A 282607-nucleotide genomic window follows, 5' to 3' on the forward strand; every position below is an offset into this window, starting at 1 on the left:
TTTTTTTGATAACACCGGCACACAAAAAAAAAAAAGTGTCATGTACCAGGAACCAGACCTATCTTTCCATATGTTTTTGGACCCGCTGAATCCGAATTTCAAGTCCGTTTGGCCCTGTCACCCTCCAGTTTTGAGTAATATGCAAAAAACTCAAAAAAAGGTAGTTTTTGGGGTCTTTTTTACACTTTTCTCAAAACTGGAGGGTGACCGGGCAAAACGGACCTGAAATTCGGATTCAGCGGTCCCAAAAACATATAGAAAGATAGGTCCGGTTTCTGGTTCATACAACTTTTTTTTTTGTGTGCTAGCACTGTCGCGACATGTCGCTGTCATACCCGGCACACAAAAAAAAAAGTTTCATGTACCAGGAAGCAGACCTATCTTTCTATATGTTTTTGGGACCGCTGAATCCGATTTTCAAGTCCGTTTTGCCCGGTCACCCTTCAGTTTTGAGAAAAATGCAAAAAACTCCAAAAAAGTCATACAAATTCAAACAAAATGCACTCACAGCTCAAAACTGGAGGGTGATGGGGCCAAACTGACTTCAAATTCGGCATCAGCGTGCCCAAAAACATATAGAAAGATAGGTCTGGATCCTGGTACATGACACTTTTTTTTTTTTTGTGCCGGTGTAATTCAAGCATTTGTAGAAGATAATATTTTTTAGAGCCACCCTAATAAGAAAAAAATTGATATAAACTCCTTTTCTCAAAAAACACGATTTCGAAATTTTCTGTGTCATTAAAATTTAAATTTTTCGAAAAATGAAAAAAGAAACATTTTTTGCACCACCCTAATTAATATGTTTGCTTTTCATTTTTTTTTTTTTTAATATTTACATTTATTAACAAAAAAAATCGAATCAAGAGTCAAATAAATTTCTTTTTGAGTTCTGCAGCAATAAAATTTTGGCTGCGCAATCTGCCCGATGTTGACGACATGCTGACGTTTATGAACAGCAGAACTGCAGTTGGACTAAGTTAGTCCGATCGCAGATCTGACTTTATGAACACGACTAACGCAGGCCTAAGTTAGGCAGACGTTTATGAAAACACCCATAACTTCAAGTTCTGTTATCCGAAAATTTGATTTATAGATGCAAATATTACTCATACACCCCAGTGACCGTGTTATTTTTATTTGTATACAAAAAAATATTTGACTCATAGTTGGGTTTCATAAATCCAAACACTTGTTTACATTCATTATGGGTGAATACTGAATATTTTAATTTAATAAAAAGCGACTCCCAGGGCTTCCAAGCGGTTGAGCGATAGAATCCTGAGTTGGAGTTCCGAGTGACGATATTACCCATTTACTGATAGTGGCATTGGAGTTGAAGCTTCAATTCCTATCGGTGCCATTTTTTGTTTAAGTAAAAAATTAAATTTAGCTCAACATTTTTTCTTCATAAGAAACAATTCTTTATACCATGAAATAAAATGTTTGTATTAATTTTGAATAGAATAGGATCGAAAAACATTAGCTTTATAAATTATAATTAAGAACAGCATAAGAGCGAAATTTTGGTACGAAATCACTAGTTATAACGATTTCACTGGTCGGCCAAAAAACAAAAAAAAGTCGGGAGCAAGAACTCTGTAAGGTGATTTTCATAAACTTGAGTGTGCTGAATTCAAAACAGTTTACAGATTTTTTCCATCACGTCTAGTTTTTGAGCTCTGCTCATCACAATTTTAGCTATAAAGTCCCAAAAACGAATTTTAAATTAAATGTTTGACATTTGATCTAAAAATATTGTTTTTCCGTAATATTTTGCTATTTTTTCAACCAAATTAAGAGTCGAAAACTGAAATTTACTTCAAATATGCTTCAAAAACCATAAGTTACCTTAACCACCAAGATTTTGAGATATCATACCTTTCTATACCAAATATCTTTTAGAAAAAAAAAAATAATTTTGAAAATAAAAATAAATATATTTAAGACGATAAAATATGGCTTTTGAATATTGCATATCATCGGTGGAACCAGAAAAGTGTGTAACTCCAAATTTTCTGAAAATTAGATTTCAATGCTGTCTGTTAGACAAACCTAATATCTACGGTTCTTTAAACTCAGAATCCCCTTAAAGTAATTAAAAATACTTTAAAGTCTATAGATTAAAAATTGCCGGTGTTGCCGTATTGTTTTTTAAAATTAAAATTAAATTTTTTTTTAACAAAACCATTTTTTTTTTTGCTTAAATTTCATAAAACAAATGATAGCAAAAGATTCTCTAGGTAATTTAAGGAAAATATATAAAAGGCAGTAAGGGACAATCTTCCATCGTTTAAGCGATAAATGCAATTTTCTAACATTCTGACCTCAAACACAAAAAAAATATTTTGAAAACAACGGCAACACCTACAATATTTTAAAATACATTTTTAAAAAGCCAGAAGCTCATTCTTATCTCTTAAATTTAAATCCACTAAATTTAATCAAGACTTTTTGAAAAAATGGTCCTCAAACTCAGAATTAATAAAAAAATGTTTTTAGAAAAATTTAAAATGACTTTTTTCCAAACTTTTTCTAATAAAATATGAATTTATTTAAAAAAAATTTTTGGCCATAAATATTATCAGTTGAATTTCGAAGCAAAAAAGGTAAAATATATCACACTTTTGAAAAAAAAAATGAAAAATTACTTCAATTTCAATGGTTTTTTTTTTATAAAACTGAATTTTTGCATTGAAATAATTAATTTTCTCAAAGACTGTGGTAAATAGGAACCTTAAATCTTTTGCTATTTAACTTTCAACAGTAAGAGTTATTAAATGAATAAAAAATAATTTTATGTTTAGATGTTGAACTTTAAAAAAAAATAAGTTACATTTTTTTTCAAAACTTTTATTAAAAAAAGTTCTTCGAAAATGAAATACTTTTTAATTTTTTTCATAAACCGTAATACATATTGACATTTCCTTTTATAATTTGAAATCATAATAAATGCGGCCAAAAAAATTTTAAAATAAATGCATTTTATATTACGACCAAGTTTAAAAACGACATGTTAAAATTTTTTCAATAATTTTTTTTTTTTTTCAAAAATCTGAGTTCAATTACCATTCTTTCAAAAGCCGTTCATTCAATTAACTTAATTTTAATTTTACATATATGACTAAGCTCCTAGCTTTTAAAAAATGTATATTTGAATATTGTAGGTGTTGCCGTTGTGTTCAAATATTTTTTTTTGTGTTTGAAGTCAATTAATAAGAAAATTGCATCTATCGCTTGAACTATGGAAGATTGTCCCTCACTCCCATATATTTTTTTTCCTTGAATTTCCTAGACAATCTTTTGGCATCAATTAATTTATGAAATTTAAGAAAAATTTTTGAAAAAAATTTGTTTTTGTTCACAAAAATCTTCAATTAAATTTAAAAAATCAAAACGGCAACACCGGCAATTTTTAATCTATAGACTTTAAAGTATTTTTAATTACCGACGTTTGAAAAAAAAAATCATCAAAATCTAAGCTGTTCAGCCGGGTTCCCTAACATTGCCAATTTTTGAGCTTTAGTTACTCCACTAGCAAATTAGAAAATGAAAACTCATAGAAATGCCTTCAAAACGATTTTGTTTTTTTTTTGCTCTCCTATAAAATTTGCTAAAATGGAGTTACACACTTTTCTGGTTTCACCGACGATATGTAGTTTTGCGAAAAAAAATTTTACGGTGATGAAATTCAACGCCAAAAGTACCACAAAAACGCGTTTTTGACCTGTTATTATTTAAATATTTCCAAAACTTGAAGTGCCAGTGAAATTTTGACTTCAGATTCGGAATCAGCACACAAAAGTCCAATAGAAAAGTATGGTTTGGTTCAAGCTCCATTTTCGTTGCCGACCAGTGTTTTTCGAATGGTGACCGGAAACTGGAGACGGCCGAAAATAGGCAACTCTACCCTATACCCAAATCCAAGTAAAAACAAAATTTTTATATCATTTTGTTAAATTTCTAACTTATGTCGTTTTCGAGTGGTTTCACTCAAGGATTCAATCATTCTTAAAGCCAATAAAACAGTCCGAATCGCTTTCACTCAATTCTGAAATTTTATATCTGTATTGTTGAATAATCAAATATAATCCAGTCAAATAATAATACAGTAAAATAAGGAGAAAAAAGGGGTAAATCTCGGAATGAATGTTAGTAGAAATTTTTTTTGCTCAATATCTTCCTTTTGCCATTCTATAACATATCTCAAAAGTCTAGAAAAATCTCATGTCCGCTTGTCGCGATTTCAAGGTCAAATCGCGAAATGGAGATTTTCAAAACTAGCAAAAATAGGCTATGGTATTATATACACATATGATACATGATTTCAAGGTATTTTTTAATGATGATTCCAAAAAATCTAAAATCAAGACAATCTGACGTCTCTGGAAAAAGTTATACCTGTTTTTCATCTGTCAACTCATATTATTATAACAGTTGCAAACTTACTGCCGAAAAACCCTTAAAAGTTATGATAGATGAAACAAATTTTGCATGAAGATTTTAGAATCCATCATTATTAAAAATCAAAACAATCCATTACGAAAAATATATATACCTACGAAATAATGGTATTTTTTGATGGAGGGGCAAATTTTAGGATATGCACTAAAGAAGATTCTTGTTCATCTTAGGAATAAGTGCTAATAGGCTAATTTTTTCATTTTAATCTTTGTTTGGATATTCTTTAACTACCCTCAAAAATCTAAAAAAATCTCATGTCCGGAAGTCCCAATTTTCTTGGTTTGAAGATAAGTTGCAGATTTAAAAAAATTGAAAAACTACACTTCAGATATTTGTGTCAGATCAACATGAATAAGGTGCATTACTTTTCAGGGATGGTCAGGTTGACTTGTTTGTGAGTTTTGTTGGAATAAGTGTTAAAAAATACCTTTAAATCATGTCGCTTATGTTGGTATACATATAAAAATTTAAACTTTTCTTATTAATTTTTTAAAATCTGCACCTTATTTTCAAACCAAGAAAATTAGGACTTGCGGACATGAGATTTTTTTAGATTTTTGAGGGTAGTTAAAGAATATCCAAACAAAGATTAAAATGAAAAAATTAGCCTATTAGCACTTTTTCCTAAGATGAACAAGAATCTTCTTTAGTGCATATCCCAAAATTTGCCGCTCCATCAAAAAATACCATTATTTCGTAGGTATATATATTTTTTGTAATGGATTGTTTTGATTTTTAATAATGATGGATTCTAAAATCTTCATGCAAAATTTGGTTCATCTACCATAACTTTTAAGGGTTTTTCGGCAGTGAGTTTGCAACTGTTATAATAATATGAGTTGACAGATGAAAAACAGGTATAACTTTTTCCAGAGACGTCAGATTGTCTTGATTTTAGATTTTTTGGAATCAGCATTAAAAAATACTTTGAAATCATGTATCATATGTGTATATAATACCATAGCCTATTTTTGCTAGTTTTGAAAATCTCCATTTCGCGATTTGACCTTGAAATCGCGACAAGCGGACATGAGATTTTTCTAGACTTTTGAGATATGTTATAGAATGGCAAAAGGAAGATATTGAGCAAAAAAAATTTCTACTAACATTCATTCCGAGGTTAAACCCTTATTTGACTGGATTATAAGGGTTTAGCCTCGGAATGAAAGCTAATAGAAATTTTGTTTGCTCAATACCTTCGTTTTGGCATTCTATAACATACCTCAAAAGTCTAGAAAAATCTCATGTCCGCAAGTCGCGATTTCAAGGTCAAAGCGCGAAATGGAGATTTTCAAAATTAGCAAAAATAAACGATGGTATTATATACAAATATGATACCTACATGATTTAAAGGTATTTTTTAATGCTGATTCCAAAAAATCTAAAATCAAGGCAATCTGACGTCTCTGCAAAAGTCTGTTTTTCATCTGTCAACCCATATTATTATAACAGTTGCAATCTTACTACCGAAAAACCCTTAAAAGTTATGGTTGAGGAACCAAATTTTGCATGAGGGTTTTCATATCCATTATCATTAAGAATCAAAACAATGCAATGAAAAAAACATATAAATCTATGAACAAATGCTATTTTTTGAGAAAGAGGGAAATTTTAAGATATGCACTAAAAAACGTCCTGGTACAATCTTAGAATTAGTGGCTAATTTTTTTCTTTCTATATTTGTTTGGATATTCTACAACTTATGTCAAAAATCTAAAAAAATCTCATGTCCTCAAGTTCTAATTTTCCTGGTTTGAAGATAAGGTGCAGATTTTAAAAAATTGAAAAACTACACTTCAGATATTTGTGTCAGATCAACATGAAAAAGGTACATTACTTTTCAGGGATGGTCAGATTGATTTGTTTGTGGGCTTTGTTTGAATCAGCGTTTAAAAATACCTTGAAATCCTATGGGTTATGTTGTATACATATAAAAATCTAAAGTTTTCTTATTATTTTTTTTAAATCTACACCTAACTTTAGTTTAACCTGGAAAAGGACTTGCGGACATGAGATTTTTTTAGATTTTTGACATAAATTGTAGAATATCCAAACAAATATAGAAACAAAAAAATTAGCCTATTAGCACTAATTCCAAGATTGTACCAGGACGTTTTTTAGTACATATCTTAAAATTTCCCTCTTTCTCAAAAAATAGCATTTGTTCATAGATTTATATGTTTTTTTCATTGCATTGTTTTGATTCTTAATGATAATGGATATGAAAACCCTCATGCAAAATTTGGTTCCTCTACCATAACTTTTAAGGGTTTTTCGGTAGTAAGATTGCAACTGTTATAATAATATGGGTTGACAGATGAAAAACAGACTTTTTTCAGAGACGTCAGATTGCCTTGATTTTAGATTTTTTGGAATCAGCATTAAAAAATACCTTTAAATCATGTAGGTATCATATTTGTATATAATACCATGTCTATTTTTGCTAATTTTGAAAATCTCCATTTCGTGCTTTGACCTTGAAATCGCGACTTGCGGACATGAGATTTTTCTAGACTTTTGAGGTATGTTATAGAATGCCAAAACGAAGGTATTGAGCAAAAAAAATTCTATTAGCATTCATTCCGAGGTTTACCCCTTTTTTCACCTTATTTGACTGTATTAATAAATATTTTTTGCTTTTCTACTAGAAAATTTGGTTTGACGTTTTATTATTTAAATATGTGATTTTGAGTAAATTCTGTTTTGAATTCAAGAAGAGGTTTTTTATTCTGAGAAGCGTTCTGTCTGTCATATTCGTGAGAATAAAATACTTTCAGAAGGCTTCTGAATGATTCCGGAAGCTTCCGGAGAGCCAATCGAAAACGACATTACTGTTTTGAATTTTGAATACAAGAAAAGTGAAATATTCAAAATTGTATTAGGAAGGTAAATATTTTTGCTGTCACATTTCGCAAAAGAAATCATATTAATGGATTTGAAGAAATGATAAAAAAGAAGCTTGGGGAGGTGAATACGACAATTTGCATACATATTTGCTCACATGCGTTTTTTTTACGCCATTTGATTATGCATTGCATTAAAGCTTCACTAAACTACTCAAAATTGTAAGTACTGAAAATATAAGGTTGAAAAAACCAAAGCGACCATCACCACACGATGCAGTAGATTTACGCAGGCTCACCGCACTTCTATATGATTTCTGTAGAATCAAATGTCGTAAAAAAACGCATGTTTGAATTAGCGCATAGGTTTTAAGAATCAATAAAACGCAAAAACGTCCTTTTAATCATTTTTTTTTTTTAGTTTAAATGTGAGTGCAGTATACTATTAATTAACGGAAAACCTAAAATTTTCACGGTTTACGCCTCTGTGAATTTTCATTAAAAAATCAGCTGTACATACCTATAATTATAGGTTATATAATAAAGTCTAAAGTTAAAATCTAAAAACTAGACTTTAACATAAATGATGGAACGTTTATACAATATTCCTAAAAAGACCTAAAATGCAAACATTTTAACTTCACTGAATTAACAAACATTTGGAGCTCGGCTCGATTAATCGAAAAAAAATTGGATTATTGGTTTGGCTTTATAACTTATGTATAACGTCGGTCTCAGAAGAAAACCTCGTAACTCCACTTTTTTTCAAAAAATGACTTTTGAATGCCATTCTTTAGAAAAAATGTCAGCGGAGCAGCCCAGAAAATTTGGGGTCATTCCCAAAACTCTAAATAGACTTAAATTCAAATTTAAACAGCGCGTTTCTTCCCAACTACTCTGTTGTTTGTTTACTCTTTCGTCTCTCCTGTAAAATTTTGATTTTACGAGGAGTTACGAGGTTACGAGGTTTTCTCATGAGACCGACGATAAGCCAAATCAATAAAATCAAAATGATGTTAAAGTTGATAAGTTTTAATGATGTAATGTAAAACAAGTGACTTTTCTTTTTTAAGCTTTGATTTTAGAAATTAAGAAAAAGGCTTTCAAAAACTTTTCCTTTCCTTTTTTCCCAAACTTTTAAAAGTTTTTTTTTTGGAACACCAATTGTACACTTTTTACCAACTTCCAAAAAGGAGGAGGTATTCAATTCGTCTGTATTTTTTTTTATGCTTGTTACCTCATAACTTTGGACTGAGCGAACCAATTTTGGTAATTCTTTTTGTATTGGAAAGCTGGTGTGGTCCCATTTCAATTTCGTCCAATTGTGGCCATAGAAACTATTAGAAAAACACAGTTATGATCCATGGAAGTCGGTTTTGTTTTTTGATAAAAATGATTATTCAACTTTAAATTAAAAAGAAGAAAAAAAATAAAAAAAAACACTAAACTAAACTTAATAGATTAAAAGTCCGTATAATATTTACCTTAAAATAAAGCAAAAAATCAGTTGCGTAAAGTTCCCACTGTTACATTAAATTGATCTTTTTTCCTCAGTGTGTCAATTTTCTAGGATAACTTTCGAAATTGAATTTTGATGGTTGTTATTTAAAATACTATTATGTTAAATGTGAAACACCTTATCTTAAACTTCTTAATTTAACACCAAATTCTGAAACACCCTTTTAGGTAGATTATTTTATCAAACTCATCAATTTCATAACCTTCGAAATAAATTTCTAAAAGATTAGAAGATACGATTTTTGCTAAAAAAAAAAAAAATCAAAATGAGCCACTGTGCAGCGATTGACCGATAACACTGCACAACAAGGTTTTGGATGAAAAAACTAAACATTACTTTTCCAATGGTTTTTGATGTGCTGAACTCGAATCTGGAGTCAGAAATATTTTATCAGCTCTAGTTTTTGAAATATTGCCATTAGAAAATGCAAAAACACGTTTTTTGGCTGATAGCTCTGGTCAACAAAATTTGACTATTTTTATTATGAATAAACCAAACTATACTTTTCCAATAGTTTTTAGGGTGCTTAACTCGAATACGAAGTCAGAAATATTCTATCAGTCTTAGTTCTTGAAATATTGCCGTTTGCGAAAAAAAAAACGTGTTTTGGCTGTTTTTGAGGTTATGCTTTGATGTGAGGTATGGGAGAGGTGCGGACAGTGAGACACCCTTTTTTTAAATTGGTTTATCTTAGAAAATACTACGAAATCATATTGAAGTCATGCTAAAATAATAGATTTTTTTAAAATCTATATGTCTCACTGTTTGCTTTTTAAAAAATCTATGTCTCACTGTTTGCTTTTACATAATGTCTCAGTGTTTACTTTTTGTCCTTTTTCGGAAAAATATAAAATTACAAAAAACCAGAAGGAATTATAATTACATGATATTTTTTTATGAAAGAACATATAAATATAATACATATGTAAAAAAAAGTTCTGTCCACTAACCAGATTTTTTTGTGTTATACACTCTTTTTATAACACTCCAAAAACTACTTACACCTGATTTTGTGTGATATTTTACGGTGTAGGAAAATGGACAGCTTTAATTAAGTCGGGACAAAATTAAAAGACGCAGACGGGGAAATAAACGTTTTGACCCAAACTAGAGTTACTGTGCTTATTTTCAGAAAAGAGAAAAATGGATTGTCTCACTGTTTGCACTGTCTCACTGTTCGCACCTTTCCCCTACCTTATTTTATCATAATTTTTAACGGTTTCTATAAGAACTGTTTTTCTTCTTTGAAAATCTGTATAAATCTTTCCGATATCTGTTTTATTGTCTGAGATATCTTAAGTTTAAGTACGTGTGTTTTTTCTTATTTTATCAATAACGTTATTTTCAAACTGCAGTAACTTCAAATTAAAATATCTCGGATTATAAAAAAGATATCGCAAAGATAAAACAGATTTTTAAAGAAGAAAGGCAATTATTATACAAACCTTCACAAAAAGTGTTGCAAAAAATTCCCACACATTGCAACACAACTTCAGAAACAGGTGTTTTTGCATTTTCTAACGGTAATATTTAAAAAACGGGAGCTGATAGAATATTTCTGAATTCAGATTCGAGTTCAGCACACCAAAAACCTTTGGAAAAGTATTGTTTGGTTAATTCATAATACAAAAAGATTAATTTTGTTGTGCAGTGTACCTAATAGACAATTTTTCTATTAATGAGACTTTTCCACTATTTAATCGTCAACGACAGGATAGTTTACTGAAAAAAAATTTTATTACTTTTGTATGTTTTTTTGAATAATTGTTGAACAAAAATTAAGAAAAAGAAGCAATTGTTTTGTTTTGTTCTCAGTTTAGACAAAAATTACAATTCATTGTTGCTCATAATTCACGATTTATTTGTCGCATACAATAAATCAGCTGAAAAACTTCAATATGTTTATTAGACACTTAAAAGCTGAAAAAAGCTTTATATTATTTTCAATTTAAACGAATATTGTTTTTTTTTGTAAAAATATCATTTTTTTGTAATTTTTATTGCAAATACTCGTAATAGTTATAAATCATAAATGTATTTTTTTTTTTAATTGTAAATAAAATCTTATTTTTGTTTAAATTAATGTATAATTACAAAAACAAAATTAATAAAAAAAAGAACGGAAACATTTATAAGGAAAAAAAAAATACAAACAAGTGTGATACATGCAAAAAGCATCAATTAAGCAAGAAAAAAAAATGTATCGATTAAAATGATAAAAAGGAGTACCAACGAATGTGATTTAGAACAAAATACAATAAAAATGAGTAACAGGCAAAATAATAGTAATTAAATTATTCTACTAACACATCCTTAATTGAATTTATGCGTATATTGTTTGAATTTTATGAATAGTATTTTGTTGTTTTGTTTATAGTTATAAAGTGATTAAATTTTATTTTTGATTGGCACTAATCGGAAGTTTAATTATATTTTTTTTATTTAATTTTTCATTTTTATTAAGTTCATTATGTTATACAAATAAAATAAAAAGAGAACATGAGTTTTTTTTTTATTATTATTCCTTTTTTAAGACTAACAACTAACATTGAATGTTTATAAATGTATATATATTTTTTTGACTTGAATAATATGTATGGTTTTTAATATTGTTATTATTTTTTTTAGTAGGTAATCAAGTTTTATGAGTTTAGTTTTTTTTTTCAAATTCTTTTTATTTTATTATTATTTTTTTTTTAATTTTATTTTTTTTTTGAAATTTTATTTTTTTAACCAAATATTTTATCAAAACATGCATGGCAGTATGGTTTTTCATTTTGTTCCTTGAAAGTTCCCTTATTCAGTTGTTTCAAACAGAAGGCACACACAAAGTGTTCTGGATGGAATTTCTTGAACATAGCAGTAATACAACGTCCAGTAATTGGTTTCGAGCAGCCAGCACAAAGGGAACCACGTTTCGCATGATAATGAGTCTCACAATAAGGAAGACCTTCATGGTCAAAGAATGACCCACCTTGGAAGGGTCGACGACAATCCTGAAATGAATTAAAAAAAAAAAAGAATTATATTTAAATTTGTCAAATGGTTCAAATTTTATTTAAAACACAATTCAACATCAAAAGGGATCACATGAATTTGGCTTTGTTATTATTTTTTTTGTTTCTTCCAGTTGCATATATCTATTATTTTTTTGAATTTTTGCCAAGTAAACAAATTGTCATGTATTTTTTTTTTTTTTTTTGTATCAAAGATAAATGACTGTTGAAAGTAATTACATATTGTTTGAACAATATTGTCCAAACCCTAAGATATAATATATATTTTAAAATAAATAATTTATTTTTCAAACGTAGGAAAAAAGAATAATATCTATAGACGTCATTTAGTTTAGTGAAAATGATACTTTTGGAATATTTCCAAAATCAATAATATACATACATATGTACATCGCAAAGGAAACATAAATATAAAAAATACTCGTACATGTCTTTCACATAAATAATTTTGAAAAAAAAATTTAATTTCTATTTTGATAGAAACAAAGATTTTACGAGACAGTTTATTTAAATCTTCCGCATTTAAGTGTGCTATAATTTTTTTTTCAACTTCTTAAACATTGATTTTATGTTGCCTTTGAAAAAAGTTAAATGCTGAGAATTGGTTGACAGAGTTATTTTTCTTCTTGTTTTTTGGGTTTTAATGAAGATGTAAGATTGCTAGCATGGAATTAATAGTTTTAGAAATTTCGTTAATATTCAATTTAAAAAATCTTTTCAGATTATCGCTTTTTATTTAAAACAAGTAAGAAATTTAGAAAAAATTAAGTCTGGAAATCACTAAAACTGAAAAGAAACATTGTTTTAGAATTTTCTAGTTAAATCTTGTCGGCAATACTATTTTCCTTAGAAATAGTTTTACAGCGATGAATTCTCGTCAAACGTCACACGAGAATTTGATTTATTTTTCGTATGATTTTTTCAAGAATGAGCTTGCGGTATTGCAATTTTCGAAACTAAAATTTTTTTTTAACCAAGTGAAAAAGTCGTCTATAAATTTGGGTTATTATTAACTCGCATATTAAAACAAAGTTAATTCATTAACCCGTATTAAAAGACATGATTTGTAAAAATATTTTTTTTAATCAAAAATTAATATTTTAGAAATATTTTTTAAATAAGATTACAAAAATGTTCGTTGAAATCGTGTTAGTCGTTAACGAGAAAGGCGTTTTTGAGAAACACAATTTTAATTTTAAGAGTCTAGAATATGATGTTTTTTTTTTCGAAAGTCATTATTAATGGTATTATCTCATAGAACTGTTTTTTTTTTTACTTCTGAGAATTTTTTTGTATTAAAAAGTTTTTCTGTATATTCGATTTAAATTAAAAACAGAGTAAATTTTTGGATTGAAAAGAAAAATAATTTTTAAAAATAATTTTTTTTGTTTAAGATGTTGGCACACTAAATTTATTTTTAAAGGATTAATGCCCAAAAATAAATGGAGGAAAAAACCAGCATCGATTAAAAAGAGGGCATCAATTGACATAAGATATGAATTTTTGTTTAAAAATTAAACATCTCTGGAACTTGCTATGACGATTCTTATTTTCAAAATATAATGTTTTTTTTTTAGACAGGGAAGTCAGATTGTCTTGGATTTAGTTCCATGAGATAAGATAACCTTTTATATTTTTTATGTTGGTGTTGACATAAGATTATTGGATAAAATTCAGGATTACATAGCTCAGATTTGTTATTAGAGTGATTATCTAAAACCAAAATTTCAAAAAAAATACAGTGACACGTTTTAAAAAAATTGATATTTCGAAATAAAATTTTTTTTAAATGAATTTTTTTAAATTAAGATTTTGATTTTGGAAATTCTGTCATTTAAGAGAAAGTCGTACAAAAAAGTTTAAAAGTAATGATTTTTATTTTCATGAAATAAATGATCTTATCCAAAAAATAATAGTTATATTTTCTTTACCAAAATAGTTAAAGCCGTTTTCGAGACAATTGCCACAAAATTTACTTTGACATCGATTTAAAACATACACTTTGAAAAATATGAAGTTTTACTATGTTCAAAATAAAACAAGTCCCGAGAAAAGAATTTTAAAACTTGTTTTTTTTTTTTTTGCTACGCAGTGAAACTAAAAGAGTCACCGATATCATCAAGAATTCAGGAAAAAGAGATAAAAATAAAGAAGATTTATAATTTTATTTCAACACAACTATGAGGCATTTCTAACATAAACTGTATAGTGTATAGTAAGGAAATACTACATTAGTTGTTCTTTTGGCATTGCTATCCCTATCCGTAGTTAAAGTTTACATGAACATACAACAAAACAAAACATATTACAAAAACATTATGCAGGTGCCAATAAATAGAATATAGAAAAATAAAGCTGAGGATAGAATAGCAAATTGAAATGTTGAATATAGATATGAATATTTAGAAAATTCTACTGCAGATAAATATATCAAGAGCCGGCTGCAAAGGATTAAAATGAGACCAACGAGAGCAAGGTGAAAAGTTCTCGGCCTAACAATGATCGGTAGTGATTTTCTTTAAAAAAAAATAAATGGTTTTATTTGTCTACACAATCTTCTTGGACCCAGAAACACTTGGTCCAGCGTTTATCCAACTGTAGAATTCCTTCCCGGAACCAAGAGTCTGAAAGGCTTTCAAACTATTCATTTACGGCCTTTTCCAATTTTTCATTGGACCCGAATTGCTTGCGAGATACATTTTTTTTTTATATTCGAGAACAGGAATAGATGACGTATGATGATGCCAAATAATAAAGATAGGGAGGATGGTCGAGTAGATAATACCCCAAATCAGGAAGTCACTCTATACTAGAAATATTTGCTGCCGGCTCTTAGACTTATAGCTTTGATCACCAGAACACATCTATTTTAATTGATAACTTAAAAAAAATGCACTAAACTATACCTATCTTTAAAAAATATATCTATCTATCTGAATTTGCATGTGTCAAAACTGTCCACACTAAACCACAAACATAAATCAAAACAAAAAATATTCTGGCATTTATCCAGTATCCCATACCTATATACTTTTTTTCTATTTAAAATTCTGCATTTACCTACCTCCTCTCGTCATTTGCAAATGACCTTGACTTTAAATCTAAAATATAAACAAAACTACCTCAAGAAAAAACTAAAAATCAAGGTCAATAACCCCTATAAACTATAAACAAACCCACTTAAATACATATTTATCAACCCAAGCTCAAGGTCGGTACTCCCTAACACTGAACTACAAAACAAGGACGAGGTTAATGACCTCCAATAAACCTCCTTCAAGACAATCAATGCCAATGCCATTTGTTTTAGTTCCTACCAAGGACAAGGACAATGCCATATAATAACATTGCCATTGCCTAGCAGAACAAATGGACATTAGGCATTGACTAGCCTTTACCTAACTTCCTTCTCTAAATACAAAAAAAAATTTCAAAGACAAAATCTTTAAAAAGAAGATTCGTCCGAAAATTTGTATCCCTAAGCTAAAATTGTTTGTGGTTGTGTGTTTTTTTTGGTTTATTTTTTTGTTGTTTGTTTTTTTTTTTTTTTCTTTTTTTTTATTTATTATAAATAAATATATAAATTTACAAGTTAACAATAATAAAAACCTAAATAGTTAATAATAATAATATAATTCTTATAACCTAACAATAAGTTTTAGTGCATTTTTTTTTCAATTATTTGTTGGTTTTAGTGTAAAATTTGGATTTTTAATTAAATACAAAAAAAAAAAAATGATACCAATTTTTTTTTGTATCATTTTATGCTGAAAGAGAAAATAAACAATTTCAAGGGGCATAGGACAGAGACCATAATTTTTGTTTTTTTTTTTTTAATTTCATGACAAAACACAGATATACTTTAATTGACTCTTTTTATATCTCAATTGTGGCTCACAAAATTGAGCTCACAAAGAGATAAACAGAAATACTCTATTTTTTTTCGAGAAAATTAAAATTATTTAATTCATCTCTTTTGATTTTTATTTAAATTTAAATTAATCAAGAGAAAAATTTAAATAATCTAATTTTTCATACATAAAACAGAATAAAACTGATATAAAAGAGTTTAAAAGCAATCGGTCAGGTCATGTTCATCATTTTGGTGCTAACATCTAGGAACTGTGTTGGTTAAGAGTGTCCGCCAGAGAAATAGGAAGTCATACAAAAAAAAAAAAGACAAAACAAATCGTATTTCAATATATACGATTCACACCGAAAGACAAAAAACGACAAAACTAATTCTATTCCTCTTCATCAACACCCACACATGATGGGCAAACAGGTTTGCCTTCCATAGCATAGAAAGACTTGCCTCGAACGGCTTTTTTGCAATCCTAAATAAGTTTTTAAAAAACAAAAAGAAGAAAAATATAAAAAAAAAATTGAAATAAGATGAAAATATTGATATCTTACCCTGCAAACAAAGCAATCTGGATGCCATTGAGAGTTCAAGGCTGAGATGTAATTCTCCATAATTGCACGATTGCATCCATTGCACTTGGGAGCAAACATTTCATAGTAGTCAGTACGACAATATGGCTTGCCATCACGCTCATGGAAACCATCTTCACCAAATTGCTGACCACATTGGGCACAGAAGAAATGTTCTGTATGCCAGGTCTTGTCCAATGCTGTCACACATTTCTGAAAGAATAAAAAATGGGATTAGTTTTTATAAAAATAGAAAATGAGTGAAAAATATGTATATTTTTGTATTTACATCCAAAATAGCACCATTACAATAGGCACAACGTGGACTAAATAAATTATGATAATCCGGTTCACAGTATGGGAAGCCTTCACGTTCAAAGAAATTACGTGTACCCAATTCTTGGCTACAATGATTGCATGTAAAATGCTCTGGGTGCCAAGTTTTACCCAATGCAGTTATAACTTGGCCAACAATTGGTTTTTCACAGGCATTGCAACAGCCTTTTTGCACAGTATTGACACCTTGACGAGACATATTTGCTTGTAAACTACCAAGCATAGATTCTAAATTATCGCCTCCAACTATATGTGTTGGATGGTGGTGAAGATCTTCTACGATTGTAGAAGTTTCAGTGATTTCGGTTTGAGTTAGATGGGATATGCCTTTGTTTGGTTTGGCGTAATCTGTTACAACAGCTTGATGATGATTTGAACCTGAAGCGACCTGAAAATAAAAAAAAAAATGAAAATTTGTTAAAAATAGATTCATGATTTTTGATTGAGAGAGAGTTGATATAAAAATAACGGTATTTCTTGAGTGTCAGCTGTTTCGCACTTGTCAAACAGCCATTTCAAGGTTTTGAGATTTCAAAACATTGCTTCAGAGAAGAAAGAGGAAGCGAATTCAAAATTGATTTTACTCAATTTGACGGAAGAATTGTATTTTGGGTTGCTGAGATCCCAGAAACATGAATCGGTTGAAATAAAAAGAAAGGGGAAAAGTAGAATTTTGACTTTTTGTTTAAGAAAAAAGTGATTGCTAGTGAGTGCTAGAAAGTACCGGTAAAATGGAGGGATTTATCTGATTATATTAAGCTTACGTTTTTCTTCTACCCGTGAACGCTTTTTTTGTAATAAATTTTCTCATCCAGATATTAGCGACATTTTGACATTGGCTAGGTTCAACACATTCTGTATTTTTTTTTAGAGATTTTGATTGGTCGGAACCAAATGTCACCAAACTTTTTATGAAATCCGACCAATCAAAGCCTCTTAAAATTGAGATTTTAAGTTCTGGGGATCTGCGCTGAACTAGGAGAATGTCAAAATGTCACAAATGTTAGGATAAGAGTATTTATGATAAAAAAAAAATGGGTTCACGGGATAAGTTTGAAGTAAAGATTGGAGAAATGATAAAATTTAGCAACATTTTGGTTGATTTAGATCAAAATTGTTGATGGATGTGCAATTTTATTATTTTGCATCCGAAATGGAGTCAAAATATTGTTTATAATGGAAATTTGGTGAAGGTTTCGGCAAGTTTTGTAGGATTATTTCGATATTTATGGCAGTAACTTTGTGGTTTCTGTTATTAAGGTGAATGATGATAAAAAAAAAGATAGTTTCCTCTGGCAGAAGCCAACAAAGATTAGCTTTCAACAGGCGAAACGTTGCTCTGAGATCTTAGAAACAGGAACCGGCTTATAATCCAGTAAAAAGAAATTGAAACCGTTCCAGGTTATGGAAAAAAAAGTAAAATATGATAAATATCCATAAAATAGTCCGGGGACAGTTTTTCAACGGGGTTTTTCACGATAACTGAATATCTTAGGAATAAAAAAACAAACAGTTGCTTGTTTTTAAAAAAAAAATGGAGCCACAAAAATGAAGAAAGGGAAGAAGAATTCGGTGACTTTGGATGCAAAAAGTTAGTTAGAAAAGTAAGAGTTCTTCCTCTGCTTGATCAAAGTAGATAAATGGTCAGGATTTTGAGATGATGAAAGTGAAAAATGTTTCCGATCCGCTGTCAGTATTGAAATCCTTTGTGAATAAACAGCAGAAATACTCTTCGAATAATATTATTCCAGATTTTATTTAAAGCGGGGTCCAAGATATATCCAAAGTGATTTAAATCCAAACCAGCGGAACCGTTTTTGACGTTTTTATTTAAAAAAAATTTCAAAAAATATTCTAACCGAACCGAAAATGAAAAATACAAAAAGAATAATATCTTTTTTCTTACTTGAAAAAAAGTTCTTCAAAAATGAAAAATTTAGAAGCACGATCCAAATCGTTTGATCGAAATGTTTAAACTGAAAACACTTTTATGTGCGATCCCAAAACTTTGGGGGCTAAATTTGAAAAATGAAATTTTTCGTGTGTATCTTCATATAAATAAATGTATGTGTCTATGTGTGTGTTACCAAAAATAAAAATATTCATTTTTCGCGCCGACATCATCATCTTCTTTGTAGACAGGCAAATATATATTATATAGTATATACCGTCGTCTTAACAGACGTCTCTCCCCTCAGTCTTTTATTTGAATTTTCGATCTTCAAAGAGAGATCACTCTTAATACTTAACCAGAAGCAAAAAAAGAAAATGATCTATAATTTTTTTTTCTTTTATATTTCGCACTCTTTGGACCAAAATTGTACTGTCTGATGCCCTCCTACACCAACAAATAAATTCAATGTTTGAGGGGATATATCAGAGGATTGGATTTTATTTGTTCCGATTATGACACTTTTAAGCAGACATTCGGAAATTTTCGGGAGGGTGGTTGGTGGGAAAAATTCAATGCAAATAGCGGGGCGACATTGAGGTCTTTTATGGAAATGTTTGCGTTTCAAAGTTGGGTGGTTTTTGATAAAAGTTCGAGACTGTTTTTGAAAATAAGAAAAAACACAACAACAAAAAATCTCGTCATGGAAATAATGATGATGATGAGGGCACGTGAAGATAATTGAAGCGGAAAAGTGTGTTATTTATTATTTCTTGTTGGAAAAAAAATATAAATTAAGATCAACAAGGTAACACGCATGGAAATACAAAGAGGGGGTGTGATTGGGAAGAAAAAAGATCAGAGCGCAAAAAAAAGTGTATATATTTTTTTTTTTTTTAAATCAGAAATCCTATTATTAAATTGTTAACAACAAATATAAGAAAAAAAAAACAACAAGGAGAAGAAGAAGAGGCGAAGAATTTTGCGTTTTCCGAAGAAGCGGGAAAAACACAGAAAAATTTAGAAGCCAACTAACTGCGGGCCGTGTGCAAATTTTGTATATTTTACAAATAAATTTTCTTTCTTTCCCATGTCCGTTTCTGTTTCTGGCGTTTTTGAAATGTCCCCTTGCGTAGATGCTGCTAAACCATTATAGTAGTGGACAATATGAGAAGAAATGAATATATGGAGAATAACAACAACTTGTGGATAATCATTTTGAATAGATTTTTTTTTTTGGATTTGAGAATAAGATGCGATTTATTTATTTGACATGATATTGTCCACAACACTGTCTGGACTTGTCACAAACATCGAATGATTTAGTTTTAAAATTAATTATTATTAATTTTTTATCAACCTGATGGGAGCAATTAAAGAAATATGTAGGTATGCATTTTCGAATGAAAGAAAATAAGTTTTATAAATGGAATATGTCAATCAACATACAGAAAAGAATTGTTGATGTGATTTAACAAGACTAATATACTGGTGATGGTGTTGCTAGCCAATAAATACAAATTGAAGATAGATAAAAATATCGACTATCTCTGTGAATTTCTGGATAAAGAAAACAAATAGATTTATGTTCTTCATTTTATTTTTTTCAGGGGCATATGGTCCCTATTAACATGAAAGAGTTTAAACATTTTGTTTGCATTGTGGCAGTTTAATTTGAAAAAAATAAATATTATTGAAACGGAAGTGCATTGAAAAGAAAAGAAAATCTATTTGTTTATGTTGGATGTGAGGTTTTGGACTTTGAAAGTTTTTGCGAACGAAAACATGTATTTAGAATTTAATAAATAATATCATTGTAGAATATCACTGCATGTAAAAAGTAAAGAAAGCAGTTGACTTGTTACTAGGATATGGGAGTTATACTATAACATAGTAGATTTTGATGTCCATTTGTAACCCAAGTGATTACACTGGTGAACGGTTTTCGGTGTTCTGAATTCGAATCCAAAGTCAGAAAAAATTGATCAGCTCCCGTTTTTGAAATATTACCGTTAGAAAATGCAAAAAAACGTTTTTTTTTACTAATTCGGACCTTATTCTTTAATATAAGGAAAATTGTTAGAAGATATTTAGTAACGGTTTCTACAAAAACTGTTTTCCTTCTTTCAAGAACTTTTTTAATCTTTCAGATATCTTTGTTATTGTCCGAGATATCTTAAAATAAGGAAAGTGACTTTGGCTTCATATATCTTAAAGGAGATAATGACGTTATAAAATTTATGAAATATGCAAACAACTGAGGATATCTCGGGAAGTAAAAAAGATATCGAAAAGTTACTTATATGCACAAATAATTTACCTTATATAAAAGAATAAAGCCCGAAGTACTGCATTTTCTAAAGGTAATATTTCAAAAACGGGAGCTGATTAATTTTTTCTGACTACGGATTCGAGTTTAGCACACCGAAAACCTTCAGAAAAGTATTTTTTTGTTCCGGCAACAAAAAAAATGTTTAATTTTGTTAACCAGTGTGTTATCAGTGGAGATTCCAAACAATGATTTCAATGAAAAAAAGACAAGAAAATGTCCATCATTTACTTGACAATTTCATAATTTAACAATCATAAAACAAAACAGAAGAAAATGCTGTGTTTTTTGTTTTTTCAATTTAATGTTTTCAAAAGTTGGAGACTTTCTTAAGCTTTTGCTTGTTTTATTGTTCAATATGTCCGAATTTATGATAAAAAGTATGACCTATGACTACAAGTATTTCTTTGAGTTGTACAAATGAAGACGAAAAATTTAGTGATTATGTTGTTTAATGAGTTCGGAAAATGGAACATTACAACGAATCAAAATACTCATGTTTTTAAAACTAAGATTGAATTAAAAAGTAATATTTTCTGGCATCATAATTGAAATCGCATTCTATATCATCACAAGGCCTTAAATTAGGCACTACCTTTATAACAATTTAAGTTAGTTTAGTCGTTTGTCCAAATGAAACTTGAGTATTTGAGACCATTAAAACTTAAAAAAAATTCAAAGTTACATACATATAAGCAAATGCCCATTAAAAGGCGTTACAAGTTAAATAGGTTTGATTAGTGAGTCAATGGAAGAAATTTTGTTTCTATTTATAAAATTTGTCAACTAAAAAAAAATTTTACTCATACACCATAGTGATCCACTCCGGTTTAACAACTTTTTTTGTTCTAGTAAAATTTTAAAAGTGACAATGTAAAAAAGTCCTCTCTATATCGTTTTAAGCTATTAGCTCACTTCAAGTACGTAAAAATAAATCTTTTTTTTTTTAATTTAAAGAAGTCTGATAAAGATTTTAAAGTTTGTTTAAGTTTTTTTAACTAGGTACCAAGACGTATTAAGAAGATTTCCACATTATTTTTAATGAATTCCTTATTTTTACCAAATCTTTTACTATTAATAGCAATGCACTGCACATGGATCCAATATCGAATCATTTCATTTTTAGTCGGTTTTTTTTTTAGATGAATATTCTCATCAAAATTAAATGAAGTTCAATTCAAATTTAACAGAGTGAAAGCGGTTTCCATTTTGTATTTAAAAAGAAATCTTACTGTTTTAAGAAGATAGGATTTAAAGTGAGCATCATCTTATTTTAAGGTGTTTTTTTTTTCTCCTAGAAGGGTCCTAGTGGACCCTTCTATTTTTCAAAAATATTGTATTGCTGTGTTAATACAGGTAAAAAACGTAACCCTCATTTTGGCATTGAAGTAGACGGATAAGTAATGGTTAGGCAAATCTACAAAAGTACAATTCTTCTAATACAATTCTATTATTTTATATTAAACAAAAAGTTGGCAAGCAAGAAACGTGGACAGCGTTATTGCAAACATACATTTTTTTTTTTATTTGATTTTATAGACAATCTTATTTAACTGGATAAAATTATGTAAAACAAGAATATAAATCTAAAATTAGATGAAAAATTATTTTGACCTTGTTGACAGGCCGAACGAATAAATTGATTTTATGTGCGTTTTAAAAATAGATTGCAAACACAAAGATTTTTTTTTTTTTAATATTGTAATACTTTCTGGGGCGCGTGGTAGACCAAGGTCTTTTGTTTTACTTTAATCGATATATAAGATTAAACGAAAAATGGACTGTAAAAATGAATTATTCTTCAGCAGATCTTCGCAAAAATATATTCGATGGAGTAAATATACATTTATTATGTTTTTTATTGAGAATATTTGAAGCTTCATCTTCTATAATAAGAATGATCTCAGTAAAATTATTTTTTAATTTGGAAATTACCTTCCAATTGATTAGTAAATTAAAGGACTTAATTAAAACTTAAATTTGTCCAGGTGTAGTACATACGCATCCGTACATATTAATGTAGGTAAGTAAATTTAAGTAAGGAATTCGATCTAGGTTATAGGCAGCGACTTAACAAAACTTAATAGAAAATCAAATGCACAACTTGATCGCAAGTAATAGCTCATATGGTAAAAGTTGCGAAAAATACTAAAGTTTTTTAATTCAATTTTTTAAGAATCGTATTTAAAACTCAAAAAAATACCTACAATACATTTTTTTTTATTACAAAAACATGTTTTCAAATGGTTTTAACCTTCAAACCAAGTATACCGCACAATTTCTTGAATAACAAAGAATTTTTAGAAATTTTTTTTAACCGTTTAGTTTTTTATAAATAAAAATTTCAAATATTTTTCAGAAATAAATTGGTATGCCAATAAAAAGGAAATAACACAATTATTTCAAAAAAGTTTATCAGTCCTTTAAATAAATCCAAAAGTTATGTTTTTGAAAATTTTTAAAATTTTTCAAAAATTAATTTTGCGACTACTAAAACGTTTCTGATATGACATTTTGTTGAAATCGGTTAAGCTTAGTGGCTTAAACGATTTCAACAAAAGTGAGAAATCAAGAAGTTCAAAAAATATTTTTTTTAATTTTATATGTAGAGATTTGTTTGCGATAGTACATTAGTTTTTTTTTAGTTGAAAAACATAGATCAGTTTTTGAGAAAAACATTATTTTTCATTTTTTCGCATGTACCGTTAGTAATTTTGGTCCTAAAAATAAAGTTTCAATTTGCCCTCTGAAGAATATTACTTTTAAGGCTTTCGCAGTTTCTTACAGACAAAATTTTAAAATATTAGCCGCGTTTTTAACAAAAAAAGTACGGAGTACAAAAGTACTTTCTTAATTAAAAACGCCAAAACATCTTAAAATTATATCTCTAAGGAATCACCAAAAGCTCTTAAATACAATTTTTTAAGAAAATCGATTCAGTGAGTGGTTAAGGCTACAACCTGCAGTATTGTCTATCATTCTGTATCCTCGATCGTAATGTATGATTATTATCTCTCGATTTTTTTACGAATCCTAAAATTGCCGGTACAACTACCTTATTTAAATCCTACTGAGAGATTGTGGCAGTATGTATGAATATAAATTTTCTTTTAAATTCATATTTAACTGAGTTTGAATCATCTAAAAAATATGTTTCACTTCACTTTTAATTGAGATTTCAATCTTCAATCTTAACAAAGGTGCGGTTAGTTGAAAATCTAGAATTCTTAAATTTCGATGTTCATACTTTTCGTAAGACTTTTTTCTAAAAAATATATTAAAAAAGTCAAGTAACTTATTCTTTCAAGTTTCACACTCAGTGAAACAAGAATAAAAAAAAAATAAATTGAACTTTATTTTTCCCCATTTAATTTAAAGGTCAAAAAGTCCCCTTTTTAAGAATTCAGAGAGCTTGGGGCACCTCAAAATGAAATTATTTAAAAATTGTAAGTATACAGTTTTGTTCGTTTATAAATAGCGCATCTTTTTATTACTATGCCAATTCGAAAATAAATAAAATGCACGACTGGGTCGCACGTACTTGCTCTTGCAGTCCAAAGCACTTTTATGTAAGTTAACTTGTACATGATAAGAGCTGCCTCTATAAATGTTTAAATTTAAAGAAATTTGGTTAATGTAGGGGTAGAGCCGACATTTAGACTAAATTTTTTTTCATATAAAAAAAAAATTTGTGTTATTTGATTTTTTTGAGACAAAATTAGAAAGCAGTTTTATTGCCATTGCTTTAAATATTACGTATACAAAGTTTAATCAAAATCGTTACAGCCGTTTTTGAGAAATTCGCAATATCGTATTTTTTATATGGGAGGTATACGTTCTAAACGAGATATAAAAAAAAAAAAAACAAAAAAAAACCAACTTTCGAAATTCAATAAAAATCATCTGTAGGTACCAAATTTGAAGAAAATCCGACCACCCGTTTAGGCAGTGCAATTGTGTACAACTGGACGCACAGACGGACGGACGGAATTGCGAGACCCACTTTTTCTGAATTCTCCATTATCGTAATGTTGGTTTTGATTAAAACCTCTAATTTTTTTTCGACAATACTTGCCCTGCTATAGAGCAAGTTAAAATTAAAATAAAACATTCCACCATATTGATTATGGCGCCTTCTAGAGGCAAAAGTAATGAATATTTTTTTTCATTTTGTACAGGTACAATGACTATGAAAAATATGTCACAAATGTATGCTTAATCAAGTTACACAAAAGCTTAGGTTTTCGTTACGAGAAACTCAGGTGCCCAAGAGCTTACTTAAACTGAAACATTCGCTTGAAAAATTAGGGATATTGAATAATATTTAGGTATTGAGAAATTTTAGAAAATTAACTCGAAAACCCATCGCTATGAAACAAATGAATGAGTTGTGTTTTAAAATTTTCTTTAATTTGATTTGCTATTTATGTATACATTTGTAAATATCTGTTTTTTTATTAGCAAAAAACACAATTGATTTAAATCAAAGCATATGCTACGCATTAAATCAAGTTGGTATTGTTCTTGAAGACAATTAATTTCTTTCTTTTATTGTTTTTTATTTGAAAATTGTCATTTCATAATGACAATAATAATATATTTATCTAATTTGGCGCTCTTCAACAAGTTCATTTACGTCATTTTAAATTTGAAAAAATTAAGTATGTTTTCACTTAAAACAAAAATTAATTAGTTTTGACTGCTGACTGAATGGTTGGTTGAAATATGTATGTATGTAAATATAATTTAAAACAGAATTATTTACGTCGCACATTGTTAAATAAAATTACAATTAGAAAATTACGTCAACTTTAAATAATAAAAATTTATAATTACTATCTGTCTGTAAATTTGTTTTGATAAATATGCAATTTACCATAAGCATATTTTTGTTGATCTGTTTTTAAATTAAAATTTATGCGTTTCAGTTTTTACATTTGTTATGAAAAACATTACAACACTATTAATTAAATGTCTCGAAGGGACATGGGTCATAGGTCATAGCTCATAGGTGATTTTCAAAGGAAGAATGTTTCTATTTTATTTGAGGTGGGATGTATTTATTAACCTTACACATCGACTAGCTCTTGTTACAATTTACATCATCGGCGATTAGCATCTGTTTTAATTTGAAATACAGTTTCCTCATGTAGAAATATACCTGTAACATGCTTTGGAAAAAAAATAACAAATTTTTATGAACTGAGTGATATATCTAAAATTGAAATTAAAATAAAATCAAAGTATTTATAAATAGAACGAATCCGAATACAGTGTATAATCGAATTATTTTTTTTCCAGCACGCGAAACAATTCGTCTTGCGGAGAGGGCAAATAGTAATTATATACAAATAATCTGCTAATTGATGCCAAATGAGTCAAATGTTAAATTTAAAAAATGACTTTTGTTTAATGAGATGTGTGCTATTTTAAATTTTTAGTTTTTGTTTAAGTAAGTATGGGAATATAGTTTATTTTGTTTCTGGTTCTGTTGTATATTATGAATCGTTTATTTCAGAAACGACATAAGTCCATGAGCATACATTTTTCAGGAGCAACAAAAAACTGTTATTTACTTAAAATTCCACAACACTTCAAATTTAGAGTATGCCGAGTTATAATCTAGCCTAAGATGCATTTAGAAACCTATAAAATATAAACTTTTTTTTTAGGTCTTTGCGGGTTTTTAAGCCTTTAAAGTCGGTGGACTTATGTCGTTTCTTAAATAAACGAAATTTTTTTGGTAAAACTTTTGTTTTTATTTAGCTATAATTTTCGAACCTTGCTTTCGATTTTAATAAATTAAATAGCAGTAGAGAGAGTAAATCTTTACCTTTTTATAAATGTATAACTTAAAGGCTTGCGTGTCATGATGATTGCCAAAATAATTTAAAACTGGTAAAATGTCATATAATTTAAGAGTTTAAAATGCTGCCACCGCCAGAAATCTGGCTATAACTTTTGAACCCTGAGTACAATATTAATGAATTTAATAGATATAGATAGAGTAATTCTTTACCTTTTTTATAGATATATAACAAAAGGGCGTGCGTGTCAAGATTGCTGCCAAAATTTTTTAAAAATGGTAAAAAGTCATGTATTTAACAGTCAAAAATAATGTCACCGGGTGAAATCTTTGCATATATTTTGAACCCTTTTCTTTCAGTTTTCGTATTTTTGGGGGTTCTGACATACTTAATTTTTTTTCTATACATATAAATGAGAAATTTCAAAAAAAAAAATATTTTTGGAAAAAGTGGACTTATGCTGTTTCTGAAATAAACGATTCATATGTAAAGTAAATAATTAAGGTGTATTATTATTTTTAACTTTAAAAATAAAAATATTGTACTAACACTCCAAGATATTTGATTGGAGTTGAATTTTTCAAGTGAACCTTAAATGATTTCGCAGGAAATTATGTTACTTGGAAAAAATTTTAATTTCTTCTCTCGCATGAATTGTTTGAATTAATTTTTTGTTTGTTTCATTTATGTGACATGCATATTGTTATGTTGAAATATTGTTTTTTTTTTTGTTTTTGCTTCGATACCTTAACATCAGAGATCAGAAATAAATCTTAACCTTTTGAAAGGTTCCCTAATAATTCTTATTTGTCGCCATTTTCAATAAAGGTCATAAAATAACCTTTATTTTTAAAAAAGAAAAATTTCGGTCAAGGTCTGAGAGAAACCTTTATTTTGTATTTTTGTATGTTTCGGTCAACCAGTGAGATTTATCGCTGAGAGAAAAAAATAAATCTCATCTGCAAATGTATCAATTCCTAGAGACATGGGAGAGGTGCCAAATGAAAGCTTATATTCTCAGCTACCCAGTAGTGGTATAATCGGGTTTTGGATTTTTTTCAAAATTCCGAAAAAATCGCGTTTGAAAGTTGGGGTAAAATTTTTATTTTCGAAAAATCCCCGAATCTTTGAACGCTCCTGGAAGCTAAACCGCTTGAGAGTAATTTTTGGGAGTGATGCCAAATGATAGCTTGTGTCATGGGCCTACGCTTTGCACATTGTCAGATTAAAAAAAAATCATCTTCCATGTTAAACCGCCACATCATGCCTATTTTTTCAGAATCGGGTTTAACTTTTTTTTACCTTTAAGTTCTCCCGGTTTGAGAACGCGTGCACCTACAGGGATGGGAGTTGTACCCAAATGTAGGTTAGGGTCCCCGCAACCTTTTGGCATCAAATTTTTTTTTCATTTTTTTTTTCAAAATTCCGAGACATAGCCGTTTGAAGTGGGGAGGGCGAAAACGCTTCTGGAAGCTAAACGCTTTGACCTAGATATTAGAACATCGGTCTCCTGAAGTATTCGAAATTGCATTGGTTGTGCTTGTCGTCCCAGCGACTCAAATCACAGTGGAAAACACTTGGGTCTAAAGAACTTTGAGAGTCTTTTTAGTTCATACATTATTTAATACATAAACTTAGAAAAAACATCCTTTTCATATTTATTTTTCCAATATAAAGACATTCTTGACATATTCGACATTTTCCTTTGAATTGACCATTTTTGATTTATTTTCAGCGAAAACGGTTAAAGGTTGACCTTTTCCATTTATTTTTTTTGTAAAAATCTCAACCATTGAGAGATATTTAAAAAAATACAAAATAAATCTCAACCGATAACCTTAATTTTTGAATTTTGAAAATAAATCTCAAACCTTAACCGAAACAATTTAAAGTAATGTGGTAACTCTCTCAAAGAGAAACCGATTGAAAATAAAGGTTGACTGTTATTTCTGGTCTCTGCTTAACATTGAAAATCAGAAAAGAAATGTCAAAAATAAGGATTGCTTCGTAAACTGTTATCGAAATGGGTCACTGTGGCGTATGTGGAACATTTTTTGTTTTGTTTTTGTTTAATTTAAAACATTAAAGCTCCCAACTATCAATTTTGCTCCTATAAAGCTTTACAGAAACAGCTGTTGTCACTGTAAGCCTATATACAAAGTGTCGCGGAATAAGATAAGGAATACTAAAGGATTGATTTTTGGTTATATTCTAAGAAAAAATTGTTGAACAATCAGTAACGCCCTATCTGCAAAGTTGATACCATTTAGCGATGATTTAAGAAAACTTTTAATTTATGCCTTTACTCATGTTGATTATTTTAAATAAAACGCTATAAAAAAATCCAAAAAAACTATTTGGAAGCTCATGCTTTGGTAAATAAAACAAAAATACCACACTTTAACCTCAGTGTATGTTGTCGATTATTAAAGTATTAAACAAAGAAGAAAAATTAAATTTTTTTTTTAGTTTGATTTCGCATGTCAAAAGGTAAGACAGTAGTCTAAATTGAAATTCTTAAATAATAAAATGACGGCATTGTTGAGAATGATCGCAAACTCTTATTTTTTTTACGGGTGACCATCTGCAGGTCGCAATTTTTTATCTAAAACAAAAACTCAAAATTCCCCTTGAAGCAGACACCTAACCTCAGTGAATTAAGTAAAATTTTTTTGAAATACTGATTTATAAAGAAATGGCACTATGTTTGCAAAAAATTCATATATTCCAAAAACAGAATTCGGTGAAAAAAGGGTTTATGGCCCTTTGAATTTTAATGTATCGAAAAATACTGGGAAATAATATTTTTAAGCTAAGAAAAACTCACTTACTTACTACATAGGATTTCAATAGCAGTTAGTGAATTTTTCCTTTGAATTGACGAAAAGTAAATTTTCACAAGAAAACAGCAGCGTGATACCTATTTTCACTATCGAAATTTTTTTTTTTAGGTAATAGCTCAATTTACGGCCGAGCAGACCTACGGACGGACAGCATAACGAAAACCACTGATTTTCTGGATCATCGCATGTTGGTTTTGATAAAAATCTCGAAAATTTAGAAAATTTAGATGAAAATAAAAAGATTTTATTTAATTTAATTTTAATAATTTCCAAAATATTCCTTTTTTTTTTAATTTCCTTTCGAATATTTCAAAACCGTACAGCCACAATGTTTCATTGGCTTAAAGCATTAACAAATCATTTTATTTATTACTTTTAATACAAAACATGTGCAAAAGTTGTCTGCCTTTCGTCAAGCATCATCATAATTTAAAAACAAAACAAAAAACAATAATAATAACTAACAGCAAGATTTAGAAATACAAATTAGCTAAATCCAAGTGTGCAAATTGGCACACGATCCCAACCCCGAGTATATACAACACAAAGTATAACATTTTTAATGGGATTTCTACAAAAAGACTCGTAACCTTTCATCCAACAAATCTGTATAAATTTTTAATTTTTCAAAAAAATATTAAAACAATATTGCACACAGATCAGCGCCAGATATATCTAACGTGCAACAACAAATTGTCTTTGTTATTTTTTTTTTTGTCGATATAAGAATAAATAAATTTTAATTTTGACTTTAGAACGAAGGCATAATGGAATCATTATTTTCATCTGTCTAAATTAATATCACTGTGTTGATCATTAATCTATATAGATGTTTTTATTGTCGAAGAAAAGCCAAAACGATTGTGAAGATTAGTTGTTTTTTTCTACAGTCGAATTATTAGAAAATTTTAAATATATAAAATTTGAATAACTTACATCGGAACTTTTTCTGTGTGTTGGAAAACAGATTTTCCGAGATATTGATCTGTTTGAAGGACATACCTACATAGGGATAAAATTAGTGATGGGAACTATCGAATAAAAACTATCAAACTATCGATAGTTGTAAAATATTCATTCATTAGATAGTTTTAAATCATTCATTCATTTAGTTACTATTTTCATTCGAATAGTTTTTTCATTTGAATAGTTTTCTTAAGCGATAGTTTTTTTTTCACTTGAATAGTTTTCTTAAGAGATAGTTTTTTCATTTGAATAGTTTTTTGTATACGATTGTTTTTTCATTCAAATAGTTTTCTTAAACGATAGTTTTTTCATTTGAATAGTTATTTTATACGATAGTTTTTATTCGATAGTTTATTCCATAGTTTGTTCGATAGTTTTTATTCCATAGTTTTTATTCGCATGAATAAATGAATAAATGAATGAATTAACTATTCGATAGTTCAAATCATTCGAAAGCTCCCATCACTAGATAAAATCATGTTTTTTCATCAATTTAACATCGAACTATCAAATCGTATGACTAGAGTTATAGCCAGGTTTCAATCTGAACATTAGATTTATTTACCAGATTTATTTTCGAATTCGGCTGATATCAGCACTTAAGCGTTATAGTGGTTAGGTATATAGAGAAAATGAAATTCGTTACAAAAAGAACTGTAAGATTCTAACCACTACTGTTATCAGTGTGAATCACTATGGAGTATGTGTAATATTTTATTTGCATTAAAAATAACACTGTGCAAGTCGAAATTTTAGATGTTTGAACCATTGTCTGTTTCTCCCTATTTTGGATCTGAGAAGTCAATTAGCATCATTAGTTTTTCGATTTATCGGTACGATTTCAAACAAATTTTTTTTGGAAGTTTTTTCAATAATTTTAAGCATTTTGCACGGTTTAGTCATTTTTCATGTTTATATTGCTATTAATTCTGCTCAAAGGTTATTTACTACTAGCATATTAAAGACAATGTTAACAATTTCGAGCAATTTATTTCACAATTTAGTGATTTTGTTTTAATTCAAGAAATTTGGATTTTTTTCCATTGTTATCGTTTTTTATTCTGTTTTAATTTAATAACTAAGGCAAATTACAGATCCAGTTTTTATAATTTCTGTTTTTAAACGCGTCGATTGTTTAAAATACTTTAACCTCTATGGTTTTTAAAATGCCGGTGTTGCCGTTTTGTTTTTTCAAAAAAATTATATGGGAGTGAGGGACAAGATTTAATTTATTTAATCATTTAAGCGGTAGAAGCAATTTTCTGGCAAATCGACTTCAAGCTGCCCAATTGTCTCCGAGATGGCGATCGCGTCATAATCCCTTTGACATTCTTGTCAAAAAACAAATTTTCACACCCACCGTCCCATAAGAAGTATAACTTCAAAAATCTTTAAAATTGAAATCAAATAAACTGAATGAGGTGTTCTTGATAAACAGTTCTCAAACTCAGAGGGACGGCGCAGTAGAGGAAGACCTCGTCTGAGGTGGCGCAACCAAGAGGAAGGGGTCCTCAATCAACTTGGCGTGCGAAACTGGAAGCAGCGAGCTTAAGATACAGCTGGCTGGCAAAGCTTGTTGGTTGAGGCCCAAATCCACAGCGGATTGTAGCCGCCTTACGGCGCTGGTCACGCTAAGTAAGTTCTCAAACTCAGAATTTTATATTACAAAAATTTAACTTGTCTTTTTTAAATTTTTTCTGATTAAAATATAAGTTTATTTTTCAAAAATTGTTGGCCACATTTATTGTGAGTTGACTTCAGAAGCAAAAATTGACTTTATTAAAAAAAAAAGATAAGTTAGTTTTGTATAATTAATTTTTGTTATAAAATTCTGATTTTTTTTTTAAGTTATGAAATTCCTTAAAAAAATGAAATAATAAATATTTCCTAAATTGGTTTCAAAAAACTTTAACATTAGAGTTAACATTTTATTTTATTTGAATAGGGCTGCCATACTTGTAGGGCTACATTTGATAAATTATTATTTTATTATTTTTTTAACTAGGTATTTAGGCTTTTTTTTGGCTTTGAAAATGCTCTCATTTGATCAAACAAATATATGAAAAAATTAGATACATCATCTGTGTGGCCGATAAACTCGCGTTTGGCTGGTCCGATTTTCGTAAATTTTTTTTTGTTTGAAAGGTATTTATATGTAGATGGTTTGTATAAAAAAATATCATTCCCGTACGAGTGATGAAACACTCTCGCTTTTTAAAAATTTTAACTTAGCTTAATTTGTAAACAAATTTATTAAGACAGGTTATCAAAATATTTATTAATAATTTATTATCGTTTAAAGACTGACTTTGGCATAATTATTAAGATAACATTACTTAGGATATAGCATATCAAGTGTCGTGTGACATTGAATCCACAATTGGAATACACCCATGGAATGTACAATCAAGTTCTTTGGATTATTTTTACGAATGAAACACGGGCACAATTTGGAATGGTTCCTCCAAACCGTGCAGAGCAAGATTTTCTTGATCAAGTGGAAGGACGTTTGCATTGAATTAAAAAAGTTTGCGTAAACTAATGTGCCGAATTCAAATGGTCAACAAAAGTAAGTGTACGAAACAATTAAAGAAGGTGTGCTCATTCAGAGTTTGGGTTTGTGTTTTGCATATGCACCTGGTTCCTGATGGTACAGGTAAAACATTTTTTCTTTCATTCATTTCAACATCTTAAAATAAAAAAGCACTGGCTCTGGCTTTTTCTGGTGTTAATGCTTCGTTATTAAACGGTAACAGTACAGCTGTGCTCTTAAGTTGGCTTTGAAACACCTATATGTTATAAATGTTTCAAAAGAATTGGCAATGACCAAAGTTTTGCAACAGTGTCAGGTTATTGTGTGTATGAGAGTACAATGTCGCACTTAAAACCAGTCGTCGAAACGAAAACGGTAGATAGGGTAGGTGGTGACTGTTATCAGAAAAATAATAAAAATTCTCAGCCATATATCTTGGGAGTTATAGGAATTCGAAAAAAAAAAATCGAAACATTGGTCACACCCAGACGGTCTTTCATGTGCTGTGACTACAAATCTTAAGTTTTCTCAATTTGTTTCATTTGCTACGGAAGCTTGAAAAACCCTGCTCACAAGTGGATTATGGATTAAAAAATGTTTACTCAGCTGGATCAGTTTTCAAGCAAATATCACTTTTTTGCCCAAATAAGTAGCTACTCAAAAATTTTACATGACCCTAATTCAATGAACCGTAGTGTAAAAAAAAAATGCACTACGATATTTTGGCAAGTTACCTTTAAAGTTGGTGTGTTCAATTCTCTTTTCAAAATGGTATAACATCGTTAAGAATATTCCATTAATAACGAAAATAAAAATGTTTTTCTTATGAAATCTGACTTTTTTTATTAGGTAATTTTTCCATATTAATTGAATCATTTATTTGCAAAACATGATAAGTCCACTTTTTTTCAAAATTCGTTTTTTTGACTAAATTTGTACTCCAGGGATAACCACGTCTGTCTTTAAAATATCAACTATCTACTCCATCTATATCCGATTTTACAGCTACGCGAAATATTTTTTTAGCATCAAAAACAGAATAAGTCCCGGACTTATCATCTTTTGAAAATAAACAACAGCTTCTTTTTATGTAAATGGTATATTAGATTAATGGCTGAAAATCTTAAGTTTAAAGCTACTTTAAAGTTAAATTAGCAGTCCGGACATTGTATTTTATTCTCAAATACAATTGTTTGATAGACTGGGGCTAAAAGCAAAATTGCATATCCATTTAAAAACTAATTTCACATCCGTTTATTTTCAAAGTATGATAAGTCCAAAAGCGTTTTTATTTTTTATCTTTTGAGCTATCGCTCCAAAAATTAAAAACGAAACGGTATTTTGTAGCTAGGCAAGAGTTCTACAGAATATATTTTTTATAAATTTTTCTACGCATATCAAAAGAAAATAGAACGTTTTTTTCTTCTCCTGAAAAATTTAAAATCATGGACTTATCATGTTTTGCAAATAAATGATTCAATTGAGAAAACTTAAGATTTGTAGTCACAGCACATGAAAGACCGTCACAGGGTGACTTTTTTTTCGATTTTTTTTCGAGTGCCCATTACTCCCTAATTATATGGTTTTAAAATATTTTCGCACAGGTTCAATTTTTTTCATAAAGGCACTCAGCGAAGCGGGTGGAGTTAGCTAGTATATTATAATTTTCCCTTTAAAATAGGGTTGCCCCATAGCAATTCACATTTTAAAAATGGCAATCCTATTATTTAATTTTGAGTATCAACTTATCTTTCATGAACTAAGCAACTCGACGGTCACCACTCAGACTTTTATATATATTTTTTTTTAATGAAGCTGTGTGCTTGTTTTTAGGCTAAATCCACAGCAATTATATGTGAATGTTGCATCAAATAATTTATATCTTGGAAGGATTTGGATGCATAAGATGTGAAATTTCTATATTTCAAATTAAAGTGCATTAACAAGGCAGTTTTCAAATAAAGATGACATCAAGAAAAAAGTTGGCCACACGCTAATCCTCCCTGCCCTTTATGAAATTAAATCAAAATCAATAATTCATAAAATGTTTACAAGGTGTATTTTAAGTCGCTGTGTATAATTATGTATAAATACAATATCGTTAAGTCTTGTTAAATATGTGTTTGCATTATTTTCAATGAAACTTTCAACCGCATGCAATATTTAAATAAAACAAAAACGCATTCCCAATGTCAGGTGTCAGATTTTTATAAAAACATTCTCTCACCTGTTGACAAGGAGAGATATTTCGAAAAATTGTGTTTATGAAGGAAATATGTGTCTGAGAAAAAAAAATAAAATTGTTCAACGTCAGCAGCTAATTTGGCAGCATGCTTGTAAAATGTTCAAGAACCATGTAGAAACAAGTTTTGTTATTTTTCTTGAAAAACTGAAATTTTTCTTAATTTTTCAAAATGTCATAACCAAAAATTTCAATAGACTACGTACGTAGTGAATTTTTGTTTTTAACTTGTATATTAATTTGGCAGAAATTTTAATTTTTAATTATCAACACATTAATAGGTATAGGGTATTGTTATTTTGTTATTTGTTTTTCAAAAAAAAAAAATTAAAAATTATGACTTTTGAGTAGCATTTCGCGTGCCATGAATTTCCTCAAAAATGCATCCTTAAAAATTTGCGACTGCAAATTTTTAACAGACCTCAAATGCTTTGCATACATAAACACAAAAAATTATTAGCATTTCACTTTCCAGAGTCTATAGTGAATGCCATCTTTGTCAAAAGATATGAAAGTGGCTAATCTTATATTTATATTTTTATTTAAATTAAATTCATTTATTTTTCTGTTTCTAAGAAAATCCCCTATATAAAAGTTTTTCCTCTTGATTTTTAAAAATAGATATTTTTGCACTCGTACAATCGAGGTTAGTGTATAGAGAGACACATCCAAATTAGCCTCAACAACAACCAAACAAAACAACAACAACAAAAAAAATATATAAAATATTAAATTAAAAATTATAAAATATAATTTTTTTCTTCTCTCGATGATGAGGATGGTTATTTTTTGAGATTGAGATTTATTCGAATTTAAAAAACTATGTTTGTAGATTTGTTAATCTTTTTTATTGGGGTATCTGAAAAACTGTTCGTTTTTGAATGGATATTCCAATATATTTTATTCGAGCTGTTTTATGGCAAGCTTCTGTGGGAGTATGATGTCCTTGAAAATGAGAATGAAATAAAAAAAAAAAAAAACAAATCTTGGATAGTTGCCATTTAGAAGTTGTTTTATTTTGTAAATAATTGATTAATTAATTTTTTTTTTGTTTTCGATTAATTTTCATGGATATTTTTTCCATCACGAAGAAAAAAAAAATAAAGAGAAAGTATTTTTTAATGGATTCAACATGGGGGAAGTTTTTAATAAAAAATGTATTTGTTTATTATTTTTTAAACAAACTGAGTAAGAAAAAAATACAAATTGTTAATAATTTATCATCTTATCGGTAAATACATAAATTTTGTTTATTTAGAACAAATCAGAATAAAAATAACTTATTTAAAAACAATAATTTAAAAAAAATACAGTTTGAAAATAATATTCTTTAAATAGATTTTTCATTAAGTATTAGGTACTTTAATTTTTAAAATAAACAAAATGTTGGTGTTGGTATTAAAATTAAGTCAATTTAAAAAAAAATTACTTTCATTTAGATCGACTGACTCATAAATAATTACTTGAACTTAAAAACTATAGCAAACTTTTGCAAATTTATGTTTTTTTTTTTTGCTAAATTTCAGAAAAAAATCGTTTATTAACAAAATTTTGTTTCAATTTCATTTCCAGAACTTATTTTTTTTTAAAGGTGTCCCGTTATAAGATAAGGCAAATTTCTTCATTTCTCAAGTTAATGCAAAATAAAAAACAAATATTTTTTCAAAAACCTCAAAATTTCAAAACACTCCTTAATTTTGTTTTGAATCAGCAGTTTCTGAGATATTGATGGTTTAAGACAAAAAGATTCTTTCCCGTTCAAAAATCGATATCTCAGCTTCGAAGTGTTCGAATCGAACTTTAAAAAAAATTAAGCTGAATGAACATGAACATTAGGGTGTCCCTTATATTGCAAATGGCTGAATTTAAATACGCATACGGGCTCAAAAGTTTCGCAATAAATAAAAAAAAATATTCCCAAAGTTTCAAGTCCCTATCTCAATGCTAAGTGGACGCGACTTAATTTTTAATATTTCCATACAAAATATCGATAAATTACAGGTAGTTTTGAAGTGGTTTACTCAAAAATTCGGTAAAACTGTAAAAGTTGATAGAAAATTTTGAAAATTTGCAAATATCTTCAGCACTATAAGGAGTGTACGAAAAAAATATTTAAAAATATTTTTCTTTTGTAAACAATGCTTAGTAAGTAAAACATAACCGCAAATATCATAAGAACAGTGATATTAACGGTTACCTACTTTTTACTGACTCAGCAATTTTTTCGTACACTCCTTATAGTGCTGAAGATATTTGCAAATTTTCAAAATTTTCTATCAACTTTTACAGTTTTACCGAATTTTTGAGTAAACCACTTCAAAACTACCTGTAATTTATCGATATTTTGTATGGAAATATTAAAAATTAAGTCGCGTCCACTTAGCATTGAGATAGGGACTTGAAACTTTGGGAATATTTTTTTTTATTTATTGCGAAACTTTTGAGCCCGTATGCGTATTTAAATTCAGCCATTTGCAAAATAAGGGACACCCTAATGAACATGAACAAAAACATGAACAAAGAAAAGAACGGGGAAAATTTCGAAAAAATTTTTTCCATTTTCAATAGAATTGAAATCAAGATCTCAAAACTAAAAGGTTCGAGCTTTAAAATATTTTTTTTTTTTCAAATTCCAGTACGACCATTTTTAAGGGAAACACAGTCTTTTGAAAAATAAAAAAAAAAGTTTAAATTTATTTTAATATTTAATCCCTTAATTTTTTCCACTGTTTTATTTAATAAATTATAATTTAAATTAAATCAATTAATAAAATTTTTGTTTAGTTATTTTATATATTTTTCCAGACCGTTGTTTATCATTTCTTACTAATCCAAAAATAACATTAATTTTTTCTAGCAGCTCTAGTTTTTAAATTATTCATACATGAAAAGGCATGGAAATTCATACAATTTTTTTTTTGTTAAATTTTGTTTATTTAAACAATTTTGTTTTTGTATTTTTATTTTACTTATAGTGAACCGAATTACATTACATTCGAAACAAATTTTTCCAACAAAACTTTAAAAACGCTTGTAATAATAAAATCTAAAACAAATACCTAGTATGAAATTACCCAAAAAATGTGAAAAATTAAAATATCTAAAAAAAAAGAGCTCCTAGAAAGCAACCAGTATAATTTTTAGGCTTAGTGAACCCAAATGCATTAGGTTTGATAAGAAAATTTCTGGAAAATGTTAACAAACAGTTAAAATAAGTATAACTTTAAAATAAGTACGAAATTACCCCCAAAACGTGGAAAACAAAAATATTTAAAAAAAATAGGGCTCCTAGAAACAAATGAATGTTATTTTTAGGTTTACTGACTCCAAATACATTGAGTTTAATATAATTTTTTCTGGAAAATTTTAATAAACGCTTAAAATGAGAAAAACTTAAAAAATAAGTATGAATATTTCCCCAAATATGAAAAATTAAATATTTTAAAAACTAGAGCTGCTAGAAAAAAACCAATATTATTTTTGAGCTTACTGAACCCAAATCTATAAAATTTGATATAAATCTTTCTGGAAAATTTTAAAAAGTTGAAAATTGTTGGCCAGTGTAATTCCTTTATTTACGTTTAAAAACGCAAGTAAAAAATAATCGTTTTATTTATTATTTTAATAATTTTGAAACTTTTGAGCCCGTATGCGCATTAAAATTACGAAAATTTTAAAATAATACGAATTGGAAAAATTCAAAAGAATTATGAAATTGATTAATTCGCACGAAAATGACAGATAGAACGCTCTTTTCTTGCCTTTTTTGCTCATCAGTACCTTTTCGCCTTTTATTTCCAATTTTGTTTGTTTTTTTTTTTGTTTATTTTTTTAAGTTAGTTATTTGTTTAAATAAAAAAAAATTCTAAAAATCATAACAGCATGAATTTTTAGTACGGGAAAGTCAGTAGGGATGGGAAAAACCGGCCGGTTTAAACCGGTTTTGGTTTTTTTGCTTCGGTCAACCCGTTTTTTTTTTCAAGAAAACCGGAAACCAAAAAAAAAAAACCGGCTGAAAAAAACGTCGAACATAAAAAAGACCCGACAAGACAAAAAACTGAAAACCCTCAAAACTTTCTCAACTAATACACTGAACCAAAAAGGTACATAAAATTAATGAATTCGTACATTAATTTAATGTAAAAATTCATGGCAAATGAGCCAATGTACAAATTCATTAAATTTAAGAATCTTTTTATGAACAAATTCATAAGGGAATGAATCTTTCTTAAAAATTAAGAATGAGTTCTTAAATTTTATGAATTTGTTCATAAACGAATTCGAAAATTTTTGAACATGTTTAAGAAAAGTTTCTTAGATTTTAAGAAAAGTTTCTTGGATTTTAAGAAAAGTTTCTTAGATTTTAAGAAAAATTTCCTACATTTTAAGATATTTTCTTGAATTTTATAATTTTTTTCATAAATTTCGTAGAAATTTAAATGAAATGTTGCTTAAATTTTATGAAAAAAATAATAAAAACTATGAATTTTTCTTAAAGTTGTATGATTGTTTCCATAAAATATAATACGCTTTTCATTAAAATGTATGCATTTATTTATATAAATGCATTTAATACATTACCATTTCCATTCCATTTGTTCCTAAAAAAATTGTATCCCAAACAAACAAACAGCAAAAGAAAACAACCCAAGATCTAAAACAAAAAATGAAAATTGTTTTTAAAAATAAAAGAAATTATTAAGTTTAAACGTTATAAAAATGTTTTATTGATCATTATCACTATAAATTTCACTTTAAAGTTAATTTTTAATTTAATTTTACTTTTTTAATGGATGCATCATCTGGAAAGATAGAAAAAAGATTGTATTAGTAAAATTAATATGTACTATTTGATTTAAAAAATTGAAATAGCTAGAAGGTTAAATTATCTTTTACTTTTAATCGGCAGCATTAGACTATGGAGCTGAAAAAAAAAAAACAATACAAAATTGAATAAGTTGGGGAAAAATAAAAATATAAAGAATTTAGGTTGATAATATTAAGTTAAAACAAAATTTAAATATTTAGAAAAATAAAATAAAATTCAACACTTACCTACTAAATTCTATGTTTTGCTTTAGTTTGCAATGACAATTTCAAGTGTACAGGATTAGTTGAGAATCGCCTTTAATATGGTTTTTATTTTGTGTCGATTTTGTCCCCTTTGCCGGTCCAAAGTTGAAGATTACGTATGTTCCTCCTTATTTCACAAAAATATCAAATCACGATTTTTAATTTTAAAACATGCACCTATAACAAAACAAAAATTAAAATATGTTTAATATATAAAAGAAAGCAATTTTTAACATTCTATGTTTTTATACTTATCTGAGTACATGGGAAAGAGGCAACGGGAACCACCAATATTTTACACTGTTAAATGTACTTATACTCTTCAAATTGTCTACGTGGTTGAAATGCTTAACACTGTTTATAATAAATGTTGTCTTTTATTCACAAACTTTAATAGCTTGTTTCGACAACAACCGTCCACTTTGAGTATCAGATTTTAAATTAAATCCTCAAAGAAATCTTTCTGAGGCATAGATTCAGAACAACAGTTATCATTTTATAGGTTGATGAAAAAGTACATAGACTTTAAGAAAATATACTTAAAAATTCAAAACGTAAGAATTTTTTCATAAATTATATGTATACTTTCATAATATTTAATGAATTAATTCTTAAATTTTGGAAAAATATGAATTTCGAACTTAAAAAGTATGAACAGATTCTTAAATTTTAAGAATAAGTTCTTAATACCGAATACAGGATAACGGTAAAATATTCGTTATTTTTCGATTAATGAAAAAATACATTCATTTTAAGAAAAAGTACTTAAAACACACAAAATTAATGAACTTCTTACAACTGTAATTTTGAAAATTGATTTTATCGATTTTAGAAGGGAAAAAAAGTCAATTTTAAAAATTATCTTAACTCAAAATACAACTGAATGGAAAATAATAGTGAATTTCGTTCATAAAAGTATGTCCAGATTCTAAGATTCAGTAAAATATTCTTTCGAATTGGGGCTAGAAGTTTATGAATTTATTCATAAGCCTTCGTATTTGTTCTTAAAAAAAATTCATAAAAATATTTTCCATAGGAAATTTTTTATGAAAACTTATTCTTAAATTTTATGAATTATTCTTTAAAATTTTTTTTTTTTTTAAGAATTCGTACTTAAATTTAATGAATATTTCTTAAAAATTTATGAATTTCGGTTTATGAACAAGATTCATAGTTTTTAAGAATAATAATTTTTTCAGTGTAGTCCAGTAATTTCAGGCGGAAAAATTCCAATTGGGCTGAATTTTGGTATACACCTTCGTTACGGCGTTGTAATTAAGATGTGAAAAATCGACATTGATTTGTAGATAATTTTATGACGAACAATTTTTCTATAGACCCTTTTTACCTCCGAGCAACAGGTCGCGAGATATATGCGGAATACTGATTTTCGTGACCTTTTGACCTCCACAACTTCTAACGCGGGCACGATATCAATGTCGATTTTTCACATCTTCATTACAACGCCGTAACGAAGGTGTATACCAAAATTCAGCCAAATAGGAATTTTTCTGCAGATAATAAAACCTAAAATTACTGGACTATAACCATATTATTATAAATTTTCTTTCATATTCAGCTTAAAAAATTGTTCAAAACTCCTACTAAGAGTGAGTTAAGAGCTTGTATAACGAAATCAAACTAAATAAAGCTTTGCCTAGGAATTTTCTTCGAAAAGTTTTTTTTTTTTTTTTGACAAATTAGGTTAATTTTTTTTTGGCATAAAATTAGCAAAAAAAAAACGAAAATTGATTTTTTGGCCCGGTTTAACCGAAAGGAAAAAACCGGAAAAACCGAAAACCGGCTTTTTACTAACATCTGCTATCCCTAGAAGTCAGGCTTTTGCTGGGAAAAAATTCATAAATCTATTTTGACTCTGTATTAATTCTTTTAACCTATATAAAAAATTGCAATCTTTTTGATTTTTTTTTTGCCTACAGATCGAAAACCGTCTATCAAATCAAAAAACCGTTAATCTAATACATAAATGAAGGTAATAAAAACATAAACAACTTTTACTTCAAACTAATTTTCAAAAAAAAAAGATCAAAATATGATGAAAATAAGAAAATCACCCTTTAACGTGTTTCAAAAGAACTAACCTAACTCTTAAACCGAAGGGATAATCATAAAAAGTTATTTAGCATATATTGTACGAAATTAAATTATCTTCAAGTTTGCCATACCTACATTTTTTTCTGTAGATTCGTGTTTTGATACTCTTTCGAGTTCTGAAGTCAAAATGAATTTATTAATTTTTTCCCAGATCCCATATAATACAATTTAACTTTCCCGTACTATTTTGTTCATCTCAGTTAGTTGACAGCACTGAACACATTAGAGAAAGAAAGAAGATAGAGTAAGCACTTTTTGCAATTCCTTGAATACACAAACGCATAAATCTACCTAGATTTCTTAAGTATGTGTGTGACATGACATATAAAACTGGTCATGCTGCCAGTGTGGGTGTGCATCAAAGAATGGTTCTGGTTCTGGTTACAAAGAAAAAACAAAAAAAAATAAAATTACCTCATATAAACAAAAACAATACAAGATAAGATACAACTCAGCGCGCTCTTTGGTATAGTGGATTATCTCAAACCTGGAGGTATTTTCTTTGTTAAGTCATTGAAAATAATTAAATTATTACAAATGCCAAAAACAGCTTGTAAAGAAGAAATAAAATTGCAAAATTTTGTATCAACATTTGGACCAGAATATTTTGCAACAGACGGAATAATTTTATTATGCAAAATGTGCGGAGTGAAAGTGAATCATGGAAAAAAATATTTCATTGAACAACACATTCATAGCTTTAAGCATCAGAAAGCAATGTCTTTAAAGGAAACATCAATGTCTCCTCAAGACATTGCATCATCTTGCGTAGCTGGAACTTCGAAAAACGAATTTTACAGCGATTTGACAAAAATGCTCTTGGCATGTGATATACCGTTGGATAAAATTAATTGTCCCGAATTCAAGGCATTTATGGAAAAATATACAGAAAACGAAATGCCAGATGAGTCGACACTTAGACAAAATTATGTCAATGATTGTTATTTGGATGTGTTACAAAAAATACGAGATGAAATAAGCGACAATAATATTTTTGTATCCATTGATGAAACAATAGATAAAGATGAACGCTGTATTACAAATGTAATTGTCGGACCTTTACGAAAAGGTGGGCGAGGATATCTCTTAAACTCGGTAGTTCTAGAAAAAGTGAACGCAGCTACCATTGCTCAGCTCTTTGATGATTCAATGCGGTTGCTATGGCCAGGAGAACTTCAAAGACAGAAAGTTCTTTTATTTGTTACAGATGTTGCACCTTACATGAAAAAAAGTGCCAAGTCACTGGAAACTTTTTATCCAAAAATGATACATGTAACTTGTGTTGCTAATGGTGTGTATCGGGTCTGTGAAAAGATACAAAGTCACTATCCAAAAGTTGATGCATTTATTTCGAACATGAAGAAGGTGTTTCTTAAAAGCCCATCCCGCATTGCTATTTTTAAGGAGATAGAACCAGAATTATCGTTACCACCTCAAACCGTAAGATTTTTTTTTATCAAATCCGGATTAAAATTTACCCATACATTCAAATTTCCACCAGGTTTTGACTCACTTGGGGAGTATTTGGCTAGAGGCTGCTATCTACTATGCGAATTATTTAGGTCGAATCAAAAAAATCATCACTGTGCTGGAAGATGATGCAAGCTGTGTTGTATTTGCAAAACAATTGATTGAGGATGCTGAATTGATCCAGCAGCTTGAATACATTAAAACAAATTTTGGATTTTTTGTCGATCCTAAAAACCAAGTTTTCGAAAACTTACAAAAATCAGGTAGTTTTAAATATATCTATTTTTATTTAAAACTTATTTTTTTTTTTATTTCAAGGGAAACCGATTGGACAAGTATTTCAGATTTTAAAGAATATTAAAGAAAATTTAGAAAAAGCTAATGGGCCAGTTGCAAATGAAGTATTAAAAAAATTCGTTACAGTTTTCAACTTAAATCAGGGATTAAAAATCATTGAACAAATAAATTCCGTAATAAATGGTGAAATTAATTCTAGGCTTCCCGAAAACATTGAAGTGAACGACGTCGACAGTTTTAAATGGGGTCCACTCGTTTCTGTTGAAGTGGAGAAGTCATTTAGCTCATTTAAGACGCTTCTTAGAGATAATCGTGGGAGGCTTTTACCTGAAAACTTTAAAAAACTATTGATAGTTCAATGCTTTTATAATTAAATATCAAGTTGTTTTTCTTTTTATATAATAAATGCCTTTTTCTACCTTAGAATAGATGTTTTTAGGGTCACAAAAATCCTTCTAACAGATAGAACCTCTGTAAGGAACCCTAAGAAAACCGACTGGAATCTATAAGATGCTATACAAAGCAATCTTGAAAGAATCTGTTCAGCAAGAACAACTAAAATCCACTTTGAACAAGATTATAAGTTAATGAGTTAAGCGAAGCAATCAAGGAGGTATTTGAACTCAGTTGTTCCGTTAAACCAATAAAAAGGCAGAAAGATGCTCCGTGGTGGAGCAAAAATCTGTCGAAACAAAGATCAAAGGTACGCAAACTATTCAATGAATCAAAAAGAACTAGGAAGTGGCAAGGCAGAATGTAAAAGTTATAACAAAGAAATCAGAAAAGAAAAGAAATAGTTTTGTATAAAGAAAAAACAATAACCTCGGTAGCACTTAGATACAACGATGGTATCTTTTCTAAAAATGAAGAACCAAGGTCAAAACAGTTTCTCAACACATTTCTCAAGCGCCTTTCTAATGCCAGGAAATTTTATAGAAAGTATAGCTTTAAAAACTAACAAAATAGACTTGAAGTAAGCGATAAACACCTTTCAACCTTTTAAGTCACTAGGTGTCGATGGAACCTTCCCTGCGGAAGACCTGATGCCATACATTATATCAGCATACTTGGTGGTAACATGGGACCCTCTGGAGAAGAGCTAAAGTAATTTTTATTTCCAAATTGGGAAGAAAGATACAACCCATCCAAATTCACTCAGGTCAATTAGTCTGACTCATTTCTACTTAAGACCTTGGAAAAATTAATAGATTATTTCATTAGATCAGAAATTTTAATAAATTTGCCACTTACATACTTATTCCATACAAAGAGTACAAAGAGTTCTAGATGCAAAAGAAAGAGCCCTTTGCTCATCAAAAACTAGAAGACATAGAAACATATAGTTTTCACTGTTCGATAAGGAATTAATTGAGGCAGTTTTCTGTCTAAGTAATTTATTTACTAAAATTCACAGTCTGGACAAAAATAGTATAAAATGAGTTTTCAAAAATTTTGTTCCCCTATTTTTAACTTTGAAATCGATTATTTCAAAAACTATTGGTAATATTATATTGATTTAAAAATTAGAATCAAATGCACAATTTTGCCTTTTGGAAATGGTATTATTTATTACTGTAAGTGTTGCCTTTTTTTTTTTAATAATTTTTTTTTATTTTGATAATTTTTTTTTAGAAAAATGCCCCTCCCACCTAAACGGGGGGAGATAGACCCCCCTCTTAAAGAAAAAAATGTTTGTATTGATCTCTTCTATAAAAACCCTTCATCAAATCCTGGCGTCCAACTTATCCTACTACGTTCCGAAACAACATTTTTGTTCTATACCTAAAAGTTCGAATTTCTGTATCTGGGTTGAAATCGAAAAATTTTTTTTTCTAAGCCAATTTTGAAGTGATTTTCATAAAAAATACATCGATCAATTGGGAAATAGATATAGTTTTAGAATATATTTTTTAAATAGCATGTTGTTTTGAAAACATATACTTTAAATTGATGCCGAAGTTGGGCAAATGACAAAAAAAATTGAATTTTTGAACTTTGACATCTTATAAATTCTAAGTGGTTTAACCGAGTTACATGTTTTATACATTGTTAAAAAGGTATATTTAAATTCTATCAGAAACTGTAAAAAAAATCGAAAATGGGTAAAAAATTGTCGAAGCTAGAATTTTTTCAATGGGTGAAGGTCCAAAAAACCGTTTTTTGCCCGTAACTCCAGATTTTGGGGGTGTTAGGGGATTTTCAAATACCGTTTCGTATTCAGTGCGACTAGCTCTACAAAACCTGATAGGTCTCCGCCCGCGTATATTTTGAGTGTTACACCGTGTTATCAATTGGTATTCAGTATGCAGGCGTTTTTTTGGCCTAGTTCCAAACTATCCGCACCAATAGGCCAATCCCCAAGTATTTTTCAGGCTAAAGTAAATGCCATTGTAAAATACGCAGAGATAAACCTAGAATTAAATCAACGGAACAAAAACATTGTCATTATGTCTGATAGCCAAGCTGCCCTAAAAGCAATTAAGTTCTATAAAATCAACTCCAAGCTAGTATTGAAGTGTATAGTAAGATACACCAGACCACATTCTGGTTGCAATGCAATAATACACCAAAGATTCAAACACCTCTGTTGATGCCAGGCCGAAGAGGACCAATTACACTCTATGAAAATACCTCTCAATACTCAATTTCCTGAAAGGAGTTAGGTTAGAGGAAGAGCTGTAACATGAGTAACCAACTCAGCCAGCTTAAAACGGGTACACAATAGATCTTATACGTGGCAGTCGTCTTGATGTTAATTCACTCATCCATACTGAATCGATATACTTCAACGAATCAATCTACCCTTCCTTCTTATAGTGTTTTTCTTTTTGGTAATTTTGAGAACTTAAAATCCAAAATTTATTCTCTAACATTTTGGAGTTATAATTTTCAGAGTACTTCAGAATGTTTCCGGACAGTTCCGGGTGATCTAAAAGAAAACACTATTAGAAGGGCTTATGATAAATAACCAAATCAATTTATTCTAAAGCACCTAATTTGAAAGTAAAGACATTTAAGTACGTAAATTGATCTGTTTAGTTAACTCATCAATAAAAGATAAACAAAACTTGCAAATGTTTGCGTTGATTTACATATCGCTCATTTACTTGAACACTATCATAACAACTCAATAAAACTGTTGTTTTTTTTTCAGAAAACGAGTTTTAAATTTAGTATCGATCTATTTTTTTTTTTGTGTAAAGTTAGTAAAACAAAACTAGTACTCTTTCTTCGTCAATTTTTAAAGTTAAGAAATGACTTCTTGCAGGATTAAAGATTACTGTATTCCAATAACTTCTGCATTAATAACTCAAAACTCGTGATTTTTGAGTTATGACAGTATTCAAGTAAATGAGCGATATATGTATGTATAACCTATGTATGTAGTAAAATGCAAATTTGTATCAAAAATCAATATAAAAGGCCGTTGCAGAAAAATTGCATTTTTTATGAGATACTAAATACGAAATCAATAAAAAAATCAAGCATCACTACTTTAAGTATTAAATATTTTAGTGTATTAATATCAAAAACTTGTGTATTTACATAATGTTTTGTGAACATTTGTGCGTGATTATCGTTTTGATTCTGCCTCAAAATTCAGAATCGACTTTCTCTTCTTGCCAAACGAACAGTTTAAGAATCGTTCGGAGGAATTCCAGACACTCCCGGACGACCAAACGAAAACGCTATTAAGTCTCAAACTTGAATTTCCGTCAAAAAAACCATTAGTTATGTTAACCACTAAAATTTTGAAGTATCATAAATTCAAATTTGAGAACAATATTAATTTCAAAAATAAAAAATTGGTTTCAGAAGCTGAAACAATGCAATTTCAGATTGCGTAGGATGTTTTGCAAAATATTATTTTGAGGTACCCAACAAGTACCTAAAAACTGCAGTTTTGATCTATTTACATATAATTAAATTTCTGAAAAATGTGGCGAGCCAGATTAATGTTGATTCGAAATCAGCGAACAAAAATCCTTTGAAAAAAGTTGATTTTCGTTGCAGAGAAGTGTAGTTTAAAAAAAAAACTGCAACCATTCAGGTTGCTATTGAAAAGCTCTTTTCAAAACCAGCAAAAATGAAGAATTGTAAAATTGAACAGTTTATGCAATAAGAATAGCAATTCTGAAATTTTGTTTAGAATAAAGGCCTAGAAAAGCAACACCTCAAGATTTCTAATTCATGATCTCAGACTATAACCCAAAGGATAAAAGACCTCAAATTAGATAATAATTATGTTTATCAAAATCCGTTAAGTGTATACGTCTGCAGTTGTCGGTAGATTATTTTAAATTATTCTCCAACTAAAGTCATCCTGATGTTGTAAAGATAAATCCACTCATTAATACTAACGATAAACTTCACACCAATATTCTTTTTTCTTAAAGCGTTTTCTTTTGCTAAAGGCTTAACTACATTGGCTCAAAAAGTGAAAAAGTACAAAAGTGAAAATTTTCAAACGCATTTTTGTATAGTTTTTCGGACTGGAAAATAAAAACAAATGATGCGGAAGCTTATTTTTTGGTTTAAAAAACAATTTGTATACTCTTTTTCACAAAAAAAATTGCGCTAGCCAGAAAAAAAATATTTTCACTTTTGTACTTTTTCAAAAAGTGGTGTATGTAGTTAAGCCTTAATTCTGAGAACTTTCCAGAAGTCCCAAACTTTCGATACTGTCTTATAAATAAAATAAAAGAGTGTATTACTCGAACTGAACCACACCGTCACAGTAGTAATAATTTGAGTAGAATCAACCACAATTTCCAAAGACTAGAAACGATATTATAGAAAATCAAGTATTGAAGGATCTTGGACAGGGTCGTTCTAAGAAAAAGTTAAAGATTTTCTTATTCTAAGCTGGTCGCAAATGTCTCTTCAAGATGAAAATCAAATGCGTCACAAGTCACAACTCAATGGAACCCACAATAAGAGTGTAACCGTATTTGATTTTTACAAAGAGCGACTGGGGGAAGAGACAGGAAAAAGCTCACATTAATTTATAAACAAAAGCTTAATATTAATATCCTAGACTACAAAAGAAGCACTCGGGGAATACTTTTTCGATATACTGGTTGCTGGTTGGTTTCTTAATTAAATTATCAAAAATAATACGTTTTCATTTCAAAACAACGTCATCCGAGTAATGTGAGTTATAGAACTTGTGACTTCACAAGAAAAATAACTAAACTTTGGAGAGATGGATTGGAGGCAAGAAAAATGAAGACCTATACTATGCCGTAAAAGAATAAATGATCAAAGCTACAACAAACAACAAAAATAGTGAATGTCTAGGACTCCACCAATTTTCAAATGTTCATAAACCCAAATTTTATAAGTGAATCAATTTGAATACTGAGCTGTGAAAAGAAATAGCTAACACTTAAATGAGCTTACAGTTTACGTTGTTTTTCACCAGGCACCGGCCCTTGGCTCCCTTTTTCTAATTTTGTTTGTAATTATTTCTAGCACTCACCTTAAAGTCTGACAATGAAGCCATAAGATCATCCAATTCCTTAGTGGCCGAAGAGGCAAACATAGTCGTTGGTGGAGCTGCAGCCGCTCCCATTTGCGGTGGTGGTGCATAAGAGTCCTTTTTATGAACAATTTGTTCTTCTAATGAAGCAACTAAAACAAAAAATTCCAAAAATTCTCTTAGAAATATATTAAAACCAGAATAAACAATTAACTTACCTGGTGCACCCTCTGGGCCAGTTAGTTTTTCAGTAGTAGTTTCTCTAACAGTGATAGTAACATGACGTCCAGGAGTTGGTGATTTTGCAGCAGTATTAACAGAGCTATAAAATTTCAAAACAAATAATATTTTTTAATCCCTTTCAATGATGACTATAATATTCATTCTCTTACCCATTTGGAACAGCATAAATGGAGTTAGTAGATGCATTTGTCAATTCATCTAAAAGACTATCAACAGTTGGTCTTTTAGTTGTACCAGTTAGAGTACTATAATTACTTCCTGGTTGTTGTTTGACCTGGCTTATACCATAAGCAACAGGCATAGCAGCTTCTGTAATAAGGAAAACAAATATTAATAAAGAGCTCATCAAAAAGAGTTTTTTTAGAAATAGTTTTACCTTTTCTCTCCAAAGTACTATCATATCTTCCATTACTCAAGTCATGCAAAAGATTATCCAATTCACATATATTTTTGGAATTAGAAACTGAAGTTGAAGCAGCACCTCGATTTGCTGTTCCATAAAGACCATTATTGTGAATTTTTGGTGTTGCACCTTGATGTTGATATTGATGGTGATATTGATGGTGATATTGATTTGGTGGTGCAGCAGCAGCACCACTACTTCCATTGAATGCTGGTGAAGCGGATTTTCGTGTCTCAGTCATTGTATAGTGTTCTTGATAAATAGGCTGTTGAATGAAAAATTAAAAAAAAAAACGAATATGAGTCAATTTGAGCAATAAACAACCTTTTTAAAGAGAAAGATATTCTAAATGATAAATAGAAACTATCAGAAAACGGTTAAAGGGCTGTAATTTTCATTGACAATGACGAACCCTTTCAAACACTTCATGTTTTCCAAGAAAAATATATACGCAGAGGGGAGCAAGACTAATTTTTTTGGAACGTTTGTAGTTTCTGTGCTGTTTTTGTTTGTTGACTTCCAGATAGTACATACATACATGCTTATCAAGCTTTATCAAGCGATGTTTGTGTAAATATTTTCAGAATTAAAGCATTAGACCTTTTTTCAGCACGGGAGATTAGAAAGCTTGGAGAACACAGAGTGTTCCTGGTTTCAATGTTACCAGAATGACGTCAACTTTCTGTAAGTTAATTAGAATAATACTTGCAGATTTGGTTCGGTAAAGGTCGGAGGGCTGTTTTGAAATAAATGACATTATCAATTTCATGGGGGAAGCCTTGACGCGGCCGGGATGCTTCAGGTGGAAGGAAACGAAAATTTGAAAATTAATTTCGCATCTGCACATAGGTAGAATGACCGAACGTAAACCAAAACAATGAGTAGATCATTTGTATAAAGCTGATAAAACCGCTATTTGAAAAGTACGATGCGATATATGTATATACGTATGGTGCCAGGAAAATTTGAAACAACGTATATTTCGATGATAGGTAAGTGAAAGACATAGGAAAGGAGTCATACGTTATATGAAACTTCTTGTCACAATCGCAATCGGGAAAAAATTAAGAACTTCACGATTGCTCATGTCACAACCTCACAACAGAGGAGAAAGAAGACCCAACAAATGAAACATTCTTCGGACTTCTTGGGGGGATGTATGATAAGTACAAGTGTACAACAAGTTAAAAATCAAGATTAATATTGATTCTGAGATCGAAAAGGAGGGCATTTCTGTTTCGACGCACGGAAATCATAGCCTAGGCGGGCCCAATCATAGGAAAGAGGGACACTAGTTTTTAAGACAGAAGAAAATTAATCCCTCATGGGATTAATCTATATGGTGAACATAGTTCGAGCTTTAGGAAAAAGGGAAGGGGTTTGAAAGGAGATACCTAAGAATATTAGTGTTGAAGTTCTGGGGTCGAATCACGGCACAAGATTACGATCACGTTTTGGCTATTGCTGTCTCTATTTAATCCGTAGAAAAAGATAGGGACACATAGCGACCATACGTTAACGAACGTATGCCGTAATTCGACCCCTGAGTTTTGAAATGCAATTGAACGCATTTCACGTTCAAGTAGTGCGGCTGAAAAAAAAGAATCTCTTTATTTGATTTTGTATTCTTTCAAGAAATTCGAGAAGGTTATAGGAGTACCAACCTGCCCAGATTTAAGAATTATACTCGAGTTTTGGACGAATATATGCCTTACTGCTGCTTCCTTTCTTGCATTTTCGAAGGGAACTAAACTGTGACGAATATATATAGCCACTCAATGCAAGTACCACTCATGGATAGTGGCATGAGAGGCAGGTTTCGCTTTATTGATAATAAATTGACAGTATTGTATTTTGGAAGTATTACAATTTTATGGAATTTTGTATTCTCCATTGGGCAATGCTATCAAGATCAGAATTTAATGAGTTGATCATATTAAGCCGTTCTAGATTCACATCTGAAGAACATGGGAGAGTCAGGAAACGAATAAATAAAAAACAAGTGCTGTCATCAGCAAAATAGTTGCGTGAATTAGAATTTTAAGAAATTAGATCAATACAAAAATTGAGGAACAGAGTCGGAGACAGACCGGAGCCCTGCACACCAGCATTTGTTTTGTGAGTTTCTGACTTGAATCTAAAAAAAAATACAACTTGTATTGAACGTTTCGAAGGCTTTTTCTAATCCAGCGAAGAAGAAACTCATCGACGCCAAAAGCAGGCATTATCGAAAGAAGAGCTTGATGCCAAACTCTATCAAATGCTTTTAAATATTAAGTTCAACAATCTTACTTTCTCCAAAACGAGATAAAATATTAGATTACCAGTGGACATGGTACTTCTTTCGTTTCTAGAGATTCAAAATTAATCATGACCGTTTCCATGATTTTGGAAATGAAGGACGTAGGTAAGTGTGATCGATCGGTAGTTTTAGAAGAAGGAAGATTCGCCTGTTTTAAGAATAGGCTGGACAAATACTGTTTTCCATCCACTCGTGAAGAGACCAGTAGAATAGAACAGATAAAAAAGCTTACTCATTGGATTTGCCAACTTGGAAGAAAACCTCTTCAGAATAGGAGGGATACTATACTCGATATCGAGATCATAAACAGCTCCGTTATAAAGGAAGAAAAAGAAGATGCCAAATACATCAAACGAAGACGTCGATCGTGGATGGCAATAACTTTAAGACCTTAAAAGTCCGTATTCAATATCTTAAAAAAAAAAAAAAACGAAAAACTGTTATAACTGTTATAAACTGATATTTTAACTACTTTCTTCACAAGAGATGATTTTACTACAAATTAAACTTAAAAAAATAACATTATTAAAATTATTAGAACCCCAAGAATTGTAAATAATCAAATGTTTAACTTACAGAAACTGAAGTTTGTTTCGGTCGTACACTTCCATAACCAGGAGTACCTCCATAATTCTGCTGATAGTTTGTTGATGATGCCATTGGCTGGTACTTATGTTGGCCTGGAACGCTGTTTTGTAAATCAGCTAATAGAGCGTCTGAAAAAAATTAAACAACAAATTCAAAAATGTTTTTCATTTAAAACAACAATTAAAATAGATTCTTTTTTTGTTTGTACCAAGATTGTCGTAGTCCCCAGAATTTGTCATTGTTTTTCTCTTTTAACAAATATCGATCTACTAATAATTTTAAATTGAAAATATTCCTAACTTCCTCGTAGGAAATATCTACGATCACAAAAATGACGCATGCAAACATTTTACCTATTAAGTAATAAGCTTTTAAGTAACAAGACGATTGGAGGAAAGTAGGAAAAAAAAGGTTATCGCTCTTGTCTGCTTATCATGTGAGATATTTCTAACTTAAGAGAGTCCATATAAGTTTGTATATGACTTTAAATCTAACGTTCAGTGTGGTATCATTTAGAAAGCGAAAAAAGGTTGTATCTTTTGGGGCCGGTTTATCATAAAACTAATCAACTTATCAGATCCATGGACACAATAACCTATAAGGGAGCCTAAAAATACTGAAATATACGGTCCTATTCTGCTTTTTCCATTCACATTCACGTGAAAGTCTTAAATAAGAAGTGTTTAAATGGGAGTTAAAATGTGTATCTAGCTTTGGGTTTCGAGATTTTTTCATAGCCAGTTTGACGTGATAAAGGAAGGAAATGTTTCGATTAACGTGAATTGAATAGCCGAAAAGGGCTGATAAGATTCATTGAATGTAGTACAATGAAAAATAGATCAGATTTGCCGGGTTGAACGCAGAAAATATGAACTTAAGTTCCGAATTTTTAAGAGGCTTTGATTTGTCAGATGTCATGTCATAAAAAGTTAGGTGATATAAGAATAGTTCTTGAGACGTAAATTTGCTGACATATAACCTCTTCGACTTCCATACAATTTCGATTTCGTTCATTTTAAAAACAAAATTTAGTCAAAGGGCTCCTTTGCCATTTTCTTTAAAAAAGTGGTGCTAAATTTCCCTAGATCTTTCTATGAGTCATTCAAAACCCTGTTTATGTTGGTTGCTCGTCTCCTTAATGTAGTTTTTGGAACTTTGAATATTTTGGATGCTTTTTTCCAGATTTTTGAAGGAATTAAAGGCTTTCCTCAGTCCAAACTGCCTCTCTGTATATATTATATGTTTAGCAACCATGTTCACTATAAATTATATGAAAATGTGAAAGTAAGTATAAAATGACATGTGAAAGTAAGTATGCCATTTTACCCGAGTGCTAAGTAGGCCATTTTGCCTTTTTGGGTTATTTTTATTTATGTTTTAAAATCGTTCTTAACCAACTTATTTTATTTAATTAATAAGAAATACTTCATACATACAAATATTAACTCAAAAATACAATGTTTTTTTATAGTTTTTTTTGTAAAAAAAATTCACATAATTTTTACGGGTGTACCTTTTGAGGTGGCTAGAGACAACCCTGTCAAATTTGAAATAATGCCCCCCCCCCCCCCCCCCCACCCCAATCCGGCTATCTTAATGCCATGCATCACAACACAGAGAAAAATAGACCACATAAAATAGAACAAAAACAATAAGATTTCTCTATGGTTTTCTTCCAAGAAGGAAACCTTATTAAAACAATCGGGTTTTCCTTATTGTTTTAAAATCAAATCAATCCGTTTAAATTTTTTTCGAGCGTTATACACGAATATAAAACGAAATTTTTCGAGTTATGCTCAAACGAAGGGGAAATTGTTTTCTCTCTCTTTCTGTTTTATCAGTTAGGTACCTAAAAAGACCTAAAACTGCTTGAACAGGAGGGATTTTATTTGACCAATTAGACCCGCAAAACTAAACTTAATATAGTCAATAACTTTTTTGAACCTGCACAATGATTAAGAAGTATAACTTTTAGCGCATGTACTCGTACACCGTACAGGCTGTTATTTCTGTTTCTTTTGTTTGTATTTGATATATGATGTAACTGCCTGTTGTTATGGGATAGAAGGGAAAATGTTGCAGGTTGACAGCACTTTGCGTTGCTATGCACTTTGACATTACTATTTTTTTAATCCTTAAAATTGAATTTAAAGCTATGTTCGGAAAAAAATCGTTTCAGGATTGCCTAAAGTTCGAATATTTTTTCTAACACTCAATTAAACATCTATTTCTGTTCTTCTTATTCAAAGACACCCATAAACGCTTGACAATTGAATACTGAATCCTACACAAAAACACATTTAATGATTAATTTTTGAACTTTGTATTAAATATCGCGCCTAGATATAACTTTTTAAAGTCCATCCTTGTCAGCCATAAAACGTCATAGGAAAGCTTTTCTTTATCAACCTGTCATTAAAAACAAAACCAAAAACATGTAGGAGTTGATATTTTGGAGAATCAACAGTATAGATATAAAGCTTTTTGTAAAGTAGAATTCAAACAAAAATGTGACGGATATGTCTACGCAAATGTACACAAGTAGACTACCTTCGATATCGATATATTTCTTACACTATTTTCTACAACCCGCTGCCGGTTATGCGGGGGTTTTAAGATAGCAATTAATGAATGAATTCATATAAAAAATATTGATCTACGAATTTTAGAGAAGGCGTTAATGACCTTTTCATTGAGAAAATATGTGTTGTATAATTATTCTATTCTAAGCACATGTAGAAGGAAATAATTCAATGCCCGCTTAGTTCTAGTTTTCAAACATATTTATTTCTATTTATAATAAAAAAAAATGTCATATAACAACAACTGATACATGACTGCACTTTATTGATCCAATTAAATTGCAACTACAACCAACTGAAATAGAGAAAAAATATAACGCATTCAATTAAACTAGTTAATCGCATCTTACACACGCAATTCAAGACCATAATAATGTGCCAGTGCATTATTACAAATATAATAATAAAATAAATTGATAAAATACATTAACAATGGTTTTTTTTAAATTGATTTTAATTAATGAACAACAACAACAACATGAACATTTAATGTTGGACGACATCAATAAAAAATTCTTTGATCACACCAGATACAATTTTGAAATTAAGATTATAACTAAGTCGTATATACTTGCTCGTTTACTAAATGTTAAGGGGTTATATTTAGTTGTAATACAAAAATGTGCTTTTTCGTAAATCAAAAATCAGCATTTGTCCAACCTCCGCTTAGGAGATATTACAAAAAGAATTTTTTTTTTATAGCAACTCTCATACAAAATATCATTTTTTTCTAAAATCCCCAAAAAATATATTTTTATGTTTAAAATCCCCAAAAAAAAATATTTTGTTTTTCCAAAAATTCAAACGGCCGTCGTTTATCCAGCCTGCGTTTATAGACCGAGAGCCGGGAGCAGATTTCTTGCGTGAGAGGTAACCGATTCATTTGAATGTCAGAGGTAGCGTGGGTCATGGTGATGACGAATACCTTAGTCTGCCTGCATTTATTTGGGGCGTTGTCGAGAAAAAGCGCATCAAAAGTACCATTTTTCTGAAAATCCATTTAGTGAGGGTAACCACTTAAAATTTATTGATAACCAACGCCACATAATCACTGATAACAAATATACCAATGGCAGACATTTTAAGTGCGGCCAAACCCCCGGCAGACTGTCCCGAAAATGCGTTTTTTTTGGCGTTTTTAGACTTTGGGGTAACCACCTAAAATTAATCGCATCCTGTAGCGGTGGACTCCCTGATAACAAAAATACCCATGGCAGACATTTTGAGTGCGGCCAAACCCCCGGCAGACGCTCCCGAAAATGCAGTTTTTCTGAAAATTTATTTATTTTACTTTTTCACATAACTCGCGTATTATTGGACCTAGCAGAAAAAATTGTATAGCAATCTTAAAGATAACTGAATTTCCTACAGAATATGTCAAATAAGTTTTTTTCGATTAAACCTTCGGTTTAAGAGTTAGGGTGGTTTTTTTGAAGCAACTCAAAAGGTGATTTTCTTATTTTCGTCATATCTCTTTTATTTGAGCTTTTTTAAAAATTAATTTGAAGTAAAAGTTGTAGATCTTTTTATTAACTTCATGACAGACCGTTTTCTATCTGTAGGAAAAAAACTTCAAAAAGTTTGCAATTTTTTATATAGCTTTTTCCTATATAAAAAATTGCAATCTTTTTGCCCCTCCCCGCCTAAAACTATTCTTTGTTACATCTATTGCAAATTATCCTGTACTATGTAGAACCTTTTTCCTATATAAAAAATTGCAAACTTTTTGAAGTTTTTTTCCTACAGGTCAAAAACGGTCTGTCAAATCGAAAAACCGTTAATGTAATAAATGAAGGTAATAAAAAGATCTACAACTTTTACTTCAAATTAATTTTTAAAAAAGCTCAAATAAAAGAGATATGAGGAAAATAAGAAAATCACCCTTTGACTTGCTTCAAAAAAAACCACCCTAACTTTTAAACCGAAGGTTTAATCGAAAAAACTTATTTAAAATATTCTGTAGGAAATTCAATTATCTTTAAGATTGCTATACAATTTTTTCTGCTAGGTCCAATAATACGCGAGTTATGTGAAAAAGTAAAATAAATAAATTTTCAGAAAAACTGCATTTTCGGGAGCGTCTGCCGGGTGTTTGGCCGCACTCAAAATGTCTGCCATGGGTGTTTTTGTTATCAGGGAGTCCACCGCTACAGGATGCGACTAATTTCAAGTGGTTACCCAATTTTCAGAAAAACTGCATTTTCAAAACCGTCTGCCGAGGGTTTGGCCGCACTCAAAATGTCTGTCATGGGTATTTTTGTTATCAGGGAGTCCACCGCTACAGGATGCGATTAATTTTAGGTGGTTACCCCAAAGTCTAAAAACGCCAAAAAAAAAACGCATTTTCGGGACAGCCTGCCGGGGGTTTGGCCGCACTTAAAATGTCTGCCATTGGTATATTTGTTATCAGTGATTATGTGGCGTTGGTTATCAATGAATTTTAAGTGGTTACCCTCACTAAATGGATTTTCAGAAAAATGGTACTTTTGATGCGCTTTTTCTCGACAACGCCCCAAATAAATGCAGGCAGACTAAGGTATTCGTCATCACCATGACCCACGCTACCTCTCACATTCATATGAATCGGTTACCTCTCACGCAAGAAATCTGCTCCTGGCTCTTAGACTATTAGTAGATATTAAAAAAACAAATTTTCGAAATTCCCAAAAAAAGTACGCATACACCGCAGTGTACTTGAAAATTTCAAAGTACCTAACTAAAATCCCCAAAGATATTTTTTTTTTTTTTAATTCAAACGACAATTGTTTGTGTACCTCGAGAAATGAATAGAAACCACAAATCGTCGTTTGTCCACCTTACGTTTAGGAGATATGCAAAAAAAAAACAAATTTTGTACTGAAAAATTCAAAGTCCACTAAAATCCCCAAAATTCCTTTCTTTAAAAATTCAAATTTCTGTCGTTTGTCCGACTCGAGTTGATGACATATACCAAAAATCGTCGTTTGTAAACCTTACGTTTAGGAGGTATTCATAAAAAAATTTTTTTATAGCAACACAGAGGGAACATATTAAATTTGTTCGTATACCCTACACCAGAATATCGGCAGAGGGTAATTTATAGATCAAAATATAAAATTACCACACGAAAACCCCATGAGTAAAAAGAATTTTCTTTTTGACCCAACTGTCATAAAAAGTTGGAATCATTCGTCGCGTTCAACGCACTTAAGATCTGAATTTTTCAGAATTCAGAACTTAATTCCAGGTGGCCTGCGTTGAACGCGGAAATTAAAAAAATCTGAACTAAAGTTTGGGTAAAAGACGGTGTTTACATTAGATGCGTCTCACAAAGAGAAATCTCTGAGGGCTCAGAGATTTTGTAAGTCAGACAGTTTTTGTTTTATTAAGGCTTCAACACACCGAAAGGGTAGCGCGGTAGCGGTACGGGTAATTGTATGAAAAAAAAAAAAAAAATCCAAACTGGAACATCAAATTTGTTCATACAATTATCCGTACCGCTACCGCATACCCTTTCGGTGTGGTCAAGTCTTTAAGGCTTTGCCACACCGGAGGGTATGCCGTAGCGGTACGGGTACTTGTAAGAACCAAATTCCAAACTGACACATCAACGTTCAGATGTGGAATTTTTTTTAATACAAGTACCGTTACCGCTACTTGTACTCCTACCGCATACCTTCCGGTGTGGCCAAGCCTTTATTGTTTGACGTTTACTTGACAAAATAGCCGTTTGTTCGATATTCATATTTTTGGTGTGCAGAAATGAAACTGCTATAAACATGAAAAATTTAATGAACATTTGAAGAGCTTGCTTCACGAAATTATTAATTTCGAAATAATTTGCTTTAATTTAAAAAAAAAAAATGGATTTATGTGAGAAACTTGTCCCACAAAATTATTTTGCTCTCTTTCAAAATCACACTGAGCCCTCAGAGATTTTTTCTTTGTGGGCGCCCATGGACCCGTGGTATAAAAAGAGAAGGTATGATCACGAGAAAAAAGTCTGTATCGTGAACTGTCAGATACAAGAAAAAAAAAATGGCTGCCCCATTGAAATTGTTGTTGTTAAAGGGCCCAACCCATAGAATCCGTTGCGTCCGTTGCGTCGAAGTTTTTGACTGACAGCTCGATAAAATACACACGTTCTTATGGGAAGTCCGTCTCCGTCCGATCCGTCGCTTCCCATAAGAACGTGTGTATTTTATTTTAAAACTTCGACGCAACGGACGCAACGGATTCTATGGGTCGGGCCCTTAACTAATTTGTCTTGAAAATTGCTGTCGCTTTTGACTTTGCCAGATTAAACGTATTACTCCATTTTGTAAAATGGCGACTCTAATGATCATACCTTGTCTTCTTATACCATGGGACGCGCCTATTGGACTCGCATCATTTTGACATCTATGTGTTGCTTTCTTACCCACACTTTGTGGTGAGACAGAAGAAACTTTTTCTGTGTTCTTTCTGAAGTTCGAGTGACAAAGCAACACAAAACATTAAAAAAGGGTCGGAGGAATGAATCCAATGTCAAAAAATTGTCTTTTTTAATACTTTGTCAAAAGTAATGGTATTTTCGTTTGGTAAAAAAATCAATTTATTTTTTGATCTAAATCTGTCAAAATAAATTTTTGGTCTGTTCAACTACAATTAAGTAGTCGCAACAACAGTTTTTTGACAGATTTAGATAAAAAAAAAATTGATTTTTTTACCAAACGAAAACACCATAAAAGAAGCAGCTTGATCAAAATTTGACAAAAGGTTACTGACAGATGACATTTAACTTGATTTAAGGCTTAACGCGGGAAATTAAAAGGCTTACAAATTTAAATGAACATTTTAAAAATAAAAATCAATTTGGTTTCATTTCCAATTTTTCTTATGAAACCAATACACCACCTAATTTTTAACAAGAAACAAGTACGGAATTTAATAGATCGTCTGCTGCGTCTACGATGATAAAGACAAATACTTTTTTTTTGTGGCGTAGGACGTGTCTAAAAAAAATTAACGCAAAAAAAAAAAATATCTCCCACTTGGTATTGAAGATTCACACTTACTTACCTAAACGTCTTTCAAATTCACCCACTTGGAAATCATTGAGGGTACTTTTGAATGACGATGATACTAGTTTAGCTGACATTTTTTGTTGTTGCTGTTATTGGATTAGACGCGTTGATTAGTATTATTATGCTTTTTGAATTGATGATTTGTAGACAGCAGCTGCAAACGTTATTTTTTGCAAGCAACTTACTAAAAGTTCATTGACAAAATTTTTGGTCAGTTATGAAAATTATGTGGGCACAAAAAAAAGTATCGAAATCATCACATTTATCACCAGCCTACAATAGTTTGTGTTTGTTTTAATTTTGATATTTAACCTTAAACTTGAATTCCTTAATTTTAATATGTTTGTATTATGTAAGTTACCGGCAGCAGAAGCGGCATATTGTGGTGTTATAGAAATTAAGCTAACTATGGTTACATCTAAAATTGGGTGGGTGGATGGTAGAATAAGGAATTTGGAAAAGGTTGAACATTCTTTATTTGTTTGCTAATAGCTCATTATTAAATATGGGTTTGTTTCTTTTTTTTAACTGTGTAAGTAACTATTGTAACTTTACAACCTAGCAACCTTATTTAGTAAAATGCCTAAGAAGTAAAATCTGTTTTTATGCATGTTTCAATAAATATTTTAAAAAGGGAAGTTAATCATCCCCATGTGGGCAGTTTGTATTTTTTTTATGGTAAGTATGTTTCACTTTTCTAATGCTCCATCTCCACTGACACCTAAATCTAGATTTAGGGTGATTTACGTTAAATCTCCTCTAAATCATGTGATTTACCATACGATTATAAATCTACTTGGAAAGCGAAAATGAGGAAATCAAACATACCAATTTTGGTGTGCTAAAAGCACTCATTTTCTTTTTTGACAACTTTCCACTATTTCGCGAAATATGTATAAGAAACTTTTTGCGTTGAATAAATTAAGTGAAGACTTAAGGCAGTGAAAGAATCAGTTTACATACATAGCTGAAAATTCACAATAAGTAGGATTTTTGTTTTATAGAACTGTCAAAATGAATCTTCTCATAAATCATATGATGCCAGTGGAAACATCATTTAAATCTCTTACGCTAAATCTAGACTTAGTGTCACTGGAGATGGGACAACAGATCTTGTAGTTTTATTGGGTGTGTTCCGTTGGGATCTAGTATCTACTTCTAAAGGGCCCAACCCATAGAATCCGTTGCGTCCATTGCGTCGAAGTTTTCAACTGACAGCTCGATAAAATACACACGTTCTTATGGGAAGCGACGGATCGAACGGAGGCTGACGGATTCGACGGAAGAAGTAGCCCAACTTTCTACTTTTTCATCCGTCGTGTCCTTTGACATTGGTTGTCAACAATAGACCAGTTCGATTTTCTGTTTCTTAGTGCACATCGGAGAATTTCAGAACTACATAGGAGAAATGTGTTCTTTTCTTCTCTGATTTTATGAGTTGTGAACTTTCATTGTTTATTTGTGAAGAAATTGTAATAAAAGTAACATTTAATGATATATCTAATAATATATGTATATCAATTAAATATCTAAATTCTGTTTTAGAGTTCAATTTTATAATGCCGAAGTCATACCTACAACTGATAATCTGTTATTAAAAATTGTTTTTAACTGAAGAGCAAGTGTCTACATGAAATCTAGTCGCGCATTTTATTTTATTAAAAAAAAAAGAACAACGATATTTAGTAAACAATTTTTTGCATCAGAACTTTATTGGTGCACATTAAGCGATAAAATATCGAAAACACCTTGGAATTTGTGAGTGAGCTGTCAAAGCTCAGCTTTCTGTCCCATCCGTCAACTTCAACGGATTGATTGACGCAACGGATTCAATGGGTTGTTGCCTTAAGTACTTCTGGATACATTCAACTCCGTTTCTTCTATAGAAAATGAATGTGTTCAGCAGTACTAAAAAGTACTTTACAGTAGTTACTGGAGCCAAACACAGCCATTGTGAATGCAAAACTACGGATTCTAATGTCAAAAATGAACGAAGCGTTGCTTTTTGTTCTGTCAAATGAATAAGAATGAAATATGCAGTCAAATACCATATTAACGTCCGTAATGAATCGAATTCAAGTCCGCAACCAAAACCGAACGTAACAGAGCAATCCGCTTATTTAGATGCATCTTATGGTTTACTTTTTTACGGTAATTTTCATACCATGCCGTAAGCACCATTCTAGTCTTAAGCACTCATATACAAGTGCGGTGACGGTTAATCTGCTGATAAATGTGACGCGGCGGGACTCACAGCACGAGTATTGAAATTTATCAGTGAAGCGTCACCGTATTTGTATATGATTTGATTTTCAAAATTAAATGGCTGAGTCATGCGTCAAAAGAACGCATGTATTCACAGGTCCTAAACAAAAACTCTTCAAAGTTCTGAAGCTTTGTTATGTGCCAACAAAAGATCGAACAGAGATTAAGAACCGATCGGTTTCGGCTGTAACACAAAGTTATTTCCCAAATTGGTTTCAAGCTGGTTTTATTGACAAATTTGTAGGTAATAATTGGAGTTGGAAAAAGTATTCCTAGCACATTTTTCATGCATTTTGTTTGGATAATTGAGGTTAAATTTTGTAACTACATACATACATATGTATTCTGTATATTTCCCAGAAAAAATCTTACGCAAAAGTTAAAAAACCATAGTATCAATATTTCGTTCAAAACCTTACTTGAACCCAAATTGGACACACATGATTGTCGAGTACATGATTTGTAATGAATGGCTGACAAAATTTAAATAGTTTTGTCATTTTATAGTTCAAAGTGTGTCAAAAAAAAAACAAGACAACAAACAATTTGTTTTTATTTTAAAGAACAAAAAAAGATATAATCTGGACACAGTCTGGTGGAAAAACCAACAACCTATGAAAATTGAATTCAACATACATACATACATCATTATATGAGGTTAACATCATTTATATGTTTCATATTATACTGGGTCAGTAAACATCAGGTAAAAAAAGAATAGAATTTTGTTTGTCAATTTGAAGGTAAAATAGAATTTCCTGTCATAATTACGGTGGGTAATTTCAAACAATGACTTTCAAAATGCATTCAAGATTGAATTTCACAAAAAACAAATTCCTACTTAAATACATATGTAATTAGGGGACATAATGTTTATATACCTACAAATTAAACTCAATTATTATAAATATTTTGAAAAGAAATGAAATTCACGTGGATCTGTTTGCCTTTTTGTTGTTGACAGTTTTTAAGGCCAAGATAAAATTTATTTCATCATTTTTCTCAAAGTACTTTGTCAAAACTGAAAATGGTATACGAATATATTTTAAGAAAGCACGTTGACGAAGAATATAATTGTTATCAAACAAAAGGTCAGTTAATATATTCAAGATGACTTCCACACTCAGGACAAACAGGGAGACCCATTTAATATACCATTTAAATGCTGTCATTCATGGAAAATTTCTTAATAAATGCTTGTTAAAATTGTGAGAAAAATGAAGTATGTATAGTAATTTGGATAATAGAAAATGACATTGCGCATGAAATAACGTATTATAGCAGAATAAGCCATTGTTTTTTTGTTTAAAAAAGTACGCAAACAGAACTAAGCAAACAAGATGACGGTGATTTTGGTGAGATTTATTTGTTTGCTTTGAATCTGTCAAACAAGCTCATTTTAAATATGGCGTCCGTAGGTCTGTTTGGGTACTTCCTAAACAAAAATAATGTCAGTTTGTCAAATTTTAAAGAGTAGGAATTAAATTGTCTCAAAGAAAAAGAAAAAATGTACAAAGTTTTTTATTAAGACCGGGCTATATTGGAAAAAAAAACCCAGTCGGGACTAAGCAATTTACATGTTAAATACAAGAACACCGGCGCGCCGCGACGATGTCGTTACGATTTCAACATTAAAAATCACACAATAAAGCACTATATCAGCGAAATAGTGTTGAAGTAACTAAGGCCGTGTGTGAATTGCGTTTAATAGTTAACCACTGCAAAATTTTTGACACTATTGAGGTGAATAAAAAATTTTCAGCTGTTAAAAATTTAATGGGCTCTGGGACCTGGTTAAATTTAGGTTACATTTTTGCAGACGGTTTTGAGAAAAATATTAATAGAAAACAATACAGCTGAGTTTTTTTTTATTAACCTAATTTAACAGGGGTTAACTATTTAATGCAATTCACATACGGCCTAATTCGAAGACATTTAATAGAGAATATATATGCAAACAGATCTAATATTCAAAAGCTAGCTGAAAGGAGAACATGGCTTCTTGGATTATGACAGCTGTCACTTTTCTAATCAAAGCCAGAACTATAATTGGCGGATGGAGTCGGATGCTACTGTCAATTGTTGTTGTTTTCCATAAGTTTTCATCCGGCGAGTGCGGTTGCGAGCGCACTCGTCGGATGAAAACTTATGGAAAACAACAACAATTGACAGTAGCTTCCGACTCCATCCGCCAATTATAGTTCTGGCTCAAGACTTTTTAAGCGAGTTCATTTAGAGGAAATCACGATCTAAATCTGTTTGTTTACCATTCAGTTTTAAGTTCGAAGAAATTATTGATAAAGGTCTTCAAAGATTCAAATAACATTAAACACCTATTAACAAAATCTAAACAATAAATTTATAATTACTGTGACGGTCATTGGTTTTTATGAGACAAAAGTTTAAGATCAATATTTATAGATTGTCCCTAATTCACTTTCACCACAGAAATATTCATGGCCCCCAAGAGATAAAAAAAAAAAAAAAAAAATAACAGACAACCTAATTTAACGTCGTTCAATGTCATAAAATGTCACTTTTAAACCAAAACACCACCCAAAACATAATTTACAGAAGAAAAAATAGTCTAAAAAACATTTCTGAAAATAACATAAAGTTCAAAATCAAAACAAACAAGTTGAAATAGACAGGGAAGGGATAATAAATGGGATGATTTCGATGTTTTTTTGGTTTTTTTTTTGTGGTGTTTCCAAGTTTTGTAATTGCAGGGCGCTAGCAATACACGGGTCAATTCTTTATCACTTAAAAAACAAAAATTATTTTTTCTTTTGCACAACCAACAAGAGCTAATTGAATTGGTTTATCTCTTTGTTGTTTATTGAGACATCACTTGAAATAAAAAATTATTTCATGTATTTTTTTTTTGTTTTGTTATTTTTAACTAAAACAACACTTTTTTCAAAATTTGGTCACTTTTATTTTTCAAATGAAATTTGATATGAATTTTGAAAACAAAAAAAAACTATATCTTTGTTTTGGTTTCATAACGGTCATAAATTTTTAATTGCGCCATTTATAATTTTTTTTTTTTAAATCAAAACATACTCTTATACAAATTTTATATATAATTTTTTATTTTTAGGATTTACAAAAAAAAAATGCGATTATTTTTTTTTTCATTAATTTTTCCCGCAAAATTCGAAAAATTGAAAAACAAAACAAAAAATCGCACGAATTTAATTTTTGTGTTCACTCGAAAAACCTAAAGCACAACTAAATGCTCAATGTAGGTATATTGTGATATTGAGTGCCAACTGTCGTCTCTGTTTGTGGTTGCCATCAAGAGGCACGATCTCGGACCAGCAGCCGAGGCAGCATGAGCTACAGCAGCGGCAGCAGCCGCAACAGCAACAGTAGAAGCGGAGGAGTCATCATATTATGCGTATTTTCAAGTGCCATATATACGCTACCTACTATATGTGTATACGTACTCTGTAGTGTAGTGTATACCTCTTGTCGTTTCTTTGGGGTTTGCATGGGCGCCCTGCTGTTTTCCAATGTTTACTACAGTTCAGGTTGATTTCTTTAGAACGAGGGGGCGGACGAAAATGACGTTACAACAACGACAACAACGACAACAACGACGACGATCTATTTGGCTAATACTATGAAGTTGTGGATTGAATCTGTGTGTATTTTGTTTGAATGAGTGGCTATTCATTTTTCTATTAGTAATTTAGTTCTTGATTTTCCCTGTAGAGGAAGGGAACAAAAAATAAGAACAATTACTAATTGAGTGACAGATGAAGAAAACGTCAAAAAGTCATCATATAACACCACAATTTAATGGATTGACGTCGATATTTCATTTAGCAAACAGGAATTTGAAGATTTTTTAAATCTTTTTCGAAAAAATATTCGAAGAATTTCCTATTATTGCGAAGGTGAAGATTTTGATGTGTGCAAATGTCAAAAAATTGATATCCAGTTCCGTTGAATTAACGACGGGAAGTTTTAAAAGAACTATATTTATACTCTAGAGTTAATAAGGAGTTTTCTATTTTTTTCAAGATTTTTGTTTAAAATTTTTACATTTTTTTGACAAATAGAAAACAAACTTTTAATATGTTAAAACTGGCCACTATGGTGTATGCGTAACATTTTTTTTTGTTCGATATAAAAACTCAAGAATGTTAATTCAGATAATGTCTACGATTGCAAATAATAATGTATAATAATAATTGATCTTAAGGCCTAGAACGCTGCTGCAGAGAAACGCAATAAAATATAAAATTAAAGTGTGGTTTCAAATTTGTATCAATACAATTTTGATTGTTCTCTTCACAATTTTTGTTTTAATTACCGATATTAAAAGTTATTTCAAAAATTTCCAAGTAAACAATCAAACCAAACTTTAGAATTTGGTACACTTTTACATCTCAGTACTTTTTGTGCCAGCATAACTTCAACATATGAGAACTGGCTCTTTTTTTAACAGGTATTTTTGTTGTAATTTAACTACTTTTAGTAAGGTATTGCTATAAAATTGAAAAACTCTCTAACTTTGATGAAAATTCAACGAAAATGGGCGGTTACCACGCCCCCTGGCTAAAATTCTCAAATTTTTTGAGTTCCATCAAAATGGAATGGCGTATGCTCTGGGTAAACCTGAAAAATGAGTAAAATGGTAAATGCGTCAAAATTTTGTATGGCTTTGACAGTATTTTTTACCACATTTGCTATTTTACCATACATGTAAAATGGCAATAATGTATGTTCAAGGACGTTGCTCTGGACTATTCCGGACAGAAAAGAACAGCTTTCTTTTCTGTTCTGAAATGTTCTAGTTTCCTGTTCATTGACGCTGTTTAGAACAGTTTAGAACAGGATTTTTTGTTTTTGCTGTTGAGTAAGAACAAATTCGTGAGAAATGTCAAAAGCAAAGCCGTCATTTTTTTGTTTAGGTATGTTTGATTTTGTTGTTCTAACTTATTCTGACGTTTCTCACGAAGTTGTGCTGTCCTGTCCTGTTGTGATCTAGAAAAATTCTCGATGAACACAGCTCATGTTTATTAAGAGTTTTCACCGTTGCATAAATATCCCTATTGTCTAAGTGCTGCTTTTTCACTCGCACTTTCTCTAATGCGAAAGAGATGCATCGCATCGCTCTTTCTTTCTCACCATAAAGTGCGATTGAGAAAGCAATATACAGATGTCAAAATTAGGCGGAGGACTGAATCCAACATGAACACTGTCTAAGTCAGCGTTTACATTCGAAAATTTTTACTAATTCTTTGTTGTTATAATTGTTTGGTTATTAAAAGGATAGTGTTTTGTATTCGAATAAAATCTTGCGAGATTAAGTAGGTAGGTATTATTGATTTGCTTGGGCTTTTTTGGTATATTTATTTGTAACCAACTGTCAAATTATGTGTATTTTTAAGTTTTATAAAAAATGCAATATTTAAAAAAAAATAGTTTGGAGTTATGCCGTTTTTCGAAAAAAATAAAACCATTTTCGAAATTGTTTTTTTTTTTCTGACTCTATGGAAAAAATGCCGTTTTGCACGTTATTAAAAGACAAAACTAAAAATGTAAAAATATTATTATATTTTAACTCAATCTTATTTATTTAATAACGAAAAAGATACAAAAAATGTGATTTTTCTAGCATATACGAAAAACATAGGTAAACAAAAACTTATTTAAATTCATCTTTTTAACTCAGTTACAGAACCGGACTTACGAACAGTTTAATACGACAAAAAAGCCGAAATAATGAAAAAATCTTACCGGGTTGCTCTTTTTTTATGTGACATGTTCTTAGTTGTGCCGTTTTCTTCGAAAACACAAAACCAATCTTATCTACGATAACAACATAACTAAAGAAATGCCATTAATGTATACAAAATGACAGGGATATTTGTAAAAATTAACGGCGGCACTTTTCATAACGTGAGAACTAGAAGAAGTAGAAAAGCGCTGATTACACAGAAAAATTGCGTTTTTTTTAATCACTTCTGTGCTCTAAACTCAAAAATGACAAATTTCGTATTATGCCACTTTGCCTTGAAAGCGACGATATAAAATGTGTTATGTGACCAAAAAACTAAAATCCAGCTGTACCGTGAAGGTGTTGAAAACTAAAAACAAAACAAAAAAGATTCTAAACCAAAAGATACTGCATGCGCCCTCTTCAGTTTTATAAATGAATAAAAGGAACAAAAAAAAAATACCTAATGAATGAAAAGAGCAGAGACTAAAAAGAAGATCCATAACATTTAGTGTGTGGGTCATTTTCATCTTAATAAAAACTGACATATTATAGAATGTACAATTTATATGAATTGTATTTATTTAATGAAAAACCGCTAACAATTTTTGACAACCAAAACGAATGATGATGAAGAGGTGGAGAAGGGGTTCATAGTTCAATTCAAAATGACATTTTATTCTTGTTCACCCATCATCTCTCATTGAAAGTGAAGAGAGAAAAGATGACAACTATTTTTTGTTGATATGATGCACTTGTATGCACAAGATGATCTTATCATAAAGTATTTATGTTAAAAAGAAGGTCACCCTTTAATGAATCACTTCATAAGATTAATGCCGTGTTGCAACATGACGTTTACTAAAATTATATTAATTTTTTTTTTTTAAGTTTAACTTCTTTTGGCGCGTTGTAAAAGAATACAATTTACATTTGATCGGCCATTTTGAAACTTAAAATATGGGGTTTCTGTGCTTTGACAGTTATATTTGACACGTAGACATTAGTTCTGTTTGGTTTTCTTATTTCCTATTGGTTGTGTATCGTTTTTATTGAAAACTTTGCTTAACTTTTCACGAAAACATGGCTTATGTTTCGCAACATTATCTTTCTAAATATGCTTCAGTTCTTTACAATAGATGTGTTTGTGAACTAAATAATTCTAACTGCGGACAATAACATTATTTCAAAGTTTGAGTTCTATTACATTTTTCGTGGAAGGAAATCAATTCTTAGTATTTAAGCTGTCAAATTTTAAGGAGAATAAATAAAATATATTAATGGCGGATTTATCCGAGTGACAGTTTGCCATTAAATTCGTCACATCTGTCAAATGTTTTTGTCATTAAAATGCAATTCTTTTATGGCGACTTGTTGTTGAATATTTTCTTTCTCATTTCTAAGTCATATTTTAACAAATTCTGATGCAACCAGGCATTAGTCAAAAATAAAAATTATACATAAGTACAGTAGTAAAATGTCTTATTATAAATGAATATGAAGCCAGTGAATGTATAGAGTGGATGTAATAGTAATTCTAGTAGTTAAAAGTGCCTTATGGACCGGAACATTACTTAAGTGCATAATGTCATTCATGGAAAATTTATGAAGCCCCGACTACTGGGTGATCTTGATGGTGCGTCTGGTCTGGTCTTTCTATTTGACACTCGAAAAACCGTCAGACTATTATTTCTTTATATACGTACATTGGTACCTATTATAATGTTTATTTAAAAATGGATTTTCATAAGAACCAACGTTAATTTCGCAGAACGCATAAAGACATAATTATTTTTAGACTGTGAAGGATAAGAGAGAAAATTATTATTATGGAACTGTCACTTCAAACAGATAAATATGTCGGCGATATGGACGACGGCGGCGCTGGGGAAATCTATACTTTGTGTTATGCGTTGTGTGTGCCATTCACAGACAAACACATCACACAAGTGAAACAACCATAATTCCTAAATTTTAATTAATTTCACACCTGCATTACAGAGGGCACAATATATTCGAACATATCGTGCAGATAGATTTTATGATTTATTTTTAGGAACTTTTGATCTATTTGTAGAATATCTTTTAAGTTTGGCGGCGATGAAATCGAACAAAGAATCTCAGGGACGTATATCGTAGATACGTAAAATATTTTCATCAAAACACTACAAACATTATTGAATACATTTTTAAAATTATACGATTTGAATGCAAACAAAATTATCCAAGTTAATCTAAACGATGGATGCTTTTCAATCGTTGCGTTTGAAAAAAAGATCACACTTATGAACCAAAAAGCAGCCATAATCGAAAATAGTCAGTGGTTGATTTTATGGGTTATTTATCATTTTTATACAGTGCTGTGCAGTATAAATATTTTCTATAAAAAAAGAGCTGTTTTTGGAAGTGGATTTGTATCACGCATTGTCTTGGTGAGTATGGTTATCCTGGTTATTATCAAGGGTTTCCCCGGTAGGAGTCAAGGGTTTTCTCGCTAAGTATCACGGATTCTACGATAAGTATCACAGGTTTCTCCGGTATATCCTGGGGCTCGTTATTACCTTATTTTTTTGCACCCTTTGACGTCCAAATGTCATCAAGAGAGACACAAAGGCGCAAATTTTCAATCAGCACTCGTTTAAGCGATAAAGCCTATTCTAGTTAAAGCACTCGTTTAGTTCTAAACCTAACCTAACTCTTCTAAACTAGGGTAGACATGTAACGTAACGTGGGCAAATTTGTAATTGAACACACCTAAATTTGACAGAAAAGTAAGTCAAACGAAATCTTACAAAAAATAAAGCATTGTTTTTATTGTATGGTTCCGGATATATTTTGTTCAATCATGTGTTGAATTATGAGAAGAATTTATTTAAAAGAACATTTTTCACTTCTAAACAAGGGTTGTGCTGCTTTTAAAGTAAGACCCTGTTTAACGACAAAGTATGCTTTAAATCGTTAGAAAATATCAAAGAGTAGACTCTCTTTTTAAATTTTTTTTTTCGATCCGATCTCCATTTTAAAGTAGATTTAGAGTAGGGTTTAAATGTATGAAAATTTGCACTAATATGTCTTGTTTTTAAAAGCATATTTGTTAATCTACGCAAAACACGAGATTTAATTAACTTATTCCTTTCAATCACAGAAATTCACTTTTATCAAAACTTTTTTCGTAACGTGTGAAAATGGATTTTAAAACTTAGTAGTTTCACACAATAACAATGCAAATCCACATGTAGCAGCTGGGTTAATATAGGTACCTAAATGTCATTTTGACATAATGTTAAATCTCGAGCTTTTCCAAATAATAATAATGCACATGTAGCAGCTAAGTTAATATAGGTAAATGTCATTTTGACATAATGTCAAATATCGAACCCATCCCGCCAATTTATCGTAAGTGCCAAATTTAAGAATGAATAATGGACAGTACTAATAACTGTATTCTATCAACACTAAAGCGAATAAGGATATAACTTTTTTTGTGTTTATCTAATAAACAATTGCTCAAGAAGACATTCACACGAAAAATGTAAACAAAAACATCGTAAGTGCCATGTTACGGTTACGATAATTTGGCAAGAAGGGCTCGATATTACATTTTTGACCCTAATCAAAAAGAAAAGAAGTAAAAATTCAAAAAAATCATGTTTTGTTTACACAGCATTGTACGTGCAAACTATCTGTCATCGATCACATAAGTACAAATAGATTTGCTTTCATACATACAAGATGTGGCGTATTTATTTTCGGACACCTGACTAATCACTTCGATGAGCATCACAAAAATTGAAGTGAACCTGAGATACATACCTTCGTTTGCTCTAATTTCGAATGTCAATATGTCAAGTTTATAGTCAGTCACTCAACGCGGAGGCGATACAACAAAAAAAAATATAAAGCCTATTTTTGTTTACACTAATCGACAATGATTTTGTTAAAAAAAAACAACAAATACTTTCGATTTTTATGCAAAAAGATCTGAATTCGATAAACCCTACAAATATGCAAAGTTAATTTATAAACATACAGTGAAGGGAAGATAAAATGAAAACATGATATTGTTTAAGTTTTATTCAATATTTTTCTTTTATTAGAAATAAACTATAATAACAATTTGGATGTGACTGTCTCAAGATACAGCGCAAGGTATTATTTAAATAAAGAAAATTTCAAAAATATAGAATTTTTGAACGATCTTTCTTGCACAAATTTTTAGAACCACTTTCGGCCAAAGAAATATTTGAGACAAAATTCTAGATGCATTTATTCACTTTAACTTTATCATATTTTTCGTTTAAAAAAATATTATTGACAAAATTATTTAAATAATTTTTAATTTTTGCTATACAATCTGAAGATGGGAATTGTTATTCCCGAAAATGTTAATTGTTAAAAATAAATTTGTATGAGTATAAGAAGTTTATCTTTCTGTCTTTTGGTTTTTAAACAAAAATGTTAGTACGCCATTTTTGGGAGCGGGTCGAATTACGACACACGATTACGATCATACGTTAATATTTTGACAATTTCTGTCTCTATTTAATTAGTAGAAAAAGATAGGGACACATAGCGACCATACGTTAACGAACGTATGCCGTAATTCGACCCCTGGCTTCAAAATTCTGGTTTAAAAAAATTCTGCTTTTTTAACGAAATTTCTGTTTTTCAAAATTCTGCTTTTTTTCTATTCTGTCTTTAAAAATTCTGCCAGCATATTTTTGAACAAAAAAATTCTGCTAATTCTGTTTTTTTTTAAAGCAAATGCGCTTACATCTCATTAATGTAATTCAACTTCAGTACTTTCCTAGCTGTTTGTTGTTTAAATTCTGCCAGCATATTTTTTAACAAAAAAAATGTGCTAATTCTGTTTTTTTTTTTATAGCAAATGCGCTTACAGCTCATTAATGTAATTCAACTTCGGTACTTTCCTAGCTGTTTGTTGTTAAGTGACGAAAATATTTTTTACAATGCATAGACTGAATTTCTTATAATTCACATCTATAAACTGTTGAAAACTAATTAGAAACAATGTTGTGTGATACAAAATATTCCTATTTCTTATTCAATTTTTTAAATATTCCTTTCTATTTGATAAATTAATAATTTTTTATTTATTTTTCGAAAATATTTAACATTAAAAACCTTTGCTTAGTTTTTGTTTAATTTATTGATTTATGAAAAAAAAAACAATTAACAAAAAAAGTGACCAAGTGATTAAGTAATCAAACAAGCAGCCAAGAGATAATTTTACATAGTTCTGCAAAATATTAAAAAAAAATTCCAAAAGATTTTTTTTTTTTGCATAATTTTGTAAAACAAAATTATGAAAAGCAGAATTTTCAAAAGCATAATTTTGAAAGCAGAATTTTGTAAAGCAGAATTTTGACAAAAGAATTTTGATCCCGGCAAAATTTTGACCCCAACCCACCATTTTTATGAAAATCATCAAAGTGTAATAAAAAATTGATTTAATTTTTCTATTTTTAAGATTTATCAAAATATTTTTTTTTTTTAATCGAAAAATTTATTTTTGAAAATTTTATACTAGTTTGTAAAAAGAAAATCTACGTTAATTTTAATTCATCAAATAATTTTATATTAAATAATTTTGTGGAACGAATAATAGGATGGCAAATTTTTCAAATCTGAAAGAAGAGTATTATGTACCTAAAAAAGCTATAATTTTGGTTTTCGTCCCGCTCCGACGAAAGAACCTGCCTTGTACGCAGATCGGGAAAAAACAAATTTTATCTCTACAATTTTAATCTCTACAAAACATTTTGAAGTTGGAGAAATTACCTAGGGTAAACTGCCCAATCATTGGCACCCATAAGCGAATGTCGCACCAACTTTAGTTCGCAGTTTTTTCCGTATAGCATAAAACTATTATTATAATACTTTGTCTTTGTAGTTATCAATATTTCGAGTGAATTTTTAAACAAAAAATTAAAATAGTAGCTGTAAATGGTTTTTAAACTCAAGGTGCCAATTACATGCGGAGTGGCAACAATAGGGCAATTTACCCTAAGTAATTTCTATCAATAGTTTTTTTCTTCCTTCAAATTAAATTAATTTTTTTTTTGTTTTTGATTGGATTCTGGGTTGTATTGGCTTCGTCTTCACTTTCCAATTTTTTTTTAAAGAGTCCACCTTAATTTTGTTTGAATTTTTTTTTTCAATTTCATTTTATTATATTTCCTTGTCACAATTTTTGCCGGCAGAATATTGCTTCGAACATTATTTGTCCGCGCAAAATTAAGTGGAGACTTTTTCTTTACAGCGCACAGTGGGACGAATGTATGGAAAAATCGGCATTTCTAATATCTTGTGTTTTAGTGACTGAAACTACGCAAAGTTGCAGTAAGACGTCTATTTACACCTAAATCTATGAATTAAACATGAAAACCAGATAAATGGAAACGTTTTAGCCAGGAAATTCATTTTTATTTAATTAAAAGAGTTGAGCAGCGAACTTTTTTTTTAGGATTTTCTTTTTATTATTATTTTTTCTTTTCTTTTAAATAATTTTAATTTATGTAAAATAGAACTAATAATAGTATAGATAATAAAACACTATAATTTGAATATTCAAACAAATAAGAAAATAACAAAATGAAGAAACAAAACATTTTATTCATTGTCGATTTCGAAGGTATGACTTAAGTCGTCCGGGTTAAATTCTAGGGGAAAACTAAGATCTCTATAATTTTTTGATGAATATTGGTATATATCTCGATCATAATTTGATATATGTGAACTTTTTGACCGGAAATTTGACACCTGCTAAGAATTTTTGCATTTTTATAGAATTTGATCCCATCATTTTTGATTAAAATGGTAAAATGTTATAAATAATATTGGTTTAAACAGCATTTTTTTGTTTTAAATTGATGTTATATTCAGACTAGAATTCAGCCATTATTCGTTAGCGCTTATGAACCGATTCAGTCTTCTAGAAGACTGCTCCATCTTCTACTTTACTTTGAGGCAATAAAATTTAGTTACTTCCTGTATTTGAGCTTCTACATCTCCTGTTGACTCCTCTAAGCCAAGAAGTTGTTGAATTTTCAAACAGAACCCATCAAATCGTCTGTTTTCGCACTATCCAGTCAAGTTTTTAAATTTTGGCCATTTTTGATATAGGGGGTCGAACCTAAAAAACGCGATTATAAGTACTTGGGGCAAATTGGGGCAAGTTTTTTTTCTTGATTCCTTTAGAGGACACTTTCCTGAGTATAAAACCATAAAAACCCCAGAGAGCCTTTTAGGTGTAAAAAAGAAAATCTTACTCAAAGTCAAAAAATTTTTTTTTTCTACCAACACTTGGAAAATCACTAATAAAAACAAAACTCAACAAAACAAAACATTTTTTATAGTAAAATATTAATTAATATACCTTGATAAGTGTTATTATCCATAATTAAATTAATTTTTTACCGCACAAAAAATTTTGGGAGTAAGACAAATTACAACCTGATTTTTCACCACCAAAAAAAAAATTAAACTAGACAATGTTTAGCACTCTATAACTTTTGCACTAATTGGACAACGCAAATAATTTTGATGCAGTTAGAACCTAAATATATTTGGGATGACATACCAATCACTCAAAAGTACCGCAATAATATTCGATTTTTTTATTTATTGCTATGGGTCGTCCCACTGTGCAGCGCAGCGGCTCCAAATATTTAAATTTTGCGCGTGAACTGCGTACTGCTTGGAAAAATATTCAAGACAAAATTTGTCCCGAGAAAAAATTTGTATGAGAAATAAAATTTTTCCCGATCTGCGTACTAGGCTTTAAAGGCTTGGCCACACCGAAGGGTATGCGGTATAGCGGTAACGATATTTGTACTAAAAAAATTCCACACCTGAACGTTGATGTGTCAGTTTGGAATTTTTTTCATACAAGTACCCTCACCGCTACCCGTACCGCTACCGCATGCCCTCCAGTGTGGCCAAGCCTTAATGCTTAAAGGCTTGGCCACACCGGAGGGTATGCGGTAGAGGTACGGGTAGCGGAAACGATATTTGTATGAACAAAATTCCACATCTGAACGTTGATATGTCAGTTTGGAATTTTTTTCATACAAGTACCGTTACATCTACCCGTACCGCTACCGCATACCCTCCGGTGTGGCCAAGCCTTAAAATTCTATGCATTTGTTATATGTATGTACAAATTTCATCGCCCCCTTAAGAAGTCGTTAATTAAGTCATACAAACTTAAAAGAACTTCGTTGTTCCTGCTGCGTTCATAAATTTTATAGCCTTCTTTCAATACAGCCTAAATGAGATAATTTTGTAAATTAGATCAGTTCAAATTTCAAATTTAATTTTTTTTCTATACGATTTGGCATTCGAAATGAGGTAATTTGCGAAACTATCTGATTTGGGCTCTCTAACAGGTTATTAAATTGAATTTTAAAATAGTAAATTCTAATTTCTTATATTAAGAATTTTCTTTTTCGAAACCAATATTTGGTAAAACAAGAAATTTAAAAATTATAGAAAAAGAAATAAAATAGGCCTTTGATTGAATCTAGTAATATGGCAACCCTTCCTAGTACAATTATTAAACACAAATATTCAAGACCCTCTCATAGGGTGGTTGTTATCTTTCTTATCTCTTTTTCAGTACATTTTCTTGAGATCTATCTCATTTTTTTGAGATAGATATAGATCTCTATAAAATGTACTAAAAAGTGAGATATCTAGAGTCTGTTTTGCATATGAGTGAGCCATATATAGTTACTCTCATGCTATTCCTTTCTTTGTTAGGTTTAGTTGAATCAAATTAACACAAACAAAAACAATAACAAAACACAACAAATTTGTAAAAAGTTAATATGAGAAAAAGAGAAAACATAATAAATATTAAGAGATAAAAAGAAATCAGAAGAGTTGAAAGAGCGAGAACGAGGAAAATAATCACTCACACACTCACATAATTTGTATTCTTCGATTCGAAAAACTACTGTTGCTCTCTTTTATCTTCTTGATTATTTTCAATTTCTTGTCATGTTTTCATTTCAATTTTATTTCTGTCGCAGTTATATTCTTCCAGTAGAGTGAACAGTGAAATGACTATAAAATTGTTGTCGGCTAAATTTCTGTAACCTTTTTTTTTGAGATTGCTAAATAGAATTTTCATTTAAGTGTTTTCAGTAAAAAAACAAGTCAATTTATCAATTATTAAAATGGAAACATCTCAAAATTTAAATTCTGAAGAAAATATATCTTATTGTCATATCACGCCTCAGATAAAAATTGAAAAAACCTTCGACGAAGAAGATTCACAACAACAATATGAAAATTCTACATTTGACGAAACAACAACAAATAATGATTTTTTCATACAAAAATATGATTCTGAATCAATAACAAATAATAGCGAACAAAATTATGATTTTTTTCAAACAAATAATGACAATAATTATAATGATAATTATAAAAATGATGAAACTATACAAATGGAACATCCATTACTTTCAATATTGTCAGGTGAAGAATACAACATTGACATAAACACACACACAGCCACAAAACTTCAAACCATCTGCAACCAAATCCAATACCATCAAGAATTAAATCTAACTACACAAATACTATTCGATGGCAAATTCTTTACCCTAAAAGCCAGGGATGGCAATTCACTAATTGGTACTTGTATGATCTGTACACCCAACAGAGATATCACAGGTGCTTCATATTCCAATTTTAAAGCACATCTCTTAAGAAATCATGGTCAATTTATGATCACAAAACTCAATAAACACATTCGTTCGTCCAAAACTCGCTTAGGAGCAATTGAAAGAGCCAATTCGGCTAGTTCATTTGATGAAATCTATCAAAATTTAAGTCCAACTTATAAGGCAATTTTTGATGGGACATTTTTCACTTTAATTAGTAAAAATGATAAAAAACTTGTGGCATCATGTCAATTGTGCCAGACACCGACACAAATTCGAGGCACTTTACGTTCAAGTGCGAATTTTCAAGCACATATTCAAAGGATTCACGGGTATTCCGTTGTTAGGCAACTCAAAGAGCATCTTCGAAAATCACGAAAGGTGCAGAGCTACGAACGAAAACAATCGGCAAGACATGAAAGAGATTCCAAAGAGCACCTCAACATGAATCGTAGTGATTCGAGTTTTGAGGAACTCAATGATTCTCTTCTTTTGGAACCATCTGAGGATAACAAAGATGATATTTTATTAAAAGAATCTTTAACACACAATCAAATAGACATTCACAATTATTACAATGAAAATGAAGCAAGAAAAGCAATGTATAAAAGTTTAAGTCTAACATATCAAATACTCTTCGATGGAAGATATTTCATACTCAAATGGAAAACTTCATCATATAATAGAAAAATCTATTGTTCAATATGTCTTCTATGCAAGAGACAAATTAAAGGACAACATCTTAGGAATTTCCGAACTCATATTGGACACTTTCATGGTACTGCAATTTTGGAACAATTTAATAAACATATTAACTTGGAGACATCTCGATTGGAGATCGATAATGTTGTTTCCAAAGAAATGGAAAAGTCCTTATTATTATCTTTATTGAATAATGATGACGAAAAATTTGATACTTCTTTTCCATGGTCTGTTGATGATGACACAGAACAAGATGGTCCTTCATCAAGCAGTTCAAATAATTTAAATAATCTTCTTAAAGATTTAGCTTTAATATATCAAATACTTTTTGATGGGAAATTCTTTAAATTAAAATCTATAAAGCCATATGCAAAATATAATAAAAAATTGTTAACTGCCACATGCAAGATTTGTCGAAGGGACATAAATGGACAGCATATTATACATTTTCGAAGGCATTTGGAATTTAAACATGGCGAATGGGTAATGGATAAATTAAATGAGCATATAGATCGAGAGAAATTACGATTAGAACCAAAAATTGAAGAAAATGATGAAATTCAAACAAGTTCATTACCAACTTCAACAACAACAACAACAACAACAACAACAAAATCGACATCCGCAAAAACTTCTCTTTTAAAAAAATTAAATCCAGATTTACAAACACTTTTTGATGGAAAATACTTTACTGATTTACGAGTTCGACAATCTGGCAACAAAGTTGGAACATGCAAAGTGTGCAAACCTCACGCAGATGTTAAGGGAAATGCAGTTGCTCATTTTCGTGCACATCTCAAAAGAAAACATGGTGATGAAATGGTCGATGAAGTAAATAAATATATTTTATCAAAAAATCCTCGATCAGAGTCAAAAAATGATGAAAGTAGTGAAATTCAAACGAATTTATTAACATCAACTACTTCTTCTTCAACAACATCAATAAATAGACAAACACGAGTTCTAAACTATTTCTTAAAACCATCAATCCCATTGAGTGCAGTCAATTCGTCAGAATTTTGGACAATGTTGAATTGGTTCGATACAAAAATGCCTCGAATTACTCAAGAAGAACTTGTCGATCAAATTGAGATGAAATTTAACAATTGGAAGAGTAAAATTATTGAAATTTTGGAAGGTGTTGATTTTGTTTGTACAACAATTGATTTATGGTCGAAAAGGACACAATATAATTTAGCAATAACTTGTCATTGGATAGATGTGGAGACTTTTAAACGGAGATCAGTGGCTTTGGCGTGGAAATGTTTTGGTAGGTAATTTATTAAATTATATTCAATCTTTTCACTTGTATAATAATTTTATATTTGTTTAAAGATGAGTCCTTAGGACAATAAACAAAAACTTTAAAACTTAACACATAATTTCTTTTTTATATAAGAAAGACTTAAATTTATTTTTTTCTACCTGGTACCTATGTTAAATCACAACTTATATACCTGCAATCGTGAGGATTTTAAATTTGTTTGTTTTTCTATAGTTCTTGAATTTAAGTTCTATTAAATCGTGTATCCAAACAAGCTCCTAACTTTCTGCCAGACAACTGTGCAATCACCAAAATTTATGTTCATACGTTACATTTGGGAATTTCGGTTTGTGAATACTTTGTAGCAAATTATTAAAAACTAAAAGTTTTTGAAAAAAAAAAACATTTTAAACCATTTTAGGATATAATTTATGTATGATTTATTATTATTATTTATGATCTCTTATGTAATTATGATCATTATGTTAATTTGTGATGATCAGCACGCTTGATTAACAAAGTGGAGTAAATGTGGACGTGTTAAGATCAAAGAATGTTTCAAATGTTCCAGCTTGATGACAGTGAAATGGTAGTTGAATTCAAAAATGAGGGTGTGGACGAATAGCATGCTTATCAACAACAAAAAAAAGAGTGTTGTGAAGGCTCCATACTTAGAAAAAATCAGAAAGATTAGGATGAAAAACAGCCAATTTTTGTTCTGATTTACAGATTAACAATCAGACTTAAAGAAAAATTAATTGTGAAAAAACGGAAAGATCTAGCACTGTTTAATAGAATGGATATTGTTCTATAAGATAACATATAAAAAAAAACAAAGATATTCTCAATTTAACTTTTTGAATTAATTACAGCTTTTGGGTCTTTCTGCCCCAGTGTACGTCAGTCGCCATGCTTGTGCGAAGCTATCCAGTTGTGAAAAAAAATCTATACTCGCATGGCAAAACGATCCTTTTTGTTTTGATTTGTTCCTATTGAACTTACAATCTTACATCTCGGTCCTTTGCACTTAAGAAATGTATTTAAAATTAACTCTCTATTTCCCACTCATTATAAGAACTTTGTTGAAATGTTGCAAAGAATTGACAATTTGAGAGTTGAAATTCATTTTTCACACAATTTTGTTCTTGTCACATATAGCTTGAACTGTTTCTATTTAAATCATTATTTTTAGCCAATATCAGTTTCTGTGAATAAATTGTGAAAAAAATAATTCACGACTCGAAGAGAAATATATTTTTTTTTTCTATTCCTAGTTGGTATCAACATTTAAATGCTATCTCACTCTATCCCATTCAATGTATTACATTTTACAGCAATAAAAATCAACCCTTCTCTTTTCTATTTCATTTATAAAAGAATTTTAAAATGTTGCTAAACAATTTAATTCTTAGACACATGTTAGGATTAGGATAGGCCTCATCGCGATTCGCGAATTTTCATCGTTGAAATTTTCTGGCACAGAATTTGGTTCTACGTGCGACATCTTAATTTGGCGGGAAAGGCTCGAAATTCAAAAATTCAAATTGTTGAAAAGTAAATATGAGAGAAAAAGAGAAAACATAATAAACATTAGAAGAGTTGAGTAGTTTTTTTTTTTTGTCGACATTGAGGAAGAACGAGAACGAGAAAAATAATCAACTTACACACTCACAAATTTGCATTCTTCGATCAATTACTATTGCTCTCTTTTATCATCTTGAATATTTTTCAATTTCTTGTCATGCCTTTATTTCGAATTTATTTCTGTTGCAGTGATCTTATATTCTTCAGTAGAGTGACATGAGTATAAACTTGTTGTCGGCTAAATTTCTGCAACCATAATTTGTACTCGTTTTTGTGAGATTTGCTAATTATAATTATCATTTGAGCGTTTTTAGTTAAAGTATTATCAATTAAAATGGAAACTGAAGAAAATATACCCTATTGTCATATCACTCCTCACATAAAAATTGAAGAAAACTATGACGAAGAAAATTCCCAACAATATGAAAATACATTCGAAAAAAATGAATCGGAATCCATAACAACTAGCGAACAAGATCATTTCTTTCAAACAAATGACAATGATAATGATGATAAAATCAAACAAATGGAACATCCATTATTATCAATATTGTCATTTGAACAATGTCAAATCACTAACCAAATCCAATACCATCAAGAATTAAATCTAACAACTCGAATACTATTCGATGGTAAATTCTTTATCCTAAAAGGCAGGCATGGCAATTCACTAATTGGTACTTGTATGATCTGTACACCTCACAAAGATATGAGAGGTCCAGCATTTTCTGATTTTAAAAGACATCTCTTTAGAAATCATGATCAATCTATTGTCGAAAAACTCAACAAACACATTTCCTCGGAAAAAATTCGCTTAGGAGCAATTGAAAAAGCCAATTCGGCTATTTTAAATGATGAATTCTATCAAAATTTAAGTCCATTTAATAAGGCATTATTTGATGGGACATTTTTCACTATACATAGTAAAAATGAAAAAATAATTGTGGCATCATGTCAATTGTGCCCAGCACATATTCGAGGCAGTTTACGTACAAATACTAATTTTCGAAGACATATTAAAAGTATTCACGGGGATTCCGTTGTTGAGCAATTCAATGAGCATCTTCGAACTGAACGAAAACAATCATCGAGACAAGATACAGACGGCATCTTAGATGCAAGTTCTAGAGTAAATCTCAAAAGGAATCGTAATGATTCGAGTTTTGAGACTCTTCGCTTGGAATCACCATCATCTCAAATGATCCAGGATGACAATTTATTAGTAGAATCTTTAACACAAAATGAAATAGAAATTGACAATTATTACAATGAAAATGAAAACAGAAAATCAATGATGAAAAGTTTAAATCTAACATATCAAATACTTTTCGATGGAAGATTTTTCATACTCAAATGGAAACATTTTTCAAATAATAGAAAGATCTATTGTACATTATGTGTTCTATGCAAGAGACAAGTTAAAGGACATCATTTTAGTAATTTTCGATCTCATATTAGTCGCTATCATGGTACTGAAAATTTGGAACAATTTGACGAACATATTACATCGAAGAAATCTCGATTGGAGATTGTTACCAAAAAAATGGAAGAATCTTTATCGAATAATGATGAAGAAAAAATTGAGACTTCTGTAGATGATGAAACAGAAAAAGATGGTCCTTCAAGCAGTTCAAATTATCTTCTCAAAGATTTAAAATTAACAAATCAAATACTTTTTGATGGGAAATTCTTTAAATTAACGACTATAAAGCCATATAAAAATTATAATAGAAAATTGTTTACTGCAATATGCAAGATTTGCCAAAAGGTAGTAAATGGAATACATATTATAGTTTTTCGAAAGCATTTGCAATCTAAACATGGCGAATGGGTAATGGTTAAATTAAATGAACATATAGATCGAGAGAAATTACGATTACAGCCAAATACTGATGAAACAAATTCATTACCAACTTCAACTTTAACAACAACAACAAAATCGACATCCGCAACAAACTCTCTTTTAAAAAATTTAAATCCAATTTTACAAAGACTTTTTGATGGAAAATACTTTGTTGATTTTCGAGTTCAAAGAAGTGGCAGAAAAGTTGGAACATGCAAAGTGTGCAAACCTCAGGCAGATGTTAAGGGAAATGCAGTTGCTGATTTTCGTGCACATCTCAAAAGAAAACATGGTGATGAAATGGTCGATGAAGTAAATAAGTATATTTTATCAAAACAACCTCCATTAGAGTTAAATAATGATGAAAGTAGAGAAATTCAAACGAATTTATTAACATCGACTACTACTTCTACTTCGACAACATCAATAAATAAACAAACACAATTTAATACAAATATTTTAAATTATTTCTTAAGACCATCAATTTCATTGAGTGAGTTGAATTCGATAGAATTTTGGACATTGTTTGATTGTTTCGATACAAAAATGCCTCGAATTACTCAGGAAGAAGTTCTAACTCAAATTGAGATGAAATTTGACTTTTGGAAGAGTAAAATTATTGAACTTTTGGAAGGTGTTGATTTTATTTGTACAACTATTGATTTATGGTCGAAAAAGTTACAATATAATTTAGCAATAACTTGTCATTGGATAGATGTGGAGACTTTTAAACGAAAATCAGTTGCGCTGGCTTGGAAATGTTTTGGTAGGTAATTTATTATGTATATTCAATCTTTTGACTTATAAAATAATTTTACATTCGTTTTTAGACATTTCCTTAGGACAGTTTTTGAAAAAGTTAAATTTTGAAGAAAAAAAAAAACATTTCAAACCATTTTTGGACATTTCATTTTTCCTTATTTTGAATTTTTCTTTGGTTTATCTCAAATTTAAAGACATTTATTAATAATGCTTAAATAATGTCAGAAGAATAGGAGAATTGAATCCAGAAAACCCAGAATCCCGAAAAACCAAACTCCCGAAAATAAAAAAGAAAAAGTAAAAAGCTCTTCAAAATTGACTGTTCACTGAAACTTTAATTGAAACATAAAAAAAAAATGTATAACAATTTAAACATAAAATAATTATAATTTATAACTTAAATATTATATATAACTCAATTTCTAAATTGACCTCAATTTATAAAGTAGACTTGGAGAATAAAATGAAGGTGATTGAATTTTTATTAAAGGGTAATAGGTTACACCTTGTAAGGCACGAAATCGAGTGTCATTTTCATCAGTGTATAAAACAAAGGAGAAACATTATTTTTTTTTTTGGAGTAGTTTGTTTAAGTATATCAATAGGTAACAGAATAGACTAATGTGAAAATTTGTAATGATGTGAAATTTTGTAAATGGCGGCGTAGTTCAGGATGATAGTAAAATCCTGTGCTCCCATCGGGCGACCAACTAACTCCAACAGTTTTTAACCGATTGGGCTGAAATTTTGTGTGGAGCTTAAAAATACTATTCTCTAGTGAAGTACGTATTTTTGGAAATATTAAAATTTAACGATTTTATGAGCTTTTTTTCACCGAATTTTGTTTTTGGAAAAAAATATTTTTTTTTTTTTTCAAATTAATGCCATTTCTTTAAAAATCCTATGTACTTCACTAATGAATAGTATTTTTAAGCTGCACACAAAATTTCAGCCCAATCGGTTAAAAACTGTAGGAGTTAGTTGGTCGCCCGATGGGAGTACAGGATTTTACTATCATCCTGAACTACGCCGCCATTTACAAAATTTCACATCATTACAAATTTTCACATTAGTCTATTCTGTTACCTATTGATATACTTAAACTAAACAAACTCCAAAAGAAAATAATGTTTCTCCTTTGTTTTATACACTGATGAAAATGACACTCGATTTCGTGCCTTACAAGGTGTTATTACCCCTTAAGTGATCTCTTGGTACTATCTTTTAAGTTAAAGTTAAAATTATAAGAAATTTTAAACGTAATAAATTGCCTTTCTAAAAAATAGTTATCTTTTTATCAGAAAAAAATGTCCACTTTCAAAAACAAAAAAATGTTTGAAAATGTTGGTATTGAAATACCTAGTTCTAATTGTTGGATTGCGCCTATGGAAAATAATATTTAGTATGTACTAAGATTGTAAAAACTAAGTAAAAACTAAAGAATATTAGGTTTCACTTGCTTTTCTTTTTATCATTATACGATCATTTTTTAGAGATAAGGCCTATCGAAAGTCAAAAGAACGAATTTTGTTGTTCCTTTGATTTTTTGGGCTAGTGTATGTTTGTTGAAAAGAATGTAAGAAGATATATTTGTGTCTATTGGAATCAAAATCAATGCATTCAACTTTTTGAAAAAAAAAAAAATAGTTAGTGACGCAGTTTATTTCAACTTTTCAACTTCTTGTTCCAGAGATATGAGTTATAGGAATTTTAATGTTTGAATTAACCAAATTTTTAATGTTTTCCACATTCTCTAAGAATCAAAACAACATAATTCCTGATATAAAACAAGATAATATCGATAACTTCCCGTAAGAATGTATATTAAGCGACATTATTAAAACGAAAGAAACAACATTTTTAAGTGAGGAAACTTATCGGTTGACTTATTTTATTTTCTCTAGTTTAATTTGTATACATGATAGGGCAGCGAAACCCGGTGCTTAACTCATAGTATAGTTTCACATCAAAAAATCATTTACTAAAAAAATGCTTAGTATATTCTTCTATTATTGTCAAGATTTAAAATTAAACTGTTCCGATGCATAATTTTCAAAAACAACTCTATTGCAAAATGGAAAAGGTGGAAGTCGTCAAACGACCGCGAATTCGAATTACAAATTTCAGTATTTAATAATGGCGCAAAATGCAAACAAGATTTTAATCATCTCGATTATTAATTTTTTAGTGAATATAATAAAGTACAAATTGTAAAAAATATGTTTTGCTATTCTTTTTTGTAGAACGATTCATAAGCCCTCGAATACTTGTGTCTTTCCACTGTATCGATTGTCGTCTTAATAGTCCAGTAATTTTAGGTTTTATCTGCGGAAAAATTCCTACTGGGCTCGATTTTGGTATAGACCTTCGTTACGGCGTTGTTATGAAGATGTGAAAAATCGACATTGATATCGCGTCCGCGTTAGAAGTTATAGAGGTCAAAAGGTCACGAAAATCAGTTTTTCGCATATATCTCGTGACCTGTTGCTCGGAGGTCAATAGGGGTCTATAGAATTTACAGAAAAATGCATAAGGCAATATTTGTAGATAATTTTATGACGAACTGATTTTCCATAGACCCCTATTGACCTCCGAGCAACAGGTCACGAGATATATGCGAAAAACTGATTTTCGTGACCTTTTGACCTCTATAACTTCTAACGCGGACGCGATATCAATGTCGATTCATAACAACGCCGTAACGAAGGTCTATACCAAAATCGAGCCCAGTAGGAATTTTTCCGCAGATTGGGGTAAAAAATGCCTAAAATTACTGGGCTATAACCTTTAAGTCGACAAAAGGGGTAGTATTTCTCTCCGTTTAAAATGCTTCTGCAAAGGTCCTTAAAAAAAATGTGATCTTTCACGTGGTACCGTCAAATAATTCTGTTAAAGATTATTTGTTTAAAAACTAACTATCGGAATGTTTCTTGTTGTTTGGTAAAAAGTTTTTTCTATCGCGTTAAAGTTGTACACAAAAATTTTAACTATTTTATTGAAAAACAAAAAGATGAACACTATTGTTTCATAAATATTTCTTTATTTTTTTCCAGATACTTCTCCAGATGGATGTAACACAGATGTACTTTACAAAGAAACTCTAAACAATTTCAATTTGTCATCGGATAAAATCGTATCGAATGTAACGAAAAATTGCTACAATTTCACTCAAATCTTCAAAGACTTGAATATAAATACCAAAATCAAAGTTGATACCATCAATGAAAATCACACTGTACAAACAAAAGATCTATTACCATCACCATATAATTGTTATACCGAAACGCTTAGTTGTATAGCAACAATTGATGTACCCAAAGTAATCGATTCTAACTCTTCATTAAAGAAAATCAATGAATTGACTCTAAAGAAAGTTTTTTCATTTTTATCTCTGGCATCAACCTGTCCCAATTTGTCGGGAATGTTGACAAATTTAAAAAAGCCAGACATTACAAAATGGAATACGATTTTCAATTCGATATCTTGTGTTTTGAAACTTGAAGAAAAGTCATCCTTCACTGAACTATTTAAAATGGTCAAATTAGAACCTTTTACCGATGAAGAAGTCAAATATCTCCGAGAATATGTCAAATGTTTAAGTCCCTTGGCAATGGCATTTGAGCGTTTACAATGTGAAAAAGGCACATATCAGGGTTTTGTTTTGCCAACTCTTTTGGAAATGAGAAAGAAATGTGTGAAGCTTCAAGAAGGCAATGACTTGACTGTATGCCAATCGATTTTGGAAACAATTCTAGATGCGTCTATGAAAAGATTTGAAATATATTTCAAACCAAATCCAGAGTCGGAGTGTTTAACTATTGCTAGTCTTTCGCATCCTTTTTTCAAAGAAAAATGGGTTTCAGCCATTGATAATTTAGAAAGGACTAATGTAAGAGAGCTTTTTATTAATGCCGTTAAATGTGAGAACTCCAAATTAAATCAAGCAGAAGAAGAAAATATTCAGGAAACGGTAAAATGCGAACAAGAAATTGATGAATTTTACTTTGGCGAGGAGAAACCGAAAGTAAATACAAAATCAAAGCTTTCCATTGAAGTAGAAGCCCTAAGGTTAGTATAATTGAAATGTATACAAAATTAAATAATTATTTTAATTCTTTGTTTTTTTTTTTTTTACTTAGATACTTGGACGATGAGCGAAGAGACTTAAAAATGCTGGACGATTATCCGACAGTTAAACGAGTATTTTTAAAATACAACACAGGCTTGTCATCGTCAGAACCTTTTGAAAAACTATTTCCAATTGAAACAAGAGAAAATATTGCCAGATATGATATATTGGCGGATGAGTTGATAGAAGAAAGAGTATTACTAAGTGTTAATAAAGATGAATTAGTTTTATAAATACAAAAAAAGATAGGTTTTGGTTTTATTTTTTTTTTTATAAATTTAAATTCAATTCGTATTTAACATTGTTTGATATTTTATAGTGTAGGTTTCCTATGTTTTGAATTAAAAAAAAAAGAGATAAAAATGCATACAACGTTGTATTGTCTTTATGTTAAAAACGCTTCGTATTACTGAATCAAGATTTTTATTAATAAATGAATGTTTTTAAAACACAGTACATATATGTAATTTTTGTTTATGTGGTAGCTCTGGAGCTGTCTTCGACAAGTTATACAATCTATAGGAATAACTTCAAGCAAGCCAGTTATAAAAACATGAATAGGCAGATTATTCTCTATCTCTCTGAATGGACGACTATAAGTGATTTTGAAATGCTTCTATTAGCAATGTTTTAAATCCATTCTAGAATTGCAAACGAATCTCAATAGTAATTTGTTCATCATGAAAAAAAACTACAATATGTTATTTTAAAGGAATAAGATCGTTTCGCAAAAAAGTGCTCATTTTAGATTAGATTGATAATAATTTAAAAAAAAATAATCAACACTTACCCATACAATATATAATACCTACATATAGGCAAAATTTTTCAAGTTAATTCGAGAAACTTACCTGTAAAAAGAAAAGAAATAAAATTTATTAAACAAAGTAATTTATTATGAATACATTTAAACAATAATTGTTCTAAACAATTGCAACACTACAAATCTAAATCCGATTATGTGAAACAACTTTTACAAAAAAAAATGTAGGTACTTAAAATAATTCAATTCCAAACAATCAAAAATTCGATATGCAGTCGACTTGCATTCGATTTTTTATGTCCTTAAATGAATTCCAATGAAAAAAGTTCGCTCCTTTTTCCCGAAGAAACGATCTTTTTTAAATCTCTTTTTGAGACGGATTTACACAGATTTTTACACACACTACAACTTTGACTAATACGCAACGTCAAACCAAAGTAAAATTTTGTAAAGAAATGAAAAACCAGAGCCATTTTTTGTAAATTTGTGAAATACCTATAAATCATTTTAAGGCAAAAAAAAAAATTAAAAAAAAGTATGTACATACGTCGTTTTGTTCTTACTATGAAGTTACGCATATTCTTTTGATTTTCATTGGTCACTTGGTCACACATACATTCACAAAAAGAGATCGCTACCTTTCTAAATTTCCTAAACAGGCAAGAAGTATGGAATTTTAAAAGCGACTGCAATTAGTTGAAAGGAATTCGAAATACACATAGTCCAAAAAGTCTCCGTGGAGCTACAATTTTTTTAAGTTTTTTCCTTAAAATATTGAATTTAAGATATCGAAATTTTTTTTACAGAAGGTACCAGAAATCAAAGAGAGTATATCAATAAATATTTTTTTAAAAAAATTATAGCATTTTATTTAAAATTATTAAAATAACAAAAATTCGTAGCATAAAAAGAAAAAAATAAGGAACAAAAAAGTCTCCGTGCAGTTAATTTTTTGACTAATTTTCGTTGAAAAAAACTAAATAGAAGTCACTTTACTAAGAAAAAAATAAACTTATAACTAGTAGGACCTCCTCTGTTCTTGACCACTTCCTGCAATCTGTATCTAATCGATTGGACAAGATTGGTGGTCGTATCTGGAGAAATTTTGTTCCATTCGTCAAGTATGATCGTATGATCATTTTTTCTTCGTTAACTCATAGGATTCAGATCTCGAGACGAAGCGGAATGTTTTACTTGCGTACCTACTTTGTTGGAATATTGTCCTCTTCGAACGTAAAGTTGTTTGCGAGACCCAGTTTTTTGGGTATTTCTTTAAGAATTTTCAAGTACTCAAAGTTATCCTTGGTATTTTTTATGAAAACAAGATTTCCAACGCCGGAAAAAGCCATTTTTTTTTTACTCGAGGAAGAATTTTCAATGAAAACCGCATTAAAATTTGGGATTTTTGCAATTTACTCACAGTTTTTAGGATATTTGGGCGAAACTGACTTATGATTCGGATTCAGGACGTCAAAATACATATATGTTTACTACCGAAAAAGGGAAAGGACAACTCCAATCCGGCAAATCTCCGGTCGATAAGTCTCCTTCCAAGTATCAGCAAGGTATTTGAAAAAGTTATCAATAGGGCTCTGTCTCAGTGGGCTGAGGACAACAATATCATACCGGATAATCAATTCGGGTTTAAGGCAGGACATGATACTATTCATGCCGCGTCTAAACTTGTATCTGATATTCAGTGGAACAAATCTAAAAAACAGTGCACGGGTGCCTGTCTTGTTGATTTGGAAAAAGCTTTCGACACCGTTTGGTTAGAAGGTCTCTATCTTAAATTAACAAGACTTGGTATAAGTAAACCACTTTTATATATGCTTTATGACATGCTCAATGGTAGAACGTTTGTTGTCAAAAGTGGCAATGTAACTTCTACTGGAGTTTTTAATATTAAAAATGGTCTTCAACAGGGAGCGGTGAACTCACCGATTCTCTTTAGTATTTACACCAGCGATCTGATAGGAAGTCTAACTCAGGCAATTGCGTATGCCGACGACCTAATTGCGTACAGAACAGATCCAAAAGTTGAGGTCATAAGAATTCTCTTGCAACGTGACTTTGACAAAATTCAGCGATATTGTGATGACTGGAAGTTGAAAATCAACTGTCAGAAATCAGAAACGATTCTATTTAGGACCCCCTTGGCTAGGGCCTCAAGGGATACGCGAAGGAACTGGCGGAAGCTGGCGATCGCTGGACCACACGGACATCCACTGCCGAGTAAAAGTGTAGTAAAGTAACTTGGCATCTGGCTAGATCAATATCTATATTTCAATAGACATATGGATGCTGCTCTGGCCAGAGCTAGGGGAGCTTTTGCCCTGACGAAACGGCTGTTTTATAGCAGTCGGCTTGACACCAGGGTTAAGGTGATTTGCTACATGGCCCTTATCCGGCCGATGATTGTCTATGGATGCCCTGTGTGGTTCAACGTTGCTCCATCTCAAATGGAAAAGTTTCGGGTGTTTGAGAGGCAGTGTCTTAGACGCTGCCTTGGTCTGCACAGAACACCCGAATCTGATTACACGCATTACTATTCCAATGAGGTTTTATACAATAGGGCCAACATAAATAGAATTGATAACTTTAGGCTGAAGCTTGTTCGTGGCCACGTTTCAAGAGCGATGTCCTCTTCAAATAGCTACATTTTTGGGGCTTACTACCCTAACGACGAATACTTCAAGAGTGTGTGTTTAAGCGGCTATATTCCGCCTGAGGCATTCCTCTATTTAGATAGTCGGGGGCTTGTACAAGATAGATTGGCAGTTCCGCTAATCTACCACGTCGGGCGAAGAACCGTGCATAGGCGACTGCTGTATGACAGGGACATCCTCGCATTAGGCGGAGAAGGGCGTCTTCGGTTCAGTAGGACTGTGTCCGATCGGGACCGAAGAGATAGGGTAAAACAGGAGAACCAGTTTTGGTGGCTTAGTAATTTGTAGTTTGAATTGATATGACAAAGTGGTCTTTGTTTTTATGCCTTGGCCGGCTTACATAGTTTTAGGTGTTTAGTTTTAAGTAGGGACAGTCGGGGTGGCACAAAAAAAAAAAAAAAAAAAAAAACAAAAAAAAAATACAAAAAAAAATACAAAAAAATACAAAAAAAAAAAAAACAAAAAAAAATAAATACAAGAAATACAAAAAAAAAACAAAAAAATACAAAAAATACAAAAAATACAAAATTGCTTGCTGTGGCTGTTCTAGTTTTTAAGTAGTTTTAATTAGTTTGTAAGTAGTTTTAATTAGTTTGTAAGTTTTTAAAATAAGAAAAAAAAATGATAAGATTCCAAGTTTTTTTAAAATTATTTCTTGGTGAAAAATAAAAGCCATTGAAATATTAGTATAAAAATAGTTATAAGGCCGAAAGGCATTAGTATTAAGAAAATTGAATTATAACTTAGAGTGCCCGTATAGGGCCAGTAAGTTAGTTGTAAGTAATTGATAAGTAGGCTAGTTTTTATGAATTTTTGTCTAGCTTTAAGATAGTTTTAAGTTGATGAAAAATAAAAATGAATTGAACATTGAAAAAAAAATTACATATATGTTTATTGTTTAAATATTGGCTCTTTTTTTGTGGGCCTTTGTTATCATGGGCAAGAAAAATGTTTATACTATCGTAAGGAAAAAAAGACTGAAATTGAAACAGAGAGTATCTGGAAAATTTGCAATTTATTGACAGATAGCGTTAATACTATCGTATGCATTTTTATGTTTTACACAACAATTCAAAGTAAACAACTAAAATTTAAAAAATGAGGCCATGAGACTGAAGAAAAAATATTTTATTCACTGCAATTTTTGTTTTTAATATGCGAATTTATTTGATTTCGTTTTTGTTGCTCCTAAGTGTAGAACACGACATTACTTTTTTGAATAGTGTATACCTACTAATAGATGTGAATTTTTTATAAAAATCGAGACTTATATTTTTGAATTTCGATTGGGATTTTTTTTTTTAATCTAAAGTGAAAAATAGTTCATTAAATTTGAGATTTTTCCGATTTCCCGTCTCTTCTAAAAAATTATCTCTTAAAAAAGAAGTCACTAAAAGTAAAAACCCAGATTTTATAACATATCCTTATGATAACTTTATTATTTTTATAAGGTACAAAACAAAAAATACTTTATTACTTGCATAAAATTGTTAGTTCTATCAACTAAATAAAGAAACTTATAAATAAAAATTACATTTTTACTCCTCCTTGTTGTTGAACAACATCGTTTTGTTGCACTTAAGATTGGCTGAAGCGATCAATGTCCAATTTCTCTGCTTTCATCAGTGTTTGATGAATCTATTGGGGCGGCTATTTTTGAAGAAATATATTCATTTACCTCATCGAACATTGCATTACCATGTTTCTTTTGGACATGATCTAGAAATTGAACAATTGAACATAGCTTGATTACTTTTTGTTGAGGTTGACACAACTTGCATCTTACAACTTTGCTAGTTTTTTTAATTTTCAACAATTCAAAATATCTTCCATCGAAAAGTATTTGAAGTTTTCGATTTAAATTTTTCAAAAGTGGAAATTTCAAATCCACAACAGAATTTTCTTTTTGAATTAATGATGATGTTGAAGTTGGCAATTCTGGATTTGTTTGAATATTGTTTAATCGAGATTTTTCCATACAAAGATATTCATTTAATTCCTTCAAAATCATATTTCCATGTTTCTTTTTCAAATGCATTCGGAAATAGTGTATGCTTTTTCCATTTACAGTAGCGAGCAAAAAAAATGCAAACGAAAGAGGTTTAAAGAGTTTTCAACAAGAACTAAGTTACCAAATTTGGCATATTGAAACTGTTTTATTTTCATTAAACAGAATCAATTTGTGGAATATTTTACTCCAAAACCATTATTTGGTCAAAAGTCTACCTAAATATGCGTCTTTAGACGAGCAAAAAAATGTAAATGTTTTTATTGTTTGCATTTTTTTTGCTCGCTACTGTATATCTTTCCGGCAAAACAGACATGTTGCAATAAACGATTTTTTATGATGATCGTTTATATATGGTTTTATAGTCTTTAAGGTGAAAAACCTTCCATCGAAAAGGACATGATAAATTAAATCCAATTTCTTTATTTCCATGTCCATTTCATCTTTACTTAATATCGGACAAACATTTAGTATTGTCTCTAATCGAGATTTTTCCAAACGAATATGTTCGTCTAGTTCTATCATAATTGCATTACTGTGATTTTTTTGAAGATGCATTCGAAAAATTACAAGTGATTGTCCTTTGACAAGTGTCTTGCAGAACATACATGTTGCACAAAATTTTCGAACAGGCTTTTTCGAAAAAAAATATAAACTTGTTGTCTTTTTAAGTAGGAAAAATCTTCCACTAAAAAGGATTGCATTTGTTAAAGATAAATTCTTTGTATGCAAATTCATTGAGATAGTGTTGCGTGTGACGTCATCGTCATCAAATTGATCTTCATCAATTGATAATATTGATAATAATGGATGGTCTATTTGTTTGTTTGTTTCATCATCGTTAATTGTTTGAACAAATTCTTGATTATTGTCATCAGATTTGGGTTGATTTTTTGATAAAAAATCAGTTATTTCAAATTTATTTTCATATTCTGTATCATTATCGTCGAAGTTTTCCATTTTAATGGAAAGAATGTTATAAGGATAGGATAAATGATTATCATTGAAATTAATATTACTGTTAATATTATCATAATCCATTTTAATTGTTGATTAACCTTATATTTTGTAAACAACAAACGAAAACAAATAATCATCGAATTTTTAAGGAGATTCATAAAAATCAACATAAACAAAAATCATACTAGACTAATGGCAAAAAATAACAGTAGTTGTGTTTATATATTTGTCTCATTTTCGCTTCGGCAACAGATTTAGTAATTTTTTTGTTTTGTCTTGCTCAGTTCATATCATATTTTCTCTTTCATTTATTTATTTATGAGATGAGTTTTGCAAGCGTATGAAAGAGCACAAAATAATCTGTTCAAGGGTTGCCTTTTTGATTAGGTGCGTCCCACAAAGAGAGGGTTAGGCGCGTCCCATAAAAAAAAAAATGTCTGAGGGGTCATGTCATTCTGAAAGAGGGCAAAATAATTTTGTGGGACAAATTTCTCACATGAATGCAATTTTTTTTTTTTCTCAAATCCAACACTTCAACTGCCACTTCACACAACTCCAACTTTTCTTCAAATATTCAATTGTGAAAAAAATTATTTCGTCAAGCAAGCTCAAAACAATAACATATCCTTCAAATTTTCATTAAATTTTTCATGTTTTTAGCACTTTTATAGCTACACACCACCAAAAAACAAACGTCAAAACAATAAAACCCTAGAACGCAGCTGAAACGAAACGAAATTTTTTACACAAAATTTCGTTACCGAAATCTTGAACGAAAAATTTCGTTTTGCTTTTTGTTTTTCAGTACGCAGCTCTAGCGAAAAATTAGAGAATTTTCACTTATTTGTCACTTACTTTTTACTGTCCTGTGCATTTTTCTTGACTCCAAGAGCAATGTTGACGGTTTTTTCACTTTTAATTTATTTATTTCTTGCTTTAAAAAATATTTTCTGTTAATTTTTCTTGATTTTAAATTAATTTTGAATTTTTTTTATTTTGACTTTGACAGAATACTCGATGATATTTTTTCGTTAGCATTTTCGTTGTCGACTTTGGAGACTTGAAAATTTTTCGTTTCGCATCAGCAGCGTACAAGGCTTTGCTTGTCATTTTCTTCTAAAGAAACATAAAATAAGATTTAAAACTTAAATTAAAATATAAAACTAGACTGCCTAAACAAGAACTCCCCAACTAGCACAACAGCTTCTGTAAATTGAAATCTCGCAGGTTCTACTTTTCATACAGCTTGTATTGAGCTTGCTTCAGAAGTTAACTGCTTATAGAAATTCGGTCTTGTTTAACAACTTCTAATAAATTGTTTAAATACTCTTAAAGAAATTTAAACGAAGAAAGATTGTTTTTTTTGGATAAGCCTGTGGTCGAACTACGGCATACGTACGTTAACGTATTGACGCTTTATGTCTCTATCGTTTTCTTCTGATTGAATAGAGAGAGCAATAGTCAAAACGTTAACGAACGTATGCCGTAGTTCTTCCCCTGATTAATGAACTTATAGAAATTACCAAGTTTTGTATGTACTTGATTTTTGGTTTTAATATAAAATAATCTAGCTCGGACACTTTTTGGTGTTGACATTGAATAATTTAGCTCGGACATTTTTTTGCTATTTGAACTGATTAATGAATATACTAGAATGGCCAAGTAGGTAGACTGGTGGACTACCACAAAGCAGATACATGCTCGATTCCTGTGTGTGGTAAAAGAATTATATACTTTTAAAATTATTATTAATAGATATACTAAAAACTAATGGATTGTTATGGGTTGGGGTCAAAATTCTGCCGGGGTCAAAATTCTTTTGTCAAAATTCTTTTGTCAAAATTCTGCTTTCAAAATTCTGCTTTACAAAATTCTGCTTTCAAAATTTTGCTTTTCAAAATTCTGTTTTTCAAAATTCTGCAAAAAATTAAAAAAGGGTTTGGAAAATGTTAAAAAGCTCGCGCTTTTTAAAATTTTCCAAACACTTTTTTAATTTTTGCAAAAATTTGTAAAGTCATTTTCTGCTTACTTGATTACTTACCTTCATAATTTTTCATTCTTTGAATGCAATAACACGGTGTTACAAAAATGAGGTTTTAAAATATACGCGGGCGGAGACCTATCAGGTTTTGTAGAGCTAGTCGCACTGAATACGAAACGGTATTTGAAAATTCCTTAACACCCCCAAAATCTGGAGTTACGGGCAAAAAACGGTTTTTTGGACCTTCGCCCATTGAAAAAATTCTAGCTTCGACAATTTTTTACCCATTTTCGATTTTTTTTACAGTTTCTGATAGAAGATAAATATACCTTCTTAACAATGTATAAAACATGTTCCTAATTTTTCTAAGCCAATGTTGAAGTGATTTTCATAAAAAATACCTCGATCAATTGGGAAATAAATATAGTTTTAGAATATATTTTTTAAATAGCATGTTGTTTTGAAAACATATACTTTAAATTGATGCCGAAGTTGGGCAAATGACAAAAAAAATTGAATTTTTGAACTTTGACATCTTATAAATTCTAAGTGGTTTAACCGAGTTACATGTTTTATACATTGTTAATAAGGTATATTTATCTTCTATCAGAAACTGTAAAAAAAAATCGAAAATGGGTAAAAAATTGTCGAAGCTAGAATTTTTTCAATGGGCGAAGGTCCAAGAAACCGTTTTTTGCCCGTAACTCCAGATTTTGGGGGTGTTAGGGGATTTTCAAATACCGTTTCGTATTCAGTGCGACTAGCTCTACAAAATCTGATAGGTCTCCGCCCGCGTATATTTTGAGTGTTACACCGTGTAATTAATTTTTGTTTAATAAATGAATAAATTTGAAAATATTAAGAAAAGGTAATACATTTTCGAAAATAATTAAAATTTTTTTAATTTATCAAATAAAGATGAATATTCAAAAATTTGAATAAGAAAAGGTATATTTTGTATCAAACAACATCGGTTCCAATAAGTTAAACATAGATTTTATTTGAAAGAAAGTCAGTCTATGCATTTTAAAAAATATTTGCGACACTTAAACAAAAAAATTTAGGAAAGTACCAATGTTGAATAACATTAATGAGGTGTATTTTTCTTTAGTCAGCGCATATGCTATAAAAAAAAAAAAAACAGAATTGGCAGAATTTTTTTGTTCAAGTATAATGCTGGCAGAATTTTGAAAAGCCGAATTTTAAAAAGCAGAATTTTTAAAAGCAGAATTTTGAAAAGCAGAATAGAAAAAAAGCAGAATTTTGAAAAACAGAATTTTCGTTAAAAAAAGCAGAATTTTGAAGCCAGAATTTTAACCCGATCCCGAATGTTATATATAATATCAGATCAAAACATAAAATTCATGATTTAAAACCAGTTAAAAGAGAATTCTCTTTTTGTTTTTGTAGTTGTTTTTTTTTTTTAATTTGGATAAGACATGTTTTAAAAAGTTATACAAGCTCTTCCGAAGCTATCTGTCAAATCTCAAAGCTTCTTTAGAGCTTCGGTAAAGCTTCGTTTAAGATCCTTATAGAGGGTCAAACATGTATAACGTTCTCATTTTTCCATGCCCAACAACCTTACTAAAGTTTAAAAGAAGCTGAAATGTAGCTTTTGTAATACTTTATCCGAAGCTGAAATGTTAGTTGGGTCTTGCGCCATTATTTTAATTGTTTGAGATTTTAATCAATTTCACTTTTCAAATGCTTTTGTTCAGAACTCAGCTCGATCCACTCAGTTATTTTATTCTGGGTCCACCGATAGCGCTCTGAACAAGCTCAGAAGACGTTCAGAACAAAAAAAAAAAGAAACACAAATTTGAAGCTCTGAATGTTCAGAGGTAAAGTCTAGTACGCAGCTGAAGCGAAACGAAATTTTCCATTCAAAATTTCGTTAACGAAATCTTGAACGAAATTTTGAACGAAATTAAATTTGTTTTGTTTTTGCTTTAAAACTTATTTTCTGATGTTTTTTCTTGTATTTAAATTTTTATTATGTTTACTTTGCTTTAATATTAGATAGTATTTTTTCGTTAACATGTTCGCTGTTGACTTTGGAGATTTAAACATTTTGTTCAAGATTCCGTTTCGCTTCAGCTGCGTACTAGGCTTACAAAAGAAATAAAATTTTTTGTTTCACAGTTCAGGCTTTGTTCTGAACTACAAAAGAAAAAAAAAGTCCAATTGTGGTACTTCGACAGCCCTGATTGGCAACTCTTGTACAATTCACACAAAACAATATTACGATGGTAACTCTTGCACAAATCACACAAATTCTTCACTCTCTCTTTCTTTAACACTCACCCACACATATATCTAAAAATGTATAAAAACAGAATGACATAATAGAAAAAGACAACATAAATACCACACATCACTATCTGTCCTACTTCAATTTTATATTTATAATTTTGTTTACTTGGCTTCGTACCGGTATATTATGATAGAGCGAGAACAAAACTAATGCAACAAATAATGTTTTCTCTTTCTTTCAAAATAATTTTCAATTTATAGAAATTCCTTCTCATTTTCATATTCTATCTGTCTCTAAAATCTAATTATCTATATCTGTTTCACACAATTTAATTTTTGTGTCTTGTCAATTTATAAATTTTCTCTACTTGTCATTTAAAAATTTTTTTCACTTCAAATAATTCCAGTGTTTTTTTTTTTACAAAAAAATACAAAATATTTATCAAAATTTAAAAAAAAAATGGAAACAAATCAATCAAACAATCTATTACAAAATGATCTCATTCATCCACCTCACATAAAAATCGAACAAACCTATGATGAATATTCACAACAATATGAAAATGTCTATCAAGTTGGTGATTTTATTATAAAAAATGAAATTAATTCACAAGAACATGTTAATAATTATTATCAACATGAAAATAATTACGATCCATTATCTACAACATGTCAAGATACAAATTACACAGATAACAATTTAATATTAAATAATTTAAGTTTGCTATATCAAATTCTATTTGATGGAACATATTTTACATTTAAAAGTCGAAATGATAAAACTGTTGTTGCTAGTTGTATGGTTTGTGAACCACCAAAAGATGTCAAAGGAACCATTGATTCCACATGGAACTTTCGAATGCATTTAAAAAGATATCATGGCGATGCAATTATAGAAGATTTAAATTCCCATCTTCGATGGAAGAAATCTCTATTGACTGCTGATAAAAGTCAAGAAATTGAAATAATTTCTTTATTGTCTCCAATAAGAGATGATGACAATGATGAAACAAGTCAAATTGTTGAGACTCCATTGTCATCATCATCACCCCAAGAAGACATTGAGATGACAGAAATAATAAAAAATTCAACCATAGACGATTTAAGTTTAAGAAAAATCCTTTTCGATGGTAGATTTTTTGAATTAAAAAGTAAAACTGCTAAAACAATGGTAGCAACTTGCAAAGTGTGCAAGCCACACACACTTGTACAAAGTTCGTCAAGTTTCAATTTTCGATCTCATCTGATTTTGAAACATGACAAATCGGTTATGGAAGAATTAGATAGATTAATTTTGTTAGAAAAATGGAGAATAGAAAAAAACAGTCCCAAAGTGACCAATGAACTGTTGGAAACTGCAAACATTAGCCAAATGTTGGAGACTTTAAACATTAGCCAACGAATACTTTTCGATGGGCATTATTTTGAATTAAAATTCAAAGATGACGAATCGAAGATTATTGCTACTTGTATGGTTTGTTATCCCCACAAGGATATTAAAGGAACTTCAAGTTCTAATTTCAAATCGCACATTAAAAGGATTCATGGGGATCGGGTTTTTGATGAATTAAATGAGTATATTTCGTTTAATTCAATGCAATTGAAGAAACTCAAAGATGACACTGAAGAACCATCGACATCAAAAAGAACCGAATCGATAATCGATGAAAGAATGTCATTTAGTAAAAAAAAGCACAAAAAAACGATAATCGATGAAATGTCATTTAGTAAAGAAATGCAAAAAGAGTCAGATTATGATAATGAATTTCGAATAAGTGAAGGCTTTATAAAAACTGAAGTTGAATTAGAAGATGAAGTTGTTTCATCACATAACGGTTATTATGATGAATCAATGGATGAAGAAATGGACATAGAAAGTCCTATAACCTCAAATAGTAATTTAACTGCCCAAGATTTATGTTTAGCCAATCAAAAGCTTTTAAATGGAAAATATTTCCAAATAAAAAGCAGAAATGGTAGATTATTGCGTGCAACATGTAAATTATGCGATCCACCAAAACACATTAAAGGAGTTATAGATTCAAGTTCAAATTTTGTAGAACATTTGAAAAAGTTTCATGGTAAATCACCGTTATCGATGAGAAAAGAAATTGAAAAGAATATTTCATTAAAGACGAAAACTACTTTGGTAGATGAAAGTAGAGAAAATCAACAACGAAATTCATTACCATTACCATCATCTTCGTCATCAACAAAAATGTTGAATGAAACAAAATCAACTTTACCAAAATATTCATTAAGTAGAAAAGATGAAGAAGAAATTCAACAAAGAAATTCATTTTTATCTTCGTCATCAACAAAAATGTTGAATGAAACAAAAATGTCGAATGAAACAAAATCACCTTTACCAAAATATTCATTAAGCAGAAATGATAAAGAAGAAATTCAACAAAGAAATTCATTATCATCATCTTCGTCTTCGACAAAAATGTCGAAAGAATTAAAAATGTTGAATGAAACAAAAATGTCGAATGAAACAAAATCACCTTTACCAAAATATTCATTAAGTAGAAAAGATAAAGAAGAAATTCAACAAAGAAATTTACTACCATCATCTTCGCCATCAACAAAAATGTTGAATGAAACAAAAATGTCGAAAGAATTAAAAATGTTGAATGACACAAAAATGTTGAATGAAACAAAATCACCTTTACCAAAGTATTCAAATGATCGAATGATGAAATTTTTAAGTTTAGATAATCAAATATTATTTGATGGAAAATATTTTGAATTGTTGAGTAATCTACATCAACACAAGATTGTAATATGTCAATTATGTCAGCCATGCAAGGAGTTAAGGGGTAATTCAAGTACACATTTTCGTAGGCATGTTAAGATGAGACATGGAAAAGCTGCTTTAACAGAATTAAATGAATATATTTTATTGCAAAAAGGTAGACTTAGGAAAAATAAACATGAAATTCAAATGGATTTATTATCATCTACAACAAGTACTTCATCAACAACAACAAGAAGAGAATCTACGCCAACAAGGACTACAACAACATCATCAGAATCAACGATATTACCAAAAATACCAAAACTAGATGAAGAATCTGTAGAAGATAAACAAACACAATTTAATACAAATGTCCTGAATTATTTCCTTCGAACATTAACACCATTGAATGAAGTGGAATCGTCAGAATTTTTGGCATTATTTGATTGTTCTACAAATGCAAGAATAACTCGAATTACTCAAGAAGAACTTATTAAACAAATTGAGATGAATTTTAAAACATTTAGAAGTAAAATTACTGCAATTTTGGAAAATGTTGATTTTGTGTGTATAACAATTGATTTATGGTCGTCCAAGTTTAATCATTATTTTACAATAACTTGTCATTGGTTGGATGCAATTAATTTTAAACGGAAATCAGTGGCATTGGCTTGCAAACGTTTTGGTAGGTAATTTAACAAAATATATGCATATAACTTTTCAGTGTTTTATAGCCTGTTTCGACTTAGGGCAAATGAGATAATTTTCGACAAATTTGAAATGACATAATTTTCATCTCATTTCCATAAAATGAGTTAGGACATAAAATGATCTATTGACAATAATTAAGTTTGGAATCGTTCGTAGATATTTATTTCATATCCTAGGAAAGTTTCTTTTTTTTATTACAAATTATATCATTCGTCCTAGCGAAACAGGCCATTAAGTAGGCAAACTACTTAAATTTTTACATTTTTTTTTTTAACTTAATTATCAAGTAAAATTGTCTTTTCCAATGTTTATGATCTCGTCTTTTCATACTCAGTATTCCTCTGTTATAACTTTTTAAGTATAAGTTATATTTTGCAATGATTAAAAGTAAACTACACTTCTTCACGTTTAAAATTAGATTCAACTTGTCGTGTCATCCGAAAAGTCGCAATCCAAACATCGGCAGTGAATAATCGTCGGCACGTTCAAAGAGTCAGCACAATTCGATTGTTGTATTATTGCACTTTGACTGATACTGAATTGACAATAAAAGTGAACAATGCAATTAAAATAAGCTTCAATTAAGAAAAGCAACTCAGGTTTTCTTAAAATTTCAATTTCCGTGAAGTAAAATACAAGAATGACAAAGAATTTTTATTTTTTTAACCGAAAAATGGGTCCTTTTCAGAAGAAAGGTGTCAGCACACTTTTTCCATCCACAATGTAGTATCGGAGTATTATAAAATTGGTACTTTGGAATTTGGATAGTCACCGTATTTATAGGTCCAGTTGATATTGGTTTGGTGTCAACAAAAATTTATTTTTGAGCCTTTAAGCGCCATTCTTATGACTTGCGACCTGCGTCTGCGAATAAATCTTTTAAAGCTTTTTACTAAAGCAAATATTAACTTATTCTTATTATTATTGTTTAATAGAGTAAATAAGTGATCATATTGACATATTTAAATATAGTTAAAACTTGTTAAAATTAGAAAAAAACACACATTTTAATATTTTCTATGCGATCAACAACCGCTACATGCGAACTGTCAGATGCAAATTCGCAGTCCACAAATAAAAAACGCATTCCACAAAGCTACAAACAAATGATTCGCACAAATTTAACCTCGCTTTTAATTCAACATCAATTTTTGTATTACAGTTCGCAGCTCTCTGCGACTACTCGTATGAATGAAATGTCAAATACAGCGACCATTAGCAATTGGCACCGCAAGTCGCATCTCAGTTTTTGTTTTGTTTTTGTTTAACACCTGACTTCCTTTCTCCCCTTTTATGGGTCCATGACTTCGCTCATGACATAACCTCAGGGTCACACTTACTGCCTGGGGTCGAATTACCGCACACGATTACGATCATTCGTTAACGTTTTGTTTATTTCTCTCTCTATTTATTTAGTAGAAAACGAATACGAGCCGAAAAAAATCTATTCTTTATTTTTGTTTGCAAATTGTTCAACAATTTCCTCAGGACTAAATCTACTATATACACTAACACTAACCGAAAAAAATAAGGGATACAAAAAATTCCAAATTTGTTTGAGGTTTTTCAGTTGACTGTGTTTCCCCTACAAATATACTGGAATTTAAAAAAAAAATTAATTTTAAAGCTCAAACTTTTTTTTTAAATCTTTCCAGTTCATTTTATTTGGTCTAAAAACTTGGATTTTCAAACTTAACCACTATTTGGATCGGATGCGTTGTTCATTCAGCTTAAAATTGCTTTTTTTTTTTTAAGTTCAACGCTGAGATATCGAACTTTGAATCGAAAATAGCAAATTGCATAAGAAAGTTAAGGAGAGTTTTGAAATCTTGAATAAATTTCCCACAAAAATCATGTTTGGGTTTTTGAGAATAAATTTCTTTTTTTTTTATTTTTTGCATTAATTTGAAAAATCCAGAAAAAAGCACTTTTAGGATAACCAGGTTGTTGTAAATATCAAGAAAACCAGTAATGTTGATTGTGTTTTTTACAGTTTAATATGACCACAAAAACCCTACAAAACTTTGATTCAATCTATTGAGTCACTTTTTTTTTTGTTTGTTTTTTTTTTGATTGAGTTGTTGCAAAAAAATTAAAGGATCACGATTTTCACTTTAACAAAAATGTTTTTTATGTATTTTTATTGATAAAATTGTCAAATTCAAACATTGAAAAATAAAACCGTTATTAATATAAAATAGCCTGAAAATGCAAAGAAAATTAATAAAATTTAATTTAAGTAAGGAATTTTAAACAAGATAAAAATGACGATAAATTACTAATATTCCAAAAATACTTGTCTTATGTTTTAGATGATTTTTCCATTAAAAGCAGTGCAGACATAATCCTCAAAGAAACACTCAACAATTACAATTTACCTATGGATAAAATCGTATCGAGTATATCAAATAATTGCTACAATTTTAGTCAAATCTTCAAAGACTTAAATATAAACACAAAAGTCAAGGGTGATACCATCAATGAGAATCACACTGTGCCATTTCAAGAAGAAATCAAAGAGTTTTTACCACATACTTGTAATACCTCCACACTAAGTTCCATAGTAACAATTGATATACCAAATGTAATCAATTCAGATTCTTCATTGAAATCAATTCATGAATTAACTCTGAAAAAAGTTTTCTCATTTTTATCACTTGCATCTACCCATGCCGAAGTCTCAACAATCCTGGCGGACTTAAAAAACCCAGATGTGTCAAAATGGAGTTCTATTTACGATTCAATATCAAGTGTGTTGAATCTAGAAGAAAAGTCATCATTTGTTGAACTTTTTGAAATGGTCAAGTTGGAACCATTTAGTGATGAAGAAGTCAAATATCTGAGAGAATATGTCAAATGTTTTAAACCCTTGGCAATGGCATTTAAACGATTGGAATGCGAACAAAGCACTTATCAAGGTTTCATTTTACCAGTTCTATTGGAAATGAGGAAAGAATGTGAGAAAATTCTTGAGAGTAATGAGATCTCTGTATGCAGACCGATTTTAGAAACAATTGTTGGCAAATCCGTGACAAGATTTGATAAATACTTCAAACCAACTCCACAACTCGAACGTTTAACAATTGCCAGTATTTCGCATCCATATTTCAAAGAAGAATGGCTTTCGGCCATCGATCAGCTGGAAAAGAACGAAGGGCGAACGCTTTTTGTAAACGCTGTTAAATTTGAAAACTCCAAATCGAATAAAAAGGAAGCAAATGAAGTTAATCAGGAAACAGAGAAATGCAGAGAAGAAATTGATGATTTTTATTTTGGTGATGATGATCCAAAACACAATAAATCACAGCTTTCAGTTGAAATAGAAGCTTTAAGGTATTTTGTTTTGAAATTTATAATAAATTGTTTTTTTTTTTTTATTTTTAATTGTTTTTTTCTTTTGAAGATACCTTAGCGATGAGCGAAAAGACTTAAAAATGTTGGACGATTATCCTGCAGTTAAACAAGTATTCCTAAAGTACAACACAGCCTTGTCATCGTCAGAACCCTTTGAAAAACTTTTTCCATATGAAACTAGACAATATATTGCGAGATATGAGAATTTAGAGGAGGAGCTTTTTGAAGAGCGAGTATTACTAAGTGTTAATAAAGATGAGTTATTTTCATAATTACAAAAAAATTTATATTATTTGTTTTTTGTTTTATTTTGTTTTTATATATGTGGCAAATACATTAAAATTAAATTCATATTCAGATATTGGAAATTAGAATTGTTTTCACTTTGATAAAAATGCTAACTGGTTGAGAAATAATTTTATATCAAGATTGATTAAAAACTGCCTTATCTAGTGTCCAGTAATTCACCTCAATATGGGCCTTTTTACACGAGACTACTTCTTCTAGGAGGAACAGGTATAAATAAAATCCTAATATAAAAAGTTCGTTAAGGCAAGGCAAACTAATATTCATCCCAAAACTAGTAGTTTCGTTTTAAGAGGGTTATTTACCTTATGGAATTACAGAAATTTCGATTTCAAAAAATATTTGTTAACTTCATTCATAAAGGGACGGTTTAAAATAATTTCTAAATGTCAAACATAATCTAAAAACTGTTACGACACATAAAATCTATTGCAAACACCAAAAACAATGTACGATTTTATGTACGTTACGAGGAAATGCTTCGTTGGTACAATAAGACATTACGATATTAGTATGGAGAATACGAATATGAGGCCAAAATAAGTCGTTAAAATAAAACCATTATAATGTATTAAAAAAAAAAAACACTTACGCACTAATATAAATTAATGGTATCAAAAATTTATCAAGTGTCCAAACTTACCTGTAAAAAAAGAAAAAGAATTTATTATAACAAAATATTTAATACATATAGAGTTAAGTGCATTAAGGCTTTGATGGGATACAAAATTTATGAAAATTTTTATTTGTGAAAATAAGAACAAACGTTTTGAAACGAAACAAAGTTCGCACAAAAAATATGGATTTACTTTCAATTTGCAATGGGTGCTAGCTATTTTAAGCTATCCGGATACCTTTTTGTTGTTTAATCGCATGTTAAATAACAACTAATCATGAACAGCTGAAATTCTTAAAATGTGAAGAACAGCTGATTCTTACTTACGAATGAATCAGACACTTTTGTATATTAGATAGTCTATCCAATACGTACTTGAATGCACCACAAGTTCTTCGACTGTCATCGATGTAAGAGTAACAGAATGTCCGAGTCCATTACTGTTAACAAATTCCACTAATTAAAATACTAGTCGTGCTTCCGCAGTCTCTAAAAATTTAGCACAGGTTTTCCGATCTAAGCTGGTTTCGATTTTTTTTACCGACTTCCAAAAAGGAGGAGGTCTGTATTTTTTTTTTTTTTTATGTTTGTTACCTCTTTGGACTGAGTGAACCATTTTTGATAATTCTTTTTGTATTGGATAGCTGGTGCCTGCAGTGAGGTCCCATTTCAATTTCGTTTGGCCATATAAACTAATAGAAATACCATAAAACGGTTTTTATACATGGAAGTCGGTTTTGTTTTTTGATAAAAAAGATTATTGCTTCAGTCAATTGTTTTTGCTTACGATATAGGTACTATACTGTTTGTATAAAAAGCTACACCCTTAATGGATGGGCGGATCAATATTGCTAGTATGTAGCGTATTTTTGTTAACTCTTTTTATTAATTTATTTATTTTGGACCAAAATTAACGGTTCCTGTCATAAACCGATTTTGTAATAATTAAATATTTTTTCAAAAACGGCTCCAACTATTTTGTTAAAAAATTCATCTGTTAATTTTTAAAAAAGGTATTATATCTTCTAATGAAAATTTTTTTTCGAAAATCATTATTAACGATACCTGCCATATAAGGGTTTTTTTATCTGAATTTCACTCAAACAACTTATTCGATTTCGACGATTATTTTACAAAAACATTTACATTTATAATGTATAATTTTAATTTAGGTAAATCAAAAATAAAATTATGAAAAAAAAAAATTATTTTTGGATTTAAAAAATATTTAATTTTTTTTTGAAAAATTTGTAGGAAATAACATCAAAATAGTGTGATTTTATTGGCCATAAGATATAAAAGTAAAATAATAAAATTTGAAGAAAAATTGAATATGAAGTTTTTTTTACAAAGAGAAAAGAGTTTTTTGTCAAACATGTATGTTTAAATGTTTCAAAATAGTCTTAACTGATTATAATCTTCTACAAACTGTTATTCTACTAAAATACCATATATTTGATCTATGTATAAACGTCGATAAAAAAAAAAAAAAACAAATCAATGCCAAATATACTCGCATATGGAGCTTTTCGATGATTTTGGGCTTAAAACTGAAAATTTCAAATGCCAAAATCTTTCTTAACTGAGTCAACTTTGAAAAACTAAGGACACCATCGTGTTCAGCATACTCGAATTATGCTTAGAAGATAGGAGCGCCATCTGTCGGTTTTTTTTAACTAGCACAGTGTTATTATCTCATATAATCGCACGGGTGGCTTCATAGCTGGGGGATAAAGAAAAGAATGCTGCCTGTGGTAGGGCTCGAACCCACACCTCCAGGTTAGCAGTCAAGCACTACATCCACTGCACCATTGCCACCCGCTTTGAACAATAATTACAAAATATTTCGAAAAAAAGTTTAAAAAAAAATCTCTAACGATTTTGATTTTTAACGAAGAAAAAATAACAAAAATAATAAAAAATTATTTAAATTATTTTTATTTTAAGTGGAGCGATTGCATATGATTCAATTTTAAAGTTCAAGTGACCTCAACTCCAAATTTATAAAGCATACATTTTCTAAGTGTCTGAATTTAAGCAAATTCCCTTAGAATATTAAAATTCACAGTATATTCATGCTGTGAGTTTTATATAGTGTCGGTAAACATCGACCAAAATAAGGCGTGTTAGTGGGCTCATCAGTTAGATCTGTCGTACCTGGGCGAAACGCTTTATAAATTTGGAGTTGAGGTCACTTGAACTTTAAAATTGATTTAGATGTTTTTTAATGCATCTTAACAAAAGAAATAAAATTAATTAAAATTAAATTTTCGGGCTCAATGATCTTTCAGAGAATTAATGCATTTGATAAAAACTAATTCAATATTTTCCCAACGTTTCTCCGGGTTTTTTTCCGGCTTCATCAGGAGATTTTCTTAATTAGTTTCTTAAAAATAAAAATAAATTATTAACTTAAGGTACTGTGTTACAAATACTTTTTCTTGGACTTACTTTTTTTCAAAATTGGGCTATTGCATATTTAATTGGTGTGTTAAATTTAAAATAGAATAGAAAATTTAAAATAAATTAAAAAACAAAAACTTTTTACATTTAAAATAAATTAAAAACAAACGGAAATAAATATTTAACATTTAAAACTAAGCTAAATTTGATTTCAAATGTTGTTTTTTCTATATAAAAAGTTTTAAAAATTTTAGTTACATGAAATCTAAGAGCAAGATCCTGTGACCCAGTCGTGAATTTAATTGTATTCTATAGTATTGAAAACTTTAAAGGCGTAACGACAGCCCTGGACTAGTCTATTTCAATTTCAACTTACCTGTTATCTCTGTCACTCATGATAGAGAAAAGGAAAACCTCAAAAATACCACAAAACACTTTCTCTCTCACTTAAATTTTGTTTATACATTTACATCATCGATGTGTAGTATACAAATACCATTTACCATTGCATTCAGTACTGCCAATAGGCAGATTTATCTGCATTTTGCAGATTTTCAACACATTCCCAGACTTTTCAGAACCATAAATCTGCACTGCAGATTTTATCTGCAACTGAAACTTAACGTTTCAATAACAAAAATAGATTTCATTTCCAAAAATCCAGTAAAATGGTATAATTATTTAACTTTAGTTTTCAAATCAGCTGGAATTTGTTCATAACGTTCTATATTTTTCCTTCTTGACTTCTTGATTTCATTTTCTAAAATTCAAATTGTAACAAAACTCAGTAGGTATGATTTTGATTTTATAGAGGAAAAAGCCTATAATACAGTAAAATAAGGAGAAAAAAGGGGTAAATCTCGGAATGAATGTTAGTAGAAGTTTTTTTTGCTCAATATCTTCCTTTTGCCATTCTATAACATATCTCAAAAGTCTAGAAAAATCTCATGTCCGCTTGTCGCGATTTCAAGGTCAAATCGCGAAATGGAGATTTTCAAAATTAGCAAAAATAGGCTATGGTATTATATACACATATGATACATGATTTCAAGGTATTTTTTAATGCTGATTCCAAAAAATCTAAAATCAAGGCAATCTGACGTCTCCGAAAAAAGTTATACCTGTTTTTCATCTTTCAACCCATATTATTATAACAGTTGCTAACTTACTACCGAAAAACCCTTAAAAGTAATGGTAGCGGAATCATATTTTGCATGAGGGTTTTCATATCCATTATCATTCAGAATCAAAACAATGCAATGCAAAAAAAACATTTATATCTATGACAAAATGGTATTTTTTGAGAAAAAGGGAAATTTTGGGATGTGCACTAAAAAACATCCTGGTACAATCTTGGAATTAGTGCTAATAGGCTAATTTTTTTGTTTCTATCTTTGTTTGGATATTCTATAACTTATGTCAAAAATCTAAAAAAATCTCATGTCCGCAAGTTCTAATTTTCCAGATTAAACTAAGTTAGGTGCAGATTTAAAAAAAATAATAAGAAAACTTTAGATTCTTATATGTATACCAACATAACCCATATCATTTCAAGGTATTTTTTAACGCTGATTCCAACAAAACCCACAAACAAATCAATATGACCATCCCTGAAAAGTAATGTACCTTATTCATGTTGATCTGACACAAATATCTAAAGAGTAGTTTTTCAATTTTTTCAAATCTGCACCTTATCTTCAAACCAAGAAAATTAGGACTTGCGGACATGAGATTTTTTTAGATTTTTGAGGGTAGTTAAAGAATATCCAAACAAAGATTAAAATGAAAAAATTAGCCTATTAGCACCTATTCCTAATATGAACAAGAATCTTCTTTAATGCATATCCTAAAATTTGCCATTCCATAAAAAAATACCATTATTTCGTAGGTATATATATTTTTTGTAATGGATTGTTTTGATTTTTAATAATGATGGATTCTAAAATCTTCATGCAAAATTTGGTTCATCTACCATAACGTTTAAGGGTTTTTCGGCAGTAAGTTTGCAACTGTTATAATAATATGAGTTGACAGATGAAAAACAGGTATAACTTTTTCCAGAGACGTCAGATTGTCTTGATTTTAGATTTTTTGGAATCAGCATTAAAAAATACCTTGAAATCATGTATCATATGTGTATATAATACCATAGCCTATTTTTGCTAATTTTGAAAATCTCCATTTCGCGATTTGACCTTGAAATCGCGACAAGCGGACATGAGATTTTTCTAGACTTTTGAGATATGTTATAGAATGGCAAAAGGAAGATATTAAGCAAAAAAAATTTCTACTAACATTCATTCCGAGGTTAAACCCTTATTTGACTGGATTACTAACGATATATGTAATTATTATTTATGAACACTTCCAGGGTTCCAGGGAAGAAGCTATTGATTTGATACAAATTTAACAATTTCAGCGAGAAAAATTATTCTCGAAATTAATTTTAGCTGACACCTGTTCGCAATTTTTTCAAATCGTGTCTCCCAAATTTTAAGAAATCTGTATTGCAGATTTTTTTTCATCGATCCTGCAGATTTTTCAAAATATTTTAATGGCAACACTGATTGCATTACTCATACAGAAAAAAAAATTGTTTATTTTCCCAACAGCCATCAAACCATACAAAGAGAGCGAGATATCTATAGTAGTTTAAGTACTGCATTTGAACTCTTCGAGCAACACCTAAATTTTCTTATGTATTTGTTTTTATTTTCTGTCATCCTCATCGTTGGGTTCTTCTTTTGTTGTTGTTCTTCAGTGACAGAAAGAGTGAAATAAACATAACGTTGTCGTAGTTGTGTTTTGTGTATTTTTGTTGACATCTTTTTGTTAAGTTCAATATTTCTCAAAGAATTTTCCCTTTAATTATTTCATTGATAACAAAATAAAGTCTATCAATTAAGATGGAAATCGATCCAATTGATAGTGACACTGACAGTAAATTCAGTTTGTCACTTTTAGATGATTTTCATGAATTGGATCAATTTCAAGATTCAGAAAAACACGAAAATCTATTTAATCGTGAAATAAAAATTGAAAAAAACTATGATGATGATGAAGATTTCGAAAATGCAAATGATTGCAAAAATAATAAAGTTATTATAAAAACTGAATATGATTCAGATCATGAAAATGACAAGGAACACTACGACGACGTTGACGACGACAATGATAATAATGTTAATGATGACAATGAAACAACTCAAACAGAAGATCCATTAGCATCATCATGTCAAGAAGAAATAGACGACGAAGAAGAAGCAAAACCTTCTTCTTCTTCTAGCTCCAATTCCAATAGAGCAATAAATAGTTTAAGTTTAACAAATCAAATACTTTTTGATGGAAAGTATTACACATTAAAAAGTAAAAATGCCCAATTTTTGGTTGGTGCATGTAAATTGTGCCAGCCAAATCATATTGTCCGAGGAAGTACATTTTCGAGTTCGAATTTTCGAAGACATTTAAAAAGATACCATGGTGATTGGGTTGTCGATGAATTAAATGAACACATTTTATCTGAAAGATCTCGATTAGATGAATCTTATAGCCCTAAAAAAGGAAATTCGATTTTGAAAGAAATTTTGGAGCATAAAGTCACAAAGAAAAGATCTTTGCCTAGTTCGAATTCGAATAATAATCCACTTACTAAAGGACTAACTTTAACATATCAGGTCCTTTTTGATGGGCACTTTTATTTATTAAAATATGTTAGTGACAAATTGCTAGTGGCAAATTGTTTGTTATGTGTACCAAATCGGGTTGTTCGAGGAAATTTCAATTCGAGTTCGAATTTTCGAGCACATTTGCGAAGAAATCATGGTGAATGGACAATGGATGAATTAAATAGACGATATTGTTTGAAAAGAACAGAAATGCCGGAAAAGCATTCTAATAGAAGAAGGTTATTATATTCTCCTAATGAAAAACCAAAAATTGAAAAAGGAACACCCACACCTCCAGAATTAATAAAAACACTAATACCAATTAAAATATCGACATCAGCGACATCTACATCTGCAGAAGTTGCAACATCATCAATTAAACAAGTAAAAACATTCAATGGGAAAGTTTTGAATTATTTTTTAAAATCATTTGTTCCGCTGAGTGCGGTTGAATCGCCAGAATTTTGGACAATGTTTGATAGTGAGATGCCTCTAATTTCTGAAGAAGAACTAATTAAACAAATTAAATCAAAATCAATGATTTTGAAAAGTAAAATTATTTCTCTATTAGAAAGTGTTAATTATGCCTGCACAACCATTGATTCGTGGTCATCGAAATCTCATAATTATTTAGCAATAACTTGTCATTGGATAGATGCGGTTAATTTAAAAAGGAGATCAATGGCGTTGGCGTGTAAACGTTTTGGTACGTAAATTTATTTAATTGAATGTATTTACATTTTGTACTTTCCATAACTTAAATTAATTTGCTTAAGTCTCAGCAAAGTTGACAAAGACGTATCCTGAATATTATATCATATCCAGTTTAGTTATTGAAATTAATGATAATTGCTTGTTTTACAGGGTGCAAGGATAGTTTTTCTGAGTCTTATATTCCTGATGACAAAGGAATACCCTGGGCTGTCAAGCTACAAAACCATTAAGAGATATGAGTCTTTTGGCTTTGAAATATCTTCTTCTTTTTAATCATCTACCCAAGTCGTAGAGACACTTTAGATTGGTCTTCATACCTGAGGTGGGTAGAACAGAACAGAATCTGCGGAGGATTTTATTAGCATTATATCTTTCTTACTCAAAACTCTGTACATAATCTTAAAAACTGATATCAGAGACATTTTTAACAGATGTCTTCTAGCAAGCCTTTATGAGGGCCAAATTTACTAAAACTACTTCCAGTCTTTTGGACGATTAAAAATACGATCAACTTCAAAGAAAACATTCGAGGAATATCCTAACCGCATCTATTCGGGAGTTTGGTGGTCATTGAAAAAGTGAAGTTCATAAGAGATTGTATTACATATATCCATTCTACAGAAGAGAAGAATTCAAGAAAGTTTAGGAAGTACGGATTATTTTAAGTACGTGAACAGAGAAACATGGGTTCTTTCCAAACAATCTCACAAGTGCGTACCAAACCATGTATAAATCATGGAAATAAGAGAACCATGCAATTAACTTAGAAAAAAAAAAAAATTCTAATCAGAATCCAAATCTAGATATCGTCGGCGGAAATTACAATTTTGCTTTCCGCAGGCAATATATTAACAGATAGAAGAATCCGTTACTGTTTTTTTTTGACGATTATATGTTATCGTACTTTTGCTTTCTTATTTTAATTATGATTATAAATTAAAAAAAAAAAAATGTCATTCTTCAATAATTAAAAAAAATATGTATATTAAAGTCATGTTAGTTTTTAAAACTGCATCTTAATTTAATGTACTATTATTGGTTGCAGAAATATTGCATTTTGAAGACAGAAGTGTTTTTTTCCAATTAAAGTCCGATAAGCTTAAATAAAAAAATGTTCCTGTTTGGTACACCAAAACCAAAAAATAAAATATTTTTAAACTTTTGGTTACTAGCTATTTCTTAGAACTATTTATGTGATAAAGGGGATTTTAATTTTTTTTAGTTAAATATCTTTAACCCTTTCGGTTGGCACTTTAAACATGGCATGTGTATCATCAAAAGTTCCAAATTGTATACAACTCTGAATTTTTGTTTTGTTTTAATACTTCTTAAAATGTCTCTAAGCAATTCCAATATGAAAAAAAAGTCTGTAACTGCGTACGTAAAGTGTTAAAGAGGATTATTATAGTTTTTAAGCAGTTCAGATACATTTGTATCTTTCTAGCAGCTCTAGTTTATGAGATATATATTTTTTACATTTGGGGGTTGTTTCGTATTCTTGAAAATTTTATTTAACTGCATTTTATTTATTTTTTATATATATTGTACAAGGTAAATAAAAACAAATCCTTGACTAAAACTACATATTTTAATTGTAACAAAAAATTTACTGTATATACATATGTATAATAATATTATTCTTTTTTAATTTTTTTTTTCTACAAATGTAAAATATTTATGTGTTTATATTGAACAAACACTTGTCTTACTAATTTATGTTGTATGTTATTTGGAACATTATATCTATTCATGTTATCTCCTGAATATTATACTAAATATTATACCAGACCAATCCTAAGTCGGTAATTTTATGAACTTTAAGAATTTTTGTTAATTTTAATTTTAAACTTAATTTTTTGTTATTTAAGCCTCAATAAAATTTATTCATTCATTAATTTTTAAATTTTGCCTATTTTAAGCGTTTATTCAAATTTTCCTTCCTGAAAACTAAAATATATCAAAATTTGATGTAATTGAATAATTGGGTTCGGTAAACCTTTCGTTCTAGGAGCTAAAGTTTTTGAGCTTTTTTTTACATTTTTCATAGTTTGAGAATTTATGATTTTTTTATCACATGCGTTTATAAAAATTTTACTGGTTAAAAATTTTTATCAAATTTAATACCTTTATGTATCTTAAATAAAAAAGTTGTAAAAAAATTGTATGAATTTGAATCTACTTCATATGAAAATTAAAATGTTTACTTAATTAGTGATGTTTGAGAAATTCCAATTTTTTCTCATTTGCTGTTTTGGTTTCCGGAATAAGCACATTCCATTTAGTCAGAAATGATTAACAGCTGTCTGGATAAATTTTGTGCGTTGACCGGTGTTATTGTTACATTAATGCATTAATCGATATTTACTACCGATATGTTTAGGTTGTATGAAAACATTGAAAATATGCCCTCTAAATAGTCGATTTTTAGACAAAATTGGCTCAAAGTATAAACTTTTTTTTTCTCACTAGCGCTGTTGGCTCATGAAATAATATTTCAAATTGTTTTTCAAGCCAAAAACTATGCTTTCTAAATAATTTTTGCAGGCTGAAAAAATTAGCAAAAAAAAAAAGAAGAAAATGTTTACTTTTGTTACCTTTCCACTTTTTACGCCAATGTGGTTAAACCTTAAAATTTACGAATTTAATTGCAACATTACACCGTACTGAAAATATTCCGAAATGATGTGAAGTAGTGGAATCTTACATGCTCACTAAGGGTGACCAGCGTCTTAACCTTTTCGCACCTGTTTAAAAACTGCTAGATGTTCATTTTGAAGTAAACACTCAAATCATTCGTAAGTTATTTTTTTTTTTATTAGATTAGAAAAAAATATCGAAAAATTTTAAACTGAATTGTTGTCTAAATATGTAAATTCTGAACTACAAAACATATTAATATATCAATTTACTAAAAAGTATTCGAACAAAAATTCCAAAAACTTAAATACCCATATAATAAATACTAACAAAAAACCTTTTATTTATTTCAGATAACTTTATAAGCCAAAATCATGCAGAAGCCATTTTTCAAGCAACTTTGAGCAGATATAACTTACCTATGAATAAAATTGTATCGAATGTGACTAAAAATTGTTACAATTTCAGTCAAACTTTCAACGACCTAAATATAAATACCACATTCAAGCCTGATGTCATCAATGAGAATCACAGTGTACCCTTTCAGATAAAGGAACTTTTACCATATATCTGTTATACAAATACACTTAGTATTATAGCAACAATTGATATACCCCATGTTATCAATTCTGATCGTAAATTAAAGTTAATCAATGACTCGACTATGAAAAAAGTTTTCCAATTTTTATCTCTGGCATCATCACATCCAACATTGTCGCCAATGATGGTGGATCTAAAGAAGCCAAATGTATCAAAATGGAATTCCATTTACAATTCGATAGATTATGTTTTGAATTTTGGAAAAAAGTACAAATTTACTGAGCTTTTTCAATTGATCAAATGTGAGCCATTTACGATTAATGAAGTTAAATATCTTAGAGAATATGTCAAATGTTTGCATCCCTTGGCAATGGCATTTGAACGTTTGCAATGTGAAGAAGGCACATATCAAGGCTTCATTTTGCCAACTTTATTGGAGATGAGAAAAAAATGCGAGAAACTTTTGGAATGCAATGACATTGTAATGTGCAAACCAATTTTGAAGACAATTATTTTAGCCAAAACGAAATTTCAAGAGTTTTCAAAACAAAGTCGACATTATTTGCCAGCTGCTTTTGCAAGTTTATCGCATCCATTTTTCAAAGAGAAATGGCTTTCTTATATTGATAAGACGAAAAGGGATAAAATGAGAACACTTTTTATAGAGGCTGTGAAGAAAGAGAATTCCAAATCATCTAATGTGGCGGCAGCAGGGAATTCTAATCAGCAAGTAGATAATAAAAATGAACAGAAAATTGATGATTTTTATTTTGGTGATGAAAGTCCGGAAAACAATGCGAAAGAATGTGTTTCTGTTGAATTAGAAGCATTGAGGTTAGTATCGAATGAAATTTTTATACAAAATTGTATTTATTTATGTTTATGTTTTTGATGTAATTATAGATATTTGGGTGATGAGCGAAGAGAATTAAAAATGTTGGATGATTATCCTGCAGTTAAACGAGTATTTTTAAAACACAACACAGCTTTGTCATCTTCAGAGCCTGTTGAAATACTATTTCCATTCGAAACTAGACACCATATTGCTAGATTTGGGTATTTGGCGGATGAATTTTTCGAAGAACGAGTATTACTTAGTGTTAATAAAAATGAATTTGTTTTATAAATGTTTATTTGTTATTAATTTATATTTTTTATGCAAAATACAAACAATCTCAAGACTTGCTGAATGATTATTTATACGTAATGTTAGAAAACTAAACCAGATTAAGAAATTGAATCATGGAAAGCTAAGTTAATATTACAAAAAGTTTACAGGCCTCTGGAGTTCTGGTTAGAGTATTTTTTTTCTAATCCGTAAGTCAATCTACATAACATTCTTTCTAATTTATACTCGAAAAATTCGGTATAATTTTTCATAACTCTAGACTAGAGTCCAGACATATAGATACATGCAGTAGATAAAATTACGGATCATGAAACTATAACTATTGAACTGCAAATTAAAAAGAAACCGGAAATTAAAAGAAGCGAGTATAAGGTTTTACGATACACAAAAGAACGTTTTGATTCATGTCTTAACGAAGAATGTTTTCAGAATGTATTTTTAAAAAATGACCTGAATGATTTGTCATATACTTTCAGTGAAAAACTTAAAAAATGTTGTGAAATGTTAACGGTTACAAAGCTAAGTCCCCAATCTGAAGACAGTGAATGGTTTAATTTAGAACTACAGAGATTAAAAAGTGAAAAAATTAGAGCTTATAAAATAGCGGTTTTAAACAAAACAAGTGAAAATTGGTTGAGGTACAAGAATCTACGTAATAAATATAAAAATGAAATTCGAAGCGCAAAGAGTGACTACATCATTTCCAAAATATCTGCTAAGAAGGGTAATCAAATTGAAATGTGGAAAATTTTGAAAAATATGGTTTTGCAGAATAAAAAATCAAACAACATTGATTTTGTACGTTTTGGTGATGAAATTGCAATGCAATCCAGTGAAATAGCGAACAAGTTTAATAATTACTTTGTTGATAGTATTATTGAAATAAATGCCTCGATACCATATATTCCCTTTGTCCCACCTGATATAAATATAAATTCTGTTTTTACTTTCAGTTTTTGTAATGAAAGATCTCTTTACACTTTAATAAATAAATTAAATAACAAGAAAGATATGTGTAGACTAAACAAAGATATGATTCTTCAGTCGATTGAAATTATCGGTCCGGTACTTATGAAAATAATAAATACATCCCTGTTGACTGGTACATTTCCTGAAAGTTGGAAAGAATCATTGATTATCCCTGTTGAAAAAGTGAATAATACGAACAAGTGTGAAGAATTCAGACCAATAAATATGTTGCCATTGTGTGAAAAAATATTAGAAAAATTTGTTGCAGAACAGTTTCAAAATTATTTAAAATGTAATAATCTGTTGATACAGGAACAATCTGGATTTAGAAGTGGACACTCATGTGAAACAGCGATTAATTGTGTTGTGTGGAACTGGAAGAGGAAGATTGACTGTGGACATTCGATAGTGGCTGTGTTTCTTGATTTGAAAAGAGCGTTTGAAACGATTGATAGGCAAATATTACTGAGCAAATTACGTTTATATGGTGTATGTCATCGTGAATGGAAATGGTTTGAATCTTATCTTACCAATAGAAGTCAAAGAACTAGTGTGAATGGTGTGACATCGGATGCAAAAGTAAACAATTTGGGAGTGCCGCAAGGTTCTGTTTTGGGAGTGTTCTTGTTTCTTTTGTATATAAATGACTTCAAAAAATGTTTGAAATGTTGCAGTATGAAACTTTTTGCGGATGATAGTCTGATTTATATTTGTGGTAAAAATAGTGAAGATATGTGTGAGAAATTGAATGATGACTTAAAAAGAATTGATGTATGGCTGAAAATGAACAAGCTTAAAGTGAATGTAACGAAAACTAAATATATGAAGTTTGGAATGAATGAAGATATTGATGTGAAAATGGATAGTGAGTCTTTAATTTGTGTTGAAAGCATTAAGTATTTGGGTTGTGTCATAGATAGAAAGTTGAATCTATGTGCAAAAATCTCAAAGAAAATTTATTTTTTAAGCAGAATACGTAAACACTTAACATTCAATGCTGCGATTCTCATTTATAACGATATAATTTTGCCACACTTTAATTATTGTTCAACCTTATTATATGGTTCGAATGCAGACGTGAAACTAAGACTTCAAAGACTGCAAAATAAAGATATGAGAATAATCCTAAGAATGAATGTATATACTCCAATTCGTGTTTTACTTGAATGCTTGTGTTGGATGAATGTGAAGCAGAAATTGACGTTTGACGCTATGATTTTTATTTTTAAAATACGAAATGGTATGTTACCGGATTATTTATCGGACAGATTAGTGGAAGTGTCCGCAGTTCAGCCTTATAGTTTGAGAAATGCTACCAACATAAGACCACAGCGTTGTAGGTTAAGTAATACCCAAAGTTCAGTCTTCTATGATGGCATTAACTATTTTAATAACTTACTTAACTTAAAAAAAATTGTGTGAATTTATTAAAATTGATATAAACTAGTACAAATAATACACGTAAGATCATAAGTATATGAAATATTAACAATTTATAGTATATTTAAAAGTTTTTTAACTAATCTCGTTTTTAATTACCTCTTCTAGTGCTAGGGACTAATATAGCCCAATCTTATTTATAAGATGGGTACTCTTGGCTTTAGCCAAGATGGTATGCGGAAACTCTATTATTATTATTATACACAAAAGAGAAAGGAATAGAAAGGAAGCATAATGTCATTTTCTTTAATTTGGCATTGAATTCAATGAATGCGATTGAAATATATTTTCACAATCTATAACTACCTACAAAACTATCAAAATGATAAGAAATCTCATTTATTTTGTAAAAAAGCCTGTATAAAATTCCAAGAAATGGGTCCATTTTTGTTGGCCCGGAACCAAATTAAAAATTCTGGGGCCAAATGGCCCAATTGGGCACATTTGCACAAAGCTGGCCGTTACAATCGTTGTCCTAGGCATCGTTGCTTTGCCCTTCGTTTTGTAATACGAAATAGGTACCGTGCTGTTTCTTTGGAAGGTGGCAAAATACTTCTATTAGTTTACAAGCGATTTTAATGGAACGCACTTTCCACGAATTAATGCAATTCTCATTTACTCGGCAGAAAAGCGTAAGTAGTTCTAGTAGTAAATGTACTAGATTATCTACTCATGAGTAAACTACCACCTCCAAAGGAACGGGGCTACAATAATAAACTACTCCCAATTCGATTTGCAAAAATTGCAATTTTAGTTTTTGTTGAAAATTTCTAAAACAGGGGGAAACAACGATTTGCTTACAAGTAAGAAGTTCTTCAAAGCCAGTTTGACGTGATAAAGGAAGGAAATTCTTCGAGTTTCGATTCACGTGAAGCGAATAGCAGAATAGGGCTGATAAATTAAAAATTCCATGATTGATTTAAATTTTGATAGTTTGGCAATCCTTGCATAACTTGTAAAAAAATATATCTTACTCCTTCATTCATATAGTGAATTTTATTGAGACCATTTTTTACCAATACCATTGTAAAACAAATGATTAAAGATGACATCACTCTACATCTACATATCTACTAGATGTGCAATTTCATCTCATCAATGTGTAACTGAAAAATAAACATTGTTCGTTATCGTTTGTTTACAAAATACCAACGTGCGAGAAAAAGATAAATAATAAAAAGACACATGTGCTACACTCTTTTTGTAACAACGAAGACGGAACGACTCCTCTAATTTATTCTGTCTTTTATTTTATTATTTTTGTTTTTCATATTTTCCTTCTTTCTCCTTTCTGTTTTATGTTGAGACTTGAGTGAAACATAAAATTATACTCGTCTGGAAGTGTGGTATACTCTACTCGCCTCTCTGGTATAATCTGTTAAATAAATTACTTTGTCTCATTTTTGTTATTTGTTTAAAACAAACAGTTTTCTACTTGAATATACTACAAATACAAACATTTTGATTTGTTTATGTTTATATCAATTAAAATGGAAACAAATACCGATGGTTGTTTAATAGATTATGATTTGGATTTTATAACTCACATAAAAATAGAGGAAGAAACACTCAATGATGGTTATTCAAAATATCAAAATGAATTTAATAATTTTTTAGTAAAAACACAAGAAAATATCCCAGAAAAAACTGTTACTTACAACAGTAGTTATGAAGACATTATGCCATTAAATGAAAATGATCATAATGATAATGATGATGAAAATAATGATGTTAATATTGAAATAACATCACAAGAATTATTAATATCAATTATTAATAAAAGTCCAACAAATCAAATACTTTTCAATGGAACATATTTTACCTTAAAGAAAACATTGGGACCATCGATAATTGCAACTTGTATGTTATGTCCTATACAAACGGACATAATGGGCATATATTGTTCCAATTTTAAACAACACATCAAAAAGGTACATGGCAATTCGATTCTCAAAGAAATATATAAAAATATTAATAACAATGATGATAATGATGAAATATTATCGTCTGGTCACGATATGGACTACAAGCAAAATGAGAACCATATAGATTTAAAGCAATTAAGTCTTTCCAATCAAATACTGTTTGATGGAAGATTTTTCGCATTTAAAGGTTCAACAGATAGACACATGGTGGCAATGTGTAAATTGTGCATACCAAACAAGAAACTTAAAGGAACAATTCGTACAAGTTCGGATTTTCTAAATCATGTAAAATACAATCATGGGGAAGATTATATCGAAGAAATAAATGAACATATTAGGTATGTATGTATGTTTAATGAAATTCCATAACTGTTTTTTTTAGTAATTTGGAACCGCTTATTTTAAATCTGATATGAGTGTTTTTTTCTAGCAGCTCTAGTTTGGCTGATACAGGCAGCTTTGTCAGGCTTTTGGCAAGTCGGTTCACTTTTTTTTTTCATCCAAATTTTTTTTCTCTTGTTGATTTTAGTTTTTCCCGTTTCCCGTTTTTTTTTTCCCTTTTAAAATATGTACATGTTAGTCCAATAAATGAAGCTAAAAAAAAGGGGGTTACCCTACAAAAGGTCCGGTAGTTCTAAATTTTTGATATGTTGTTAGGTATGGTTAGTAGATAGAAAAACCAAATTTCCACAACCACGCCCCCTCCGCCCCCTTCAGCATCACCGAAAAACCATAGAAATCTGGCACTTTTTTCACTTTTATGCCCATAACTTTCTTCTGGTGCATTTTATTGAAAAAAAGTTGTTGGTAGACTTGTAGAAAACATAATTTCCTACGAAAATGACCTTGGTAGTATTTTTATACATCCAAAAACAACGAAGTTATGAAGCTTCCAAAAACATGTAAAATTTCGGATTTTGCAATATTTTCAGTTTCTTGTCACTTAACAGTGCTATAACTCTTTAACAATTGACTTTTACGCAAAAGTCTTCATAATCAATCTTATAGACAATTTAATTACCTAAAATAAAATGTAACCCACTTTGATTTTGTGAATCAAATAACCGAGTTAGGGCTAAAATAGTAAAAAAGTATTTTTGATAGTTTTAGAAAATTTTTTAATTATCAATTAAATGAAGGATTTGAATCCCACAAAAAGTCGGGTGGTTCTTATTCTATATTTAATCAGGTTCTAATGGTAGATTGAAAAAAAAATTCATAGCCACGCCCCCTCCGCCCCCTTAATCATACTCCAAAAACCAATTCTGCATTTTTTTCAGTTTTATGAAGTTTCATAGGTATATGAGTTGATGAGTTGACAAGTACGAAGGAGGTTCAGCTTTATTGCTATATACAACAGGGTGGTCCTTAGGAACAAAAAATTGGGGACGTCCCCTAGAGTGGTTCCAAATCAGGAAAAAAAAGCCCTAATTTTTTCAAATTTGTATTCCTAACCCTTCCTGACCATATTTAATTAAGAAGTTTATATCAAAAATCCGCCATTTACCCAACACTGGACACAGAATATCGCCCTTGCTATAGTAACTTCTTATCAAAATAGGGCCAGGAAGGGTCAGAGATAAAAATTTGAAAAAAATAGGGTATTTTTTTTCCTGATTTGGAACCAATCTAGGGGGCGTCGCACTCAATTTTCGAAAAAGAGTAAAATAAGGACCACCCTAATATACAACTATCAATCGGAAGTTGATACAAATTTAATTTTAATATCTTATTACTTAATTAAAAAAAGTTTTGAAAGCAGAGAATGGTCCTAGTCGTTATAAAGAAATCTAATTACAAAATTCCAGTTGACCAGTTTTCCTATAATTTTGGTTTAAAAACCCAAAATTACAGTATTTATCAACAATCGATTGACAGTTGTAAATCACAATACGGGTGATTATAAAATGGATAATAAAACAGTCAAATCCTGTTTGCCTAAGAAGTATGGAGAAGGTTAAAAGGTTGAGAGTAGTCAAAGCAGCCGCAGGCACAGTTTTGGAAGTCATTCGGTCTAAAGTTTACAATACAGATGAGTACCCTTACCCATCCTCTATTTTTTGAAACTGTAATACTGAAGAATAAGAGTGGCCCTTTGGATAAATGGAAAAGGAAATGTTTGGCCTTATCCCATGCTGTTAAAGCTGCTGCTCGTCCCCGATCCTTCCTTTCCCCCTTCAAACAAGAATAAGTGTATATGTATAGGAAGGTCCTGAGCTTCTCATTTATATGATTACATCCCTTGGCTTTTCATCAAATCACCACGAGGCGCAGCTACTTTAAGTTTCTACTATCATGCAACCACAACCACCCCTGATTCAACTCGAACGTAAGGATGCTTTCTTCCAGTTGCGCCAGAATTAGTATCTAAAGCAGGTACCATAGAGCTTCAAAGATTTTTGAGGAAGACATCGACTTACTATACCTAGGGCAGAGAACGTGTATGTACCTTCGAAAACCTGGGAGGATCAATTTATCTGATGAATTCTCCATTTTTCACATTCAATTCTATGGAGAACGTCTCATTCATGCCATAAGTGAATGTGACACCACCTCAAACATCTTTGTTTTCGGAAAAAAACAAATTTTGCAAAATGTTTCAAAAACCCCTCTGCTCTTGAAGCTGCAGAGAAGCTAAGGACCCAAATGCCAGAGATCAGAAAGTATCGGAGGCGGAAGAACATATCTTGTTGGCTTTATATGGAGAGGACAGTAGTCATATCTCTAAGCTCTCTTCGATATTTCAAATTTATGAGCAGTTCAACTAACTTAATTTGTGCAAACTACCGCGTACAACAGATCCAGCACACTTTCATTTCCTCCGGACTTATCACCAGATCATGGCGTTGATGGGTATTGAGAAAAACCTCTGGAATGGGGCTGGACGAGAGGATGCCACGTATTGCAACCCATTAAAACTGTGCAAGATCCTGCTCCCCAAAAATTGATGAAAGCTGTGTCATGCAAATACCTATGTGCCTAGATGCATGGGAGCTGGCAGATGCAGGAAAGAGGGACTTAAATGTTCCACATTCTGTAATTTTTGCTGTGGACAATCCTGTCAAAATCGTCCACTTGAATTTTTTATGAAGATGTCGACGAAGAAGATCAGATATCATCGATCAATTTGAAGAAAAATTCAACGAAGCCAACTTTTCTCATAATTCACCATCTTCAACTCCACCTTTTACTTCTATATTTCCCCACCTGCTACCCCTTCCCCTCATAACGCAATTCTTTTACCTTCGTCCACTCATAGCCCACCGCTTTATAAGCGCATGAGATATTAAACTAGGTTATTAAGAAATACGACTTTTATTAAATAAAAACACTTACTATTACCTGGTTCTTATCAAAATAATAAAGTTATGCAAATGAATTCCCTACAAAAGGATTTTTGGCTAAAAATTAAAAATTAGGAAGTTATAGCGCTGTAAACAGGTAAGAAACTGAAAATAAAGAAAAACGGAAATTGTAACTTTTTTTTGAAAATTCTTAGTTTGGTGGATATTGGATGTGCAAGTTGTAGAAAATTTTGTGTTCTACAATTTTGCACATTAATTTTTCACATTTAAATGACCAGAAGGAAGCTATGGGCATAAAACTGAAAAAATGCAGAATTGGTTTTTGGGGTATGGTTAAGGGGGCGGAGGGGGCGTGGCTATGAATTTTTTTTTCAATCTACCATTAGAACCTGATTAAATATAGAATAAGAACCACCCGACTTTTTGTGGGATTCAAATCCTTCATTTAATGGATAATTAAAAAATTTTCTAAAACTATCAAAAATACTTTTTTACTATTTTAGCCCTAACTCGGTTATTTGATTCACAAAATCAAAGTGGGCTACATTTTATTTTAGGTAATTAAATTGTCTATAAGATTGATTATGAAGACTTTTGCGTAAAAGTCAATTGTTAAAGAGTTATAGCACTGTTAAGTGACAAGAAACTGAAAATATTGCAAAATCCGAAATTTTACATGTTTTTGGAAGCTTCATAACTTCGTTGTTTTTGGATGTATAAAAATACTACCAAGGTCATTTTCGTAGGAAATTATGTTTTCTACAAGTCTACCAACAACTTTTTTTCCAGAAAATGCACCAGAAGAAAGTTATGGGCATAAAAGTGAAAAAAGTGCCAGATTTCTATGGTTTTTCGGTGATGCTGAAGGGGGCGGAGGGGGCGTGGTTGTGGAAATTTGGTTTTTCTATCTACTAACCATACCTAACAACATATCAAAAATTTAGAACTACCGGACCTTTTGTAGGGTAAAACTCCTTTATTTACTGGACTATGTACTTAGGTACATAAATTGCTACAAGTATTTGAAATTTTAAATAACTTTTAATGTTGGTAACTTTGCAAATTATATCATTATGATTGTCAAATCGTATAGGAAGTCACTTCATTTGGCATTCGAATGGCCAACAATTTTTAACTTTTTAAAATTTTCCAGAAATATTTATATATCAGATTTTATAGATTTGGGTTCAGTTAGCTCAAAAATCGTTTCTTTCTAGTTTTTGAAATATTTAATTTTTATAATTTTTAAGTTTTTCTTATTTTGAGCATTTATTAAAATTTTCCAGAAAAAATTTATATTAAACTAAGAAATATCTTATCTTATAACTTTAAACGAGCTAAAATTGTTTATATATATATAAATATATATATATAAAATTGGGATCTCGCAAACGGCTCTAACGATTTCGATGAAATTTTTAGGGTTTGGTCCTCTAGACGAATAAAATATTTTGGAAGTACTTTTAGAAATATCCGCCCACAGCTACGCTTATTTTTCTTACATATAAGTTTTTTGGTTATTGCTTTAAAGATTTCGATGAAATTTTGAGGGTTTTTTCCTCTAGGCAAATACAACATTTTGGAATTATTTTCTCTAACCTATATTAGTTTTTTTTTCGCGGAGACAGATTCAACGATTTCAATAAAATTTTGAGGGATGGTTCCATGTTTTACGCATTGTTCTTTTTCTTTTGTTACAATAACTGAACAACATTTTTAAGATCATGACTTTTTTGATCATGTATTTAAACTCTTAAATAATTTGTTAATTTGGTATCACTAATTATCTTTGTTTTACGTTTTTTTTTTGTTTTAATGCGACTATTGTTAATATCAATCTTATAACATATAAGTAAAAAAAAAAAGAAGTAAAGGATCCACTGATACAGAATAAAACAGAGACAGGGATAAAAATAGTATTTCTTCATACTAAGCTTTACCGGCAAGGCAAATTTTGAAAAAAAGATTAACTTTATATTCACCATCCAAAACTTTCTGACCCGTAAATTAAAATTTTAACAAAATGGGATCTCATTGCTGTAAACATTTTCGATAATGCAGATTCCTGTAACCCTTCTATTCATTGCTGATCGTATATTCAACTTAAATAAACTGGATTATAAAGTGGAAATGTGGTGTTTTGTAACTCGCGAAAAAACTGGTCATTGCAAACTCAAACCCACTCCAAAAAATTGCTGTTTACATTTGACTTTTTTCACAGAAAGTTATAACAATATAAGATACCGAGCAAAGCTCGGTCACCCAGGTACTTTATTTTAAATAGTAGAGTTGTTTCTATTTTACGATGCTTTTCACAGAAAATTTAGAGATGATTAAAAACATTTTTGATATGAAAAATTTGTGACTTTTATTCACATGTTTCAAGGGAACCTGAACCGCAAATTCATATTTATCTCTTTACTTTACTTAGAGCCGGAATAGCCTCCCAGCAACCTAAATTTAGTAAGAAATGATAACAAACGGTCTGGAAAATTTCATTGAATAGTTTGAGTTTTGAATAAAGTCAGTATAATTGTTGTTAACAAAGGGTATGGAGTTAATTGCTTATTTTATTGAAATTATTACACTGGTTAACAAGGTTTTTGCTGTCGAAGATTGAAGGTTTTCGGTGTGCTGAACTCGAACATCTCAGACAGTAAAAAAATTATGGGAAAAATTCATCAAAACGAACTTCAAGAATTTTAGCTTTTTTTTTGTTGTTTTCCACATTTCTTTTTGATTTAAGCAGAAATAATTTTTACTGTATAATATATATTTGTTTAGATTTGTTTCTGTATTATGTATTTCTAGTATATTTGTAACTATCCAAATCGCCTTTCTGTAACACTGAATTTTATTATATTTTAAAGTTCTTAGTCCATTTGTAAATCATTTGTTGCTTTCATTTAATTAAAGGTCAGAAAAAGAACGATTGTTGGAGGAACAAGACAATGATGATGAAGATGACGATGATGATAGTGACGATAGTGATGATGATGATGAAAATAAAATGAAATTGGAAAGCAATCCTGAATATAAAAAATTTGCCAGTTGTCGTAAAAAACGGTTCTCCTACAGCGATTTTCGCATTTATAAAGGCTTAACTCTAACACATCAATTTCTTTTCGATGGGAAATTTTTCGCCTTTATAACTATGAAAAGAGCTCATAAAAACGCAGCAAAAGTCTTTATGGCAACATGTCAATTCTGTAAACCACACTATGACGTTAAGGGAAGTCATATTAAGAGATTTCAAGCTCATCTCAAAAAATATCATGGCGATTCGAGTGTGGAAGAACTAAACGAATATATTCGAATTAAGACATTAGAATTGGAAGGAACGGTGACGAATTCAGATTCATTTAAAGCATCTTCAACAACAAGAACATCGTTCACAATCGAAAATGAAGAAACAACTGAAAATAATTTAAGAAGCAATTTAGAAACACATGTGGAAACTAGTAATCAAAGACCTGGTACATCATCCAATGATGATACTAATGAAACGAAATCACAAAACTATTCTGCTAACTCGAATAGATCATTTAAATCAAAAAAGAAATATACTCCAGACCCATCTACGAGTATAAAAGGAAAATCAAGAGAGCATCTCAAGAGACATGCAGAAAAATCAGTTAAAGAAATAAATGATGTTGGTAATGAGAATGTAGGTGATGTTGGAACAGCGGCTTCAATATTACCGTCACATCACGATATGCAGTACCAGAATAGAATAAACTTAAAGAAACTAAGTCTACCCAATCAGATACTTTTTGATGGAAGATTTTTCACACTTAAAGGTTTAAATGGTAGACACATGATTGGAATATGTAAATTATGCAAGCCAAACAGGGAACTTAAAGGAATAATTGGCAATAATTCGTCTTTTCTAGGACATGTCAAAATGCATCATGGGAAAAAATATGTCGAAGAAATGAGAGAACATATTCGATTGGAAAAAGAACAATTGTTGGAGAAAAAAGACAATGACGAAGATGATGGTGACGAAGATGCTGATAATAATCCTGACAAAATGGAAAATAACAATGACGAAGATGATGGTGATGAAGATGACGATAATAATACTGACAACATGGAATTCAAAAGTAACCCTGAATATAGACAATTTGCCAGTTCTCGCAAAAGCTGCGCCGGATACAAAGACTTTGTCCTTTATAAAAGTTTAACTCTAACAAATCAAATACTTTTCGATGGCAAATTTTTTGCCTTTAAAAATATAAAAAAAACCCATGCCAAGGGATCAAAAGTCTTTAAGGCAACATGTCAATTCTGTAAACCACATTATGACGTTAAGGGAATTCAAATGAAAGATTTTCAAACACATTTCAAAAGATATCATGGAGATTCGAGTGTGGAAGAATTAAACGAATATATTCGAATAAATATATGTGTTAAATTGGGAGGAAAAAATCCACATTCGTTTTCTGTTCCATTCAAAACCAATTCAACGACAACATCATCGATAAATGAAAATGAAGAAAGTGAAAATGATTTGAGAAGCAGTGTAGAAACACATCCGGAAAGTATTAATCAAAGAGGTGCTTCTAATCGAGAACGAGAGCATCTTAAGAGACCAGTTAAAGAAATGAATGAATATGGTTATCCAAAAAAATCTCGATTGCAGAAGAATAATAATAATGATGATGATGATGAAGAAATCAGCGAAATTCAAACAAATTTATTATCATCAACAACAACAACATCATACAAAACCTTAAATGAACTTCAACCAACAACAATGTCAACATTGGCACAAGCAGGTTTTTTGTTATCATCAGCAACATCGACACCAAAAACAATAAATACTAAATTACCACCACCGCTACAAACTAAAGAGAAACTTTCGAATAAACAATTATTAATATTTAATAATAAAATTATAACATTTTTCTTAAAATCATTTAGTCCATTGGGTGCGGTAGCAACACCAGAATTTTGGACAATGTTTGATAGCGGGATACCTCGAATTTCTGAAGAAGATCTTATCAAACAAATTGAAGAAAAATTTATGTGGATGAGAGATAAAATTATTGCACTTCTAGAAAATATTGATTTTATTTGTATAACAATTGATTTATGGTCATCATCATCAAAATCTCATTATTATTTAGCAGTAATTTGTCATTGGATAGATGCGATTGATTTTAAACGGAAATCTGTTGCAATTGCTTGTAAACGTTTTGGTAAGTATTTTTTTTTTTATTGTTGTTATTTATATAAAAAATATAAAAAACACCGATCAAACAAGTTTTTGAGGGTTCAGAAGACCCCCGAACAAAATTGAACAAGCTCTTAATGTTAAGAGGGTGTTTTTTTTTGTTTGTATTGAGGCTGATATTTTTTAAATTCATATTTCTAAAAAATTAATTTGATGAAGCCTTAACTGTATCCGATTTCTTATTCGGATTACCATGGTCTGCATAAATCTGTTTCTCTTTTAAAGCTCTAAAAGGGTGATCGTAGTATAGATCGTAACAAAGCGAATACAAATATCTGCGTTGTTATTACCATCTGTTTTTTAATAAAAAATCCATTCCTTTATTTTAAACAAGGCTGAATTTTAAAATGTATAGGGGCTCAAAAGATTCTAAATAAATTAAAAAAAAAACATTCCCAAAGTTTCAAATCTCTATCATTATATTTACCCGTGTTAAATTAATTTTCAATGTTTCTATACAAAAAATCGATAAATTAAAGGTAGTTTTGAAAAATTCCGCAAAACTGTAAACGTTGATAGAAAAATTTCAAAAATTGTAAACATCTTAATCACAAAAAAGAGTGCACGTAAAAATTATCTTCTATTTTTTTGAAAATATATAATTTATTTAGAAACTTTTGAGTCCCTATACATTTTAAAATTCAGCCTTGTTCAAAATAAGGGACGCCCTAATGTACGTCTCAATAATTCCACCTACAATTCTAATAAAACTTCAAATTTTATAATGCAAAATCTTCGGTTTTGATTTGACATCAGCTTTTTTTCTGTACGCCTTTGGTTCAAATCGCATTTATGTATGTTCCAACTTTCAAAGTTCTGTATTTCAAAACCTTTTGACCCTAATAAGCTGCCTTTTTTTGCCTGATACCTAATGACTTTTTTCATTAGATGTCCATTTAAGAAAATACATATGTACAAAATAAAATCTGAACAAAATTTGAAAGCGGCAAACTTGGTTTTATACCTTAACTGGTAACTGCAATATTAAAACAGACGCGGTAGCCAGCTTAAGTTCTTGGGGTATACTGCGCTTGAAGTTTTTTGAAGTCAAGCTTTCCTCCATACCCCGAAGTTTACCACCAACAACAAGTTAGTTGTTCGCGTAATCGTTGACTCCCCGGAATGCTCGAGCAAAAATCATATAACAAAATCATATAACATATCATACTTGTTATATGATTTTTGGTTCGAGTTTCCCAGGATATGGGAGGAATTTAGTGCTTCAGATGATGATATTTCGGCTATTGCAAAGTCAATCAGACTGAGTCTGTTGTAAAAGGTGTTTTCGAGCGCGATATGTATGCCCTCCATATGGGCATACCAACCAAATTTTATTAAAATCAGAAAAATTGCACCCTTCTATAAACACACAGACAAGCTAATTTTTAAACTAAATTATTAAAATAAAGATACAAACTTTTCTTATATTTTATTTATTTTTTTTTAGATAAGTTTGAAAATCAAACTTGCACCGATGTGATCCTGGAACAAATTCTGAACGACTATCATTTGCCTTTGAATAAAATCACATCGAAAGTAACAAAAAATTGCTACAATTTTAGTCAGATTTTTAAGAACCTAAATATAAGTACTAAAGCAAAGTCTGATGCCATTGATGAAAATCATTCTTTATTATTTCAAACAAAGCATCTAATCTGTTACACAAAGACACTAAGTTTAATAGCAACAATCGATATACCGAATGTAATCGATTCAAGTTCTTCATTGAAGTTACTTAATGAATCAACTCTGAAAAAAGTTTTCGCATTTTTATCTGTGGCACAGTTCTTTCCTAAAGTCTCGCCAATGCTGAAAAATTTAAAGAAACCAGATGTTACAAAATGGAATTCAATTTACAATTCGATATCATTTGTATTGAAACTTGAAGAGAAGTTATCATTTGTTAAACTTTTTTCAATGGTCCATATGGAACCATTTACTGATGAAGAAGTCAAATATCTCCGAGAATATGTCAAATGTTTGAATCCTTTGGCAATTGCATTTGAGCGTTTGCAATGCGAACAAGGTACATACCATGGCTTTGTTTTGCCAACTCTATTGGAGATGAGGAAAAAATGTGAGAAACTTTTGGAAAGTAATGACATCACTCTATGTCAACCGATTTTGAAGACAATTCTGATAAATTCTATGAAAAGATTTGAGGAGTATTTCAAACCTAGCCAAAAATCTGAGCTTGTTACTATTGCTAGTTTGTCGCATCCATTTTTCAAAGAAAAATGGGTTTCGGCCATTGATGAATTGGAGAGAAAGAATGTGCGGAAACATTTTGTTGAAGTTGTTAAAACTGAGGCTTCCAAGGTTAATAATAATAATGGAGAAAAAGATGTTCAGAAACCAGAAAGTGGCGGCGATGAGGAAATCGATGATTTTTACTTTGGCGAGGATGATCCAAAAGATATGACGAAAACAAAAATGGCAATTGAATTGGATGCATTAAGGTTAGTTTTAAAATTGAACAAGTTTATTGATATAATTTTTATTGTTTTTTTTTTTTATTATTATTAGATATTTGGGTGATAAGCGAAGAGATTTAAAAATGCTAGACGATTATCCAGCTGTTAAACGAGTATTTCTAAAATACAATACAGATCTGTCATCGTCAGAACCATTTGAAAAACTTTTTCCATATGAAACACGAGAATATATTGCAAGATATGGGAAATTGGCAGATGAGCTATTTGAAGAGCGAGTACTGCTAAATGTGAATAAAGATGAATTAGCTTTATAAACTAAAAAAAAAAAAAATATATTTTTTTATTACATAGTTCCTTGCTTTTATTTAATTATTAATATATTAATTTATTTTCAAACAATACTGCTATAAAAAATAAAATGCACGACTGGGGTCGCACGTACTTGCTCTTGCAGTTCAAAGCACTTTTATGTTAGTTAGTTTTATGTTAAAAATCATCTGTACCAAATCCATCCACCCGTTTAGGCTGTGGAAATGTGTACAGATGGACGCACAGACGCACAGACGCACGGACGGAATTGCGGGACCCACTTTTTCGGAATTCTCCATCATCGTAATGTTGGTTTTGATTAAAACCTCAATTTTTTTTTCGACACGAAACCAATACTTGCCCTATAGATACGGTGACCATATTTCTAAAAGTGAAACCCGGGACCAGTAAAAAATTTGTTGGATCGTTTTGAAAACTTTGTTTTATAAAAAAAAAAAAAAATTAAAATAAAATAAATAAAACAAAATAAAATAAAATAAAATAAAATGCTTAAACAAACATTTTCGTTGAAATCATTTAAGTCAATCATTTACGAGGAAGTCAAAAATCAAGAAAACGGTTTTATAATAGGAAATGTTAATAACTTCTGAAAAAATTTGTTTTATTAAAATTGTGAGAGCTGTTTTTTAACATTTTAATTTTATTTTAAATGATTTTGAAATTTTGTAATATGGAATTCAACTGTCCTTAAAAGTTTTGAAATTTAGCTGGGTTCTTTCTCATTCATATGTTGTTCATTATTCGACTTATATATTAGTGCAGCTTTCCAAACTGACAAAAACAAGCTGGAATTAAATTATAATTTATGAAGAATTTTTAAAAACTAATGCTTTTATTCGAAAAATTAAAAAAAAACTTTTATTTTTCAACCACTGTTTTCTTGTTTTTCGTATAAAGTAATTAAAATTTTGAATACAAAAATCAGAGAATGTTGAAATACGGGACAATCACGGGACACATTACAAAATACGGGACACTGATACGTCCCGGGTTTCCTGAATAAAAACCAGGGACAATAGGGTGGGTCAAAAAAATCGAAAATTTTTTTTTTGATTTGGTACTCCGAAAAATCGATTACTAGACCCCTCTAGAATATACACACCAAATATGAGCTCTTTATATTAATGGGAAGGTCCTCCGCTTTGCAATTTTCCATTTTTACATCAAGCTTCTACTAAAAAAAAATAATTTTTTTATTTATTGACTTTTTAGCAAATTTCTTTTCAGATTCTTGTAGGAAATTGAACGCTCTACAAAAAAGGCCTTATACACTTTTTTTGTTTATCTAACAGTTGAATAGATATTTAAGGTCCAAAAATCAAAAAAAACTTTAAAAATTCGTTTTTTGTTCTTAATTTTGTAACAAATTGAAAAATTATAAAAATCAAACGCGCAAGACATATTCTTGTTGGAAATTGATTGCTCCACAAAAAAGGTCTTAATAACTTTTTTCATTAATCTAACCATTCTAAAGATATTCGAGGTCAAAGTTAAAAAAAAAGTTATGAAAACATTTTATATTTTTAAAAATTTTCCAGTTCACTGAAAATTCATTATTTTCAATTTAGCAACACGGATTCTTGTAGGGGTTTAAACGTTCTACAAACAATTCCTTGGCATCAAATTGATTGCTTTAACCGTTTAGAAGATATTCGTATCCAAATCGCAATCCATACGGGTCATAAGAAAACTATTGAAATCAGTGGGCATTGGTTTGGATACGAATATCTTCTAAACCGTTAAAGCAAGGAATTTCTTGTAGAACGTTTAAGCCCCTACAAGAATATATCTTGCTAATTTGAAAATAATGAAGTTTCAGTGAACTGGAAATTTTTTAAAAATATAAAATGTTTTTATATTTTTTTTTAACTTTGACCTCGAATATCTTTAGAATGGTTAGATTAATGAAAAAAGTTATTAAGACCTTTTTTATGGAGCAATCAATTTCCAACAAGAATATGTCTTGCGCGTTTGATTTTTATAATTTTTCAATTTGTTACAAAATTAAGAACAAAAAACGAATTTTTAAAGATTTTTTTGATTTTTGGACCTCAAATATCTATTCAACTGTTAGATAAACGAAAAAAGTGTATAAGGCCTTTTTTGTAGAGCGTTCAATTTCCTACAAGAATCTGAAAAGAAATTTGCTAAAAAGTCAATTAATAAAAAAATTATTTTTTTTTAGTAGAAGCTTGATGTAAAAATGGAAAATTGCAAAGCGGAGGACCTTTCCATTAATATAAAGAGCTCATATTTGGTGTGTATATTCTAGAGGGGTCTAGCAATCGATTTTTCGGAGTACCAAATCAAAAAAAAAATTTTCGATTTTTTTGACCCACCCTAAGGGACAAGCTATAGAAATACGGGACAGTCCCGGGTAAACCGGGACGGATGGTCACCGTACCTATAGAGCAAGTAAAAATTGTTTACCGAGAGTGGAAAACTATGATTTTTTGGTATTTATTTAGAATTCGAACGATTGCAATTGGTTTTATATGTCTATCTCAAAATTTAAGCGTTTTAGACGATTTTTCATTTTTCAGATTTCCCTAAAAAAATTGAAAGAGTGAACAAACGTACTTTTTTGGTGGACAAGCATGGGCAGACGAATTAGACAAGTTTGATTCAAACATTTTGAGGGCGTAGTTTTGGATTCACTGTGAAGCGTGTTGAGTACTCTTCATTGCAATCCTTGTTAACATACCGTTCTGCAACGTAAATAGAGTTTGAACCCAAAATCCCGAAAAAAAATTCCGAAATCGGAATCCCGAAAAATTCTATGAAATGAAAAATTTGCGCAAATTTTTCATTTTATAGAATTTTTCGGGATTCCGATTTCGGAATTTTTTTTCGGGATTTCGGGTTTTTGCCCTCATATTGGTGTGTATTCACTTATTGCTCTTTTATCTCTCTATTTCTCTGAAGAAACGATACGCTAGCAAAGAAAAACGGATAAAAAAAAATGTCTCGAAACGGAAGATCGTTCCAAAATAAATTTTCTAATGGGGATTTCATAAAATGTTAACTGTTCTTACTTAATATTGGGTGTTTTCATAAACGTCGGAAATCTGCGTCGGTCCAATCGTCTTTCTGCTTTGCTGCATTAATGAACACACCAATTCTGCAGAATAATTGTAGGCCTGCGTTTGTACAATTTTCAGCAGTCACTGAGTGTTCATAAACGTCAGAAAAAAAATATAAAAAAATTACCATAGAATGAGTTTTGTTTAAGCGAAAAAAATTTCTTTTTCAGTTCCCGAAAATATTGTTTTTAATAACACGAAAAATTTGTAAACCGTGTTACATTAGGGTGGCTAAAAAAAATACTTTCTTCTAAAAAAAAAATAATAAAAACACCGAGTAGTTCACATTTAAAACAAATTATCTATGGAAAAAATATTTTTAATTAGGGTGTTCAAGAAAGTTTTTTTATGTGTTTGAAAAAAAAAAAATGATTTTTAGTGCACAGAAAATTTGTTAAGTGCGTTTTTGCACAGTAATTTTGCATAGTAATATTAAATTCATGCCAAATTAATTAAATTGAATTTGGTTGAATTCCAAGCGTAAATGTTAAATACCTATACCATTTTCTGAGCCCCCTAATTCGAAAATACCTACCCCAATTTTACATTATATTTCATAAACCATGTTTAACAAACTTTCTCTGCAGTGAAAAATAATTTTTTTTGTAATTAATTAAAAAAAAAAATTTTTGAACCACCCTAATGGAAAAATTTTTTTTTCTTCCATAATTTGGTCAAAACAATATCCACGTTGATTTTTTTTTGATGATTCAAGCATTTGTAGAAGATAACATTTTTTAGAGCCACCCTAATAAGAAAAAAATTAATATAAACTCCTTTTCTCAAAAAACACGATTTCGAAATTTTCTGTGTCATTAAAATTTAAATTTTTCGAAAAATGAAAAAAGAAACATTTTTTGCACCACCCTAATTAATATGTTTGCTTTTCATTTTTTTTAACAATATTTATATTTATTAACAAAAAAAATCGAATCAAGAGTCAAATAAATTTCTTTTTGAGTTCTGCAGCAATAAAATTTTGGCTGCGCAATCTGCCCGATGTTGACGACATGCTGACGTTTATGAACAGCAGAACTGCAGTTGGACTAAGTTAGTCCGATCGCAGATCTGACTTTATGAACACGACTAACGCAGGCCTAAGTTAGGCAGACGTTTATGAAAACACCCATTGTTTTGTTTACTTATGTTTTGTTATTCAATCTTTTTTGTTAAATAATTTTTTTTTGTTATTCTTTAATAAAAGTTTCAAAATTGGAGCATTGACAAACTTTGGCAAATTTAATTACGGGATTTTGGGTTTTCGGGATTCTGGGTTTTCGGGATTTTGGGTTTTACGGGAATCTGGGTTTTCTGGATTTTGGGCTTTCTGGATTTTGGATTCTGGGATTCTGTCCGTCACCCGTTTGAACCAAAGCACACTCTTCTAAAGAGAGATTCCGAATCCGTAGTCAAAATTTTACTAGCACGTCATGTTTTTGGAATATTTGAATATTATCGTCTTTTGAACAGTTTAGAGTATGGTGTTATTAGCACTCAGTTTCAAGACTTATTACATCATTCGAAAATTATGTATTTTTATTTTTTTAAGAAAATCAGCTCTCGTTTAAGTATTTACCTACTAAAATTTTAATGAAATTGAACAATTTGTTTAATATCACTTTCAGTTGCAAATGTTTTGTCCGATACTGTATGTGTTTAAAATACCAGCTCTAAAAAAATAGAACTCAAACGAATTAGTAGCTCGTGGATTTAAAAGAGTGGTAGATCTTAAAACTGTTGGTATAGGCAAATACAAAAACCTCAGTATAACACAAAATCAGGAGAATTTCTGGGGTCAACCCGGCAAACCCCCTACATTCTTGTGAAGCAGATACGTGAATGAATTCATAATTCTGATCCCTCTCGATATTGAGATCATAAACATGCAAAAAAAATTTGTAATAAAATGATGGTTTTACTGAAAATTAATAAAATAAAAGCTGCGATTTTTATACAGGGTGTCCCAAAAGTAATGTATCAAACGAAATATGCTGGTAGGCCAATTTAAGTGCTCCCAGAATTCGGTAACTTATTTATCTCAAATCCTTGTCGATTTCAATTAAATGCAGTTCCTATGAAATTTCGAAAAATTCTTATTTTTCAACAGTAATTTATTAATTTTTTTTTTAACTTTGATGATACCTCAAGGTCAAACAAATGAATCAGCACTAAATCGATTTACCTTAATTTTTCAATGATCTTCAAAAATAGTTTTACAGATTTTCAAAGATTTTAAAGTGAAAATAGATAAACAAAAAAAAATTTGTTTAGAAATTCGCCACGCTTCCATTAATGAATATAAAAATAATTATAACATTCCAATTGAATATTGTGTGTTTATTATAATGTTATAATGCAGATGTTTTTTTTTTTCAACTTGCAAACAACAGTTCTTCATTTACCACTTAAATTTGAAATTCAAACATTTGAGCATTCCAAAATGCAATCATCGCCACCTGGGGTCTTTATCTAATTGACTGTTTGATTTAAATGCAAATGCTCCCTTAAACTCTGACTCATTTGATACACAAAATCGAACTAAATATGGATAAAGTTTAAAAATAAAACCACTTCCGTTTAAGATGATGTTTTGTGGTGTGTAAAACAGCAGCAAGAGTGGGAGTTGTCCGATATAGAAAAGACGACACATTATTTCAATTCATAAATTATTCTCCTTACCGATTTTCATGATGTCACCGGTGTCTGCTTTTAAAATCTTACTTAATCCGTCAGATACAATTATTAGATTTTTGTTTGTGTGTGTGTTTATTCAATCAACCTTAGCTGGCTGGCGCACGCTTGACAGGTTAATGCCAATCAATTGGAAAACAAATGTGAGCGAGAAAGAGCAAATTTATAAAATTACACTTTAACACAATGACACACTATGTCGTCGTCGATAACATCAATATTTAAATCGAAACAATCGAACTCTATTCTGTAGAAATACTTCAACTCAACTGATCGTCTCAGAATCAAAAAGCTTACTAGGTAGGTATTTCCCGGGAATAAGAAAACAAAAATTACATACAATTCAGTAGTATTTCTAGCATTTTCTGAGAAGATATTAAAAAAAAGTGTAGTTACTCTACTTATGATGCCCCAGTCATAGAAGAGAAAAAAATACACTACTGGAGTCTATTATTCTGTTTTAACATATACAGACTTTTTTAAAACAGTTCAATTAGTGAGTAATAGTGGCCGACAGTAGCATCTTACAGATTCAAAAAAAAACCTATAAAAGTATCTGTAAACAATAAATAGTAGGTATGGAATTCTCGTCCACCTCGAGCTCTGGAATAACTCTAAAATAGGAATGGATTGTTATTATTATTTATTTTACGCTTTGTGGTGTATACTATAAATTATTATGCTAGCCTGTTCGAGAAGGAGAGGTGAACAAAAGTTTGAGGTTAAAATAGCAGATGAGAGGTTAAAAATGTTTACAAGTTTTGTGTTTGTTTATATTTTTTTTAATTTTTCACGGTGTTTATCACATAAGTACAGTGGGATTTAGTTATGACCTACAATAAGTTTAAAAGAAGCTGTAATTAAGTTATAATTTTCAGGACAATTCCTTCACTGTTTTCTAAAAAGCTTACTTGATTCAAAAATAGGAGAATATGACTATAATGCCATTTTTATATTTTAAAACATCTAATTCTTTCATGGACAAATAAGAAATAAACTAAAATAATACTACAAAACTAATGAAAGATGCACATCGCCATTAAAACCTTGACGATTTGTTTATATTAGAATAATTGTTAGGGAAGGACTGATTAAAAAGAAAAAAATTGTATGTTTTTTTTATTTTGTTATTAAATCAAGCGACTAACGACATCTACGAGAAAGTAGGTACAATATTTAAGCGCTTTTATTTGCATAGAAGCTTTAAATAATTAGCGAATTTCTGTGTCAGCATTTTGATTTGTTGGAAACAAAACATAGGGTAGTAGTAGGAGTCGATCAAAATCATGCCTGTATTAATTAATTCATGGAAAGCTTAAAATTGGAAAACCAAATTAAATAAAATACAAATGGGAAACTAAAATTATTATGAAAATATAGCCACAAAACTAATTGAAAATGTGTGTTTAAAAAATCTATTTATTAAAATTGACATAGCAAAAGCTATGTACAATTTTTTTTCACTTTTGTAAAAATGTATTAAATTTAACTGGGATAAAATTTAGTCAAACATTTTACACGATTGACACACGGCCTTATCGATCAAGTTTCTTAAATGTTTTAAACTATTTATTTTAGATTAAATTAAATATACAAAGAAGTAATCCTTTTCTTAAATCATGGGTAAAATACTAACATATAAATCATGTATCAGTTTTGTAAAACAAAAAAAAAAAAAAAAAAAACAATTAATAACTAAGATAAAATGACGAATATTTCACATTTTACAATTACCAAATCAGCTAGTGTTTTTATAAATTATAACAAAAAAAAAATTAAATAACATTAATAAAGCTGGTACCTATGCTATTTTGTAGGTTTTATTTTATAACTTAATCCAAAATTTTAAAATAATCAATATCCCGTTTTTGAAAAACTGATTTTTCAAAAAAAAGCAAATTTCAAAAATGAAAATATTAATTTTTTGAAAATTTTATTTTTAAAGGTATTTAAATTATACCAAAGCTTTTGTACAACTGATTAAAATTTAACTAGTAGTCGTTTGGAAAAAAAAATCACACAAAAATTATTTATGAGGTTCCTATGGTTGATGATTTTCTAGAAAAAAATTATAAAAAGATAACCTTATCCAACAAATAACACTTTTTTTATCAAAATTTTAAGAGCAGATTTTGAGAAAATTGAAATACTTCGTTATATAAAGTGTTGTCTTCTTTAATTATTGGGATTAGCATTAAGTATTAAAGTAGGAAAAAAGATACAAAGCACTTACGCAAGGAGTAAATCTTATCAAAATTTATTTATAAAGTCAGGAAACTTACCTGCAAGAAAAGGAAACAAGAAATCAATTAATTAATAATTTAATTAAATTATATAAAATAAATTATTTCAAAAATATTATACATCTTTTTTTTTGTAGGTATATAAGTTTTGTTTGCTTTTAGCAACAAAATTGATTGTTACTCTTGACATATTACATAGTCAATTACATACTAATTTACACAGTTATATTAAAATATTCTTCTATAGAAAAAATATATAACAAAAAAAAAAAACAAATAAATTAAAAAAATTGTTTTTAAATAAATTGCTATTTATACCTTATTTCAACTTTAATTTAAAAAATATGAAAATTGGGTTTTGTCTATTTACTGCACTCAGAGTTGAAGGTCTACCCACAAGATGACTTTTCGGACAGAGGGTGAAAAAAAGTATAGCGGTTATCACAAATTCTACTTTCTTTCATAATTAGTATATTTTATCATACGTTTTTGGCATATTTTTTCTTTTTGTGTGCCATTATATTTCTTTGTTTTTTCAATCTGTGATGATCATATCCCATACCTACAAAATTTTACATTTAATTTACCAAATGGTTATGATGATAGTACATTTATAGAGACTAACTAATTTTAGATCGTTGTATGAATACACTTAATAATAAATAAAAGTACGCATACACCACAGTGACCCACTGTGTAGCAGTTTAATTTATTCGTTTTGCAAAAGTATACAAAAAGAAAAGAAAATCATAAGCCCTCAACACTTTTTTTTGTTTTTTACTTAAATATTAGAGTAAGAACCAAACAATTTTTTTTAAATGTTATACATACTTTTATGCATCTTGGTTTCAATAATTTTCTCACAAGTGATAAGAAAATAAATACAAATTGTTGCACTATATCAAGCTTTTCAAACAAAAAATGGGTTTATCTAATTTTTCTCGAAATTGTGTGTTGTTACATATTAGTTTTTTTATTTAATTTTTCTATCTAGTAATCAAAAATTAAAAACCATTTGTATGCAAAAATATCTGTCAGTTTTCAAAAAAAAGAAAATTAACAAAAATTACTTAGACAAAAAGCCACCCTTTTTACTATTTATGTATGTACTTGTACGTGTTTGGGTGGGTTAAATGACAAATGTTTTTCTTAATATCAAAAGTAATAAAGTTTAAAGTAAGATCAGTTATACATTCTTTTAGGTTGGTCACTGTGGTGTATGAGTAACATTTTTTTTGAACTAAAACTTGAAGATAACATTTTAGTTTTTTTCGTAAGTTATTTAATGACGTTAATTGGTTCATTGTTTTTAAAGAATGTTCCAAAAAAACAGATCGTTAGAAAAAAAAATTCATATTTAGCAAGACATCTACTACGAAATTAGTTATGTAGATTACAAAAAATGTATTGGGAGAGATGGTGATTTTGTAGAATAATAAAAATAAATGTCTGAATTTTCCAAAGGAGTTAAGGTTATTCGAAACTTTTTAATTGAATTATATTCAATAATTCCGCTTCAAACAAAAGTAAAGTTTATTATTTGTTTTTCGTTATGAAAAACAAAATACATCGTTAGGTTTAATTTTGAATGAAACAGCACGTGAAAACGGAAAACAAACACCGAAATTGAATTTAACGTGGAAAAAAATTAAATCAACTCTTTTCTTCAAGGATACAATCAAATTTTTAAATTATTTTAGGAGTCTGTACTATGGCCAAAGAATATTTTCCTTGAAAACTGATTTTCAAAACAACGCTTTGTAAAGATTTAAAAAGGTGATAAAAAGTTCTGATAAAAACCGTTCCTAAAAATGCTCAAACAATTTACCTTATATAAAAGAATACGGCCCGAAGTATTGCATTTTCTAACGGTAATATTTCAAAAACGGGAGCTGATTAATTTTTTTTGACTTCGGATTCGAGTTCAGCACACCGAAAACCTTCAGAAAAGTATATTTTTGTTTCGGCAACAAAAAAAAGTTTAATTTTGTTAACCAGTGCTATTTATATTTAAAGTCAATTACACTGGTTAACAAAATTAAACTTTTATTTTGTTGCCGGAACAAAAAAATACTTTTCTGAAGGTTTTCGGTGTGATGAACTCGAATCCGTAGTCATAAAAAATTAATCAGATCCTGTTTTTGAAATATTACCGTTAGAAAATGCAATACTTCGGGCCGTATTCTTTTATATAAGGTAAATTGTTTGACCATATTTAGTAACGGTTTTTATAATAACTATTTTCCCCCTTTTTAAATCTGTTTAAATCTTTCCGATATCTTTTTTACTTCTCGAGATATCCTTAGTTGTTTGCATATTTCATAAATTTTATAACGTCATTATCTCCTTTATGATATATGAAGCCAAAGCCATTTACTTCATTTTAAGATATCTCGGGCAATAACAAAGATATCGAAAAGATTTGAAAAGTTCTTGAAAGACGGAAAATAGTTTTTATAGAAACCGTTACTAAATTCCTTCTAACAATTTTCCTGATCAATTTTTTCTGACTTCGGATTCGAATTCAGCAAACCAAAAACCTTCAGAAAATTATATTTTTGTTTCGGCAACAGAAACTTGTTAACCAGTGTTATTTTATTAAGTGAGATATAGTCTCCTTGTGGTAAAATTTTGTTTGTATCAACTTATTCGTAAGTATGTAATGGATTTTGCATAATTTTTTAGAAAATTTTAAATATTTCGTGTAAGGACTTCTTAAAAAACACACACACAATACTCACATCCAGGTTGTATTCCTTTGCTTAATATTGTCCTATATGGTTGTCTGGAACCAGGATCCATTTTTCCATACATTGTACGATCCATTTTATTTTTGTTTGTTTTTTGTCTTATATTAACAATATTTTATTTATTTTCTTTTAAGTAGCACCATAAAATATATTTTTTTTCTATTTAATATTTTTTTTTAATAAAACAACAAAAAAAACTTTTTTTTTTTAATTTATCGTGACATCAACACAAAAAGCAAATATATATCAACAAACAATGTGTTCGCTATAATATTATTACTCACTTAAGCACTCATAAAAAAAAAAGTTTATATTCACACTCTTGACTGATGTTATTATTATTCTCTCGTTCTTATTTGTATGTGTTTTTATTTGAAGACTTTTTTTGAAAAACCTATATTTATAGCATTTTTTGTTTGTCATTTATTTCAAGATGCATTATGTTTTTTTAAAAGAATGCATTTTTCTTGTTCAGTTTTTTTTTTTTGTTTTTTCTATTTATTTTGGAGAATGAATAATAGGTCAATTTAAGGAAAACAAAAATCATCATTCACATTCTAACATAATCTAGCTACGTCATAATCGAAATCTCATTATGAATTCCAAAAACTATTTTGTCAACTAAGCTATGCGCGATAGAGTATATTATTTGGGCGCCACTTATGGCTGATGATAAATTAACAAGTTGATAATGGACTTGAACGTCACCGGCCTAAATTTTACGCTGACTGGGTAAACCCCTATAAATATGCACGGATTTGATTAAGTAATAGTGTTATTATTTTTATTTTCGAGGTTTAGTTTTTTTTTCAAAGATTTATATTTTTAGCCTCCGTGATTTTTACAATATGTTTAAAAGAATACGTTGAAATATTCACTAAAAAATATAAAATCTTGGTCAGAAAAGATAGCTTCATGCAAAAATTTTAAAAAGATAAGGTTTGAGAGAAGTTGCAGTGATAACATTGTTTACAAAACACTTAATTTTTTTTTGTTTATTTTCTATTTACAGTCGTGTTTTAATTTAAATTAATTTTCCCGCCTTTTTTTGTTTTATTTTATATTTATTCACAAACAAGAGTAACAAGCAATATGATGTTCCTATTTTGAATTATTGTTTTCCATATAACAATTTTAACATCTAAACAACAACAACAAAAATTGAGGTAGATAAATAAATTTTGAAATAAAAAAAGTTGGGAATAATTCCAAATCTATTCACGACGTGTGACTAATGTGACGGTTTTAGATTTAAATAAAATTACTACTTGTGGGAGGATAGAATGAATGAATGATTTTTGTTTTTTTTTTTTGCTTTTTGAGCAGGAAGTGCAGCAGCAGGTGAAAACGACAGGGAAAGAGATGCAATTTGAAGTAAAGTAATCTTTTTTGACAGATGATTAAAGGTGTGACAGATGATGATAGATGAAAGATGTATAGGAAAAATAAAATTAAGATGCTTTGCATATGGAATTTATGGTAAGAGATTTATGAACATTAAAAATGAAAGCAAATTTGTTTTGTGTGCAATGTAATTTATTCAATTCGAAATTAAATACAAAATAATACTTAATATGAAAAGCATGTACATGATTAAATTATGCCAAGGAGAATTCTTGCAGTAGATAGTAAGAGAAACAGTAAAAAAAAATAGATAAAAAAATACTCATACACCACAGTGACCAGTTACGATAATAGTTTATAAAAAAGGCTATATTTTTTAAAATTCTCTTTTAATTTTTATAATTTGGATATTAAATGAAATTAGATAACTTGGTTCGTCTCCTTGACATATGTTTTGCCATGCACACAGGATGCTTCACTTAAACTTTTTTGATTAATTCTGTTTGATTTGAATTTTCAATGTTATGAAAATAATAATTGGACAAAAAAAAAAAACACTTTTTATGTGTTTTAATCGTTTTTTTTTTTAAAAAGGGAAACAAAAACGAAAATCCATTATTATTTTTAAAATCTTCTCAATCAAATTTACACGTTTAAGAGTTAATAAAAATCATTCAATCAATGAAAAATTTAAACTTTTCTTAAGCCTGCGCTTCCTTATTCTTGTTCTTCTTTAATGTGACTTGGTTTAATAGCTTCGTCAGCGATATAATATATATTTTTTTTAATATAATTTTTTTTAAATACGTTCAAAAGGTTACTCATACGCTATAGTATGTAACGATAGTAACGCACGAACTTGCTCTTAGAGTTCAAGTTGCTTGAATTTTTAAGACTTTTTATATAGAAATTTGGTAAATGTAGGTACCTACTATATGGGTACAGAAAAAAAAATTAAATTGGTTTTTTTTTTAAATAACATAAAATCTGAAATCAAATTGCCCCCCAAAACAAGTAGTTTTGATTGATATATTAAAATGCATTTTTAGAAAAAATATTTTCAAAATCGTTAGAGCGGTTTTTTAAAAAACTAATTTTTTAGAAATAATTTTTTGGAATAAAATTTTTTTAAATAAAATTGATATGCCATTTTGTAGAAATCACTAATCAACATCTAAACACAAAATTAAAAAAAAATTTAATGTCCCGTTTTCAAAAATTTGATTTTTCAAAAAAAAAATTTTTAAATTTTTTTAAAAATCCAAAAATTATTTTTTTTTCAAAATTTTTTTATCGCTTATATTTAAATTATACAAATGCTTCTTCACAAAAAGTTTCGGAGATAATCGGATTTGAAAGAAACGGTTCTATGGCAGGTACCGTTTAATAATAATGATTTTCAAACAATTTTTTTTCATTAGAAGATAGACCTTGTCTTAAAACTAACATTTGAATTTTTTAAACAAAATCGTTGGAGCCCAATTTTGAGCAATTTCAAATTAACTAAAATCGATATATGACAAATACCGTTATTTTTTGTACAAAAAAATTAATTCCAAAAACCCCTCTGGAGAGGGGAAGGGTATAGCCCGACTCAGGACAACACGACTTTGTACACCCCAACTCACGACAGCCTGATTCAACCCATAGCCCGACTCAAGATAACCCGACTCATCGCAACTCGACTCAGATCGAGTTCTTACCTGAGTCGAGTTGCGATGAGTCGGGCTATCTTGAGTCGGGCTATGGGTTGAATCGGGCTGTCGTGAGTTGGGGTGTACAAAGTCGTGTTGTCCTGAGTCGGGCTCTGCTTCTACTCTGGAGAGTCGGCAAATAACGCTACATACCAAGTTTGACATTAATCGGTCCATCCGTTTAGGCTGTAGCTCCTTATACAGACAGACAGACTGACAGACAGACAGACGCACTTCCGGGACCCACTTTTTTGGCATTCTCTACCATCGTAATGTCATGGAAAAATGTTATCTCAACTTTTTTTTTTTGTACGAATGCATTACTTGATATAGGGTAGGATGGTATAAGAGTGCGCGGTTGGTAAGAGTGCGCAAGGCCATTTTCTACGGTTTGAAAGGGAATATAAGACTGAATGCACTTATTTTGGAAAGATCTAAATGAGTTTGATCTGCTGTCAAAATTTCATGCAAATGTGTTTGTAAACAGAGGTGCTAGTTAAGTTTAAGTTTTTTAGCACTTTTTTTTCCAATATTTCTTGCCAAACAAATTAAATTTTCCGCTTAACAACAAAAAATAACAATAAACAAAGTATGGGACATTAAAAAGTCGACAAAAAGAAACATTTGAGGAACACGTAAGATTGGTCATAAAGTACATTGTGAAATACATATATATTCTTCGATTACATGTCTGAACGTGTAAGAGTGCGCACCATGATGATGTATAAGAGTGCGCGGGCTATTAGAGCAGTAAATGCTATCCAAGGTTTCAAAATAACTGGCATTTGTCCATATAGCAGCAAACAGCAGCTAGAAAAAGCAATTCCAACCAAAAAGAAACCAAATACAAGATTTGCAAAAAACAAGCGAATGAAAGTAACTAGGAAATATTGAAATTTTCTCGGAACCATTAATCGAAGACTAAATTGATTGTTCCTCATGCAAGGAGTGATGGGTTGAACAATACTCTGTTTATTTACAGATAGGCAATTTTATTTGCGACTTTTGTGCGAACTTACACCTGTGCGCAGCTGCGCACTCTTACAAACTAAGCCGCGCACTCTTACACAATAGGCTGTATAAGAGTGCGCAAATTTCCTAATGTGGTATTTTGTTTATAACTTTTAAATTAATACATTTTTGTTACCAGTTTTAAGTTTTTTTCGTTGCTTTGATTATAAACTAAAAACTATATATAAAAAAAGTAGTTAAATTCTTTTTGTTATTGTTTTATTTGGTATTTTGTCTAAAATGCGCACTCTTATACCACCTTACCCTATATGTAGTACCTATATCGCAAGTAAAAATGCACAAACATACTCTTTAAAAAAGCATAAACATACCGTTTTTAATTTAATGCGACAGGATCGCATTTACTTGCTCTTATGGTAAAAAATAGTTAGAAAAATGAAGGTTTTTATGTAAAAATAAAACTAAAAAAATAATAAATATTTTTTTAATTGGATTTGATTAAACTAAGTAATTTAAATTCTCGTATAATAACGAATATAGTTTTTTATAAAAATTAATTTTCCAACATTTTCAATTTTCAAAAAATTGATTATTTTTTTTTTTTTTTTAACTAAGAAAAAATCCAAAATTCATTTGTTAAGCTTTTTTAGTTTTAAAAGTTTCATTGAAATCGGTAAAGTCGTATACGAGAAAGTCAGAAATGAAGAAAACGGTTCTATGCCATGTACCGTTAATAAGGGTTCAATTTATTTTAATTTCAAAGGTACGGTGGTTATTGCCACAATACACAAACAAATTTTAATCAAGATCATTAGAGCCTTTTTTTATACCGTTAAACTTTGTCTTAAAAATAAAATTCGAATTTCTATCCTAGGAAATCTCACATAATTCATAACAACCAAATTTAAAAAAAATCGTAACGGACACCTACAAATGCATTTAATATTAAATTAAAAAAAAAGATTTTCAATAAATGAAGTACAGTAGTTGTTTTAGAGCCAGCTTGTTCACACTCGATTATCTTTTTATCAAGAATTATTCCAAGGAAAATCCTTGATTAAAAGATGATCGAGTTCGAAAAACTGGTCCTTAGTCTTTTTAAGATAGAAAGTTTTTTCTATTTTTTTCTGACAAATTTTTTAAATGAACGCTTTGAAGAATCCAAGCAATATGCAAATACGGGCGTCTATCACGAATTTTATCAAGTGATGTCAAATTTTTGTCGCTGATTCTAACTCTTAAGTTTCAATCATAAAAACTCTAGTTCCTCTTGTTACCCTAAAAATATGCTTGACTTTTTTTCTTTACCTTTTTACTTTGAACAGAGTAAAATTAAATTATTAGATAAGACTCAAGTTGCTCACAAAGGTTTGACAAAAGGAAAATTTAATCGCATAATTAAACTTTCAATTTAAATTGTGACCTATTAAAAAAAATGATTCGTTCACAAAAAAAAAAGTAATTAATTTGTAGCTAGCTATTCACATCACACATGTCTATTTGTTAATTAAAAAGAGACATAACTAAAAACACATTGCACATTAAATGTCAAATATAAATCAATCTACAAAAATAGAAAAAAAAAAACATATTACAGCCTGAAGTGGTTCTTCATAATTTTTAAAAATTCAGCTTGAATTGATGTTCAAATGACGACATCGTTTTGTCAGGGTCGCAAATGCTCTAAACCATTACACAACAAAATACCGATGATGCACATTAACTCTAGTGTCAAATGCAATTTAAATCAATCAACAAATTTAATGCCAATGTATTGGTAAAATGTCTTCAACTTAAAATTTTCAATAAAAAAAGTATAATAATTTTTCTTCAAGCTCTTTAAAAAAAGCAATTTTTTTTACACACTTTAAACGCATTAAGCACGCACGCAAACTCATTTTACATAGATGTTGCAAAACCTCACACGCAACTTCACACCCTTTTCCATCATCAATCAGTTGATGTATCTAATTTGCTTTATTGATTAATTGGTTGCCTTCCGTTTGGTTGTATACATAAGTATCTCTTTATAAATAATAATTTTTCACTCATAGATCTGCGGTGGCGACGCAACGCAACGGTCAGTCATAATTATTACGTAAGCTGCCTTAAAAACCATGATACGAGTATGTATGGTTAGTGATTTGATTTGGATTTGGAAATTGATGGATAAAATGTGAAAGAAAAAAAAAAATGTCCCGACATCAGGGCCGTAAGTCCTGAAGGCGAGGAAGGGGGATTAGTGAGTTCCATTTTTATAACCTTGTTTCATTTTTGTAACCTTGTTAAAGTACCCAAAAACTAAACTCTTAAAGTATAAACTAGACCTTGATAGTATGCTGGATATATTATCCAATATCCAGATAAATATTGGTTACTAAATACTGGATACTGGATAATTGATACTGGAAATTGGTTACTAAATACTAAATACTGGATATTGGATACTGGAAAAAAGTTTCTGAAAATAGATACTAGTTACTAAATACTGGATAATGGATACTGGGTAGTGAATAATTGATACTGGATAATGGATGATGTTTCCTGGATACTAAATACTGGATAATGAATACTGGATAATGGATTCTACATAATGTAAACTGTTTACTAAATACTGAAAACTGCATAATGGATACTGGATTTTGGATATTGGATACGAGATTCTGGATAATATATACTGGTTACTAAATACTGGATTGTGGGTAATGCATACTGGATACTTAATAAGATATAATGGATACTAAATAATGGATACTGGATAAGAAATTTTAGATAATGGATAGAAGATAACGGATTCTGAATACTGGATAATGAGTCCTGGATTTTGGATAATGGATACTAAATACTGTATAATGAATACTGATGGGTATTTGATAGGGTGTTTTCATAAACGTCGGAAATCTGCGTTGGTACAACCGCCTTTCTGCTTTGCTGCATTAATGAACACACCAACTGCGCAGAATGTTTGCAGGCCTGCGCAAGTACAATTTTCTGCAGTCACTGAGTGTTCATAAACGTCAGAAAAAAATATAAAAATTGACCATAGAAGAAGTTTTGATGCAAAAAAAAATATTTAAATTTTCAGTTCCCGAAATGTTTTTAATAACACAGAAAATTTGTTAACCGTGTACATTAGGGTGGCGCAAAAAAAATACATATTTTCTTCTAAAAAAATAATAAAAACAACGAGCAGTTCGCATTTGAAACAAATTATCCATGGAAAAAAAATTTTTAATTAGGGTGTTCAAAAAAATTTTTTTCACGTCTAAAAAATATTTTGCTTTAGTGCACAGAAAATTCGTTAAGTGCGTTTTTTGTTATAATAAAATGAAATTCATATCAAACTAGTTAAATCGAATTTAGTTGAATTCCAAGCGTAAGTGAGAAATATACCATTTTCCTGAGCCCCCTAAATTCGAAAATATGTACCCAACTTTACATTATATTTCATAAACCATATTTCTCTGCAGTGAAATTTATTATTTTTTTTTTAAATAATTAAAAAAAAATTTGGACCACCCTAATGAAAATTTTGTTTTCATCGATAATTTGGTCAAAATAATATCCACGTAGAATTTTTTGGAATTCCACAAGAAACTGTAGAATATAACATTTTTTAGAGCCACCCTAACACGAAAAAAGTCAATTTAAACTCATTATCTCAAAAAACACGATTTAGAAATTTTCTGTGTCATTAAAATTTAAATTTTTGGAAAAATGAAAAAAGAATCATTTTTTGCACCACCCTTATTAATAATTAATATTTTTTTTTACAAAATTTACATTAATTAACAATAAAATCATCGAATCAAGAGCCAAATAAATTTCTTCGTGAGTTCTGCAGCAATAAAATTTTGGCTGCGCAATCTGCCCGACGTTGACGACATAATGACGTTTATGAACAGCAGTACTGCAGTTGGACTAAGTTAGTCCGATCGCAGATCTGACTTTATGAACACGACTAACGCAGGCCTAAGTTAGGCAGACGTTTATGAAAACACCCATACTGCATAATCGATTCTGGATTCTGCATTATGTAAACTGTATTGGTTACTAAATACTGGATACTGCATACTGGATAATGGATACTAGATTCTGGATAATGAATACTCGTTACTAAAAACGTTACTAAGAACTGGATTGGTTACTAAATACTGGATAATGAATACTTGATTTTGGATAAATAATAGACACAGGATACTAAATAATGGATACTGAATACTGGATAATCGATTGTGTATATGGATACTGGATAATGAGTAAAGGATTTTGGATAATGGCCAGTATCCATTATTACTAAATAATGGGTACTAAATATTGGATAATGGATAATAGATACTAGTTAATGGATAGGGGATACTGAAAAATGGTTTCTGGATAATGAATAATGAACAATGAATAATGGATAATGGATACTGATACACAGTTAAACAAATCAAACCTCAAAAATTTAAACTTTTAAAACATAATAATTCGAAATTATTTTAATCGGTTGATCAATGAAGAGTGCTAAGCCAAGTATGTTTCTCAATTAACTCAAACGACACAAAAAAAAAAAAGAATTAAAAAATTCCCATAGTTTAATAAAATCTTGATATTTGTTACGAACGCATCAAGTAAGAAACCACTACATATTAAAAAAAAAATTGACATGACTGCTCCAGATCTATGATTAGATAACAAGTTCCACATGTTTTTTTTTTTTTTTTATATTTTCAATTGCTACTGTTGCATCAGTTGTGGCAAACATGTGTTCTGGCGGTTTTATTTTTTCTTCACATTTTTGTTGTTGTACAAAGAAATGAGTGCCTTTGACCATCACCGCTAACCGCATCGCACACAATCTGAAGTTCAGCGAAGAATTTTTGCGTTCTATTTTAGTTTCAAAAAAGAAACGTGCAACGTTCGCGACGAAGTCAAATCAAATGATCCATTCAAATGTCAATTGTCGCAGAGAACGCAAACTATAAACAGACCATGTATCGCTTCGCAGGATATTTGGGGTTGAATTCCCAAAGTTGTAAACAGTGGGGTTTCGAATATAGACTCAATTTCACTTCGAAACGATCCGAATGCGACACATATCGACATTTTATTTTTATAAAATGCAAAGCGAATCAATGTTTAACTTATGAGAAAACAGAGGGAGTGACAGATTAGAGATGGCACGTTGTCATGTTATTTATTGAACGAAACCATAAATAATCCATGACATGTAAATGCTAAATTGAATTACTAATTTTTTAATTAGTTAATTATACATTTAATGCGTTGTGGGTTGTGTCGTTGTGGCATCTTTTATTTAAATTTAAAATAAATTTAATAAAAGCCACCAGAATTGAACATTTAAGGGTTTTTCTATATTTATGATAGTCGTTAACTTACCTTGAAAATAGTTATTCAAGCGTAAATGAAATAAATTTGTCATCGGTCCCACAACGGAAAAGAAATCTAATAAATATCCAAATGTCGTGATGAGGGAACACCTACGTGGATTTTTTTTTGTTTTCGTGTAAAATTAATAATTTAGAGGAGATACAAATATTTCATTCTTATTCCGATATCATTTATAATTAGATTAGTTCAACCTTTAAGAATCTTTTAAGGGGTGCGTCGAATTCCAGAGTGAAAACTTGGAAAAATATAATTTTTTGTTTTTATTTTTGTGTGGTTGTGGTTGGTTTGTAAACTAAGGTCATCTAATACCTTTTTTTAAATTATGTTGTTTCATTATTCAGTATTTCTTTCAGATGCTTTCTTGAAGATTTTTCTTAAAAGTACAAAAATTAGAGCATGTAGAAATAAAGGGGTTTGGATGATCCACAGAGATTCTTTTTAAGGACCAAATTAAACGGTACTTGGTATATTACCAAAATGGAAAAACTTAATTTCCCCAAAAAAGGCTGTTGTGATTTTGATTAAAATTTCAAAGGTTTTGAAGTAGAAAAAAAATATTTTTTAACTATTATTAACGGTAAGTATCATGGAACTGTTTGTTTTGATTTGATTTTGCTTTAACTACACGGAGAAAACAGACCACATTAAATTAAGCGGTCGCACCTTAATTTAAGGGGTAATAACACCTTGTAAACCATGAAATCGAGCGTCATATTCATCAGCGTATAAAACAAAGAAGAAATATTATTTTTTTTTTTGGTGTTTGTTTAGTTTAATTAAGTATATTAATAGGTAACAGAATAGGCTAATGTTAAATTTTTTAATGATGTGAAATTTTTTAAATGGCGGTGTAGTTCAGGATGATAGTAAAATTCTGTGCTCCCATCGGGCGACCAACTAACTCCTACAGTTTTTAACCGATTGGGCTGAAATTTTGTGCGGAGCTTAAAAATACTATTCGTAGGATTTTTTTGAAATATTAATTTTTAAAGAAATGGCATTAGTTTGAAAAAAGACCATCAAATCGTTAAATTTTAATATTTCAAAAATTCACTAGAGAATAGTATTTTTAATCTCCGCACAAAATTTCAGCCCAATCGGTTAAAAACTGTAGGAGTTAGTTGGTCGCCCGATGGGAGCACAGAATTTTACTATCATCCTGAACTACACCGCCATTTAAAAAATTTCACATCATTAAAAAATTTAACATTAGCCTATTCTGTTACCTATTAATATACTTAATTAAACTAAACAAACACCAAAAGAAAATAATATTTCTTCTTTGTTTTATACGGTGATGAAAATGACGCTCGATTTCGTGGTTTACAAGGTGTTATTACCCCTTAAGCGGATTTCTGCATGGTTTTTTGCTAAGATGACTTTCACCTTAAATTAAGGTGACATCACACTAAATTAAGGTGACAAGTCACATTAATTTCTTGAATGCGCAAATAAAAAAAAAAAAAACTGACAGCCAACGGGGATCGAACCTACAAATGTTGGGTTACTAGGCCAGTGCCTTACCACTGTGCTATCTCACTATTGGAAATGAGAAACTAAAGCTAAAGTGTGACTATAATTTCAAATTTTTTATTTTTGGTCGGTTTTTTAAAGATGAACATTCACAGTAAAATAAGATAAAGTTCACACCAAACTTAACTGAGTTTAAGTAGAGTCACCTTATTTTAAGAGCATAACACCTTATTTTAAAGTGGTGAAATTTAATGTGCGCATCATCTTATTTTAAGGTGACACTTTTTCTCCGTGTATTTAACCGATTTTAACAAATTTTTTTGTCGTTGTAATTGTAAGATTTGGCAAAATAAAAATGCACACATACAAAATTTCTCAATTCTATCAGTCTGTATAAGGAGCTATAGCTAGAGCGATTCACATCAAACTTGATATGTAGCGTTTTTTAAAAACTCCAGAGGGTTTTGAAATAATTTTTTTTTCCAAAAAAATGCATGTCATATACTAATTTTGGAAATGTATTATTTTTTTGGTTTTGGCTGACGGAATGTCGAATTTCAACAAAGTTTAAATTATAGTTAGGAAACTTTATGAATTCGAGTTTAAAATTATTAAATAGTTAATATGTAACTTACAAGATTAGGAACTACTAAGAGAGGGATAAGGTACATCTTAAGGAGAATATTCTTTGGTTAAAATTGGTGTTAAATGAAAACTTCCATGTGGGAACCCTATTTCAAAGGAAAAATTGTCAAATAACTAAAATTGTCACATCTTTAGAGTAGTTTGGTCAGATGAGGAAATGTTTAGAAAACAAACATAAGCCCAATCTAGACCATCAAATATGGTAACCCCATTCAAATAAAAAAAAACACTACATAAAGTCTTTTTTGAACAAAAAATCATGATACTTTTAGAATAAAAAGCGCTAAAATATACGCTTAACTTCAACTGAGATTTTCTTCTATCTTAAAAAAATGTCGGATGTCATCTCGAAAATAAGAACAAGTCATCGACAACCCTACTCAAATCTAAAAAACAAAAACACTGAAAGCATCTATTGTCCAGTCAAAAATGTATGACATTTGATTAAGATAATTAGACATCAACTTTAAGGGGACACCCTCTTCGTTCTAAAAAAAATGACGTATGCCACATCTCAAGTACCTGCACTTATTTTGGCTTAAAAATAAGTGTTTTAAAAGATTTTTTGATATTCGAGTAGGGTTTCCTATAGCATTTGCTCGTATTAAAGAGATTGCCCCGATATTTTTTAGATACATAGATGAAAAGTCTGTACTTTTTTAATTATTCGGGTAACCATATTTGTGGGCCAATAACACTGGCCAACAATTTTCAACTTTTTAACAAGGTTTATATCAAATTTTATAGTTTTGGGTTCAGTAAACTCTAAAATAATATTGGTTCCTTTCTAGCAGCTCTAGTTTTTTAAATATTTCATATTTGGGGAAATGTTCATACTAATTTTTAAGTTTTTCTTATTTGGAGCGTTTATTAAAATTTTTCAGGAAAATTTTTATTAAACTCAATGTATTTGGGGTCAGTTAACCTAAAAATCACAATTGTTTTTTTCTAAGAGCTCTATTTTCTTAAATATTTTAATTTTTCACATTTTTGGGGTAATTTCATACCATTTTTTTAGATTTTATTATTACAAGCGTTTTAAAGGTTTTGTTTTTTGTTTCGAATGTAATGTATTTTTCTTCAGTAAGTAAAATTAAAATACAAAAAAAAATTTAAATAAAAAAATAATTAACGAAAAAAAAAATTGTATGCTTTTTCATGTATAAATAATTTAGAAACTAGAGCTGATAGAAAGAAACTAATGTTATTTTTGGAATCAGCACCCTAAATTTAGTAAGAAATGATAAACAACGGTCTGGAAAATTTTTGTGTGTTGGGCAGCGTAATCTTTAAATTACTTTATTCGTTTTTAACACTGATTAGGATTATGTTTGGGTTTTAAAAATTGCTTTATTCGACCAAGCTTCGAAGATATTATTAAATGATATTATTAAATTAAATCATGATTTGATTTGAAAATGTTTCCTTTAAATAGGGTTGCCACATAAAAGTTACCATTTAAAAGTGGCAATCCTATTTTATCATTTTTAAGTTCAATTTATCTTTCATTTAACTGCAATCTTAACCTCGATAGTTGCCTGTCCTAATTGGTCACCTTGATTTTTAAAAATTCAAAATCTTCACTAAATTTGTTTTTAAGTATTTTTTTTTATATGCGTATTTTTTTTTTCTATAATTGATAATACATTATTCTAAAAATTTTTTCCATAAAAAATATTCTCTCAAAAAAAAAACTATTCTAAAAATGACAATAAATTTATATTTCACGATGTGCATTATGTTAATTTGGTTGATTTTTTATTTTCATTTTTATTTTTATTTATAAAACAACCGGTCTATTAAATAATAATTTGTTTGAATCAAAATGTCAATATTATTGACATCATCATCATTGGCGCGCATTTCAATTAGCTTTGAATAAAAAAATTTCTTTAGCACTTAAACACTCTTCGAAAGCAAGAGTAAAAAAAAGACAACAAGTTTATTAACCTTTAACAACCCCTGTTGTTCAATTGCACTATATCTTATCAACGATTAGGTAATAAAAAATAGTCAATGGCCTATCCAACCCAGGCCAAGTTCAACGTTGTAATTTGTTTGTTTATCAACAAAAAAAGAAATGCATTTAGTAAACAAAAATCTTGAATTGAAAGTGAATTCGAAAAGATTCGCGCTCTGAATGACGAAACACTTACAAACAAACACAATAGCAAACGGATGACACAATAGAAAAATAGAGAAGAGCCCACTTATTTATTAACAACACTCAACTATCGAGTGCATCCGACGACGACACAACTATGACAGTGGCGAACGACGAGCGACGAACAACGAGATTTTCTATTTCGAAAATAGTACGAATGTTTTTTTGTCCAACAAGCCACAACCGACACAGACTTGTATCCCACGAGTAGAGAACTCTTAATGATTGTCATGCACCACGGAAAAGAATCCTGAACACTAGCTAAACGCTCTCTAGAGTCTAGAGGCTAGACAAGACACAATGAACAACCCAGCAGCCGGCAGTTGTTGTTAAGTTCGTCCGCACTGTATCGTCGGTCGGTCGTCGACAACCAACGTGAGCACCATTGATTTACATAATTAAATTGTTATTTTCTATTAAACACGAAAGTTTTTTTCTATTAAAGGTGAATTTCACCATCTAATTATAATGTGTATGTTTTATATTTTTCTTGAACGATTCAAATCTTCAAGAGAAGGTAAGAAAAATTCAATTTCGTTAAGTTTTAAGGAATTTCGAGCAATTTTTAGGATGAAGTTTTATGAAAAAAAAAATAAGAGAAATCCTGTCTTTGGAATTTTCCTGAGTGGAATAGTGTTTTGGCATTATCTTTTTTTTTTGTAAAAGAACGGATTTTACATTTTAGATAAATAGCCTAAAAAATACAGCATCCCTTCTCCATTATTTCGTACTGTCAAACTTCGGTATCAAAGTTCTGGGTTTTGAAAAAGGATGAAAAAACGAAGGAGGGTAACGCAATCCACATTCAATTGCAAGGCGAAGAAACAACCTCGATTTTTGGCTGTATGTCCGAAATTGGACTCGAGGGTAAACTAATGAGCATTCCTTGAAACGCCAGTATAATCCTTGAAAAAATAACGTAACGTGACGTAATATATCAGTTATTGATCTATCAACTATCATATAAATTTAGTTTTTTAGATTCTTCATTTAAAAGGCTCGCGGGTTGACAGATTGACTACAGAAAATTTCTCCCCAAACTCATCAACACACATTTCATTCCATTCCTTCAATGTAAGCTCACTCTTGTCTCATCTCATATGAGAAAACAACCATAAGTAATAATGATATAAGGTAATAATAATAAGATAATAATAGGTTTTTTCTGTAGAAAAAATAGGGTGTGTGATAAATTTTTGCATGAGTGTATAAAATGTGATATCATTAAATTTTTATGTATAACATTTAAGAAATCTTTGGATAACACTGTGCATAAGTGGTCTTAGGGCCGGTTTGTTGACACTCGATTATCTTTTAATCAAGGATTTTTGTATGGAATAATCCATGATTAAAAGATAATCGATTGTGAACAAACCGGCACTTAGAAACACATTAAATTGATTGATTTAGTGTGTTTTTAAGCCAATTCTTTTTCCTATTTTTAATTATGAAAGTGTTCCGGGAACGCTTTTTTTGGTATATTAGTTAGAAATAAGTGGAAATGAACACTTTTCGAATTAATACGAATACTTTTTTAGATGCATACCTACCTTTTGTTTTATCCGATAATGAAAAAAAAAATTAATATAATGTTACTTTGTTTCTTTTAAATTACACACTATTAAAGTTATATTTTCCACTAAGAGAAATTCAGTTCTATCAAAACTTTTTTTCGTACTAGTGTGAAGTTAAGAAGTAATAATTCGATGTAATCGCTAGTTAGCAAATATAAAAATATCAGTTTTGAATATATTTAGCATTAAATACTTAAAACATGTTTTCATCATTATTAAACTAAAAACCATTTTCTTATGATGGGTTTTTTTCAAGAAATAATGTTCGAATGCAGTGAAAACGGTTTGAAATGAATCAGACTCCGAATTTGTACCCTGATTTATGCAAAGTAAATTTAGTTTAATTATTTACACGATAGGTTTTTAAATTTTAGTTTTTAATCAACCTAAAAAAGCTATTGTCACATTTCCCACCCGTGACAAAAAGTTGCCCGACACGTGACATAATGATAATCTCTTGTATGTTGATTCGCTTTTTGTAATACATTCTATGAATGTTTTGTGTTTATGAAACCAAAGGATTTGAAATAAATTCGCGGACAAAATCACTTCCTCGATTATTTTCAAAAATAGTTCAGTGGACATATTCTTCTTTGAAAAGTCCAATTAATAAAACAGTTTAATTAATAAACAATTTCTACTTCTAGTACAGTACGTTCTGGATTGACACAACTCTCGATTCACGCAACTCCTCGATTTTCGCAACACCTCAATTTTTATCATTGTTGACGCAGTAATCGCAACTCTTCTACAAAAATTGACTCGAAAAGTACAACTTTCAATACAAAAATTCGATGAACTGACCAAAATTTAACCCTTATTAAAAAAATTTTGATTATTCAAAAACTGCGAGATATGTCAATTTTAAAAATCTACCAAACCAAAAAAAAAATCCCATTTTTTTCGAAATAAAAGAATTAAATTTGTATAAAGAACTTAATATACGTAATCACGTACTTATCTTAGGCCCAATTTATTCACTCTCCATTAAATTTAAAGCCGTCATTAAAAAGGGGAAATTTTAGAAATTGTATGTGATTTGAAAGTTTTTTAATTTTTAAAGGAGACTTTAAATATAATGGAGAGTGAGTAAATTGGGTCTTGAATTAATTTCCATTTGCTTCGTTATATTTTATTGAACAAAAATGTGTTGCATTAACTATATAAAGTGGTGGTTTTCTGATTTTTTCGCTTTTCATCTCATATTGAGCCTACAAAATATTTACTCGGTCATTGCAACCATCCTTGTTTTAATAAGTTGCGTTAATCAAGAATGTACCGTTATATGAAAGACTATGTACAGTAGCACGTTCGTTATTTAAGGGTTTTTCGAGAATCAAAATCCTAAATGGAAAAAATAATTAAAAATAATAAAAAAAATCCCCTAATTTTTGTAGATTTTTATTTTGATTGTAGATGGCGTCCTTCGAGCGTTAAAGTTTTTTCTCAATTGAAATAGGTAGGTATATTAATGATGACTTATAAGATATAGTCTTAAAGTAAAAATGTTTGATGAGGTCCTTTTCTACATTAAATACCGTTTTCAAATAGGTATAAACCATCTTTCTATGACCAGGGGTTTAGTCAGGACATCTTTACTGAGTAGACTCTTTATTCATCAATATGGAAAATCTACTTCGATTAATTTTAAGATTTTTTGAAATCCCCCATTATACTCACTTCGCTAGAGCCTTTCACACTGATATTTTTGACAAGGTTAATCTCAAATAAGAACATTTTGTTTTTTTTATTCTAACCTTCTGAGATGGTGTAAGTCTTAGTTATTTGACCGTTTTCACTATTTATTATATTAAAACACTCAATCCCATCAAATTCATGTTTCTTGTGGAGTTCCTCAAGGAAACCTCTCTGGCCCGTTTTTGTTCCTAAACCTATTATTTTTTGGATGAATTTAATGGCGGTTTCCATATTAAAAAAAAAAAAAATACAAAATTACCCTGGCGAAATACATATTGGCTTCAAAAGTTAGAAAATAGGCAAATGGCATATATATGAAGGCAACTAAATGACGACAATCGGAAACTCACTTTTCCGAAAGACTTGGTATGAAAATGTCTTGTTAATGTCTGTTGATATTATCTATAACGTTCTAAAGCTATATAGATGGCTTCCTTTTTTAGATGAATTTTCCATTCATAGAAAATAATAATGTTTTTTTTTTGGTTTGACACATCGGAAGTGGGTGAAGAGTGTGTGCATGTGCTTCTAAAAGTGGACACTTTTGTTTGATATTTTTACCGCAAATATCGTGTCGTCTAATCGATGCCGATGGGTTGAAATAGTGGGATTAGTTATATACGAGTAACGACTCCTCTTTTACACCTTATAGGTGTGAGGTGAGAAGTTTGTTGGAATTTATTACTTCATAGAGGCGCTGCTGCTGCTGCTGCCATAGATGAGTGAAATATTTTTAAGGTGAAATAATTTTTTTGTTTTTTTTTTTTTTAATGAAAATTCCTGTTTCGTGTGCAGCCTACGGAGCTATGAAAGTAGTAGGTTGTATAGAAAGGAGTCGACAACACGAAAATAGAGTTGTTAAGATATGTTAAATGGGAGGCTTATGTGTGGTGTGGCAAACACGAATAAATGTTGTACGTGTACGTACCTACTTTTGTTTGAAAAGATTAGAGATAACTTCATTAAAATGACCCATAAGATTTTATTTTAATACTCCCAATGGAGGAGGTGTTAACTATTTTGTTAAACAAGTGTTTTATTATACTTTCACAAAGTGTTTAACTGGGCATTATTTCTTTTGTTTGAATAAATTAAACTTAAATTAACACTACTTTGAAGCAAGTGGCTTGCAAATGTGTTATTTAAAAATGGTTTTTTTATGCAAAATTTGATTTCTGACGTATTTCTGGAACGTATTTTTTTACTGCAGCCTTTAAAATACCTTATCATGACTAATTAGAATAAAAATAAGTCCAAAAACTTAGACTTGAACGAAAGCACTATTCTTGCATACTTGCACAGCACCTTTATAAAAAAGGTCAAAGTTTTATGATATTTTAGGTATAATTCATTCAAGTCTCGATTCTCTGGCCGGCATATTAGCAATGCTCTGTTACGAAACTAAACGCAAGCGTTGGAAGATTGAAAACATTCAGAAACTTACATTCTTACTTGGGGTAACCAGCTCCTTAAAATGGCGCAAGAATTCATTGTGGGCTTGAGCCTCAGCTAACAAGCTTCTCCAGCTAGCTCTATCCTTAGCCAGCTGCTTCCAGATTTTGGCACCAAGTTGATTGAGGTTCCCTTCCACTTGTGTGCGCCACCTAAAAACATTCTGAAACTATTTCATAAAATTCATGAAATGTGTTTGGTGAATTGATGATCTCTAGAGCTTAGACTGGCCTTTTTACTTAGTTTTAAAAATGTCATTTTATTATAACATCGACTTTTCCCAAAAAAAAAGGGAATATGCATCGACAAAATAAAAAAAGTTGTGTCAGTCTTCAATCGTAGAAGTTTTTCAAAAACTACTAACGCTGACTTTTCACGTGTCGATTATGCCGAATAGCTTAAGTACATAGGCCATAGCTGCGTCCACATTATGTTGATCAACACTGTTTTTTTAGTTGTTGGCCAGCATGCTACTCGTCCATATGCTCAGTTGAGTGTGGTCGTGTTATTGTTGATATTGAATGCCAGTGAAAAGTCGTTTTTGAATTTAACTGCCACTTCACTGTAACATTTGCAACATTCTTTGATCTTAACCGCCTTCAATCGGGTCAACAAATGTAGATTAGAGCTATTGAGCAACATTTACTCCACTTTGTTGATCAAGCGTGTTGATTATCATAAATCAACATAATCTGGACGCAGCTTATTAGAAATTTATAATGTGGATTGTCAGTTTAGTCACCTGCAACTAACCTTCACATGTATTCCGGAATAAGGCTACTATCAGACGAATGACGTAAAAAAAATCAATGTCACCTTTTTGGGAAATAAAAACTTCCAAAATGCATTTTGATCTGCAAAAATTTTACGTCGTAGATTTGTTGTGATTCGAATTTAGCCAATATATTATTACTTCAACAAAATTGGAAAAAGGGAAAATCGCGTTTTATTAAAACACTATACTTTTTGTGTAATAAAACCATTCAATTCTGAAAAAGACTTCAAAGATATCCTGGGGAAATTCAGATCATTCACAACTGAAGAAGTGGTAAAAAATAACTCTTGAAAAAAAAATGTTCATTAATGTTTTGTAGACACTGTTAAATCTAACCGAAGAAGAGGCAGGCCCAAAAACTCACGAAGAAGACGTGGAACATTTCAAAACCTGCCTGTCGACCCCACATTTGGATCCATAAGTTGGAGATTTGTGGTCCCATCCGAGAACATATGTAATTGTCGTTGATAATGCAGAAGAAGAAAATAAAAAAAAATGTTTTAACCGAAAATCAATAATTTTTTCTTAATTTATTGTTAATGTTATTCAAAGGTTTTTGTAAAAATCATTTTCGTAGAAAAAAATCTGTTAAATCTTTTATAGTGAGGCGGCTTAGCATTAAAAAAGAGTTCAATCGTGCACTTTGTGATAAAAGCATGAAATTAACATCGTTGGTAGTACTCAATTTAAGAGTTATTTTGAGATATTGGGCCACCTTGTATTCCATTCGGAAGGGTAGATACAAGACTTTTTCTGTGTTGCACTCGATTTGTTGCATATCGTAGTATAAGCAATGAAATATTGTATTAATATGATACATCATTTCGAGGTATTTTCTAACGCCCGATCGAATAAAATCAATACCAAAATGTCTCGACCATCATGTAAAAAGTTATTGGACTCTTTATGAATTGTCTTTTACTCAAAGAGCAAGAGTCAAAATATTATCAAGTACTCCTTGAAAAAAAGTGGTAGGTTGATAAAATTTAGTGTGGACTTTTCTAATACCATAGAAAAAAATAATAAAATATGTCCATCAAAAAATTTCAGGTCAAAGGGTGTTTTTTTTTTAGCGAGAAAGAACACTTTTGAAATGGTACCATTGCAACACATGGAAAATTTATGAATTTTTTTGAACCGCATATATATTTTATACATCGTATGAGAATCAAAAATAATCAAAAAATGAATTATATTTACCATGGAACATTGAATTTTCATGCAAAACTTAAATTGCTTGCTTTTATTTTTTATTGAATTTTCATACAAATTACAATACAAAGTGGCCCAATATCTCAAAATAACTCTAATATTGAGTAATACCCATGATATAAATTTCATGCTTTTATCACAAAGTGCACGATTTAGATGCTAAGCCGCCTCACTATTACGAGTATATCAGAAATCAAGAAAACGACAATTGCCGTTAAAAATGGTTTGAAAAATAGTTTTTTTTACTTCAAAAGTAATACTAACATTACAGTACATTTATACTTTATACATATATTAATTGCAAAAACCAATTAATATGCCTCATAAATACCACATGAGATTTTTAAATTCAAAAGCTTGAAGACTAGCATTATGAGACATTTCAAGTTCTTCCTTGAAGTATCCAAAGAATTACATACTCGCTTTGAAATCATTTACTTTAGTTTTTTAGTTAAGGTCTACCTTTTCTTTTGTCTTTTAATTCCATATATAAAATCTGTGTAAGTTCAATTAAATGTTATTTAAAAAAAGCGTATAGAAAATTTTTTTTGCAATCCAAAGTTAGTACCTACTTGTCTGTTTATTTTTTTTTATACATATGTAATAAAAAAAAAAATACATCACACCAGCTATTAAGCAACCCAACGGATTTTGTTTTATCAAAAATATCATCACGCCCGTATGTACATGTACAAACATAATATCCATTAACCTATATATTCTTTTTATCATTTCAAGCTCAACATTTCGTAGGTACTAACTTTTTCAACTGTGAACAATCGGATTTATTGTCTACAAACATAAGTTTGTCGATCATTCACCTCAATCTTATTTTTTCTTCGCTCAAAAATGCTTACAATTTAAAGATAAAAGAAAAGAAAAAAACAGAATTTTTATATCTTCACTCAGATTCCAATAAAGATAACGAACAAATTTCGATAAAATACCTCGCCCATTTAAAAAATGATTCAACAATGATTGAACAGTTAGTTACATGGTATTAACATGAGCTGGCGGAGTTAATTTTATGAACGATATTGAATTTATATGAATTTATGAAATAATTCAAAGGAAGACCAAGAGCATGAGGCCAGACACCGGCCGGGAAAATGATTCATTTTTATCTTGGTGTGTATGTTGCATTTCCGATGGTTGAGTAATTTATACATCGACCATTTTTAATGCCACACCACCCACCTTCAACATTATCCTTGAGCAACAAAAAGATAAAGATGAATCATCCTCATCAGTATCCTTTTGTTTGCAGGAAAACAACGGATACAACTCTACTCATCATAAGTTGTTCCTTTTTTACTTCAGTGAATCATATGATAATGGTGATTCCATGTAATAAACATTTTTTAAAGGTAACATAGAGAGATTATCCAACAGCGTGTATTATGTAAAAATATCTTCCAAAAATAGGAAAAAAAACTGAAATAAAAGAAAACAAATCATTATTTCTGAAATTGTATCTCTCTGTCAGACTTAAGAATGACGCGACGCCAACTTATAAACAGTCAACAAATAACAAGAAAAAAACGAACTCTTCAGTTTTTTTATTTTTTTGCAAAGCTTTCTGTTTTTTGTCGTTTTTTTCGTTTTTTAATTTCTGGTGACTCTTTAGTTGATGACTGCAGAAGGCCACTTAACAACATCGCGACGCGAATAGCCTCATTTTCAACATTTAAATTGTTCGAATCTTGTCGTCTTCGTGGTTGTGCCAATTGGTTGATGAAAACTGAGTACAGTAACATGCCAGCATAACGGTGCTGTGTGAAATAATAACCAAAAATTAATTGGTTAAATTGAATTAAAATAACTATATTTGGCTTAAGAAGCCATTTAGTTTACATTGTTTACATGTATTTATTGAAAATAATTTAATAATTTTTTCATCTTGTTCTTCTTTTTATACGCCGCTTTTATACTCTCGATGTCTAAGAAAACTGAATTTAAAAAAAAAAATTCTCCAAATCACCAAACACTATTTAAGTGATTTCTGTTTTGAAGTTAAATTTTTACAAGATTATTCTCGAAACTAAACGGGTTGAAATAGATCTCTACTCCTATTGTGACTTGGGAAATAGCTTTCCACGCCATCTACCACTTGTAGCGACAACCCGAAAATGATATAGATTTTTTTTTCGATTTGCAGTTCAATGTAGTTTCCATAAGAAAAAAACAAAAAAGACCTCGAAAGACATTTATTTTACGAATTAATTTTATATGAACGAGTATCAATTTTATGATTGTAAAATGATAATAATATGTGTTTATATCTAAATCAGGTTTAAAATATATCAAAAAGAATAATAATTCCTATTTAATTTGTCTCCAAAAAGAGAAGCAAATCGCAGGAAAACAACAACAAATACTACAAAAAATATAGAAACTATTTTGGTTTAATTTTCTTTCAAGATTGTTGAAAATAAAAAAAAATGCTTACCTACTATTATTTGTGAAAAAGTGAAACAAATAAAAGAATAATTTAATAATTTTTATATTTTTTATAGTATTTTTTGTTGTTTTCAGGCGATTCGCTTGCACTTTTTAAATACAAATTACACAGGTATTATTATACTTTTTGATATATTTTAAACCTGATTTAGATATAAACACATATTATTATCATTTTGCAATCATAAAATTGATACTCGTACATATAAAATTAATTCGTAAAATAAATGTTTTTCGAGGTCTTTTTTATTTTTTTCTTATGGAAATTACATTGAGCGGCAAATCCGAAAATAATCTATATAACTTTCGGGGTTCCGTCGCTATCCACTAGGTGCCGTGATGCCAAGTGTCAATACAAACTTTTTTGTGAAAGAATACATACATATATCCAAAATTTTAGAGTTCGACCACGTAGTGAGTGGCTTAACGGTAGTTCTGAGCGTCAAAGCAAAAGTAAAACATATGAAAATATAGGAAAGCGGCCACGTGGACTCTGTGCAACTAAGCGGCGATGTTAAATATGGTGAAGAAAAAATATCGAACTAATATTATAATTCTTTACTAAAAATTTAAAAAAAAATTGGCATCCATAGGAAGGAATCGAACCTAGGACTCCAGCTTATTGATTTTTTATATGAATGTATGTTGTAATACTAAGTGTTTCCCAACGTGGGGCCCACACCCTACAAGGGGGCAATTTCATATTATTAGGGAGCAATTTTGCTGAAATTATGCTGCATTATAATTCTCTTCGAAAAATTTGTAATACCTGTGTTTTCACACGTATCAATTGTTATTAAAATCACTCAATAATTCTGTTAAATGCGCCTTTTGCGCTGTTTGCAACAAAAAAGTACAAATGCTTGGTGTTTAATGAGAAAAGTTCGAAATTTTGATTTCGAAGCCTCATTGTTGTCATGTCAAGAAACTTTCTTATTGACTGGGAGTTACATTTTTAGGTACGGTGTAAGTGGATGGCGCCAGTAATGTTCTCACATTCAGACCAGAAAATTGACGACTGCAGAAAGTTAAGGGACTAAAGATTTAGTCAAGTTTCACGTCTCTGGTTAAGTATAAAAATAAAGCATTTCAAATTTGGCAATTTTATTGGAAGTTTAACTAAAAAGTTACCTAATTAAAAAAAATCTCTTCTTTATAACAATTAAGTGAGTTAATGCACTGGTTTTTCGCAGGTCTTAAATTTAATGCTGGTCAGTTTTGTTTTGTGGTCACATAAGTTAAGTCATGATTCTACCTATGGTTCTCATCTCTTATACATTCTCGCTCCTTCCCCCTTGGGCTAAAGAATTGGCAAGTTTGTTCCATTGAGCATGAATGTCTCTGTGGCCCGGAAACCTATAAAGGTGAATATTAAACTCCAGCGCTATCTCTAAAGGAGATGATCGAAAATTGTCAAGGGTAGTCAGAGTTTTTTGGAGACGGATTCAATGAGATTGATGGCGACTTGACTTCCTAAATCCTAGATTTTCGTCTGCAACACGCTACAGTGATAAGGGATACGAAGTGCAAGCGTTAGATCAAGCATACTAGTCCATTCCCACCTTCTACGGTTTTGGATCTATCTGTTTTAACCTGAGAACAATTATGTTCCAAGGATACCATGCCTTGCAGGCTGATCTCATTATTCAATACGTTTAACATACTGTCTAAATTTATGTATATACGGAACAGTTACAATTTTCTTTTTCTATATGATGTATTAGCGATATATTTGCGCTTACAAATTATTTGAGAATATTTGGAAAAGCTAAACTTTTAAATGTACGTATTCATTTGGATCGTATGTTGATAAATGTAGTGTGGATGCAGGCTTAAGCATCACTTTCAACGACTTCATATAATGAAATATGACCTTCATTCTCGTTGTAGGGTAACAAAAATATCTAATTGCACTAGTAATACATAAAACACTAGCTTTTAAACTTTGTTAAGTTATTTTCTTTCTTGTCGAGTAGCTTTTGCCAAAAATACAGCTAATAACCGATGAAAGATTGATTGTTAATAACCGATACGCACCATATCTTAAAATCTTTTGCTTACCATCGAACTTTTTTTTGTTTGCTTTTTTTTTCGTTATCGGCATCTCTTCAGACAGTAGGGAACATATTTGAATTCAATACCAAAGTTGTCTTGATAAAAAAAACTACTTTTTAGAAATCTGTCTGGTCTATTTAATGAATCTGATCCGCTCAGAAAAGAACAGAAAAGATACGAAAAGTACAGGTTTGCTTTCCATGAAAGAAAACCTTGCACTAAACTCTTCTACAAACTGTCATTTTGTATTTCATTAAGTTGTCCAGCACAGTTTAGTTCAAGTTTTTCTGCTCCTACTTTTGAGGTAGAGGAAATGAGTGAAAAGTGTCAAACAGCAGCTGATTTGTTTTATTCGGACAAAAATATTATAAAATTAATTCAAAATAATGCAAATTTTTTTAGGATCTTCTTATGTCGTTTTCGATTGGTTTCACTCGAGGATTCACTCGTTCTGAAATCCAATAAAACGGTTTGAATCGCTTCCACTCAATTCTGTTTTTTTTTGCGTGTGTGTAAAATTTTATATGTCAAAAATTTGAATTAATTTTTTTTCTGTCAAACGAATGACATGGATTAATGTTGAAAAATAATAATTATGAGGTCCACGACGAAGAAGATGATGATTATAAATAATTCCGTCGCTTTAATGCAACTATTTCTTTTTTTTAATTAATTTTAATTTCAGAAAACAATTAATTCTTGAATAAAAAAAAAAACACACTGATTGAGTTTTTTTTTTGGCATTTCAATATTCATGTATTAGTACTTCTTGAGTGGATTCTGATTTGAAATCGAGAAGAGAATTTCTCTTCTCAGAATCGTTCTAGCTGTCATTTTCATGCCAATAAAATGGTTTCAGAAGACTTCTGAATGATTCCGGACGCTTCCGGAGAGCCAATCGAAAACGACATTAATATGAAGAAAAATTCAAAATGACAACAAATATTCTAATAGTCATTCATAAGCATAAGGTCTGTTTAATGAAGAAAAACTGGAACAGAAAAGATCAGAACAGCACAAATTCTTGAAAACTGTCAGAACAAAAAAGATCAGAAAAGTACACCTTCCTATTTTATAGGGTTGACTTTTGCCTATCAGTTTTGAAACTTAAAATTAAAATAATTTTTTTTGTTATGACTTTTCATTCAAATAAATTATAATTATGTCGTTTTCGATTGGCAGCCCGGAAGCGTCCGGAATCATTCAGAAGACTTCTGAAAGTGTTTTATTCGCACAAAAATGACAGACAGAACGCTTCCAGAAGCGAAATTCTCTTCTCGATTTAAAATCAGAAGCACTACTACATGAACATTAAAATGTCAACAAAAAAATACTCAATCATTCTTTTTTTGTTGTCATTCAAAAATTTATTATTTAATGAAATTAAAATTAATTAGAAAGCAAAAATAGGTACCTTAATGCAATGGTATATTTTTTTAACCATTTTCTTCTTCATCGTCGTCTTCAGATTTATAATTTTTCATAATTTTTTCGTTTGGAAGAAAAAAAAATAAAATTTATTTGACATTTGAATTTCACAAACACAAAAAAAAAAACAGAATTGAGTGGAAGCGATTCAAACTGTTTTATTGGATTTCAGAATGAGTGAATCCTTGAGTGAAACCAATCGAAAACGACATTAATAATGTCGTTTTCGATTGGTTTCACTCGAGGATTCACTCGTTCTGAAATCCAATAAAACGGTTTGAATCGCTTCCACTCAATTCTGTTTTTTTTTGCGTGTGTGTAAAATTTTATATGTCAAAAATTTGAATTAATTTTTTTTCTGTCAAACGAATGACATGGATTAATGTTGAAAAATAATAATTATGAGGTCCACGACGAAGAAGATGATGATTATAAATAATTCCGTCGCTTTAATGCAACTATTTCTTTTTTTTAATTAATTTTAATTTCAGAAAACAATTAATTCTTGAATAAAAAAAAAACACACTGATTGAGTTTTTTTTTTGGCATTTCAATATTCATGTATTAGTACTTCTTGAGTGGATTCTGATTTGAAATCGAGAAGAGAATTTCTCTTCTCAGAATCGTTCTAGCTGTCATTTTCATGCCAATAAAATGGTTTCAGAAGACTTCTGAATGATTCCGGACGCTTCCGGAGAGCCAATCGAAAACGACATAAGAATATTTGTTCACATTTTGAATTTTTCTTCATTTTAAGAAGATTCTAAACAAATTTTCATTATTTTGAATTTATTTAAATATTTTTATTTATTTATTTATTATTTATTAACGAGCACTTAAAAGTAACTAGCTAATATAAATTTTTAAAGAGCCTAGCTGCGAGGACTATTAGCTCTGGGTATTTTACAATAAATTTAAATTTTAATTTTTAGGTTTGATATGAGATTGTTTATAATTTCAATATTTGTATGATTTGGAGTTGTAAGTAGATCATATACATTATTATTTTTTAAAAACTTTTTAGATGTTATGCAATTTTTTAATAAATGTTCTAAATTTAAAGTTTCGTTGCAAGTGGTGCATATGGGCGGGTTTTGTTTGGTGAGGAGGTATTCGTGAGTGACGGCTGTGTGTCCAAGCCTAAGTCGAATATAATTTCTGATTTTATATTTTGGTAGATCCGGGTATTGAGGATATGTTTTGTAGCGGTTAATTTCCTTATAGTGGTGATGGTATTTAAATATATTTTTGTAAGAATAAAACAAATCAGTTGCTGTTTGACACTTCTCACTAGTTTGCTCTACCTCAAAAGTAGGAGCAGAAAAACTTGAACTAATCTGTGCTGGAAAACTTCATGGAACACAAAATGATAGTTTGTAGAACAGTTTAGGGCAAGGTTTTTCTTCATGAAACACACAAACCTGTACTTTTCGAATCTTTTCTGTGCGGATCAGATTTATTAAACAGACCTATAACAAATGAGTTTATTTTATTTTTTTTAAGTTTCAAAACTGATAGGCAACAGTCAACCTAATAAAAACGGAAGTTTTAGGCACTTTTCTAATCTTTTTTGTTCTGTTGTAATCTGTTCTAGTTTTTCTTCATTAAACAGACCTTGTCATAGGGTTAAAAATTTGTTTTTTCTACATTTGCCTAGTTATTATAATTTACTACGTAAAATTAATGTATTACGTAAAACATCGATACTCTTTATGATTAATGAATTCTTCCAAGAACGAAAGAGTTAATATTCCCAAAATCATATTCACAGCACTTTTTAAGTTTTGTTTGGCGCTCGACACCAGGGGCATTCGTATTCGTATAATATTCGAATGAAATCATGGAATCTGATTCATCATCATCATCATTATTAGTACCAGAATTTCTTATCTTCATTTAAAATCTTAATCAAATATAATATTTTTTTTTTTTTAATTTTTGTTTAACTATTTATGTGTAAGCATATTAACAGAGGAGGTTTAAATTCACACTGACTAAAAAGATACCATTTGGAAATAGAAAAAATTTCATATGACAATGAGATTCTTTCAAGACTTTTAAAGAATCAAGTTTCATCCAATTGGAAGAAGAAAAACCAACTATTCTTCCCCTGGAAGCTATATTATTTATTAAAATGTTTATGATTTAAGAAAATAGATACCATTTAAAGAGACTTACCTAAATCATCCATAATTTCTGAAGTTTTTATTTTTTCCTTTCTTTTGCTAAAAACGAAGAAGGGCTAGATTTTAACTTTGTATTTTTTGGCAAAGTTGTGTGGTCTGGTAAATCACACAAAACTAGTTTGCACTTTTCTTGAGGTTTTTTTTTTTTCTTTCTTTTTTAGCTGATTTATAAGCTTCCAACACTTTTCGTCTAATTTTATTTTATTTATATACTAAGCGGAGGAACAAACACTCAACACTTTCTATCGGCAAGTAAGGCAAGAATCGGAATGCAAAAATGTGGAATTTTTAACACTGCTGATTTGGACACAAAAATTGTGTCTCCGTCTGCGGGGTTGATTATTGTTTTTTTTTTTCTTTCGATTCGATTCGAAGAAATTAGTTAAAATTCTTGAGAAATCAAGTTGAATTTCTTGCGATGATTTTGCTAGCAAGCTATAATCGCAATTCGCGTCTTGTGGTTGGCAAATCAGTGACGTATCTGAAATTCCATAAAAAAATTTATAAAAAAATATTATTAAAAAAAAAATTGTTAAACGCACAAGAACAAGAAACAAACGAAGGCGACATAAACGGAGGACGAATGACATATAAATCTGTGGGATAACAGAAAAAACAACAACAACAACAAATAAAACAACAAAATGAAACGAAACAGTAAAGAGAAAGAAAGAAGTGATGAAAAGGGAACACACAAAAATGTGCAGTTCAGGTTTTGACACTTTGTGTGAGAAACAATAGTCGGTAAGGTAGGAGAACAAAATCATATTGAACAGGTAGATGGCGCTTTTTATTAGACGTTTTAAAAATATTTTAGGGACTATCCATCTTAAAGGCTTAACTACATACACCACTTTTTGAAAAAGTACAAAAGTGAAAATATTTTTTTTCTGACAAGCGCAATTGTTTTGTGAAAAAGAGTATACAAATTGTTTTTTAGACCGAAAAATAAGCTTTCTGCATCATTTGTTTTAATTTTCCAGTCCGAAAAACTATACAAAAATGCGTTTGAAAATTTTTACATTTGTACTTTTTCACTTTTTGGGCCAATGTAGTTAAGACTTAACGCAGATGACATTTTTGCATGTTTTTTGGTTTTTTTTTTAAATAGATTTTAAGGGCCGTAACAGTTTTCAGATCGATTTGGACATTTAGAAATAAAAAAAAAACATCAAAAAAATAGTGTTTTTCAAAGTTCAAAATTCGATATCTGAAAAACTTTGCATATGTTAGAGCTTTAAAGACAACAATGCTAGATTAAAATTCAGAAGGTCAAAAGACCATTTTAAAAGAATAATTTGGTTTCTATGAAAAAATATTTCTCGCCAATATTACTGCCATTTACGGAAAAATCGATCTTAAAAATTAATTTTTTGTGTTTTTGAATTTATCTCAATATTTTCTGCAGTAAAAGTGTAGTTTTTCTACATAGTTTTAATAAAAAGGTTTGAATCTAAATAACTTCATTCAAATTAAATTCGTCAAAAATCCGAAAATTAACATTTTGCTCAAAAACTATTTAAAATAGGTAAGTAAAGTACATAACAAAGTACTTTTTAGACCAGGTTTTGTTAAAATCCAACCATTTTTGTAAAATATAAAAATACAAAACCAAAAAATCGTATTTTTGCATTTTTCTCAATACTTTTGAGATTATATAAAAAGATCTTTTTATTATCCACAACTATTGCATTTCGTCCCGTTTCTGAATTTTTGAATTTTAGGACCAAAATTACCAGTAGGTACCTTGCATATCGTCGGCCTCATAAGGAAACCTCGTAAATCCCAAAATCAAAATTTTACAGGATAGACAAAAGAGTATAGAGAAACAATAGAGTAGTTGGGGAGTAAAGTGCTGTACAAAATTTGAATTTTAGTCTATTTATGAGATGATATGATATGAGACCGACGACATGACCAATATCAAAAAGTTTATTTTTCTCCAAAAAGATTGATTGATAAAAAATAGCGATTTCTAATGATTTTAACTAACAGTAAATGAAAATTTTCACAAATTTGTTAAGCTATGTAAAAACTAATTTTATTTTATTTTTTCTGTATAGTAATTATTACTACGGCTCTCTACTCTACCCATAATCTCGTAAAGGCCCTAACAACAAAATTTTCGCATATTTTTTTGCATATTTGGAGTTAGGGCATTGTCTCTGATTTATCCTCATTTATTTTTTTAGCCTAGGTCTTCAAATACGTCAGAAAATTCATGATTTTTTTTTTTTACTGTTTCCCTCTATAACTCAGAAGTAAGAAAAATGTAGTTAGGGCCTTTACGAGATTATGGGAAGTACTGTAACCCTTAGAGTGTCACGTCCTTACTAAGTAAGAAAAATTAAAGAATAAACAGGCTTGGTAATTTTCCGGGGATGAATTCCACAAATAACGCTCTTTGGGAATTCTTAGCGAAATGCTGCAGAAAACCTTATACCAACTGGTGGAAAAGCTTAGGGGTGAGTGGTTGAATCATTACAAGCACGGAACAACAACTCATTCAGGTAAAAACAGAGGCATTTTTGCAACAAAAGAAAAACACACGAAAATAAAATAAGTTTTAAGCGTTCTAGTTAAAGAATTAGTGACAATTTTTGAAAATTTTCATCGGTCATAATCATGTGGCCACAAACTGTAAATAACTTTACCGATTTCGACGATGGTTTTTATACATTTTTTAATTTATACAAAAAAAAATATATATTTAGATTTTTTTTAAACATCCATTTTTTTAAGGTGAAAAGTTTGTTTTTTTTAATTTTATTTTTATGTTCGAATAATAACTTATTCTGATGTTTTTTTTAGTTTGAAATTTTGTATTTAAAAACGTATGTATTTAAAAACGTAGAAAATTAAATTTGATGTCTTTTAAGTTTGAACATTTATCGATATTCTGAATATTAAAAAAGTTGCAAGCCAAAAAAGTAAAAAAAAAACTAAAAAGTTTTGAAGTTTTGAGCACTTTTTATCAAAATTATGAAAAAAGCCTTCCGAGAAAATATTTGTGATTTCTCAAAAAAAGCTGTTGGAAAAATAAATGAATGTTTTTTTCGTGTCCAAAAACTCAAATTCAGCGATGTAACTGCTCTTTTTCTCACTTCAATTTTGTTGAGAAAAAAAAAACAACGGTTTTGCGGAAAATTTTAATTGCATTCGGGTGAAACTCATAATAGCTTTTTATATTCCAGGCGAACAAAAATATTTCCAAAATAACAGGGCAAAAAGATCCTTACTTTCGTTTATCATACATAAAATAGTTTAATATTTTTTTTAACATACATTTGCAGTTGAAATTCATAAATCAAAATCAGTTTCCGATTGTCGAACTTATGGGGAGCTAGATTGTTGTTTTTTTTAGTCAGTTAGATTTCTGGTTTTGAGTAACAGGATAGTTCCCATCAGTAAATAAGAAAAGTGTTTAGAAATAGTTTTCACTGAAATAAAAAAAAAAAAAACACCAGGACCTCAAGTTTCACACCTCCATGACTTTGTACAGTTGCATACATTATACATACATACTAACATACATTATGTATACCTACAATAAATATTAATAAAAACTCAAATATCTTTGAATAATTTAAAATTTTATTTGTAAAATTCTTAGAGTGTACATAAATATATCAAAAGAATGAAATACACATAAAAACATACATATATTTATAAAAATTACACTTTTCGTGATTTTTGCAATAAATATTTCTTGTTTTTTTTTTAATTTTTAATTTATTTTTTTAAATTTACTTTTTTTTTTGAGAAATTCAATACTAGTTGCACAAGAAATACATATACACAAGTCTTTTTTTAAATTTATTATAAAAAGTATATTAGGGGACATCAACCGGTTTGATAAAACTTTTTTGATAGTGAAAATTTCCAATTTAGTTGATTTATTATTTCAATAAATGTAAACACTTTTTGTAGAAAAGTGTTTCAATGCGATAAAAAATCGCAGTCTTTTATATAAATTTGAAAGTTAAAAAGGTATTTAAGTTAAGTCGAAGTGATTTCAGAAAAAGGTTTGATAAAATAAAATGAACTATTACTAATATTTTGAACACTTTATGGGAATGTTTTGTAAAGGGTTTTCAATAGGTTTCAAACTAAAATATATACCTTCATTGAGTGCGACGATTCTTAATATTTATTTAAAAAAAAAGTTTGGTATTTAGTTTATTTGGACGCAAAAAAATATCCTAGTTACGTATATATTATATTGTGTGACTTACTTTTAGGATGATGGAAATAGGAAATATAGAAAACCAAAGAGTTGTGCTGATTGGTTATATGATATTCTACTCTGCAATTAGATTTATGCATTTTTATTTTTATTGTGTTTTTGTTTTTATTTATTTTGATATTTTGACTCATGAAAACTAATTATGTATTTTTAAAACTTTTCCTTAAAATCTATTTTACTAAAAATTCATAAATTTATTTTATAGTATTTTAACAAATAAGTTGCCTTATCAAACAAACCAACTATGAATGTTGTATTTCAAATTATTGCAAGAGAGGAGAATTTTTATAGAACAAAAACATTATACATATATTAAATAAAAACATGTGTAAATAATATAAAATGTCTTATTTTTCTTTATTGTTAAATATTGCATACTTCTGAGCAAGTTAAAGTCTGCTGTATCATCAGTCTGTCCAATGTAGAAGAGTGTAGTACCAAGAATAAGGCTGAATTATTCTTTTCAACCGTTGCAGGTTAGTTAAGCTATAGTTATTCGTTTTAAAGAAACAATTTTAGTACATGAGTGAAATCATTTTTAACTCCTCCTCAACAAATTCATCGATTAGACGCGTAGGAACTAGGGAATACACGCGCCATTTAAAAAAAAAAATCAACTCCATATATTCCATGGACTACAATCATGTTAAATGTAAAAATAAAAAAATCCTATTCAAAGTACTGTGCACACGTCTGAACCACTCTGCACCAGTTTATTTGTCACGTAGCGCTGAGGCTTCCGGTTAAGCAGACAAACCATAGAATCTTCGACAAAAAACCTGGAAAAGACCAAATACACCATCTGTTCACTGATTATAGCACCCAAGGTATGCAGAAGGAGTTATGATATTAACTTTTCAACTATATCTCTCAAAATCAGTCCTATTCTAAATGAAGAGCCCGGGGAAATGCTTTTGGGGTAGGGTTCCCAACCGAAAAACTGCCGGAACTGTTTTTTCTTTTTTCATTTTTTTGTATACGAGTATATACATTATTCTGAAAATGTTTCGTTAGGAAAACTTTCTCCCTGCAGACTGTCAACCGACGTTATCAGTTCTTGAAGATGAAGGCTTTCGCTTCGTGGTTTATTTTCAATCGATCAGAAAACCGTGAGCCCTTATATGGAAAAAAAAACTGTTTCTGTAGGCCTGTTGATTTTAAGTTTATTTACATAGCGCCCAAGCCAGAAGCAAAATCACGTATCACACTGTTTCGCGAAATTGACGACACTCATTTTTAAAACGCAAAAGGTTGCACAAAAAATATTTCTAGGGATTACTAATTGACTTATGTCCAAACTCGTACTGGAAACGTATCAAATGTTCACGCATGTGATACGTAGAATTCCAAGTATAGCCAGTCGAATGATCTGTTGCCATTCTTTTATTATTTAATTTACACGAACGAAGACAGCATACGGCAGTATTGACCTATGGAAAGCTGTCGTATTTCAGCCCAAGAACTAAGTTAGTATTATGACTTGCGAACTACAGTAAAAATTGTCATTTCTACTTGCTCTATTACGGTGACCATCAATCCTCTCATGAAGTGGTCGTGGACAGCCCCTGTTTTCGTTATGATGTCCTCTTTGATATTCTAAGTTAAAAAGAACAGTAGATTGTCCTCTTTTTAAGCCTGTTTGGACCAATAAAAGTGGCTCATTACTCTTTTTAACAAACGCTATGTGCTTTGAATGCATTTAAAGTTGAATTCTCGAAGATTAGTCAATTCAATTCACCAGTCCAAAATGCGCTCCAAAAAGTTAATTACGGTGAATTATGGTACATCATTTTTTAAGTGATCAACTTTTGATATCAGGTATTGGTTTCAAATTGTCAGTTGTTAATTTTCAAACGCTTTCACAAGATAAGTCTGACATGTGTGTTGCATTTTTTTGATGCGAGATTTAAAAAATATTGATAGATATTTTAATTTTGTTACGAAATTAAGAGATGCAAAGAGTCGTGTCAAGTTGTTAAATATTTCTTTCTAATTCAATATTCATTAACGTTAGGTGTGTTTGTTTGGCAGTAGGATTTTCCATCAGTATTGAACAAAGATTTACATGCACGCACCAATTAAAGACAATAAAAACTAGTTAACTTTGTCAAAATTATAATCCGCAACTGGATTTAGATTTTATTCTTAACGACAGCTCTGTGTTGTTTTTTGTAATACATGTAAAATTCAACTGTAGATACGGATAGCGATACCAAGAGAACACAGCTAAATTTGTTACGATTCCCGAAAAAAAAAACAATTTAAAAAAAATAAAGTTTCGTGAAGAATGTTTTTCTTGCTCTTCGGCAAACTTATGGCGTCAATAATGACCTACTTAATTTACTATTCGTCATACTATCAAGAAATTGGAGACCCAACATTCACTATTGAAGAACACTTGACGTAAAAGACCTTGTCCAGCGCGTAGTATAGGCTTAAATCACGGTAAATCGATTCGGTACCGTTTTCAAAAACTTCGTCTGTCATATGAAACAACATGGGCATTATAAGAGGCCAACATTATCCGCTCGAAATGTTGCATTTGATTTTATTCGACGAAAATTTATTACGAATCCCAAACAAATATATCACCGAATTGGATTGCACCCAAAAACTTATTTTGTCTGATTAATTGGATTTCAAAATGATACCTCCTACAATTTTCTGAGTTTCTTAAAGCATGATTTATCCTAAATAACTAACGCTGCAAGGGTTTTTCTTTTTATATTTAAAACAGTTTGTTCCCTTGAATATTAAAAATGTATTAAAAATGTCTTCTTTGTATAAATTGACTTCTTGCAATAAACAGTAAAAACAGTTTCTTAATTTTTGTTTTGTCTCTAGTTACACATATACTAATTAATTAATTTTTAGTTTAAAAACTCTTATATAAAACGACGATGAAAGTATGTATGTAATATTATTTTTTTTTTACTTAGCTTACCGGCAGCCATTATTATCTTTTTGACTCCCATTCTAAATAAAATATAATAAAAAATTAATTGAAGTAAAAAAATAATAAAATTAAAATTTTAAACAAAATAAAATATATAAAAATGACTTCAATTGCTCTTTGCACTTATTGTTGTTACTTGTTTTTTTTTTATCAACTCCCGCTCTCTCTCTCTTTCTTTCTTTAAACCGTTTCATAATTCCTTCCGAATGAGCGATATAAGCAACATGCAAACATTATCGTCAGGATCTGAAAATTAAAGAAAATAACCATATAAGCAACAGGCAAACATTAACCCCATAATCTGAAAGTTAAAGGTCAGACGAGTTTATAAATAAATTTGTTCATTATAATAATTGCTATTGTCATATTGGTAATTTTACCTGTATTCCAGCAACGCCTAAAACAACTCCAGCCAAGGTTAATGTATTCGAATCGATGATGGATAATAATTTGTTGAAACATCCTTCGGTATGTGCGTGTTTGTTTGTGCATTCAGTTGCTTCTTCGGTAATAATGACAGTGCAACAGGATTTTGGTAGAGTGACATTTTGTAAAATTCTTTCCCAATCAGTTGGTCCGTAAGTACCGCAACATGTGAGCTTGAAAATGAAAAAAAAAGGAACCAATTAACCTTTTATTAAATAAAAAATAACAAATAAAGTTTTTATCGCTTATTAGAAACACGCTTATAAGAAAACCTCGCTTAAAAGAAACTCGAACAAAAGCACCGTGTACTTTACCATATATTTTAATGATGAATTATGTGTTTATTAGAAACACGTTTATAAGAAAAACACTGATAAAAGAAACATTTTTCAAACCACGAACTTTCCTGCTCACACAAAGTTGGTTGGATTTAAGAAACTTTCAAAAAAATCACAAAACTAAAAAAACATGAACCCTTAAGAAAAATTCAAAGTGCAAATGTCATTTAAGCAGTGTTGCCAATAGATGCATTTTGCAGATTTTTAACCCATTCCCAGACTTTTGAGAACTATAAATCTGCAGTGCAGATTTTATCTGCAGCTGAAACTTAACCTTTAAAAGACAAAAAAGGATAACATTCCAAAAACTCCAATAAAATGTCAAATAAATTAAAGCCAAGGACGAACTAAAAAATTATTTATTTTGCCAAAAACTACCTACAATTTTTCCTATTTAAATAATAGAGTTGCCAAATCACCTGGAGTTTTTTCATAACGTTCAGTACATTTTTGATTTTATATTGGAAAAACCCCAACAATACAATAAAGCCACACTTCCAGGGAAGAAACTAATGATACAAATTTATCAATTCAAGCGAGGAAAATTACTCTCGAAGTAATTTTTTTAGTTGAAATCAGTTCGAAAACTTTTTCAATGGGAGTCTCCCAAATTTTAAGAAATCTGCATTGCAGATTTTTTTCGTCATTTTTGCAGATTTTTCCAAATATTTTCATGGCGACACTGTTTGAGTTTGACATTATTTGAAGATAATTTCAGTTCAGTGTTCAATTTGTTATTTGTTGTGTTTGTGTTCTTTATATCCCTGCTGTGTTTGCCTTTGCTAAAAATGTTGCGAAATAATGGCTGTGTTCCTTTGGGCTCAGCAAAGTACTTTTTAGTGCATCTGAATCCATTCTAAGACATTTTTTCTATTGAAGAAATGGTGTTGAATACAACCAGAACTACTTAGCAGTAGCCAAAGGAACACAGCTAATATTTCACTTAAAACTAAATTGATACATAATCCTTGAATAAATTAAATCGGGAAAAAATAGAAAAGAAATCTGTGAAAAAAATATAAAATAGCTACATTCTATGTAGTTATATAATTGGATTGAATATTTAGGCGAGGATAAGTTTGTGGTACTACTGGGTAGGTATATTTGTATAAGAAACTTGTTTCTTATATCCGTATAAGAAACTTGTTTCTTATATCCGTTCTAAGAATATAAGAAACACTCGGTTATGAGAAACAAATATTGTGCAATTTTGGAGTTTCTTATAAGCGTTATGTACTGTAGTCATAACTGAAAGAAAATTTATGGATTGACATATTTTTTTTTAATTCACCCCTTTTTTAATCCACTTTAAACTTATACTTCCTTTAACAAAACAGGATATCAATTACAGATACGTTTTCTTTATACATACACCCACTAATTAAAAAAAAAATCCTACTTTTTGTTTTGAATAAATTATAAGTATTGAGTTAATATGCAACCCTTTCTTTATCAAACGTACATTTTTATTTACTGTGAAATGTAAACTGACGATTCAGTAAAAAAAAGTTCAATGCAATGCCTCTCTCCTATCTCTCTCCCTGGGATAAGAGATTTACATCTAAATAAATCAATTCTTTACTTGTCGAATTCATGATTGATAGATTTGTTGTAAACCTCGAAAAAACAGTCACAGAATCCGTTCGCAATGTTGTAAGCATTTGTGTTTACAACTAACAAGAACCTTAATAATTAAAGTTTTTCCAAACTGGGTCAATCGATTTGTAGGCTCAGATATATCATAAATGCGTCAGTAAGAATAATTTGTAAATGTTTAAATCTTCAATATGTCGACTTGGAACGTATGTTGAACATGTTGATCAACTTTAAACATGTGTTAGATGTTTAATTACTTAAATACTTGGGCGGTAAGGAAGTCAGCTCCAGCAGCTTATAGGACTTAAGCTTGGTTATGACTTCCTTCACTTCGGTTTGATCCAGATTAGGGGGACGGAAATGTTGGCTTTCATTTTCAACGTTGAATGGTGAAATCTGCTTCTTGGCAAAGTTTGTTTCCGAATCGCCACTATAGAGATTGCAGAAGTGATTGAAATTCACTTGCTACTAAACTACGATATTTCCCTGTTCGCCTTGGCAGGCTTCGGTTCTATTAAGTTGTTGCTGTCAGCAAGCAAGAGAAGGGGGAGAAGTGTTTGCAGTAAGGCCTTTAAAGAGCTACTTGACCGGCCTTTGCGATGAAGTGCATTCTCAGTGGACATTTGTGTGCATAATTTTGCGACCAAGACTCAGCAAGAGAATTTGGTTGAAATGTATACGACTTTTAAAAACATCACAAGGATTTTCACTTATGTTATTAATCCCGCTGTCACATGCGGCTGGCAAATTAATGCGATTATGCTTCATTTTTTTCGTTGGAAAAGGGATACCTTGAAGGAAGTTCCGATCCAAACGAAATATTGTTTTGGAACTTCTTATGAAGGGGTAATTCGTTGGGGCTGAATGTAACAACCCGGTTCATTTCTATCACATTCTATTCATTTCCGTCAAGAACTGTCAATACAATGATTTGCTTCCCAGTCTTCTCCACACTATTTGGGCATTTAAAGGTTCAAGAGTAAGTGTGATATTATCGTTTTTAGAGGAGGGCCTTGTTTTTTGTTTGTTTGCCCTACAGATCCCTCTATCGCTGCCTATACCGTATTTGTGCCCAACATTTCCTCAATCCATCTATGGTCACTTAGTCTTACACAATAAAAGATTTATAAACGCTGTTATTTTAAGCCCGTTCTATATTTTTAGATTCATATAGTGCTTTTAGGGCCATTTTTTTTTTCAAATTTTAATTTAAATAAATGACAGTTTTTGTTTCATATTTCATAAATAGGTCTCCTTAATGAATCTGACCCGCACAGAAAAGAACAGAACAAAACAAAAAAGTACAAATTTTTGTGTTTCATAAAAAAAAAAATCGATCTAACTTGTTCTACAATTTGTCATTTTATGTTTCATGAAGAAAATTTTCCCTAAAAATTTAGGAAATTTTTTTTGTCAACATGACAGCAGATTGTTTTTAAGGCTTGGCCACACCGGAGGGTATGCGGTATAGCGGTAACGATATTTGTACTAAAAAAATTCCACACCTGAACGTTGATGTGTCAGTTTGGAATTTTTTTCATACAAGTACCCTCACCGCTACCCGTACCCAGGGGCGGATCCAGGATTTTTTTCTGGGGGGGGCACAAGGGACGGATTGGCAAAAAAAACAGCAATAACAGTTAGAAATAAAGTGAAGTATCATACGACTGACTAACAAGCAGAAAATTTTAACGACCCACAGTGGTCTAAAACCTGGCCAAAAATATTTAGGCACATTTCCGACATCAAATAGGTACCAAATGACCAAAAAGTTATTCGGAAGGAAAAATTTTCATTTTCTTGTTACAGTAAAAGCCACTTAAGTGCTTACCCACTTACCCCTGGATTAGCCGGGAGAAAGAAAATATAAAAATCAGAGCATGCACTTACTTTCCTGTGCTATATTAAAGTAAGTAATCTATTCTTTATTTAATTTTTTTACTTAAGTTGTTTCATCAAATAGTTTTTGAGAAATTAAGTTTTAAAGATGAAATTTTGAAAAAAAAATGTTTACGTTTTCTAATTGATTTTGTATAAAATTTTGCAATATTATGGACATAATTATACCATTAGTTAATGACCTAGTAGTTTTTAGTCAAATACTAAAGACTTCATTCTAATAAATATTAAAGTTCCTAAGAATAACAAAAAAAACTGAATTATACTTTTTTGCTGGGAAACCCAGTTTTGTTTTTTTTATTTGCATCAACCTTTTGTAACCCAAGGTCGTAAATTAATAAGTCAATCGATTGGCCTTTATCTTTAATAAAACACGTATTTTTTTTTAAATTCAATAAAATCATTATTTACTTAGTTATTTCGATATTTATGGAGTAAAAAAAAAATTTTAAATAATTTATTTTTATATAAAAATGCAAAAATTCAAGCAAAAAAAAAAAACCCCGTGGGTTTACTAATAAAAACTTTTTTCTGAATTTCGTAGTTTTTACACAAATTAGCTTATTTTCAAAAAAAGCCCAACTTTCAACATTAACTGTCAATTAAAAACTATTGGTGTTATTTATTAGAAATTTGAAGTACTATCTCGATAAAGCAATACTTAAAGATTATATTAGAAGCATCAAAAGAGAAAAAAATAGTTCGTAGAGCTTTTATGCAATCTTTTTCGGTTTGTTACAGAAATGTCACATGGGGCTATAAGGGGTTAAATTGTTTTATATCTCAAGAATATTGTGTTCAAATTGTAGGTCTCTTGGAGCCAAATTGACCAAGTTATGAGTATTTTAATACTTCCCTTAGGAACGTTTTAGTCTTTTAGTCCAGAATTCAAAACTTTAAATCGTTATCCCCACAACTAATGTTTTCAACGCCGGTGCTCCTCATAACTTCAAAACTACTGCACCGATTCTTTTGAAATTTGGAACACTATTTTTTTTTACATATTTTTAGAGGTATCCCTGGAGAAATTTTCTCAATAAAATAATATAATATTTATAAAAATCTATAAGTAAGGGTCGCTTTTGAGGAGTTTTTTTTCAAGGGGTCTTTATTTTCGGGGTGCAAACTTGAGCAAACTTCTGAAATGCAAGTTTGTTCTACATATCCAGCAGTTCTATAATATATAGTTTATGCAATTTTGTGACGTGTTCCGCTATTTTAAAAACACTAATGTTAAAAAAAAAACAACGAAAAAAGTGCAAATTTTTTAACCACTCTGTATGAAATAGAGTTGCATATACAATTATTTTTTATATCATTCAATGTCATTCGATGTCCATATCAAAATTTTTCACCAAAATCACTTTGAAAATTCACTTTTTTTTAAATCGAAAAAAAAAAAGTTCGTGTGTACCCAACAAATAGCCGTTTATTTATTTGTGAGGTGGAGCTTTTCATGGGAAAGGGATGCAACAAACAATAAAATTCGCATTTTCAGCCAGAAATAGACAAGAGTTTCACTCAAGTTATTTCTGTTACTATTCATATATTTTAAAAACTCTTAAAGTTTGATTTCCTTTAAGTATGAACTTTAAGTTCTGGGGGGGGCACGTGCCCCCGTGCCTCCCCCCTGGATCCGCCTATGCCCGTACCGCTACCGCATACCCTCCAGTGTGGCCAAGTCTTTATTTAAAGAATTAATTTAGCAAAATTAAATTTATTTGTGTGAAGAACAACCAAAAAGTGCATTATCGGTTATAATTAATTTTATTTATTCATTACAGTTAAGTGAAATTTGGTGTCTTACCCATGCGACCGGTAAAATTCTTAAATAAATTTCGAAATTTGACAATAGCATCACATCCAAACTAATTAAGTCAATTTACTCAAATTTCCGTTCATAAAATGACGTTGCCTAAATATCTAGTCCCTAATATTTCCTGAACGTGCCCAATAATATTTTAAAAAGTGAATTTCTTACGGCCAATTTCTTCACATAAGTCCTAAGTCAGCTTAGTACCCGGTCTAGCTAGACCAGGTACTAGCTCTGGTACTCGGTCCTAACGAAAAGTTAGTACCTGAGCATTTCTTCACATTTATAGGACCTGATCTAATTTCACAACGAGGTCCTAAGAATTAATACGTATAAAACTGGTCTAACTGTCATTTTGAGAATTTATTGAAGTTTAACATATTTTATTTTTACATTTGATCAAATTTAACAAATAAAAAATTTAATAAAAATAGAAAACAAGAAGAAAATAATTAAAATAAATATTGAAAAAATGTCATGAAGATTAAAAACGCTACAAGCAATAAAAATTCATACATTTTATGAAGAAAAAAAAGTCAAGAATGAAGACAAGAATAAGAATGTAGAATCAATCAGCTAGAAATGGCGAGGCAGCCACGAAAGCCTGCCAAAAAGACAGACGGACCACTATAAACCATATTTATTTAACGAATAAAAAATATTTTTTATAGATGTTCATTGTGTTAATAAAAGAAAAGCTTTTAAAAACGCAGTATTTTGTGATTTGGTATTATTATGTATGTTTTTATTCCATAATTGACCCCCATCGGAATTTGAAGTACGAAAATTCCCACAGATATTTTAATTTGTGATACGATCCTCCAAATTAGCCCAGCCCGAGATGATGTCTATTCATTGGTTGTTCAGCCTCGTTGCCAAAAGCTAGTGTCTTTTAATTCGCCTCTATTGTAAGGCTTGTACATATCATAAGCCCAATTTAAAAAATACACCCGAAATCTTCTGTGGGCTTTGTCCAAAAGTAAAATTCTCGTGTTTCTTGGTAAATTAAAAAAAAAAGTATCAAAATCAAAATGCGGGGGGCAATGGTGTGGTGGATGTAGTGTTTGACTGCTAACCTAGGAGGTGCGGGTTCGAGCCCCACCTCAGGCAGCAGTCTTTTATTTATCCCCCAGCTTGGACGCCACCCGTGGAATTATGTGAGATAATAATCATCGTATTCTAAATTTACTGTACCAACAGAAATTCTTTCCTACCTTACTATTCCTTCAAACTAGTGCCGTGCAATAAGCATAATAACCTAAGGTCTTACAGGCATATAGAATAATATTAATTATTATCACTAAAAACGCACTTATCAATCGATACAACACCCAAGTAATTAAAAAAATCTGTAATATGGACAACATGTCATTTAAATTTTTAAATGGAATTAAAATTCACGAAGTCCACTAAATTTAAACAAAAAATAATGAAAATTATTCTTTTTTTACGTTTTTTCTTCTTTATTAAACTGCAATATCACTTGAAAAATATGAAATCCATTTATTTGATTCAAGTACTAACCGCTAGACTACCGATTTTGAGGTCCTAACTTCTACCGAGTCCTAACTAATACTCGGTACCAATTTGACAGTACTAGGGCTTAGTACTTTTGTGAAGAAATCACTTGGTACCGATTTGAGTACTAACGATTGGTATAATAACCAGGTCCCAGCTGATTTTGAGGAGCTAGCTAGTACCCAGTCCTAACTAGTACTCGGTCCTAAATTGACAGTTCTAAGTCTTAGTACCTGAGTCAAGAAATGAGTTGGTACCGATTTGAGTACTAACTTTAGGACTAGGACCGGTACTAGCGCTAGGACTCTGTGAAGAAATCGGCCGTTAATATTTTTTGATTAATAACAAAAAAAAATTACTGGAATTTATTTTTTTTTAAATAATTTCAAGAAATGATTTTTGAATTTAAAATTTTGTAACTAATATAGACAACATGTCAATCTTGTTAAATACGAAGTTGAACTTTTCTGTACTTTTTTGTTCTGACAGTATTTACAAACTTGTGCTGCTCTGATCTGTTCTGTCCTAGATTTTTTTCATTAAACAGACCTAATATCCCAGGGATATTTTTTTCAAACTTGAAGTTGGCCAACTTTAGATCTTCAACTGGAGGGAGAGTTGAGAAAATAATTAAATAGTGAATAAAAAGAAATTACAACTTGCGTTTCAACTCTCGAGTTAAAGTCAACTCTGAAGTTGGCAAACTCGAGAGTTTACTTCAAGTTGAGCAATAGTGAAAAAAATGGAACTTAAAGGTATCAGTAAGAATATTGAAAGTTCGTGATTTATAGAGTTGAGAATTATTCATTGTTCAGTGGAACAGAAAGCTTCTTCTTGTTGATGTGTAGGCGTTCTATCTACACTATTCAGTTTCAATCGATCAATCATAAAGACTTTCGTAACATTGAGCCTTAGTTTAGAATCGTGAACCCGTCAGATTAATCGATACCTTTCCATACTAGGAGCATCAACGAACATACATTATGTACATAAATGTTTGGAAAAGTAATGGAAATATCTTCGAAAATAAAACAAAATGCACGACTGGTACACAGGAACTTGCTCTTAGGGGTCAGGATGCTAGAATTTGTATGACTTTTTATATAGAATTTTAGTAAATGTAATTATTGTAGGTTTAGATACAAAAAGAAATTAAATAAAAAATAAAATTAGATAAAAAAAGAAATTAAAAAAAAAAACATAAAAATTATTTTTTCAAAGGAATAAAACAACACCTGCAATCAAATTGCCCTCCAAAAAAAGTATGCAATTTCATTTGTTTTATTAAGATGCATTTAAAAAAAAAATAAAAAATCGTTAGAGCCGTTTCAAAAATATTCTATGTCCGGATTTCGAAAATTTGTTATTTTTTATTTTTTTGTTTTATTTTGTTGAGGTTCTTCTAAAAATTGAAAGTGAAAAATTTCAAATTCATTCAACTCAGTTTTTCCGAACGTAAAATTTGAAACAATGATGCAGTAAGCTTAGTTTTTGGTTCCAAAAACAATTTTTGTAGTTTTTTTTTCAAAAACAAATAGCGCTATAAAGAAATAATAATTTTGTAAATCTGCAACTTTTTGCAAAAAGTGGCAATTAGTTATACCTTTAATCTGAAATGTTTTTTTTTATTAAAACGAACTACAATAATAATGTTATTTTCAAATTTAAATTATAAATAAAACGCTGCGTAGTTTAATTATTTATTATTAATAATTTTTTCTTCTAGTGGTCACAAAAAAAAAAATAGATGAAAACTGTATGGCACGCCGAAGGCACCTCAAATAAATATTTTTTTTTAAATGGCACGAGGCTCTAAAAAGGTTCGCCATCCCTGATATACATATGTTATCAAATGATAAAAACTAAATTTTCGGGCTAAATGTTTTTTAAAAAGAGTTTCGTTGAAATCGAATTAGTAGTTTTGAAGAAAATCGGATTAAAACAAAAAAAAAAACCGTACTATGGCAGGTACCGTTAATAATGATTTTCAAAAATAGTTTTTTTCATTAAAAGATAGAACTTGTCTTAAAACTTAGATTTGAATTTTTTTTTTAACAAAATCGTTGGAGCCGTTTTCGAGAAATTTCAGCAGTAAAATACTGAAAATACTGAAGAGTTTTTTTCAATTTCAAGGATACATCTGCATTCTGCAATTCAATCTATTTTTTTTTTGCATTGAACAAATGGATGCGATCACAACTTTCCTCCAACATTGAGTAAAAATTATTTACAAAATATCAGCAAATCAATTGTATGAACAAATTAATAAAGACGGAAAGTGTGGGAGACAAAAGGAAGCCTTGGGCTACACCAGTATTTATTTGTATTCACGAATAATAATACAAATTCATTTCCCCCACTAGAACCTTGAAGTGTTAATTTTATATTGATATCCATCAAAATGCTAGAATGAGCTAATAACATAAGACGAGCCTTGATAGTCTTTTATGTCAATAGTTGTTGTTGTAAAATATGCTCTATTTCTATTGAACAGAATTTTCAGTTTTAGTTCAACACACTAAAATCACTTTCTCTTTGAAAAGAAACAAGAAAAAAAAATAGATCGATAACCTAAATACTTAAACACTTTTCACTTTTTAAATTTATAATAACACACTGGAATACACTTGGGTGTTGTTCAATTCAACCCTTCAATAAAAAAAAAAAACTAAAACAAAGCAAACAACAAAAAAAACCTTGTACCGAAAAGAGCTCTTACACCCACCGCTTAACAAAGACACAAACAACTATGTGAACATATTCCCATCATCATCACATCGTATCGTGCTCTCGATTAATATTTCAACAAAACACTTTACAACCCACTTACCTCGGATTGTACTAGTGACCAAGTATCCCGATAGTCCTTTCGCTCACTATACTGTTCCATTGTCATATTAAATTGTCCTTCCATAACATTTTGCAAGCCAGAGTGTTTAACATAGCCAGCAATACCCAATCCAATTTCAGCAATGAATATCAATACAGCTAAAATAGCAAATGATAGAATCATACAACTGTTCTCTTTGACAGCTCCACAGCATCCGAGGAAACAAATAACAGCCACAACCAAACCAACTATCATCAATATAATCGGTACAGTCCAAATGTTATTTCCCACAAAATTCGAATAGTGGTTGTATTTTAATTGAACCATTAGTCCAACAAGAAAGATTAACAATCCTGTTAGCTGAAAATTGAGAAAGTTTTTGGAAATTTTAGAAAATGTGGAAATAGTTTTTTTTTTAATTTCAAAACTTACCGCAAAAAGTAAATTACAAAAGAATGTAATGAACTTGACACACGTTACACCTCCGTTAGCCATGATGATGAAAAGATGATGATAAACTATAGTTTGTTATTTTTATTTAGGCGAGGATTCTGCTATTGCTGCTTCTGGTGCTGTGATTTATCGACGGCACTCTGCGAAGAGAAACAAACTTTAGTTATCGATAGACTCGAGGAAAATATGAAATCAATTTCCCGGGAAGAACAACGAAGGGCTAGGAAATGCATTGTCTACATGAGACGACGCACAATCAATCAATACTTTGGACACACAGAGGAAGGCAATAAGTTATTCATATACTGGAAATGGTGCTAACTTAAGAATATGTACAAGTCATGGATGGACAATATAGCCTTTTTATACCTACACACATCGAAATGGAAACACAAACACAAATGAAGATATAATCGTATAGAGTCTTTGACATAATCCCCATTAATGGTGGTCAGTAAGAAAGTACAATGTAAAGTTACTTTAAGTAATAGAGCATTGCGAATGAACTCAGAACACACAGTCGGTGTTACAAGTGGACTGAGATTTTAGTTTGGAAAAGTAATTTGATAATGGACACCCTTGTAAACATTCTGTTCACAAATGTTTAAGTAGTCTTAAAGGTAGTCCAAAATAATATATGCTATCAGTCTTGTTTTTTCTTGTCTTAGGAGACAAGAAAAAACTTATTATCCAAGCTTTTCTTTATTCCAACAAAAAAAAAAAATTTAAAAAACAGAAAAAAAAAACAAAACAAACAATACAAAAAAAAAAAAACTTTAGCGTTAGTCTACTTGGCTCGATAAAAATGAGTAGAAAATTTTTAATTTTGTTATGAATCATAGTCAAAAATATATTTTTATCTTGTTTTACTCCAAGCACTCAATTATATCAATACGCAAGAATGCTTGGATTGCTTATTCTTATCGCAAATTGGATTCAATTTTACACAGTAAATTGTTTTAAAATAAAATGAACTTTATTCAGTCAAGTTGACGCAGTTAATGTTTTAGCAAAAAACAGTCCATGTAATTATTTTAAACTTGTTTATTGCGAGTAGCTAGTTTTTAAATGTTTCAACAAAATTACAGAGTGATTAAAAGTTCCATTATACATATATTATATGTATACTAGCTATATTTATTAGTGACCTCTTTAAATTCCACAATCTTCACCTTAATAAAAAGATTGTTCCACGATACTCGTATATTATATAAAAATTAATACAATTGAATAGTCAGTTGTGAGAACAGAATAAATCCACTTTTTTTATGTAAATGGCATCTTTAGGTTCAGGCACACCTTCTAAGTTGAAAAAAAAAAAACATTTTGGGTGTCCTTATTACAAAAGCTGTAAACTCTTATAAATTTGAAGAACAAAATAACAGAACTAAAATGTTCACGAGTTTTAATATCAGAAAACGTTGAATAGGTTATAAAAGAACATAAAACTGCGGAGAGCTATTAAATGAGAGGGTGGAATTTCATTTCATTTCATTTTATTTATTTTATTCAAATCTTTTACATTAGATCGCTAAATCTTTAAAGTTGCAAAAGTATACAAAAGGTATTTAATTAAACAATATACAAGATAGGAGTTTGTTTTTTTTTTTTCAATATAAATGTATCTCGTAAACAAAGCAAAATTTTGGTATATTGTGTATATTTTAACCTTTAAGTAGAGAATCAAATTTACTATCGGAAAATGTTTTTTTTTTTTTTTTTAAATTGGAAAAAAAATCCAACCCAAAAAAAATTAGGAGAAATGATTTTTTGAGATTTTTGCCTGTATCTTTTGTTCGGGCTGAGATAGGCATTAGCATTGCTCTTAATAAAAATAAAATGCACGACTGGGTCACACGAACTTGCTCTTAGAGTTCAAGTTGCTTAAATTTGTAAGACTTTTTATATAGAAATTTGGAAAATGTAGGTAAAAAAAAAATAAAATTCGTTTAAAAAAAAAAGAAAACAAAATCTGAAATCAAATTGCCCTCCAAAACAAGTATGCAGTTTTGATTGATATATTAAGATGCATTTTAGGAAAAAAAATTTTCAAAATCGTTAGAGCGGTTTTTTTAAAAAAACTAATTTTTTATAAATAGTTTTTTGGAAAAAAAGTTTTAAAATAAAATTGGTATGCCATTTTGTAGAAATCACTGATCAACATGTAAAAACAAAATTTCAAAAAATTCAAAAATTTTTTAAAAATCCAAAAATTATTTTTTTTTTAAATTTTGTTTTTGGCTTATATTAAAATTATAAATATAAATGCTTCTTTACAAAAAGTTTCTTTGAAATCGAATAAGCAGTTTCGGAGCAAATCGGGTTTGAAAACAAAAAAAAACGGTTCTATGGCAAGTACCATTAATAATGATTTGCAATAGAATCTAATCTGATTTTCTGCCAAACTGCTAATTGTATTTCAACGAAATTTTTTATCATTTATCATTTTAGCATTTATATAATTTTAATATACATAAATCGGAAATGAAATTTTGAAAAAAAATAATTTTTGGATTATAAAAAAAAATTGAAAATGTTTTTTTGCAAAATCAAATGTTCGAAAACTGGACATTGAATTTTTTTTTGAAATTTTGGTTTTACATGTTGTTTAATGATTTCTACAAAATGGCATACCAATTTTATTTTAAAACTTTTTTTTCCAAAAAATTATTTATACAAAATTAGTTTTAAAAATGATTTCAAATTGTAAATGGGGCATATTATGAAAAATGTTTCAGAGAACCAGTTAAAAATGATTGTAAATGGGGCATATTATGAAAAATGTTTCAGAGAACCAGTTAAAAATGATAAAATTTGGTATAACTCGAGGGTAGCCATAGCTCTGTAGGTCCAAAACTTCTTGAAATAAATCACTTCAAAATTATAAGTGGATCTTTTTTAGGGCAATAATGGAGTTTTGAGAAGATTGATTCAACAGGTTGACTTATCCGTCAAATAAGTTTTTCTAAGTCGCGTTCGACGTTCTGGAACCGCTCAGAAAGGGTTGTATACCCGCAAAGAGCAACCATAATATACTACCCAAAATTACCGTTACCCCTTGTTTTCCACCTCATATTCGTGTTGTCTTTAATATTTGCAACATTATGGAGTAAATGATGGCTTTACTATCACCGCAGAAAAAAGCGTTTGAAAAGAGGATTTGAATCAAATCAAACATGAAACACAGACTGTAATAAATGCCCATAAAGAACAAAAACAGACAACCATCAGACGGTGGAAAAAAAAGGTAAATCTATACCCAAACTCGGTTAAGAGTTAATTGACCGATGGCTCACATCGCAACGTAATACTAGCAAACACTTGCGTTTGAGTTTCTATCCACAAGACAAAAAAGCAAAAAACATGAACAAAATACATGAACGGTCACAAACGAATATAATACCTATCGTGTAGTTTGTGCATTCGTTCGTTATTGTTGCTGCTATTTTGGAGCGCATTATAAACTACATTTATTCAGTTTGTAAATTCTATACGTGCAACGTCACAGATTGTCTTTCGCCTATCACTATCACTCCTTTGGCGACTGAGTTGGAGGGTGTTTTGACCACGGAAATGGCAATCCTATACCAGACCCTCTTCACAAACCATCCTACTACCTACCCAAAGGAATTAAGAATTAAGTTGTGCAAAAGAAGAAATACAAAAACAAAAACAAAAATGAGGTTGACTGGAAGATATTGATTCGATGGCAAATATACATTGAAGTTTTATTCGGATTTAGGTCTCTGGAATGAAATAAAGAGTACACTTTTCTATACCGTCCACTGCGACTACCAGGTGATTTATTTCGTTGACACAACCGCAGCAACCCTAATATTCTAGGAATGAAAGACAGACTACAAGACAGGTGGTTGAATTCCCACTCGCTCATTCACATAGACGATACGAACACGAACGAGGAAAATTCAATTATAATTACCCGTCCCATTTTACGATGTGCTTCATCAATAATTGACCATTTTGTCCTACATACACTCGCATAAACTGTTAAGATTTAAGCTTATAAAGTAAGCAAGCTTACTGTCGCAGTAGCGTGTCTGTTTTGTCATGATCTTATTTAAAAGAATTTTGCGCTTTACACGTTTTGGAAGAGAAAAAGAAGAAATTTGAAAGAGCAATGATGAACAGATGTTTAGTACTTGACTAAAGGTTAATTGAATTATATTATATTTTTCGAGAAGTAACTATAGCACTTTAGTAATTTATTTGAACCTGATCAGGTTTAATTGATAATTGGAAGCTTGTTTTTTTTTTTTAGATACAAATAAGATGAACTTTTGTGAATTAAAATATTGTGTGAATTTTTCCATTATTAAAATCGCTCATTAAAAAAATCACTCATTTAAATAATTGCATAAATACGACGTTATTAAAATTTTGTATGTAGTTTGTTAGGACCTTGACCCATTGGTGGGACAAAAATGTCATACTGGTTTGCCAATAAGAAGAATAAATAAACCAACAGAAACTCTTAATCTTAAGTAAACATATTTTTTTAAATGCTGATTTTCAGAACTGATTCTCATAGGTGATACGAAACATACCAATTATTTCTAGTCTACCACAGCAGAAGTTCTGCCATTTAATGTGTTTTTATCATTTATTTTATATTGGAGCTACTACAAAAATGCAGCTAATGATATGGCTAATCATGTGAAACACATAGCCAACTTCACTTTTGAAAGTTTTCGACACTGACCCAGAGCGACGTCATAATGAAGGAACTCCTCGTCTTAGGTGGCGCACGCAAGTGAAAGCGGATTTCAATCAACTTTGCGTGCGAAACTGAAATAAGCTGGAGAAGCTTATTGGTTGAGACCCAATTGCACCCCCTCAGCCTTAAGGCGCTTGCCACCCTAGTAATTGAGTAAAACTTGGTGATAAAAAAAAGGTAAATAAAGCGAGCTCAAATTTTCTCTCTTTCCTGTTCTTAACTAGCTATATCAACAGCACACAGAAAAAAAGGTGTGTGCAACGATTCGGACTTAAAAGAAATGACAACAAACTCATGCTCCTTAAAACAGAGCAAACTTAAATCATCTAAGTAATTTGTTTAAAAAAGATGATATTAGATTTCAGGAACCGCGAAGTTAGAAAGCATTCAAGAAAGGGAAGCATTCAAACCGGTTAAATGGCAAGCTTTGAATGATAGAATAAGTAGAAATATAACGTAAAGTTGTAGATCTTTTTATTACCTACAACCTTGCCATACAACTTTTTTCCATAGGACTTGTAGTTTTGGCGGAAATCGCGATATACCATTTTTTACCATTAAAAACTCAACCCTACCACTTCCCGAACTCGGCTCGCCCGTAATTTATTTTTCCCTTCATTTGTATCATATTCACCTCCTTTTCCAATAAGTTTCATCCAACTATGATTTTTTCTTATTTTTTAATGTTTTTCAAGGCTTCGGCACTGGTCTAACAAACAACTTTGGTTCTATAAAGCTTTACAGATGCAATTGTTGCTTCTGTAAAGCATTATAGAAGCAAAATTGTTAGTAGGGTTAGTTGCAATCAGGAGGAGGAGGTGCGTTTAGTACAGTAAGAGGGCCACATATCGATGAACACGCGTTTTCAGGTCTTCTTTCTATCAAAATGGAAAATTTCAACACCTCTACTAAGGTGGGTCGTTTTTGGGTTTTTTTTCGAATTTCAAATCGTAATAGCGCGGAAAAGTTGTGAATGGTGAAGACTAAGATGGGGTTAAAAAATAATCAAAATCGGTTAATATCTTCAATCCGCGCATCGGCTCTAAAGCTTGACCTACAATATTCAAATACACATTTTTTAAAAGCTAGAAGCTTAGTCATATATGTAAAATTAAAATTAAGTTAATTGAATGTACGGCTTTTGAAAGAATGGTAATTGAACTCAGATTTTTGAAAAAAAAAAATTATTGAAAAAATTTTAACATGTCGTTTTTTAAACTTGGTCGTAATATAAAATGCATTTATTTTCAAATTTTTTTTGGCCGCATTTATTATGATTTCAAATTATAAAAGGAAATGTCAATATGTATTACGGTTTATGAAAAAAATTAAAAAGTATTTCATTTTCGAAGAACTTTTTTTAATAAAAGTTTTGAAAAAAAATGTAACTTATTTTTTTTTAAAGTTCAACATCTAAACATAAAATTATTTTTTATTTATTTAATAACCCTTACTGTTGAAAGTTAAAAAGCAAAAATTTAAAGTTCCTATTTACCACAGTCTTTGAGAAAATTAATTAATTCAATGCAAACATTCAGTTTTAATAAAAAAAAAAAACCATTTAAATTGAAGTAATTTTTCATTTTTTTTTTCAAAAATGTGATATATTTTACCTTTTTTGCTTCGAAATTCAACTGATAATATTTATGGCGAAAAATTTTTTTTAAATAAATTCATATTTTATTAGAAAAAGTTTGGAAAAGTCATTTTAAATTTTTCTAATAACATTTTTTTTTAATTCTGAGTTTGAGGACCATTTTTTCAAAAAGTCTTGATTAAATTTAGTGGATTTAAATTTAAGAGATAAGAACGAGCTTCTGGCTTTTTAAAATGTATTTTAAAATGTATTTTAAAATATTGTAGGTGTTGCCGTTGTTTTCAAAATATTTTTTTTTGTGTTTGAGGTCAGAATGTTAGAAAATTGCATTTATCGCTTAAACGATGGAAGATTGTCCCTTACTGCCTTTGATATATTTTCCTTAAATTACCTAGAGAATCTTTTGCTATCATTTGTTTTATGAAATTTAAGCAAACAAAATGGTTTTGTTAAAAAAAAAATTAATTTTAATTTTAAAAAACAATACGGCAACACCGGCAATTTTCAATCTATAGACTTTAAAGTATTTTTAATTACCTACGTTTGAAAAAAAAAAATCGTCAAAATCAGAGCTGTTCGGCCGGGTTCCCTAATAATTTGCTTTAGTTACTCTACTATACTATATGAAATATGTAAAAAATGTGCTAATTTAATCAAAAAATCCCAGAAATAGCATAAAAAGGGTATAAAAGTGTCATCATTCACTGATTGTGTCAACTTCATTTTTACTTCAAATTTGGTAAAAATAATAATTTACCAAATAGTCTAAACCATTAAAAAAAAATTCGTAAAAATAGAAATTTTGCTTATTTCGACATATTTCAAAACCGCATGTGCGATCGGAAGCCCTTACCCAATTTCAACAATTTTTTTTTTCTACTTAATATTTAGCTAATATAAAGGTTTTCCAAAGCTATTTTATAAAAAAAAGATGTTAGGGTGTTTAAATTTTTTTTGTAAAAATACCATTTTTTTAATATTTTTTCAAGCTTTAGAGCCGATGCGCGGATTGAAGATATTAACCGATTTTGATTATTTTTTAACCCCTTCTTAGTCTTCACCATTCACAACTTTTCTGCGCTATTACGATTTGAAATTCGAATAAAAAAAAAACCAAAAACGACCCACCTTAACCTCTACCCTAGGAAAAAAAAACTTTACAAATCAAAAATCAACCTTCAGGTCTTCTTCAATCAGTCTCCTATTGATGCTACTTCTTTATATTGGGTTCATTTAATGTCCAGTGAGCTATCTACTTTCAAACTCTTGAACGCAGTTGTGATTGCAATATTGCAGACGCCTATGAACAAACAAGAATCTTATAATAATCTTCATGAATCCCCACACATAGCTGCAATGGGTCTATCTTGAAAAAAAAAATAAACAAACATTCACAGCCAATCATCCATCAATTCTATTGTTTCAGATAGTACCTACTCGCAATCAAAATAAACAAAATGACATTATTTTGCGTTATACATACAACATAAAAGCCTCAAATAGCTTATCTCTGAAGTAAAGGAAACCACTGACCAACCGACACGTCAACCAACAACCAATGCAGAAAACAGAAAAAATAAAAGCAAAACAAAAATAGACCCCAACAAAAATACTGCAAGTTTATATTATTTTTTTGCAATCCTCACACGTTTGACTCTATCATACATAAAAATCTTCCCAACTGTACGTGTTATTACTCCCAGTACAGGAATTAAGGAAAACGAATAAAAATACATGCGCAATATTACTACTAACTTTGAATTCCTAAATCCATTCCCAAATTCTTCCTGCTCTTGTCGCATCTTCCCAAAAAAAACACAGAAAAAAGAAGGAAAAAAAAACAAAGTTTCAAAAAGAAATGTTCCCCATTCAAAACAAAAACAAAACTTTTTTTTCAACTCTGAAATGAAATTATACAGGTAACATTAAAAGGTTCCAAATTCCATAGGTTATAGGTTAAAAACTCTTCAGGGTGTAACTTAAATAAATTTTATAATAAAAAACATTTCTTTCTACGAAATGATGACAAAATAATGGGAAAAGAATGATGATGATGACCCCATTTAAAAAAAAATCTAGATCTTCTTCAGAGAAGAATGTATTTTCCATTAAAATTAGTTTTTTTTTTGTTAAGGATTTGAACTAAATTATATAAATACAGAATTCTGTTAGTTTTACCTGTTTTTGTATAAATGCAGTTAAAGTTTTTTTTTTTTTGAACACAGATAACAGTGAATTCAGACTTTTATTTTAAATAGTAGTTACTTTATAGAGCAATTTTAGTATTCTCTTTTTTATTCAGCACAAAAAGATTTATGAAATGAATAAAATAAATTCCTTCACAAGACGCATACAAAAAAAAATTGCCACACGAATGAGAAAAAATTTGTGACCAACGTTCTCAAGAAAAACAAACCAACTGTTTGGTTGAAAATGTAGTGTTTGTCTTTCACTCTTGACTCTTCTTGCTTTTAAATTATTTTTATGTGAAAAAATGGTGTTGTATACCTTTCTCTTTTTTACTTATATGGTAATTGTTTATTTTCGAAAATTTCGAAAAAGGGCTTTTAGGATGTATGAGAGTGATAGCGATAGTAGAAATATGTTTAAATGTAGTTAGTGGGAGAGAGTTAGATATAGTATTTATATAGAGTAACTGATAAGAAGACAAGAAAGAGAAAGATGAATATGGTTTGATAAGATGATAAGAAACATCATTATTCGAATTTAAAATTTCTATTAACAATATGAAAACATAGATGTCACTATGGTAATTTTTGTAAATGGATTCTTCACTGGTTTCCGGTTGGAATTAAATCGTTTTCTTTTGAAATTTGGTAAATGGACAAGTAATATATTTGTATTTATTTATTAGGGGTATATTAATGTAACCTGGAAAACTTTACCACATCGCAAAATGGAATTACCAAACACGTTTCATGAACGTCCCTAAAATCAAAAAGCGGGAAATACGGTTGATGGCGATTTATTTATTTTAAGTATTAAACATAATTTTTGTTCTATTTTATTATATTGCTTGTACATATATTTCCGCCTCTTGCAGTAATTTTATGTCGTTTTCTATTGACGAATCTCAGAATGAGATTTGTGAATTTGACAGCTGAAAGGGGGGGGGGGGGGGGAAGAGGGGAAATAGTGGAAAAATCTCAGATTTCATGATCTATTTGCGTCTTGAGATTCAAAAAAATGACAAAAAAATGAATCTGAGATTCAAGAATCTGATTCTGGATTTTTATCAAGATTCACGCATACAAACACACACACTCCTCTGTTTGACATTTGTCTGAACATTTGTTGTTGTTTTATTTTTTTTATACGCACAGATTTCGCACACAATTACAAAACTAGATTTCATATTCTATTTGCAGTGGAAAATCTGAGAATTTTACACAAAAATCTGAAAAGTCAATAGAAAACGACATTAGTTTATTTTGTCATACAAATTATACATCAAAAGTTTAGCACATTTACCAGATTCACAAAATTGTGCGTTTACCATATTTTGGTTAAGTTTTTCCACACAAATATTGATAGCTCGTTTACCACAATTCCAAATGTCCCATGAGGATCATTTCCAGATGATCCACGTTTGTCATTTGGAAATGACCCAAGTGGGGCATTTGGAAATGACCCACGTGGGGCAATTGAAATGACCCACGTGGGGCAATTGAAATGACCCACATGGGGCATTTGGAAATGACCCACGTGGGGCAATTGGAAATGACCCACGTGGGGCATTTGGAAATGACCCACGTGGGGCATTTGAAAAACAAACGCGGGGCATTTAGAAATGACCCACGTGGGGCATTTGGAAATGACCCACGTGGGGCAATTGAAATGATCCACATGGGGCATTTGGAAATGACCCACGTTGGGCATTTGGAAATGACCCACGTTTGGCAATTGAAATGACCCACATTGGGCATTTGAAATGACCCACATGGGGCAATTGAAATGACCCACATGGGGCATTTGAAATGACCCACGTGGGGCATTTGGAAATGACCCACGTGGGGCATTTGGAAATGACCCACGTGGGGCATTTGAAATGACCCACATGGGGCATTTGAAATGATCCACATGGAGCATTCGAAATGACCCACATGGGGCATTTGAAATGACCCACGTGGGGCAATTGGAAATGACCCACGTGGGGCATTTGAAATTACCCACATGGGGCATTTGGAAATGACCCACGTGGGGCATTTGAAATGACCCAAGTGGGGTATTTGAAAATGACCCACGCTGGGCATTTATAAATGACCCACGTATGGCATTTGAAAATGACCCACGCGGGGCATTTGGAAAAGACCCACCCCGACAAACAATTTTGGTTCTATAAAGCTTTACAGATGCAATTGTTGCTTCTGTAAAGCATTATAGAAGCAAAATTGTTAGCAGGGACGTGGTCAATTGATATGACCCACGTGGGGCATTTGGAAATGACCCACGCTGGGCATTTATAAATGACCCACGTATGGCATTTGAAAATGACCCACGCGGGGCATTTGGAAAAGACCCACCCCGACAAACAATTTTGGTTCTATAAAGCTTTACAGATGCAATTGTTGCTTCTGTAAAGCATTATAGAAGCAAAATTGTTAGCAGGGACGTGGTCAATTGATATGACCCACGTGGGGCATTTGGAAATGACCCACGTGGGGCATTTGGAAATGACCCACGTGGGGCATTTGGAAATGACCCACGTGGGGCATTTGAAATGACCCACATGGGGCATTTGAAATGATCCACATGGAGCATTCGAAATGACCCACATGGGGCATTTGAAATGACCCACATGGGGCATTTGAAATGACCCACGTGGGGCAATTGGAAATGACCCACGTGGGGCATTTGAAATTACCCACATGGGGCATTTGAAAATGACCCACGTGGGGCATTTGAAATGACCCAAGTGGGGTATTTGAAAATGACCCACGCTGGGCATTTATAAATGACCCACGTATGGCATTTGAAAATGACCCACGCGGGGCATTTGGAAAAGACCCACCCCGACAAACAATTTTGGTTCTATAAAGCTTTACAGATGCAATTGTTGCTTCTGTAAAGCATTATAGAAGCAAAATTGTTAGCAGGGACGTGGTCAATTGATATGACCCACGTGGGGCATTTGGAAATGACCCACGTGGGGCATTTGGAAATGACCCACGTGGGGTATTTGAAAATGACCCACGCTGGGCATTTGGAAATGACCCACGTGGGGCATTTGAAATGACCCAAGTGGGGTATTTGAAAATGACCCACGCTGGGCATTTATAAATGACCCACGTATGGCATTTGAAAATGACCCACGCGGGGCATTTGGAAAAGACCCACCCCGACAAACAATTTTGGTTCTATAAAGCTTTACAGATGCAATTGTTGCTTCTGTAAAGCTTTATAGAAGCAAAATTGTTAGCAGGGACGTGGTCAATTGATATGACCCACGTGGGGCATTTGGAAATGACCCACGTGGGGCATTTGGAAATGACCCACGTGGGGTATTTGAAAATGACCCACGCTGGGCATTTGGAAATGACCCACGTGGGGCATTTGAAATGACCCAAGTGGGGTATTTGAAAATGACCCACGCTGGGCATTTATAAATGACCCACGTATGGCATTTGAAAATGACCCACGCGGGGCATTTGGAAAAGACCCACCCCGACAAACAATTTTGGTTCTATAAAGCTTTACAGATGCAATTGTTGCTTCTGTAAAGCATTATAGAAGCAAAATTGTTAGCAGGGACGTGGTCAATTGATATGACCCACGTGGGGCATTTGGAAATGACCCACGTGGGGCATTTGGAAATGACCCACGTGGGGTATTTGAAAATGACCCACGCTGGGCATTTGGAAATGACCCACGTGGGGCATTTGAAATGACCCAAGTGGGGTATTTGAAAATGACCCACGCTGGGCATTTATAAATGACCCACGTATGGCATTTGAAAATGACCCACGCGGGGCATTTGGAAAAGACCCACCCCGACAAACAATTTTGGTTCTATAAAGCTTTACAGATGCAATTGTTGCTTCTGTAAAGCATTATAGAAGCAAAATTGTTAGCAGGGACGTGGTCAATTGATATGACCCACGTGGGGCATTTGGAAATGACCCACGTGGGGCATTTGGAAATGACCCACGTGGGGCATTTGGAAATGACCCACGTGGGGCAATTGGAAATGACCCACGTGGGGCATTTGGAAATGACCCACGTGGGGCATTTGGAAGTGACCCACGTGGGGCATTTGGAAATGACCCACGGGGGGCATTTGGAAATGACCCACGTGGGGCAATTGGAAATTACCCACATGGGGCATTTGAAATGACCCACATGGGGCATTTGAAATGACCCACGTGGGGCAATTGAAATGACCCACATGGGGCATTTGAAATGACCCACGTGGGGCAATTGAAATGACCCACATGGGGCATTTGAAAATGACCCACGCGGGGCATTTGGAAATGACCCACGGGGGGCATTTGGAAATGACCCACGTGGGGCATTTGGAAATGACTCACGTGGGGCATTTGGAAATGACCCACATGGGGCATTTGAAATGACCCACGTGGGGCAATTGAAAATGACCCACGCGGGTCATTTGGAAATGACCCACGTGGGGCATTTGAAATGACCCACATGGGGCATTTGAAATGACCCATGTGGGGCATTTGAAAATGACCCACGTGGGGCATTTGAAAATGACCCACGTGGGGCATTTGAAAATGACCCAAGTGGGGCATTTGGAAATGACCCACGTGGGGAATTTGGAAATGACCCATGTGGGGCATTTGAAAATGACCCACGTGGGGCATTTGAAAATGACCCCCGTGGGGCATTTGAAAATGACCCACGTGGGGCATTTGGAAATGACCCACGTGGGGTATTTGAAAATGACAGACGTGGGGCATTTGAAAATGACCCAAGTGGGGCATTTGGAAAAGACCCACGTGGGGCATTTGGAAAAGACCCACGTGGGGCATTTGGAAATGACCCACGTGGGGCATTTGAAAATGACCCGCGCGGGGCATTTGGAAATGACCCACGTGGGGCAATTGAAATGACCCACATGTTGCATTTGAAATGACCCACGTGGGGCATTTGAAATGACCCACGTGGGGCAATTGAAATGACCCACATGGGGCATTTGAAATGACCCACGTGGGGCATTTGGAAATGACCCACGTGGGGCAATTGAAATGACCCACATGTTGCATTTGAAATGACCCACGTGGGGCATTTGAAATGACCCACGTGGGGCAATTGAAATGACCCACATGGGGCATTTGAAATGACCCACATGGGGCAATTGAAATGACCCACATGGGGCATTTGAAATGACCCACGTGGGGCATTTGAAAATGACCCACGTGGGGCATTTGAAAATGACCCACGTGGGGCATTTGAAAATGACCCACGTGGGGCATTTGGAAATGACCCACGTGGGGTATTTGAAAATGACAGACGTGGGGCATTTGAAAATGACCCAAGTGGGGCATTTGGAAAAGACCCACGTGGGGCATTTGGAAAAGACCCACGTGGGGCATTTGGAAATGACCCACGTGGGGCATTTGAAAATGACCCGCGCGGGGCATTTGGAAATGACCCACGTGGGGCAATTGAAATGACCCACATGTTGCATTTGAAATGACCCACGTGGGGCATTTGAAATGACCCACGTGGGGCAATTGAAATGACCCACATGGGGCATTTGAAATGACCCACGTGGGGCATTTGAAAATGACCCACGCGGGGCATTTGGAAATGACCCACGTGGGGCATTTGGAAATGACCCACGTGGGGCATTTGAAAATGACCCACGTGGGGCATTTGAAATGACCCACGTGGGGCAATTGAAATGACCCACGTGGGGCATTTGAAATGACCCACGTGGGGCAATTGAAATGACCCACATGGGGCATTTGAAATGACCCACGTTGGGCATTTGAAAATGACCCACGCGGGGCATTTGGAAATGACCCACGTGGGGCATTTGGAAATGACCCACGTGGGGCATTTGAAAATGACCCACGTGGGGCATTTGGAAATGACCCACGTGGGGTATTTGAAAATGACAGACGTGGGGCATTTGAAAATGACCCAAGTGGGGCATTTGGAAAAGACCCACGTGGGGCATTTGGAAATGACCCACGTGGGGCATTTGAAAATGACCCGCGCGGGGCATTTGGAAATGACCCACGTGGGGCATTTGAAAATGACCCACGCGAGGCATTTGAAAATGACCCACGCGAGGCATTTGAAAATGACCCAAGTGGGGCATTTGGAATTGACCCACGTGGGGCATTTGAAATGACCCACATGGGGCATTTGAAAATGACCCACGCGGGGCATTTGGAAATGACCCACGTGGGGCATTTGAAAATGACCCACATGGGGCATTTGAAATAACCCACGTGGGGCAATTGAAATGACCCACATGGGGCATTTGAAATGACCCACGTGGGGCATTTGAAAATGACCCACGCGGGGCATTTGGAAATGACCCACGTGGGGCATTTGAAAATGACCCACGTGGGGCATTTGAAAATGACCCACATGGGGCATTTGAAATAACCCACGTGGGGCAATTGAAATGACCCACATGGGGCATTTGAAATGACCCACGTGGGGCATTTGAAAATGACCCACGCGGGGCATTTGGAAATGACCCACATGTTGCATTTGAAATGACCCACGTGGGGCATTTGGAAATGACCCACGTGGGGCATTTGAAAATGACCCACATGGGGCATTTGAAATAACCCACGTGGGGCAATTGAAATGACCCACATGGGGCATTTGAAATGACCCACGTGGGGCATTTGAAAATGACCCACGCGGGGCATTTGGAAATGACCCACTCGGGGCATTTGAAATGATCCACGTGGGGCATTTGAAAATGACCCACGCGGGGCATTTGGAAATGACCCACATGGGGCATTTGAAAATGACCCACGTTGGGCATTTGAAAATGACCCAAGTGGGGCATTTGGAAATGACCTACGTGGGGCATTTGAAAATGACCCACATGGGGCATTTGAAATGACCCACGTGGGGCATTTGAAAATGACCCACATGGGGCATTTGAAATGACCCACGTGGGGAATTTGGAAATGACCCACGTGGGGCAATTGAAATGACCCACATGGGGCATTTGAAATGACCCACTTGGGGCATTTGAAAATGACCCACGTGGGGCATTTGAAAATGACCCACGCGGGGCATTTGGAAATGACCCACGTGGGGCATTTGAAATGACCCACGTGGGGCATTTGAAAATGACCCACATGGGGCATTTGAAATGAACCACGTGGGGCATTTGGAAATGACCCACGTGGGGCATTTGAAAATGACCCACGCGAGGCATTTGAAAATGACCCAAGCGGGGCATTTGGAATTGACCCACGTGGGGCATTTGAAATGACCCACATGGGGCATTTGAAAATGACCCACGCGGGGCATTTGGAAATGACCCACGTGGGGCATTTGAAAATGACCCACGTGGGGCATTTGGAAATGACCCACATGGGGCATTTGAAATGACCCACGTGGGGCATTTGAAATGACCCACATGGGACAGTTGAAATGACCCACATGGGGCATTTGAAATGACCCACATGGGGCATTTGAAATGACCAACGTGGGGCATTTGGAAATGACCTACGTGGGGCATTTGGAAATGACCCACTCGGGGCATTTGAAATGACCCACGTGGGGCATTTGAAAATGACCCACGCGGGGCATTTGGAAATGACCCACGTGGGGCATTTGAAAATGACCCACGTTGGGCATTTGAAAATGACCCAAGTGGGGCATTTGGAAATGACCCACGTGGGGAATTTGAAAATGACCCACATGGGGCATTTGAAATGACCCACGTGGGGCATTTGAAAATGACCCACATGGGGCATTTGAAATGACCCACGTGGGGAATTTGGAAATGACCCACGTGGGGCAATTGAAATGACCCACATGGGGCATTTGAAATGACCCACGTGGGGCATTTGAAAATGACCCACGTGGGGCATTTGAAAATGACCCACGTGGGGCATTTGAAAATGACCCACGCGGGGCATTTGGAAATGACCCACGTGGGGCATTTGAAATGACCCACGTGGGGCATTTGAAAATGACCCACATGGGGCATTTGAAATGAACCACGTGGGGCATTTGGAAATGACCCACGTGGGGCATTTGAAAATGACCCACGCGAGGCATTTGAAAATGACCCAAGTGGGGCATTTGGAATTGACCCACGTGGGGCATTTGAAATGACCCACATGGGGCATTTGAAAATGACCCACGCGGGGCATTTGGAAATGACCCACGTGGGGCATTTGAAAATGACCCACGTGGGGCATTTGGAAATGACCCACATGGGGCATTTGAAATGACCCACGTGGGGCATTTGAAATGACCCACATGGGACATTTGAAATGACCCACATGGGGCATTTGAAATGACCCACATGGGGCATTTGAAATGACCAACGTGGGGCATTTGGAAATGACCTACGTGGGGCATTTGGAAATGACCCACTCGGGGCATTTGAAATGACCCACGTGGGGCATTTGAAAATGACCCACGCGGGGCATTTGGAAATGACCCACGTGGGGCATTTGAAAATGACCCACGTTGGGCATTTGAAAATGACCCAAGTGGGGCATTTGGAAATGACCCACGTGGGGCATTTGAAAATGACCCACATGGGGCATTTGAAATGACCCACGTGGGGCATTTGAAAATGACCCACATGGGGCATTTGAAATGACCCACGTGGGGAATTTGCACGGAGAAAAATTAATCTAGTATTTTATACTCCATATGACTAGTAAGGAAATTAAAGTAAAGAGCCCTAGATTTTAAGTAAAATTTACCTTACGTATTGAACATTTCTTGGCTCCGTAAAGTAATTTTTACAAGACAATTATGGTGAACAAAATAAAGTAGTATATACCTTACGAGTAGCAATATTTTCTTTACGTAGAGTAAAATAAACCTTCATCCAAAAAAGTGTACGACTCTTTTCACTTTAAGATTCTAGTAAAACATATTTTACAAATTTAACTATTCTATGAATAAGTTTTACTTTACACTAAGGTCATAATATTACATAATTCTAGGAATTTTCCCCATATCTTAATTGCTGTCATTGAAAAGTCTGCCATTTTGTTTTCCATTTGTTTTGGATATTTTTTTTTTTGTCAAAGCTTTCAGGTGTCCGGGTGCGGAATAATTAATAAAGAAATAAAATGTAAAAATTTCTTTTCCCATTTGTGTTTTTCTTTTATAAGTGAAATGTTTTCATTAATTTTTGTGTTCTTTTATGCGTTATTATTGGCTCCGTAATTACGGATAGCAAATTTTTTTCATGTGTTAGAATTATATAGGAGTATCCATATGCATTAACATCATTCAATCTAATTAATTCATGAAGAATTGGAAAAAAATTGGATCAAATAAAGTCAATTTCATTTTTATTGATGATATTTTCCTAAATAAAATTGTTTGTTTGCATCTTACAAAAATTATAATAAACTATAGGTAATTTATGTAATTATTGAAAAACATAACAGGGTCATACGTTACTTACTTCTAAATAGCTTTGAGGATTAAGTTCGTGTTACCTAATTATGCTTTTCAATAATTACAAAAATTACCTTTTTTATTTTAATTTTTGTAAGATAAATGCATACAATTTTATTTAGAAAAATGTCATCAATTAAAATGAAATTGACTTTATTTGATCCAATCTGTAACTAAATTATTATATACCTTCCATAAAGAAGTTCAATTTACTTTAAAAATCAGTATTTTCAGCCTTATAGTAAGGTAAAATATGTACCTAACTTTCTAGTAATTTCTATTAGAAATTCATACAAAAAAAGGCTTTACTGTAAAGTTAATCATAAGCTATAAATTTACTAGAAAAGTAAGGTAAATTCCATTTTATTGGGGAGTCATCCCTATTTAAACTCTACATTAAAGTTAAATTTACCAGAAATAAGGTGGTTCATACCTTATTTTTTCTCCGTGTGGAAATGACCCACGTGGGGCAATTGAAATGACCCACATGGGGCATTTGAAATGACCCACGTGGGGCATTTGAAAATGACCCACGTGGGGCATTTGAAAATGACCCACGTGGGGCATTTGAAAATGACCCACGTGGGGCATTTGAAAATGACCCACGCGGGGCATTTGGAAATGACCCACGTGGGGCATTTGAAATGACCCACGTGGGGCATTTGAAAATGACCCACGTGGGGCATTTGAAAATGACCCACGTTGGGCATTTGAAAATGACCCAAGTGGGGCATTTGGAAATGACCCACGTGGGGCATTTGAAAATGACCCACATGGGGCATTTGAAATGACCCACGTGGGGCATTTGAAAATGACCCACATGGGGCATTTGAAATGACCCACGTGGGGAATTTGGAAATGACCCACGTGGGGCAATTGAAATGACCCACATGGGGCATTTGAAATGACCCACGTGGGGCATTTGAAAATGACCCACGTGGGGCATTTGAAAATGACCCACGTGGGGCATTTGAAAATGACCCACGCGGGGCATTTGGAAATGACCCACGTGGGGCATTTGAAATGACCCACGTGGGGCATTTGAAAATGACCCACATGGGGCATTTGAAATGAACCACGTGGGGCATTTGGAAATGACCCACGTGGGGCATTTGAAAATGACCCACGCGAGGCATTTGAAAATGACCCAAGTGGGGCATTTGGAATTGACCCACGTGGGGCATTTGAAATGACCCACATGGGGCATTTGAAAATGACCCACGCGGGGCATTTGGAAATGACCCACGTGGGGCATTTGAAAATGACCCACGTGGGGCATTTGGAAATGACCCACATGGGGCATTTGAAATGACCCACGTGGGGCATTTGAAATGACCCACATGGGACATTTGAAATGACCCACATGGGGCATTTGAAATGACCCACATGGGGCATTTGAAATGACCAACGTGGGGCATTTGGAAATGACCTACGTGGGGCATTTGGAAATGACCCACTCGGGGCATTTGAAATGACCCACGTGGGGCATTTGAAAATGACCCACGCGGGGCATTTGGAAATGACCCACGTGGGGCATTTGAAAATGACCCACGTTGGGCATTTGAAAATGACCCAAGTGGGGCATTTGGAAATGACCCACGTGGGGCATTTGAAAATGACCCACATGGGGCATTTGAAATGACCCACGTGGGGCATTTGAAAATGACCCACATGGGGCATTTGAAATGACCCACGTGGGGAATTTGCACGGAGAAAAATTAATCTAGTATTTTATACTCCATATGACTAGTAAGGAAATTAAAGTAAAGAGCCCTAGATTTTAAGTAAAATTTACCTTACGTATTGAACATTTCTTGGCTCCGTAAAGTAATTTTTACAAGACAATTATGGTGAACAAAATAAAGTAGTATATACCTTACGAGTAGCAATATTTTCTTTACGTAGAGTAAAATAAACCTTCATCCAAAAAAGTGTACGACTCTTTTCACTTTAAGATTCTAGTAAAACATATTTTACAAATTTAACTATTCTATGAATAAGTTTTACTTTACACTAAGGTCATAATATTACATAATTCTAGGAATTTTCCCCATATCTTAATTGCTGTCATTGAAAAGTCTGCCATTTTGTTTTCCATTTGTTTTGGATATTTTTTTTTTTGTCAAAGCTTTCAGGTGTCCGGGTGCGGAATAATTAATAAAGAAATAAAATGTAAAAATTTCTTTTCCCATTTGTGTTTTTCTTTTATAAGTGAAATGTTTTCATTAATTTTTGTGTTCTTTTATGCGTTATTATTGGCTCCGTAATTACGGATAGCAAATTTTTTTCATGTGTTAGAATTATATAGGAGTATCCATATGCATTAACATCATTCAATCTAATTAATTCATGAAGAATTGGAAAAAAATTGGATCAAATAAAGTCAATTTCATTTTTATTGATGATATTTTCCTAAATAAAATTGTTTGTTTGCATCTTACAAAAATTATAATAAACTATAGGTAATTTATGTAATTATTGAAAAACATAACAGGGTCATACGTTACTTACTTCTAAATAGCTTTGAGGATTAAGTTCGTGTTACCTAATTATGCTTTTCAATAATTACAAAAATTACCTTTTTTATTTTAATTTTTGTAAGATAAATGCATACAATTTTATTTAGAAAAATGTCATCAATTAAAATGAAATTGACTTTATTTGATCCAATCTGTAACTAAATTATTATATACCTTCCATAAAGAAGTTCAATTTACTTTAAAAATCAGTATTTTCAGCCTTATAGTAAGGTAAAATATGTACCTAACTTTCTAGTAATTTCTATTAGAAATTCATACAAAAAAAGGCTTTACTGTAAAGTTAATCATAAGCTATAAATTTACTAGAAAAGTAAGGTAAATTCCATTTTATTGGGGAGTCATCCCTATTTAAACTCTACATTAAAGTTAAATTTACCAGAAATAAGGTGGTTCATACCTTATTTTTTCTCCGTGTGGAAATGACCCACGTGGGGCATTTGAAATGACCCACATGGGGCATTTGAAATGACCCACGTGGGGCATTTGAAAATGACCCACGTGGGGCATTTGAAAATGACCCACGTGGGGCATTTGAAAATGACCCACGTGGGGCATTTGAAAATGACCCACGCGGGGCATTTGGAAATGACCCACGTGGGGCATTTGAAATGACCCACGTGGGGCATTTGAAAATGACCCACATGGGGCATTTGAAATGAACCACGTGGGGCATTTGGAAATGACCCACGTGGGGCATTTGAAAATGACCCACGCGAGGCATTTGAAAATGACCCAAGTGGGGCATTTGGAATTGACCCACGTGGGGCATTTGAAATGACCCACATGGGGCATTTGAAAATGACCCACGCGGGGCATTTGGAAATGACCCACGTGGGGCATTTGAAAATGACCCACGTGGGGCATTTGGAAATGACCCACATGGGGCATTTGAAATGACCCACGTGGGGCATTTGAAATGACCCACATGGGACATTTGAAATGACCCACATGGGGCATTTGAAATGACCCACATGGGGCATTTGAAATGACCAACGTGGGGCATTTGGAAATGACCTACGTGGGGCATTTGAAAATGACCCACGCGGGGCATTTGGAAATGACCCACGTGGGGCATTTGAAATGACCCACGTGGGGCATTTGAAATGACCCACATGGGACATTTGAAATGACCCACGTGGGGCATTTTAAAATGACCCACGTGGGGCATTTTAAAATGACCCACGCGGGGCATTTGGAAATGACCCACGTGGGGCATTTGAAATGACCCACATGAAGCATTTGGAAATGACCCACGTGGGGCATTTGGGAATGACCCACATGGGGCATTTGGAAATGACCCACGTGGGGCATTTAATATGACCCACGCGGGGCATTTGGAAATGACCCACGTGGGGCATTTGAAATGAACCACGTGGGGCATTTGGAAATGACCCACGTGGGGCATTTGAAAATGACCCACGTGGGGCATTTGAAATGACCCACGTGGGGCAATTGAAATGACCCAGGTGGGGCATTTGAAATGACCCACGTGGGGCAATTGAAATGACCCACATGGGGCATTTGAAATGACCCACGTTGGGCATTTGAAAATGACCCACGCGGGGCATTTGGAAATGACCCACGTGGGGCATTTGGAAATGACCCACGTGGGGCATTTGAAAATGACCCACGTAGGGCATTTGGAAATGACCCACGTGGGGTATTTGAAAATGACAGACGTGGGGCATTTGAAAATGACCCAAGTGGGGCATTTGGAAAAGACCCACGTGGGGCATTTGGAAATGACCCACGTGGGGCATTTGAAAATGACCCGCGCGGGGCATTTGGAAATGGCATTTGAAAATGACCCACATGGGGCATTTGAAATAACCCACGTGGGGCAATTGAAATGACCCACATGGGGCATTTGAAATGACCCACGTGGGGCATTTGAAAATGACCCACATGGGACATTTGAAATGACCCACATGGGGCATTTGAAATGACCCACATGGGGCATTTGAAATGACCAACGTGGGGCATTTGGAAATGACCTACGTGGGGCATTTGAAAATGACCCACGCGGGGCATTTGGAAATGACCCACATGGGGCATTTGAAATGACCCACGTGGGGCATTTGAAATGACCCACATGGGACATTTGAAATGACCCACGTGGGGCATTTTAAAATGACCCACGCGGGGCATTTGGAAATGACCCACGTGGGGCATTTGAAATGACCCACATGAAGCATTTGGAAATGACCCACGTGGGGCATTTGGGAATGACCCACATGGGGCATTTGGAAATGACCCACGTGGGGCATTTGAAAATGACCCACGCGGGGCATTTGGAAATGACCCACGTGGGGCATTTGAAATGAACCACGTGGGGCATTTGGAAATGACCCACATGGGGCATTTGAAATGACCAACGTGGGGTAATTGAAATGACCCACATGGGGCATTTGAAATGACCCACGTGGGGCATTTGGAAATGACCCACATGGGGCATTTGAAATGACCAACGTGGGGTAATTGAAATGACCCACATGGGGCATTTCGAAATGATCCACGTGGGGCATTTGGAAATGACCCACGTGAAGCTTTTGGAAATGACCCACGTTGGGCATTTGGAAATGACCCACGTGGGGCATTTGGAAATGATCCACGTGATGCATTTGGAAATGACCCACGTGAAGCATTTGGAAATGACCCACGTTGGGCATTTGGAAATGACCCACGTGGGGCATTTGGAAATGATCCACGTGGGGCATTTGGAAATGACCCACGTGAAGCATTTGGAAATGACCCACGTGGGGCATTTGGAAATGACCCACGTGGTGCATTTGGAAATGACCCACGTGAAGCATTTGGAAATGACCCACTTGGGGCAATTGGAAATGACCCACGTGGGGCATTTGGAAATGACCCACGTGGGGCATTTGGAAATGACCCACGTGGGGCATTTGGAAATGACCCACGTGAGGCATTTGGAAATGACCCACGTGGGGCAATTGGAAATGACCCACGTGGGGCATTTGGAAATGACCCACGGGGGGCAATTGGAAAAGACCCACTTGGGGCATTTGGAAATGACCCACGTGGGCAATTGATATGACCCACGTGGGGCATTTGGAAATGACCCACGTGGGGCATTTGGAAATGACCCACGTGGGGCATTTGGAAATGACCCACATGGGACATTTGAAATGACCCACGTGGGGCATTTTAAAATGACCCACGCGGGGCATTTGGAAATGACCCACGTGGGGCATTTGGAAATGACCCACGCGGGGCATTTGAAAATGACCCACGTGGGGCAATTGAAATGACCCACATGGGGCATTTGAAATGACCAACGTGGGGTAATTGAAATGACCCACATGGGGCATTTGAAATGACCCACGTGGGGCATTTGGAAATGACCCACATGGGGCATTTGAAATGACCAACGTGGGGTAATTGAAATGACCCACATGGGCAATTGGAAATGACCCACGTGGGGCATTTGGAAATGACCCACATGGGGCATTTGAAATGACCAACGTGGGGTAATTGAAATGACCCACATGGGGCATTTGAAATGCCCCACGTGGGGCATTTGGAAATGACCCACATGGGGCATTTGAAATGACCAACGTGGGGTAATTGAAATGACCCACATGGGGCATTTCGAAATGATCCACGTGGGGCATTTGGAAATGACCCACGTGAAGCTTTTGGAAATGACCCACGTTGGGCATTTGGAAATGACCCACGTGGGGCATTTGGAAATGATCCACGTGATGCATTTGGAAATGACCCACGTGAAGCATTTGGAAATGACCCACGTTGGGCATTTGGAAATGACCCACGTGGGGCATTTGGAAATGATCCACGTGGGGCATTTGGAAATGACCCACGTGAAGCATTTGGAAATGACCCACGTGGGGCATTTGGAAATGACCCACGTGGTGCATTTGGAAATGACCCACGTGAAGCATTTGGAAATGACCCACTTGGGGCAATTGGAAATGACCCACGTGGGGCATTTGGAAATGACCCACGTGGGGCATTTGGAAATGACCCACGTGGGGCATTTGGAAATGACCCACGTGAGGCATTTGGAAATGACCCACGTGGGGCAATTGGAAATGACCCACGTGGGGCATTTGGAAATGACCCACGGGGGGCAATTGGAAAAGACCCACTTGGGGCATTTGGAAATGACCCACGTGGGCAATTGATATGACCCACGTGGGGCATTTGGAAATGACCCACGTGGGGCATTTGGAAATGACCCACGTGGGGCATTTGAAATGACCCACATGGGACATTTGAAATGACCCACGTGGGGCATTTTAAAATGACCCACGCGGGGCATTTGGAAATGACCCACGTGGGGCATTTGGAAATGACCCACGCGGGGCATTTGAAAATGACCCACGTGGGGCAATTGAAATGACCCACATGGGGCATTTGAAATGACCAACGTGGGGTAATTGAAATGACCCACATGGGGCATTTGAAATGACCCACGTGGGGCATTTGGAAATGACCCACATGGGGCATTTGAAATGACCAACGTGGGGTAATTGAAATGACCCACATGGGCAATTGGAAATGACCCACGTGGGGCATTTGGAAATGACCCACATGGGGCATTTGAAATGACCAACGTGGGGTAATTGAAATGACCCACATGGGGCATTTGAAATGACCCACGTGGGGCATTTGGAAATGACCCACATGGGGCATTTGAAATGACCAACGTGGGGTAATTGAAATGACCCACATGGGGCATTTCGAAATGATCCACGTGGGGCATTTGGAAATGACCCACGTGAAGCTTTTGGAAATGACCCACGTTGGGCATTTGGAAATGACCCACGTGGGGCATTTGGAAATGATCCACGTGATGCATTTGGAAATGACCCACGTGAAGCATTTGGAAATGACCCACGTTGGGCATTTGGAAATGACCCACGTGGGGCATTTGGAAATGATCCACGTGGGGCATTTGGAAATGACCCACGTGAAGCATTTGGAAATGACCCACGTGGGGCATTTGGAAATGCCCCACGTGGTGCATTTGGAAATGACCCACGTGAAGCATTTGGAAATGACCCACTTGGGGCAATTGGAAATGACCCACGTGGGGCATTTGGAAATGACCCACGTGGGGCATTTGGAAATGACCCACGTGGGGCATTTGGAAATGACCCACGTGAGGCATTTGGAAATGACCCACGTGGGGCAATTGGAAATGACCCACGTGGGGCATTTGGAAATGACCCACGGGGGGCAATTGGAAAAGACCCACTTGGGGCATTTGGAAATGACCCACGTGGGCAATTGATATGACCCACGTGGGGCATTTGGAAATGACCCACGTGGGGCATTTGGAAATGACCCACGTGGGGCATTTGGAAATGACCCACGTGGGGCAATTGGAAATGACCCACGTGGGGCATATGGAAATGACCCACGTGGGGCAATTGAAATGACCCACGTGGGGCATTTGGAAATGCGTAAGCTCAAGATATAAACTTATGTTTTTGAGACTATTTTGTTTAATTTATTTTTGGATTATTTCAATTAAAAAGCCTGATATCTTTAAATTAAAAAAGCATATCGTTGCCCTAGCATTGGAGTGCTGTATACGCCAAATTGCATTTTTTGAACTTGGTATGCAGTCTTATGTTTTCGACGGTGCTCTTTTCAAATCTGGTATCCGTGTTTTTTTATATCTTTTTTTCGTTGCTGAGATATTCATGTATTATTCTTACTTAAAATACAAATTTTGGCATTTACCTACGTCAAATTTTTCATGCAATTTGTGAAAATTTTGAGAATTGTTTTAACGTATGTATTAATGCGTTTATGATTTTCATGGCGTAGATATACGGCAAACTCATTTGGGACAAAAATGTATTTTTATTTTTAGAAAACTTACGTTATATGTATAACCCCCCGAAAACCATAAATAGCTCAAAATTAAATTTACAAGACCACAGAAATATGAAAATGTAAATTAATTTTTCTTCTTGTTTAGAGAAAGCAAAATGTAAAATTTTTAACAGATTTTGTTGGTTTTTATTTTTTTTTTCTTAAAAATATTTTGTACAGTTTTGTAAGTTTAAGCATTCTTAGAATAATTAGAAATTTAAATCATTTAAAAACTTTTTTTTAACTCTTAACTCCGTATGGGGACTGACTATTTGTCTTGAGATAATAATACCCTTTTGCATATTGTGCATTACTTGGTTGACCCAAACGAACATCTTCCTTACTTATTGTACACGAAGCATTCTGAACATCTTCAAAATCTTTACATTTCAAAGCATTGAATCCATTATCCTTCGACAAAGCTAATGCTTCCGCTAAATACTCTACAGATCGTCCATGTGAACAACTCATATCAAGTCCACATCCTGGTTGATTCTTTCCACCATTTGGATAAAAAGAAGCCCTTCCAATGGGTTGATAGAATCCCAACATTCCACCATTTGTATGAATAGTTTCCACATAATCGCCATCAGTTTCCGCTAAACGGCTATTTGGTTTGTTGTAGTTGAATAAAGGCATTGCTGGATCTAGTCCAATTATTGTATGAACTCTTCCATGTTTAACATTTTTCCCCGTAAAGCCTACAACATGCGCACCCAAACTATGACCGTATAAAGCAAGAGTATCAAAGGATAATTTTGCACTATCATGCATCCAATCTATAAACTCTGCAACAATTTTACCAGCTTTGGAAACACTCGTTTGTGACGTAATATATGTTATGGATTCACCATAAACCGACCAATCGACAGCTATAAAATTAAACTGTCTATCGGAACCTTGCAGGAGAAGAGCTTCTCGGATCAGCCGTGCGTCTGATAAGTTGTAACCACCATTCCAGCCATGAATGTAAAATCTGGAATTATTAGTTGGAAAACATTATTCACCTCAAATTGTAGTAATTTTTGTAAACCAAATTCACCTCGTGGGGTTTTTATAATTGAAAGTTGACCGAGCTAAAGTCTCTGGATCGTCCTTGTCGATTTCAATGGCTTTAGTTGAGTTATCAGGAGTGTAAAGGAAAAATCGAACTTTATTGAACTTTTTTGTACTTGATTCTTGAGACTCATAAGCTGAAGCTTCTTTGACAGCTTCATCCAGTGTCATCCAACGAAAACTTCCATCTTTTTGTGGAATCTGCCAAATTTTATCCAAAGATTTATTTGAGACTGTCGGAAGGCATTGGCCAATTTCTAGAAGATTAAAAACTGTCACGAATAACGCAATGTACCGAATCATATTTTCTATTTTGTCCTCGAACTATGAAGTAGTTTTTGTTTCTGGGTATGGCTTTTATACCTTAGTTAGTGCACTCCATGGGTGCAGTTAGTATCTAATCAAATCATAAAGGATTTAAAAAACTCTTGATTTTTCAAGACTAGGATTAAGGTTAATTGGTAAACAGTTTTGCTATTCCAATTATCATGAGATAAAGAGTTCAAAAGACCTTTCCGTTATTTGTTCTGCACTTTTTGGTTAATATGATAACAAATTAACTTCTAGTCAAAACGAATGGCTTTATGAATTAAGTGCACCTAATATTATTATCGGTTTTAAATCTTATTTGTTTCAAAACACAAGGGGTTCTAAAAAAATTACAACTGTAAATATATAAACAGAATTTAAGTATTTAACAATGTGTACAAAAGTAACGATTATTAAATTTTAATTTTTATATTGATAATTAATTTATGTGCCTTTATACTTCATACAATAGTAGATAATCTTAAATCTATTTTGAGACCCGTTTGGGTCAATTTAAATAAAAGTTTAAAGATATACAGCCTAATTTATAAACGTAGTATAGATAGTGCATAACACTATACACCCTTTATAATGTTTTTAAACAGAAAATTGCTATTTATAAAATTTATGCAACGTTGCATAGAAGTTGTATAAGCTAAACGCGTTTTAAGGTTGTTTAGAGCCTGAATAAGAATATTTTTTACTCAAATGTCAATTGAAAATCACATCAAAAAAAGAAAAAAAAACAGCAATCATTTGTATATTTTTCTTTTAATTGAAGAACTCATTTTTGGCATTTGATTTGATTAATTTGAAATGAATAAAAACAAAAAATAAGAAATTGTGCTTTTTTTGAAATTTTTTCCTAACTAACTTTTGTGGTGTATTCTCTATTCTTTTTCATTTTGTGTGTTGTTTTTTTTCCATAGAAATTGATTCATGTTCGATGTACCTATGTATATCTTTTTTATTGGTGTACTTTTTTTGGATTACAAATATTTGCATGTGAAAAATTTGTTATCTAGTGAAACAAATGAGGAAATGTGTTGTTTTTTTTAGAGATTTTCTTCCTCATAGGTATGACATCGAGAACTTTCGCTCACGTTTTTCTTTTTTTTTTGTTTTGTTTTAATTTTTTGTTTATTTTCGGAGCAGATGGAGTTATTTCATCGACAGATGGAGTTGTTTGTCGTTATTAAAAATACTAATTTTCCAGTTTTAGTACTTATTTGGACACAAACCTAGCATGACTATAATGGATAGGAAAATGTTTTATAAATGAAAATTTATGTAACGTTGCATAAAGGCTACATAAAACCTTATGCATTGTATAACTATGAAGCTATTTAGAGCTGTTTAGTGAAATCTAATAAATGAGACTGATAATCATTAATTTATGAATAGGTATAGATAGGTAGAGGATGAGAAGAAGTGCCCAAAGAATGAACTTTTGTTATTCACTTTAAGCTATAGCTTTACAACGATATAATCAAATGGAAGGTATTTCTAGTTCGACGCGACCCAAACAGTCGAAAACCATATCTTGCACGAAAACAGTGGGGCGATATTGCATTAGGGAACTTGCCGGTCTCAAAATCATCTAATATTCTTAATGTGCTCATTAGAGTGACCGCAACTCCCATAGAAAAAATTTTTTGTCGAATTTTTTTCGGGGGAACCCCATAAAATGTTCCGCCTTTGCAGATTTTTAGATAGCCAAAATTTCAGCTCGATTGGATAACTCTAAATGGTGCCGACACTCGCTCAAAGTATCAAAAATCTCTGTTTTTTCACTGTTTTTCGAAGAAAATTAGCTCTAGCTCCCAAACAGATCGGGTTATTTTCACTTTTTATATATTTAATTAAAGGTAGTGTTGTTACACATAATTCAGATGCTTAATTTGTTTAGTTTTACTAAAAAAGAAAAATATTGTCATCAATTTAAATTTTCAGTACTTACCACAAAAAGAGCTGAAGTGCAAACTCGATTTAAAATTAAACTTTTTTTTAACTGTTTTATTCTGCGGATAGGGATAGAATGGATGTTTCTCTATCTCTGGGCCCTCGGGTAGCAAAAGTATGAGGTATAGTCGTGGGGTGAAAGAGCTATTAACAATGAAACTTTCTTTGTTATTGGATCGATGTAAGGCATCTGATAGAAATGCTTCTCGCATAATTATAGCTACAATAGAAGCACTAGGGCAAAATCCAATTGACTTTGTAGTTTCAAAATCAAACTTACATTCAACAAGAATAAACTTTTGCTTGGTTTAATGCCCCAAGAGCTTATCTGGCTCCTAAACAAGATCTTGATCTTTTGCGTAATTGCATTGAATACCGCAAGATAGACAAAGATATTTCAGAGAAGGCTCTTGCTAAATTCTCAAACCATTTATGGTATTTGAGTTCAGAGCAGGCAGGTCTGGCGTTCTTTGACCTAACTTTACCAGATGGCGAACAAAATTAGAAACGGCCAACATAATTTTGAAAACCAGTGAAACGGAAACCAACAGAATAGTAAATCCAAAGCTACAGACACATGAAGATGAACAATTTGTCACAGCAGGGTTAAAAAATATTGTGAACAAAGAAACATTGAACTTTTTCAGCCGATTGAAAATAGACACAAGTTTTCTCAAAGAACCTCCAAATCTTTGGCCCGAAAACCCGCATTTTAAAGAAGGCTTTAAAAAAGTGCAATCACTTAAAGTCGTAAATGACATGACAGAAAGAGGAGTCAAATTAATAACGGATTTTAATAACCTTTTAACTAAAGATGAGGAACAAAAACAATATGTACTTCAAGTAGTCAGTGAGTTCCGAAAATTGTATCCTGATGCTTCCAAAACTACTTTGTAAATCTGTTGATTAAATTTTTTTAGTATTTACTTCTTTAATTATGTATAAGAAATGTAACACGATGTTATTTTTTTTTGTTTTTTAGGCCGTGTGTGAATTGCGTAAAATAGTTCACATAGTGTAAAATATTTGACACTGTTGAGGTGAATAAAAAATTTTCAGCTGTTAAAAATTTATTGGGCTCTGGGACCTGGTTAAATTTGAGTTAAATTTTTTTTTGCAGTTGGTTTTGTTTTGTTTTTTTTTTTTCATTAAAAAGGAGTTTCATAGCAGAAAAGAGGCAGAGAAAAATATTAAACAATAAGCCATACAGCTGAAATTTTTTTGTTCACCTCAATAGTGTCAAAAATTTTACACAGTGTTAACTATTTAACGCAATTCACACACAGCCTTAGAATTCTGTTAAATGTTTCGTTTTTTTAAATAAAACAGTTTAAAAAAAAAGTTTCATTTTAAATCGAGTTTGCACTTCAGCTCTTTTTGAGGTAAGTACTGAAAATTTAAATTGATGACAAAATTTTTCTTTTTTGGTAAAACTAAACAAATTTAGCATCTGAATTATGTGTAGCAACACTACCTTTAATTAAATATATAAAAAGTGAAAATAACCCGATCTGTTTGGGAGCTAGAGCTAATTTTCTTCGAAAAACAGTGAAAAAACAGAGATTTTTGATACTTTGAGCGAGTGTCGGCACCATTTAGAGTTATCCAATCGAGCTGAAATTTTGGCTATCTAAAAATCTGCAAAGGCGGAACATTTTATGGGGTTCCCCCGACCAAATTTCGAAAATCGATTTCTTGCGGTCACTCTAGTGCTCATGGTCCTTGGAGGTAAAGGGTTTTCCAAAAAGAGGTGTTATTTTGATATTCAAAGAAAAATGGCATTTTTTGAGATAAATGATCGGATGTTTATTTCATTATAAAGAGGAAGGTATGCCGTTAATAATGGAACACAACATCAGCCAAATGGCCGCCACGACCACGCTTACAGGACCAATCTCGGTGGCCAATTGTGATCACCTCTTCGAGAGATAACACGGTCCGGAAACTTTTCCCGTAAAAGATCGGTGGTTTCATTGCTTGCGTGGCACGTAGCGTCGTCTTGTTGAAAGTAAACGTTGTCCTGATCAATACCATCCAATTCCGGCCATAAAAAATCATAAATCATCTCTCGATAGCGCAATCCATTCACCGTAACTGTTGCTCCAGCCTCATTTTCGAAAATGACCCCGCCGGACCATAAACCGCACCAAACAGTCAGGCGTTGAGGATGGAGAGGCTTTTCAACAATAACTCTTGGGTTTTCCGAGCCCCAGATGCGACAGTTTTGCTTGTTGATGTAGCCTCCGAGGTGGAAATGGCCCCCATCAGTCAAGATGATTTTTCGATGAAATTCCGGATCATGAATTTTAATAATTTCAATGCGTTGTTGAAGCGTGTATCGTTCCATTTTTATTAATGGCGTAGTTTCTACTTGTCAAATGTCAAAAAATGACAGCTACCGAAATAGCGGGCTATTCAAAATAACACCTCTTATTGGAAAACCTTGTATAATGCCGACTTTTCACGAGTCGATTTTTGCCGTGCGGCGAAGTTTTTCGGCCAAAGTTGACTCGTGTGAACGTAAGCCTCAGCTGAAGAATCCTTGTCGGCTTTACCCGTACGAAATATTGTGCGGCTAAAATCGAAAAGATAGCGTTCCTGGCCCATACATGGGTTATTTAAAGCACGATGACGCTATTTTTTACTGTATTACTGATATACTGATAGATGCAGGCCCGGTACACACATGTGTTTTTTTTTGCGTCATAGACGCTTCGTCTATTTAACACTCGTGCGGTGACGCTGCGAGAAAAAAGACTCACAGATTTTGAAAACACCGCAAATTCACCGCACGAGTAGTAAATTGACACCGCACTTGTATGATTCCTTTAAAAATCAAATGGCTGCGTCATGCGTCAAAAGAACTCATGTGTGCATCGGGCTTAGTTGGGACGAGGTACAGATACAAAGCCATGGCGCATTCCACGACGTACAATTTTCGCTGCTTCATCAAAGTTTGCAAGAAGTTCGATGTCAAGGAACAATTCACAATTAACAAGTCAACTCCAGTGGCACCATTTTTTCAAAGCCTGTACAATTCTGTCTGTTTTGTGCTGATGCAATATTCACAACCCTTCAAGCAAGAAAACGGAGTTCAAAAAAGACACTCCGATCTCCGACCGAGAAAAACGGGGTTGCACACACACTTGCAACTTTTTGTGTATGAACATAAAGTCGAAGGAGAAATCGTGGTGAAAAAACCAATACATATAAAATCGGCTCCGCGGTGATTATAATTTCCTGTTTGCTTGAAGGGAATCGGAAGCTAGTTGTTAGAGGTGCGTTAGTTGGCATTGGAACAGAGGCGATGAAAATTGGATTGGAGATGAATGAAATTTAAACAAAGTACATATATGCTGCCATCGAGGAAAGATGCCCACCACCATCTACTCGGACAGAAAATCACCATTCTAACTTACTTACTTATTCACTAATGGTGAATAACCACTTTACGAAGGGCTTCAGATGTTCACATAATATGGCAGATAGGTTCTTTAAGGTGATGTTAAGCAGACTGATGTCTCTATAGTTGGTGTGATCTTTTTTATGGATCGCCATCGCGTTGACAAGGCTGTGAAAAGTGATATTCATGAGTCTGTTAACGGTAGCAGTCGCCGTAGTAGATGTTGTAATGATACATTACAAACATGCCAACAACAAAAGAAAAACACCTGGATTTTGTCTATGTCTTACAGTTCACATCTAGTTACTACAAAAATAAACATAAGACTTCGGATAAAATTCAGTACAAATCGAGAGCTAGGAAAGTGCCAATCTGGTGTACAGAGTGCTTCTCCGCTTTTTGAAAGAAGTAAGTCCCAGAATTGGAATACCAGGTTCTAAAATTAGTAACGTCTGCTATCTCAGACTGTAATCTATAGTGACATCTGCTATCTCAGTCAAAACTAGAATTAAGTTTAAGAATTTGAATTGTATAATGTATCTTCTTCTTCCTTTTTTCTCGGCGCTTTTATGATCTCGATGTCGAGGGGATCATAACTATCCCACGTATCTGCTTCATACTAGTGATCCGCCTGTGGAGTTTGTCGGGTTGACCTCAGAAATCGGCGGCAAGCCTCCCGGTTTTGTATAGTTCCATTTCTAAGGCCAACTGAATGCTGGTGTTTTTGCATTTGCTTGTACCAGGAGTTTTTAGGCCTACCTTTCTTTTTATTTCGTGTTGGAACGTTGTATGATATTGCTTTTTTGACGGGGTTCTCAGGATATCTCCTTTGAACATGGCAATACCAACTGAGACGGTCGTGTTAATTTTTTTTTTTTTTTTTTGTATAATGTAGATGTATGAAAATTGTATTCTATGAAATGAAGTATTGTAAAATATTGTAAAACATTGTAAAAATTTTATAACACCAAGTAAAAAAAGGAAATAAATAAAGTGAACCTCAAAAACTAAAGTTAGTTGCTTTTTTAGTTAAACCCTGGATCCGACGAGTATACCCCAACTTATGACAAAAGCTTCTCACAATGTCATGGGTCTTAACTTTTCTGTTGTATGGACCAGAATCTTCCCATCGTAGCTCTTGGATCGCAGTTATATCTGCCATGTAGCAGTCAGGGCAGGGGTCTCCACTAATTGTTTGGCTAAACGTGGTCTAAACAAAGAGAAATTCGTTGTCCTACGGTCGTTTAGTAACTACTTCCTACTCCTGATCTGGCAGCTACTCCGACGGCGAGAGCCCTACTATACATCCATAAAAGGAGAAATCGGTCCGGCCAAGTCGCTCCTTATTGGCCTGATTAAGTCGAAGTATCTCATATAAGGTGTTCACTTGGTTAGTTCAGCCCGACTGGTTCTGGATGTATTCGGTCTACAAAAATTTTATGAAAATTGGTTCCCAAGAGTTATGGAAAACAGCTTTGTCTTATTATGGTTGAACTCTGCGGTCCACCTTGAAATAAAAGCATCTATAGTAAAGTATGTATATGTAAGATGTCTGCAAGTTCGATTCAACACGATACAATGTACAAAGTCAACTCATTCAATTTTCTAACTATTTCTAACAGATTCTTTATTCTCTCCTATTTCTTACATATTAATCATAAATTTCATAATTTCTTAATACTATATGGGGCTTCACTATTTGTTGATAAATAGTAAATACCTTTAGCCTTTTTAGCATTATTTGGATCACCCAAACGCACTCGTGGTAATCTCTTACCACAATTAGCTTTTTCCATACTCTCCAAATCACTACATTCAACAGCAACAAATGCGTTCTTCTTCTCCTGACTCAATGCTTCAGCAAAATACTCAACAGATCTTCCATGGGAACAAAAGAAATCTTCCTTGCTACATCCTGGTTGTGCCTGTCCACCATTTGGATAAAATGTTGCTTTTCCAATTGGATTATAGAAACCCAAAACTCCACCATTAGTTTGAATTGTTTCCACATACACAGCATCGGTGCTAGCTAAACGTTTCTCAGAATTTTTGAATCGAAAAAGTGGCATAGCTGGATCCAATCCTACGATAGTATGAACTTTTCCACGCTTAACAGTTTTTCCAGTAAATCCAGCAACATGTGCACCCAAACTATGTCCATAGATTGCTAAAGTATCGAAAGATAATTTAGCCTCGTTATGCATCCAATCGATGAATTCTGCAATTATTTTTCCAGCTTTTGGACAACTTCTTTGAGATGAAATGTACATAGTCGATGTAGAGTACACTGTCCAATCGACTGAAATTATATTGTACTGTTTGTTTGTTCCGTTCAATAAGAGTGCATCACGAACAGGTTCTACAGCCTTGTAGCCACCTCCCCAGCCATGAATCCAGAATCTATTTAAAATTTAAAAATTTAAATGAAAATTTGGTCTTTCGAAAACACCGTTTTTAACCTTACCTAGTAGGGTTTTTGAAATCAAAGTTTGAACGAGCCAATGACTCAGGATCGTCCTTGATGATTTCAGTTGGTTTTGTTGGATTTGCCGCGGTGTAGAGGAAAAATTTGATCTTATCAAAAGTCTGTCGGCTACCATCTTCTTTAGCGAGATTGGCCTCTTCAATAGCTTGATCCTCCGTCATCCAAAGAAAGGTTCCATTATATTGGGGAATAGGCCAAATTGTTTCTTCTTGTTCTGTCGGAAATGATAGAACTGGAAAAGGATAAGATTTTTAATGAGTTTCTATTTTCCAAAATTTACTACCCTCTTCAAAAATACATACCTCCTTTTGTGAGTCCCAAAACAACAGTAGCTGCTAGAGCTAAAACGACGTGTTGCTTCATTGTGTTATTGATTGATTTCTAATACAAATATCAATTTTGACTAAAGCTTTTATAGGTAAACTAAAATAAGATAGAGCCATTGGCCTACTGTTTTTGGATTATTATTATCTTTGGTAATTAATCAGTATGGTAATAAAAGTTTTAACTTTTTTTGATTATTTTGATATATAATTTTAACAAAAAACCAGATAAATCTTTAATAAATTGGTTTGGCTAAAAAAAACATAAATAAAACTAAATTTCTTATCAGCCAGCCACTTCATAAATTAACAGCAAATAAAACGTTTTTCGACGGAGAACTTTTAAAGCATCCAACAAGTCGATCTTTGTGGAGTCATTTTTTATTGATAAACTTGAATACTTTTTGTTGTTTGTACCACTTTTTGCTCATAAGCTTGAAACATTAACGGTTCTATGATCAATGTGGAGTTATGTCCTTCCCCTGGTTATTTATTAGAGGTTAGTATTTAATTTATTTCAAGTTGTTTAACTTATTTATTACAGTGTACTGCCTGCCTTAAATTGAATTGAAAACTAACAACTTAACCCATTGCAAGATTTATGATCACGAGCGAGTTCAATACTTTCAAAAGTTATTGTATATTTTCACGTGCCATTAAACGCGATTTCAAAGGCCACACTTTTAACTTATTTTTATCAATAACAAATCATAAAAGCCAAATTTATTTTGTTATTAATTTATTGATTAAGGGGTATCACAAAAAAAAAAATAAATACTAACACATATTAAGTATGAAAACAATGGTTTGCTTAATTTATGTATGTTTTTTTCTTACGAAAATTGATAAGATTTTTCAAAATTATAACTTGAATTTGTTCTTTTTATTTATACACTTTAACTATTTGGTTTGTAGGTTGATAGGTTTTGGTTCTTAAGGTAACATCCTAATTTTTTCGAACACTGGTGACGAACGAAATGTTAACAAATTAAATTGTTAATTGTTAAATTAAGTAATTAAAACTGTTACCAAATATTATTTAAGATTAAAAAAAACTCTCCGAAAGACATAAACCAATTTCTAAAATGTTTGAAATGTTTTTGAAATGTGTGTCTATAAAATGTTTAAAACTTTCCACCTGTCTAGCCTCGTGTAACTTCTGACTCTCATTCACCAATGGAATATATTTTTTTAAATTACGAATATTAATCAAAAGCCTCAGGTCAGATTAAAATCGCTTATACAATAAACTTACATCATTATAGAGTAGAGTTTCCTATTTTCGGCCGTATTCAGTTTCCGGCCACTTTTCGGGAAATCGTTATAACTAGGGATATCGTAGGGTTTATTACAAAAAAAAAAAAAAAACATAAAAATAAAAATAAACACCAAAATTTTTTAGGTTTTTATATTTAGACTTCAGCTTTAGAGGCAGTTTATCATACTTATTTCCAAAAGCACTTTGTAAACACCTTAAAATGTTCTTTTATGAACCCTTTAAATAACACAAGTATTTCTACAAGGTTTTTGGTGTCGAGAATAAACTATACTTTTTCAAAGGGTTGCTGAACTCGAATCCGAAGACAAAAATATTCGATCACATCTCGTTTTTGAAATTTTAACGTTGAATCTATTTAAGTCTTTCCGACATCTCATCCTTTTATTTCAGAGAGTGTAGAACCTATGTGAAATATTTCGTTATATTTTTAGCTTTCTATTATCAAATTGTTTCAAATTAGAAAATTAAACAATTTAAGTTTATAGTTTAATTTCAAAGTAAAGTACTTAGCTCATGCCAAACAACTTGGATTATTTAAAATTTTTATTTTTAAGTATTCCCGATTTAATTTGGAACTTAATTGATATAATAGAATATATCAATTTTTTGCTACAAAATTTCAGTGCGAGAAAAATTTCATTTTTCAATGTTACAATTTTATAAATAAAAATTGTACGAACTAATTTTTTGTATAAAGCCTAATAAGGGTTCAAATTTATTTCTTCAAAAAAATTTTCTTATATAAAACAACTTATCACTCTTTGTCCCAATTTAAACTAGAGATGCCGCCGAATATTCGGCCATTTTATATTCGGCACATTCTTAATTTCTTCTACGGTAAGCAGAGCTATTTTAAACTTTTACCTAACTATGAATTTCTCTCCTAAAAAATACTTAAAAAGGATATTGGCAAGTTTTTCGCTCTGACACAGTTCTAATGACCATTTGCTTTAGCGGAATTAAGAATCGACTGCAGTTACATATAGTTGATAGCTACGGCTATGAAGGTCTTTTTTCTCCGTGTAGGCTTGGTTTTCGAGTTAAATAAAAAAAAACTGAAAACCTCTGGAGCTCCGCTATTAAATAGACTTTAAATATTTAACAGCTTTTGAAATAATGAACATCATTATGTGTCATATATAAGATAAGTTGCTTAGAATGTTGAACCATTTTTTGTAGATAATTAAAAATTGAAAATTGTAGTGCCCCATGGCGCGATGTTTATTCCGATGGACTGTCACACCAGAGGTTTTCGGTTCATATCCACCCTCCTTAACCCTTTCGGTACCAGCGTTACTCTCATGTAACATATCTTTAAAAATTCGAAAAAAAATATTCCATCAAACAATTTTTTAAGTTTCGATGGCTTAATTGAAAGATAATAATGCCTAGTTACTGGATTAGTACGAAAAGTTGGTCAAATATCATATTTTTTTTATCGAAAAAGGGACTGAAATCCATATTTTTTTTTGTGTTTTGGCTCAGAACAAGTAGCATACATTATTGTTCTATAAAAAGTTATTTTCTCAGTTGGCCGACTTTTTTTGGTGGTCATAGGCAGTGCATGTTACTTACATGTAACATGAGGGTAAACACATTAGTTTTGGTATTTATTATTTTATAACATAACTTTTTGCTATTCATATTTCTTAGTTGTGATGTTTTTGACACGATAATTCTAAAAAAACATTTTTTAATATTGATTTTCATAGCTCCATAAGTAGGTGTCTAGAACGATACGATAAGTGTATCACACCTTAGTGGACTTTATTTATTTTTTTTTTTATTATTATAAAATGAATTTAATTTTACTTTGATTAAAATAAGAGAGTTTCTTGTTAAACACATTGTAAAAATTTATAGACATCCATTAACTTAACTTTTTTGAAGGATGATGCCTATCAAAAATCTTATCATTTTATTATGAACACAAATTCACCAAACCATTTTAGCCCATTTTCATATTTTTGCAAAAAAAAAGCTATAAACGAAACTGTACTAACTGAAATGACCATAATAAAATCAACAAAATAAAGTAATAAACTTAATTATTTAAACGTACTCTATGTATTGATAAAATTGGCTATAAGTGTGCCCTTTGAAATCGTGTTTAATAGCACGTGAAAAATAGCAACAGTTGATTTAGGAGAATATGCTCGTGAACGTGATAACGTACATGAAATTAAGTTGTATTTATAATAAATGTAAGGCAGCAGAAGTCGTATTAACTTATAGTTTACTTATTTATGAGTGAAGGTAAGTTTAGGAGTTCGATAAAATTATAAATTTGGACTATTTTACTTACTTACATGATGGCACTACATCACCGTGTGCCCTTGGCACATTAAATAGTCTCTTTCAGCCAGTTTAATCACTCGATCTGCGAACTTGACTTCGAGATCATCTTTAACCTGGTACTCTTAAGATAAGATGTAGCTGGTGTGACGTTAGAAAATAGAAAATCGATTCAGTCTACCTCAGTGATACTTAAAAGCCATTATTGTAGATTTTTGAATAAAAAGCCGTGGATATTGTATTGCAAATGAAAGGAGAATTAATTGGGGGGATCGGGTCAAAATTCTGGCTTCAAAATTCTGCTTTTCAAAATTCTGTTTTTTAAAGAAAATTCTATTTTTCAAAATTTTGCTGTTTTTCTATTCTGCTTTTCAAAATTCTGCTTTTTAAAATTCTGCTTTTCAAAATTCTGCCAGCATTATACTTGAACAAAAAAATTCTGCCAATTCTGTTTTTTTTTTTATAGCATATGCGCTGACTAAAGAAAAAAAAACCTCATTAATGTAATTCAACATTGGCACTTTCCTAAATTTTTTTGTTTAAGTGTCGCAAATATTTTTTAAAATGCATAGACTGACTTTCTTTCAAATAAAATCTATAACTTATTGGAACCGATGTTGTTTGATACAAGATATTCCTTTTCTTATTCAAATTTTTGAATATTCATTTTTATTTGATAAATTAAAAAAATTTGAATTATTTTCGGAAATGTTTAGTATTCAAAACCTTTCTTAATATTTTCAAATTTATTCATTTATAAAACAAAAATTAATATACATTCAAAGAATGCAAATTATGTAGGTAAGTAATCAAATAAACAGATAATTTTTCAAGAAGATGATTTTACAGAATTTTGCAAAAAATTAAAAAAGGGTTTGGAAAATGTTAGAAAGCGCGCGCTTTTGAACATTTTCCAAACCCTTTTTTAATTTTTTGCAGAATTTTGAAAAACAGAATTTTGAAAAACAAAATTTTGAAAAACAGAATTTTGAAAAACAGAATTTTGAAAGCAGAATTTTGTAAAGCAGAATTTTGAAAGCAGAATTTTGACCCCGGCAGAATTTTGACCCCGGCAGAATTTTGACCCCAACCCTTAATTGGGTTGGGGTCAAAATTCTGCCGGGGTCAAAATTCTTTTGTCAAAATTCTGCTTTCAAAATTCTGCTTTACAAAATTCTGCTTTAAAAATTCTGCTTTTCAAAATTCTGTTTTTCAAAATTCTGTTTTTCAAAATTCTGCTTTTCAAAATTCTGTTTTTCAAAATTCTGCAAAAAAAATTAAAAAAGGGTTTATAAAATGTTAAAAAGCGCGCGCTTTTTAACATTTTCCAAACCCTTTTTTAATTTTTTGCAAAAATTTGTAAAATCATCTTCTTGAAAAATTTTCTGCTTATTTGATTACTTACCTTCATAATTTGTCATTCTTTGAAAGCAAATTCATTTTTGTTTTATAAATAAATAAATTTGAAAATATTAAGAAAAGGTTTTTAATACATTTCCGAAAATAATTAAAAATTTTTTAATTTATCAAATAAAGATGAATATTCAAAAATTTGAATAAAAAAAGGAATATTTTGTATCAAACAACATCGGTTCCAATAAGTTAAACATAGATTTTATTTGAAAGAAAGTCAGTCTATGCATTTTAAAAAATATTTGCGACACTTAAACAAAAAAATTTAGGAAAGTACCAATGTTGAATTACATGAGGTGTATTTTTCTTTAGTCAGCGCATATGCTATAAAAAAAAAACAGAATTGGCAGAATTTTTTTGTTCAATTATAATGCTGGCAGAATTTTGAAAAGCAGAATTTTAAAAAGCAGAATTTTGAAAAGCAGAATACAAAAAAAGCAGAATTTTGAAAAACAGAATTTTCGTTAAAAAAGCAGAATTTTGAAAAGCAGAATTTTGAAGCCAGAATTTTGACCCGATCCCGAATTAATTACTTAACCAGTGAGCATATATTTCAAGAGAATTAATAAAAATAATGTGGTTTTATAACAATTCCTAAATGTAACGGGTGTGACACATTTTTGTAACGGCCGGCCAGTGTGACACTGTAAAAAATGTATTTCAAAAATATACAGGGTGTCCCACAGTCACCGCCCCAAATGAAAACCATGGATTCCTGAGGTCATTTTAAGTCGAAAAACTTAAGAGGTAATTTTCTCGTTTTCGTCCCGTTTTCGAGTTACCACGGTTTTTATGATTTTTGCTCTCTTGTCCTTTAACTGGCCTTATCTTTGCCAAACTACGTTTTATTTGAAAGATTTTTTTTACAACCAATCAAGAATTTACTACAGTTTAAGTTTGTCTCAAAACTTTTTTTTTCTGCGGACAACCGTTTTTCCACAATTTTGCATCAAACACAATTTTCTTCGTTTTTTAAGTTGTTTTTTACACTTTCATATCATTTAAGTCAAAAAAACACGTTACCTAATGAGTATTGATTTTTTGTGCTTTTTATTGAAGCCCAGTTTATTTTCATAAAAAAAAAATAAGTTTTATTTCATAAAAAAGGCTACTGAAAGTAATTTTAAAAAAATAAACAAACTGAGTGAATGAAAAAAAAAATAATTTTTAAATAAAAAATTAATTTAAATGAATTAAAAACTTTTTCTGAGCAATTGTGGTTAAGAAAAGAACAAATAGATAAAGCTCAGAAAAACTTAGTGAATGAAAAAAAAAATAATTTTTAAATAAAAAATTTATTTAAATGAATTAAAAACTTTTTCTGAGCAATTGTGGTTAAGAAAAGAACAAATAGATAAAGCTCAAAAAAAGTTTTAATTCATTTAAATTAATTTTTTATTTAAAAATATTTTTTTTTTTAATTCACTCAGTTTTTTTATTTTTTTAATTACTTTCAGTAGCCTTTTTATGAAATAAAACTTATTTTTTTTTTATGAAAATAAACTGGGCTTTAATAAAAAGCACAAAAAATTAATACCCATTAACGTGTTTTTTTTTACTTAAATGATATGAAAGTGTAAAAAACAACTTACAAAACGAAGAAAATTGTGTTTGATGCAAAATTGTGGAAAAACGGTTGTCCTCAGAAAAAAAAGCTTTGAGACAAACTTAAACTGTAATTAATTCTTGATTGGTTGTAAAAAAAATCTTTCAAATCAAACGTAGTTTGGCAAAGATAAGGCCAGTTAAAGGACAAGAGAGCAAAAATCATAAAAACCGTGGTAACTCGAAAACGGGACGAAAACGAGAAAATTACCTCATAAGTTTTTCGACTTAAAATGATCTCAGGAATCCATGGTTTTCATTTGGGGCGGTGACTGTGGGACACCCTGTATATTTCTATAGTACTATCAATCCATGAAAATACTTTAGCGACATCTTTTGGTAGATCTGCACTTCAATTTTCTGCATAAGGTTCAAACATAAAATAAACTAGCGATCCCAGCGGTGCACAGTGTGCAATTTTCGCAATCTAGCTGTACTTTAATGAAAAATATATGTCTCCCATATACAACAAAATTGGTATCATATGAAAGGTAAAACCTCAGACAATAGAATGGCAAAAAAAAAACAACAAGAAAATAATCAAATTTACCGTTCCACAGAATCACAAACATTAGCTTGGTTTAAGAGAAAAAAAATTTAAAGCTCATTGCTTTTCTTGTGTCACTTTGATAACAGCATGGTTAAGTAAAATAATAGTTGTTTAAATTAAATTTATTTTTTTAATTTTAAGTAACATTTAAGAAATATTTAAGGTAAGTAAATTTTTTTGTGCACTAAAAAATAAAAAAAATAAAAATTCATTTGTGTGAAGACCTAAAGAGTGTCGTTTTTTTGTGTTGTTTAACTTTGTAAAGCGTTTTAAAAATGTATCCTCGTGTATCCGTCCTGTTTTTGGGCTTAAAATCTCCGTTGATGTATTCTGTGTTAGAATTCGTTTACTTTTTTTGCGTCTGGTGTGCGAAACCATTATTTTTTTTTTTTTTTTATTCAGGTACATAGGCCAAAAACCAATTTTTTGATCTTTTGAAAAATCGTACATCACATTTTTACAAATTGAAAATGACTTTTATAGATTCTTGTTGGCAAAATAAGACAAAAAGATTAAATAAAATTTTTCGATATTTTGCTTCGTTTTCGAAATAGAGACAGTTTAAGAACCAACTCCCAAAATCGTTTGCTCGATGTCGGCTCTTCCCCACCCATTGTGGTACATTTTGTACTCGTATACCACATATTGGACATATAGTTAGATATCTAATTTTGAAAATCAATAAAACCCTTGTAGAAATACAATACTTAACAAAATTAAGCTGGTTTGCATCAAAAAAATTAAGTTTACTTGGAATTAGAATTAAGTACCGCTAGATTGGCAAAATTGCACACTGTGCGGTGGCGACGCAAAACAGAAAATTCTACTTCATGAGAGTACTATAAGAATATATATACAATGATTTCCTTACGATACAAAAAGAAGAAAAATGAAAAAAAGGAGGTATCTCCGAAAAAGACCCCTGGTGGTAAATCGATGAACTAAAACAGTTGTTAACAAAAAGTTATGACTTTTGGATACGAAAATAGAGTTTTATATAATATATTGTGTTATTTTGCAATAATGAGTAATTTTTTGGTTATTCTTTTTTTTGTTGAAATAATTAATGAAAGTATTTTGTCATTTTGGAAGAGTTTGTATATCATATTGAAAAATGAATTAGAAAAGGAGCAATTTTGATGTTTTTCAAGAAATGATTATATTAAAAAATATGGCCCAAAATAAAAAATCCGCTTAGATAATGTTCTAATTACCTGTGAGTTAAATAAAATTTGTGTTTTCCACTTCAATTTTACACAAACTATATTAGAAAACAATGGTTTTGGGCTATTTTTTTAAACAGACTATTACGGGCTAGATAATGCTCTAGCTTAAATGTCAATCTTTCGTAAAAAAGTAGTTTTTATGCTAAAGGTGTTGTATGGACCTCACAAACTGTGCAGAAATTTTCCAAATTTCTCGTTATTCTCAAAATTTAGTCTGGAGGCATCTTAAGCCTTTATACCGAATTTCATCAGTGTATCCAGTGGTGCCAGATCATAAAGCTTTAGTATAAGAGAAAGAGTTCATTTAATAGTACAGAGTATTGTATTGCGAGTTGCCATTAGAGTACAAATTCAAATTATCTTCAATACTTCCCCTCAACACAATATCTCTTAAAAACACATTTTAATTAATTACTTAATCCTAGTTTTGCAAATAACTTTAAATGTTTTGATTTATTTAATATTTTAGTGAATATATCAGCAATCATTTCAGATGTAGGTACATATTCTAATTTTATCAAAGATTTGTTATATATCTCACGAATATAATGATATTTTATATCTATGTGCTTCGATCTTGAATGAAACACTGGATTTCTTACTAAGTGTTGCGCGCTCAGATTATCTGTGCACAATTCAGTTGGCCCGTTCACGATAGAGCCAAATCCCATTTCAGTAAGTAATCTTCGAAGGTAAACAGTTTCTTTAGATGCAGCCACCAGCGCCATATACTCGGCTTCGGTACTGCTTAATGCCACAGTAGACTGCTTACGCGACTCCCAAGTCACAACACCACCAGCCAAGAAAAATGCGTAACCAGTATATGATTTTCGGTCATCGCAACTGCCAGCCCAATCGGCATCTGCATACCCTTTCAGTAGCTCACCAGTTTTCTTAAAAGAAAGTTTAAAATTAGATGTACAATTTAAATACCTCAACAAATGTTTTGCAGCGGTCAAATGTTCCTTGTGCGGCTCTATGTTAAATTGAGCCAACTTACTAACAGCGTGCATGATGTCAGGTCTAGTTGTTATGGCAAGATACATCATAGACCCAACCAAAGATTGGTATTCCTTGGCATCCACCTTGGTACACGAAGTCTTAGAACATTTTATTAGCTTTTCACCGGGATCCATAGGAGTGTTACATTTTCTGGTTGAAATCATCCCGTACTTCGACAACAGGTTCTTAATATACTGCTCATGTGAAAGTGTTATTGATCCAGTATTCTTGTCACGGCTTATCTCAACGCCTAAGAAAAAATCAATCGGACCCTTGTCCACCAAATCAAAAGCATCAGCGAGTGCTTCTTTTATACGAAGAACAGAATTTTCGTTTGTGCATGCGATGATAATGTCATCAACATAAACTACGGCGATGTTAAAGTCATCCTTTTTGTTTCTCGTATAAACGCAAGTATCAGCATTGCAGCAAGAAAATCCCATTTTCTTCAAAGTTGAATCAAGCTTACTATTCCACTCTCTACCTGCTTGCTTCAAACCATAGAGTGATTTTTTTAATTTGCAAACCTTTCCTTTATTATTAGAGTCCACGAAATGCTCTGGTTGGTGCATATAAATTTCCTCTTTTATATCACCATTCAAGTAAGCACATGAGACATCCACTTGGTGAACATGGAGATCAAACTCTACTGCCAAAGCAAGGACTAATCTAATGGTTGAATACCTTGCAACCGGTGAAAACGTCTCGTTGTAGTCAATACCTAGCTTTTGGCTGCAACCCTTTGCCACAAGTCTTGACTTATATCGAACCGGCTTCCCATGCTTGTCATGTTTTATGTTAAAAACCCATTTTGACTTAATTGCATGACGATTAGGGGGAAGGTCAACCAATTCCCATGTTTCATTACTTTTTAATGAATCATACTCACTTTGCATGGATTGTTCCCACATATTCGCATCAGCTCGACCTAGAGCTTCATTAACTGTGAGTGGATTAATTTTTAAGGGGTTTGTGTTGCTATTCATATTGTAAATTGTTTTGATTTTCTGCCTCCCTGATCTTAAATTCATAATATGATCTTCCCCAACAGCAGCATCTTGGATTTCATTATCGTTCATCTGCCTTAAATCCACGCCATGATTCTCCTCGCTTTCAATACTACAGCTCTCATCGCCCACACCATCGTCGTCGCTCTTCTCGCTGCCTTTGTCATCCAACAATTCAGAAATCGATTCTTTTGTTGAGTCTTTTGTGGGGGAATGTTCCTCATCTTTAACACAGGTAATTTCTTCTGACTTTGACTCTTCACTGAGTAGGTCATAAGAACCAACGATGCTATTGCTTCCACTCAATAACTCTTTGAATTTAACATCTCGACTTTTCATGATTTTTCTACTATTAGGTTCATATAATCTATATGCCTTAGATTCTTTGGAATAACCTACCATCACACAATCTATGCCTCGAGCATCAAATTTCGACCTCTTTGGCCTTTTATCGAGCATTATAGCACTTGAACCAAAAACTTTCATATGTCCTACTGAAGGCTTTCGTCCATGCCAGACTTCATATGGGGTTCGATCCTTTAAAAGATTTGTAGGTGATCGATTCCTAATGTACACGGCCGTGTTCAATGCCTCGGCCCATAAGGACTCAGGCAAACTAGAGCTCAATAGAAGGCACCTAGCCATCTCAACTAATGTTCTATTTGCTCGCTCTGAAACGCCATTTTGCTGAGGCGTGTAATCTACAGTCAGCTGTCGTTTTATTCCTTTTTCAGAAAGGAACCTCGAAAAATCGGAGCTCAAGTACTCCCCACCATTATCGCTTCTTAATACTTTTATTTTGCATGCAGTTTCTCGTTCAACCTCAGCCGCGAATTCCTTAAATGCACCAAATACTTCGCTTTTGGCCTTCAAAAAATAAACAAATATTTTGCGACTAAAATCGTCTATAAATAAAACGAAGTATTTTGCACCCCCCAACGATCTGGTCTTCATCGGCCCACATACGTCGCTATGAATCACATCTAGTAATCCTTTTGTCATAATTTCCTTGTTCGTTGGAAAAGGGGAACTACAGATTTTGCCTTTAGAACAGACGTCACATTGCAACACACTCGGTATATTTTTGAGGTTAGCACCTTTTACCATATTTTTACTAAACAATTGATTCATGCTTTTTATATTAAGGTGTCCTAAGCGGGCATGCCAAAGAAGTTGATCATTATCTACTTTATTCATCATGCTGCATAAAATAGGCTTTCTTTTATTTTCATGCACAAACAATCCACCACATTTATTCGCATGCATAACTAAATTTTGTTCACTATCAAAAATCCTAGCCTCTTTTTCACCAAAAACAACAGAATGATTATTTTCCACGGCTTTGCTTACTGAAATAAAATTAGTTTTCAGTTCTGGTACATATAAAACCTTAAGAAGCTGAATTATTTTATCATTCAAAGAGATTTCAACTGTCCCGACATACGTAGAACTAATGAAATGATTTGCAGCCAATTCAATTTTCTCGATGTGTGGCTCCATGATGGTGAAAAAGCTTTTGTCGCAACATATGTGACAGGTTGCCCCGCTATCAAGTACCCACATATTTTTGTCAAGTGCCGAAGTAATTGCGGTACTATTTAACATAGCAAATGATGACGTAGTGGTTTTCTTCGATGAGCTTTTTGGAGAACGGCATTCAGAAGCAAAGTGGCCCCTCATCTTACAGTTGTAACACTTCACCTTTGTTCTTGTCTTATTGTTTGACTGTGGAGCTTTACTTTGGTGCCGTGTGAAAAATGCAGATTCGTTAGCATCCACACTATTCCCTTCTCGCCGTTTTCCCTCTTCTAGGAGCTTCGTCTTCATGGAACATATTGTGGGAAGCGAATCCCGTGACTCGATGGCGACTATAAAATTTTCATACTCTTTTGGCAAACTTGATAAAAGTATGATCACTAATAATTCATCTTGCATTTTTATATTGATTTCTAATAATTTTTCGGAAATTTCGAAGAATTTATTTAAATGATTACTAATAGAGTCACTGTCTGCCATTTTCAAAGATAAGAGTTGTTTGAAAAGAGTTACCTTCCGAGCTGGTCCGCTCGGTTGATGAATATCCTCCAACTTTTTCCATGCCTCTTTTGATGATGCACATTTTCTGATGTGTATAAGTTGCGATGATTTTACACTTAGCAGCATGGTTGAAAGTGCCTTATCATCCTTGCCTACCCATGTCGCGACATCTGATGCGTTGGTTGCAGATAACTCGGGCTTAATCGTAGCTCCCGATACATAAGTCCATAGATCGCTGTGAACTAATACAGCTTTCATCTGCACCTTCCATCCATCATAATTGTCCTCATTTAATTTTTCAATTTGGTATAATGAACTCATCATAATACCAAATATTACCAATCAAAAAAAAATTAGCAAAACTACTGATCAAAAAAAAATCTAGTTAACTCAAATTAAATTTAGACTTTGCATAGGACTGGGCCCATAACCTTTGTTACAATATTAAAAGAAACACATTCAATCTCTATTGAGTTTAACAAGGAACTAACTTTATTAAAAGCGAAATAAGAAAGAATATAAAGTAACATAGTAATTCAAATCATAAAGCTTTAGTATAAGAGAAAGAGTTCATTTAATAGTACAGAGTATTGTATTGCGAGTTGCCATTAGAGTACAAATTCAAATTATCTTCAATATTATCGCCAAACAGGCTCCTTGAACTTGAAAATATAATTATACTTGAAGTCTGATAAGCAAAAGTTATTTAAAAATTAAAAAAAAAATATTTTTAAATCTCATGGCACAACAAATTATTGCGTTTTCTTACACCATTTTTGAAAGCGGCTCCTTGTCTTGAAAAATTGTGGCAACACTCAGTGTATCATGTTTTTCCCATGGGTTTTGGTTATATTTTACCTATTAAAGTTCAAAAACAAGAAACCTTGTCTTTAATCGAGAATAACTTTTCCTTGAGCAATATCGTATTAGCTTTATTTTTATGTAATTAGATTCATTAGTTACCTTCACGCCTGTCTCTTTTCCGCGAAAAAAAACACCGTTCCACAAATTTTTTTTTATAGGCTCTTTTGAACCTTGGTTCGTATTCCAAAAACAAACTTATTGCCAAGTTTCATGAAAGTAACAATTTTTTTATTTTTAAATGCATATTTTACCTGTATAAATACACTGTGAAGTTTTAAAGATTCTTCTAATCGGACATTTATATTGCCATTCGATTAGACTTTGCTTATTCATGATCATTTCGTGTATAATACAAAGAACATTCAGAATGTTTTATTTGATCAAATTTTTTTAAATTGGCTGGGTTGATAAGAAATCCAATTTATTGAAGATTTATCTGGTTTTTCGTTCAAAATTATATCAAATAAATAATCAAAAAAGCCACAATTTTTATTACCATATTATTAATTAAATACCAAGATAATAATGTACCAAAACAGAAAACCATTTTTGTTTACCTATAAAAGCTGAAGCTAAAATAGAAATTTGTAGCAAAAATCAATTAATCAATAACAATGAAACAACACATTTTTTTAGCTGTAGCAGCTGTTGTAGTCTTAGGACTTACAAAAGGAGGTATGTATTTTTTGAAAAGCCTATAAGTCTAAGCAGAACAGAACTAATTGAGAATATCCTTTTTCTAGTTCTATCCTTTCCAGCAGAACAAAGAGAAACAGATACAATTTGGCCAATTCCGCAAAAGAATGGAAGTATACTTTGGATGACAGAGGAACAAGCACTTACAGAGGCCGATGATAGTCCTCTAGAAAAAAAACAGACTTTTGATAAGATCAAATTTTTCCTATACACTGAAGCAAATCCAACAGAACCAATTGAAATCATCAAGGACGATCTTAAGTCGTTAGTACGTTCAAAATTCGATTTCAAAAATCCTACCAGGTAAGGTCAAAAACGGGTGTGTTTTTGAAAAATCCCAAATTAATACTTCAATTTATTTAAATTTAAATAGATTTATGATTCATGGCTGGATGGGTGGATACGATTCAGGATGGTCAATTCGTGAAGCACTCTTAATGAATGGAACAAACAAACAATATAATTTTATTTCTGTCGATTGGAGTGTATACTCTACATCTGCTTTATACATTCCATCACAAAGAAAATGTTCGAAAGCTGGTAAAATTGTAGCAGAATTCATCGATTGGATGCATGATCAGGCAAAATTATCGTTCGATACTTTAGCAGTTTATGGAAGTAGTTTGGGTGCACATGTTGCAGGATTTGCTGGCAAGAATGTTAAGCGTGGAAAAATCCACACCATTGTTGGATTGGATCCAGCTATGCCACTTTTTCAATATAAAAACACTAAGAAACGTTTAGCCAGTACCGATGCTGTGTATGTGGAAACAATTCAAACAAATGGTGGAGTTTTAGGTTTCAATGAGCCAATTGGAAAAGCAGCATTTTATCCAAATGGTGGACATTATCAACCGGGATGTGATGTGAATGATATCTTTTGTTCTCACATTAGAGCTATTGAGTATTTTGCTGAAGCACTGAGTCAGGGAGAACGAAATTCATTTGTTGCCTTGGAATGTAGTGATTTGGAAAGTATGGAAAAAGCAGCTTGTGGTAAGAGATTACCATTAGTACGTTTGGGTGATCCAAATAATGCTAAGAAAGCTAAAGGTATTTACTATTTATTAACACATAGTCAAGCGCCATATAGTATATTGAAATTTTGATATTTATGATATGTTAAAGAAATAGGAGAGAATAAAGAATCTGTTAGGAATAGTAAGAAAATTGAATTGGTTTTGTGTTTAAGTTGTTATTATTTGAAATTCGTTGGATAACGATGACAAAATTAAGGTGAGCAATGTAATGACATTATCTTTGATAGGTCACTCGGGCGTATCAAGTTTTGATTGGAACTGAAAATAATACTGATTTTTAAAGTATTGAATCTGAAATACTTTTGAATGTTAGAAGTGTAAAATTTATGTGGTATCAAATAAAAAGGACGTACTTTGCACATATTTGCAAGATGTTTTGAGCATTAGATGTGTGCTAAAATGCTAAATTTTCTTCAAGAAAAGTAGGCTTTTACGCTATTATTTTCATAAAAGCCTTAATTGCACCGAATTCTGCCGATATAACTCCTTTTGACTTTTTTTCACTCTTCAAAAAATGATGTGATAAAAGCAAATTCGTAATCGGCTGTTTTTTCACAAAAAAACAAAATATTTCTGCTTAGCCACTTCACTACTCGCTTTGTTTGCTCAAAACAACTAAATACGTTGACATTTAATTTTTCAAAAATTAACTTGGAATAGTGAATAACTTGCTCTCGACGCGTCATTCCGTCACGACACACGTCATGACGTGCTGAACATAGTGAAATTGAATGAAGTAAGTACCATCAGTTCCCTTCTGAACTGATGGTATAATGAAGTAAGTATTATATGAGTTATTGTAGTTACATAATATAGGAGTACCTCGTAATCGAGTTTAAATGGACTCCTAGTTATTTCTCGGCAAACAACATTAACGGCTCTTGATTAGAAAATTTATCAGATTATTAGAGTGAAGGTACTTCTTTTAGGTGTAATAGTAGTGAAAAAATATCACTTATTTGATTTTTTGAAGTTTTATAGGAATTTTACAGGGATAAAATTAATCATGAGAAGAAGCTTGCCTGGATTATTATAGAAGCAAAATTTAGTTGCGTAGGTACGAGTACTTACATTCACCTAATTGAAAGTTTTAAACTTAGATAAATGAAATAGATAGTGGAAGAAATTTTAAGTTTCCAGTAAGTTTGTTTCAAAATGCTTTCTCTAAAATATTTATTAGGGCCCCTGCGATTGTTTGGTTATGAAATTGAATCCATTTAATTTTTCTGAGGTTCAATTCATTTATTTTTTACAGAGTCCCTACAATGACATTAGGCCCCCATTAATTGTTCTAAAAATATGTACCTACAAAGTTTCAGTTCGGTGCGATTAAAGTTGCTTCTGCAGTTTCTAAAACTACCTAGTCACCTGAGGCCGTTACTATTCTCACTTTTTGTTACTTTTTGTTCATCTTCCGAGTGCAAAATTCCAATTACCTGTGGATGATATAAATTCTTTTTTCAGCCTTTTGTTTCAGAATGATCTGAACTTTATCGTCGATTGTAGCAAAAAAATAAATAAAAACGAAATAAAAAAAGTTCAGAGCAAAATTTTCAGATTTGCCCTTCGAAGTGTTTTTGATAAGAATGTATAAGGGATCCATCATTTTTAAAATTTTAATTTTAAGATAGCCATAAATTGATAATTCGGATACAAAAAGATAAATTTCATTTGACCCGATATTGGGTAGTGTAGGTTTAGGTAATACGTACAATTAAGTTAGACAAAAAATTCGGAGGTAGACCATACAAGACTCTTATCATCCCAGTCTTGCTATATAGTGCAAACTGCAAATGCATGGATTTTGACGAAGGCGGATAAAAACTCTTTGGATTGCTTCGAGAGAAAAAATGTTCGGGTGATTTTTACTTGCCATATAGCTACGGTGACCATATTTCTAGGAACAAAACCCGGGACAGAAAACAAAAATTGTGGGATCGTTCCGAAAATATTGATTTTTCAAAAAAAAAAAAAAAATTTAATAGTGTTTAAATTTTTCCTTAATTTCAATATCAGGATTTCTTAAACGATTTTATGGGAACGATTTTATGGGAACTGTTTAAATTGTTAATAACTTCTAATGATAGTGATAGAGAATGGAAAAAAGTGGGTCCCGAAAGCCCGTCTGTTCGTCTGCCTGTCTCTCATTCTGTCAGGATGTCTGTATAAGCAGCTTCAGCCTAAAAGGATGAGCCGATTCACTTCAAACTTTGTATGTGGTAGTTTTGGAGCGTGTACAGAGAAGTTTTTGGAATTATTTTATTTGACCCAAAAATAACGGTGGCTATCACCAGTTTTGGAAAAGTTTAATAGTTAAAAAAACTAAATAATTTTTTAATCATCAAGGTCAAAAATTTAACGAATTTTGTAAACAAATACACTTAAATTGTGTGACTATAAATCAAAATCAAACTTTTCATATATTACATCTTTGCATTTAAGAAAAACAATAATTTTTTTGTTTTTGAAAAATCAAATTTGGAAAACGGGGCACTGATTTTTATTGAAATATTGGTTTTGAGTGTTGATAAACAATTACTACAATATGGCATACCATTTATTTATAATTTGCTTCCAAACATTTTTTTTTTTAATATTAAAAAAAAAACGGATATAACGATTTTGATGTATATTTTTTTTAATGTAATTAAAGAAATCAGATTACATAATTTTTTACTTGCGATATAGGTACTATAGGGCAAGTTTAGGATTCGTAAAAAAAATCGAACTCGAGATAACAATTTTACATGACATTACGATGATGGAGAATGCCAAAAAAGTGGGTCCGGCAATTCTGTCTGTCTGTCTGTCTGTCTGTCTCTATCTGGAGCTGCAGCCTAAACGAGTGAAGTGATTTTCTTCAAACTTGGTAGTTAGCAGTTTTTGGTGATTCCCTAGAGGGGAAATTGAAATTTTTTTTTTATGACCAAAACTAACGGTACCTGCCATATAACGGAAATAGAAAAGTTAATTTTTTTCAAAAACGGCTCTAACGATTTTGATTAAAATTTTTGTGTGTAGTACTACACATAAGGGCCAACTTTTTAAATAAAAAAAATATTTTTTGTACCGTTATTAACGGTACCTGTCATAGAACGGTTTTTTTCGTTTCTGAATATCTCGTACAACATTAACCCGATTTAAATGAAAATTTTAATACAAAAGTGTGTAAGTAAAGATAATATTAAAATTTTAGAAAATTTTCAAAAAACGCATTTTTGGTTTTTTAAAAAATATTTCAAAATTTTTTTTTGAAAAATCAATTTCTTGAAAACGGATCAATGAAAAATTTTGAAATTTAGTTTTTATGTGTAAATTAATTATTTCTTCAAAATGGCATACCAATTTTTTTTTGAAAAATGTTAAAAAAATTTTATACATAAAAAATTATTTTTTTAAAAAACGGCTCCTACAATTTTCGAAAATTTTTTTCTAAAAATACCTTTTTATACAAGAAATAAAATGGCATATTTGTTTTTTTTTTAAGATAATTTACAACGGAGTTTAATTAATTATAAAAACAGATTTAATTTTTTTATACTACACTGAACCAAAAAGGTACATAAAATTAATGAATTTGTACATTAAATTAATGTAAAAATTCATGGCAAATGAGCCAATGTAAAAATTCATTAAATTTAAGAATCTTTTTAAGAACAAATTCATAAGGGAATGAATCTTTCTTAAAAATTAAGAATAAGTTCTTAAATTTTAAGAATTCTGTTCATAAACAAATTCGAAAAGTTTTGAACATGTTTAAGAAAAGTTTCTTAGATTTTAAGAAAAATTCATACAATTTAAGAATTATTTCTTAAATCTTTTTTTTTTTCTTCTATAATTTAAGAACAAAGTTTAAGAAAAGTTTCTTACATTTTATGATTATTTCTTAAATTTTATGATTTTTTTTCATAAATTTCGTAAAAATTCAAATGAAATGTTGCTTAAATTTTATGAAAAAAATCATAAAAACTATGAATTTTTCTTAAAGTTTTATGATTGTTTTCATAAAATATAATACACTTTTCATTAAAATTTATGCAGTTATTTATATAAATGCATATAATACATTACCATTCCAAGTCTTTAATTTGTTCCTAAAAAATTGTATTCCAAACAAACAAACTGCAAAAGAAAACAACCCAAAATCTAAAATAAAAAAATGAAAATTGTTTTTAAAAATAAAAGAAATTATTAAGTTTAAACGTTATAAAAATGTTTTATTGATCACTATCACTATACATTTCACTATAAATTAATTTAATTTTACTTCTTTAATGGATGCATCATCTGGAAAGATAGAAAAAAGTTTGTATTAGTAAAATGAATATGTAGTATTTGGTTTAAAAAATCGAAATAGCTAGAAGGTTAAATTATCTAATTCTTACCTTATTGTAATCGGCACCATTAGACTCTAGATATGAAAAAATAAAAAATTGAATAAGTTGGGGAAAGATAAAAATATAAAGAATTTAGGTACCTATGAGAAATGTTGATAATATTAAGTTAAAACAAAATTTAAATATTTAGAGAAATAAAATAAAATGCAACACTTACTAAATTCCATGTTTTGCTTTAGTTTGCAATGACAATTTCAATTGTACAGGATTTGTTGAGAATCGCCTTTAATATGGTTTTTATTTTGTGTTGATTTTTCCCCCTTTGCCGGTCCAAAGTTGAAGATTACGTACGTGCCTCCATATTTCACAAAAATATCAAATTACGATTTTCAATTTTAAAATATGCACCTATAACAAAAAAAAAAGAAAATATATTTAATAAATAAAAGAAAGCAATATTTAACATTATATGTTTTTATACTTATCTGAGCATATGGGAAAGAGGCAACAGGAACCAACAATATTTTACATTTTTGCAATGTTTTCTTCAAAATTGTCTACGTGGTTAAAATGCTTAACACTATAAACAATATCGTCTTTTATTCACAAACTTTTATAACTTGTTTCGGCAACGACCGTCCACTTTTAATATCAAATTTTAAATTTAATCCTCAAAGAAATCTAAGGCATAGATTCAGAACAACAGTTTTTATTTTCTAGATTGATGAAAAAGTACATAAACTTTAAGAAAATATACTTAAACACTCAAAACGTAAGAATTTTTTCATTAATTATATGTATACTTTCATAATATTTAATGAATTAATTCTTAAATTTTGGAAAAATAAGAATTTCGAACATAAAAAGAATGAACAAATTCTTAAATTTTAAGAATAAGTTCTTAATACCGAATACAGGATAACGGTAAAATATTCCTTGTTTTTTGATTAATGAAAAAATACATTCACTTTAAGAAAAAATGAATTCATTCTAAGAAAAAATACTTGAAACACACAAAATTTATGAACTTCTAACAAATGTAATTGTGAAAATAGATTTTTTTTCAATTTTAGAAGGGAAAAAAGTCAATTTTAAAAATTATTTTAACTCAAAATACAACTGAATGGAAAATAATAGTAAATTTCATTCATAAAAGTATGTCCAGATTCTAAGATTCAGCAAAATATTCTTTCAAATTGGAGCTAGAAGTTTATGAATTTATTCATAAACCTTCGTATTTGTTCTTAAAAAAAATTCATAAAAAAATTTTCCATAGGAAAATTTTTATGAAAACTGATTCTTAAATTTTATGAATCTTTCTTAAAACTAAACTTTTTTTTAAAGAATTTGTGCTTAAATTTAATGAATTTTTCTTAAAAATGTATGAATTTTGGTTTATGAACGAGATTCATAGTTTTTAAGGATAATACTTTTTTCAGTGTACTTATGAAATTTCTTCAAAATATCAAATTTTAAATTTCTTGAATAAAAAGCTTTAACATTATAGTTACTTTAAGCATAAGAGCAAGTACGTGCGACCCCAGTCGTGCAATTTATTTTAGCTCAAATTGAAGGGCAAATTTATAATTTTTCAAACTTTTATAAAAAAAAAGATAAGCTTTAAGACAACATGTATCATTTTTAATCAACCGATGAAGAAAAATAGTTTATTATTTTTAAAGTCTTGAATGCTGATATGGGTTTTTTATACGAACAAGAGCTACATATTAAATACTGGAATCTACCCTAACTTTTCGCATTATTCTCATTAATAAGCCCAAAAGTATACCTACAATTGTAACTGTATTTCAAAATCCAAATCGTATAATGGTTGACTTATGGACTCTAAATTTTATTAAAGCTCCAATCTGATACTGACTAAGTGCAAATCTACTAGTTTATCGCCTTAATACACAGAAACCCGATAGCTTTCAGATAGGTACCATTAAAATGAAACACTTATGTTTTGTTTCGAACTTTATCAATTTAAAAAAGTTATCGTTTTAATAACAGAACATGATCAGTCCTCATGTTATTAAACCTCCTCCAAAGCTCATCGTATTGATTACAAATTTTAAACGAAACATTCAAGTGTATATTTCTTATCGATTCTTTAGCTAATCGGTTTTCTAAGTGGCTAAACGATAAGTTTGTACTACAACCCAATCTTTAGACTATCTGTCGACAGTTTAAGTGGAAATCATTTTGATAGCTCAACTGTCAGTAGATTTGAATATCAAAATAAAATAAAATGTTAGGTTAGGTTCAACTAACTTGCTGATCTTGAAGATAAGAACTATTTACAGAATGGAAAATTTTTGTAAGCATTAAAAAAATTGTAAAGTGATCAAGGATTCATTAACAAGAAAAAAGCCTAAACTAAAACTTAGAGAATTTACACTACCGGACCATTTTTTTAGTTTTTTAGCTGGAGTAGAAAAAAAACTTTCTGTCGGATTTTTTGTTTTTTTTCTTTATCAAAGTATTACCTAGTATTTAAATCGTATAGAACAAAAAATAAAATATAAGTATAAGTATTTTCTATCGTTTTGGTCCAATTTAATTGTGTTTAAATAAGTTAATAAAAGTGGCAGTGAAATTTTGTCAAAAAAAAAAAACAGTTTTCTCTTATTTTTATTATGGTTAACATTTTCCAACATGAAACTGCGTGATGAGAAATACTCAATCCGCACAGATAAGATGCTTTCGGATCAGCTTTATTTGGTTGGAGATCCATTTCAAGGATAACCTTTCTTTTGCTGTCTCCTTTTTTCCAACACCAGCTTCGACATATTAATACCACAGTCCACAGGAACCAGCCTGAGATATAAAGAAAAATTCTTTCAAACGCCAAGCACTGTCATGAGTCATGACACATGATCGTCATAAGAGCTCTATTTCCAAAGTGAAGGAATTTTGCCGTTAAACCTATTCAGCAACACAGTTAAACCTACCTATTTCAGAACTTTTAGAAAAAAAATATTGGAAATTGTTATAGCCATTTAAAAATGGCCGATCTACTTGAAACTTGTTACATAGCAGTTTTTGGATCCTGTACAGAGGGGTTTTTGGAATTAATTTCTTGGAACGAAAAATAACGGTTTATACCTGTCATATACCAATTCTGGAAAAGTTTAATTTTCTCAAAAATAGCTCCTACGATTTTAATAAAAAAAATGTAAGTATAAGTTCTTAGACAAGGTCTATCTTTTCATGAAAAATTTCTGTTTTTTTTTTTCAAAAATCGTTATTACGGTACCTCCCGTAGAACCGTTTGTTTTAAATCTGATTTTCTCCAAAAAGATTTGCTTAATTTCAACGAAATTTAAAAAAAAAGACTTTTATAAGTTTTTATATAAATCAAAATTTAAATTTTGAAAAAAATAATTTTTGGATTCTTAAAAATTTTTTTTTTTATCGAATTTTTGAAAATTTTGGTTTTAGGTGTTATTTCTACTAAATTTCAAAACATTTTTTTCAAAAAATTATTTATTACAAAATAGTTTTTAAAAAACGGGTCTATGGATTTTGAATTTTTTTTCTAAAAATGCATCTTTATAAGACAAACTAAACTAAATTAGAGATGTTTGAGAAAATTCCAATTTTTTTCTCATCGGCTGTTTTGGTCGTAATGGTGTTTTAATGAAACAACAATTTCATTAGTTTCCCGACGTATCTATGGTGATTGCCATCCTCTTCAGGGGATCTTTTATTTACAAAATATATAAATTGAACAATTATAAACCTTGGAACAAATATGGTGAAACAAAGTGATTGAACTTACAATTTTTAACAATTATTTGAATTTAGGTAAACATAGCAAAAATAACATACATTTAGTTGAATAGATTAAATGGGTAAACATATTTAAATTTTATAATATTATTTGATATTATTTAAGTTGAGTTTAATAAAATTACTTTTTAAAAAAATTATTTGTTTTATTTAATTTACACTTCGAAATGAAGCTTAGTCCGGCTTTTTCCCTTTCACAAGCCGATGAGAAAAAAAATTGGAATTTTCTCAAACATCTCTAATTAAGTAATCACTTGGTCAAATAACTCATCACATACAGACAAACTAAACTGCATAATTTTTTGAAAGCTTGATTTGATTTAAGGAGTTTTCTTTTTCATTTGAAGAACGAATTTTATGTTTTTTTATTTTTTTTTTTTATTTTCATATAAAAATTTTTTTTTTATTTTCATATAAAACTAAATCTGTACACGGAGAAAACAGACCACATAGAATTAAGCGGATCGCACCTTAATTTCGGATCTCTGCATGGTTTTTTGCTAAGATGACTTTCACCTTAAATTAAGGTGACATCACCTTAAATTAAGGTGACATCACCTTAAATTAAGGTGACATCACCTTAAATTAAGGTGACAAGTCACATTAATTTCTTGAATGCGCAAATTAAAAAAAAAAAAAAACTGGCAGCCACCGGGGATCGAACTTACAACTGTTGGGTTACTAGACCAGTGCCTTACCACTGTGCTTTCTCACTGTTGGAAGTGAGTATGATAAACTGAAAGTAAAGATATAGTGTGACTATAATTTAAAAATTTATATTTTTTGTCGGTTTTTTTTAAGACGAACATTCACATTAAAATAAGATGAAGTTCACATTAAATTTAACTGAGTTTAAGTGGAATCGCCTTATTTTTAGCGGATATCACCTTATTTTAAGTTGGTGAAATTTAATGTGCGCATCATCTTATTTTAAGGTGACATTTTTTTCTCCGTGTATATACTATGTATTTTGAAATTGAAAATTCTATTTAAAGGCTTATTCTGAAAGTCATTTTGGAGCCGCCATTTTGAATAAAAAAACAGTTGGCAGCTTTTTTGTATTCTCCATAGTCCACACAAATATCCTTCGGTGTACCAAATTTCATGACTTTCCGTCAAGAGATGGTCATGCAAATGAATTTTCACGCCAAAAAGCACCAAATGCACCACTGTGCGGCCGTGCAAATGATTTTTGGCGCTAAAAACACCAAAAACACCACTGTGTGACGATTCTTCATTTACATACTTCAAAGCAATTTCGGCCACGATAAGTGCCAGGAAAGTTGAGGCTCACATTCGGAAACTGTATCAGTTCCAAAGTAAATGGGGTATCCGAATCCACAGTACACATATACATACAAGGTAATATAAATATATACCTAGTTTTCATTTTTTCAAGTTCGCGCAGGTGGTCAAAATCGGAGCTCAAAGGAGAGGAACTGTCACTTTTCTGTGATTCTTATTGGTTAACTCTCTTGTTTACATTTTTTATTACAAACATGCAATTTGACAGCTTCTCACTTTTGATCTTCTTTGTTTGTATGTGTGACAACATTAGGGTTGCCAGGTATATTTTGACGAAACTAGTAATCGAGATGCAAAATCCCGGACTTTCCCGGACAAATAAGGACAAAAGAGAGTACAAAACTACGACAAAAAAAAAATGCATAGTTTTATAAAAAAAATAACCGAACAATCCTATTAAAATTTAACTAAAAATCACATTTTTAACCCTTGTTCCCGTAGCATTTTTTTCTTATTTTTTCACAAAAAAGAAATAGATAAAAAACTCTGAGACAAAGTTTGGCCTTCTCGGTATAGTATTATAATAAACATTTGAGCTATAATACTACAAAAGTTGCAATGCAATTCCAACTTTAAAAAAATTTAAAATTCCATTGAAAACCAATTGAGAAAATTTGAAACGATTTAGTTAAATGCAAATAAAATTTTTAGTAAGTTACTAAGTAAAGAAATTGTCTTTTTGACTTAGCAACTTACTTAAGTGGCTTTAGATTTTCCTTAATCGTTTAAAATTTTGCCATATTCTATATTTTTGAGTTTTGATTATATTGGAACAGAATTCAAAACAGAATTGAGCAGATAATAAACCAAAATAAAAACGCCTCGCTTTTAATGAACTCGATTCGTTTTTTGAATAATAAGGGCCAATTTTTCAATAGTCAGATAAACCTCAGAGCTTATTCCTAGGAATAAAAGTTTTTTTTTATATTGACATTTATTCTTAAGATAGTCTAACTGACGATTGAATAATTAGGGCTTAATGAATTAAGAGTAGCATACAAGTAGTGAGATACTTAAAGGCTAGAAAAGAGTACAATCCCGGACAATTGATAGAAACTATCCCGGACGTCCCCCACACAGCCAAAAAAGAGTACATGTCCGGGAAAACCCGGACGGCTGGCAACCCTAGACAACATGCGCAAAATATTATATTTTACTTTCTGTAAATTTACTGTGATCCGAATCAACTTATCCATGTCGAACTATTGTGCCTTCTTAGAAGAACAGGAGGACGAGACAGTCGATCGGTTTTAAACTGTAGAAGTATGAAGTATCGGATGGACACTTCCAGTTGGATTAAGATTGTCAGTAAAAAATCAACTTTAAGGATCTCCTCAGATTCAACAATCCACTCTTGTTAAGTCATCAAGAAGAGCCAACTTTGCTTTCCGTGTCGCCTTCACCACCACCTCATAAAATAAAGCCTGGTACGCAGCTCCCGCTAAATTTTAGCTCCCATACAAATTATCGAAAAGTTTTATCTGAGCTAAAATGGATCCCATACAAATTATCGATAACTTGTATGGGAATTTTATCTCGGCTAAAATTTAGCGCGAACAGCGTACCAGGCTTAAGAACAGGATTAAAAAAGCCAACGAAGCTCTTGATTTACAAGTAGCTTTCAGCTTTCCGGTGTGATTAGTCGACAATAGCAATTTCGAAAATCTTAAAGTAGGAACCAAAAACAAGCACCAAAGCATGAAATAGTAAAAACACAAAATTTTTTGCTTAACTTAAAAGATTCATTATTCCTTCATTCTTATTTAAAAAATCACAATTTCAAAATTTAACATTTAATCCATATGGTGCATCAGCATTCGTTTTCAAATAGAATATTCCATTTGACAAATTAGCATTATTTGGATCACCCAAACGTTGTTTAACAGCAAACTGACGACACTTGCCATTTTTCAGCCTTTCAAAATCCTTACAACCAATCGCATTCAATCCATTCCTATCACCAAGACGTAAGGCTTCAGCAAAATATGCTGTCGATCTACCATGCGAACATGATCCCAATCGATCCTCTCCACAGCCTGGTTGCAATTTTCCACCATTCGGATAGAATGCCGATTGACCAATTGGACTATAGAAACCCAATAGTCCACCATTAGTTTGAATAGTTTCAACATATTTTGCATCAGTTTTAGCCAAACGTTTTTCTGGCTTTCTAAATCTAAATAATGGCATTGCTGGATCCAAGCCAACAATGGTATGGATTTTTCCCAATTTCACATTCTTTCCAGTGAAACCGGCAACGTGAGCTCCAAGACTGTGTCCATAAACAGCTAAAGTATCAAAGGACATACTTGTTGTATTGTGAAGCCAATCGATGAATTCAGCAACTATTTCACCAGCTTTGGAGGTTTTGTTCTTAGCTGAAATGTAATTGGCTGTGTGACTGTAGACACTCCAGTCAACTGATATAAAGTTAAATTGTCTCTTTTCACCATTTTGCAAGAGGGCTTTCTTAACGGCAAATAAGTCTTCGTGATCGTGTTCGGTTGCCCAGCCATGAATCATAAATCTGGAAAAAGAATTCAAAATTTAGTCAAAAGTTAAAAGGTTGAAGGTTCATTTATGGCAAACCTTGTTGGATCCTTGGGATCAAAAGTTGACTTTTTCAAGGCTTCCAAATCATTCAAATAGATTTCAATTGGTTTTTTGATATTTTTCTGAGTGTACAAGTAAAAACGAACATTTTCTGATTTTTTAGCTTCAAATGTTGATGGTTGGTTTTCGGTCCTTAGAGCAATTGTTTGGGCTTCATTTTCAGACATCCAAAGGATACTTCCATTTCGTTGGGGAATTGGCCAAACTAATGGTTCTCCGTCTTCTAAGTCTCCAATAATATTATTTGCGGGAAAAGCTTGAACTAAAAGAGAAGGAAACATTTATTATTTAACTGAAATGTTCAGTAAATTTGGATAAATGTACGACGTACCTCTTCCAAAAAGTCCAAAAAGTGCCACTACCAGTGTAATGTATATCTTCATTTTTGTTTTGGCTAACAAACTTTTGAAATTTAAATTATGTTTTCTGTGAGGTTTTGGGTTTGGGGGATTGGCTTTTATACTAAATTTTTCGTAGGTTCTTATCAATTTATTTAATAATATTAATTAAGGCTTATCAATTATTTTTGGACTTTAGTGGAGTTAGCAAAAAAAAAAAAAAAAAATGTAAACATGATCATAAAAGTATTAACAGATATTTGATTTAGAATTCAATAAGAGATTAGTTGAAAAGACAAGCCACTATAGAAGGCACACTTATACCCCAAAGATATGTGTACCTATAAGGCTAGACAAAAACCATGTGATTTATTGGCAGCGGGTAAATGATTGACAAGGTACTTTAAAACAGGTACATTATAGATTATTCTTATAAAACTGTAAGTTTTGTTTTTTTTTTTTTTTATTTGAAAAAATCTATAGAGATTAGTATAGTTTTTATGAAGGGGGTAAAATGTTGAAAAGGGTTTACTATCAATAGAAATAATTTAGAAAGAAAGGGTATAGAGTACAGGAGATAATATGATTTAAAACCGATTTGATCACCATGTTTAGGAGAATACAACTATGGCCTACCTCCTACCTACCTCCTACCTACCTCAATCTTTTTTCAACCCAAAGCTTCACTCTGATCTTTCTTGATCGCAACAAATCCCATTTTGGAAAGACAATATTCGGAAATGGAAGAAAGATTTTAGCAACTCGCCTGCTTGCGAAGGGCACTTATTAGTTTGTCGGAATGGAGGGGAGCTGCTGAAACCTAACCGAATCAAAAATTTCATTTTGGACTTTTATTAAATTGAACATTATTTCGTGGAACCTTGATTGTGGTACTTTTTTCCAATGCACTTCAAACTTATCCTGGTCGTTTAAGACACACAAGTTCCTATTTCGCACATTTTATGTTAAAACTCAAACGCTATATGGGGCCCGGGGTTAGTCTAAATTTTCGGGGCCCTTTGATGTTTGGGGCCTCTTTAATATACATATCTTTAATTTTTTTTGGGGATCCTTATGTATTATTCGATGGTCGTTAAGATTATGAAAGTAATATTTTTTAGAGTCCTAAGATAATATTTAATTTTTCTTTCAAAAATTAAATTTATCTCTGCTTAGGCTTTTGTACTCGGTGGTAAATTGTAGGGCCCTTCCATTCTTGCAAATTTATTACACACACACAAGAATGGTTCAGCGTTATAATTCACTAGGTCTACCTCCTTCATAGGGACAAATTTATTTATTTATAAGAAAAAAAGTGAAGTAGATCCAAAATTTCGGAAGTAGATTTCAAAATTAAAGTTTCAGAACATTTATTTACAAAAATCTATTCTAAAAAAATTATTTTTCAACAAAATTATTTTTCTTTACTTTTCTTATTATGATCTTATCCAAAAAAACCTTTCTCATCTAGTGGTTGTAACGGTGCTTTGGGATAAAACGGTTAATTCAGCATAATCTAACAAATTTTTGATCAGGAATTCTTCAAAATCAGTCAACATTACTTTGATAAACTTTGTTTATATCTTTTGAGCTTTATTTCTCAATGCCTCGACCAGATTGAAAATTGAAGTTAAATCCCTTTCTCTAAATTTGTTATTTGAGAAATATTTTTCAATCAAGAAGTAGAAGTAGATCCTGAAAAAGAGAAGTAGGGAAGTAGATTTTATTTTTTTCCCAAAATCGAAGTAAATCTCTTTCGATCGAAGTAAAGTCCGAACCCTGTACAGAGCTGTCCTATTAAAAAAAAAAAAAAAAACAAGACGACATGTACGCTTACCAAACGACGATTCAGACATCAACGGTGGATACTACTAAGAACTGGCTGAACCTTAATGAACAATGGTTTTCGTCCTACCATAATTGCGGAATTACTTCTGTACAACTCTAACTACCGACTCGGTCCATGAAGCTGTATTATTCTCTCAAAACCCTCAATAACAAATCTCAACCACAAGCCAACTCCATGCTAAATTGCAGAAAGACGTCAAAAAGCAACTCATCTTACCCACTGCCACAAGGAACCTTAAAATAAACAGAAGCAGCAGAAGATTTTCTGTGCAAATATCTATATCTTTCCGTGTAAATCCGGAATCTCTACAACAATAAACAGATACTAACGAAGCCGCTTCAAAGGATTTACCGAAGAGAGCTTAAAACCAGCAACAGCAATAATAACTACCAGGCGGTGCTGAGTGAGCTCAAATGTGTAAACCCCATGTTTAGGAACTCCAATCAGCACTTCAACGACGTCTAGCACCAGAAAATATTCCAAGCCATCAAACCAGAGGCAGGTTCATTCAAAAAAATTAAAAGCTTCTTCGGAAATAAGCCTTCTATTCCCAACAAACATCAACACCATTAACGGCGAAGTTATCAAGGCCAAAGCCTTTGCAAACGACTTCCAAAACCATTGCCAATTAAGTCGCAAGGACCAAGGACTCCTTGATGAAGTAGACTTTATATATTAAGCGAGTGGAATCTGGGTATAACAATTCAGCAAATGATCCCGTTAATTGCATAGAGGTTACCACTCCTGAGAAAATCCAGGACATCATTCACCGGAGCTATCCGATGAAGTCTATATTCTCCAACTTTATTCTGTATCAGCAAGTGCTATTTTCCCATCAAATGGTAGCTTAAAAAAATAGTCGATGTTCTGAAGAAGAACAACAATAACGACGTGTTTGGATTTTGGCTAAATTCTCTCCTCTGTAACCTCAGAAATATTAGAGAAACTTTTACTTTGAAGGAAGAAAATGTTCTCCAGCGAGAACAAAATAGTTCCTGACTTAAAAGATTGACAACTTTTAAGGCTCATCATCAACTACAGATTGTCAATTTTGTTCTGGACATTGAATACAAAAATGAAGATGCTGTTAATCAAAGATTTTGCGAATCTGGACTGGGATGCAATACGACAGGACGCGGAGAAATAGCCCCCAATAAGACTTCACTCAACCAAAGCATCTCTGGAGTCAACTGAAATATCAGTGGGAAAAATAGTTCACAGAAGATAATTTAAAAGAAAACCATACAAATTATTTCACTTAACAAAACAGATTCTTTTATTCCACTTTTAACTACATCTAAACACAAAAACTTTCATTTCAAAATATGAATACCATATGGAGCCTCCGAATTAGTTTCCAAATAATAAATACCATTTGCATGTTCAGCATTTTTCGGATCACCCAATCGTAATAATCCTGAAAATTGATTACAATTTTTACTTTTAAGACTGTCAAAATCAGCACATCCAATTGCACTAAATCCATTCTTATGCCCCAAACTTAAAGCTTCAGCAAAATATGCAATTGATCTACCATGCGAACATGAACCCTGTCGATCCGTGCCACATCCTGGCTGTAATTTTCCACCATTCGGATAAAATGCTGCCTGACCAATTGGATTATAAAAACCCAATAATCCACCATTAGTTTGTATAGTTTCAACATATTCGCCATCAGTAGCTGCTAAACGTTTTTCAGGACGTTTAATTCGAAATAATGGCATTGCTGGATCCATTCCAACAATAGTATGAACTCGTCCATGTTTGACATGTTTCCCGGTGAAACCAGCTACATGAGCTCCCAAACTATGTCCATAAACAGCTAAAGTTTCATAAGAAAGATTTGCAGCTTCATGTAACCAATCAATAAGTTCGGCAACTTTTTCACCAGCTTTGGAACAATGTTTCTTAGCGGAGATGTAATTTATTGTTTCACTGTAAACACTCCAATCGACTGATATGAAATTAAACTCTCTCTTATCCCCGTTCAGTAAAAGGGCATCTTTTATATCAAAAACATTTCTGTGATCGGTCAACCATCCATGGATCATAAATCTGTTTAAAATAAAATTTTAGACAAGTCAAAAATTGTCAATTCTACACTTTACCTTGTTGGGTTCTTGGCATCAAAAGTTGAATTCATCAATGATTCCAAATCATTTGGAAAAAGTTCAATGGATTCTGTTGGATTTTGTTGGGTAAAAAGAAAAAAACGAACTTTATCTGATTTTTCTCCAAATGTAGTTTCGTGCTCTTCAGTTAAAGAGGCTTCAAATTCAGCTTCTTCTTCGGTCATCCAAAGAATACTTCCATTTCTTTGTGGAATTGGCCATACTAAAGGATCTTCAAAATCCTCAATGTTAGTCGGAAACGTGTGAACACCTCTTTCTTGAAGGACTCCTAGAATTGCCACCGTTAAAATAATGGTTAACTTCATTTTGTCTTAGCTGGATTTGTAATGTTAATGATTTCTCGATGCAATAGATTGGTCTTTTATATAAGTTGTTTAAGACCCCAAATGAATTGCGAAATTTCTTAAATAACTTTATAATTATTAGGACTTGTAAATAGGTAAGATATCATCAACAATGAGCCTCATAAAAATACAAGCAATTGTTTCATGCTTCTAAAAGCTTTATTTAACCTCGACCACACATGAAGCTTATCACCATCTACCAAATATTGTATTGAAGAGCATGTTTGTTTAATACCATCACCATTTGCCATAAAGTTAGGATCGTTTAAAAGTTATTAATTTATTGACAGCGATGGCAATCATTTACTACACTGCGAGTTAACAGTTAGAGGTTTTTAATCTAATCAGATCTGTTGCATTAGGTTCTGCAGTGCTCTTTGGATTTTTGGCTCAATAAACGAATTTTAATGAGGGACATGGAAGCTCTTGCACTTCGCGTCTAGGTCGCGTCTAGGTTGCATCTATGTCGCATCTAGGTCGCGTCTTGATCGCGTCTAGGTCACGTTTAGGTCGAGTCTCGCGGATCTAGAAATTTGGTTTGGGGGGTCACAGGATTAAAAAAACTTACCTCCAAAATAATCAAAAAAATGGTCAAGTGCTCAAAATATATGCTAAATTAACATACAAAATTCTATCCAAAATCTTAGATCAAATGTATTTTCAAGAGGATTTTGTTTCGGAGCTTAAATTAAGCTCTGCATACATATAAGTAGCCAACTTGATTTATTTTATTATGAAGAGTTTTTTGAAACATACATACAAAATTTAAAAAATCACGATTCAAAATATAGTAAGTAGGCGATTTACTGTAGGTAGTTGTTTACACACTAAGGCTAGGCGCACACATGCGATTTTAGTCGCGCGATTATTCAGTCGCAAAAATGGATCACAAGGATTTCAATGATTGTGAACACACATGCTTCTCGCGATTAAAAATTTGAAAATTGTGGCTACAGTCATTGAAATTCTTGTCATCTTATTTGCGACTGAATAATCGCGCGATCGAAATCGCATGTGTGCGCCTAGTCTAAGGCCGTGTATGAATTGGGTTAAATATTTAGCCGAGGCTAAGTTTTCGACAATAATGTTTTGAATACAAGAATTTTCAGCTGTCAAACATTTACCCTGCTCTGAGACCCGGTTAAATTTTTATCTTCAGAGGATACATTTTTTGCAGAAGGAAAAAAATTGTAGGTGAATGCAAACGTAAAAATAAAATTCACAAGTCGACGCCTGGTGGAAGTTTGTATGGGTAAATATTTATAAAAGTTTTAAACACCATTAAGTCTTTTGTTTTGCAACTAAGAAAATACTTAGGGTTGGGATCAAAATTCTGCCGGGGTGAGAATTCTTTTTTCAAAATTCTGCTGATCAAAATTCTGTTTTTCAAAACTCTGCTTTTCAAAATTCTGTTTTACAAAATTCTGGCTTTTTGAAGCCAGAATTTTGACCCGCTCCCTTTGCAAAAAAAAGCCCCTTTTTCGAAAAATTGACATATTAAAATAAATATATTTTTCGGGTTGGGGTCGAAATGCTGTATGTTGCAAAACTGTGTATTCAAAATACTGTATACCAAAACACTGTAAGTCAAAATTCTGTATGTGCAAAATGCTGTGTGAACAAAATTCTGAAAGTCAAAATTCTGTAGGTATAGCAAAATTCTGTTTGGTCGCAAAATACTGTATTTCAAAATTCTGTACATCGAAATTCTGTGTATCAAAATTCTGTAAAAATGCTGTAAAAAATATCGTTTTGATAATGTAAAAAAGTGCGATACGATATTTTTTACATCATTTTTACAGAACTTTGAAATAAAGATTTATTTAAAAGAGGTTTTATTATGACTTTCTAAAAGATAAACTTAATAAAGAGGCAAGCTTCTAATGCTGATTAATCTAGGTATACTTTATTAGTGCTACGGAAAAAGAAGAGAGAAAACAAAACTTTACACTTATTTAAAAAACAATCTGTCCACGTTGCATACCTAAACCGGATTGCAAAAAAATTAAATTTATACTGATTTTGAAATTTTTTGTAAAATGTATCACAACAAAAACATTACTGTTAAAAAAGGAGCCAAGTTCTCCTATGTTGAAATTATGCTGGCACAAAAAGTACTGAGATGTAAAAGTGTACCAAGTTCTTAAGTTTGGGTTCAAATTCGTATCAATAAAATTTTGTTCTCTTGACAATTTTTCTTTTAATAACCGATTTTTAAAGTTATTTCAAAAATTGCCAAGTAAACAATCAAAATTTTATTCATACGAATTTGAACCCAAACTTAAGAACTTGGTAAACTTTTACATCTCAGTACTTTTTGTGCCAGCATAATTTCAACATAGGAGAACTTGGCTCCTTTTTTAACAGTAATGTTTTTGTTGTGATTTCACTACTTTTTGCAAGGTATGGCTGTAGAATTAAAAATCTCTATATTTGATGAAAATTCAGTGAAAATGGGCGGTTGCCACGCCCCCTGGCTGAAATTCTCAAACTTTAAATTTTTTCCTTTGTATAAACTACCATCTTTACCATTCTACCAAATTTCAAGATTCTATGATAATCAGAAGTGCTCTATAATATTTGATGATAATTCAGCGGAAATGGGCGGATGCCACGCCCCCTGAATTGAAAATCTCAAATTTTCGATTTTTCCCTTTGTATACACCACAAGCCCTATCACCGTGTAAAATTTGAAGTTTCTACGTTAACGGGAAGTTCTCCATAATTTTGATGATCTGTCAGTGAGTGAGTGAGTGAGTGAGTGAGTGAGTCAGTCAGTCAGTTACGGTTTTTGCGATTTTTGAAGCCCTATATCTCAGAAACTACTCATCGTAAAAGGCTTAAATTTTGTGAGGAGTTTGGTTTTGACAAGCTCAATAAATGTAGCGAGTTTGAAATTTCTAGCATCTTTGGTGTGGAAGTTAGAGGGGGGTCGAAAATGGCCTGAGTTGTTTCCTGTAAATAAGGGTGTAGTGCCAAAGTTGCTAGAGAACTTGGCTGGGCACTACCGTGCCCCTTGATTTTGTATGTTTAAGAAAAGTTTGATTTGTGTTCCTGCAATTGATTTACTTTTTTACTTTAATATTTATGTTTGTATAAAATCACAACTTTACTGTCAATAATTATATTTAAGGCTAGTATTATGCGTTTTCTCATTAAAGGAAATTTCTTGAAAAATACTGTATTGAAAATACAGTACTTTGCAGTACAGAATTTTACAAAACAGAATTTTGCAAGTCAGTATTTTGTTCATACAGTATTTTGACATACAGAATTTTGTATTTACATAGTATAATGACATACAGAATTATAGTCTTACAGTTTTTTTACCCCACAGAATTTTGTCGTACAGAATTTTGACAAGCAAAATTATGACCCGCTCCCATATTTTTCTTAATTCAAAAAATTAATTTTTCTATATTTAATTTTTAATAAATACAATCAAAGCTTTTGTTAAACAAAATTTGTTGAAATTATTGAGGTTGTCATTTTAAACAAAGTTAGAAGTTAATAGACTTCTACACTGTGTGAATATTAAACCTAGTTAAAATAAACGGAAACCACTTTGATTAAACTGTTTTTCGGAATGATTTTGCGTTGAAGACCATCATTTTAAAATGTATTTTTGTCAAAATCAAATCAACGTTGACCATACTATATCTTACATTGCGATTGCAGTTGCATGATTTTATAAAAATCGAAGGGACCGATTTGTAGAAAATTAATTATATTTTTACAAAATTCTTACGTGGAAGGTACATTGACTTATGGTTCAACTATCAAGTGTACTAATTGTAAGAAAATAATTCAGTAACGTTTTTCTTCCACAATCGTGTTTTAAGTAGAACTCGCCTGGTGCGCTTCACTAAAAAAAAAACTTTGAAGTTTCGATATATCGATGTTTTCAAGAGCGATATTTTCAGCACCATTATTTTTTTGCGGAATCAAACCATAAATATTTTTTTTTTTATAAAAAAAGTAACAAGTAAAATTAGTATAATATGTTATATGTTTGATACACATTTTAAGAAATGTGATCTTTGAAAGCAAAAGTGAGCTTCAAAAAGAAAAAATATACAAATTAAAAAAATGTTTGTAGGATGAAATAAATTTCCTCCACATAGGTTTGTTGCAAAGAAGAGCGTATTTCTTCTTAAACCAAAATATGAAATTAAGTTTTTGGGATTAGTTATGATAGCGTGTTCGTGGATCGGGATACATGTTATCATGTAATAATCATATAATATATTATATAAAAAAAAATGGGAGCGGGTCATAATTCTGCTTGTCAAAATTCTGTGCGACAAAATTCTGTGGGGTCAAAATACTGTAAGACCATAACTCTGTATGTCATTATACTGTAAATACAAAATTCTGTACGTCAAAATACTGTATGAACAAAAAACTATAACATGCAAGATTCTGTTTTGTAAAATTTTGTACGGCAAAATGTACAAAAGTGCGCGCGCACTTTTTTACATTATCAAAACGATATTTTTTTACAGCTTTTTTACAGAATTTTGATATATAGAATTTTGATGTACAGAATTTTGAAGTACAGTATTTTGACCAACCAGAATTTTGCTATACAGAATTTTGACTTTCAGAATTTAGCTCGGACAGCATTTTGCACATACAGAATTTTGACATACATTATTTTGGCATACAGTATTTTGAATACAGAATTTTGCAACATACAGAATTTCGACCCCAAACCATATTAAAAACTAAAAATGACTTCTTCCTTATAGGCCCATGAATCATTTCCTAAAGCATTGTCCATAACAATAAAGAAACCCTTCATATAGTTTAAAAGCTCATTTCCACCTTTTTGCCTTTTAATTTTTTCTGTTTTTCACCTCAGGTTTTGGGGGGAGGGGTTCATGACCCCCACGACCCCCCCCCCCCCTACATCCGCCACTGACGTCGGGTCTTGGTCCTAACTAGGGTCGCTACATTACGACATTGCAACATGGTGATATAGCAACATAGTGGCATGGGGACATAGCGACAAACCGACATGTTAACAAGCGACATGGGGACATAGCGACATAGCGTTTTGGGGCTTATACAGAATCACCCTGTTCATATTTATTTCCAATTTTTGTCAGCAATAAAGTTAAATTTAAATAATCCAGCAGCGCCTGAATGTCGATGTCGTAAATTATTATTTTCTAATAATAATGATGAAAAAAATTTGCTTTCTATATTTTAATGAATTTATTGTGTTTACCTTTCATTTTTGCTTAAGCAAAACAAAACTTTTTATTATTTGGTGCAAAGAACACAATTTACATATATATTTTATATTAATTATATTTTTGAAACAGTACGATAAGAAAAGTCAACACAATAATTATGTTGTAAATTATTGGGGGTAGCTTATAAGCACGTACCTATAAAAATATAATTTCTTTGGTTAGATGTTATCAATTTATTTTTATTTGTTTTTTTATAGATTTATTAAATTGTTGGAGTACAATAACATAAAATGCTTAAAAATAATGTTTAATCTTATTAATGCTTTGCTGGGGGTAGAATTTTATGCAGGGCCATAATATAGTTGAGTTTTAAGTAAACAACTTTATCAAAACTAGGAAGTTATCGACGAACTAAATTCATAAAATGGGGGTTGGGTCTTACGATAAGAAAGCTAAACTAAATAAACTAATAAATTTGTATAAATTAAAAACTAAATTTATCATTTTTAATTTTTAAGAAAACTATACGAGCATTTTATCTATAATAATGCATTTTTTTTTACTAAAAAAAAGTTTTAAACTTATTTAATGCTAGATGAGACTGCAGAAGCATGTACAAGATTTAATAGCTTCTATCCATTTTTTTTTTTTTCAATCCAGAGAGTTTTCATTATTTATAACATAAAGCGATCCATAATATGGTTGCCATCTTGTCTTTTATTTTATCAAACAAAAAAACATTAGAGTTGAGCCAATTTAACCCTAGTTTACATCCTGGGGTGTGATACACCCCAGACGACTTTTAAATGCTTGTAACTTTTTTGAAAATCAGTTTTTCGACTTGGGATAAAAAATCAGTGAACAAAATTCTTTTTTCTGAATACTTTTCTTCTTTATTTTATCAAAGAGCTTCAACTTGGTTTTTTGGAAATTTCGTGTGAAAAAAGGTCGTCCACACTTGCCTGGGGTGTGTTGCACCCCAATGATCAAAATGTGAAATAAATCAATTTTTTAGTGTTTATTTTATTTTTCATGAATTATAAGTAAATTATAATTAACATTTCGATGCGTAAACTTATTCGTGTATAGATCAAAGTTCTGGGAGAAATTTAGTACAAACCGTATTGATGTGGCGATTACAAGTGTTTTTTTTTTCACAAACATCGCATCTCGATTTCCTGACGCCTGCTCTTTGACAAAGGTGGCATTTTTACTAACGTTTTTTTTTATAATAAGCAATGCCTGTTTTCGTGGAAGCTTCTTATCAACTGAACTAAAAAACCTGCGACTACCTTCTCATAGTGCGGTGAGACTTGACTAGCTTTGGATAACCTTTTTTCTATAGAAGGATGCGAACGATAATCCAACTCCATTTTCATTAGTTCTTCTACAAGCTGGATAAGCTTTTCGTTTCTAAATAACTTTAAATTACTTGAATGAGGGTTAAAATCAAGGCTGAAAAATCCAACAAATTGTAAAATACCTACAACCATGGGCCACCGATTGGCTTGATGAGATGAATATAAAGATACCATTTGGTCAAACACGTCGACTCCTTTTGTTCCGTTATAGGTTATAGCCCAATATTATGACAAATTATTTGCGGTCCGAAAACTGCTTTTTCAACAATGAGCTGTGTTGAAGAAGCTTGTTGGTTAAGGCCCAAATCCACAGCGGATTGTAGCCGCCTTACGGCGCTGGTCACCCTAAAAAAAAAGTGCTGTGTTGAAAGCAGCACAACTTGTTTCCTGGGTTTTGGAACCAAAGTCTAGCATTACTTTCAACGGTGTTGCCCTTTCTTTTTCATCACATTCATTATATTTTTTCAATAACTTATATAAATTACACACTAAAACAAAAAATACATTTACAAAGATATTTAACTTTTAACATTTATTTTAGAAAACAATATTTTCATACTTAATTTTAGTAAATTCCAAAGCTTTTTGCACTTCTCTACAAAATCGATTAAAATTTTGCCGATAATATACGTGTCCATTAAACAACAATTTTAATGTCAACTCGATTGAAAAATAACGTAAACAAGACACCAGAACATTAATTTAAACAAATATATGCGCTTTAAAACTGTTGGGGTGTAACACACCCCAGGCAAGAAAAGTAGTAATTTTTTTGGGGATGTAAACTAGGGTTAAGAAAATTTTTCAAACACAATTTCACAATTGAATGGTCCTTAAGAATTAATACCTCGAATGTTGCAATTTCGAGATGGTACACATTTTCTCAAAATCCTAGTAAAAATGGAATTCCGCCGCACCACCGGTGCACCACATCCGCAGACCTCCCCACCACGTCCGCGCCATTTTAAAATTTTCTAAACCGTGTCACCACCGCCCACCGCACCACGTCCGCACCATTTCATTTTGGAAAAATGAAAAAAATATAATATAACTCTGCACGATCGACGCACCACGTCCGTACCATGATCAAAAATTCTATTCTCGTACTTTTACAAATGTTTAAGTCATCATCGAAGTTATTTTGACCTAAGCAACAAACTATCAGTTCGTACAAACATGACTTGGTGGGCGAGTGGTTAAGGCGTTGAGTTGATAAATATAAACATTTTTTTCTTTTCGAGGGGGGTCTATCTCCCCCCGTTTAGGTGGGAGGGGCAGTTTTCTAAAAAAAAATTATCAAAATAAAAAAAATTATAAGAAAACAACGGCAACACTTACAGTAATAAATGATACCATTTCCATTTTCTCAAAAACTAGAAGACATAGAAACATATAGTTTTCACTGTTCGATAAGGAATCAATTGAGGCAGTTTTCTATGTGAGTAATTTTTTTTATTAAAATTCACAGTCTGGACAAAAATAGTATAAAATGAGTTTTCGCCTATTTTTAAATTTGAAATCGATTATTTCAAAAACTATTGGTTATAATATATTGATTTAAAAATAAGAATTAAATGTACAATTTTGCCTTTCGGAAATGGTATCATTTATTACTGTAAGTATTGCCGTTGTTTTTTAATAATTTGTTTTTGTATTGATAATTTTTTTTTAGAAAACTGCCCCTCCCTCCTAAACGGGGGAGATAGACCCCCTCCTAAAAGAAAAAAAAAATTGTATTGAACTCCTCTACAAAAACCCGTTATCAAATCCTGGCACCCAAGTTATCCTACTACGTGCCAAAACAACATTTTTCTTCTATACCTACTAGTCGGAGAGGCGACCGTCGAGTTACTTAGCTCATAAGGTTAGAGGTTAAAATTGGTGTCAAATGAAAGATAAGTTGATACTGAAAATAAAAAAATAGGGTTGCCACTTCTAAAATGGGAACTTCCATGTGGCAACCCTATTTGAAAGGAAAAATTGTCATATAACTAATACATTCATATCTTTGTTGTTTGGCCAGATAAAAAAAAATTTGAAAAGCCAACCGAAAGCCAAAATAGTAAAAAGGCTGTAAAATACATCATGTTTAGCTTAGACTCTCTTCTATCTAAAAAATGTCGGGTGCCACCTCGCAAATGCAGACAAGTACTCGGCAGCCCTACTAAAATGCTAAAAAACGCAAAAACACCTGGTTTTTTGGCCAAAGTGTATAATTTTGTCTGTAAGAGTACTTGTCTGCATTTGCGAGGTGGCACCCGACATTTTTTAGATAGAAGAGAGTCTAAACTAAACATGATGTATTTTACAGCCTTTAACTCTATCAAATATTATACACTTTGACCAAAAAACAAGTGATTTTTATGTTTTTTAGCATTTGGATAGGGTTGCCGAGTACTTGTCTGCATTTGCGGGGTGGCACCCGACATTTTTTAGATAGAAGAGAGTCTAAACTAAACATGATGTATTTTACAGCCTTTAACTCTATCAAATATTATACACTTTGACCAAAAAACAAGTGATTTTTATGTTTTTTAGCATTTGGATAGGGTTGCCGAGTACTTGTCTGCATTTGCGGGGTGGCACCCGACATTTTTTAGATAGAAGAGAGTCTAAACTAAACATGATGTATTTTACAGCCTTTAACTCTATCAAAAATTATACACTTTGGCCAAAAAACCAGTGGTTTTTGCGTTTTTTAGCATTTTAGTAGGGTTGCCGAGTACTTGTCTGCATTTGCGAGGTGGCACCCGACATTTTTTAGATAGAAGGGAGTATTATCTAAAATATGGCGTATAGTTTAGCTTTCTAGTGCATAAAAAGTTATACTGTTTTGTTCAAAGAAGATTTTTGTCAGTGTTGTTTTCATTTGGATGGGGTTGCCACATTTGTAGGGTTACGTTCTTTATATTATTTTATTATTTTTTTTTACTATTTTGGCTTTCGGTTGGCTTTTCAAATTTTTTTTTATCTGGCCAAACAACAAAGATATGAATGTATTAGTTATGTGACAATTTTTCCTTTCAAATAGGGTTTCCACATGGAAGTTCCCATTTTAGAAGTGGCAACCCTATTTTTTGTATTTTCAGTATCAACTTATCTTTCATTTGACACTAATTTTAACCTCTAACCTTATGAGCTAAGTAACTCGACGGTCGCCGCTTGGACTATACCTAAAAGTTCGAATTTCTGTATCTGAGTTGAAATCGTAAAATTTTTTTTTCTAAGCCAATTATATACAAATACCTCGTTTGATTTGGAAATAAATATTATTTTAGAATATATTTTTTATTTTTAAAACAGCATGTTGTTGAGAAAATATATACTTTAATTTGATGTCGAAGTTGGGTAAATGACGAAAAAATGGCATTTTTGAACTTTGACAGCTTAAAAATTCTTGGTGGTTTAACCGAGTTACATGTTTTATACATTGTTGAAAAGGTATATTTATCTCCTATCGGAAACTATAAACAAATCAAAAATGGGTAAAAATTTGACGAAGCTAGATTTTTTTCAATAGGTGAAGGTCAAAAAAACCGTTTTTTGCCCCTAACTCCAGATTTTGTTAGGGAGTTTTTAAATACCGTTTCGTAATCAAAGCGACTAGCTCTACAAAACGTGATAGGTTTCCGCCCGCGTATATTTTAAACACCGTGTAATTTAAAGTAATCTGCACACTCGGGTTCGAATCTACTTCTCGTCGTTAGGTTTTTCTTTATTTTTCAATTCAAAATTATTTATCATAGTGTTGTGAATTTTGTAGTGCGGCGAAATTTTCCACCAAACGCTGGTGGTGCGGCTGTGGTTTGGCAGTCAAGAATTCTTTTTATTTTTTTTAATTCAATTTCTATTTTTACTCGGGAAACGGCTCTAAAGAAAATATGGAATACTCAAGTTCAAGACATTGAAAAAATTCATTGATAACTTCATAAGATCAGAATTATATTAGAAAATCCTCCGAGTAATCGCCAGGCGCTATAGTAACCAAAAATATTAACTGATTGGTCACTATTTACAAAAATTTTCACAATCAGGAATTAATTTGATAAGCATCTTTTTAGTCAATAATAATAAAAGTTATTAGAAATACAAAGAAAACTATTTTTATCGCAAGTATTTATCGTAAATATTTTTGCAATAATTTTTTTTAATAAACATAACAAAAATATTTTCATTTCTTTTTTTTTTTTTATATTTTGAGTAACCCTGGAAATCATACATATTAACTATTTTGTTAAGTGATAAATATTTTTGTTTTTATTGCGATTAAATTTTTTGACCCACTGAAAATAATAGTAATAACAGATTTCAGCTTCAATCTTATCTAATTTCTGTTAGATTTACTTTTTGAGCACGCGTGATACATTGAAGCTTATAGTTGTTATGTCATGGATAATAAAGGCATTACAAGCCAATTATTTTGGTAATAGATTATCTTAAATTTGTTAAGATTAAAAATATATTTAATAAGAAATGATCTAATGAGTGTGACCTTCGAAATAGTCAGCTGTTGCTGTTGTGTGTTACCAAATGGTCTGAAGGACCAGTTCCTCGTTCGCTTCCAGTCTCAAATACTTGATAGGCTCACCCATAGTACAATTTGAAGCCTTGAAGATTGACATACACATCCCTTTACAAAAATTAACTTTGAGAAAACTCAATGTTCTCGTTTGGTCTTTTCGTAACATTGTAAATCAGACAACAATTTAAACTACGATAAGGCGATTCGGTTCAAACATGGTAGTTTTAATTAAATTATCCAATTTAAAAGGGTGTTCATTTGTGAAGAGTGAAAAGATGAATTGTATAACTTAAATTTAATTTTGGAGCAATATATCAAAATATATATCACAGCATTAAAAAATTGCCCCAAATCATGCATAACATAATACATACAAATTAAAGCTATAAAATCTTACTTTTCATATCAGTCGAAAAAACACCCTTTTACTTTGAACAATTATATAAAATCTTTTGGTTATCATATCAAATGATTTTTAAAGGTATTGCATTTAATTCAAAAAGGTGTTTTGGTTCTACATGCATGTCCTTAACAGTCTTCTCCTTATTTACTCTTTAGAGTTTGAAAAAGCCAATAACAAAATATAGCACGTATACGCCACAGTGTACGTGGAAAACGAGCAAATAATGTGAATTACTAATTTGGCTTAGAAACTTACAAACCTTTATCGAAATTATATAAACACATGCACTCAATAATTGAACAATTTTTGTCGCCCTCGTCAGTATTAATATCTATATAAATACAAAAACAAAATCCTTTCAAAAAAGAATACAAAATTTGAAAATATTTCTTCAGCCTCGTAAATTTAGCTTACTTTTAAAACACAAAGAAATCCAGATTTAAATTCGCGACCGAAATCCACCTCCAAGCAGTCTTGATCAATTGAAAACTGCATTCAAAGAACAGTTACAGTAAAACCCTCAAAAGTTAACTTGTGGAATGAACAGAAGACTCCCAACTGCCATATGGGCTAAAGGAGACAATACAGGGTGTCCCACAGTCACCGCCCCAAATGAAAACCATGGATTCCTGAGGTCATTTTAAGTCGAAAAACTTAAGAGGTAATTTTCTCGTTTTCGTCCCGTTTTCGAGTTACCACGGTTTTTATGATTTTTGCTCTCTTGTCCTTTAACTGGCCTTATCTTTGCCAAACTAAGTTTGATTTGAAAGATTTTTTTTACAACCAATCAAGAATTAATTACAGTTTAAGTTTGTCTCAAAACTTTTTTTTCTGTGGACAACCGTTTTTCCACAATTTTGCATCAAACGCAATTTTCTTCGTTTTGTAAGTTGTTTTTTACACTTTCATATCATTTAAGTCAAAAAAACACGTTAATGGGTATTAATTTTTTGTGCTTTTTATTAAAGCCCAGTTTATTTTCATAAAAAAAAAATAAGTTTTATTTCATAAAAAAGGCTACTGAAAGTAATTAAAAAAATAAACAAACTGAGTGAATTAAAAAAAAAAAAAATATTTTTAAATAAAAAATTAATTTAAATGAATTAAAACTTTTTCTGAGCTTTATCTATTTGTTCTTTTCTTAACCACAATTGCTCAGAAAAAGTTTTTAATTCATTTAAATTAATTTTTTATTTAAAAATTATTTTTTTTTACATTCACTCAGTTTGTTTATTTTTTTAAAATTACTTTCAGTAGCCTTTTTTATGAAATAAAACTTATTTTTTTTATGAAAACAAACTGGGCTTCAATAAAAAGCACAAAAAATCAATACTCATTAACGTGTTTTTTTGACTTAAATGATATGAAAGTGTAAAAAACAACTTAAAAAACGAAGAAAATTGCGTTTGATGCAAAATTGTGGAAAAACGGTTGTCCGCAGAAAAAAAAGTTTTGAGACAAACTTAAACTGTAATTAATTCTTGATTGGTTGTAAAAAAAATCTTTCAAATCAAACTTAGTTTGGCAAAGATAAGGCCAGTTAAAGGACAAGAGAGCAAAAATCATAAAAACCGTGGTAACTCGAAAACGGGACGAAAACGAGAAAATTACCTCATAAGTTTTTCGACTTAAAATGACCTCAGGAATCCATGGTTTTCATTTGGGGCGGTGACTGTGGGACACCCTGTATATCAAGTATTGAAAAAAATTGTTGGAAAGAACTGTAAATTGCTTATATTTTTTTTTACTTACTTGAAAGATAATAACCTAAGTTGAATACATTTGAAGAATTTTAAAAAAATTCCATCTTTTAATATGGGTAAAACAAAATTGCAAAAAATTGGCTATTTTCTAAACGCGACAATATAAAGAGTTGAATTTTTTTAAATCGATAGATAAATTTATTACAAGACTGACAGTGGTATTGAAAAAAAAATTCTAAAAAATTTCAAAACCAAGTTATAAATGGATTTCTTAAACTAAAACATGGAGTAGACCTTTGACGAAGTAGTGATTATAGGTATGTAGGTGAAATTTTTTTTGAGAATTTGAAAAACGTCATTCGAAAGATAATAAAAAAAAGTTAGGGGTCTAATACGGATTTTTTTTTAAGTCTCTTTGTTTCGAAATATGAATTCTTGAAAAACACCTACTTATTTTGGACTATTTTTGGGTGAGTTTTGATTTTTATAAATTTTTCGTAGCGTTAAAAAAATCTCAACTTATAGAACATTTGTAATCTATAAATGTGCGCATACTTGTTCAATAGCGTGAGAAGATAAAATTATATGTTTTTTTTGCTTTTTTGATGAAAATTGATCGAAATCAAAAAATTCTAGCTCTTTTTGTAGATGTCTAATAGACACGATCGATATATATATTTTGAGCTGAAGCAATAAGCTTTCAGGTGGTATAAAATTTTGATTTTGTATAGGTTGTTATATCAAAAAAATGGATTTTGGGTGATGGAAGTGGTTTTTTCACTTTTTTCATAAGAAAAAAAGGTAATTTTTTTTAGCTTTTTCTTGTAAATTATGATTGTTTGAAATAAATAAACGCTTCAATTGACTCCCGAAGATGTCCCGAAGATGTCCCGAAGGTGTCCTGAAGATGTCCCGAAGATGTCCCGAGCATGTCCCGAGCATGTCCCGAACATGTCCCGAACATGTCCCGAAGATGTCCCGAGCATGTCCCGAAGATGTCCCAAAGATGTCCCGAAGATGTCCCGAAGATGTCCCGAAGATGTCCCGAAGATGTCCCGAAGATGTACCGAAGATGTCACGAAGGTGTCCCGAGTATGTCCCGAAGATGTCCCGAAGGTGTCCCGAAGATGTCCCGAAGATGTCCCTAAGATGTCCCCAGTATGTCCCGAAGATGTCCCGAAGGTGTCCCGAAGATGTCCCGAAAATGTCCCGAAGATGTCCCGAAGATGTCCCGAGCATGTCCCGAAGATGTCCCGAAGATGTCCCGAAGATGTCCCGAAGATGTCCTGAAGATGTCCCGAAGATGTCCCGAGCATGTCCCGAAGATGTCCCGAAGATGTCCCGAAGATGTCCCGAAGATGTCCCGAAGATGTCCCGAAGATGTCCCGAAGATGTCCCGAAGATGTCCCGAAGATGTCCCGAAGATGTCCCGAGCATGTCACGAAGATGTCCCGAAGGTGTCCCGAAGATGTCCCGAAGATGTCCCGAAGGTGTCCCGAGCATGTCCCGAAGATGTCCCGAAGATGTCCCGAAGATGTCCCGAGCATGTCCCGAAGATGTCCCGAAAGTGTCCCGAAGATGTCCCGAAGATGTCCAAAAGATGTCCCGAGCATGTCCCGAAGATATCCCGAAGATGTCCCGAAGATGTCCCGAAGATGTCTCGAAGATGTCCCGAAGATGTCCCGAAGGTGTCCCGAAGATGTCCCGAAGATGTCCCGAAGATGTCCCGAAGATGTCATGAAGATGTCCCGAAGATGTCCCGGAGATGTCCCGAAGATGTCCCGAAGATGTTCCGAGCATGTCCCGAAGATGTCCCGAAGATGTCCCGAAGGTGTCTCGAAGGTGTCCCGAAGATGTCCCGAAGATGTCCCGAAGGTGTCTCGAAGGTGTCCCGAAGATGTCCCGAAGATGTCCCGAAGGTGTCCCGAAGATGTCCCGAAGATGTCCCGAGCATGTCCCGAAGATGTCCCGAAGATGTCCCGAAGATGTCCAGAGCATGTCCCGAAGATGTCCCGAAGGTGTCCCGAAGATGTCCCGAAGATGTCCCGAGCATGTCCCGAAGATGTCCCGAAGATGTCCCGAAGATGTCCCGAAGGTGTCCCGAAGATGTCCCGAAGATGTCCCGAAGATGTCCCGAAGATGTCCCGAGCATGTCCCGAAGATTTCCCGAAGATGTTCCGAGCATGTCCCGAAGATGTCCCGAAGATGTCCCGAAGGTGTCTCGAAGATGTCCCGAAGATGTCCCGAAGATGTCCCGAAGGTGTCCCGAAGATGTCCCGAGCATGTCCCGAAGATGTCCCCAAGATGTCCCGAAGATGTCCCGAAGATGTCCCGAAGATGTCCCGAGCATGTCCCGAAGATGTCCCGAAGGTGTACCGAAGGTGTCCCGAAGATGTCCCGAAGATGTCCCGAGCATGTCCCGAAGATGTCCCGAAGATGTCCCGAGCATGTCCCGAGCATGTCCCGAAGATATCCCGAAGATGTCCCGGAGATGTCCCGAAGATGTCCCGAAGATGTCCCGAAGATGTCCCGAAGATGTCCCGAAGATGTCCCGAGCATGTCCCGAAGATGTCCCGAAAGTGTCCCGAAGATGTCCAGAAGATGTCCCGAGCATGTCCCGAAGATGTCCCGAAAATGCCCCTAAGATGTCCCGAAGGTGTCCCGAAGATGTCCCGAAGATGTCCCGAGCATGTCCCGAAGATGTCCCCAAGATGTCCCGAAGATGTCCCGAAGATGTCCCGAAGATGTCCCGAAGATGTCCCGAAGATGTCCCGAAGGTGTCCCGAAGATGTCCCGAAGATGTCCCGAAGATGTCCCGAGCATGTCCCGAAGATGTCCCGAAGATGTCCCGAAGATGTCCCGAAGATGTCCCGAAGATGTCCCGAAGATGTCCCGAAGATGTCCCGAAGATGTCCCGAAGATGTCCCGAGCATGTCCCGAAGATGTCCCGAAGATGTCCCGAAGATGTCCCGAGCATGTCCCGAAGATGTCCCGAAGGTGTCCCGAAGGTGTCCCGAAGATGTCCCGAAGATGTCCCGAAGATGTCCCGAAGATGTCCCGAGCATGTCCCGAAGATGTCCCGAAGATGTCCCAAAGATGTCCCGAAGATGTCCCGAAGATGTCCCGAAGATGTCCCGAAGATGTCCCGAAGATGTCCCGAAGATGTCCCGAAGATGTCCCGAAAGTGTCCCGAAGATGTCCCGAAGATGTCCCGAGCATGTCCCGAAGATGTCCCGAAGATGTCCCGAAGATGTCCCGAAGATGTCCCGAAGATGTCCCGAAGATGTCCCGAAGGTGTCCCGAAGATGTCCCGAAGATGTCCCGAGCATGTCCCGAAGATGTCCCGAAGATGTCCCGAAGATGTCCCGAAGATGTCCCGAAGATGTCCCGAAGATGTCCCGAGCATGTCCCGAAGATGTCCCGAAGATGTCCCGAAGATGTCCCGAAGATGTCCCGAGCATGTCCCGAAGATGTCCCGAAGGTGTCCCGAAGATGTCCCGAAGATGTCCCGAAGATGTCCCGAGCATGTCCCGAAGATGTCCCGAAGATGTCCCGAAGATGTCCCGAGCATGTCCCGAAGATGTCCCGAAGATGTCCCGAAGATGTCCTGAAAATGCCCCGAAGATGTCCCGAAGGTGTCCCGAAGATGTCCCGAAGATGTCCCGAGCATGTCCCGAAGATGTCCCCAAGATGTCCCGAAGATGTCCCGAAGATGTCCCGAAGATGTCCCGAAGATGTCCCGAAGATGTCCCGAAGGTGTCCCGAAGATGTCCCGAAGATGTCCCGAAGATGTCCCGAAGATGTCCCGAAGATGTCCCGAAGATGTCCCGAGCATGTCCCGAAGATGTCCCGAGCATGTCCCGAAGATGTCCCGAAGATGTCCCGAAGATGTCCCGAAGATGTCCCGAAGATGTCCCGAAGATGTCCCGAGCATGTCCCGAAGATGTCCCGAAGATGTCCCGAAGATGTCCCGAGCATGTCCCGAAGATGTCCCGAAGATGTCCCGAAGATGTCCCGAGCATGTCCCGAGCATGTCCCGAAGATATCCCGAAGATGTCCCGGAGATGTCCCGAAGATGTCCCGAAGATGTCCCGAAGATGTCCCGAAGATGTCCCGAAGATGTCCCGAAGATGTCCCGAAGATGTCCCGAGCATGTCCCGAAGATGTCCCGAAAGTGTCCCGAAGATGTCCAGAAGATGTCCCGAGCATGTCCCGAAGATGTCCCGAAAATGCCCCTAAGATGTCCCGAAGGTGTCCCGAAGATGTCCCGAAGATGTCCCGAGCATGTCCCGAAGATGTCCCCAAGATGTCCCGAAGATGTCCCGAAGATGTCCCGAAGATGTCCCGAAGATGTCCCGAAGGTGTCCCGAAGATGTCCCGAAGATGTCCCGAAGATGTCCCGAGCATGTTCCGAAGATGTCCCGAAGATGTCCCGAAGATGTCCCGAAGATGTCCCGAAGATGTCCCGAAGATGTCCAGAAGATGTCCCGAAGATGTCCCGAAGATGTCCCGAGCATGTCCCGAAGATGTCCCGAAGATGTCCCGAAGATGTCCCGAGCATGTCCCGAAGATGTCCCGAAGGTGTCCCGAAGGTGTCCCGAAGATGTCCCGAAGATGTCCCGAAGGTGTCCCTAAGATGTCCCGAAGATGTCCCGAGCATGTCCCGAAGATGTCCCGAAGATGTCCCAAAGATGTCCCGAAGATGTCCCGAAGATGTCCCGAAGATGTCCCGAAGATGTCCCGAAGATGTCCCGAAGATGTCCCGAAAGTGTCCCGAAGATGTCCCGAAGATGTCCCGAGCATGTCCCGAAGATGTCCCGAAGATGTCCCGAAGATGTCCCGAAGATGTCCCGAAGATGTCCCGAAGATGTCCCGAAGGTGTCCCGAAGATGTCCCGAAGATGTCCCGAGCATGTCCCGAAGATGTCCCGAAGATGTCCCGAAAATGTCCCGAAGATGTCCCGAAGATGTCCCGAAGATGTCCCGAGCATGTCCCGAAGATGTCCCGAAGATGTCCCGAAGATGTCCCGAAGATGTCCCGAGCATGTCCCGAAGATGTCCCGAAGGTGTCCCGAAGATGTCCCGAAGATGTCCCGAAGATGTCCCGAGCATGTCCCGAAGATGTCCCGAAGATGTCCCGAAGATGTCCCGAGCATGTCCCGAAGATGTCCCGAAGATGTCCCGAAGATGTCCTGAAAATGCCCCGAAGATGTCCCGAAGGTGTCCCGAAGATGTCCCGAAGATGTCCCGAGCATGTCCCGAAGATGTCCCCAAGATGTCCCGAAGGTGTCCCGAAGATGTCCCGAAGATGTCCCGAAGATGTCCCGAAGATGTCCCGAAGATGTCCCGAAGGTGTCCCGAAGATGTCCCGAAGATGTCCCGAAGATGTCCCGAGCATGTCCCGAAGATGTCCCGAAGATGTCCCGAAGATGTCCCGAAGATGTCCCGAAGATGTCCCGAAGATGTCCCGAAGATGTCCCGAGCATGTCCCGAAGATGTCCCGAGCATGTCCCGAAGATGTCCCGAAGATGTCCCGAAGATGTCCCGAAGATGTCCCGAAGATGTCCCGAAGATGTCCCGAAGATGTCCCGAGCATGTCCCGAAGATGTCCCGAAGATGTCCCGAAGATGTCCCGAGCATGTCCCGAAGATGTCCCGAAGATGTCCCGAAGATGTCCCGAAGATGTCCCGAGCATGTCCCGAAGATGTCCCGAAGATGTCCCGAAGATGTCCCGAGCATGTCCCGAAGATGTCCCGAAGGTGTCCCGAAGGTGTCCCGAAGATGTCCCGAGCATGTCCCGAAGATGTCCCGAAGATGTCCCAAAGATGTCCCAAAGATGTCCCGAAGAGTCCCGAAGATGTCCCGAAGATGTCCCGAAGATGTCCCGAAGATGTCCCGAAGATGTCCCGAAAGTGTCCCGAAGATGTCCCGAAGATGTCCCGAAGATGTCCCGAAGATGTCCCGAGCATGTCCCGAAGATGTCCCCAAGATGTCCCGAAGATGTCCCGAAGATGTCCCGAAGATGTCCCGAAGATGTCCCGAAGATGTCCCGAAGATGTCCCGAAGGTGTCCCGAAGATGTCCCGAAGATGTCCCGAAGATGTCCCGAGCATGTCCCGAAGATGTCCCGAAGATGTCCCGAAGATGTCCCGAAGATGTCCCGAAGATGTCCCGAAGATGTCCCGAGCATGTCCCGAAGATGTCCCGAGCATGTCCCGAAGATGTCCCGAAGATGTCCCGAAGATGTCCCGAAGATGTCCCGAAGATGTCCCGAAGATGTCCCGAAGATGTCCCGAAAGTGTCCCGAAGATGTCCCGAAAGTGTCCCGAAGATGTCCCGAAGATGTCCCGAGCATGTCCCGAAGATGTCCCGAAGATGTCCCGAGCATGTCCCGAAGATGTCCCGAAGATGTCCCGAAGATGTCCCGAGCATGTCCCGAAGATGTCCCGAAGGTGTCCCGAAGATGTCCCGAAGATGTCCCGAAGATGTCCCGAGCATGTCCCGAAGATGTCCCGAAGATGTCCCGAGCATGTCCCGAAGATGTCCCGAAGATGTCCCGAAGATGTCCCGAAGATGTCCCGAAAATGCCCCGAAGATGTCCCGAAGGTGTCCCGAAGATGTCCCGAGCATGTCCCGAAGATGTCCCCAAGATGTCCCGAAGATGTCCCGAAGATGTCCCGAAGATGTCCCGAAGATGTCCCGAAGATGTCCCGAAGATGTCCCGAAGATGTCCCGAAGATGTCCCGAAGGTGTCCCGAAGATGTCCCGAAGATGTCCCGAAGATGTCCCGAGCATGTCCCGAAGATGTCCCGAAGATGTCCCGAAGATGTCCCGAAGATGTCCCGAAGATGTCCCGAAGATGTCCCGAGCATGTCCCGAAGATGTCCCGAAGATGTCCCGAAGATGTCCCGAGCATGTCCCGAAGATGTCCCGAAGGTGTCCCGAAGATGTCCCGAAGATGTCCCGAAGATGTCCCGAGCATGTCCCGAAGATGTCCCGAAGATGTCCCGAAGATGTCCCGAGCATGTCCCGAAGATGTCCCGAAGATGTCCCGAAGATGTCCCGAAGATGTCCCGAAGGTGTCCCGAAGGTGTCCCGAAGATGTTCCGAGCATGTCCCGAAGATGTCCCGAAGACGTCCCGAAGATGTCCCGAAAATGTCCCGAAGATGTCCTGAAGATGTCCCGAAGATGTCCCGAGCATGTCCCGAAGATGTCCCGAGCATGTCCCGAAGATGTCCCGAAGGTGTCCCGAAGATGTCCCGAAGATGTCCCGAAGGTGTCCCGAAGATGTCCCGAAGATGTCCCGAAGATGTCCCGAAGATGTCCCGAGCATGTCCCGAAGATGTCCCGAAGATGTCCCGAAGATGTCCCGAAGGTGTCCCGAGCATGTCCCGAAGATGTCCCGAAGATGTCGCGAGCATGTCCCGAAGATGTCCCGAAGATGTCCCGAAGATGTCCCGAAGATGTCCCGAAGATTTCCCGAAGATGTCCCGAAGATGTCCCGAGCATGTCCCGAAGATGTCCCGAAGGTGTCCCGAAGATGTCCCGAAGATGTCCCGAGCATGTCCCGAAGATGTCCCGAGCATGTCCCGAAGATGTCCCGAAGATGTCCCGAAGATGTCCCGAAGGTGTCCCGAGCATGTCCCGAAGATGTCCCGAAGATGTCGCGAGCATGTCCCAAAGATGTCCCGAAGATGTCCCGAAGATGTCCCGAAGATTTCCCGAAGATGTCCCGAAGATGTCCCGAGCATGTCCCGAAGATGTCCCGAAGGTGTCCCGAAGATGTCCCGAAGATGTCCCGAGCATGTCCCGAAGATGTCCCGAAGGTGTCCCGAAGATGTCCCGAAGATGTCCCGAGCATGTCCCGAAGATGTCCCGAGCATGTCCCGAAGATGTCCCGAAGATGTCCCGAAGATGTCCCGAAGATGTCCCGAAGATGTTTCGAGCATGTCCCGAAGATGTCCCGAAGGTGTCCCGAAGATGTCCCGAAGATGTCCCGAGCATGTCCCGAAGAAGTCCCGAGCATGTCCCGAAGATGTCCCGAAGATGTCCCGAAGATGTCCCGAAGGTGTCCCGAAGATGTCCCGAAGATGTCCCGAAGATGTCCCGAGCATGTCCCGAAGATGTCCCGAAGATGTCCCGAAGATGTCCCGAGCATGTCCCGAAGATGTCCCGAAGGTGTCCCGAGCATGTCCCGAAGATGTCCCGAAGATGTCCCGAAGATGTCCCGAAGATGTCCCGAGCATGTCCCGAAGATGTCCCGAGCATGTCCCGAAGATGTCCCGAAGATGTCCCGAAGATGTCCCGAAGATGTCCCGAAGATGTCCCGAGCATGTCCCGAAGATGTCTCGAAGATGTCCCGAAGATGTCCCGAAGGTGTCCCGAGCATGTCCCGAAGATGTCCCGAAGATGTCGCGAGCATGTCCCGAAGATGTCCCGAAGATGTCCCGAAGATGTCCCGAAGATTTCCCGAAGATGTCCCGAAGATGTCCCGAGCATGTCCCGAAGATGTCCCGAAGGTGTCCCGAGCATGTCCCGAAGATGTCCCGAAGATGTCCCGAAGATGTCCCGAAGATGTCCCGAAGATGTCCCGAAGATGTCCCGAAGATGTCCCGAAGATGTCCCGAAGATGTCCCGAAGATGTCCCGAGCATGTCCCGAAGATGTCCCGAAGGTGTCCCGAAGATGTCCCGAGCATGTCCCGAAGATGTCCCGAAGATGTCCCGAAGATGTCCCGAAGATGTCCCGAAGATGTCCCGAAGATGTCCCGAGCATGTCCCGAAGATGTCCCGAAGATGTCCCGAGCATGTCCCGAAGATGTCCCGAAGACGTCCCGAAGATGTCCCGAAAATGTCCCGAAGATGTCCTGAAGATGTCCCGAAGATGTCCCGAGCATGTCCCGAAGATGTCCCGAGCATGTCCCGAAGATGTCCCGAAGGTGTCCCGAAGATGTCCCGAAGATGTCCCGAAGATGTCCCGAAGATGTCCCGAAGGTGTCCCGAAGGTGTCCCGAAGATGTTCCGAGCATGTCCCGAAGATGTCCCGAAGACGTCCCGAAGATGTCCCGAAAATGTCCCGAAGATGTCCTGAAGATGTCCCGAAGATGTCCCGAGCATGTCCCGAAGATGTCCCGAGCATGTCCCGAAGATGTCCCGAAGGTGTCCCGAAGATGTCCCGAAGATGTCCCGAAGGTGTCCCGAAGATGTCCCGAAGATGTCCCGAAGATGTCCCGAAGATGTCCCGAGCATGTCCCGAAGATGTCCCGAAGATGTCCCGAAGATGTCCCGAAGGTGTCCCGAGCATGTCCCGAAGATGTCCCGAAGATGTCGCGAGCATGTCCCGAAGATGTCCCGAAGATGTCCCGAAGATGTCCCGAAGATTTCCCGAAGATGTCCCGAAGATGTCCCGAGCATGTCCCGAAGATGTCCCGAAGGTGTCCCGAAGATGTCCCGAAGATGTCCCGAGCATGTCCCGAAGATGTCCCGAGCATGTCCCGAAGATGTCCCGAAGATGTCCCGAAGATGTCCCGAAGATGTCCCGAGCATGTCCCGAAGATGTCCCGAAGGTGTCCCGAAGATGTCCCGAAGATGTCCCGAGCATGTCCCGAAGATGTCCCGAGCATGTCCCGAAGATGTCCCGAAGATGTCCCGAAGATGTCCCGAAGATGTCCCGAAGATGTCCCGAAGATGTCCCGAGCATGTCCCGAAGATGTCCCGAAGGTGTCCCGAAGATGTCCCGAAGATGTCCCGAGCATGTCCCGAAGATGTCCCGAGCATGTCCCGAAGATGTCCCGAAGATGTCCCGAAGATGTCCCGAAGGTGTCCCGAAGATGTCCCGAAGATGTCCCGAAGATGTCCCGAGCATGTCCCGAAGATGTCCCGAAGATGTCCCGAAGATGTAACGAGCATGTCCCGAAGATGTCCCGAAGGTGTCCCGAGCATGTCCCGAAGATGTCCCGAAGATGTCCCGAAGATGTCCCGAAGATGTCCCGAGCATGTCCCGAAGATGTCCCGAGCATGTCCCGAAGATGTCCCGAAGATGTCCCGAAGATGTCCCGAAGATGTCCCGAAGATGTCCCGAGCATGTCCCGAAGATGTCGCGAGCATGTCCCGAAGATGTCCCGAAGATGTCCCGAAGATGTCCCGAAGATGTCCCGAAGGTGTCCCGAAGATGTCCCGAAGATGTCCCGAAGATGTCCCGAGCATGTCCCGAAGATGTCCCGAAGATGTCCCGAAGATGTAACGAGCATGTCCCGAAGATGTCCCGAAGATGTCCCGAGCATGTCCCGAAGATGTCCCGAAGATGTCCCGAAGATGTCCCGAAGATGTCCCGAGCATGTCCCGAAGATGTCCCGAGCATGTCCCGAAGATGTCCCGAAGATGTCCCGAAGATGTCCCGAAGATGTCCCGAAGATGTCCCGAGCATGTCCCGAAGATGTCTCGAAGATGTCCCGAAGATGTCCCGAAGGTGTCCCGAGCATGTCCCGAAGATGTCCCGAAGATGTCGCGAGCATGTCCCGAAGATGTCCCGAAG

General features: G+C 32.0%; 11 protein-coding genes across 19 annotated transcripts; 5 read left to right on the plus strand and 6 right to left on the minus strand.

Moving 5' to 3' along the window:
- Positions 1 to 11287: 11287 nt before the first annotated feature.
- LOC129905267 (leupaxin) lies at positions 11288 to 173841 on the minus strand. 9 transcript variants are annotated; one of them, XM_055980707.1, is made up of 10 exons: positions 173733 to 173841; positions 173183 to 173671; positions 53186 to 53325; positions 50281 to 50572; positions 50054 to 50213; positions 49880 to 49983; positions 49662 to 49813; positions 16567 to 17001; positions 16260 to 16490; positions 11290 to 11822 (listed from the first exon to the last, which is right to left on the minus strand). In XM_055980707.1, the coding sequence occupies exons 2-10, from the start codon at positions 173193 to 173195 to the stop codon at positions 11556 to 11558; spliced, it is 1794 nt and encodes a 597-aa protein (XP_055836682.1). In that variant the 5' UTR covers positions 173196 to 173671; positions 173733 to 173841; the 3' UTR covers positions 11290 to 11555. The 9 variants fall into 9 exon arrangements, with proteins under 9 accessions (XP_055836677.1, XP_055836678.1, XP_055836683.1 ...); XM_055980702.1 differs by lacking the exons at positions 173183 to 173671; positions 173733 to 173841 and adding an exon at positions 144653 to 144786 and having other exon boundaries at positions 11288 to 11822; XM_055980703.1 differs by lacking the exons at positions 173183 to 173671; positions 173733 to 173841 and adding an exon at positions 60820 to 61093 and having other exon boundaries at positions 11288 to 11822.
- On the plus strand, positions 77863 to 89131 carry LOC129905264 (uncharacterized). The gene is made up of 3 exons (XM_055980699.1): positions 77863 to 80490; positions 87727 to 88741; positions 88813 to 89131. The coding sequence occupies exons 1-3, from the start codon at positions 78027 to 78029 to the stop codon at positions 89033 to 89035; spliced, it is 3702 nt and encodes a 1233-aa protein (XP_055836674.1). The 5' UTR covers positions 77863 to 78026; the 3' UTR covers positions 89036 to 89131.
- LOC129905263 (uncharacterized) lies at positions 99790 to 106602 on the plus strand. The gene is made up of 3 exons (XM_055980697.1): positions 99790 to 102861; positions 105200 to 106220; positions 106291 to 106602. The coding sequence occupies exons 1-3, from the start codon at positions 99897 to 99899 to the stop codon at positions 106511 to 106513; spliced, it is 4209 nt and encodes a 1402-aa protein (XP_055836672.1). The 5' UTR covers positions 99790 to 99896; the 3' UTR covers positions 106514 to 106602.
- On the plus strand, positions 112378 to 118306 carry LOC129905265 (uncharacterized). Its single transcript, XM_055980700.1, has 3 exons — positions 112378 to 113937; positions 116936 to 117956; positions 118026 to 118306. The coding sequence occupies exons 1-3, from the start codon at positions 112473 to 112475 to the stop codon at positions 118246 to 118248; spliced, it is 2709 nt and encodes a 902-aa protein (XP_055836675.1). The 5' UTR covers positions 112378 to 112472; the 3' UTR covers positions 118249 to 118306.
- On the plus strand, positions 122027 to 133889 carry LOC129905262 (uncharacterized). The gene is made up of 4 exons (XM_055980696.1): positions 122027 to 122923; positions 128807 to 131094; positions 132577 to 133588; positions 133656 to 133889. Exons 1-4 carry the CDS (start codon positions 122133 to 122135, stop codon positions 133876 to 133878), a joined length of 4314 nt encoding a protein of 1437 aa, XP_055836671.1. The 5' UTR covers positions 122027 to 122132; the 3' UTR covers positions 133879 to 133889.
- A 6569-nt stretch (positions 173842 to 180410) lies between the features above and the next one.
- LOC129905274 (CD63 antigen) lies at positions 180411 to 200011 on the minus strand. Its single transcript, XM_055980717.1, has 5 exons — positions 199776 to 200011; positions 191245 to 191405; positions 190813 to 191172; positions 180773 to 180991; positions 180411 to 180638 (listed from the first exon to the last, which is right to left on the minus strand). The coding sequence occupies exons 2-5, from the start codon at positions 191305 to 191307 to the stop codon at positions 180573 to 180575; spliced, it is 708 nt and encodes a 235-aa protein (XP_055836692.1). The 5' UTR covers positions 191308 to 191405; positions 199776 to 200011; the 3' UTR covers positions 180411 to 180572.
- A 17850-nt stretch (positions 200012 to 217861) lies between these two features.
- Positions 217862 to 218981, minus strand: LOC129905270 (phospholipase A1-like). Its single transcript, XM_055980713.1, has 2 exons — positions 218664 to 218981; positions 217862 to 218597 (listed from the first exon to the last, which is right to left on the minus strand). Exons 1-2 carry the CDS (start codon positions 218978 to 218980, stop codon positions 217862 to 217864), a joined length of 1053 nt encoding a protein of 350 aa, XP_055836688.1. The 5' UTR covers position 218981.
- Positions 218982 to 225989: 7008 nt separating this feature from the next.
- LOC129905271 (lipoprotein lipase-like) lies at positions 225990 to 227239 on the minus strand. The gene is made up of 3 exons (XM_055980714.1): positions 227139 to 227239; positions 226816 to 227068; positions 225990 to 226751 (listed from the first exon to the last, which is right to left on the minus strand). Exons 1-3 carry the CDS (start codon positions 227197 to 227199, stop codon positions 226016 to 226018), a joined length of 1050 nt encoding a protein of 349 aa, XP_055836689.1. The 5' UTR covers positions 227200 to 227239; the 3' UTR covers positions 225990 to 226015.
- Positions 227240 to 240711: 13472 nt separating this feature from the next.
- LOC129914952 (lipoprotein lipase-like) lies at positions 240712 to 242242 on the plus strand. The gene is made up of 3 exons (XM_055994434.1): positions 240712 to 241112; positions 241181 to 241436; positions 241507 to 242242. Exons 1-3 carry the CDS (start codon positions 241052 to 241054, stop codon positions 242240 to 242242), a joined length of 1053 nt encoding a protein of 350 aa, XP_055850409.1. The 5' UTR covers positions 240712 to 241051.
- Positions 242243 to 253389: 11147 nt separating this feature from the next.
- LOC129915039 (phospholipase A1-like) lies at positions 253390 to 254634 on the minus strand. Its single transcript, XM_055994520.1, has 3 exons — positions 254555 to 254634; positions 254200 to 254485; positions 253390 to 254137 (listed from the first exon to the last, which is right to left on the minus strand). The coding sequence occupies exons 1-3, from the start codon at positions 254604 to 254606 to the stop codon at positions 253390 to 253392; spliced, it is 1086 nt and encodes a 361-aa protein (XP_055850495.1). The 5' UTR covers positions 254607 to 254634.
- A 3063-nt stretch (positions 254635 to 257697) lies between these two features.
- LOC129905269 (phospholipase A1-like) lies at positions 257698 to 258853 on the minus strand. Its single transcript, XM_055980712.1, has 2 exons — positions 258519 to 258853; positions 257698 to 258465 (listed from the first exon to the last, which is right to left on the minus strand). The coding sequence occupies exons 1-2, from the start codon at positions 258845 to 258847 to the stop codon at positions 257724 to 257726; spliced, it is 1071 nt and encodes a 356-aa protein (XP_055836687.1). The 5' UTR covers positions 258848 to 258853; the 3' UTR covers positions 257698 to 257723.
- Positions 258854 to 282607: the final 23754 nt, after the last annotated feature.

The sequence above is a fragment of the Episyrphus balteatus genome, chromosome 1, assembly GCF_945859705.1.
Source record: "Episyrphus balteatus chromosome 1, idEpiBalt1.1, whole genome shotgun sequence".
Taxonomy (NCBI): Eukaryota; Metazoa; Arthropoda; class Insecta; order Diptera; family Syrphidae; genus Episyrphus; species Episyrphus balteatus.

Coding starts and splice junctions, on each gene's coding strand:
- LOC129905271 (XM_055980714.1), bottom strand. CDS start 227,199: ATGAAGCAACACGTCGTTTTAGCTCTAGCAGCTACTGTTGTTTTGGGA. Junction 227,069..227,138: donor TTTGGGACTCACAAAAGGAG/GTATGTATTTTT, acceptor ATCCTTTTCCAG/TTCTATCATTTCCGACAGAA. Junction 226,752..226,815: donor GATTTCAAAAACCCTACTAG/GTAAGGTTAAAA, acceptor AATTTTAAATAG/ATTCTGGATTCATGGCTGGG.
- LOC129914952 (XM_055994434.1), top strand. CDS start 241,052: ATGAAACAACACATTTTTTTAGCTGTAGCAGCTGTTGTAGTCTTAGGA. Junction 241,113..241,180: donor CTTAGGACTTACAAAAGGAG/GTATGTATTTTT, acceptor TCCTTTTTCTAG/TTCTATCCTTTCCAGCAGAA. Junction 241,437..241,506: donor GATTTCAAAAATCCTACCAG/GTAAGGTCAAAA, acceptor AAATTTAAATAG/ATTTATGATTCATGGCTGGA.
- LOC129905262 (XM_055980696.1), top strand. CDS start 122,133: ATGTTTATATCAATTAAAATGGAAACAAATACCGATGGTTGTTTAATA. Junction 131,095..132,576: donor AATTGCTTGTAAACGTTTTG/GTAAGTATTTTT, acceptor ATTTTTTTTTAG/ATAAGTTTGAAAATCAAACT. Junction 133,589..133,655: donor ATTGAATTGGATGCATTAAG/GTTAGTTTTAAA, acceptor TATTATTATTAG/ATATTTGGGTGATAAGCGAA.
- LOC129905263 (XM_055980697.1), top strand. CDS start 99,897: ATGGAAACAAATCAATCAAACAATCTATTACAAAATGATCTCATTCAT. Junction 102,862..105,199: donor ATTGGCTTGCAAACGTTTTG/GTAGGTAATTTA, acceptor CTTATGTTTTAG/ATGATTTTTCCATTAAAAGC. Junction 106,221..106,290: donor GTTGAAATAGAAGCTTTAAG/GTATTTTGTTTT, acceptor TTTCTTTTGAAG/ATACCTTAGCGATGAGCGAA.
- LOC129915039 (XM_055994520.1), bottom strand. CDS start 254,606: ATGAAGATATACATTACACTGGTAGTGGCACTTTTTGGACTTTTTGGA. Junction 254,486..254,554: donor TTTTGGACTTTTTGGAAGAG/GTACGTCGTACA, acceptor CTTCTCTTTTAG/TTCAAGCTTTTCCCGCAAAT. Junction 254,138..254,199: donor GATCCCAAGGATCCAACAAG/GTTTGCCATAAA, acceptor TTCTTTTTCCAG/ATTTATGATTCATGGCTGGG.
- LOC129905270 (XM_055980713.1), bottom strand. CDS start 218,980: ATGATTCGGTACATTGCGTTATTCGTGACAGTTTTTAATCTTCTAGAA. Junction 218,598..218,663: donor AATTATAAAAACCCCACGAG/GTGAATTTGGTT, acceptor TAATAATTCCAG/ATTTTACATTCATGGCTGGA.
- LOC129905267 (XM_055980702.1), bottom strand. CDS start 144,737: ATGGATCGTACAATGTATGGAAAAATGGATCCTGGTTCCAGACAACCA. Junction 49,814..49,879: donor TGGCCCAGAGGGTGCACCAG/GTAAGTTAATTG, acceptor TTTTTGTTTTAG/TTGCTTCATTAGAAGAACAA. Junction 17,002..49,661: donor CTTCATTGTCAGACTTTAAG/GTGAGTGCTAGA, acceptor TTTTATTTTCAG/GTCGCTTCAGGTTCAAATCA.
- LOC129905264 (XM_055980699.1), top strand. CDS start 78,027: ATGGAAACATCTCAAAATTTAAATTCTGAAGAAAATATATCTTATTGT. Junction 80,491..87,726: donor TTTGGCGTGGAAATGTTTTG/GTAGGTAATTTA, acceptor ATTTTTTTCCAG/ATACTTCTCCAGATGGATGT. Junction 88,742..88,812: donor ATTGAAGTAGAAGCCCTAAG/GTTAGTATAATT, acceptor TTTTTTACTTAG/ATACTTGGACGATGAGCGAA.
- LOC129905269 (XM_055980712.1), bottom strand. CDS start 258,847: ATGAAGTTAACCATTATTTTAACGGTGGCAATTCTAGGAGTCCTTCAA. Junction 258,466..258,518: donor GATGCCAAGAACCCAACAAG/GTAAAGTGTAGA, acceptor TATTTTAAACAG/ATTTATGATCCATGGATGGT.
- LOC129905274 (XM_055980717.1), bottom strand. CDS start 191,307: ATGGCTAACGGAGGTGTAACGTGTGTCAAGTTCATTACATTCTTTTGT. Junction 180,992..190,812: donor GGTCACTAGTACAATCCGAG/GTAAGTGGGTTG, acceptor TTCATTTTCAAG/CTCACATGTTGCGGTACTTA. Junction 180,639..180,772: donor TAGGCGTTGCTGGAATACAG/GTAAAATTACCA, acceptor TTTAATTTTCAG/ATCCTGACGATAATGTTTGC.
- LOC129905265 (XM_055980700.1), top strand. CDS start 112,473: ATGGAAATCGATCCAATTGATAGTGACACTGACAGTAAATTCAGTTTG. Junction 113,938..116,935: donor GTTGGCGTGTAAACGTTTTG/GTACGTAAATTT, acceptor TATTTATTTCAG/ATAACTTTATAAGCCAAAAT. Junction 117,957..118,025: donor GTTGAATTAGAAGCATTGAG/GTTAGTATCGAA, acceptor ATGTAATTATAG/ATATTTGGGTGATGAGCGAA.